Here is a 207,121-nt window from a genome sequence, read left to right as displayed (position 1 = left end):
AACATTCTGGAAGTTCAGTTCAGCCTTAAAAAGACGCAATGAGTAATTTCTGGTCTTTCATGTGATGACCTGAATTTTTCCAGTTCGTCCTTTACTTTATTATACTTGTTTTTTTTCCCTCTTAACCTCCTGTTGGTGAATCACAGAAACTCAGCCACCTACATGAGTACACCTTCTATATGCTGTTGAGATTGACCTTCAGGCCGCAAAGGAAGAAAAATTGATGTTTTGTTTTGTTTTTTTTAATTGAATTTCATGCCATAAAATTGACATGAGAAACACATCAAAACCTCCACTTTCTTATTCTTACACAATTTAGTTATCAAGAATCCTCCAGCAAGGCACTGAGCTTTACTCTCCATGTGGAGGTGAAGTGCCTGCAGATTTCTCTCGACTAAGGTCTCATACTGACCTCAAGTGGCTGTGGACTGGTACTGCAGTTGGAGTTGGAAAACAGGGTTTCGATGAGAACTATTCCCAAATCATGTTTAAAAAAAAAAAAAAAAAAGAGCAAAAATATGATGAAGGTGACACGTGTTTTCATCCTAAAGCCGTGCTCCCTTCTTTTTAAGCCGCCGACCAAGCTGCGATAGAACACCATTCACCGTGGGAGGTTAAATTAAGAAGAGATGAAGGACGCAAGACCAAAAATACCTTAAATTCATTTACTTAAATTAAAAAATGTACATCACATTATCCTTTACAATACAGACATGTCTTTTAAAAACTCAGTGGTTTTAGTTGACGTCGCTGTACATTTCTGTAATTTGTATACAAATTCCTCTTTGACAAAATAAAAAGGTCACGAAAGCGACAGATGCAACGACGGTCAATTTTTCGCCCTGACAGTGAATGCTTCGCTATGCACGTCACCGACTGTACCACAGTAGAGTCTCAGTCCACAGAACAGGACTGGATCATGAGATTCTGACTTCGTAACACTTTCAATCAACTAACGAGACTCTCTACATCTCTGTATTGTGTGAAATGGTGTACTTGTACATTCACCGTGGACCACTGGGAAGTTGAAATGCTTTTGGTGGAACCCCTAAAGGAGCATTTACAGCGAGGAGAACACCTTGAGAAGGCAACACCACTGTTTTTGACAGAGTCCCCGTCACGCCTCTTCTCTGCTGAGAAGTCGAAGCTAAAAGGAATTCTTTTTTTTTTTTTTGGAAACACACTTCTCGTAGTTGCTGAGAGTTAAGTTCAGTTAAGTTTTTTGTATGAGCACCGTGTAGCTCACTACAGCGCCACCTGCAGGCCACATTTAGACTCAACAGGTTCAACCAGCAACAGAGCAAACCAAAAAAGAAACTTACATTTCTAATAATGCAAACAGCTTCTCAAGAACTGGTTCATACTACGTTTAGATGGGATTAGATGATGTACTTCTGAGTACTCAAATGTTGTTAATACTGATGATTTTAACCGCACAGACGTGTCTGTTCCTTTAACGTGAATCTCAATGGTTATTTGCTGTCCGTAGGACATCTGGATTTCATTTAACAGTGAGCTTAGCACAGTAACTAGAAAAAAGGTCAAACCGCTAGCGTAGCGCTGTCCTAAGCGAACTAAATCAGTGCTAATCCCAGCTAGCTTCTGCTGACACTCGCACAGGTGCGTCTCATTTATTTTAAACCAAATTTATTTATTGGTATCCTAACAAAGTTGATATCAAAGGTTCTCATTTGCTGTCCTCAGGACATTCAAATCATATTTGGTAGCTAGCTTAGCACAGTGGCTACAAAGGAGGGTACAGTAAATAGCTAGGATGGTTTTGCCCCAAGCTAACGAAATTAGCTAAACACAGCTAGCTTGGTGCATTTTTTCACCTTGTTCCAGCTGATTTTTGTTTTTTTAATTTTTTTTAAAATTTGGTACACAGTTTCTCATCCGTTGTCCTCAAGACATCTGAAGCAGTTGATGGTGTAGCACAGTGACTACAAATAAGGGGAAACAGCTCTGCCCGACACTATGAAAATCAGTGCTAATCACAGCTAGCTAGCGAGCTGCCGGCTCTGGCATGGGTGCATTTACTGGACACTACTCTTTAAAGTGCTTGCAGAATCCACACTTTTTATTTCATTTTTTGAAACAAATGAACTTCTTAAAAGTGATTTTCTGAAACTACAGGTCAAAAACACTGATGTTGCCGTTTCAGTCCATGGCCATCTCTGCTCTGAATGAAGCCTGTAAAACGTCCACAGCACCGTCCCCAATTATTGTGATGGGAACTTTTACAAGCAACATCGTGTCTTCAAATTTCCTTTTGGTCGGGGGAGCAGAGACAGCGATGCGAGCGCAGGGGAGCCAGTGACGGCTTAGATATTATTTCCAGAACAACGTGCCAGTTTTCATGACTCCGAAGTCAAAGGAACTCAAACCGGCTTGTAAAGGAACAGAAAACAACAACAACAACAAAAAAAAAATTTTTTTTTACAACCTTCTGTAAACATGAGCATAGGCAGAATATGGCAGACAGAAAATTAAAGATTTGGCAAAAAGGGAAAAAAAAGAAAGAAAGAAAAGAATTTGCTACACATATCAAACATGATACATTCTGTGCTTCATCTGAGCGCAGCCTCATCAGCTGATTTTCAGAGTTAACAGATTATAAAAGGCTTCAGGTCAAAGCTTCAAGACTGCGATGAGCCGTCAAATCACATCATGAGACAGCCGCCATGGCTGCGTTTAACCTGCCGTTTCCCGCTCGCGGATCAGAGACGTCTGAGCTGAACAACAGCAGGTTGGGTGCGAACATCTAACAACGATGTCAACGACAAAAAGTGTGAACTGGTCCATTGAATGACAACAACTTCATATCCAGTCCTTAATGATGACGAGAGGATTTGTATCGACTTTAAGAGAGAACCGTGACATTTTCAGTATTCAATGCCAGAACCTTTACTGAAATGAACCCTCTTCTATTCTCGGTGGACAGTGATTAACTTCCGTTCATCGAGAAATGAGTGGCCGGCGAGTAAAAATGACCAGATTCCAATGTCAAAGTCTCCCTTTTAACAGTGTTTTTGGAAGATGTACAAGAAAACTAAAGCTTGTGCTGCCAAGGAGCTGGGAGTGTGGACTAGCTAACTAACGGTCTTTCAAAATAAATGTCGTCTCTCCACTCATCTCACTTAAAGTGTCTGATGTAGTTTGGCATTAAATTTCAACGTATCAAACCAGGTGGCAGGAGTAGAGACCAGCTTCACTCTCGCCAGCAGTCTTAAAATAAAGTGACGTTCAAAATATCCGCTTCAGTCTCGACTTCATAGACGACTGCTGCAAAATAAAAGCATAGACAACCTGGAACAGGTGGAAAAGTCACGGTGGCGTCACAGTAAAGCGAAACAATAAACATGAAAGATCAGGGATTTTCTAAAACTGAGGGATTAATTAATCCAGAACTTAATCTATGTTTCCACCGCTGAAATACTGCAGATCTTTCTATACGTGAGGGTTCTTTGTGGGCCGACTGTTTTATTCAAAGTGCCTCCTTCTTCTTTTTCTTCTTCTATGGTCAGTTTAAAGGTCGTCTGGCTCACGTGCTCCATCTTGTGTGAATTTGGTGAGTTCAGACTGTATTTGTGCGGCGAGCAGGATACGAACCCGGGCTGGCTCCAGCAGAATACGTGACATACCAGCGCTGGCTTTGGATTCTCATCCCGATATCGTTTGCGAACACTGACTGATGAATTCCAGCTTAACTCGCAGGTTTTTATGTAAATGTCAGGAACTCCAGTTCTGTTAAAGTGCAGGGAGAATACCATGAACGCGAACAAAACTACATTACTCTCTATATTTACAGCTTGTGCCTTTCAACGAGAAGCGTGCACGCTCTCTTTGCCGATGGCCGTCAGTGTCTGAACCATCGAACAGTGGTCTCACCATCAGCAGCTCCAGGACCAAAGGCGGTTACACAGACATTTCAAAATAAAGGCATTTCTGAGGGGGAGGGGAAAAAAAGAAAGAAAAAAGAATCACATCACATTTAAGACACGCGTACTAACAAACACTGAAGCGGACGCCGAGGGCAGCATTTGTTCAATCGACAACTAAAAGGTCGCTGCTGAGATGTGTGTAGACGGACAAGGAGAAATCAAGGTTTAGGCAGCAGCCATGTAAACTAACAGAAAGGCTTTTTGTCAGACAATGGTGGTCTGACATTTTCACAGCTAATACTCAAAAAAAAAAAAAAGCTCCTTTTTTTTCTGGGCTACGCCACGAGGCACCAATCAGCCTGCTAAATGTCAAAAAACGTCAGAGATGTTGGTTGATGGGGTGACTTATCAAGCTAGACTTGCACGTTGGTTCCTACAGAGCTAAAGGATCCGTTCTACAGCCACGCCGAGCGCTCCTTCCTATCGCCGTAGAAGCCACTTTACTGGCTGAGGGGAGGGAAAAAAAAAATAGAGCCACTTGACACAGTTTAAGACTATTTCTTCCACACGTACACACACACTCGCACATGCAAACATCGACTTCTATGAGAGGAAACCAGTCAGTAGGTCAGTCAGGTGGGAGGGGAGAGCCCGCCCCCTCGCCAGCCTTCAGCTGATTGATAAAAACACTCCTTCCTCCCAGAAACGGTCTATTTTGTCAGTGATGTAACTAAATCCGACTACGCGTGTAGGTGACACACCAACATGTCCCTCCATCGTAGCCAATCAGAGCTGAACATCCGTGAGGAAGCCGACGCCCATCACAAGAGCAGGAGTGCAGTGGTCCGGTCTGCTCCAGACTTCAGGCGCCCCCTACGGAGACGTGTTGGTGAAACGTGGGGGTCTAGAGCTCCGTGCTGGCCGGCGGTTTACTGGTGGTCATGATCTTCATGTACTGGGTGAAAATGGCCTCGAAGGCCTCGTCTCTGTGGATCATGGCACCGAACACCAATGGCTGGAGGACACAGAGAAGCCCGGTCGTTAGTGTGTGTGTCTATAATCGGAGATATTTCTTCACATGAAGAAATATAAGAAATATTCCATAACTCAGTTGACAAAAAAACAAAACAAAAAAATCAACAAACAAGATTTTCATTTGGCTTAAAAGAACATTTAGTCACTGGTGACTCGCTCTGGTGCACAGGACACTCTAATCACAAGAGAAAGCCTGGACTCGGATCAGTGGTGTGCTGTCACTCAACTCATGATGTTGATTGATAACCAATAAGAAACTTCGGTGCTGTGTATTAGGAAACATTTCCTCAAGGCTTTCCAGAGACATCGCCTCAGTGCAGTGACAGCGACCTTTGACCTTTGACCGACAAAATCATTCCGGTTCATCTTTGAGTGGCAGTGAATTTGAAGAGACGTATGGAAAACCCCAAACGCACAGCAATGCCTCCAACATACGTCTGCTGCTGCCTCAGAGGAATAAAAACCCATCAACACTTTTTTGGATGCACAACATGTTTTACAATCGACACAAAAGTTAGAATTTTAAGAAAGGCATTAAATATAAGAGTTATTATACTATTATCCCCTCAAGTTTACCTTCTGAGTAGAGGGAGTAGCTATGGAGATGCCCATCCCGCTTCCTGGTAGGACTGACAGCACCTTGTACTGAGGAGTGGCCGGGAGAAGAGCTGTTAGTTTCATACCATTTGAATTTCTAAATAATGCTCTCAAATGCCCTTTATTAAGATGTTTGAATAAATCAGCGATCACCTTCTGAATGTCAGTGATGTCCACCAGCTTGATGACTTTATTCTTCTTGGAAGAGCTGGATCTGGAGCTGGAGCTCTCGAAGCACAAGTAGCTGACGGAGACGGAGAGGGACAACTTTAAGAAAAGAAGCCAGCAAAGGGACAGGAGGTCTTTTCAATGATGCATCCAAACAGGCGAAAAAATATCAGGATCAGGACTGCAGCAGCCACAGTCTATCCTTGACCTATTCCTGCTTCTCCTCGTCTACGTCAGTGTAAACATGAAGCACTTGCTGGGTCACAGGGTAGCGTTTTACTCTGGAAATGCATTAAGGGAAGGAAAACACGGTGACGATCCTGCAGAGGAGAAGATGAATGCGAAAATGGAGGATGTGCGTATATTTATCTGTTTTTTTATGTGAGAATGTGTTCAAAACTGACCCGTCCGTCTCGCCTAAAGTCAGCTGAGATAGGATCACACCCCCCCCCCCCGCCTTAACAGATATGTGGTATGGAAAATGGATGGATGGATGTGTTGAAAACTGATGTGTGAATAAATGGGGCACTGAGTCCCTACACAAAGCCCTCTGAAGTTTGTTTTTACCGTTGATCCAAGAAGACGCGTCTGAAACAAGCGCACCCTTCCACCTCTCACTGGCTTATTCAAGTTCAGTAGTTTATCAAGTTTATTTTTTTGTTTTCTGCATTTTGAGTCACTACAAGGACTGTTCTCCAAGGGGAGGGGTGTCCTACTTTCTCCACTGGCGACTGCCAGACGAATGAGAGAGAGAGAGAGAGAGATGGAGGGAGAGAACACGTAGGGTCCTGTTTCTCAAAAACCCTGTCCCACTTACTTCTCTGTGACATACAGCACTCCATTCCTGATGTAGTCAGTGGGCATCTTCCTGTCCCGGTTGATCAGGCAACACCTCCAGCCGTTCTCACACACTGAGCACACACACACAGGCCAGAGTGCTTTGAAATCACACTTCTAACTTTTGATGAAACACAAGATGCACTTTGTGTCAGAGAATTGTCACTTTATTTGTTTGACGTTGCAGTAAATTCTCTCACCAGCTAGAGGGCGTTCTGACTCCGACAGGTTGAAGACCTCATGAAAAGCCCCCTTCTTTGTGCTGTGGGAGCGACCTGTTTCCTCGTCTCTGTTCACCCCGCATGGAACGGTGGCGAGGCTGCTGCGAGACGCCACCGGCTGAACCTAGACAGAGGAGGAGGAGAAGGAGGGGCAGGAAAGGAAGAAGGAGAAAAAAAACGGGATGAGGGAGAGACAAAAGAAAAGAACAGCAGGAAGATTATGAGCAATCGGACTAGTTAGCATACAGGCTACATCTAACAGGGCTGCCATTTGTGACCAGAATGTAACCTGACCCTTCAGGTTTGCGATATGAGCTTCTCTGCATGTGCACTTCTTCGCAGCAGGCGCAAGTGTGACGTGCAAAGCAGAGTGAAGCCATCATCCATTCAATTACTTCTATATTTCCAAAAAAATAGAGGCTGTAGGAGGAGATTTTAAGAAGCTAACAGCAAAGACAAGTCAGGGTCACGTACTACGGGACAGAGAGGATTTGCTCATTAAATAACGGGCAAGGTGTTACTCTATCTGCATTTTAAACACACAGCTACGTTTTCCCACGAAGCTTCTATGTCAATGGATCAAAATGTCAGTATCTATTTACCCACACACACAATTAGCATTCACTGTATGACTTACAAGAAATCCTAGAAAATTAAGAAGAGCAGAACAACATTTTGATCCATTTACTTTTATCACTGATGGCCAATCCCAAGGTGTGTCACGCTTTGCATACACACGCGCGCACACACACACGCTCTGAGGTGAGCTAGTGACACACCCAGGCACAGTAGAGGAACCAAAGGGAGACACACTAGAGTCCCTACCTTCTCTGTGGCAGAGAGCTGAGAGAGAGAGAAAGAAAGGACAGAGGACACCTGTGACTGATGCCACAGCAAAGACACACACTTGCTTACACACACACACACACACACACACATGCGCGCGCGCGCACACACACACACACACACACACACACACACAAAGGGGTCATGGCATTTTTAATGTATTATTGACAGAAGTGATGATATTTTGGGGCTTCACTGATCCCTGTGCCCTGCCTCGGGGATCAGAGTTGGAAGCCAGACTGACAGGTGGATTTTTGCCCATATGAAAGACGGATGATGACACATCTAATATGTCACATCTGACTTTCTGCAACATTTTTTTTGGCATTTTCAACATGGCTGAACACCAGAAACTTGATCATCCACCCCCTCCCTTCAATTGACTGAGATTCTTCAAGTCGAGCAGTGTAGCAGCTCAGGCATAATTACTGTTTATCCACCCCTGGAGAACTGGAACCTGCAAGTATTTTCTGCAGGAGACAAGAGGAATACGGTCTGAAGCATCTTTCAGGGGAGAATGTAGGTGTTTAAACCTTTTCATCTGTGGTCATTTATGGCTTGTAGCGATGCATGCTAACTTAGCTGTACCCGCTCGCAGAACCTCACATTTCTGAAATGACAACATCTCATGTTTAACCACTACAGAGACATTTGAGCCTGCTGGCCCTCATTGACAACCACCTGCTTTCAAAAAGCCGGTGAGCAGCGAGACATGCTGGCTTGGCAATTGGCTACATATGCTTGCTGCATCAGGGCCCATGGTACCCCAAGCAGAAACCAAAACCTCCTTGAGCTAGCATTGCCTGCTAAATGGAACTGCACATGTTAGCTTGCCTTGCCACTTGCTCGCTGCTTCCCTGTGTTATTTTTGCTGTGACTGAACTAGTGTATTTTAACAGCCAAACCTAAACTGAGTCTGGGATTTCATGTTGTTGTTGAACCAATTCATGAAAAATTAGGGCATGCGCCAAAGCTACTGAAGCTCTCCAGTGGGCCTCAGTGGCATCAAGGCAGTAGCAGCTGCAAGGAATGTGACGCAACTGCAAAGCCTCTACAGGTCTGGACTTGATTAAACTTAGACTTTTTAGATAAGCAACAGCTTGAACACAGAGTTATGAAGGCAGAAATAATCCTCCTTGTGTTATGGACATATTTTGTCTTAAGCTGTGCCAAATGGTCTGAGTGAGTGTGAAAGAATTCATCTGAGAGAGCAAGAACGAGCGAGAGAAGGCGATGGTGCGCGAGACGTGTGGGTGTGTATCTCACCCGCCGGGACACGGTAGCATTGGTCCTCTCTTTGAGCTGCGGGTCAGTGGGAAGGCTGTTCCATACGATGTAGGGGGTGTCATACTTGTCCCGTAGCTTTGGACAGCTCTTGAACAGGAAGTCTATGATGAAGAACTTGATACCGGCATACAGGCCTGAGGAGAAAAAGGGCACATGTAAAAAGATGGAAATAAAAACGAATTCTTGCCATGTGTGTTGTGTTTCGCTGAATGAATAAACACAACCATTGTATCAACAACATTTTTTGAGCCCGCAGCAGTTTGGAGATGATTTGTTTTCAACGAATAGCATAAACTGATGACATCATAGCAGCTACATAAGAGGCCGATGAATTTACTTACTTGTGTGTGCTGAACTGAATGTTAAGTACAAGCACTGATCGAAGGGCAAGATGTAAAGATGTGTGTGTGTGTGTTTTTGTGTACGCCTCACCCATCATGAAGCCCATCAGTTTGTATGGCAGCACGCAGGAGGTGATGAATGTCACCCACAGGCAGATGTAAAGTTTCCGAGTGCTCTCTGGCTGTACCCACATGAAGAGGCTGACAAACAAAACACACACACACACACACACACACACACGTATTAATGGTTCCAAGTGTTTTTGGACAGTAAAATCAAATGAAATACAACTCATTCACTTACTTCTTTATCTTCTCTAAAACATCAGCCATTTTACCAAAAAGGTTCTGTAAAGAGAGTTGTAAGAGCAAACACGTCATCAACGAATGTCACTCCATGACCTGAGCAGGTTGAGGGTAGAAGTCGGCACCCACCTGTGCTTTTTGTGCAACATCAAGTACAAGCTGGAATTTTTCAGACACAGTCAAATCTTCCTTTGGAGGCTCCTGTAGGACACAAGAGAGCAACAAGTTAGGGAGAGCTGACCTCCTGGGTCAAGCTGAAACCCTCAAGGCGAGGCTGTGGGATGTCCTCTTACCATGGGCTCAGAGACCTCAGGCACAATGCTCCACTGGATCCTCCAACCTCTGGATGGTGACACAAAGACAGGAGCAGCTGTTTAACTACTCTAAAACATCTCAACCTCACTTTGGGGCGACCAGGTGGCCCAGTTTGACGGTCTAAGACCATCAAGATTACCAGGAAACATGATTATGCCGTAAATCATAATGAGGCCTCACTTACATGCATTTTGCTGTTATATAACTTAATTAATGTTTGGCTGTTTGCAGGTGTAAACACAAACCGTGTGAAATACACAATCAGTGTGAAACTCGCACTGACAGCACATCTGCAGCAGTATTTATGAGGATTATATACAAGAAGTATAACGGACAAAATTCTGTCTCAGAATACGCAGCTCAAAGAGAGCATGGTTTTATTTTTGGTTGTTGTTTTTTTTTTTATCTGCACGATGGTTAGTAGGGGCAACAGCCAACTTTTGACAAGTTTGGGAGTCAGGACTCCAGCATAAAGTATAACGCATAGATATGCTCCAACAAGAGCTGCAACAATTATCAAACAAAGGAAATTCATCGCAACTATTTTACTTTATGAACCATTTCAAAAACCGGCAAGTTCCAGAGGTGTACATAGCAGGACTTGTTATTATATGATGTTTTCACGTGTCCTTTGACACAACAAAAATAATCTGCAGATTAATTGATGATGAAAATAACTGCTCGTTTCAGGCCTTTCAGGTATCCTCCCCTTACACAAAAGAAAATATACTCATTGAAAATGGAAAAGTGGGTGTTTCTCTACAGAACAGAGAACAACTTTACCTGGCAATGAGGTAATTTAAGGACAAGCGCAGGATAGCCAGGAAGAGGAACATGGGAATGGCCCAGCCATGCCAAGCAGCATTCATGTAGATCTGCAACACAACATCAGACGCTTACATCTCTAGATCTACAACATGAACCCTTCAGTGTGGTTGGAGACGCCCAGCTGTTACCCAAACCTCATTGGACAGACCTCTACCAATAAAAACTGTGTGACTCCCTGTGTGTGAGAGCAGCGTAATGACAAGACTTTATCCTGATAGAGGTCCTTGGATTTGTCATCTAGGAGATTTATTCTGACACTGACGTACTGGCAGAAGAAGACGAAGATGCTATGAGAGTCACCTATCAAGGCTTTGGCAAGTGTGGCCACAATCACTGGGGATGAACTTGTTTTAGCATAACGACTCAAAGTACTGAGGATCTGATGAGACTTGTCAGGTCTGGGGCCGAGCCCCTGTGATTTATCACCAGAAATGACTTTGCCATTCGTTAATTAAGATGTCATTTACAAGACTGATTGGGCAAAAAGAGTACATTTGTAGAACTCAATGTTAATGTTTTCAGCGGTGAATCTTGCACTTCACAAATGCAAAGGTCGAGTGTTTACGCCAACAAAGTAAGACGTGACCCCCTGATGACACAGGGTCTATTCTTAGGCTATTTCTCCGGATCTTCTCGCAAGATCGCAAGGATTCAGAGACTGTGTGCTCTGGCAGCCACGCACTCGTAAAGCTGGGGTTCTATCCATCACTCTCTTTTTTTTATCCCTTATATCCACGAGAGACTAGAGGAAGCCAAACAAATGATGGCCCTCATGGAGCTTCCTGAACTATCCAAAGAGGCACAGAAGCCAGACTGAGAGGAATGGCAGGCCTCCTCTGCATTGTAGTCATCAAAGTGAGTGGCCTAAGCTGTCAGTAAGATTATATCTTCCTCTGGAACCGAGCCGGCCACGGGTGGCCTGCGAGGATCAGCCTTCCCTGCATCAGCACGCGGAGGGTTCGGAGAGGGGACTTCATATAAGGCCAGGTCAGCGGTTAACTGATCCACCATTGTCGAAAGCTTGTGATGGCTGGCCTTCATCTGATCAGGGGCACTGGCAGCCTCCGTGGCCAACTGCTAGTCTGCTTATGCCACCAGTGGTTCCACCTCAAACAGTCCAGCACCATTCAGTGCCCGAGGCATAAAACTATAACTCATGCATGGGTCCTTTCAAGTGACCCTCCCACAAGTCCAAGTCTGATGTCTATTCTGAAGATCTTGATCATCCTGGTGCTTCAGCGATGTCAGCTCATCATAACAGTGTCCCCCACTGGTTAATGCAACTGTGTTTTTCATGTTTTGTCTCGCTGGCAAGAGCACTGATGCTAGAAAAAACTGTTCGCACATCTTACAAATTAACTGTCAGTGCAGCCATTCCCTGAAAACCCTGCTGTGCTTTCCACACATGTGGAACGAGTAGTACTGCATTTCAGCACCTGTCTGTGTCCGTTTCACAGTTTAACACCAGGTTTAGGATTAATTAGGAGAAACTGAGACTCACAATGAAGGCAATAGCAGAGGTGTAGACGGAGTGCCAATTAGATAAGGCCGAGAGGTTCCTTAAGAAGTTGGTGACAGGCCTGGCGCCTCGCTCTGAAACAACAAGGACAGGGTGATTACTCAGGTCCAGGTCAAATACAAACAACAGATAAGACTTCACATTGATTTCAAGGATTTCATCTGAGCCGAAAAGATTTACTACTTCGTATAGTTTTGTATGGCTAAATTCTACAACATGTTACGATCACTCATCCACTGCACAAATAAATTATGTTTTGTGGTACATAATTAGCAATCTGGTTGGTATAAAAGCAACATCTTTCTGTAGCTGCCATCAGAAGCTGATGATGCAGCAACAGTAAAGTTAGAACTGAGAACAGCCAGAGCTCTATTTGTAAACGGTTACTCACTGAGTCGCCTCATATTTTCTGTCAACCTGGAGGGAAAGAGAAATAACAACAGTTAGGACACATCCTGCACAAACCAACAGCTGCTGCTTCATGTGCTGGAGAAAGTGGTAACACTCTGGCAGCCCGGCATGATTTACTTGCTTTATGGAGGAGTAAAGAAAGGATGGAGAGCAGAATCTTGAGAATTCTCTTGTTATTTAATAGTACACATACCCCACTAGACTGTGGCATTTGTCACTTTAATGGTCTGCATAATGATCTTGTTCTTCAAGTGAAAGCAATGTGTTATATGTGACATCATTATGGACGACTGCTATATGACGCCATGTTTCCTTGAGCTACCACAGGATCAATATCTGTGGACAGATTATTCATGTTCTGTATCAGACCAGCTCTTGTACACACACACACACACACACACACACCTTTTAGCACTTAGTGGTTCCTCAGCTTCCACGGTGCTTTCCTCGGGCTGGAAGCGGAAATCTTCGATGTAAACTCCAAAGCGCTCGTACAGCCACTTCTGCAGCCGCGAACTCCACACTTCCTTCTGCTGCTTCTCTGCTAAAGACGACACAGAGACGAGGTGCATCAAGGATAATGAACAGAAAGGGGAAAGCCCTGGGTTCGTCAAGCCCGAGTAGGCCTAGAAGACAAGACAAATACATGACATGGAACTGAACGCTGATAAAGACAAAAGGAAGATGTTGGCATGTTTTCAGGCCAGAGGGAAAGAGGCGTCAAGCTTATCTTTGTGGTCTTTTTGCTATCAGATATGCCTTACATACTTAGCTTGCATGTGGACCGTTGTTTAATACCCCGAGCAACGGCTGACATTTTGTCAGGCAACATCAAGAGCCATTGCTACATCTGCCTGAAACGGATGTGTTCATTGGGGTTGGGTAACGAAAAGGTGTTTAAATCCAGCACACATAAAAATGGTGCAATGAAGCTTTTCTGTGCACAAATGTGCCAATAAATCTACAACAGGTTTTCACTCCACCAAACCATGTGATAGTGTGTGTGTGTGTGTGTGTGTGTGTGGGGGGGGGGGGACATGACGACTTTATCGTTCTAGTGGTGCACCTTGTTCTCAAAATACGTTGAATAGGTGCAGAGCTTGACAAGTGTAGCAACGGCACCGAAAGCAAGCAGGGTTAGTTTCTAATGCTGCAATGACCTTCAGTTGCCCCGGTGTTACAGAAGTGTCCACCACTAATGGACAGTAATGCAGCCACAGCCGAGTGTGAGCCAGTCACATTTGGCTCAGAGGAATAATAAACAGAGTTGTAAAAGACTGTAATTGTGGCGGCATTGAAAGCTCTGAACGGGTTTTTTTTCCTCTCCCGCTGCGTATTTATTTAAACATCTCTGAGCTGATGATGTCACTGTGGTGGAAGCATTTACAACAGTCCTATCCCACGTGTTTGCCCTAGATGAAGTGATCTACAATCATAACCTATTTTCCAAATGAAGCCTCTACATCTCTCGCACTCTCTCGAAAAGCACACGCACGCACACGCACACACTCACCAGGGGAGGTCAGATTATGACAGGATGTTAGACTGCCCCAAACCTCACACTGAAATAGTTTTGGCGCATGAGAGCAGATAACATAGCAAATTGCAAAATCCCCCTGTAACTACCCTCACTGTGGATTTCTGTTGCCATGAAACAGACCACCCTTCTCCTTCTCTCTCTCACACACACACACACACACACACCTATTATGTGCCCTTAAATAACCCATCTGTCCCGTCCTATCTACCTACCTCCTCCTGCTCACATCCTACCATCACCACCCCCCTGCGCATACTCATACACACTAAAGCAGTCCTCTTGATTTCCTCCCACATTCAGAAGACGTCAAAGTCTGCCTTACCCACTCACTTCCTGTCTGCCCCTCAGGACTCCCACTCTTTCCCCTCCCTTCCCTTCCCTCACTCTCAAGCTCTCTTCCTCCCTCCCCTGCGGGTCTTACCTGTTCCATTGTTAGAGGGCGACTGCTGTTTCCGTGGAGGTTGTGGTGGGGAGTCCTCCAGCCTGAGAGGAAAGCAGAGAGAGGACACGGGGGTCATCTGTCAGTTGTTGGTCTCTACGGCCAGAAGTGAAATGTCTCAAGCTCACACACTGACACGTGAAGTGCTGCATATGCACTTTAGGAGGAAATGTGTAGGTACAGAGAGAGATTGAAAAAGGTTTTTTTCCTGTCAAGTACTCAGAAATAGAGCTCTTGATTGGGTTTTCTCTTCTGCATTACTTCTTTGTGACTCCAGAGAGCAGACAGAGCCAGCTACACATGTAGCTAGGAGCCAACGGTTACTGTCCGAAGCAAAGCTGTTCAAACTCTCAAGCGTATCAATTTATATAATCCACATATTCTTTATCCAGCTGTATGCTCCCTAATCCGCATGCTTTGGTTTGTGCATAGGACAAACTGTAATATTTACAGTGAGACGCTAACGTGAACGAGCGAGTTAGTTCAACTCGGCTAAAGCACTGAGGCAAAGAAGATGTGGATTATATGGGATGGTAAACTTACATAGGTCGCTATTAGCTTCAAGCTAAATATACATGGCTGGCTCTTTCTGCATACTGAAGTCACAAAGAGGAAATCCTATTTCTGAACACTTCTAAGGCAAAATGTAATTTTAAGTATCACTGTATCTTGAGGTTTGTGCGTTCATGCCTCCAGCAGAATTCCAGAGACTTGTTTTCATTCCCATAATTCTGCGATGTTGCAGTGTTACAGACTATGACCACCTACACTATTCTTTTCACACACGGAAACTTCCTAGTGAAACCAGAGTGTTCTAATTTTGGCCATCAAGTTTCCTCTGCTGCCCTCGCCTACATCTATCCAGTTGGACGATGGAGAGAAGAGATGAACTGAAGAAAACTCACAAAGGGTCACAGCATGTTACTAAATCCTCAACTGCCTTCCACATGCTTCAGGCCACGTTTCTATGTTGGTAATCACTTGGAGAGCATCTGTGGAATTTCCCACCAGTCAGCCCAGAAACATCATCTGATCACACAGACAGACAGACAGACAGACAGACACACACCCTTGGATGGTCCTCAGCTGGTGCCATAGGAAGCATGCTTCTGCTGACACCAGCGTGGCTCCCGAGTCACAGTGTGCACTTGGCTACGTGGAGAGGCACATGATGTGTTGCTGCTCTTTCCTCTTTCGATCTAACACAGATCACACACCCCAAACACACACACACACACACACACACACACACACACACCCACACACACACACACACACACAAACACACCTCCTTGTGGAATTCCCCGCCCACCAAGCTGTTTGGGTCTATATTTATAACGGAAACCTTGGGTAGCACTGGAAGTAGTGCGTACATACACACATGCACGCACGCACGCACGCACGCACTGGAAGTTTGGTGAACCCTCACAGACTTTCTCTGGTTTTGCATAAATTATATTGTGGATCAAAGTCTTAAAACTACATAAAAGAACCCCAATCAACAAATTACTCAAAATCTAATTGATTTATTCACAGAGGAAAGTTATCCACTCTTAGATATAGCAGAAGGAGCCCATGGCTTCAGTCACTGGTCTGTGTCTCGGCGTCAGACTGAACATGGAGCAAAGTGACTGATCAGTTTTGAATACAATGACATGCAGGATCACGTTTCTCCTCATGCTGCCTGTTTGTCAGATAGTAGTGCTCGTACTTTTACGCTGCTATATTTCAAAAGGAAATTTACTGGCAAAACTGAAAGTTGCCGAGTAAATGTGGCAAACCTGATGATTAAGTACTTTCAGATATGAAGCTTTCCCACTTCATGAGGACACAATAAGAGTATGGACAAGTGGGTCTGACCGTGATCTTTAGGTTTGAGGACCGAATGCTCCCAAGCACTGGAATACTCAAATATCATGGAGAATATACTTCTGCTATTCAGATACATTCAATATCAAATACTTCCCTACTTCAACTTTTATCTGAGCGTTTCCACTTTTACTTTAGTAAAGGAACTGTTCTGTTCTGTTCCGTGTGTGAGCAATGTTCTGCGGAGCTGAAGCAACAACATGAACATGCAATGACACCTCATATTGATGCCCAAAAGAAGAACACTGACGGGTTCACAGACGTTCAAGGACCACAGTACAGTCTGGACTGATAAACTCTGCTGAACTGAAAATGGGACTGTTTCCACTTCCTGTCTCATTAGGACAGTAGTTCCCGTCTTGCGTCCTCTGACTTCTATAAAAGTGAACCACCATGGAGAATAAATCTGTTTGTAGTTGGTATTATCTCTGCATAGTCAGCAAAATCTCTTTTGTACTACAATTTGATTTTAGCCAATGTCAATGAGCTCCCCATAAATAGAAGAACAAGTCGACCACTTTAACGAATGAAGACAAGTGATCCTGCACACACAGTTGACATCTGCATTACAATATCAAAACTTTCTATTTGTTTGTGCAGTAAATGAATGAATGTTTGAACTGGGAGTCACACAGAGACATAACACATACATTCGGGTCTTCCATGACAAACATATGAAGGCCTTGTTCACGTTATCAGCACTCATGACGCTCTTTGTCTCGTCTCTCTCACCTGGACTTGAGCACCTCGCTCATTTTCTGCTCCAGGTCTAACCGCTTGCTGCGCTCCCTCTCCAGCTCCTGCCGCAGGGAGTCCACATTAGTCTCTTCCCGTAGCTTCCTCAGTTCCTCCTCTGGAAAGCACAACACAAACACTTGAGATGAGTATTTCCGACTGTAACATACACAACGCTGCAAACTGAAGAGAACAACAAAGCTTACAGAATCATGGCAGGCCTTTGATGACTGTAATTTATGTAGAGAATTTCCTCCAGCATGTTTTATTTAGTAGAGAATCAACAGTAATGTAGCAGCAGAATACAAAATACAATAAAAAAATATGAGTGGAACACGCACTGGTGGTGAAAACAGGTTCAGCTGCCCTCAATTCCACCCTCCTTTACACACTCATCCAAGGTAAAATATTTCATCAGGAGCAAATACAGTTTCATTTAGGGGTCATCTACAAACTAACCTGAATATAAATATGATCAAAATAGAAAAAAATGACAGTCCTGGGGTCAACTTTGATATCAGAAGACTAATTTCAAAGCCCTGCCTTTGCTTCTGTCTTCTGCCTGTCTTTTTTCATCGCTCCCTCAATCTATCTCTTTCACCTTCACCTCACCCCCACTCTTCCTCCTTGTCAATCATCAAGTGGTCTCAGGTATCAGGACTTTCTAAGCCCGGGGTGCAGCCTCAGCCGTGTTTCTTCTCACTCTATTGTCCCTGACTAAAGGCACACATGAATATTTAAGGAGGGAAGGCAATCAAAGCGTGTGCAAAGGCAAGGGTACAAATACTAGCAGGGTGATGTGTGTGTGTGTTCCTCTTAAATATACCCAGGATCCATCTGGAACTTTGCTGGAATACATTACACGGTACCTTGACTGAATGAACACCAACATAAATCCATGTTGAACTTGAACACACACACACACACACACACACACACACACGTACAACCTCTCTTCTTCAAAAAAAGACTACTCTAACAAATAAAAAAAGAGAGGATTCATAGAACAAACATTGCGTTGGCAGTTTCTCTCTCTCTTTCGTCATCACCTAATCTCATATCTCGCTCTCTTCTATCTCTTCTCATAAACACCAATAAAACATTAACTGGCAGCGCCTCCTGCAGTGACAGCATCAGCTGGATTGCTGTGAGCTCCAACTGAGGGAGCACATACATCATTATCTCCACATCCCATATAATTTACAGAATGCAATCTTTTTTATGCTTTGGCCCCCACAGAGGTCTGAATATTCAATGTTCCAAGACAGTTGTTTGTGAGTGAAATATTTCCAGAAGGGTCAAAACATGGTCCTCTAAACTTCTGTGGTGTTGAGTGAGTGCGCAGGGTTTGTGTTATTTATTGATGCAGGGTTTTATCTACCCTTGCACCTGTGTGATGTGCATATAGCCATTTTCTTTCCTTCCTTCCTGGGTTACAGCCATCATATTGTCACCCCTCCATCTGATCAGTCCCTCTCATAGATGCCACCATCAGCATGTTTACTAGGCAGTAACGTGTGTGTTCTTCTGTACGCGAGTGTGCGAATGTGTGCTCGATACAAAGAAAGGAGAGGTTGGCCAAAGGTTTGTATGGGTTAAGCAGCTTAGCTAAGCTAAGTTGCCAAGTGCCAGGAGATCTACAGTCATTTGTAAACCTATTACAGAAATAGCAATCCACACACAGCAATGCACTCTGGATGCTGTAGGCAAAACTACACCAGTGTTTATGCTGCACTGAAGGACAAGCTTGAACCTAAATAGACGCTCCAGTATCACTGGCAATATCAAAGACAAAATGTCCTTCCTGCCAAACAAAGTGATGTGGCTCTAAGTTTGATTCCTGTTTAATATGGGAGTGCATAATCACAGGTACGTGAAATAAAAGGAAAAGATGTAACAAGTTTCTTTCAAAAATGTGCTTTTCAGTCTCCAGCAACTCCTGGGGAAACTACTGGGCTCAAGCAATAATATGGCCCATAAAACCAAGATAATCAGGTGAAAGATTGCAAAAATGCTTCCTGGGGCTACAAGAAACTGCAGAGCTGCAGCATCTTTCTTTAACTATCCACCATGATGAACGACACCTTACAAAGTGCATGGATTTCAATTCTTATCTCCATGTTTCCTTCTACTCCACCCTTTTCCCTCCCTTTGGGTTCCTTCCTTTCACACTAGCCAGCTCCCCCTTAACAACGAAGAGATGTCTCACGCTCAATCCATAATTGTGTACCAGATACAGCAAGTGTGTGATATGGCACAGCAATACGCAACGTGTGTCTGAAAGAAAGATGAAGTACAATCGGCTTTTCCTGCTTCCAGAGGCCATCCACATCAGATATCAGTCAACAGCTCTGTTCTGCTACTAAAATTGGATTAATGTCTTCTATATATAAATCTTTATCCTGGTTACCATATCACAGGGTATCTGGCCATTCTAAAGTCGAGTAGCTAGACCATTTATCTGTAACACAGACAGGGGGATTAGCTGAACGCCATGCCAGGAGATGCCACTTTTAATAGCGCTGACCTTCTCTCCCATGTGGGCTTTCAATGAAACTCTAATCTCTGACAAATACCTGGGAAAAAAAGCTATTTGGTATGAGGTCCAAACATATACTGTCTGCTAATACATACCTAATCGTGACAGAAAATACTGATGGTGTTGAGGGCTGGACAAACTGAGTGAATGTGTTTAGATTAGAGAAATACAGGGCATTCAGAAGCAGATGAGGTTATTGTCAAAAGGTAAATATGGTGAAGTTGTAGTTACGAGGCTGAATTTGAACTCAAATTTTAAAAAGGTGAGTTTTTCTATGATTGACTTTTAGCTGAATTGGATTTGAATAACAAGGCGTACTTGAAGCAGAAATTGAGGTTAAGAGGCTGATTGCTGTGAACGGGCTGGTTCTGGTGAGCTGTTAGGGAAACTTCAGAGGAACAGCTGTTGCTCAGCTGAAATTTCAGCATTGTCTTGTGTTTTCCTGCTACAAAAACTATTTGCAGATATGCTTTAACACCTGGTTGTAGCCCAGGTGGCACGACAAAGCAGCATGCATGGCAGAGTGTCATATGAGACACTTCTGGAATCAATTTCACCAGAAACACTATGTAAGACATGAAATTACACATATAATGTTCAGAGCTGGAGTATTATAGCATGCTGTCTTGTCCATAGCAAACTCAGTAGTCTTCTTTCGCCACTTATTAGCAATCACAATTTTCAAGGCACATAAAATCATTCACCCACTATGGCTTACGTGTTTTATGCCAAAGAGCAAAACATTAAAATATCTTATGCAATCTCTTACTTCAGACATTTAACCAAAAACCAGATGACTTTAAAACAAGGGAACAGGAGGGTCAACAATGCTGACTTACTTCTGGGTTTTAAGACTCATTCCTATGCCACTCTATAAAAAAGTGTGTATAAATAAACAGATAATGGGCTTGAAATCAGTATCTAGACGCAACATTTACCTCTGGTGGGGGGTACAGTGTCAGGGGCTATCAGGGGTACGACATGAGTCATCTCTTGGGGCAGGTTGTTATTTTTAGATGGACCTGACTCGGTTTGAGTAAACAAACTCGTCAAGGTTTAGCATGTGTAGATTTAAGACATTGAGCACAGTAGGAAACAAGAAACTGAAGCTGACTGACATGCTCGAGATTATGCATCAACATTCTTTCCTTCTTCAGTTAGTATCTCTTCTCGTAGGAGCTCGATCAAATAAAAACACACAACTGCATTACATAAGATGTATCTGGTTAAGCAGATTACTATAACATAGCTTTATTTAGTGGTGTAGTTGTCAAACAGCCAAAGACTGACAAATTCACTAAGATTGAAGTTATTCCCTTCCTATTTGAAATACAAGAAGAAAAAATTGAACCCATTTTTGAGAATATCTGACCAACTTACTGAGGTTGAGGTTACTTTTGTGGCTCTTGATCTTATCGACAGCTCCACTGTAAAGCAGCTCGAAGCTGTCGAAGCTGAAGTCCTCCAACTTGCACAAACCCATCTGTTTCTGTCGCTGGCCCGTACCCGGGACACTCAGACAGGAACGGGATGGCAAGGTAGCCGCCTTGGTTCTGTCTTGAAATCGAGCCACGACTACAGGTTCTCCTAGATGCTCATTGAGCACCATCCACGATCTGACAACCTCAAAGCTCTTCAAACTTTGTCATAGTTTATACGCCATGTTTACATGTTCAATTCAGAGCCAACGCAAAGACAAGTTCCTAATATGTCACTATCAACACAGGACACTGTCCTGACTATTCTGAGGCTTCCACACAATGAGAGTGATGGTCACTGGGCTGGACTAAGAGAGAGTCTAGCTCTGGGTAGAGGGAGGAGGGGGCAGTGGGGGTAGAGAGAGGTGGGGCTTTGCTTGGTGGCCAGCACACTAAGGCGGTCTGGAATCTGAGATTTTTCAGTATACTGGAGCTGCCAGACACACACATACTCAATGCATGCTCATGTATGCCTTTGTATGAGTGATTGTGTACTTTTGTAGGCTCTGGTTAGAGTTTTGACATGTGCACAATTGTTGTGTAGTAGTACAGCATGTGTGTGATGTGTACAGGCGTACTGTACTGGATATACACAGGCACAGCAAATCCTCTTTCATCCAAGCAAGCAAAGTTTGTTAAGACCCCAAAGGAAAAGTACTGAGAGAGTTTTCCAATCCAGGCCAGAGACAATGGCTCTTTTCAGTAAGCAAAGGTGGGGGCACAAGGGGTCAGTGAGAAAGAGACGGAGAGGGAACAAGAGAGAGTGAGGACTGGCTGATTCACGTTGGCCCCGCACTGTACCCATTCTTCACGGTATTTGCCACTGGTCAACTTGAGTAGAAAGCAAGGTTGAGCTTAGAGGCCTCCAGCTGATCTGGACAATACGCCATTCAAGTCTTGAAAGCACACAATGAAGATGGGGTGAAAAAACAACAGACTCCGCCTGTTTTTTGTGTGTAATAAATATAACTCCTTTGCTATAGAAAGGAAAGGATTTCCAAGTGATACCATTTGAGTTTTCTGAGCAAAAGTTGCTATCAATTGATAAAATACAGCTAAAAGTTAATAATTCACTCCTGTTGATGAACAATTTGGAATTTCATTTTGAAGTTCAGATCAAGTAACAAGAGGAGCAAAGAAGAAGTATGTTTTTCATCTTGTAACTTTTCCGCGACCTCCTTCTATGCCAGTCCTGATATCGCTGGGTGACCTAGATTCCACTCATTTTTTTCCCCTTAACAGTATTACGTCGACTTCATGGCTTAATCTGAAACAACAGTATTCTGTTTCTCTTGTGTCTCTGCTGACATCTTATTCACATGGCAAAGAGCCAGACTTCTTTCCAGGCAGCGTGTGCGGGGAGTGGTGGGAACAGTCCACATTGGTCAGGTCACTCTGTACGTGTGTGAGCAGACTCAAATATCTACGTGATAGAAAGAAGCATGCAACAAATAATCCACATAAACTGATAAATGTTTCATAATCCAATGTGGTGTCAGCAGGGAGGATAGCATCTGCTTGTTTGGAGAACAGTGATTATATTATAGATATATTATTACATGATAGATATCCGCTCAAGGCTCTGCACGCCCCTGTAAGGACCCAACAGTATATCCATAGATTAACACCATGTCCATGGATCAGTACTGCAGTACTAGAAAACAAAAAAACTGTCTTCATATGGGGAGGCTGTACAATTTCTGTATATTAGCTGATCTGGTTTACACATATAATTACGCTCTCTTGATCAAAAACTCAGACAGCACATGCCCAGCAGGTGGTGGAGGATATGCTGCTTTGGCGTATTCTCAATTGACACTGAAAACTCAGCCCACGTGGCCACCTGTTGCATTCACACGCATCGCCAAAGCTACTAAAAGATGACTCAACACGACTGCATCTATATAAAATATAGGAAAAATAAATAGATAAACCAGTACACACCTCTGACCATATATACACATATCAGAGTGTGAGGCTGTTTTGTAGAGTGACAGACAGGTGACAATATTTGGATTTTGCATGAAAGAGCATGTTAATGAGCTGTGTTGCAAAATACGACTTCCCGTGTCCTATTGGCGGTTTTGAAAGTTCCACAACCACAGAGAAAAAAGTTGACTGGGAGATCTGTGTGGTAGACCATTGGCTTAACATCTCAACAGACAGGAAACTGTGAAAATCATCTCTGCATTTGTTTGTTTTTTAGCTGTGCTGCACTATGAACGTGTGTGTGTGTGTGTATGTGTCGCGTGTGTTTCTCTTCCCTGTGTGAAGTAGGACAGCCACTAGGACACCATATTGATCTACCAGTCACAGTAGAACTCACAGGCTGTCCTGTTCCCACACAGTGACCTTCACTACACAATGACAAAGGGACAGCCACACACACAAAGGTGTGGTTAAAAAAAAAAAAAAAACTAATTTGAGTAAAATTCAGAAGCACAACAATCACAATAGAATGCCATGGTGAGAATGGATGAAAAGAAAAAAAGAACGCTCCTGTGTGATTAGCAATTGGGCTCGTGTGGGTTTTTTTTTAGTTTGCCAATATTCTATTTTAGGCTACCAATATTCTCTGCAATCTCTCTTTAAATTGCATGAGATATCAACAAACCAAGCATAAGAGGAGAGCAAAAGACAGGTTAAAAAGTAAGGAAAGGACTTGAGCAACAGAAGATGTATTAAAAGGTGCTCATATCAGCACTAAAGATGAGGAGGAGATTGCTACAGGCACAATCTTCTGCCACGTAACCATGACTAAAGGGTCACTTTCACTCAGCTCGCTCATCCACTTACGTTATGTATATATTATGTATACATTATCATATATGCACTTACTTACAACACATTATTTGATGCATTCCTTTGATTTTACGGTACTTCTAATATCTTCTGACGGTCCCAGGGTTACTGCTCAAGGAAACAGCAGTCACAGGAGTGTTTGTCATAAAATGTGTGTGTGTGTGTGTGTGTGCGCGCGCGCGCAGACAGGAAAGCAAACAAACACAGCCATATATCAATGATGGACATTGCACGCACGCACGCACAATACAGCAGCAGTTTTATGTTAAACACTTGCATAATTTACATCTCCAGTGTGTTGGTGTCCTCTGTGGCTGCTGCTATAAATCTAAGACACTGAAGGTGTTGCACAAGAGAGGATGAAGCAGCCAGTCCCCTCATAGAGGAGGGGTGAGCAAATGATTATCAACCTGATATCATGAGAACAGTGACTTAATAAAATAAGTCAATGGGACATGCTCACTCTGCTTTTCAGACTTGAGACAATTAAAAAAAAAAAGTACACTGACGTTTTATTTTTACAAAAGGGTTAATACTTCGATTTTTCCTCACATTATACAGCAGAACTCATGCTGAGTATTCGCAAGGAGCTCTTGATACGGTATGCAACACAATACGATTTTACTATGAAATGTTGGGATACGATAAAATACAATTTGTGTTGCTATACTTCGTATATTTTAAAGAATATAACTGCCCTAATGTTCATGGGTAATGATTTGATTTTACCATGACATATTACGATATGATACTGACACGACAATTTGACAATAGAAAACTTGCTCATTGTAGAATTTCTGAAAATCAACAAGCTGGGAATAATTCAATGTGACTTCAACCAATCAATAGAAACAACAATATGTGTTAATCAGGAAATGAATCACATTCTACCTGAAGGGAAATAATATCAGGACTGTCTGAACTGAGATCAGTAGATGATCCTGCATGTGTGATTTTTTTTCTCTGTTTCCACTGGAGCTCAAGTAAACGATCCCTGTCAACAAGGGTTCGCCTGGGACACCACGATCTTTTGTCAAGGTTAGACGTCTACAATTTATCTACTGAGGTCGTTTTGCTGGCTGTTTGGAACTGTATTTTACATGTTAACAATGGTCCAAATAAATTCAGTGGTGAGCACAAGTCCCTGTTCTTTTTTTGTGATTCAAGTGATCCCACTTTTACTTTACATCACACAGAGAGAAATACAGAACACTAAGCAATAGAGAACAGTGTTTAACACAGTTCACTTGACCAAGGCAAGCGGGCATTCCTGTAACATATTCATTCAAGACAGAAAACAGAGGGAGAATGAATATGCTTGTGTGTGTGTGTGTGTCTGTCTCCTTTCATGTCCGGAAATGTGGTTACAAATTAACCAATTAAGTGCCCTCAGAATAGCGCAAGTCAATCACAACAAATGCCAGGGGAAAAGCCACGGGTCATTGTAACCACACACACACACACACACACACACACACACACACCATCTGGAATGGAAACTCATGCCTCCTGTGAAGACAGGACACAAAACACCGCAGCAGTGTGTTTGTTTTACCATACAGCGTGGGCCTGCACTTTATTTTGGGAAGTGGATCAAACGACGTCAGTGTGTGATAGAGAGTGAGAGAGTGAGTGTGCACGCCTACACCCAGTTCACTCCAAGTGTTAAAGAGATCCAAGAAGCCAAAATGATGTATTGCTTGAAATGTTGATGCACCTCGAAATAAATTAGCACTTAAAACAGTCGGAGGTTGGGGATAATAACTCTCACTTACTTCTACATCAATCATTGCAGACTGACTTCAAGTTCTTTCTATCACCAAAACATTTCATGGTCAAATCTAGAACTACAATTTTAAATTAACAAGAAGTTAAAAACTGAGTTGTCAAGTATAAACTGGCATGTATGAACCGCAGCTAACTTAGGTATTCAGATAATAATCATTGTGACTTCTCCCCCCCCCCCCAAAAAAATCAGGCTAAATATTCAGCCAGTTAAAAATCAAACAATATTGAAGATCTCCAAGCTGACATAAATGTTTAAAAAGACCAACAAGGTAACAATTCATAGTGATGGTATAAACAAGTTAAAATTGCCACATTTCAGTGTGCGATCTCCAGGAGTAGCACTGGTGATCTGAGGACCACTTTCATCCTGACTGAAAACTGAACTCTTGGATGGATCCCCATTAACTTCTCTACCGGCATTAATGTCCTTCTGAGGGCGAGTTCAGTCAAAAACGTACCATGCTTGGACCCGGTACGGATCACTCAATGTGAGCGGGCCCTTACCCTTGTTTGTGCATCAATCCTAACGCTGTGGCATGTTATTTTCTTAAGTTGCCTGTGCTCCAGTAAAGATCTTACACAACACAAAACGTCTTTTCTTTTGCCCGTCTAATCTGATTATCTTAAACGAGTGACATACTGCACGTAAATCTGTATTCATCCGTTCACGTAACTGATGAATGGCTATACTCAAGACTAGCCTATGCATTGTTGATTGTATGGTGACCAAACAAAGGACAGGAAAGCAGAGAGTGCAAAAGCAAAAATAGAGCGCAGGGCCGAGCCGCTCTCATTAGATGCTAATGAATGATCATGTTTCTGTGTTCCCCAAGAACCATTGCTCGCCAGAGATATGACCATATGTTTAGAGGCATAAAACAAATGGAGAAGGGAGGGGATGAGCAGAGGAGGGAGCTGCAGGAAAAACAAAGAACTTGGGGTTACTTTAGGAGAATAAACATTGCCCAGGAGATACTACTATCCTTTCAGTATCAACACTAAGATTAACAACAGGAGGCATGTACCAAGAGTCCTCGCCCTCAGGAGTCACTTACAAAATGCCAAGTGGCTGCCATCTTAGGTCGAGCAATGAAGGCATGTCCATTCCGAACTCTTTGAGCTCACACCTGGCGGGGTGTATGCACACGTGTTTGTCAGCTCTCATAAGACCACCGGAGAAAAGATAAAGGGAATTAAAAAAAAGCACAGTAAAAGAGCAAAAGAAGTGCTGTGACTGATCTAGAAATGGAGAGAAGCGAATGGCAGGCAGGACCTGAAAGAGCAACTCAGCAGGATGGAGAAAAAAGGGCAGACAGCTTGGGAAGATTTTTTAAAGGGAAAGCAGGACAGAAAAGAGAAAGGACGAGGACAGAGGAGAAGCAAGAGACAGGCAGGATGAAGGACAGGTCCATACACTGGGGGGGAGCCCGTCTAGCTAGCATCTTGACAGTGTCACAATAAATCCGACCCTTTTAGCTCCAGCATTGGCATTATGAGGGAGAACATAGCCCAAGGTCTTCTCTTTCACACTCTCCCCGACTCTCACTCTACATTGGATAGACAAACAGCTGAAAGGGGGGGGCCTTCACAGTCCAGTCCACACCACAGGACTGTCAACGTGCTGCATGGTACAGAACATGCAGTACACATTGTTGGATACATGGTTGGACAATGGACGTATGTGAGGACTCGAGCTGAGAGTCATCGAATCCTAAATATTTTTCAAATAAAAATGACTCGCCCTGAAAACATAGCGGAAGCATTTCATTCCAGTTCGCTAGTGAGTACATGATGTGTGGGAGTCTAAATTCAGATGATACAGACTAGATGAAAGGTTCTTATTTAATTCCTGACAGTAAAAATAAAATCTTCTTCTCTCAAACTGAAGAACAACAAATAAGATTTAAATGAATGTAATCTGGAGCTACAACCTGTCAGTCAAAAACTATGACCGAAATAATACCGCAGACCCAAACTGGTGGAATTCCCATAAGAAAAGAAAGCACTCTCCAGTCTTGGTGTGCAACATTATGGGAGGGCAGTTAAAATGATGACACTGATGTCGAAAAGTGTGTCGCTGTGAGTGACACGGCATCGGCACAGCCACCTCCAGGAAATGCATCTGAATGACCGCTGCTTCCAACTTAGACCACTGTGATTTCAGTGCATCACACTGATGGATATCATGCTCAAGTTCCAGCATCATGATACTGGTTTGTACCAAGTGTGAATTTGTGCTACATTATGTCTTTCCACCGGACAAAAGACAGACTAATTTTAAAATGCTTGTTTTCTGAATGGAGTTTGGATTTTATGAGATGCAGTCAGTATAACAGGCTGTAATCCTGAAGTTTTGTTGAGTTCGGATGCAAAAGTTTTCACTGCCAAAAGGTAAACGTCAACTTCACATGAAAACATCTAGCTTTTTTTGTTGTTGACATCATAGGTTGGTGACCACGAGAGCAAAATCACCTGTAATTCACAGCTCTTAGATTTACCTTTAAGCATGTGTTTGGCGTCATTAGCAACTCAAACTGGAGGTTCATATTTCTCAGATTACCAAAATTAATGCAACAAGTGATTTCCAATCCAATGCTCCACAATGAACCTCTCTGGTGCAGAAAGGGAAATTGTTTAGAAATAAGTCAGCAGCTTCCATTGCACTCAAGGATATGATTTCAAGGCAAGACTCCAGTCCTTCTAAGTTTAGTTCCAGGTCTAAATTTTGAAATTACACCAAGTGAAAGCAACTAGTTATCCTCCATAAATTAGAAAAAACAATTTTCATCTACAAAGCCATTTAAATATTACTTTTAAATTGATAAGCAGACAGAAAAGTATACACAGCAGCCTCCAGCTCCCTGCGCAGCTAGAAATTAGACTGATAACAAGATATGAAGTAGCAGATATATTAAAATAAAAAAAGTCACGTAGCAGAAATGTTTTGTCCTTGCAATAAAAATACGACTGAGTTTAAGGTCCTCAGGAGACTGAAAAGTAATAGTGTTTAGAAGGAAGCTTTCCCTCATTTTATGAAATGAGACATCAAGTGCAAATATGTCAAGAAGATCTTTCTATTTCAGTAAGCTGAATAAATCAGAGGATCAATCTAAAAGCCTGCACTCCAGACTCAATCAGTTTTCGACAATCACATTATAAGAAAAGGTACTTAAGAGCAGGAGCTGTGGACGAGGGAGTCATACCAATATTTCCACAACATCAAAATGTCACCACTGCCAGACTAATTATTGTGCCTTCTGCTGCAAGCAATCAGCCCGCCCACACGCATATACAGTAAACTCCTGAGCAGAATGCCACTGGTTCAGGGTTTTTCTCTGGGAGGTGGCATGGGTGATTGTGGGTAATGTAGGAAAACTCAAACAGACAAATAAAGCAGTTTGGACATGAGGCAGCTCACACTGATAACAAATGAAATATCAACAAATGTAGAGACTGTTGACTCAAGAACAACCGACTAAAACGCCTGTTTACTTAGCAGTGTTCATACACAGTTTTACAAATTAGCTTTGCCATGAATGATTCACTCATCTAAAGGAAAATTTAATGACCCTGTATTGTCTGACATGTCTGTTTGCACATGAAAAATAAATTCATGTACCAGCATATCCGTAATACAATAAATGACAAGCTACATCGTCTCATACATAAACATCTTTAAGGTAATCAAATATTAACACAGCACACTTATTTGTAAAGTAAATTTGTGTGTGTGTACTCACGCAGGAAATGTTTCTCCAGTAAGGCAATTTCCAGATGGCCTTTGACTTCGTTCAGTCGGTCTAACTCTGATCTCTGGAAGTCCTGGATGGCTGCAGCCATAGTGGGAGACCCTGAACCTGCCTGTGTGTGAGAGCGAGCACACACACACACACACACACACACACACAGAGAGCAAAATATAAAATCTGTCATTAGAATTACATACTCTGAAAAAATACATACACTCAAGAGGGGTATTTGATCTAACATGCACATACAGACATTAGCATAGGCGCTATGACTCACACTAACGTTTCCTCTCCTGGTTTAAGTCCAGCTGGAGTGAGAAAGGAGGAGCAAAAAGGAGGAGAATCCCCCACTTCTGACTTCAGCAACACAGATGACTCACACCTCTGACTAAGGGCTTTAACCCCGCCACACACAAACACACACACACACACACACACACACACACAGAACTAGCAACACAACATTGAGAGATGACGGCTGTGTGCGAGGTGAGAAAATAGAGGGGTGAGTAGGTTACAGTGGGAGAGGAGATGAGGAGAGGTGGCGGTACACGCTGATGATGAACACTGCAGGTCTCTCTGCCCGACTACAGCTGGGGTCCTTTAAGAGACTCCTGACAGACACACACACACACACACACACACACACACACACTGCAGTAGCTTCTCCCCGACAACAACCAGCATGGTTTGTGTGACTGCATCGGCACACTGCAATGTCTTCAGCTCAGAGAGAGCGAGAGGGGGAGAGGGAGAGAGAGAGAGGGAGGGGAGGGGAGAGAGAGAACGAAACTGACAGTGACCTGAAAAATGTGTGTTTTAAGAGAGTGAGAGAGAGTGCTTAACGAGACGAGGGTGGAGAGACACAGAGACACCTGCAGAAACAGAGATGAAGCGTGTGTCCCTGAATATAAAAGCACTTCAGAAAAAACAAATGAAGGCATCATCTGGAAGTGGAGTAAAGTGTTTTACTGAAAAAGGAAAGGGAGGGGGACAACAAGGACACAAGATAAAAAAGTGGAGAAGAAGATGCAAGAAGGGAAAAAATGAGAGACGAGATAGATAGGAAGTACATCGATGAGATGAATGGAAGTTGTTCTACATTGCGAGTGATCAGATAAATTACACTTTCTTATTGTGTCAAGCTGCCAACAGTTTGAACAAAGGAAGATGTAAACCTGCATTCATGCTGATACCGCAATCACCAATCATCAATCGGAACCCTCCTAGTTATCAAAGTAGGTCAAGACCTGACGTCATCCTTGACAATTAATGATAAATTATTGTGCAAGTCCTCTCAGTCTTTCCTGACAGACAGGACACCATCTTTCAGGGTGAAGGAGACATGCTGGGGACACAGGAGACCATACAGCGAACACGCAAATACCCGCTTCTTAAAGTAACAGTGCGCTGGGATGTTACCCGTCATTGTTATTCGCCTCACGTTCACTCACAGGCTTCTATCAATTGGCTGCTGGAGTTTATATCAGGTCAAGCTTAAGGCTGCATTCTGAGAGTGTACGTCTGATCGTCTGTCTGCTGTAAAAAAAGAAGTCACATCTGTTCATTTCTGTCATGCAGCAGTGTTAGGAATCAGAAGAGCAAATAAACCATAAGACGAGTTGATTTTGTCTAATTAAATGGTGAAGTATCACACCAGATACAAGACTGTGTGTGACCATTGCACATATGTGTTATTTAATTAGAATATAGATGTCACAGCGGTGGCCATATGGCTATTATTATATATAATGTATGATCACGCCAAGCTAGTGGCATATTTATCAACCAAGTCACAAGTGGGTTAGACATAGCAGTAGCGCCCTACTCTAGTATCCTTATTGAAGATGTACTTTTTCTGACCCAAAGACAGATTTAGGCAATGATATCTCCATGATTAACACAATTCTTATCTCAATATATTAATATTATTCAATATACTTCCATGACCGCATAGTTCCCACACTCAGTCCATGGAGGTCCCAGATCTGAACATTTCATCGTCAGGTCAGAAATGTCCCGCTCCATGTCTTATATAAAGCTTTCATTCCATTTCTATTCTCTGACTTCTCTTCAACAGGCGGACGAACTCCTGAACCTGATGGTTCTGTATGGAGGCAGAGGAACTCTCACTGCTGACTATATTACCTGCCTTAATCCTTGTTTTTAGATCATTCTCATTTGATCTTCACCAACTGCCTTTGATTCCGATTTGATCCACTCTCTCTGCACCCACCCTCTTAAAACTGCTTCCAAGCCAAACTTTTCATAGTTGAAAATCGTTTTAATTATGCTGGATGCGACTGTCACAGCAAGATATGCAACACATATGATGCAATTTCAAGAGGCCATTTCAAAGGACAGCAGTGGGCCCAGTAGGCTGGTGGTCCGTTTGATTAGCCGATCCAATAACGCAGCGTCAGCATGAGTAATCAATTCCTTACCGTTATAGGGAAACTCAATCTTTCATTTATTCTCGTCTGACTTGTCAGCATGATCCTGATTCCTGGATCAGTTACCTTCAAAATTATTTTCCAGTGCAGTGATTTTGGTTTCAAAAAAAAAAAAAAAAGCAGCAATGCATTTATTACTATTATGTTTTTGTCAGAGCTGCTCCGAGAGCCTAATTGTGAAACATTAGACCATAAGTCAAGCGCTGCTGTTGGTCACTTGTTAGCAGTCAAGCTAACATCCTCTCTTGTGTGTGCGTGCCCCTTTCCTGCTAGAACATCGGGTTAGGAGCAGCAGGGAATAACATCATCACGCTACGTTTCATAGTTGACCACGCTGTGAAATCACATTCCTAGGACATAACATCCTTTTGTCTGCATGTACTGACAACATATCGTCACCACGTCACAACATTTTGGTAGTTATGGATAAATCATATTGTAACAATGACAATTTTTAATTGACAAAATCAGCATCAGATATATTGCATTTCCATAAAGTTGTGTTTTTTTTTTATTAAATTCTAAAGTTGAATTTCCCTCTTCAATTAATCAATAAAACCTTACTTTTGTTTTTTCTGTCAAAATGTAGGCAAATCTCTTTTCCTGCACTCAGTCGATTTATTTTCATAAAATATTTCACATATGCTGATTCATGCCTCAGACATTAAATGCACAGCAGGGAATACTAGACTGACTTGGCAGAGGTCTGCAGTCCTCTGACTGCACTACCAACCTGTACATGATTCTAAACAGGATTGGTACAATCAGCATCATACCATTTTATCTGCATTTCAAAATGTACTTCAGATAATGGATGGCGTGACACAAAGAACACCAAATGTTGCCAGTGATTACCACCAGTCTAGCAGGAAGAGCAAGGAGAGGCAATTTGAGGTCACAGCAGTAGTGCCCGTCATGACAGGACACCATCTGCCCAATGACATTTAGCCTGTTTAATAAGGACAACACTGGTTAGTCTGTCAGAAAGTCTCTGTGTGTATGGAGCAGCCCAAGGGCATACTTGATCCTTTTTCCCCCCCCCCAAACGGATGAGGTAATGGGAATAAATAAAAGGTGAGGTTTTTAGACCCGGGTCATGCTATCAGGTCTTGGAGGGTGGAGACACAGGCATCATCACAGTCTGAGTGCCTCCAGTCAGCCAGCAGGGATCCATAAAGACCACTGTGCAGCAGAGATGACATTTTCACTGAGCTACAGCAGCTTTACTATAGAGGTTGAATGCAACTGCATGCTTTGTGTTGTGGCAAAGACACTAAGTGCATGCCTGGAGCTTGTGTGTGTGTGTGTGTGTGTGTGTGTGTGTGTGTGTGTGTGTGTGTGTGTGTGTGTGTCACAGCAGGAAGAGTTAGTTTGGTCTATATTGAGGTTTCTGAGAATGACTCATCAGCGCCGTGATGCCTCGTGCAGAACAACCCTGGCCCAGACACAAATTTTAAGCAAACGGCAGAAATGTCGTAAAAAAGGAAACGCACACTGGATATGTTTCAATCGACTGGTTTGGAGCAGACACAATAGGATTTGTATCACAAGAGAAGACAGTGTTATAGGCAATGTTATACAACAGAGAAGAAAAAGAGCCATCTAAAAAAAAAAAAAAAAAGAGCAGTCTTGTGGAACCACCACTGAGAATTGGGCTATTAAACAATGTTTGGGAATATCCAGAAAGACAATAGTGGAAACAGCTGGTCAGTCACAGGAGTTTAAGATTTGCGACGTCAGCGGTTCACATCTGCAGGAGTGCCCTGATCACATTCACAAAGACTCATTCATCCTGGAAGCTGCAAAGAACAACCACAGCAGGATCTACTGGCCACGGAGCAGCTCCACTGAAGCAGAGAGGGTGAAGGGCCTCACTCAAGGGCACCTCAGTAGTGGTAATGAGGGTGGGGTCGGCGCTGCTTTCAACTGTCTACACCCAAATTTATCCTGCCAGCCTCTCCAGTCAGAACGAGGCTGCCACTCCCCCCCCAAGTGTCATCCCACACTTGCCCCAATCTCTTCTGACATGTGAGTGTGGAATGTTTTATAAGACAGATTGTAAACAACTTTGCCACAAAACTTTGCGAACAGCAGCAAATAAAGTCACTTTTCTCCTTAACCCACATCCAGAGACACTATGGAGTCACTGTGGGTGTGTGGACAGTAACAGCTCTGGGCAAATGATGCTGGGTAGTTAGCTTAGCAGTAGAAAATAGCCACACTCAAAGCCACGCCCATAATGGACTTTTCACAATGCATGTTTATTACAATAAACTGCTATACGTTCAGATCCTTACAACTATGCTTGATAAAGCTGATGTCTATGAAGAAAAGAGGGGCCATGGGAATGCCACAGTTGATTTGAGAGTCAGAGAGAAAGGAATGTCTTCAAGGAGCATTGCACCATTTTAACCGTATCAGAACAAACCTGAAGCTTCAAGCATAAATTGTGTATCCCACTTCCTCTGCATGGCTAGACTCTTCAGAATCTCAAACCTCCCCTTGATTAACTGCAGTATTTCAAAATTACTTCCATAAGTCACTGAGGACACTGATTGTGTGTGTGTGCGTGTGTGTGTGTGATAACTGCGGGGTATCGTCCATCAGCCCAGCCCTTTTAAAGCGACTAATCCAGTCTTTTCCACATTGCATCCATACATGCGCTTAATGACAAAAACAACAATCCTGTTGTTTGTCATCCACAAGGCTGAAAGATTTCCAGAGCCCATCTCTGTGGTATTATAGTGAGTGTATCTAGCGTGGGAGGACACATAATAAATATCGATCTGACTTCCTGATGTTGCTGGTACATGTCTGAGTATGTTTCCTCTTCATCCTGCTCATGTCATCCTCTCTGGAGTCCCATCTTTCAGGCTCAGCCTCGTTTATCACTCCCCCCATTCTAATCAGTCTTCATTTCTCATCTCCCTCTTCAATATCTATTAATCTCACCACTGCTTTCACCATTTCTCCTCTAGTCCATATCTCCTATTTGAAAATCTTTATCTCTGTCATCGTCAACATTTTTCTTTACCATGACAACCACGCCATCATACTCCCTCTCCCTTCAGCACACACACACACACACACACACACACACACACACACACACACACACACACACACACACGGGGAAGATGAGAACCTACAGGGTCTCGCAGGAGGTCCTCTGTGTCCCGCAGAGCTGTTCTGGGCTTCAGCTGCATGTCCTCGCTACATTCGTTGTCGGAGGCGGGTGGCGACTCAGCCAGATCTGGGAAGTCGTCTCTCGTCCTGGGGCCTCGAAAGCGGATTTTGTCCAGGCGCTTTAGCATGGTCAACACCGCGCACCTGGGCTTTAACTTAACATGGCGGACAGCAACCCTGTTGTAGACAGAAGACATAGCACGACATTTAGTTTCAACCTCTGAAAGTGACATAGAATTTCTTTTGCACTAAAAGGCTCAAAGTATGTGCCCAACCCTTCAGCCTACACAGGAAGCAGCACCAGTAACCCATGACAACCACATCCTTTCACTTGTCTGGCAAACAGTTGATGGCAACAGGTCTGCTGACCTCATTTATCAATCTGAGATGGTAGGAGCTGTAAAAAGTTGTGGCTGGCTTCATGGTGTGGTATGAGGAGCGGTGATGAAATGATAACATATCGAACACAGGGGGTGAGGGTCATTGTTACCGGAGTCACAACAACTTGACACAGCTGTAAAAAAATAATCAGACCCAAAGCAACATACCACTTATTTCCTCTTCAGACCCAAAGCAAGCCACCTCAAGAAGCAAAGCCACATCGGAGCAAGTTTTAAAGCACAACAGGCGATTACTGCAGTCACATGGAATACGGCGTACTGAAATTACCAGCTCCGCCTCAACTAGTGAGGTCTTGCTGCTTTACCAGGGAGGAAACCCCCCGAGCCTATCCTCATCCTGACATGACACCCTGCATTTGATACAGTCGTCCTTTTGCATCTCTACCAAACAAATTAAAGCTGTCAGTTAACTTGCATGTTGATATGTGATGGTCTGAGCTGACACGCATGTTGGGAGGAAAGAGACACTGATGAGTCACATTCAAAAGCTCATTATAGACCAGACAAACCCTTGCAATACACACCGATGTTATCATGTCTCCTCGCTACTACCACTTTATCAATGTTTGTATTTATGTTTACTTTCTTTCCAAGCAAAAAAGTTATTAAACCCATTCTTTGAATGAAAACTGCTGCTTAGTCAAACAACAGCTGCTGATCTGACAGCATACACCTCGTCATGGAGGGGGGAAAAAAAGGTTATCATCATTTCCATCAGTGGAGAGTCCAAGAATCTGTAGTAGTAAACGTGACTATAAATTTGGGGAGGTATTAAGTGTAGTTCTTCATGATTCAACCCCTGGAGATGACTTAATCTGTTTGAGTGGATGGGGAGTGTTCTCAGTGCCAAGATCTGGACGGCTACTTTTTTAAATGAATGACCATCTAACTGGGCAGGTGACTGGCTTGATGTCCTACTACCTGCTGATATTTCAACACGCGTAAAGTCAAAGGCTACATTGCATATTTAAAGGTTCTTCTGTCCGTGCACCTGGAAATTAATCCAGTCTGGCATCGTCATCATCAACAACATCCAAATGATGTTATTCCAGCTCTGAGGGAGGGGGAATGATCAGAGGGGGCTTGAGTGACAGGGACGGACACCAGCTACGGAGGAGGGCTTTCAAATTGAGCCGTTTTGACTTTCAGCCTGTATCATGGGTCATTTTGAGAGATCAGAGGAGGTTTTTGTCATCGTTTTTCCACACACCATAATGAGCCATCATTTCCTTTCAGTAACACGTGGCCAAGGAAGGTCTTAACACCAAATTAACATAGATTGTGGCAAGTAAATCTTAAAGAACAATCCAACAAATTGTCGTGCATCTACACTTTAAGTGCCAAAATTGTAAGCACAAGACTTGCACCTGGTGAATCCTTAAATATGAAATGCTTTTGTAAAGGAAAGCTGCACCTCATGAAGCCAGAAATCTCTTCTGAAGACCATTGGGGTTGTATTTTTGTTTCTTCTTTTCCTTTGTTGCAATGCTTTCACTTTCTTCTTTCACTACAGAGCGCAGCAAAGCAAAATCATCGATTCCAAACAACAAATTTCAATAAAACAAACCAAACTTATCAACAGTTACCACCGTTCTATATTCTTGACTATTCGTATCTTAAATATCTCTATTAATCACTGCCACATTGTATTATTATTTATGTATGATACGATACATTAAAACTCTGCATGTATGAACATTTTACTGTTTGACTCACTGAATTTTGAAATTATATAAATTCATTTGTGACATAATGTACTTATCTAACTGTACTTTGTGTGAAAGATTTGAGATTCCTACACACTGCTGGTTTAAAAACACACTGCTCCCTCCCAGTAAAATGACTCAGAGTCTCAACAGTAACATCCACTGGGACTTAACTGTACAGAGTAACAATAATAATAATGTATTTGGAGATGCTTGTCACACAGGTTATTTTAGGGAGGAAATATACACAGGCCGATACTCTCTCTACCTCTCAGATGGCGGTTCAGAGGCAAGGACGACGTCACATTCATCTAAAAATGTGACTCCTCTGGGAGGCCCTGGGATGCGGGTGAGAGAAACGTGGATACAGTAAAGGGTATTGAGATGTGCCCGCAGATAAATGGGCAGCAATAAGGAATCCATAATGTTTCGACATTAACATCTGAGTTTTATCTCGACACGTAGACAAGCCACCAACATTCGAGTGGAGATTACTGAGCTGACTGCTGATCTTTCCCCCCAGAGAAGCCAGTGGAAACATTTAGAATGGCAGCAGGTTATTAAACACTTCCCACCTCTTGCCATGACACCTGTCATGATGAAACCTGTCCTCACAGCCACCACCTGCATGCACTCCCAGCCTCCTGGAGACCACAGCGCTGGATGTCGTTCACTGGTGGTCGGCTCTAATAACTTGCTACAACAATACTGACAAAAGCCCTCGAGTGCACATTACATCGATTTAATACCACATGGAAATTAGGGCAATCACAACACCATCCGTGTCACACAATACATGGGTAATGGTATGATTCTAATCACGATACACGGGTCATGGTGCGTGTGCTTTCTTCACCAAGTGTTGCGCCATAACGTATACTCAGCTGTACAGACAGCGAAACACTCTCCCTATCAAAATCAAAGCAACGGGCTGATGTGTCGATTTTGGAGGTTTAATCGGGATTAATTTGTCAAAAGACAGTGCCACAAAAGCTCTGATGAAGAGGATGGCACTAGATTGGAGCCAGTGGTACCGTGTGGCTGTCTAAGGTGAGATTTTGAGAGGAAGTGACACATTACCTGTTAAGGATTACCAAAATAAAATTCACATAATCTACACAAATATACCACTAGGGTTAGCAGAGGCATTGCTCAACAGATCTGGCTCCGTAACAATACCTATCATAATACAGGGTTAACAATATGATTTTATCAATATATTGCGAAACAACTGGTAGGCAGTATATACTATCATACATATTGTGATTCTCTATATGACTTGCTGAAATTTTACAGGATAGTGCCACGCAGAACTTGCATCATATTTACATTATATTATATTGATAACGAAGACAAAATGAGTCAAAAGTATTTTCAAGATTTCCTTTCCAATGTATTCGACAATACTGGCAAACCAACAGAGTTGTATACTGTTATTGAAGATGGTAAATCTAGCTTCTTTTAATGTCATATTGATAAATAAGGTGCATATGAATTCTGATACACACTGAACAGCAACACGCTGAAATATACCTGTCATGACATACATAGGTCACAATACCATTTTGGCTAGGGGCTGCAATATTGAAAAATTGTTGTGAAATCGAACATTGCAATACTTGTTTGTTTGTTTTTTCCCCAGAACAGCCCTCCTGGAAATGAAGTGTCATGGAGTTACAAATCAAGATCAATCGTTCAAGTCTGAAAGTACATGCTAATATAAATTAAATTCTCCTCTTAAAAAAAAACCTTACTTATTCCCACTCACTGCGATTTCAACCATGCCATCTTAAATGAAAGGATGAAAAGATGAAAAGAGAGAAGAAGGAAGAGGAGGAGGAGGAGGAGGAGGCTTTAGCTCAAGGTCTGATCATTATGCGAGTGTTCTTGCAGGAACATTCAAAAACAGGCTGCATGATTCATTTGCTCTCAAACACCAAGGAAACTTCCATCCACCTTTGCTTCGCCATAAGTCATTTCTTTGACGCCAGCTAGAGAGCGAACTGGTGCAGTCACGAAACAACAAATATATACCCATAACACCAAAGAACAAAGTGACAATGTACACAGGCTGTGTTAGTGTTTGTTTATTACCTCTGAACACACACACTCATCAGGGGTGAGTAGCTTTACAAGACCGGAGAGTATCAGCTGCGTAAGTCTGAGTGTGTGAGTAATCTTCTGCTAATGACCTGTAGTAACTGGAGGTTACTCTCGGCCACACGGGTCATACTATCCACGGTAGCCAATCAGGGCCATTCAAGGCAGTCTCATACCCTTTGCTCTACATCAGAGCTCCTCAGACAGCTGCACTAATAAGACCTCATTTAACGCTTACACTCCCCGCTACAGCTGCATTTTTAGGTAAAAAATAAACAAACATCTGGGTAAGAATTCCTCTACAATCAGCCAGGTTTCACAGCGACCACTTGTTCAACGGTGTCCTGTACTTGAAAGCGCAGTCTAAAAACTACGGTGGTGCTTCATTCCTGACGAAAGGAGGATGAGAGAAACAGAGCTCTTTCCTGTGGAGCTACTCTCAATTACGACGCCAAGACAAAGTGAGAGATTAGCATGACCTTTAAATAGCGCTTCTGCCTGGAATGTTCCAGTGGGTTTCAGCAGCTTTTCTTGAGCACTTCCATTTAGAATGGATTCATCTAAAAGCTATAGTTGACATCAGGCTACTGACGTGCTGAACAGATAGCATCTGTTGAGAGGCACCTAGCCCCACACTCATCACAAACCCTCCAGCTACATCTCTGAGCAACACAGGAAGCTCCTGAGTATTAGGGCTGGGTGATTAATTGAATTTCAATAATGATTTTGGCTTCCCACGCACACAAAAACATGATTATCAAAATAAAACCATTGTGTCTCATGCCATGTAATGCTTTGTCTGGTGTTGAGAATGTGGAGCACACGCAGAGGCAGTAATGTGCTCCAGTTTGCCTCCAAAACCTCGTTCATGTTCAGAACCGGGGGGGGGGGGGGGGTTCTGCTGGTGATGAGGATGATCAGTTCCTTTACAAAGTTTATATCTAAACTATTGATGAAATTACTGTCTCATTTTGGACGAGCGGTTTGATTTCTCTGGATTCAAACACCAATCACGTGACAGTCAAGCTGGATTGATGAGAGCGAGCAGCGCAGCCACAGGTTCCTGAGTCTCTTAGTGGATATGGTGTTCCAAAGGAAAAGATAAATCACGACTTCAATATCTGTTGAAATAATTGTGGTTATGGATTTCACCATAATGATGCAGCCCTGATGAGTATCCAGCAGCGGTTCAGCCTTCAGAACAAAAACTGCCCTGCTACGTCGTCCATGTGAGGCAAAGCTGTAACCTGATGACAGCAGCATGACAGCATGGTTGATGTCCCTTTCCTCCCAATGCTCTTATAAATACTTCATTTGTTAGTGGGATCTGTGTATTAAATGTTATAGCAGTCAAGATGAAAATGGAAAACTACCAATGAGGCTATGTCCCACTATAATTCACAATTAAAACTATGAGTTTCAATAGACTGGGATGAAAAAAATGACAGGTCGTAATTCTCAGAGGTGGGAATCAGAGTTACACGCTGAGTGAATCACGATATACTTTGCACACAAAAACTACAGTATCACTACACACCGATTCTGTGACATCAATATACTAAAAGCAAATTAATCTGGATCTTCATGATTAGTGACGTACGATTAATGGAATTGCACTCGGTGTCAGCCTGTGCGACAGTGCTGCACAAATGTTGCAGAAATGGCTGTTTCTGTTAAACCCACTGTTTTTTTTTTTAATTGCTTATTATCTACTTCAATAAAACATTATTTTTGAAACAGTACTGCAACCATTTGTTTTTTGGATTATTTTGAAGTTTTGTATTACACTTACATGTATTCCCATAGCACCATTTGCAGATACAAAACCACAAAATGCTTCACAACAAAAAGAAAAAGTGCGAGTTTCATGCTGAATTTCTGAGTAGAGAACATCTCACAATTATCAGTAAACAAGTGTGCATGTCATTAACTTTTATATTGAAATAATATCCGTATTGGAATATGATTTTTTTCACCCAAAACATGCTGATACAGAAAGCACAGGAACTGAACAAAGGGCAATATTTTGTTTTGTTTTTTTAACTACTCAAGGGCTGCATTATTATGAAAAAATTATACAGTCGGCTAAACAACGATTTGTGATTCATGTCAGTGTCACAGAATTTGACAATTGATGACAAAGAAACACACACACACACAATAACAACCTCATCAAACAGTGACTGGGTATCACCATGGTGAGATTTAGTTCAAGTATTTTAGCTGACACCTACTACTTTACATTTGTCCCACGTATTAATATTTAATACATCTCACAATATAATGCCATCCAGTTCTAAAATGTTGAATGCGTGATGACCAAACCTGAACATTATCATCTTTGTAAAAGGCCGGGCTGTTGAATCACAGTGCAAGTGCACCAAACGATGTAGCCGCTGAGTGTTTACAAGACTCTCAAATGCAGGAAATGTACAAGCAAACAAAATTGGAAAAAAAAAAAGTGGGAAGAAGCTGTAGCTTCTACCAGGCCACTAATGGAGCCCTGTGGGCAGCACACAGATGGATCTACAAAACAAAAAGTCCGTTATGGCATCCCCTTTTCAAAGCCAACATCCTGGGGTCATTTTTATTATAATTACATGTGCTGTTGTTGCTGCGGCTGCTGTCCTCCTGCACCCAGTTTTAACATTGCTCTTTCACTCACTGCCATCCATCCCTCCTTCTCTAATGCTATTGTTTCACCAGGCAGTTACATAAACAAATGTAATCAATACTTTCTGAACAACTGGTCAGCCTCCCTTATTTCTCTCTTTGATTGGACAATAGTGCCTCTTAATCCACAGGACTTTTTTTTTTTTTAAGTACTGATTTGGCCTGAAATGTAGCACATCGTGTGCAGCGTCATGTCTGCAAACTCAATCAATTGTACAATTTCATACGGCATACTGCCACGAAAGGAAAACTAAAACAAAGAAAAAACAGTTTGTAAATGTACTATTGGCTGTCAGTAGTGTGCAGGAGACTGTTCCAGAAATAAAAAGTATAATTTAAATCCTGTGTGAGGATTCAGATTCCAGCACTTCCCACGTGCATGTGAACACACCACTAAATAGCAAACTAAAAACCTAGCTAAGACGGGCAACTTTGATCAAACATGACAACAGACGATGACTCTGAGCGCCTATTTAAGAGGTGGCAAGATCAACTGTTGCCTCCGAAAATGTTTAAAAAAAAAAGCCACCTGATAATTTAAAAATATAAAGTAGCTCGTTAGCAACAGTGTTACCATTAACAGCTAAGGCTTGTTGGCGTCAAATGGCCATTTATGACTCAGAAATGAGGAGAATCAAATATTTTCATCCCGACATTGAACGTCACACTTTGATGTTCACGAGGGCCCGACCAGACTAGTTAGCTTAATTTTATGAGCGCAACCGTGACTAAATTTTTAGGTACAAATGAAAAAGACTCACAAAAGCTGGAGTTTAAGATTAAAACATCGAGTTAAGTGTTTCAACAAATCCTTAAGAGGTCGGACATTTTTTGTAAAGCCAATATTACACTGAGAGACACATTCTAAAAGCGAATAAACCGCATTTTAGACGACCCAGACACAGTGGTAACGGAATACAACAAACATTTCTGGTGATTTCTCAAAGTCATTATATTACATAACTAAATAACGGTGTGAAGAGGAAACAAGTATTCTTACCCAGCACGTAAATCGTAGCAAAGTTTCATGAACAATTGCCGTTAGTCTGCTTTATCCGTCGGTACACCTGCTGCCCAGGACGGCCACATTAACGCCAGTATTGCGGTGAAAGCGACTGGGTCGGTCCTTCCATCCCCGCAATAGTATCCGCTCGTTTCCAGTCACCGACTACACGTCGTGTCGAGTGGAGCGTTTGGCGGTCAAACACAGCAGACTCTTCAGGGCAAAAATACCAGTTGCGTCCCGCCTCCTCCCGGGGGAGAGCAGCTCTGAGCAGCGCCGTTAGCCCGGCTGGTGGAGGTTACGGATACTAGCTGGTTGGCCTGCCGCTTCGTCTCTTGTTGATCTCGCCGCGACGGGTAACAAGCGGAGCCGAGGACATTTCGTCAGGGCGGGCTGCTACTTTCTTAAAGGGGCCGTCGGCGGTGACTGAGGCGAGAGGAGACACAGCCGCCCCGCCTTCGCACCGCCCGGCGGCTTCCGCTACCGTCTTCAGTTGAGACATAAAACAAACATTGGCCTCATTATGAGTGTGAGCCAATAATAATATAAATATATTACTACAATTACGGCACAATAGGCTTAGTAGTTATGTAATGTATGTTATCAAATACCTGATTTCTCGAATTCTCACCAGTTTTAATTTCTGTCACAATGAAAAAAAAAATCCATCTACAAGATCACTCCTGTTGATATATTTGCTGGAAATTTATAGAATTACTTTATCTCCAAATATTTCGTGCTTTGGCAAGACACCTTGAATTTTATGTCATAAACTCTTTCAGTTGAAATAAATTAAGTGACTAAATTGAAGAGAACTTCATTGTGCTCAGCCTCAAAATAATTGAATGTAGGGAGCTCGTCCCTTCTTGTGTCCTCAAAATACATTTTCCAGGTTATTTTCCTTTTTTGTCCTCTTCTAATAATATTTAGATGTTCAGTTTAATTTTACGGAGGTGTTCTTCTGAAGGAGGTTCACTGTAAATAATTATAAATATAGGTTAAATCTATAAACAATGAAAAATATTATCATTAAAAATAATTATTTTCTATATCATGATGATGCGTTTAATCACAGAAACCTTCCAAGGAAATTGTTCGCATTTTATTTTCTAGTCAATGTTGCCTGAGATCAATTGCACTATGTTAAAAAAAAGACAACAGTGTCAAAATGCAATCAGTAAATTTAAAGATTGAGTATTTAACTAGCTTACCTTGGTTGTGACACTTTGACCTCTTGACCCCAACATGCTGTATCTGTGGATCAAAGGTCCATGAGTCACATGGCTTCTCTCTACATTTGTCTAAGCAAATGTTGGAGCCCCTGAGAGACGACGTTCCGGGTCAGGTTCTTGTGTTCTATCCTCAGATCTTTTAGCATCTTAGATTCCAGAGAAGTATTCCAACGATATCTTCCATTACCAAACATACAGCAAACAGCAAGGAGATGCCAGAAAAGAAAAGGCGCCATTTTGGTTACCGCCGATTAGCGGTGATCACAGCTTCCTCAACATATAATTATGGTGTCATGTGTGCCCGTTTACTGACATGTAAAGGGAACTTGTGTCATCATACAGGATCTTTAAAGCTCTCTGTTAATCCTGCACTTGTGTGGATCGGATCATGAATTCTTTGTTTAGATGGGTTGAGAGGACAAAGTTGAGCGTGAAAACAAACACGAACAAAAGGATATAGAAGATTAAATTTGCTATCACTAAAGACGTAATTCCGTCTTAAAGGAACATGCCACCATTTTTGGAAAATACACTTATTTTGTATTAATTATATTATTTTGTATGATTACAGCTGTCCTAACCAGAAACTCACACAGAAACGAGGTAACTGCTAGTTAGCTTAGCACAATGAATGGTGGTGGATGGGCAGGTTAGCGTAGTCATCAAACAAACTGTTCTACAAAAATTTGCCTACAAAAATAAACTTTTTTTAACTTTTTTTTTTTACATTCATGATAACGGGGCTGCACGGTGGTGCAGTGGTTAGCACTGTGGCCTCACAGCAAGAAGGTTTCGGGTTCGAGTCCCGGCTCGGGCGCGGGATCTCTCTGTGTGGAGTTTGCATGTTCTCCCTGTTCCTGTGTGGGTTCTCTCTGGTACTCCAGCTTCCTCCCACCATTCAAAGACATCAATTTGGGGACGAGGCTGATTGATTCTCTAAATTGACCGTAGGTGTGAATGTGAGTGTGAATGGTTGTTCGTCTCTGTATGTTGGACCTGCGATGGACTGGCGACCTGTCCAGGGTGAACCCCGCCTCTCGCCCGTAGATGCTGGGATAGGCTCCAGCCCCCCCGCGACCCTTACTAGTAAAGAATAAGCGGAAGACGACGATGGATGATTTATGATAACATAACAGTGAAACATAGCAAGACATTACAATTTTAGAATCAGACACACGTCCAGAACTACCTTCCTGACATTTGATGACGCCTAGAGAAGCGACTGCTGCCACTAATCATGGTCGACATTGTTAGAGAGGAAAGAGGAGGATTAGTTTTGGACAAAACAAGACCTTCATCATTAACTGTTTGAACCAGAACACACAGAGGAGCTACAACAGGCAAGCTAGAGGTACGCTAACACTTCCTACCCGCTACTATTCATTCTGCTAAGCTAACTAGCTAGTCTGTGGGTCTCAGCTCCCTATCACACCCCCGGGGGAGTGAAGGGTATCTGTCTTCTTGTGTTGCTCTGGGGAAGATGGCGTTATAAGAGAATTCCCCTCTGTTAAAGCTGCTCTTGTGCCACATCATCTGCATATGTAGCCCAAACAGACAACTTTGCTCATGTTTTCTCTTCAGCTGACTAAAAAGCCCTTGTTATAAGTCAATCATGCATGGCAGTGACAGAATTTGGCAAACAGCTTCAATGATGGCATGAATAAACAGTCTTGTAACACACTCTCACAAAGAGTGTAGATGTTTGTGCAGAGTACAAGTACCGTGTCTGGACGAGATAAAGCTCAGCGGAGTTCAGGAAGGAGCCGTTTCACAGGAGAGCAAAAAACACACAAATCTGGTGGCGTTTCGGTTTTGTTTCCACAGGAGATCAATTTCTGGTGGCAGTGTTTGATCTGCTGTGGAATCAAGGAGGGACTTCTTATTCATCCCTGTTGCATAATCACTTCGAAAGGCAAATATCAACCACGTGCCTGTTAGTTCAATTATTCAAATGTTTCCTTTCCGCCATCAACAGCAGACGCTAATAACCTGAGCTATAAATACAGTGAGCTGCAGCGGGATCCCACCCAGGGTTTGTGTCGTCATAAGAGATTGTGCAGCAAATGAGGGGACTCATGCTGGATCCCCCCCCCACCCCCACCAAAAAAAAACAAACAGTCATGCTTATCATGTACACACACTCACATGTGCACACACTGACACAATGAGTTGATGGCCGGTGATCCTCTTCAGATGTCGTCTAGCAAAAATACTGCTGTTGAGATTTTCCCAAATCCTCCCCCTGCGCTCATTTAGAAACCCAGTAATACTCCTCCTAATCCCAAAGCGGCGTTTCCTAGAGGGTTGCACAACCACGCGTGTCTTATGCAACTGGTAGAGCATTCAAAGTCAATTATAGAGCAGTTGGAAGAAAGGGGGGGGGGTGGATGACAGGGCTGCTGATGCAGAATTCTTTTGGATAAGATGGTTGATTGAAAGCAAACATTTCTGACTCAACATCTCAACCGGTCGTCACACCGGAAGAAATAAAGGCGTGAGTCCCGCTTTTAAGTCCAGACCTGTCAGTTCATGTGAACGTTTTTTTTCTTTCTTTCCACATCCCAAACCTAAATGTACGTGTAAACGCGCAATTTGTTACATCGGTATGTTAATGAAGGATCACCCATGTTTCATTTGAGATGATGCTCATGTTTTTTTCCTCTTCCTCCATCCACCGAACCATTTGGGGCGAATGATTTTTTGTTTATTCTTATTACTTCATAGAGACGTAAAAACGTTGACAGCAGAAATATAATTTCATTCTGACATTTCTATTCTATTCATATTCATATTCTGTACGTCTGATTATCTCATCAATTTTTCTTATGTTCAAACTCAGGGGGTGCATTGCTGGTCCCCCTTGGAGTCCAGGGTCCGGGGTCCAAGGGTCTAAAAGAGATAAACCATCAGAATGACAGTCTGAGGTGACAGAAAGGGTTCTGTATAGTTTTGATGCGTTTGATGGGTGGGTACAGCTTGAGGTGATGAGAAGTGAGATGACAGGGAGAACGACTGAGATCAAAGTCACACATCAAAGCGGGAAACTGTCAGGTAGGTTTCACGATTTGCGTTCCCTTCGTTGTCAGAATATTCTGAAATTTGTCTCGTGTCCAAGACCTGAAATAACATTTAATGACATATAAAAGCAGCATCAAACCACATACAACCTCACAAATACTACAACATTACAGCAGCTCATGACATTAAACATTACAGATAAGTGACCAGGGCCCCTCAGCCAATGGGCAGTGCACAAGCAGACTTGCACTCGATGCTTAACTGTTCATACACATTTCCACAGCTCTGACACAAGCAGAAGTCTACATGTGATCTACCAGTATCCACCAGTAGATGGCACACTTGCAGCAGCCATCCTCTCCTCCCCTGCTACAGCAGCAGCCTCCGCAGACCTGAGGATGCCAACTGGAGCTGCGTGAGTCTGAATTATTTAGTCTTGCTGACTATGATGGAACAGAGATAAAAGAGAGGGCAGAGGGTCACGCCGATGGAGGTCCGAGACTTGTTACCTCTGTCGTACTCGTCTCCTTGGGTTTCAAGTTGCAGGTTTTGTTCCAAATGCCAACCCTGACAAAATGGTACTTGGTTTGCCATTGTTGCTGCCATGACGGTCACGGTCGGGGGTGAAACACATGTGGATACGATCATATCTGGATATTTTGTCTGGTTCCTTTCGCATGAACACTCAGCTGGTTTCTCTTGGTTTGAATTGCAGAGAGAAAGTGAGGTAAAGGGGAGATATTTCTAATTTTACACACTTCCTTAATCCATCTTTGTACCTACGGGGGAGGACTGGTTTTCAGTTGCCATAACAACTAACGTCCCAATAGGCTTGTGAAACTTGACTCCTCCATCTAACCTTTCATTCAACCTGCTCACAATGATTTACTTGGCAGTGCCTGCTGGAAGGAGCCCTTGTGTGTTTGTGAGGTGGACTGTTGTCTTGACATGGCGCCTTAATCTCATCTCTAAACTAAGACACAGGGCGGGATTTCTCACTTCATGGTCGCATGGATCACTTACATCTCCCCAGAAAAAATGGACTCACTTCAAGTCTCCCCCTCTTTTTCATCCACCTAGAGGTTCGTCTCTGCTGCTCTGATGCTGGAGACAGATTCCCATAGACCATCATTAAAGCGAGGGGCTGCGTATGCCGTAGCAGGCTTACCTTGGAATGCCGGAGCTAAGTGCCAGGGCTTAAAGTAGGCTGACCTGTGGAAAAAATGTAAATAATGCAGTCCAAGTTTAGTACCGTGAACAGTCAATTAGAGACAAAGTAGCAAGAACTTACACCCATGTGAGGCCGAAGGAAGTTTGAGTCAATTGATGTTCCTTGTGTAATAGTTGTAAAACATTCAAGAAGATGAATTTAAAAAAAAAAGCGCCTTGCTAGGCAAGAAGATCAAATCTAAAATTACTGCCAGCAGCTAGTTAGCATAGCTTAGCATAAAGACTGCAAACATGGGCAAACAGCTAGCCTGGGCCTGCCCAATATAAGCTCATTATATCTTGTTTGTTTAATTCATACAAAGGCTAATGTGTCGTCACCGCTGCCAAGCTAACTGCTTCCTAATCCAAACATCGAAGGAAGCCAAACATTCACAGATCAGGTCGTGTCACTCTCCTCACAGCAGGAAAGAACATGGAGACGTTTTCACAAATATCTCACTTTTGCTGTTGGTTGGATTCTTCTCAGTGGTACTTGGCGAAACACAAGACTTTGAAATTGTGATGCCTCTTCAGGGCAAAATATTTAAGAAGACGAAACATTTTAAAAACTTTGCGGGAGTGCACAAGGTTTGTAAGCGTTGAGCTTCATGCTCTTTAACTGTAAATATGTGCTCTAAAATGTTCTTTTTAACTGAAATCTTGTTCTTTGCTCTTTCGATACATTGTAATTTCCCTTTTTTGCGTCATGAAGTTACATAACGCGAAGAAGAAGAGGTATATCAAAAATGGGGTCGTGTTTTCCCCCTCAGGACCACAGTAACAACACCACAAAAAGGAAGACTGATTCCTTAGCAGTGACAGTAGAGAATTACGCTTCATTTCTTTTGGTGACTGTACATGTACGATTGCAGTATGCTGGATTCAATCAGTATACAGAAACAAAGCCGTTCATTCCCCGAAGCGCGTTCACCTCCAGAGCAGTAGGTGGCGGTACACGCCCTCACAGCTGGTTGTAAACAGATTTTGTGCCGGTTCACCATGTGCGTCACAAGCTAGCAAGTGTTGGCAAACAGCAACCTTAAATTTTAAAGATTATTTTATAACATAAAGAAGCCCTCCAGTTGAGAGAAAATTGTGTTTCTCCTCAACTGCCCAGAAATGAGCTGTTTCTGTGTTCAGCCTTCCAACCTACAGAGCGCGTGCAGAATCCCCGGCTAGCTCGCCATCTCTGGGTACGCTGGTCCAAATTTGAACAGAATGACTCCCATCGAACGAAAGAGTTCAAAAGTGTGATTTTCATTAATTGGACTAAAAATAATTCGACTTTTCTTGAAATTGTAAACGTCCTGTGCGACGGGGAACGATCGAGAGACTGCGTGGGTCTGAAAGGGATCACCGTGCTTACAGCCTGGGGTTGGGTGACTGCTCAGTGTGGAGGCTGAGGGGGGGCTTTTGTCTGAGGCCCCCCGAGTACCTAAAAACACCCCTGGTTGTAAACTAAGAGTGAAGATTAAAATTTTTTTTTCCAAAAGCACACTACTCACAGTCCTCTACTACATTTAGTGTCCAAGTGAGGTGACTGATAAAGACCCTCAGCAGGATTAGCGTCAGGTCACACCCCCACTTTGATACTCCTACTGTTTCTTTCTGCTGGGTCCCGGGTGTTTCTGCCGTGCCATCAGGCAGCAGGAGAGCTCTGCTGGTACGTGACCTTGTATGGACATTGTGGCTCTGCTGGGTCCACCTCTCTCCTCATCTCTAGGCTGTGTTGGATTCGCTCCAGTCTACTCTCAACTTTTGTGCTCCTCCATGTTTCTTTTGTGTAAAATGATATACAACCTTGCCATTCTTTGCCCCCTCCAACCAGTTCTAACTTGAGTTTACCTTTTTTTAACAAATGTGATTCAGGTAAATAACACGGATTATGAAGAGAGAACCTTGTCACATAAGGATCACCTGAGGCTCATAAAATCTTGTAGAGGAACCTCTTCAGGTTTTTATCCAGGGAGAAGAAGGGAGGATCCATTTAAATACCAAAAACAGTAAAAAGCTGAGTGAGACTTTCCACAGGAACAGACAGACGAGTAACCTGTGAGCACTCAAATCTAAACAGTTCGCCCTTGAGTCCAAGAGGATGTTTATACAAAACTTAAATGAATTCCCAAGATGTGCATAACACAGATCCCAGTCCAGGGCATGGATAGACAACCTGCATCATGATCTGTTCGAAAAGAGCTGCTGCCAGTCTGGAAGCCTCATGAAAACCTCCCAAGATGCAATGTTTCTCACTGAACTGACGTTTTATACTCACATCTCTTTAAATTCTTTTTGTTATTTTGTGCATTTTTATAAAAACCTATTTCAAAGCAACAAGCCTGAAGTGCTTTAATCTTTTGCAGTACCAGTTCTTGGGCTGTCCTGTCCATGAACAAAAAAACAACAACACTTACTTAAAAATCATGACATCATAATTATAACAACAATAATAATAATAATGATACATTCTCTAATATCTTATATATACAAAAATAATTCAATTTCAAATTAATTTCTAACTTGTCATGTGATTTGACAACAGCTTTTTTCCAAGCTTTTACATGTTGAAATTATGTAAAAAAAACAAAAAGTACACCTCGGAACACTGATGTCTGTGCGTGTGCGTGTGCGTGAGTGTGTGTGTGTGTGTGCGTTTGTGTGCACTTCTAAAAGACAACGGGCAGCACAGGACAGTTAGAAATTCATCATGTCATCTTTAATTTTACAGTTACAATCAGTTTTTCTTTCCAGTGTCATAAAACCATAAAAAATAAATATACATTATGTTACAAAACATTTCCAGTGTCTCGGATCATACAAAAAAACAAGTACATTATTAACACGTTGATTAGATGAAGGCGAAACACTGGGGGTGTGTTCACTAAAGGCATCACGTGACTAGTTACAGTAGCTGCAAGGTGGATGAGAGTTGATACCATCGTCACTTGTAACCCAGAAATCGAGTGATTAAGTGACTTTCTATTCAAATTTACAGTAAATATTCATGCATTTTGGATTAAAAAATGCAAAAAACATGAATACTCTTCTGCTCCAGACTTCTATTCTCTTAAAAAAAATTTCAATCTACAATTTATTGGAGAATAAAGGTGACATGACCCCGACTCTTATCTTTTCTGACTTTGGTGAACAGGTGTGTGTGTGTGTGTGTGTGTGTGTGTGTGTGTGTGTGCTGCACTGGTGCAGGATGGACACAGGAAAAGAAGGCTTCAAGTTCATAGTGCTCAAACAGAGTTTTCAACTTAATAATTCATTGATGTTCATTTGGGCCCTGTGTGCACACACTTAGAACATTCCAGCTCTCTCTCTCTCTCTCTCTCTCTCTCTCTCTCTCTCTCTCACACACACACACACACACACACACACAGACACACACACACACCATCCATTACGGGTTGTTTATGTACTTAGAATGTGAGTGCATGTATACTGCTGAGAAGCATCTCCTGAAAGCATGCTACAGGCTAAAATAGTAGTGTGTGTGTGTGTGTGTGTGTGTGTGTGTGTGTGTGTGTGTGTGTGCGCGCGCGCACAGTCCTCAGGGGTCCAGGACGAAGGCATGTTTTCTCCCAGAATTGTCTAGTTGATGAAAGCGGCTCATTGAGTGGTTTACTTAACACAGGCGAATGATTTGAAACATTTTCTAGCTACACCTGAAATACAAAATAGATCATTTATTCATCACATTACTATGTACACATGAGTTCCACTGCACTGAGGGGCTGAGCGAGCCCCTCTCAGAGTTACAAAAACTAACACAAAAGAGCACTTGGTGCATGATGTGTCCGATGTGTCCCCGTGTCAGTGAGAACAGGTCGAGTCTGGATTTTGCCTTCTTTTCACTGGGCTGAATGACTTGTAGTCCTTGTAATCATTTTGGACTACAAAGTACCGGCATGTTTGGGTTCATGCATCAGTGCTGTCCAGCTTTCCAAACTCGAAAGGGAGAGTTAACGTCATGACCCCTCACCACCGCCCCCACACACAGCAGAGGGAAGTCACTTTGCACATTCATTCTGGGAGAATTCTTCATCTCGTGACTCTCCAGTTTTGGCACTCGTGGCTCTGTGTCTTCCATCTCTTCGTCCAACACAACATTCCCTTGATCATTTTTCATTTCTGGTCTTCTTTTCTCAGGCAGTCCAAAAGTCTGCCTTTAATACTGCTCTCCAGAGAAAAGGAACAAAGAAAGAGGGATGGGTGGTAGATCAGGCATGGAGACCATCACTCCCTTCCACCTCCATCTTTCGCTCCCCTCCAGTTCGTTGTGTTCCCCTCCTCTTGTCTTCTTTCTTCCTTGCTGCTCCTCTTCCTCCTCTCATAATGGCAGGCTGGTCTGAGTTTTCCTAACAGGTCAGATCGAAGTCTCGTTACTGCCACTGTTAACAGGAGAGACGGAAGGAGGGACAGGGGAGGGGGTTAGGGTGGGGTGGGGGTGCAGGGAGCATGGTTGCAAGGAGAGGAGGAGGGTGAGAGGAAGACAAGAACATGCAGGGTGATCTGAGTGCAGGGATGCAGGAAGTTATCATGCAGCTTTAAAGCAGGATGGTCTCTCTATTCATGCTGGTGTTAAAGGAAGAGTTCAATACGTTGGGGAAGACAATCAGAGTCGCGCAGGCCTGAGCCCTTAAGTCTGGAAACATGTTCGTATTGTTGAACTTCTGGTTCCCTCATCTCAAACTCAGTGGACTGTCAGTCAAACGCCTGAGATAAAGTCCATACTTTCAGGAAAACGTAACAATTTTTTTCTACGGTATAAATGAAATCACTAAACACAACACTTACAAATTGAGAAGTAGTTGATGTGTCTTAAAAATGTTGGGTGTTATCAAGTGGCTACTCATGTCATCTCGTTGAAAACAGGGAAAAAAACGCCAAGCTCGTTGTGGTGGAGTCAGGCATCGGTCGTATTGTTCATGCTTCCAAAAACGTTAGCTTTTCAACCGTAGCGGTGTTTATCTGAGGGTTACCTCGCTGAACAAAATGCCAGGGGCTTTTAAACTTTTGTTGGCCACATAGCTAATTGCTAACGATCAAACATCCAATGTAAATATCCCCGTTCAAATCCTCTGACAAAAATACATCTGTGTTCTACACAGAGATGCCCCTAGCAGCCAGTTAGCTTAGCTTCGTACAGCAGCTAATGATCACTAAATACAGACAAGTCCAGTCAAAAGACCATCAAACACGAGCTCTTTAAGTCTATAAATGATGGCCACAGCAGGTAAGCTAACTAGCAACTAAAGCTATCAGTGCCTTCAACAAGACAGGTAGATGTTGGACTGTCCCTTCAGCTGTGTTGATGCATGCACTGTTGCAAAAGTTGACATTGACCATCAACTAGTACATGTTATCTTTGCAGCTAAAACACAGTGAGGTAATGTTAAAAGTTATTAAAAAGTTAGAGTACAAGATTAAATAAGAAGGAGTTCATTTGTCTGTTTAACCCACAACACGCTGAAGCATCCCTGGCCTACTCACTCTGAATCGGACTCGTTGCCCCCGTTGACTGTGCCCGACTTCAAGTGCATCGCCACTCCTCCGTTGGTTTCACGGTAAACCTCCGCTGGCGGCTGTCCAGCAGGAATCTGTCGCCGGGGGGCAACAGGAGGTTTGATGACAGAGTCGTGGTTGCTGGGGCGACCTCCGTCGTTGGAGCTGAGCGAAGGCCGTCGGGATGAGGGGGTCATGATGTTGACGGAAGGGGGAGGCGAGGAGGTGGTCATGTTGTTGTTGGGGGGAGGGGAGGTGATGGTGGGGGAGTTGTAGTCGCTTAGCTTCTCCCTCAGTCGGTTCTTCATGTTCTTGTCGGTGAGCGGGGGAGGGTAGCTGATCTTGTTCTTGAGGATACCTGAGACAAACCGGGAGTTTGCGTCAGTGCCGTCCCAATTTGATCAACCCATTTATTCCCTCACATGAAGTCCCTCACCTTTCCTCTGCTCAGGCTGGTGGTTGCTGTTGGTCTGACCTGACGGTGCTGCATCCTTACTGGCCATCTGTCTGTCCTTCTCCTGAGGCGTCTCTCTGTCTCTGTCGCCTATGTGGTTGGACTTATTCTCTGGGTGAAGCTCCACGTTGACCTTGGTCTCCACCCTCAGCCTCTCTGCCCCGCTGGGATCCTCGCTGTCGCTGGCGGTGGTGACCTCTGTTGGCCAGTAAGGCTTCACGTGATTGGACACTGAATCCACTGGTAAGACGATATGGAATCGGCCATTTTAGAACCACTCAAGCCTCCTTATCAAAACTAAATTAATTTCTCCTCACCTTTACCTTTCGGAGTGCTGTGAACCGGCTGCCTCTCGTTATTCCACTTTGGCTTGACATCGATGTCGTCATCGTCGCTGTCAGAGGAGTGGGAGGAGGCGTAGGACGAGCTGTGTTCATCCACCGACAGCTCGCTGTCTGAGTCCGAGTCTACGAGGGAGGCAAATAACGGTAATTACCCTGAGTTCAGCTTGAGAAGCCTTACTTTGGTTCCACAACCAAAGTGTAAAAAACTCACCATCTCCTTTGGTGCCACTTCTGTGGAACAGAGGGCCATCAAGGTCAGTGTGACCTTTAGCGGTTCCTGATGAGACGCTGGGCTTCTGGCCCACCTCGTCCCTGTAAAAAAAGACAGAGAAGGAAGGAAAAGGAAGGAGCAGGAAACGTGGCCGGTGGGAAAGCGTGAGAGGAACGAGAGTGAAAAAGTAGAGGTGAAGATTAAGATGAGGGGAAGTAGAGCGTTGCTCTCAGTTAATACAAGCCTGAACTTGTGGTGACTGTTGTCTTAACCTGCAGACGTCCCTCATTACACAATATTTGTCACTGATCAACTCAACAAAGACAAACAATAGACTGAAGCTGGGCTGCTTGCATCTGGTTAAAGAAACTCTGCCTGAACAACAGAATTAAACACACCTGTGCTTGAACAGATCATGGAGGGTAGTTTACCCTAAAACTAAAGTCATCTGTTTTATTTTACATTTCAGCTTCAATCCAACATAGAGCACTTACTGAACAAATTTAGATTTAGCTCTCTTTGACTGAAATGTTCTTATTCACACGGTGACTGTGCTCAGTCAGGTCTTTCTTCCCCTCCTGTCTACCTGCAGCCGCTCATTCCAAGTTAGACTTTGGCTGGAGGGTGAAAATGCTACTAGAGACTCTGACCCGTCTGCTGTAAGAGAAGCTCCTTCAGGCAGCTGAAGTCGAGCCAACAGCAGCATCGAAAATGTATTTGTGTCTGTGTTACATTCCCACTTCAACAGGTACGGTCCCATCTCCATAGCCAACCCCCCCCGTTCTGCCTCCTCGCTCTCCCATTCTCACATTTTTTCTCCCCCATCCCTCTCGTACCAGGCAGCACGCCACATCTATTTCCCCCTAGCGTTTTTGCTCTCATTGACCCCAGTGTCAGCTCGTGTTACCCAAATGACAGCTTTATGAGCCCAGGCATACAGTCAGACCTAATCTGGATTCTGTAAAAACCCTTTAAAACACTGGATACGTGTAACACAGCACTCTGCTGTGATGAAAACACTCCACACCGCAGGGTAAAACAATTCACAGCTTTATTGCTCGCTATTGCTATTGTTGCTAGCCAGCTGTGTATTCTTCAGAGCTAGAATGGCAACCACGGCACGTTCTTCACATATTAAGTGAAATCGTTTCACTGTAATAATCCCCTCAAACTTGTCTGTTGAAATATTTTATTGCAACATAGTTATTGACACCGAAAGGCTAGCACAGATACAAAGTCAGCTGCCGTGTGGCCAAAACTATGTATTTCTCTATTTAATACATCTGACAGGCTAAATCTGACCCTGCAGCACCCCCTGGCTCCACTTTGAGCAGCCTTGTGCAACATAAAATGACCTCTGGCTAAATAGTACTATCACTTATGGTACATTCATATGGAGCTTGAGAGCTGTATGCTACATGTGGACTGCGTATCACTAGTCACAAAACCCTTCAGAAAAATTAGAGCTTCCATTAAGACGGTGTGGCCTCTTCTTGAGAACCAGTACACCCGGCTCAGTTTTGTAACAGCCTCACTATCACCTCTAGCAGTGGAAAATTATATCATGTAACAGGAAAGGCTAGAGCTAGCTGGTTAGCATGCTATGATCAGTAGCAACTGTTACCTGATGTGGTAGCAGAGATGTGACAGAAAGGACTGGGGCAAACTGATTAGCTTGCTCACAACAGCAGCAGTTATCATCTCTTGTAGTAGAAAGTGATATTGTGGGATAGGATGGACTAGGTTTAGCTGGTTAGCATTCTGGCCTCACTAGCAACTACCACCTCTTCTTGTAGAAAGTGATATTGTAGGACAGGATGGACTAGGGCTAGCTACATAGCATCCTAGCCTCACCAGCAAACCACCACCTCTTATGGTCGAAAGCGATATTAGGATTTGTGCTTGCCGGTTAGCATGCTAACGTCAGTAGCAACTAGCACCTCTGGTGGTAGAAAGTGATACTGCAGGAAAGACTGAAACTAGCTGGCTAGCATGCTAACAGCAGTAGCTACATATGCAACACAAGACATAGATGACTTTGGCTAACAGTGACATTTGTTGTTTCTTCACATTCTGTTAATACTTACAATTCATTCAAAACTTTAGACATGCTGATTATTTTAATACATAAAACAAAGAGCAACATAAACATTGGGGATTCTGTGTTTACATGACAAAATTAACGTTCCTTGTTCTATGTGGGGTTTGTAGCAAGACCACGTGCCATGCGCTGGCAAATCACTGCATTGTCATGCAAGCAGAATAACAGTTTAATAAAGGCGCCATTTTGTGGCCGCATGCACATGTTGGAGGAAAGAAAACGCACTCAAATTTATGGAAAACCAGCAACTGAAGTTTTCCATGTTTGGCTAAAATACAGACATGGAGTGTGTACAAAGTGAGGACTCCGGGGTGTGTTAGTGAGTGTGAGACATTTAATGCTTCAGCAGACATGCTGGGAGGATGATAACGAGGAAGATGTGTGGAGAAGAACAACGGTAGTGAAGACACGCGCACAGACAGACCACTCGTCACGCAGCAATGTAGTAGAAGCAGCCATGCAGTCAGTGGATGTGTTGTACCTGAGTGTGTAAGCCAGGTAGCTGCTGCGGCTCTTGGCTGACCTGAGCGTGCTCTCCAGCGAGACTGTGGACTCGCCGATGCCCGAGCGGTACAGATGGCCATCTTCCGTGTATGTGTTGTTACAGTTGAGGGAGCGCTGAAGATGGAGGTGGAAGGAATCAGGAACAGAAAATGACACAACATGGTGTAAAATGATGGAATACTCACCGTGAGCAAAGAGGCTCTAGTGGCCGCAGACTCATCTGGTATGTTCTTCTTTCCCGTAAAGACGTTCTTGAGGTTTTTCCGAACCTCTTTGTTGAAGATCACGTGGAAGAAGAAGATGAAGACTCCCTGGGAAGACAGCAAACAAGATCACGTAGATAGGGAAGGTCCTGTATGACACTCTGTCGAGTCTAAGGTCAGAACGCTGTGTTACCTGCAGGCAGCTGAAGGCGGCGAACAGGTAGTGGAAGGTGAGGACGTCACTGTTGACCGCCATAAGACCGAGCAGCCAGGTGGCGCTGATGAGTAGCAGTAGCAAGAAGGCCATGCGAAGTGCAGGACTGAGGAGGTGAACACACACACACACACACACACACACACACACACACACACACACACACACACACACTCAAATGTTCACATTTCCCCCTCTACTTTGAGATACCCTCAAATTTAAAATTTAAACTGTGTTCCATGTGTTAACTCACATAGCGCCCGACTTCTCAGCTACCTTCTGCCTGCGACCGCAGGAAGCCTTCGCAGCCAAGATAAAGATCACTATGTTTACCTTTGGAAATACAGAAGAAGTAGTTAGAGAAAGTTCTTTTCCTGACTATTATTTGCATAACATTGTAAATTTGTGGTTAAATGCTTCAGAAAGAGCAAGCAATTTGATGTGAGGATAAACACAAATGGCATCATAGATTATATCCAAGCCATCATTGAATCTGACATTCATCTCAAAACACTGCATTTTTGTCAGGTAGTTCAGCACACATCACTGCGGTACACTTCCCATCACATCACATTACATCTAGAACACATCTGAACGTACCAAGACAACTACAAATATGGGTCCTGCGAAGCTCCAGATGAGTGTGTCATGGACAGACAGCCAACAGAAATCTGGGTTCCCATAACCCTGAGGATCCAGGCCCACTGCCAAGCCTATAACAGACGGGAGAGATGGAACTAAAATAAGCAGCAGAACCTTTTCTTTGTTTTATTAATCTGTGTCTCATCCTGCTTTACTTCACTCCGTAGTTCTTTCTTAAACCGATGTTTTAATCCAAATTCCAATCTTGTAACATTTGCTGGCGACCATTCCTGCCAAAGCATGTCAGTACACCTCCAACCGTTTAATACAGTAGATGTATTAGAGGGTTAGAAAAAAACACGCTGACTGACAGGCTTAAAGGAGCGTTACTAATTGGACATATCCGAAATAGCTACACAGTGTGACATGCCTACCTAAATAAGGAAATAAAGAGGGAGTTTCAGACATGCCAACACATCTTTTATTGCTCTGTATTGACAACTACATGCGTGTGTGTGTGTGTGTCTCACCAGTGATAATAGCCGGTATGCCCCAGCCCATGGCGTAGTAGAACCTCATGTGTCCGTGGTTGATGTTGCGCAGCTCGGTCAGCATTCTGTAGATATGCAGCCCCTCCACGAACATCCATGCGAAGGTGCACATGTAGAAGTAATGGAGGAGGATGGCGATCACCGTGCACACAAACTGGAAGGAGGGAAGAGGACGACTGAGTCATGAATAGGTTTGTCCCTTTGAAAGAAACAAAACGACATGTCTTCTTTTTAGGTATAAAATGCTCATAAATGAGGCTGTGAATAATTCACTTTAATTTTCTAAATGTTTGTTTGATGGTGCTATGCGTGCGCCGTGCATTCGGGGTGTGTTCAGCCTCATTTTGGTAGGAAGCGCGTTTCACAAATGAGGCTGTGATTTGAATGAACTTTCTTTTTTTTAAAATGCATTTCTTTTAGTGAAAGTAACACAAAAGTAGAGCACAGAAAGCATCAAAAAGTATCTATCTAGAATATATTACATTGTGGAAGTAACTTGCCCAGCACTGACAGTCAGAGCTGAAATCAGGGAATCCCTCTTGAGCTCAGGGTTTAATCCCAATTTATACCAAAGACTCACAACGAGAACAGTTGGAACTTGCAACACTTTGGTCTGAAACATACAAGATAACAATCGTGCAACTAGATGAGGCAATAAATTGGTTATCAGTGGGAACTTGACAAACCGAGTTTGAGGCAGCTTGAGTCAAACCCAGAAGGACAGTTTACACCCATGTGACTTTCCCTGCAACTGCTCTGTCTCATTGTGAGTCTTTGGTGGAAATTGCCCTTTAAAGCCTTTGATCTGGCAATGGAATGTAGAGTTAAAAGAAACTGAAATCAAATGAAAGATGTTTGTTTCTAAATACGTTTTACTTCCTCCTATATTGAGTCTATCTTTGTCCTCTACGACTGTGATTTTTGATACGGATGTAAAAGGGCTTGAAGTAAGAGTTTCATTCATTCATTATATTTGAAAAAAACTGGGGGGAAAAAAATCAAAGCTTGAAAGCTGAGGTTAAGGAGGTAAGAAGCAGTAAGGGGGTCGGCTTGATACTGCTTAGCTTTTGCATGAAGGGGAAAACCAGTGTGCGTGCTGTACTGTGGTCCAGATGTGGTACCACAGTAATCCCAGTGGTCTCTGGATTTAAGAGTCGTCATTGTCCAGACCTGACGGGTTCAGTATAAAATGCAGAAAATGTTATTCTGTTCATTTTAAAGACTAAAATGAACAGAATAACATTTTCCGCTGAAAACGTGACAAGATCAGTGAATCTGCAAATCGCTGAATTCAACTGAAAGATGCAGAAAGAAGAGTGGATTATTTAAAAGACGTCAGCTGAACCCCAAATAGGGGTTCTGGTTTATTTTGCTTCATTTTAATTTGTCTCATTCCCCTCCTCAGATCTGTGTCTGATGCATGAAATTGTACACACAAGATCCACGCACACTTGTGAAAGAAGTACACGACAGAAATTTGACATCATAGACAAACTGCTGAGGTTATAACCAAACAACTTCCTGTACATTGCAGTTAAAAGAGGATGCACTCCTCCGATTCACATGCAAGTGGATCCAGAATTTACAGATTACCTCCTGAACGTCTGTGCCAAATCTGGTGACAGTCGGTGCACGAGAGGCACTGTTTCACCGAACTGTGGAATATGAAAATCCTACCTCTTCGTCCTTCAACTCTCTGGCTGTGAGTGAATGTGGACATAACTTTCTTTGCCCGCATGTGTGAGATAGAACCTGAAATGTTTGTACACTGTATTTGAAACGTTATTAAAAATGATTCGAAACTTACAAACTAAAAGCACGCTGCATTTCAAACAGATGGTGTTGAGTCTCTTGTCAACAATCTGGTCCTGTGAACGGTGAATGAGGTTCAATTGTTTCTGATGCCCATTTGAGTTCTGAGCAAACTTTGAAGCCAAACTTCAACAAAAACATTTGCCTTAAAATTAAAAAAGCCGACTTCCTGGTCGTGCTATCCCGTAGTTGTTGAGAAGGCAGTTAAGAATGGCCAACACTGCCGTCTGTTAGCGTGGCCACAAAAACAGAAAACCTCCGCTGGTTCCAGCCCCCCCGAATTCCAAAAAATTTGGAACTGTTAAAAATAATTAATCAATTTGTCATAGAGGAAAGTAACCCACCCCCTTCTGCTGTAACAGAGGAATGCAGAGTGTCAGGGAATGCCCCGGCAGTTGAGATACTGTATTTTAGTAATGCTGTGTATTGCTCCAAAGATCAGAGAGAAAGAGAGTCTGCTTTGACAAGGTTATAAATTCTCCTGGAGATGGCCCTGGGCACACACTGACAGCATTCCACACACACACACACACACACACACACACACACACACACACACACACACACACACACACACACACACACACACACACACACACACACGCAGAAGAATAAAGACATTCATGCACACATGCACTTGTGCAGAATGACGAAAAAAGAAAGAAAATCAACCTAAATACAGATGAAATGTTCTGCTGGTCTTTTTAAAACCTCGCTGCTGCAGACCGACTAAAGTAAACTGTATATAAATGAAGATAACGCAGGACATTGATGGTCAGTGTTTGAGTCCATCGCATCCAAGTCAAAACATACTCATCCAGACTATGCATAATCTGCAGGTTAAAAAAAAAAAAAAATCTGATTCAGCTCATTTTCAATTATCTTCATCTGATATGACGCTTTGATGTTGTCATGGTGACCGATACCCCCCCCCCCCCGAGAGACAATGTAATACCAAGATTTCAACCGACTCCAATCAATGACTGGACACCTTCCAAAGAAATAGTCGCTGCCAAAATATACACCTGGCTGGGAGTTATTAGCAGCCATGCTGAGACAGACCTGACAGTTGGACCTGATGAGCTTGTGTTTGTTTCCACATCTGGTTTAGCCAGACGAGTCAGAGCTGACAAAATCAGTGATGTGTGATATTTTTTGTACGTTTGTGGACTTTGTCGCTGTGAAAACCTAATGGGCACAATGATGTGTATACAGTATTCACACCACTATTAATGTCCATTTAAAAAAAAAAAAAAAAAAAAGAGATATCTGAATGGACAAGACATCAAATATACACAAACTTTACACGAGAAATGTGCACACCTGTTGCATAAGCTACACTGGCGCTGCAGCACCAACAACTTTTTCTGCTTTGACAACGTTCAGCGTGGCTGCAACAAACAGCAGAAGAGGAGGTCGTCATGGCTATTTAGAGTAATCTTCACGCAGACCAGTAGGGGGAGGCCTATTACCTGAAAGCTGGTGTGTCTGGTCCTATCACAAGAAACAAGGGAATGCTAATTTGGCAAATAGTGTTGCTAACAGTAAACAACAAACAAAAGTTAGCTAGCTACTTTTATGAACTTTGGTTTTAAGCAGTTCTGGTATTTAAGGTCTTGGTAGCATGTAAAAGCACGCAATCAGTCCATCTTTGCTGGAATGGCGAGGAATAATAACGGCACATTTCCTCCTTGAACAGACTGTTTTAAAGGGGCTAATTACTCGCCATTACCTCGTGAGGTAAAAAGTGGTATTACAAGACAGGGCAAAGTTACAAACAGTACCTTTAAATCTGGCATTATACCTTCTCAAGACCTACCAAGAGTCACAGCTTTCCAAACCTTACTTCTTCTCAAAAGTAGGATTATTCCCTACCAATTAACAGATTAACGATGTTTCTGTACAACAGACATGTGAGAGGTTTATCAAGTGAAAACTAAGGAGCTGTTTTGGGAAGCACTAAGAAGCTGTTTTGGGAAACAGTCCTCAAGGCCAACTGCTCCGAGGCTTGCTTCTGGAGACAGATACCAGTCACAGCACGTCTCCACTATGGGCTTGGGGTGGTGTGTGTGTTTGCTCATGCATGTGTGTGTGTGTGCATTTAGCATAGTTTGCTCGTTTCAATAACAACACAGTCTAACCTCAGCCTCTCTCTTTACATATTAATTACAGAGGTTCATAGAGTTCTTACTTAACCCTTAAGAGGGATGAGGATTGGAGAGCTGACATGTCTGCAACTATCACAGAAATGCAGTAACCATCAGAGTGTCTTTATCCTGCATGAGGTTCAAAAGTTTAATTTGTCTTCTACCATATAAACTAAATATTCAGCTACACACTGCCTTTGGTGCAAATTAGTCTAATTTAGCATGCTAACAAGCTAATTAACAACTAGCTAACTATTTAACATGTGAGCACTTCTGTTGTATGTCTGTAAAGTATGTAGGAAATGCTAATGTTTATGTGGACAAATTAGCTGTTGAGCTACAAGATAAACTAATGAGCAACTGTTCAAATGTTGCATAGGCGTACTCTATAGATAAACTATGAAAAATGCAAATAAATAAGAATAAGTAAAATTTAAAAAGCTAAATTTAAGTACAGCATCAGCAACTATCTCACCCTTAAAAACATGGGCAAAAATATGAAGAACGTGAACAGAGTAGTTTTCTGCCCACGTGATAAGCAGAGTTAGCTAGCAGAGGTTCTTTAGCGTAACAACGTCAATCGAGACGTTGGACTCCTGCAGAAACCTCTTCAAATGTGAAGTGTGTGTTCAGCGGGCGCTTCCAGGTCCTACCGGGTTGTCGGTCTGATTGATGCCAAGCAGGAAGACGAGCTCGGAGAAGAAGAGTGCTGCTACCAGGTTCCTGTGGATGACGTGTAGGTTGGAGCTGAGTCGGCGCAGGAGACACAACAGGATCAGCGTGAGGAGGAGGAGGAAGAGGGAAATGGACACGGTGGTGTAGGTGACGATCTTCAGAGGCAGGACCTCGCCGTGCTGTGGGGGGGAGACGCAGACACGGGGTGAAAGACCGAACAGAGGTTTCTGGAGTGTTTTGAATGAGGAGGGATTTTGGCGATACCTCTCTCTTGGAGATATCCATGAGCACGGCGAAGCTGGTCATGTGGTTACACTGACAGCTGATGTGGCTGTTGTTCCTGTTGAGAACCTCGCAGCCTTTAGAGGACCAGCCACCCGTCCCTCCGATCCTAAACACACCAACAACAACAGACATTAGGCTAGCAGAACATAAAAGACATCGTAACTACATTTCTCTCTGTGTGTTCACTCAAAACTCACGCAATGGAGTGGTTCCAGAAGACGCACACGGGTTTGGTCCTCTCCTCCGTCTCCAGCAGGGTGTACTCCAGAGTGATGGGGGGGTCCAGGACGGGAGGGAGAGGCGGACCCTCGCTGTGGACTGTGGCGCTGACTATGGCTGTGTTGATCACCGGACGGTTGGGGAGCCTGAAGGCATCAACATGTCAGCAATACTTCAAAAGACCAAAAAGATGTTTACCCTTCCAGCCATGAATGATGTTCACTACATGGAATTTCAGGTCCAACACGCACTGATAAGATGTGTTTTCAAACACACCGACAATATTATGACATTTACCAGCAGTAAGGATGACATATTTCTGTTCTTCGAGGGTTCACTGGATATGTTGAATTAAAGAGAGGAGCTAGAGAGAACACTCCCTTTTTCCACTGTGCAGTATCAGTCTTCATTCTTTGAGGTGGTGCTATAAAATATTTACATTACTATTTTAAATCCTCACAGAGAACAAGCTGGTCTTCACTCCCCTCGTACTCAAAGTCAGACAACAACGTGGATGTGAGTTTTTATTCTAAAGGACGATCGTGTTCGCTGTACAGCTTCCATACCTCAGACTTCTGCGGTCAGGGTCGTATCTTTCTGGGAGCAGTTTTCCTAGTGATTTGTACACTATCACCACGGCAACCGGTGGATGGACAGCTGGTTCGAGGTGGCGGCGCCTCCTGTCAGACAGTGTGTGTTCCTCCTCCAAAGGGGCATCGGTCTGTGCAGCAGGAGCTGGATTTGGCTCAGCTGTTTCAGACAGGAAGTAGACAGTGAGGGAAATACAGAGGGAGAGGGAGAAGTTGGGAGGCCTGATTCTGAGACAGTTTCTACCTCTGGGGCCTTGAGTTCGGAGGTTGAACTGAGGGAAGTGGACTGAGGAGCCAAGCTCTTTGGGATATTCCTCCTGGATTTCCTGGAAGCGAGGAAACGTGGCCCTCTCTGGCTCCGACACATCCAGGTAGTCCACGGTTAATACTAAGAACAACAAAAGAAACAAAAGATGCAATTAGATTGATTAGGACCGGGATCCAAGAAATAAATGCAGTTCCTGCAGTCCAGACACGGCAAAAAGGTGGCATTTCTCCCAACAGTGATTGGAAATATGAAGAATGCCCCTATGTCACTTTTTTATTGTGTGAACACTTGTTACAGTACTGCGCCTTCACTCACTCATGTTGTCAGTGACGATGGTGAAGGGTTTCAGGTAGGTTTTCCTGACATTCTGTGCCAGCGTGTTTGCATACAGCTCAAAATTGCGGAGCAGGTGCGCTGTACCGCCCTCTGTCCTCTGGATCTGCTCCCAGTGCTCCTTGGTGTCAGGATCCAGTATGGCACTGCCAGCTCGGACCAGATTCTGGAAAAATCACCCATTAACAAATGACACGAATTGGCAGTTGATGGAATATGAGTGGAAGTAAATTCCCCAATAAATATTAAGTGTGTGACACGGTAGCGAAGCAGCGATGGGTTGACATGTAGTATTTCTGTATCACCTCATTAAACTCTGCATCCTTCATGGCGGTGAGGTCAAATCCAGCCTGCTGACTCTCGTAAAGCAGCACGTGGTTCAACAGCTGTGCGGCTGTCTTCACGTCGTTACCATAGTAATGCGGGGTGTTGTTGGTCGCGCTGTGAAGCAAACGCACAATGTTCTTGGAGCGCTCACTGTCCATCCTTGAACTGTTACGGCGGAGGTCCTCGTTCTGGAGGAGAAGAGGGAAACAAGAACAGGCAGGTTCAGGGTAAAGAAAAGCAGATGGAACAATGGACGCAGGTCAAACCCAGGATTAGTGGGACTTTGAGAAGTTCAAATTCAGGTTCACATGTATTCTATCATGTATTTCACCTTTTGTGTTAATTTCTGTGGACTTATTATCAAATTACACTGCGGTATCTTTAAATCCCTTACTTGTCATTGATAAAAGGACTACGGAATGCTATTGTCAAACCATGCAGTCCTTCCATTTAGGTCAATGCTGCTAGAATATGTCTTAAATACTAAAAGGGCATTTTAGCTTTTTTTCTAATAATCACCAGTTTCTTCAGATGAAAGAAGGTGGCGGTGGTGCAGTTAAAGAGCTCAGGCAACAACCAGCCTTTCTCGTCACTGCAGTGGCGAATGGCAGTACCTAAAAAACACATAAACATGAAAACAGAGTCACATGATTTTTAACTTGATGTTGTGGTAAAACAACAATCCCCTGCATCACAAATAACTTCATTTGGTTTATTTCCTGTAAATACTGCACGAGCTAAATGCACGGATCTGAGACAACGCGTCGTCCTAGATGCAACATCATCTACTCTATAAGCTGCTGTTCCAAACGGACACATGACGTTAAGACTCTGAGCTTCGAGAAGGCCTGGAGCAATGTTAGCAACCTTCCCCTTTGAGGGCACAGAGACAACAAAAGGGGTCGCCATAGCGACTGAAGTTACAAAGCAGCAACCGAGACAGTGGCAAGTGCTGCGCTGGGTCACAGAACTGAAGCCTTGAGCTCATCTAAGCGTTCTCTCTGTGTCTGTCTGTGTGTCTCTCTCTCTCACTCTCTCTCTCTCACACACACACACACACACACACACACACACACTGAAGATGATTAGCTGCAGGGAAAGCACTGTTTAAAAGCCCCAAACTGTGATGGAATTGTGGGTAATTTATCAAAGACTTTGACATGATTGCTTTTTAGAAATAAGGCTATTTAACTTTGGGCAGAATGAATAAAAAATATAGTATTGGAAAATTAAATGTTATATTTTAAAGCAATAAAACATTTAGTTATTACTCAAGAGTTTTGCTACATAACATGGTCTTATATGCATCAATAATAGAAAAGACATATTTTGTTTACTGATGTTAAGCTCATGTAATGCAATGTAAGCTAATTTTAGCTAACTACTGCGATATAAATTAGATGACCTGGTCTTTTTCAATTATCCAATTTACCATTACACCAAATTATATTATTATAGATGAGGAATATCCACATTACTCCTTTCAATATAAAACTAAAGCCACTGACCAAGTATCTTAACTTAGCATAGCTTAGCTTCATAGCAGAAATCAGGGTTTCCTGGCTAACTCTGAAGCAAACAAATGTCCTCCAGCATCTCTAAATCACAAGAATTAGCATTTCGTACCTTGTTTTATTTATCATAAACCTTAAAAAAAAAACTTCAACACATCCGTGAAAAAGGTCTCTTTTAAAAAGCTGAGCAGTGGCCAGCTAAGTAGCATATTGAGCTGAGCTAAGCTAGCCAGCTGCTGGCTGAGAGCGGTGTTGATGTTTTAATCTTACTTTCTCTGCCAGCAAACAAATAGGAACATTTCCAGAACCATCTAAGAATTCTGTTAACACATTAATTTTTCCTTAAATGAGATGATAAAACTTAACCTCCACCGTATCACTGACCTTGCTGTAAACTTTATCAGTGCCTCTTCCAGCTGGAGTGACTCACTCACAGTCTGGACTACGTCCAGCCTAAATAGTCAAGCCTACGTGTTGACGAATTCAACGGCACTCACCGATAGATCCTTTGGGACAGTTCATGGCAGCTGGCCGTCCAAATTTGGTCTTGGGCCACCAAATTCCTGCGTCGAATGCCTTTGGGCAGCCTTCGTACACCACTGTGGAGGGCGAGGCAGAGAGGATCAGCTCTTTCTCACATATCACTCTGTTTTTTAAAACAACCAACAAATGACCTTTTACCTCAAAAATTTGAAAAGGTAAATCCAATCATTTCTTATGAAACAGCCAAACAGACTGACTAATCCTGCAGAGCTTTTGCACAAACTGTGATACATTGTTAATCATATCTGGATTAATAAATCCAGGTTGAGACGTGCAGGATTGTTGCAGTTAGAAGAAAATTATCCCAGCGATTCATTAACTCTTTGGGGTTCAAATGTCCTGAGTTTATTTGATCTGAGCTTGTCATCGTGCGAAAGGTGACCCCCCCCCTTTAACAAAAAAAAAAAAAAAAAACCAGATAAAAGATCTTGCTTCCCTCTTTCTTTGAGGATTCCACCAAGTCATTTGGTTGTGATAAAAGGCTGTGATGACACTAACAGCAGTTTTATTGAGCGTCTCCCTGCTGTCTGGCCTGTGTTTGCTGTGGTGCTGACAGGTCGGTATGAGGCCGGCCATGGATGGTCACATCTCAGCGACCCACAGGACACGACCACAGAAACCTCTTCTTCTCTGCATCTTTGGATTCTATAGATTTAGATCCATTTAAAGTCTGGTCACGTTCCACAAGGACTCGGGGGAGATTCATATTAGGTCAAACACTGAGCACATTGATTTTCTGTGGGTTTTGTCCTCTATTCATCACTACTGTATTGTGTGCACGCTGTCCCGCTGCCAAGTTAGCCTGCTAGCCAGAGTTGCCTCTTCTGCTTGACTGGGCGGCGACAATGACATGAAGTTAGCTCAACTGCAGCACCAGCAGACATGAGCGACACCATTTGTCTCCTCTTGACACCATCGATTCATCCGGGGTCCACTTTGTGAACCGGAACATTTAAAGGAATAATACACCAAACTTTTAAAATGATTTTCTGATTCTTGTTCATCGCCTCAAACGCTTTCTTCATTTAAACAAAAGCACCCAAACCTTTATTACACTGACAGCATCTTGGAGAACCTTTGTACGAATCACATTTACCTTAATTTTAACAATTCAATCAAATTCATTAATGTCTGCTTTTCCTTTTAAAATTATGAGTTCAGGATTGATTCCCTGATACATTTGCAGTTTAGTTTAATACCCATATTTATATTTTTTTCTATTTTTTCTCTCTCTTTTCGATGCTCAGTCCCTTTTTTTAATAAATTTTATATTTTTAACATTTATTTTTATTCTATTTACCTTTTTGCTAACTTTCTTTTTAAAAACATTTTTAAATACAATGCAACTTGCACAATATGATAATAAGGAACAATTTGTGATCATTTTCAAAAGCAAATTTTTGATTTATACTGGGGCGAATTTCCATACCTTCACATCCGGTGGAAGTGACTTCAGCAAAGGGGTTATCACAGCGGTTACACTGACGACCTATGACTCCGCCTTTGCAGGGGCACTGCCCACTGATGGGGTCACAGGTTCGAGACTCGGAGCCCACAGAGAAGCACTCACAGGGGTAGCAAGTGTCTTCACCTTCTGGACGATAGTGGTTTTCCTGCAGGAGGAAATAAAAGCCACAAATATATTTAATTCCTCAAAAGTCCGAAATTTCGATGGGTGTCTTTTTATATTTTTTGCAAAAAAACCCACAAACATGGCGAGCCGCAAAAGAAACCCCCACCGACTTCCCACTGAATGTGTTTTTACCTTGCAGCGACACTCTCCAGTGGTCTTGTTGCAGTCTTTATGAAAGCCCCTGCCAGTGTCACAGTTACAAGGCCCACACATGGGACTGCCCCACCAACCCTGAGGACACGGCTTCTCCGCCCTGTTAGCAGAGACAACAGCGTGTTTAATAAGGTCCGGCACACACACGTACCAAAATGTACTTTTTATCAAATCTTGTCGGGGTTTTTAAAACTTTGCGTGTTTCCCTCTTCGTCTGTTTTTTTTTTTTGTTTTTGTTTTTTGTCCACATCGAGAAAAATCCGATCCAACCAAAACGCCTCATCACAAACCACATGAACGTTCTCTTAAGTGACTGGTGAACATTTCCACTACTTTTAAAAATTACTTATTGTGCTCTGCCGCATCCAAAAAACACAAACTTGCAGCCAGAATTCACCTGGTCGTTAGGTGGGATCAAGTTCAGATCGGCATAAATGCACGGTTCCTTTGTATCGCACCAGGACCTGGAGCAAGACCAGTTGAAGAGGTGGTCTTGGTCCGTTTCCTGGAATGGTGTGAACTGGAGTGAGATTCCTACATTCACACCTGCTCAAAACAAACTGCACTAAGAGGGAAAGACACTCCACGGTTCCATTCCAGTGAAGTAAACAAGGACAGTATGAAACCATCCTACTGGTAAAAAAACAACAACCCAACAACCCTTAAACCAGTATGTAATTATTTTAGACACAAAAATACAAACTAATATTTCACACAAACACCTTTTTATCCAAACTAATGAAATATGTTTTCGCTCCTCTGCATTCCCTTTCAGCTCTCTTGGTACGAGAGTCTCAGATCTTCATTTTATAGCACATGATGGCAAAAGGGCAAATTAAACTGTTTTGAAAGCAGTTGATCTTTGTCTCCACATCAGCATTCAACAACATTCATGAAACTGTTGTGGTTCCGTCTCTGCTGAAATATCAGTGTCACACAAAGCAAAGTGATGGTTCATTAGGTTTTCATGCTTCTTAATCGTATCGGATTGAGGAAATCTGCTTTACTATCTGTTGTGTTGATCTCTTGAATAAACTTCCTCTGACACTTTTAAGTCAGTAAATCACATGTGGCTCGTTCACACAGGCTTGCACGCACATTCACACACGTGTGCGCCTGCACGCGCACACACACACACTCACTTTCTTTCTCTCTTAAGACAGATGGGATCTGATAGAGCGACAGTGGTAGTATGCGGGCAGCAGAGACTAAACACCTATGCAGGACTAGCCAGGCATGAAGGGGGAATCCCACATCCTGCCTCAGACAGGAAGTGATGCATGTCATGGTGGCTCGTGTGCAGGGCTGCCTCCTTCATGTGCCCACTATTAGACAGTGCTGACTGTGCAAACCTGCAGCATTCAGATAAATTTCACCTGACAAATTTGATAATTTATCTTTTATTTTTTTCCCTCCCTGTTTCCATCTCACACACAAACACACACACACACACATACGTACACGCATGCACGCGCACACACACACACACACACACACACACACACACACACACACACACACACACTATCAAGCTCAGATTACTTATAAAGCTGCTCTGAGGGACTCAGGAGGTTGGCATCATTACAAAAAAGAGCAAAAGCCTAGCATAACTAAAGCAGCTTAGTGTTTTCTCTCGGTGGAAATGTCTATTTTTAGTCGGCTTCGTTTGTAACATCTGGACATAAAGGACTGGCATGCAGTGTTATTTATTAAAAATTTATATTTGTGATTTTAGTTGAAGGAGGATTTGAAGAATGCCGCAGGAATTTAACATTTTTCTTCTTAATAAAACATCAAAAATCTCTCACCCTTCGCCAATGAAGACCTAGAAACTGTGAGAAAAATGCAACATTTTCAAAAAAAACCCCATCCTCCCAAAGCCTGAGAGATTCTTAAAAATCTTGGCACAATTGTCATCATCCACTAAAACTGCACCTTCACAGCCTGTGTAGCGAGTACGAATATGAAATCTCCCCTGCTCTACTAGTCTTTCAATATTTAAAAAAAAAAAATCAATGAACACCTAAAACAACGTTACACATCTGCCTTCAAAAAGAGGTATACGCATGCGTAGAGTGGAGAAAAACGTACTTATTTTCGCAGTACTGGCCGTAGTAGTTCTGTCCACATTCACAGGTGTAGCCGTGGGAGGAACTTGGTTTGCGAACACAGGTGGATACGTGTTCACAAGGGTTGAGCTGACAAGCATCCACACACTCCTTCCCAAAGTAACCTGCAAGACCAAGAGAGTCAGGTCAAGAGATAAACCGCACAGACAAATATTTAGCCCTGCGTGTGTGTGAGAGTGTGTAGTACCTGGGTCACAGACACAAGTGTGTGTGCTCCAGTCGTCACTGCAGTGGCTGTTGTCGGGACAGATGTTGGAGTCACAGGGGTCAGCCAGGTCGCAGCCCTCCTCCACACGGATCTTCAGGCCCTGAGCCATGTTCACATTGGCAATGTTGGTGGACGTCTCGCCCATTCGCACGCCCTGATGGGGAGTGCGCATTGTTGAAGAAAAAGGGAAGTGGAAAACTGATGCTTTCTTTGTTTTAAGAGATGAGAAACCACCACTAACCTGTATGCAGCCGATGAAGCCTTTGGTGACATGGTTGCCCTCACCAGGCAAACCTCCTACATGCAGAGTTTGCAGCTTCAAACCCGGGAGATCATTACCAATTTCCACTGACTTCTGCTTGAAAACAGAGAATTGAAAATGAGAAAAGTGTGAATTACCTGAACTATTCCAGATGCCACTTGCTACCCACCTGGTACATGCCGTAGTCCAGGGAAACCGCAGCCATGTACTTGATGTCTTTGCCGTCTTTTACACTTCTCAGTTCTACTAGCAGGTGGTGCCACTCCCCATCATTGACCCGAACTTGGGGGAAGCTCAGTGATGCAACTAGATGCTGTCTGAGCAACACCTCCATACGGACATGTTGCTCGCTCACCTGGGGTGAACAAACAAAATACGGGCACGGAGCAGCGTCAGACTGAGAACAATATCAAGTTCACCTGCAAAGAAATTAAATCTAAAATGCCTTGCTGCACTCAGACATGTGCACTGTATGCTGATGGCATTCACTGTTGTGTTAATCATGTACTGTTGCTCACCATAAGGTTGATGGTGGAAGACTTGCCGGCGTTGGCCTGCATCAGGTTGCCAGCAGGCTGCCGAGTCCGAAACATCAGACCCATGTACCAGGGAACAGCTACAGTAACTTCCGGCTCACTCCACGAAACCAGCGCCTGGCCGTCAAAGAACTGGGGGGATGGCATCACTGAGCGCAAAAAAGACGGGAGGAAGAATCAGTCAGGATGTGGAAAAAAAGTCTTAAAACAAATCAAGAATGAGGCATTTTTGCCTCTACTGAGCAGGAGCAAGAGAGGAAACACCTCCCATACTGATGGTGTGGATTTGTAGTCCAGGAGCCGAGGCTGCTTAAACACCACAAGTCACAAATGACATGAAAGAAAGGTCTACAACCACAATCTAACCACGGACATCGCTTTCATGGGGTATTATTAACCAGTAGGCTACTATGATTGGAACTTTAAAGGCAAACAAGTGCCATATTGACACTGAAACAGTGTAAAGCCAATGTAAAGAAACATAAAGAGTAGAGTGTCATCTGCATATATGAGTTTCAAGCATCAGATAAAAGCCACAGAGAGTGAAACACAACAACTTGGGAAATGTGGTCCTTTGGAGGTTGAGGCTACCGGTGGTCTCCATCACCACTTTGTTTGCAGTAATTTTACATTAACACACCGTTTTCCAGTACAAGCAGTAGAGCTGTTAACATACTTGGCGGCTCATGTCAGTCTGAAAGCGGAATTTAAATCTTTTCTTTCCATTCTGTATGACACCCAATGTAATTTATGTCTATGGATTATTTCAAAGTCATTTATTAGGCAAACATTTAAGTCTAGAGACATTATGAAAACCCAACAGACCTGACACACGCACGTTATAAGCTATTGTGCACATTGAGATCAAGCGACAGAGGCAAACATATGCTCACCGCAGGAGTCGATATTTCAACACAACATATAGTTAGTGTTTCCTCCTGTATAATCTACATCATAAAGTCTGGATGTTCTCAGATCCCCAAGGCACATAATTCAACTCACACAAACTCTGTAATTATCAGACAAAGACATTTTTGTTTCTGAAAGTAGGGAGCTTCAATGGTTTAAGCAAAGCTTAGTCTTTCATACAGCTAGCAAACAAAGGCCCAATCTGTCAGTGTTCACATCATCAAGCAACAAGAATTACTGACCTACCCTTGTATATTTCCACTCACATCATGACGACACAGTAACTGGGCCTACTGCATATAAAATGGCATTGCTTTATTTGTCTGAATTCTTGAGTCAAAAACACGTTTTGTAAGGTCAGAGTGACAAATGGCCACCAAAAAAAGGGTTCATCTTTGAGCTACTCAACATCTTCGGTCTTCTCTGCATGATTTTTTTTTTAAGTCTCTGTCCTGCAATGGTCCTGGATCCTGCTAATTTGTGGATGGGAGTGTAGCCGATCACGGAAATGTCGATTCAAAGTGCAACTCCACATTTTTTTTGTGAAGAAAATTCTGGTCTTGTTTGACACCAGCGAGGAGATTCATCTACTTGTAAAGACTCAAAACTGACACTCACGAGCATGCACAAGTATTATATATTATATATATATATATATATAATACTTATACTGCAAGTTTACAATTCGCCTGAATCTACCGTGAACAACAACTCAATTCATTTCTCCAAAGGTTATAATTTGATTGGATGCCATAATCCGTGCATCCATTTTCTGCTGTTTATCCTGTTAAGGGTTGGCTGGAGCCTATCCCAGTAGCCTTTGGGCAAGAGGCAGGGTTCACCCTGGACGGGTCACCAGTCCATGGCAGGGCCAACACATATAGACAGACAACCATTGGCCCTCACAGCCACGCCTACGGTCAATTTAGAGTCTGGATTAACCTGGTCCCTCTTGATGTCTTTGGACTGTGGAGGAAGCTGGAGTACCAGAGAGAACCCAGCAGGAACAGGGAGAACATGCAGACTCCACACAGAAAGATCCTGTGCTCCAGCCGTGCTAAACCTGGACCCTTCTTGCTGTGAAGCCACAGTGCTGACCACTGCACCACCATGCCTCCCTGGATGCAATAATATGAAATTAAACCGATTCAGTGGCTGACTTTTCGTGGACTTCAAATGATACTCAACAACAATAACACTTCTCGTGTTTCAGTGAGGTGTAAAGCCTTGAACCAAACGTGTCAACAAGCGCCAGATCAGCCAAAAACCTCTTCCCAGCTTGCTGTGATCAGGGGCCCAGTTCAGATACTGGATCTGGGGCCTGGCACTGATGAGGCGGCTACCTCACAGATGAGATGGCAAGGAGAGGTATTCAGACATTGTGTGAATGTTTGCCCTGCAGGGGGAAATCAAAGTTCTCTCCTTGTCTGATAAAAAACATGATCCAAGATGAGAAGGATGTAAATAACAATACTGCTGGTCGTGTTTTTTATGCTTTTCCTTATGAGGAAACAGTAAATTTACTGGCCCTCCCGATCCGTCCATATGTCTACCAAAGCTACTGTATCAAGGTAACATGAGCTGTCTGTTACACCTCTGTTCACTGAGCTGCAAAGAGACAAGCTGACAGGTGAGGGGTCAGCGTAGTGTGTGTCTTTTGTTTCATTCTTTGAGTCTGGGATTCGACAAATGAGTCAGTCAGAGTTTGGTCGTTGTCCTAAAACTCCAGACCTGAGGCCATGTTCTGTATCCGTGCAGTGGTAAGCTGAGGCTCTCCATTGTGACTACTGCATGAGTCACACTGAGTCACTGGAGGTGGCTCTTTATCCCATCTGATCTCCTAACACACACGCTCCTGGAAGTCCTCAACACACACATACACACTCACACAAATACTGTGGGTAAACACAAACATGCACACACAAGCAGATGCATGCACACGTTAACTCACCTTGTTCACAGTTCTTGCCGCCGTAGCCAGTCGGGCAGTCGCAGCTGTAGGTGTTCCATTTGCTGACACACACTCCTCCGTTCTGACACACAGTAGGTGTGCAGAAGTTTCTCTTCGCTGGACAACCTGAACAATAAAAAGAAAATCATATCAATTGACATACATGTTTGTTTGTGCTTTTCAGAAATTTCAGAAAATAACATTTCGATTACATTTTCATTTCTACTCTTTGTCTCTTCAGTACGATTCATCGTAAGTATTAATGACTTTAGCTTGGATGCGTACAAATCCTGAAAATGTAAGTAAAAAAATGATTTTTCTTAAAAAAGGTTTTTTGGTTGTTTTTTTTTTTTTACATTTTGAATCAGTGTGTGCTACCTGCTGTGGTGCCATTGTTAGCGATGTAGCTAGCCATGTCGATGGGCCTGCTGTCAATGCTCAGGTTTCTCATGCAGCCTACAAAGTCTCTGTTCCTGACGGGAAAATCCTCAGGGAGGTTGGGAACACCACCTAGCAACAGCGGCCCTGTTAAGTCCAAAGACCTGAGGACAACACGGACACACAAAAAAAACAAATAAAATACATTTTTACTGATGTAAACATTTAAATATTTTTAGCTAGAGTAAACCACAGACTTTACTGCAGACATTTTAGGAGAATTTACTTTGAAATGAGGGAACCAGACGTTAAAAAAATGCCAGCTTATTTCTTGATTTTAGGACTCCTGCACCACTACACACAGTTCTTAATAATCACCAAGGGCTTTACTAAAGATTTGCATGTGTAAAAACCTACAAAATGCATGTCAATCGTAATGAAATGTGCCAACTCGTGCGCGAAGGATGTGCACGGAGGATTGTGTCTTGATGATGAGCAGGATAGTGCACACTGTTGATTTAGCACATTTTCCTTCATGAACATGCAAGACAGGGCATTTTTACCTGTCAGTGCAAAATACAGGGAGGAGGAAATGCAAATAAGTTAATTTAGCACAAGATGTGTGATTTAACACCCAGAGTGCAAATTTCAGTCTTGCGTCTGTCTAAAACACGTTTGAGTGGAAGGTGTTAATTTACTCAGCATAGACGACAAACCGCCGCGGAGGAGGAGACAACGGCGGAACGAAAGAAAGTGGAGAGAGTACCTTTTTCAGAACGTGTCAAGGTTTTTTTGGTTGAACAGAAAAGATAAACTAACCTATCACCTATCCAGAGAATCAATCCTGGAACGCTCGGACGAGCTATGCGTTGATTTGGAGAAAGAAAGTGAAAACACACAAATTCTTTAGATTTACAGTTTCCGAAGGTGTCACACACACCCTGGACACACTGGTTAAGATGGTGAAAATATACTGACATAAATCTATCAATTCATGTTTACATCTCAATGTCATTTCCATTTTTTGTTCTTTTTTTTTGAATGGCACTTAACCGTTTTTGAAAATGAATTCTTGTTTTGGCCAAATAATAGTAACACCAAATGAACCAGAACGTTCACAACCACTGTAGTCTAGTGACAACAACATCCACACAGTTTCTTCTCTTCTTCTCTCCTCCAGTGTTCCCCCACTTCCTCTCCAAACCCCGGCTGCTCAGCTGCGGGACCCTCATTTAAATACTGCAGCCTCCACAAAGTTTGCAGTCAATCACGCAGTTTCTCTTAGTTGATCATCCACAAAACATACACACACAAAATATACAATACATCAAAATGCACATGTACTGTAGTACCGTGCATCTGGGACACAGTGAACTGGGCCCTCTGTATGTATTGATTTAAACAGTGCTTCTAATTAGTGTTTGGTATCTGCCACTGCTTCACAGTTCAGGCATCAGGATCACTTTACACACAAGTATAATGTATATCTGCAAACGCCTGCTAGCTCCTGTGACCTGTGCAACAAGCTCCTGAAGGAATGTTACCTCATTAACTCCTCTCTCTCCCCACCCTCTGCATACTAAATGTGTCTCAGCATGTTCACTCCCTAAAAGACTTATAAAAGAAAACATCCTAACACATGCTATGAAACTAGAAATTAATTAGTCTGTGGTGAACGCACAGTATAAGCTGGTGTAAGCTGTGTTGAGGTGTCTGACAGCAGAGAGGCCAAAAGAATGAACGGAGGGATTATGAGACAAAAGGCAGAGGAGGACAGCTGGATGAGAGAGTAATCGGTTGTCATGGAATCCCCTGGGGAAGAACATATTAGTGCGTCTGGGTTGGATCGGAGGCAAAGTGATCCTTACTTTTTCTGGCCGGTCTGGGTGCCCTGGGCGGCGCAGGAGTAGTTGCCAATCTGTTTTCCAAAACGTATCGCCATGGAGATGTCACAGTCGTCCACAGCAACCACGGCCACTTTCTCTCCAGAGGGTCCGTGGGGGATGCCGAGGCGCCCGATGTTTGGCTGAAAATAAAGGTTAAATTCAATTATTCATCAAAAAAATGAACACAAACAAAACTGTAAGGATCCAAGTACATTAATGAGGATGGACAGTGAAGTTATGGTCTCCGTGTGCAGCGAATTATTGGAGTTATACACCTGAAATGAGAGAATTTCATCTTTAGTGCGTTTTTCTGAAAAACTTGGCGCTGCACAAACAATGTGGAGCTGACTTTGCCCGACTTCCAGTCCATGTACACCGGCCTCTCTCAGCTTAAGATGACAAAAAGCCCATTGTGCGCTAGCCCACACCTAATGATTACAAAATAGGCTAAGTCCTCCATCCAGGCTTGTGGCCGACTCATGTTGATCTGAGAAATTGTGGACATGCTTAGAAAATCAGGCCACCAAATCGCTTTAGTTTTTTGGTAATATCTGACCTGAGAGAGAAGTTCATCTGAGTGTTTGCTTAACATCGGAGGCTTTGGGGGGTTTCACTGGGAAAATGTTGAAGATATACGTTCATTTTGAGGTGTGGAGATGGCTTCCAACCGGTTAACCCCTTGAAATAATAACACAAACTTTCCATTTTCTTGAGGTCAGCGGCCATAAACGATTTGCTGCCTCTCTATGCTATCTCTCCTGACCACAAAAAAACAACAGATCCCAGATCTGCTCACACAGCGTGGCGTTGACACAAACGGCTGGTTCAGTGCAGACAGTTTGTCAATACTGTTTTTATGATATTGTCACATTAAAAGAAAGACAAGCGTGAAACACGGAGGGGAAAGCAACACGGCTTGAGAGACAATATGTGTCCACGAATTGGTCTCCTACATTAATAGGATTAGAGTAATGAGATACTGGCGGGGCGAGACGGAGCAGACAAAGGAAGAAGGAAAAGAAAGAGGGCAAAAAACAGAAAAGAGGGATGACGGACAAAAATAGGGAGGTGGACGGACTAGAAATGAGAGACCACAAGAGAAAGACAAAAGGGGCTGGCAGACGAGAACAAAGTCAGCAACAGAGGGCTGCACTGTCTTCTATTTTGGATCAGGTGGGCTCTGGTCCGTGCATAGTTTCCAACCCACAGGGGGTTTTATTGTAGTTTATTACCGCCACTCCCTCCATCCTGCCTCATTTCCACTGCTGCCACCAAAATGAGAGAGAGAGAGAGAGAGAGCGAGAGAGAGAGAGAGAGAGAGATATGGGCTGATCACCACCGCTCTGTTTTCTCTCCAACACTTCTACTCATGTTCTTTTATTTCGTTGTTTTACAACACAAGCACACACACATGCGTGCACACATGCAACTGCCTGCACAAGCAGTTCAGGGTGTTGTTGGGGAGCAATGCATCATGGGAATCATGTTTCCTAAACTTCACACCTGCAAATTTGTCGTTCTTTGGAAAAATTAGCCGGTTTGATTCAAAACAGGTCCATCACATGATTCAAGTAGATCCAAAAGTGCTTTTTTTTCTCTCACAATAAAACATCTTTGGTGAGACATCTCAAGTCTTTTGGCCAATCAGAGTCAAGATGCCCAATCATCTTCTTGTAAGTCTTATCGGTTCTTTTTGTGGTTCAACAGATGCTGGTTTTTAATCGATGAGGTAATATGCCGTTTGACGCGCTACTAAAATACACAATTAAACTCTAGCTTGAAAATCCAGCGACTATTATCTACTTTTCAAATGGAGTGCGACAGATTTTCCCCAATAAAATCGTTCCTAATCTGTGTAAAATGGAAGGCTCTCCGGCTTGGTAGCACATCGGCTAATGTTAAGCCAATTGTTTATTTTGTAACTGCTGTCAGCAGAAAACACAAAGAAAACCTGAATCACTGGTAAAACTCAAACCAGCTCAGGCAGATCTTTAACACTGAAGGATGCGTTTGGTATTAGCTTTCATAAGCTTTTAGCATCTCAGGTAACAAGTTTGGCATCATGTCAAAGATGTTTTCGATCGTATAAATTCACAAACAAAGAAACATTGTTTTATCGTGGGTTTTTTTTGTTGTTGTTGCCTGAATTAAATATTTACAGGTTTAAAAGCACAAATGTTTTATACTGGATGGTTTAGGATGTAGCATGGGAGAGCTAAAAGTAAAAATGCATCGCTTAGAATAGTTTTTAATTACGGCTCCATAAATAAGAAGTGTTATAAAATCAAATATAATCCAATAACTCTGTTATTGAAGCATAACATGTCTCATTTTATCAAGCAAAGTAGAAACACATCAAATGTTAACAATGCAGAATCTGAAACCATCACGATTACAAACTGGTGTGTGTGTGTGTGTGTGTGTGTGAGAGAGAGAGAGAGAGAGAGAGAGAGAGAGGGAGGGAGAGAGAGAAACCTATAATCACCCCCTATGTTGAGCATGTACTTCAATCATGCAGGGAGGAAACCACACCCCTGTCACTGGCAGCCAGCCAATCACACCCCTGTATTGTACATGTTCCTACAGGTGCCTACCTGTGTTAACCCACCCACCGCCAACTCCGACAATCACCATGGCAATAACACAGCTCTGTCTTTCCAGTTGGCCCATGCATGAACCAGTAAACTCTTGTCGGGGCCTCCCACTGCTGGCTGGGGCACCATAATTCAAGTCAGAGTTAAAAAATCTTTTGAGTGTCATGATTTAAACACTTGTTATGTAACTTGGATTGTGCTTCCTAGGACGGCTCTTCAGAGAATCTGTGTCTATCTGTGCAGCCGCATGAAGTACAGGAGTCAACAAACGCACAGTCATGATACACAACACAAATATCCTGAAGCAAAATTAAGAAAAACGGTGATTAAAAAAAGGAGTATTTATGCATTGACCCTGATGAGAAATACAACTGAATGTCCTCTGTGGAGAACAATAATGACGCCTGCTACAAAACAAAAAATGCTCAAAAAAAGAACTACATCTTCTGTCCACACAGAACCAAGTTTGAGTAATTAAATTTAATACGAATCACCAACCGTACACAGATAGTTACTGAGATTTCTGTCCACATGAAACAAATTCCTCCTGAAATTTAATTTCCACCCTCAAAAATATGTTGGATGTTAGTTTCCCCTCAGTAAATCATGCAAACAGTCAAGCAATGCTAAAAAAAACAGGCTTTCCAAACCTTTGGATGAACAGCAACAAGAGGGAAAGTGTGTTAAGTATGAAACGACTGTCAGGTACCACTAAAGGTAATTTGTCTGACAAAGTGCAGCGCTCCGCTAACAGAGGAATATGTCATCGCACCGATAGAGATCTTATCATCCCTTTCCAGTTCAGTCGAGCCCGAAGAGGACGAGATAATAATAAAAAGCAGCGTGGAGGCAGGTGGCAAAACATCAGGGAGGGAACGCAAATCTTCGAGCCCAAATCTCAGGGGACGCAGCTGTTCTACGTGTTGATTCATAGACACAAACATACATGTAGTATGTGTGTATTTAGGGTCCGTGTGTCATGCCTGTGCTGTATGTCTGGGATGCAGCTGTCGCTTCACAACAGGCACCCATGGTTCCCACGCGAGAGAACCGTGACACACATTCACACCAAGATGAACAAATTTGTAGCGCCGAGTGTGTCTGCTGACAACATGAAGTCCCTGAGAGGGAAAAGGACGGCTAAATAAAGATTAAAGCGACCAATTACACCCGTTTGCTGCTTTGTATTTTTATACTGACCCCCGCCAAGGAGGTCATGTGATGACCGGCGTTGTTGTTTCTGTCTGTAAGCAGACCAAGTCAAGAAAAAAAAAATTACGGATGGTCTTCAATCAAGTTTGGTAGCATGCTAAAACACGGGTTGCAGAACAGTAGTTACAGAACTGGATTCTAACCTGATGACATCACACGACCTTGGTGGAGGAATGCGCTCTGTGAGCCCTTCAGTTTTATTGCGGGGCTCCACTTTAGAAGCTCTGCATGATTAATTCCTATTTATCTTTATGGCTGAGTTTCTAAACCACGACTTAAAAGCTTAACGGTAGAGAGAGAAAACTTTTGCTTTTTTAGTAAAACAGAATTTAATTAAGAATATATAAATGGCATAGAATGTACATGTTAAACCAATATGAATTTTATAAAAACTGAAAAGAAAAAAGAAAAATCCAAACACCGTCAACAACTTGAGACGCTGAGTTTGGCGAGCTAACGGCTAACACTGGCCTGTGGCGGGGCAAAGTTCTTGAGGCGTGCACCCATGAAAGTCTCAGGAACCTGTTGGTTTTCATTACAAAGCATCTAATCCCCCCCCCCCCCCCCCCCAAAAATCATTGGATTAAAAAAAAAAAAAACTACCAAAATAATGGGATTGGGCTGGGATCTTCTGTCTTACTTTTAAATTAACATGGAAAAACACAAAAAAATCATTCAATTAATTATTTTTATTTATTTTCAATTAATTATGATTGTGAAAACATGGCTTAAGATTTTAAAAAAAAAAGTAAGACACACAACTGCGAACAAAACAAAAGGATAAAATTCTTACAAGATTTAATTATGGTCACTTTGATTTTTTTTTTCTCTGCAATGGGCTCAATGTCCTAATTAACACTGGTGTTCAGCTGGCGGTGTGTGTGTGTGTGTGTGTGTGTGTGTGTGTATGTGTGTGTATGTGCGCGCACCGACCGGTAGAATTGTATACAGTTTCAGGCTTCTTTTTGACCGCTCATTTTCAAGCGCACTTGCCTCTCACTTTGAGAGCTCCCATGAGAGTCTCTTATTTACCCTCTGCCCCAGTCGGGGTCGTTGAAGATTCCCTTACTCTAAGGTGTCGTCTCCAGGGGTGACAGGCTTGCTGCAGCCATGGCAACGCACTTGATCCCCACAGCTCGCCACAAAGACAAGGAGGGCAGAGGACATGAGAGGACTGAATGAGCGTGTACAAGAAGAGTTTAGCATAGCGCCCCATGGAATAGAACTGAACATACACACACACACACACACACAGACACACACACACACACACACACACACACACACACACACACACACACACCTGTATTACCATCTAGCTGCCTGTCAAAGTCGACATGATAACTCCAGCAGCCCTGCGGCCGAGATACAGAGCCGGGTTGAGTTACAGTCCGACACCTTGAACACTGTCAAAATGAGCAGCTAATGACCAGGAAATATGTGTGTGTGTGTAGGGATGGAGGGAATACTTGGCTGTGATTATGTGTTTGTATGAGTGTGTGTACAAGTGACCGGGAAGGATGTTTAAGCGTGTGTGTTGAATGAGCAAGCATGCGCATGTGTGCGAGGCAGGAAGCCAGCGAACGGCGTTGCAGACGGCCACTCAGTTCATTTTGATAATAAAGGAAGAAGCGAGCACAGTCTTTCATTTCATTTGGGGTCGGAGGAGGAAATACCATTGTTTCTTGCACTCCTGCATAAAAATCACACATGATGGAAAGTTGAAAATAATCTCTCCTGATGTTTTAAGGCATGTGCGTGTGCCCCTGAGATAAAACAAACCAAACCTTGTGTCATAAATTATTGACAAAACTGAATTCTAGAGGAAAAAAAAATTGGAGCCAAAAGGAATAAGGGCATAGAACCAAAAGCAAGACTCCACATCCATCAACACACAATACTTAGATATTTGGCTCCGTCATGCAGAAGCTAATGTGTCCCACCTTCCCTGTGGCAGCAACAGACTCTATCATGTCCACATTACCTCACCTGCCCTGTGGCTATGTAAACCTAGTAGTGTGAATTATTCACACACACACACACACACACACACACACACACACACACACACACACACACACACACACACACACACACATACACAGTTCCCAGAGGCTTAACAAAAGGCTACAATGTCCCATGTTCAAGCCTATATGTTACGGCCGTCTTCGTCGGCTCCTCGCACTTCTATCCATCAGCGTAACAGACGGACAGCAGCTTTTGTTGGCTTGTAGCTTTCAAAGCAGCAAAACAAATGTGCGCACGACACAAAAACTGAGGTAAAGGTAACCGTATCCTTTTTGGAACAGAACAGAAAATTCCTTCAACAACTCTGCAAACATGGCTGCCTGCCTAGTGACTGACAGAATGGGATAAACGTGCGACTGAAGCTTTTTAACAACTTCTTGAAACCGTTTCTATTTTTGCTAACTGTAGCTTAGCATGAGGCCAGGATGTGTAGCTAGCTTTGTTCAAAGCTCAACATCACTATTTATGTAAGAGAACTTTTGAGGCTCATAAATAACCAGGGTTTTTTTTTTGGGGGGGGGGGGGGGGGGGTTTGGTCCGTACATAAAAAAAGTATATAAATACATATTTCTACTTTGTGTGCTAACGATCTCATAGACCCAAGTGCAGTTTGATTTATCTTATGTAGCTAGTTTGGTGTATTCAGTGCATAAAATGTCTGACTCAGCCTGTCATCATAAAATGCTAAACTTATTGTTATATTAATTGTATATCTACAACTATTCAGTGAGATAAACCAATCAAAGTCTTCAAAAAAACTTGCCATTTTTGTTTTTGTAGGTCACTATTAGCTAGCTCGCTCGGAGTTTGTACTTTAAAAATACTACAAATACAAGCATCCTTCCAATATTCTTTGATGTATGTGGGAAAAGAACAGGTAATCAACCTACTGTTGCACTCTCAAAGTATAACAATATTAACTACATGACCAAGTTATTCCAGAGACAGAGCAGTCTGCTGTCTGCATCTAAACAGTGTCTTCATAGCTTCTTGGAAGCATAATATAAAGCAATGAAGGATCATCAGAACTGCTGTTAATGCTGTGCAGTAAAAGCAGAGACATAATAAAGACAGACATAAGAGATGAATATCAGTGGTATGACAGAAGAGAAACAAATTACTGCAAGTAGTTTTAGAGTGGTTATAAACCTATAAGTCTGTTTCTGAATCCCAAATTCCACTCAAAGCCTTTCTTAATATTAATAGGTGTTCATGCTAGGTGACGATTAATCGTGTAAAGGAATGCGAGAAGGTGAAGAGAAATAGACAAACAAGTCAGGGAGGGATGTAGCAAGAAAGGCAGTCGTGTATAAAGGTGGTCTGAAGTGACAGGTGTATCAGATTCGGCTTCTTTCAATGATGCAGTATCAGCTTCCTACTGACTGGCAACTAACACATCCGAGCTAGCACGCCGACCACAAAAACTGCATCTAAAACTTCTAATGCTGTGGATATTTTCTTCGTTACAGTATAAAACTTCTGTTTTTCACTCACAGTTTCTAGCCCTCATAACATTCACCGCCATCAAACTTAACGTGACTCGTCATCCAGCCGACATTTTGGCCTCAGACGCTAAGCTATCCTGACCTATACGTTATCTCATGTTAACTAGCTTAGCTTTCATCAAACTGGAACACATGTAAATTGCTGGTTAAGAGCGAGGTGCAGTTAGCAAGATTAAAATAAAGCATCACATACTAGCAAATAAAAGGATTACAATTATTAAGGAGGCTAGCAACTAGCACAAAGTGATTTGGATTAAGCTACTTAGCCTTGAGACATTCGGCATTTGCATGTTTTATTATTACTGTCTTACCTTTTGAAAAAGACTTACATTTCATTTTTGTCTTTTGCTCAAACATTGCATTTAAGATTTTTTTTTATCATCCCTGTTAAATAAAGGGATAAAAAAGAGAAATGCTACATTAGCTACGGAAAGCTCGATGGATACATGCAGTTAGCACGCCTATAAAACTAAATGTTCAATTTATTAACTTGTTAGTGATAATGTTGTTGTTGTTTTCCCTTCAACATTTGGATGGTTCATGCATCATTGTATTCTAAAACAGATGAAGCTGTCAGTTAACGCCGCACCCTTGAAAACATGACATTTGTACAAATTTGTGCCAAAAGTGTAGCAGATAAATCTGGGTGTAGACATTTGCTACATTAGTAATGATTATCTCACAATTATGTCCGTAATACCCAGATTAATACCAACAATTAAAGACATGTGTGGATCTGTGCAACAAGACAAGATTAAGAACACTTTTTAGTACGAAATCCTATCAAACTAAATTACTGTCTACAACAAACCTTGAGCCAAGAGACGGATGCTGTCGTTGCTCATTACAAGAGAAGATATTTTCTGAGCATCGTTAATCCTCCCAGGCAAATGTGGGCTTCGCCCTGATGCCAAGGGAAATACAAACATCTCACTGGGAGTCTACCTACCTGTCTGCCTGCCAAAGCTCAGACATGTTTACCTCACCTCAGCAAACCTTGGAGAGTTGACAGCTGAGCAGAAAGGGATGATCGCATATCATTTCTGCTGAATGACGTGCTACTACTGTAACATGCAACATGGTTTTGAAACAGAATGGGAAAGTAAGCGCCAGGTTTATCCATCTGTGCATCACATCCAGACGTCACCAAGTCATAAACGGGGGCGACAGAAGAAAGCAAGGCGTCGTCATGTATCAAGTCTACACACACGTTCCAAACCACCACTAGTAAAGTCTTCTAGTCCGAACCAGAGCCACAGCAGCCATTCCACCTCTGAGAATGTGAGCTAAGCATGAGCTGTACACGATTAGTCCTGTAGACTGTTGTAGAAGCAGAGCAGGGACTAAGTGAGACACCGGGAAAACAAAGCACCACCACTGTGGACTAGGCTAGAGGTCAGAGGTTACCTCCTTCTGATTGAGCTCCAGCCAGGCAGTATAGAGCGGGAGCCGCAGAGCCCCACTGGAGTCCATCAGACTCCCCCCGTCCTGGGAGAGAGACACCGTGAGAGAGAGATACCGTATTAGACCTGCAGCCCACAAGCAAGGCATGTGTGTGTGTGTGTTCTTCAAGTTTGTGCATGTCGTCATCTCATTTGTAAACACAGAACAAAATGTCCTAATTAAACATACCAAACTTATACTTTATACTTAATACAGTACCCTCAGAACAGCAATCAAAACTTCATGTATACATACATGACACTTGTGTCTTCAACACTGGCTGAATCACTACCCACCAATCTGCCAACACTAACAACGTCAAAGTGCGACTATTCCTCTGCGGCCTCTTCAGAAACATCACCTCACACAATAGGCGACAACTCATGCAGCTCTGGACCAGGGTGTCTCATTCTGATGTATATCACACAGTACAAGTACTTTACTATGTGAGTAATAGATCAAATTTACAGCAGGAAAAACACAGGAAGTGTGTGTTTGGGTCAAACACGTTCAGGTTCAGACTCCATCTTCCATACATCAACAAAGGTGGTAACAGAAGAGTGTCAAAGAAACATCAGGAGTGTGTTTTCATGCAGTAGAATCAACTGCATTGTGACAGGCTGATGACAGGTAACTGCAAATGTATTTATTTTGTATTAATTGTTACGGTTACGACCCAAACCTACAGAGGACTCACAACAAATATTATCTTGTGTGCGTTTATGTGCGATGATAACCTTAAGTGTTAAAAGTTCCGCGGAAACTTGCGTCAAGAAGAACATGGCGTCTTCCTCTAAAAACGTGCCCTGCAGGGAAGAATGCAAAAAAGTGGGCTTCAACCCCAAAAACCCTTTTTAAAAAACAAAAACAAAAAAAAAACAATTAAAACACTCTGGCAGATAAAATGAGCACTCCTAATGTCCCGAACACGCATCTAACAAAGCCTGTGACCGTAACACACTCAAACACTGCATAATTCATACAAGAGCTCCTCTGCCACTTGTTATCGCTACTCAGGAAGCCACACACTGATTCAACTGTTGGCTCTAAAACGGCAACACAAGGAGACAGACAGCAACTTTACACACCGAACTTGCTCTCTGCAGGGTGTGTAAGGATCCGCTATGCCCTCTGTGTTGAGCATGAACGTACGTTTAACTGAATCGTGGAAAAATAATCCATCCATCCATTTTCTACTGCTTATCCTGTTAAGGGTCGTGGGGGGGGTGGAGCCTATCCCAGTGTCGCCATGAGGCGACAGTGCTGACCACTGCGCCACCGTGCCGCCCGGAAAAACAATACATCTTGAATTAAAAGCTTGATATTAAAAACAAGATGGCGGGCAGCGCTTGTTTATGGTACTGTACGGATCGAGGCCATCGAGAGGAAAAAAAAATGCAAAAAGTACATTTATTGAAATGCATTTGAAATATACACATTTAATGTTTATGAGTTTTATGATTATTTGGGTTTTGACCGGATTTCACAATAAAAAAATTCCATCCCTTATAAGTTTTTAGACTTATAAGTTTGCTAATATGCACTAAATGCAAATTGTATTAAAGACTGCAGTAGTGTGAATAACTTTGCAGGTATTTAGCTATAAATTAGAGTGACAGTGACAATGTGACTTCATGAACGAGGTAACCAAGTCATTGCAGAATTTAATGCATGTGGCACGTAACATTGCCGTGTGCTAGCTGAACCTACAGTCAAAATACAGCAAAACATGATATCATTAAGGAACCAAATGTCTCCATCCATCCATCCATTTTCTTTCTCTTATTCCTGTTAAGGGTCGCGGGGGGGGGGGGGGGTGGAGCCTATCCCAGCAGCTACGGGCGAGAGGTGGGGTTCACCCTGGACAGGTCGGAACCAAATGTCTCTCAAAATCTATTTCATTTGGCAAGAACACTTCCAAAATGTTAAGGCATTAACCTGAAGTAAATCATATTTTTTTAACGAAGTGATTCCCCGTGACATCAATGTCAGCGAGTGATTTAAATTAGGCTTTTTAAGCCAAAAGATATAGAAGAGAAAACTACACACACACACACACACAGTGTAGTTTAGGTAATTTGAGCTATGGTGTGACATAATTTGCACATTTGCTTGGATGATTACAGACCCGCCAGTAAACAGCACCAGCGTGAGAGCGAGCCAGGAACGCTTTGGTGCTCTGGTGGGTGCTAAGAGAGAGCTCAGCCTGTCTGGCTGGGAATGCTGTCTTGCTGTAAATATTGCACCCTTGCATTAGCCAGCGCAGCATTATTAACACGTCTAACATCACGTCTGGGTGCGGAATAAAGTGACACTACAAAAACACCGCAAACACGCGCGCACGTCACGCTCCGCTTCGCTTCGCTGAACTTGGAAGGTCACAAGAGTTCCGTCACCTCTGCGGTGTACAGTTGACCGATGTTTCGGTCACATTATCTTTTTTTTTTTTTTTTTTTAATTATTAATTGGCGAAGTTCAAGGAGTTCAGCCAGCTGTTGGTTACATTTCCTGTCACCACTTGGAGTGATGGTAAAATGGAGCAGCTGATGAGATCTTGTTCAGTGACGATGACTCTTTTAAGCAGGGAGACATGAGTGTCACGCACAGTTTGAAAGATTGGGGCAACTTTGTAGTCACTGTTTGCACGTCAGGATTACAGGAGCTTAACGTTAAATATGAAGCCAAATTAAAAGCTTATTTTGAGATCTGCTTATTAGTGGAGGGAGTTTCAGGAGAAGATAACGTGGGGCTCGTTTCAAAGTCAAGAATGAACTTGCATGTAATTTCGTGTTTCTTCCAAGACAAACCTCACCTTTAAAGTATAAAGATCAATTCTGACACTGACCGCTGATGAAAAGATTACAGTTGTGATTCTGATCAGAAGAAGTAAGATAAACTGTACTCTCCTCTTTTCTTCAACCTCTATTTATCCCCTCAGGTTTCCTGGCAGATATAATTACAATACAACTCACATCCTTCCCGGTGTCCAGATTGAAACATCATTTCCTGCATCAAGACACATCATTTCCTGTTCTGACCAAGCATCCAAACCTCCCACCAATCCAAGAATATTCATCTTCTTCTCTCTGTGTTTGCGTTTCCTGTTTAGTCCTTGAGACTTTGCCACATGGAATTTGAAAAATGTCTAACCTGCCACTTCTATTGTGCATCACTAATAGTAACACACACACACACACACACACACACACACACGCAGGCTCTCTATTTATCTGCCCCCCACGGATGCAAACACACGCATTCACAGCTTTCCAACCGACTCAGATCATTGCAACAATGGCCAGTCCATGTCTGTTGCCATGCCAACGCTACCCCCAACCTTTGGCCTCTGTTTTATAGTCGAGGCACCCTGTTCCTTCTAAAGAGAGCAGGAGTGGCCTTTAAAGGGGGCACCCGTACACCCTGCAGAATCTCAACCGTCCCATCTTCTGACCCAGTAAATCAGCCTCAGTGCGTGTGTGCATTGTGTGAACTTGCCGTTAGAACCGTTACACACAAGCACGGAACAACAACATTTGACAGGGTTGCACCAACTTTTTGTTCATCTAAATTTGTGTGTAATTGCTTCTTAAATGTGTTGCTACTATCAGCTAACAAATGCACTTCACCATTAAAACTTCCTGGCTTTAAAATAAACAATTTAATGTTCATCAGAGCTATGTATTACCAACTAATCAATCCTGAACAGAAACTATAGCATGATGTGCTATACCTCTCACATCTAAGATAGCTTAAATAAACTTAACATGCTAACATGGAAAAAACACCAATAAATATAAGTAGTATCCATGCTGGGATATTATTATTATGAGGATAAAATAGAACATTTGCTAATGGAGAAGCATGATTTAGCCATTTAAGCTAACGTTATACATGCAGTGCCGTTACAGAATAAGTTTAGATTTTTTGTAAAATGTCATTGAAAATCTAAATTTAGATAATAACTAAACTGAATTTCATCAGGTCAGCTATCTCGTCCATATTTACAATTTTGTTTTACTCTTCAACGGAGAATGTACTAGTTAGTTAACACTAGTGTTTAGGCTAGTACAGTTAGCTATGCAATACTTACAACTAGAGGCTACTTTGGGTGAAGTATCAACAAATCTCTAATGAAAAAAATTGGTGAAAAGATACATTTAAAGATGACGTAACATAAGAATGCCTTTAATCTTTCCAATATATAAATCAACAGAATCCTGCTTGACCAAAATCTCTCCCTCCATGTCAGCCAAAACCATTAAAAGCTCCAACAAAGATAACGTGAACAGAGTTAGAGTGTTATTTATGTATGTGTGTGTGTCTTTGTGTAACATGAATCTAAATTACATCACGGCTTGAGCATTGTGCTCTTATCTTCTCTCTCTGGGCTGTGTAGTTTCAAGACAAATGCATGTGCAAATTTCTCTTCCACCCTTGCCAGTAACATACGTGTGCTTTCGTTCACCTCCGTACATTTGCTAGTCAACATATCTCATCTTTTGTGAGAACGTTACTGCTTTCTTCCATATACATTTCAACTAATCCCCCCAGCAACTGATGCAGGATTAAATTACTGCCAGTCAACTAAATTTCTTCTAATCATTCAACACATGAAGAAAAGCTGACCCTGCGTCAATGCTAGTTGGCCTCTGGCTAATTTAATGGAATGTGTCACCAGCTCTGCAAATCACTGGTTCATATTAAGATTGACATTGGTAGAACAGACCCACCCAAAATGCAAATTACTCAAGAATACACTTAAAATAACTGATGTAGGTCTACTTACAAACCTAGCAGAACAAGAGCAGACAATCGTTTTAGGACATGGAAATTTATTTTGTTTCCTTGTCCGCATTGTACAAATACTTCCAAATACTCATAGGCAAACAAAACAATATCTTTACTGGCTTTCAAATATAATTTGTGGTGTCCAGGTGACTCTAGAAGCCTTTCAAGAGCAGCAGAGGAAGGGGACATGCACCCTTAACACACCCCAAACAATAGGTACAAATGTGACCCGGCAGCTAGCTAACACAGGAGCAGTGTGTTAGCATGATTCATCACATCTGATGAATGCTTCCCTGACAAGGCTATCGCGTATTATCTGTGCTCTAAAGGTGGTAGACAGAAGCAAGAGATGAACAACCTGTGAAACTGGAGAAGGCTGGTATTTAGGTGACAAGCAGGGTACTCTCTCAAACACGCTACGAAACACAGGTGCTGCTGAAATACAATGCTGGATGACTTTGGTGCCTCAAAGTGATGCTATAGCATTAGGCTTCAGCTACATGGTGGAAAAGCTAAGCTAGGAGAGAGGAAACAACAGTAGTGACAGCATAGCACAGAATACCAGTCAGCATTTTAGCTTTGAAAATCTTGGAGATAAAACTTGCACATTCTGTGCAGGTAAGTTAAATCCCCTATTAACAAAGCCATGATGAAAATTCATAAAAATGTCACAACAAATATTGCTACTTCCATTTTGTGCAATTCCTAAATCATCCAGTCAATACACTTCATGTCTAGCTTACAAAAATGCTATTTTAATTACATAGCGAACACCTCGCTTCCAAGCTACAGCATGTACATGCTCAGACCTCATCATATTTCCTGTCTGGTTTAATATTGTAACAACACCCGCAGGCTCTGGAAGTTTGTTGGGGAAAAAAAAAAAACACCAGCAATTGACTGCAGCATAAGCTGCACTAATATAATATTACAACTGAAGTGGATACATGAGCTAGCTTTTGAAATAATTGCTGTCACTTTTCTGTGATTGGACCGAGTAAAGAGGGAAGAAGACCATCGTGGGAACGTCTTGAATGAGTACCGTGATTAATGTCAGATTCATTACCAGTGTGAAAATAACTTTCGGCCCATAAAAAGACAGAGAAAGGGCAGGGAAATGTTAAACTCTTGAACTCAGAGACAGCCAGGAATCTATCTAATAAACATTTGAGCCCTGAAGTGGAGGCCTGACCCCTGGCTGGTGAATTCAGTGATGAGTGTCAGAGTGAACAGCACTAGCAGGGCCTGCACTTTGGAGATTATCCTCTGAATTAATTAAAAGTCACGATTAAGTACCTTGGAAAACTAAAATAAACATATTTCCTATACTTCAAAGTCTGAAAGCTCAACACCGGCCATGTATGACCCTTAATAGTCAGGGAGAGCAGCAGCAGCAGCTCGTTGGTTCATTATCAGCTCCTTACCTTGTTGTAATAGTGGAGCTGTACTGAATGCCAATGGCCATCGCTGACCCCACCGGGGATGTAGGGTGACACTGTGGTCTTTGTCTCGCCTGGATGAAGGGAGGTTAGGTAAGAGGGGGAGAAGAAGAGCAGAGTCAGAGAGAGAAGTATAGAAAATGATCACGCAATTATGCTGTTTGCTACTGCAAATGTTAATTCAATACTCATCCAAAACCAGATAATGTGATTTTTGTCTGAACAGCTGCCACTTCAAATGTGTTCTGGATTCTCCATGTTTACCTGCAGTTGTTGTTTTTTTGTTGTTGTTTTTTTTTGGGGGGGGGGGGTGAAATATTTGATATATTTACCTGGGACATGCTTAAAGAAACTTTTTGGGAAATAAACTTGTTGTATAACGATACCCTTCTGTATCACTGCCACTGGATGGCTGACCGTGGTTGTGGTTGGTGTATCAGCCGTCTCAAACGTCATCAAATACAAGTTTCTTCAAAACAATCTTTGCCCGCATTAATAAGGCAACGGTTGCCACTTAATATGAGGTGAAAAAAAGTTACAACTTATGGGATTTTGGTTTTTTAGATTCAGCTAAAGCAGCTCGGCGGTGCAGTGGTTAGCGCTGTCGCCTCACAGCAAGAAGGTTCTTTCTGTGTGGAGTTTGCATTTTCACCCTGTGCCTGCATGGGTTCTCTCCGGTACTACGACTTCCTCCCACCATCCAAAGACATGCAAATGGGGACAAGGCAGAATGATACTCTAAATCGACTGTAGGTATGAATGTGAGTGTGAATGGTTGTTTGTCTCTCTGTGTTCGCCCTGCGATGGACTGAACCCCGCCTCTCATCCGTAGCAGCTGGGATAGGCTCCAGCCCCCCCACGACCCTTAATAGGAAAAAGCGGAAGACAATGGATGGATGGATAGATTCAGCGAAATTCAGAACTACTTTTAGCTAACATGCTCTTTCTTTAGCTTTAGCCACCGCAGGCCATTGAAGCTCAATTCTGTGCGCTATCTCAGCATCATGACCATAATTCATGCTTTGGGAGAGCTAATCTTAGTCGGCGTCTCTCACTGAGACAACTGCGGAGCATAATGGCACCAGCTTTACCGACAGCTTGCTCTGTTTGTCAAAGGCAGGAGCAGGCTGAGCCCGAATCCACCACTCTGCAAATCAGTAAACAGCACCACTGACAGGACGTGTTGTGTTACTTTGTGTCGGTTAATAAGTGATGTGTGTGTGTGTGTGTGCGTTTTTGACAGTGCACGTGAGAAATGAGGTTGAAGAATGTGCATAGGAGAGATTGTGTGTCTTAATTTGGCAGCGTATTTACAGTCCGTACCAGAAAAAACAGACAAGTAGGCAAAGAGAAACAAGACTGACATATCAAAGCCTTTTTTCACTCTCATTAACTGTGAGTCATAATCTTGAGTGTTTAATCTGATGATTCACATACTCAACATTCAGCCATATTTCAGATTTGAAGTAGGGCACATGGACTTGGCTTGACTCCCAAACAGGCTTCACCCCACCTAATCATATTGAACTGGATTCCTCCCCGTACAGTACCATGGGAAAGTAGACTGACTCGGAGAATAGTCACAGTGTATAGAGTTACTTCTTAATCTCTTTTACTATTTCCCAAAGCAAAGGTTTGAAAAAGAATCTTAAATAAAGAACTATTGATGACTGCTCTGACAGTCAAAAAGCTTTCTAATGCAAGTGGAATGGATTTGTGACAACATGTTTACCAATGAAAACAAAACTTCGTCTGTGAATCTGAAAGTTTAGCATGCGTGTCAAGTGTGACTCACACCTTGACGTGTCTCTGTCGGCGCGATATCCTGGTTTGAGACAAGCGAGTTAGAATGTGTATTACATCTTTCAGCCTAAGTCCAAAGCCACAAGATGCAATTCAACAGCGAGAGGGATTTCTTGATTTCCAAAAATGAATTTAGATTTCCAAACAAAGCTTTTAGATTTCCAAACAAAGCTTTGAGATTTGCAAACAAAGCTTTTAGATTTGCAAAGTTTTTGGGTTATTTTTCCATCAATCCATCCATTTTCTTCTGCTTATCCTGTAAAGGGTCACGGGGGGTGGAGCCTATCCCAGCAGCCTTCCGGTGAGGGCGGGGTTCACCCTGGACAGGTCACCAGTCCATGGCAGGGCCAACACATAGAGACAGACAACCATTGGCTCTCCCAGCCACGCCTACGGTCAGTTTAGAGTCTGGATTAACCTGGTCCCCTCTTGATGTCTTTGGACTGTGGGAGGAAGCTGGAGTACCAGAGAGAACCCAGCAGGAACAGGGAGAACATGGAGACTCACACAGAAAGATCCTGTGCCTGAGCCAGGACTTGAGCTTGGAACCTTCTCGCTGTGAGGCGACAGTGCTGACCACTGCACCAGGGTTATGTTTATGCATATGTAACTAATTATACATGCAATCTTTTCAATTGCAGTGTCAATCATTTTGCTGTCAAATCAGTTTTTCTCAATGCAAACCTGTTCTGTTTGATTACACAAGAGAGATACAAAAGTAGCTCCACACCAGTCCAAATATGTGTTTGATCTACGGTCCAGCAGTTCCCAGTTATAATGATGGTGGGTGTGTTTTTGAGCACACATGAAGTGTATTAGTGTGTGTGTGTGTGTGTACTTATCTGAGTTAGAACTAAGTCCTTTGAGATGACATAAGATAAAATATGATAAATGGTATAATTTCAGAGAGAAAGACCAGGTTGGGATACTCCTGATTTGATAGTCTAATTACTACCCCCCACCCCACCCCCCATTTTTAAGAGCAGCCTTTGTGCTAAGCAGTTTAAAACCCAGCACATCTACAAAAATAAAATATTTCTCTGTCTCTTCAAAGTTCATCAAAACAGGAACCTCAGCCTGGATAACTCACATGAGTGTGTGTGCATATCTTAAAACTTTAAATTGTTTTTTGGGGGCTCAATAAATGAGTGTTGGTCAGCTGTGTGCATCTGTGTGTGTGTGTGTGTGTGTGTGTGTGTGTGTGTGTGTGAGATAAGTCAAAGTTCCTGGCCAGTTATGTACCTGCACCATAATTAATCAACTTACAGCTGTCTGAGGAAGCAGTTGCTTTCAAAACAGAAAAACACACCCAGGCTTCTTACCTTCACATACTTGTGTGAACTGCAGTGTATTTGGGTACATGCCCGCATTAACACACAGGCACACACGCATACACGCACGCACGCACACACAGTGCACGCTTAACGAAAAAAGAAATACTGATAGGATTATTTTGCGGCCTCTTTGTGAAAGTCACTTTAGTAACAGTACGGTTTTACAGGTGGAGCTGTGTGTGCGTGCACACACGCACGCATGCAAGCGCGCCCGCACACACACACACACACACACACACACACACACACACACACACACACACACAGGGCATGAAGTCTAACCTCCAGAGAAGGTGAGTTGAATCTGCTCGTCAATGATTTCCAGAGCGATGAAATCATGTTTCTCGTTGAACCTTCCGTTGTACAGAAGCAGAGCGTTCCTTTCTCTTGTAGCAAACCTGCAAACAAATTTAAAGATGATTTTGTGTTTTTTATTGTACGAAGAGTTGAAGGGCACGTGACTATTATTCTGACACTCAGGACAGCTGCCGGCCTAAACCGGACCAGTTTGTGTTTGACTCAATTACTGTCATTTCGCAAAAAGACAGTATTAACTTATCTACTTCGGGAGTCTACAGCGAGATTTAATAAAAACAGGGACATTCACATTAGTCTAAGAGGCGTCTGAGTAAATTCTAACATTTTTTTCCTCTCCATCGTGCAAGTTTCCTGTCACATTTCTCACCACCAGTCCAACTCTAACAAAGCAGGATTAAGTGGTGGAAGAGTGTGCTGATAACTCTCTGATGAAAGGCCTGAGGAGCTCTTGAGGAAAAGTCAGTTGGAAAGAAAAGACAGGATGTGTGAAGCCGACGGGACAGGAAACAGTTTCCCCGCCTTGGTCGATGCATGACTGTAATCAAGTGATAGAGAGACCTGGCTAACCTGCTTACGAGAGTGCAAAGGTCACGTATGAGGCTGTTTGTGTGTGTGTTAGGAGTGTAAGGTGAGGGCAGAGGAGTCAGCCAGCAGATGCCAGTGAGGCAGGAAGTCAGGATGGCCGTAGCCAAACACTGATAAGGGAAACTCATCACAAAGCCTTTCCTGTTTTCACCGTTCTCCAAATGTTTTTCACCATCATGCTACCCATCAGTTCAGAAAACCTAATACTGGTAATAAAGGTTCTTCCCCTATAATAATATTTACTGTGCATTAACCTTGCTGAACCATTCTTCCTCCAGCAGTCTGTTTGAGAGTGTGTGAAGTGGCACATTCAGAAAGAGTGTGTGAATTCTTTACACTTAGACGTGTGTGTGTGTGTGTGTGTGTGTGTGTGTGTGTGTGTGTGTGTGTGTGTGTGTGTGTGTGTGTGTGTTGAGAAAACACAACCAGGACACAATGGAAAAGTGTGTACATGTCTGGGCACACCCTGGTTGACACATTATCTGACTGAACTCAACTGTGTTTTTGTGTACAGTTCTTCGTGCTTCCTACCCTAAGTTAACATTTCACTCACACCGATACATGCAGCTGAAGTGCTGCTGCAGCATAAAGGGAAAAGGTTTTTGTGAAATTTTATCAAGATGTTGAAGTATATAATTTGACATTTTTAAACTACTACCTAATTTTTGATATTTTACTTAAATATGTGGATAAATATGCAGTTATTAGAGGATACTCTGAAAACTGCCGAACACCAGAATGCTTCTATTTAGTCACAAGGTGGAAACTCTTCAGTTGGTTCTGTGAGAACAAGAACCATGTAATAATGGGTGATTGTTACAGCAGTATTACAAAATGTTGGGCTATAACATTAACAAATTAGTCATCTGCATACAGGTGATTCCTGATTAGAAGAAACAAGGGGCTTTAAATCGAGCTGTGTGGTACACCTAATATATAATTTCTAAGCTTACGGCTAGTTATTTTGTGAGCTATACAGTCTTTTTTAACAACTCCATTTGGATAGGTGACCTAGTGATTATCAAAGGAAGAGGGAAGGGAAGGAAGTACTCACATAAAGGAGACAGTAAAATGGAACCTTTGCCGCAGGCCCCTGAAGGTGACGAAGGACTGTCCGGGGAAGCTGCGAGTAGTCATCTCACAGTAGGGCTTCTCATATTCCCCTGGTGGACACTCGCACATGAAACCACCCGCAAGGCGGTTGACACATTCGCCACCGTTCTTACAGACACCAGGTACACACCGACCTGATGACGCATTCAGCTCACAGTGCTCACCTATGCAAAGAAAAGAAAGGGTTTGTTTAATACACTTTGGTTGTTTTGACTGTTTATTTGTCTTCACTGATTGGTTTACCTGGGTTGCATCAGCTTTCAGGGTGTCACTGCTTTTGTAAACACCTTGTCAATAAACTGCTACTACATAACTGAATAGCAGAGAGGGCATTTTCCTTCTTAAAGGTCTTTAATTATTAGGTTTTTAAGCTTTTGATAATTGTTCAACAGTTCTCCTGCAGCTGTGAGTCACCAAGGTCCCTGCATCAGTCTCTGCCCTGGGAGGAATCATAACACTGGCACCTTTCAAGACGAGACACAATTTGACTTAGAGTGACAGGATGTGCTGTTTATATGATCATTCAAATCAAGTCTGAGTGTGAATGAAATATTGTAGAAAGCGGAGGTTAAGAAATGCCTCACCGGAAAGACAATCGCTAAAATTGTGTTGACCTGCATTACTTTATTTGTATTGTTCATCCCCATTTCTCCTCGATGTTTGGCTCGCTACAGTTTTCATGATTGATGGTCAAATCTTGATTAGAAACTTGTGTTTGGGGCAGAAAGCATTCCGTCTACATCTTCATAAACTGTCACAGACAACCTGGTAAATCTGACAGTTTGTGCTGAAGATCTCCCAGAAAGGACAGGCTCACAAGAAGCCAGACTTCAACTGAACATTAGCAACAATGATAAAGCCCTGCTGAGCCAGTTTCTCGGAAGCACAGGTCTTATTCGAAAGGGATTTTGGCCACAATTGAAGGGGAGAGAGAGGATGGGAGACAAAGAGGGGTCAGAGACGAAGAGGGAGATGGACAAAGACAGAAAGAGGGAGCTTAGTGGTGAAGTCAGGGGGAGAGATCTCTAACATTCCTCTTGTAAAGCCAATGATACATTTAATCCGTGTAAAGTTATAGCTCACCAGTTAAATATGAACGTAACTGTTTTGTGTGGCAAACTTGATTTACTTTTTTTGTCCAAAAGAAAAGCTCACTTTATCACGTCATCTTGAAAAAATCAAGCTTCTGTCTCAATAAAGGATTCTACAAAATGGGATTGATGTCAAAAATAATGGTGAGAAAGTTGGAAGGCTGGAAATAAAGACTTTTTCCATTTGTTTAGTCAATACATGTACATATGTTTTCTCAAAGAAGCGTGACCGGCCGGGGGCCTTTGCCCTCCTTCCTTCCCGTTCTTCGCCGCCCTGCATCTGCTGATGAGGTCACGGGAGCCAACACAACTGAGTTTGGTTGCCGCTGAATAGCCTGCAGCCAATCCCTGCCCTCGTCTGCTGCCCCTCCTCCCTTTATCAATCCACCTGGTCCAGACGTTGGGGCGGAGCGTAATGTGAATCATGTTGTTGCCACATCGCCGCCCATGTGCCTACTTCGTATGCTAGTGCTAGTTTCGGAGTGTGTTTTAGCTACCTTCGTGTGTGACAGCGTAGCTTTGTGCGTGTTAGTTAGAGAGTTTCTTTTGTTCATTTCCTCCCCGAGTGCTGTGGCCGGGTTCGAGAGAGTTTTTTTGTTTATTTCACATACCGTACTTTTTTCTCTGTGCTTTTCACACGTAGTGTCGCTTTGCATTAGATCCACCAGAGGTAGAGCAGAAGCCCCTCTGTAATTTCTGTTTGGTTCCAGGCAAGTGCCCAGTGTAGTTAAGTTAGTTAGCCACTTTTATTTTTGTTGTTTTCCCGTTGGTAGCCTGACGAGTGTGCTGAGCCCCTTCGGCTAGTGATAGCCTAGTTAGAGGGTCCTTTGACCCCCCACTACTTCAGGTAAGAGACATTTTTGTTATGTTTGTTTCGTTGTTTTGGGCTTACCGTTGGCTACCCGAGCACAGCTATCTCCTGCAGTGTTTATATTTGTGTTGGGATTGTGGTCTTGATCAATAAACGGCCGCACGACCAGACCGCAGCTCTTGTTACATCCCGTTTTTCTTGGCCTAGACACCCGCTGCAGCCGGTGGGTCGTAACAGTTAGGCTGATAGTAGACTCAAAGGTTTGAGGTGTCACTTAAAAACTAGTTTACTGTTGTGTAACAGTAGTTTTGAACAGATAAATGACAGAAGGAAACATGGCAGTTTTGAACCAATCCATCTGCCCATGATGAGCTCTGCCAGGAGACCAACTCAACGAACCAGACTAACAAGGAGCCTTTAGATTGGCTCATTATCTGGAAGTTCTCCTGTGCCTGAAGCCATTGTCAAGATGAACTGGGTGTTGCTGGAGGTTGTTCTCCACTGGCTAAAGTTTTCGGCTACATGTTTCCTCACTGTGGTGGCTCTCAGCTGGGAAAATTCCTCCTAAATAACCATGAAATTCTTCACCAAGAAACAACAAGTTGGGCCCAGTTTTCTGGCTAGACTCATTGAAATTCCTCCACTAATGCACCAGCTGCCTTTTTTCTGACTAATATTATAGGTAATGGGTGCCTCAGTGTCCCATTGCAGTGTTGCGTGTCATCTTGCTGTCCAGACATGATCTCTCCACCCATGACACATCAAGCCTCAGCACCACAGCCTGGAACCAGGTAATGGCCCTTCTCTCCTCGGCATAATCCTTTTTTCCGAGGGTGAATTATAAGGATCTGTTTCCCTGTAATGTAGGAAACCCAAGGAGGAAGCTGTCATCAGCCTAATTATGGGCCCCTGATGGGTCCTGACTATCTAGAGTTGAACTGTGACCTTCAAAGGGGGGACACCGAGATGCAGGTAAAGCAAAATATAGTGGTTTAGTGGAGAAGATGGACATGGGGAGTAGGAGGCGAGAGTAGGCCAGTGAGTGACAAAGGCAGGTATAATAAGGTAATTACATCAAGATATGATTGAGGAAGAAGAGGAGAGGAAAGAGAGTGAGAGAGTGTTGGGAGAGGAGGGTTGAAGGCTGTCAGAGACCCTCCAGGCTCTATTAGGGAGAGACAGAGGAGCGGAGACAGTCGGTGAGGTATCAGATGAACCTGGGGGAAGCATGAGAGGCAGATCTCTGAGGCTGGGAAATATTTCAGAAAGTGATTTCAACGTGAACAATGAAAGGCTTCCTATAAATGATCTCCCAACTGAATATTGCAAGGACTGTAACATCGGTAAAAAAAGACATTATTGCAGCACATCAGAAAATACATGGTTTGATACCAATTTACGCTGACATGCCTGTGATGGGCTGATTGATAGATCGACGGGGCTGTGCTCACGAGCCATTATGTTCTTTCTCGGACACATTCCTATATTTCTTGGTGTCATAGACATTCCTAATGGTTTCACACTATCATGTCACCCACAAGTTAACACTTGAGGAGCAAAGAACGTTGCAGGCTGTTAAAGGGCTGTGCCGATGGTCACTGCTGACGGCTGACAGCCACTGAACCCCCTACCATCAAATTATGTCCCCTCAGGAGTTTTTGTATTCATGTTTGACTTGTGGGAGAAGGTAAAAAAGAACCTGCAGCTGCTTGTGGTTGGATTAACTCGCCTGGTCCATCGAAGACATTAAATCTAAACAGAGGCCGCTTCAGTAACCCTGGATCTCAGTTTTAAGGTTATTTAAGGAATCCTTTTCAATATTAATGGTTTTTTTGTTGTTGGGTTCTATGATATTTTAGATCTGGTTTGACCAGTACAGTCAGCATTCCATACACTTCTACTGTATGTATGGACAAGCGTGCGTGTGTGTGTGTGTGTGTGTGTGTGTGTGTGTGTGTGTGTGTGTGTGTGTGTGCGTGCGCACGCTCTGGGGTCAAACTCAAGCTTGAACAATAGGATTTATTACCCGTTGGTGCGGTTTGGCAGTTTTGTACAACTTATTATTTAAGCCATTGTCAGAAACAATATGAGCCCTCACAAATTCTTAAAATTGACTTTTTAAAGTTTCTCTGGAGTTAAAAATACTTCTTGTCAGAGGCTGACTGGGGTATGCTACAAAAATAGCCCAATGTAAAAGGTCACTCAATCTGGAATTGGAGGCTGGATGTAAGGATGATTTAATTTGACTTATTCTGAAATAAAAATTAATCTTGATGATTGTGAGAAAGGTTGAATTTCAATGGTTTATTAGAATCCTTTTCCATTACAAGCAACTCACCAGTGAAATCTTCCAGACACTCGCAAGTGTAGCCTCCCTCTCGGCTGCGGCACCGTCCGTTGTTCTTGCACGGTCCAGAGTAGCAGAGGTCGATCTCGGTCTCACAGTAGTCCCCCGTGAAACCGAGCGGACAGCGACAGCGCAGCCCGTTGATCGGGTGGATCGGCCGAAATAGAACCGTGTTAGAAGCGATGAAAGGGGGAGAGCTGTCGAACTTCAACACAGACACACACTTCATGTAGTTCTCACAGGGCTCCCGCAGGCAGATGTTGTCGTCAAATGGCAAAACCTACAGAGGAGAAGTTTAATGTTGTTACCTTAAATTTCATGTCTTGGATTATTTTGGACTGAAGTAAAGGCATGAACATTCAATTTCCAAATTATTAGGTACTCTTTGATAATATCAAGCATTACAGCTCAACAGACCCACCAATCATAGCCTCTAAAATGACATCTCTAAACAGATTCAATCGAAACTGAACACTGTAACCCTCTTTGAGAAAAGATTTACAGCAGGACTGTTTTATTATACTGCAGGATTAGTTTTAACAAATGAATCAGCATTGGAGTGTATGTGTAGGTGTGTGTTACCTCCTGAGAGGATATCAGCCTGAGCAAAGTCCTGTTCAGGTAGATCTGCTCCTGCAAGTCCTCAGAAGGAAAGAATGTCCCTTTTCCAGGTGCACCTCCGGGCTGCATTGCTGAAAACGTTACGTTTAAGATGGAGCCCTGCACATCTGTGTCATTTTGGATGTTGAACACAAACACTGCTTCCCGCTTCGTGGAGAGCACAGCGGCAACACCATCCAAGAAGAGACTGAGCAGAGGCGAGAGGAAACGCTCCTGGGACATGTTCTCCAGACGCACCGTGATGCTGTTGGTTAGCATGTCGTCAGTGATGATGGTGACACGCAACGTGCAGAGGGCAACAACGTGATGGAGGCCATCTGTCAAGAAACAAAGCAGAAATTTAACCCATCTTACCCTTTAATTCATGTTTGACAGTCGAGGCAGACAAAACAATTGATTAAAAGAGAGAAGGATATCATCTGCATACAGGTTTACACTTATCACTTATGATTCTTTGCTTATGCCGTTTTAGCAAAGCGCAGGAAGGTTACATGATGCCAAAGGTTTCATGGTAGGTGAAAAGAAAAAGCCTTTCAAAATCAGATGTAATTTGATAACAAGACGGAACTCAGAGAGCACACGCCTCTGCCAAAATACACCACGAATAGCTCGATCCTGCCAACAGTCTTCAGGACTCAGGATATACAAATCATCTCCACAGGTAGGTCCTCGTCATATGATCAATCTCTTCAGCACATTTCACCAATATCCACACGTTATTTTTTGAGATATCATGCTAACAAACAAACATACACCAGCAATTCCACGTCTTCCTCTTTATGCAAACTCCACAAACCTTGTGCTATAATACACGTGTATATATTTCTTCTACTTCTTTCATTACTACAATTATCATGTTACACTTGGAGACGTGACAGACTTGTCCTGCCAAACTGCTCCATATTTAATTCCCTAGACTCAGTCTCATAAATGCCTGTTGTGTATTTTCTTCTACACCTTTTTTTTTTTACTTAGAGACAGTACAAAACATTCACTGTGTTATCAGCTTTATAAAATGAAATCAGTCCAAAATCAACTGGAGAGATGCATTTAAGACACTGAGAGTAGCCAGTATTCTTCTCTAAAAGGACCAATGGAAACAGAATTCAGCATCAATATTTTTGAGCAGTGTACGTAATGTAAAGCTGCACCGGGTGAAGCCAACCCTATCTGCTCACAGGCTCGACAGCTTGACTTGTTGACTGTGAAACACTTTTGCCGCTAGATTGAATTAAGTTGTTGCCGTTCAGTGTAGATTCGGTCTGATTCAAGCTCCGACTGCGAGTAATAGGATCAGTCTTGGATTTCTGCCCCTTGGGAGGGTTTGGGTCTAGTCTCATACCTACTTCTGGCACAACTGTAATATGTAGTGCCTATGGAAGGAAACACAAGGCTGGGGAGGCTGGGTGAAATACACAACAGGTGGTGGGGCCAGATGAAATTTTCAGGGGGATAATACAGTTAAAGCAGTGCAGGGAGATGGGTCGGGTTGCTGTGTGATAGATCTGTGCGTGTGTGTTTGTGTGTGTGTGTGTGTGTGTGTGTGTGTGTGTGTGTGTGTATGTGTGTGTGTGTAGGGTTTGGGGTTAAAGAGTCATGGTGAGGTTCAGACACAGGTGTCTTGTCAGACATATATGAGGTCATTTCTCAGTAACTTAAACACACAAACACAAGCGCAAAATCAATCACAGCATGGTGAGGACAGGCTGGTTCTTTAAGCTAACCGCTAACCAGACGCTGATAGTGTGATTAATCGGGCCTTCGGGGCTGTGTTTACCATGTTCATGAGAAGACGCCGCTGGAACACACCCTGCAGTGGTAACAACAATATCACAAGTACATTGTGGGCAGTGTGGCTTGGATGTAGAGTGGTCGTCTAGCAACCGAAGGGTCACTAATTCGTTTCTTACTTCCCCCAGTGACCATGTCGAAGTGTCCTTGAGCAAGATACTAAACACATAATAACTCCTGATGTGTAGGTTGGCACACTGCATGGCAGCTTCCACCATCAGTGTGTAAGTGTGTGTGTGAATGGGTGAATGAAATGTCATTGTAAAGCGCTTTGAGTGCTGCTCAGGTAGAAAGGCGCTACATAAAAATGAGTCCATTTACCAAAAGTTGAATTTTTTCTGAAAGCTTCCACTTTCCATTGGTTTTGACGTGTCTTGTGACGTTTTCAGAAATGGTGGAGCTCGTGGACTTCTGTTTTCCAGTGGATTGATTTACGTTCAGTAATTTTACTTTGTTTCATTTCAAATGAAAACATTGATTACCAATGGCCTTATATTGACATTTTCTACATTTACATCATCAGCTTGTTAGCAATGTTTTCTAATACCAAGAGTAACGTTAGCTAATATAACGTTAGCCAATGTTCTTTTTAGCTAACTTGGCTATATAACGGCAAATTGTAAAAGCATGGTTGTAAAGGTTCAACAATATCTTTCCAATGACCTCATATATGTCATACATACATGCCGATCTTGCCGTCCACATACTGTTGCCTAGCAATGTTGTTTTCTTTCACTTAGACTTGAACGCCAAGCCTCTTCTGTACACGACTTCACAAATTCCATCCGAAGGCTTCATAACCCACAATGAGAAGCAACATTGGAGCAGCTGAACGTCTGACAAAAAGCACATTAACAAGTCCCTCTGTAGGACGGTGACATTAAGCAGCAGCTGCGGTACGGTGGGCCGCTGCATGGCGCTGCAGTGGATGTGCTCATTCAACGCGAAGATAACAAACGGGCGATCTGCCGGCTAATGTGTGTTTATCTCCCTGCAGCGCTCCACACCTGTCTCCCTCCCTCCCTCACAAGTGGCAGCGAATACAATGTTATCCCACATGCCGTCACACACACTCACAAAGAAAAATACACAAAGCCTCTTACAGAGTGTTGCAGAGAAATACACGTGTGTGTGTGTGTGTGTGTGCGGATATAATCGTTTTTACATTATTTCCTTGTATTCACAGTTCAATGTATCGACACACACAAGCTCAAGTCTAAAAACACACCACAACTTGAATCCAAGTAGGTCCTGACACAATCTGTTACCACCGGGGCCTAACTAAACACAACAGCAGCTCTCACACTTCCATGTGCCAGGGGTTCTTTCTCGTGCCAATCCTCACACCCAAACAAACGACATACTGAAAGAGATTTTCAGCGTGCGGCTTTTGCGTCTATTCTACTGCACTTTCAAAGCGAGCCAGACTACTTTGTGACTAAATAAACTGTAGCGGATTGAGCTTCTCGGAGTGGGACGTTCTTGCGCTGCTGGGACTATCTGATTGACGTGGGATGGTGGAGGAAACGTAGGTATGAAAAGTCACAGAATACAACAAGAAGAGTACGTGTTGAGCATTCCAGAAAAGACAAAGAGGGTCACCAGTAAATTTTATGCAGTTTGAAAATATACATTTCTCTTATATGCAAACATTGTTTATTAAATGCTCCCAAAAGATGGCAAACATCTCGGTTTTAACGTGTATATGACGGTAAAAATGGGACGGAGAGCAACTTTGTCACTCTGACCAAACTGAATGAAAAGACTTCATGAATTCGGCGCTGAAGTTACATTTAAAAGACAGCTGTTGTTTCCTTTCTCTTTCCAGGGGCAACACACTCTATTTTTAGAGCTCACCAACTGCTAACATGGGATGACACACATGTGCAGAGGATGGGCTGAACCATGGAAAGGGTGTGTCACCAGTGGACAGCATGGAAAAAATATATCTGTTGGCCCCCAGACAATCGGTATAGATGTGCGTACACACACAGGTCTAACAAGACGGATGACCCAATGAAGTTACAGCAATATATCACGAGTAAGTCATTCATTAACCACATTTACTCACTACACAGCTCAGATAAAGATCATGTTTATGCCTCAGTAGATTTGATTATTGCACTCTTATGGCTCTAAATGGACTGATGATTGTATTTCGAGTCACTTTCCCCTGATCTGGCACATTAAGGACGATGACTGATCGGTTTTTATATTTGTGTTTGTATTTGTCTCGATTGGCGATGAAGGAGACGAGCGAGGGTGACAACCGGTGAGCTGCCGAGGTGATAAGAGCTGTTAATGAGCTGCCAAGCCAGTCACACCCATGACGTTGCTGCTGGTGTGTGAGGACAAATACACACACACACTGACATATTTCTCTCTTTTGATGTGCCGGTGCTGCATCGGAAATGGCAATAATTAAATTTTATTTTTTTTTTGAAAAAGAGTAAATGTGCAAAAGCTGGAAGTTCGTTTTACAGTAGCAAATCTTTAACTCACATTTGCAACCATAGTGGGACTTAAATTTGCTCAAGAGTGACTGGATAAACAACAACAAACTAGCATTATTCCCCGGAGTCTTTACATCACTCCGACTTGCCTAAACCCGAACTCTGATCCTCGTCCTCAACCACAACCCCAGGAATGCATTCTTATTAATCTATCTTTTACACCTGAAGTTATGACGTTACTAAACTGCTGAACTACATATGTACCCCTCGATCAGGGGGGTTGATAGGACTGCTTGGTCCTATTGTATTCTCTTCCCAGGGGGTAATACAGGATTAGACGACTGTGGATGGTATAGGCTGGTCTATACGTCACTCTTGGCACGATGTTTCAATGAAGGCAGGGGGCATCACTCATAATCCTGATATCTAAACCTTAATCTGAACCACTGACCCAAAAAAGCAGGGTTTTTACCAATTAGGGACATGTTCTAATTGCATATGTTGTCCCCAATTAATTGAACCTTTGGTTTGGTTCTTCAGAAGTCCCCCCCCTCTCTCTCTCTCACACACACACACACACACACACATTCTGTGGTTTGTACTCTTCATAATAAACCAAAATTGTGAACACACACAATCCCACCAGCTGTCACTGACAGCTACAAGCCCACACAGCTCTCAGTAGGACACGCACGCACGCACACACACACACACACACACACACACACACACACACACACACACACACACACAGAGTATGTGCATCAATGACCCTGTCTATGAAGTTCTGGTGACTTTGCCTGACTACACCTATGTCACAGGTCCCTGTCTTGGAGGGTAAAACCATTATAGCGCTGGTACTGGATCGGCTGGTCCTTCTCTGGCTCTCCCCTGGTGGTCACCACCTCCACCATCTCCCAGTGTCAAATCAACAAGAGTGTTTGTTCAGTTAGTGAGAGGGACGGCCTGTAAAACTGAAAAAAAACAAACATTTGTAGCTGCGACAGGTTCCACCGAGGTGACGCGCCCACCACGGAGACACACTTCACTCCCCCACCCCCCACCCGCCCTCTTTACACCGAGCAAGAACCTAGAGAGGTGCAAATCAACCGAGCCCAGATTTTCATTCTTTTATGGATCTTTTGCGGTTTCAGTTAAGAAACCCACAGTGCGGATCTCTTTCTTCCTTCTTCGGAACCTGTGACATTAAACACCAAAGAAGGGAATAGCAACTGAGAGCTTCCGCTGTTACAACTGTGGGCGAGACCTGCCACTATAAAAGCAGGAAGCCTGTACCCTCAGCACATTGTAAAAAAAAAAAAAAAATTGCTCTGACATTTCTTTTTCGTCCTAGAAACTCTTTTTACTGCCCAGTTAAAGTTTTACAGGAGGGCAGCCAATGAAAAACTTCCGTCAGGTACTTTGAAATCCTCCAGATCTGCAGATGCCCCCCCCCCCTGTCTGAGGTTTTAAATATTTGAATGTTTGCTTCCAGCCAATCACAGGGCAGATACTCAGACGTCAGCTGGTTCTTATTGGACACATGTAAAAATTTTGTTTCTATCAGGAAGCAAAAAAACCTGACTGACTTCAAATGCAACCAAACAAGTAGTCGCATTTGACAGCGCCGTTTTTTTTTTTTCCCATTCTTTTCTCGTTTCTTTCTCATTAAAACATCCTTGTGTTCAATAACGCATAAAAAAAAAAACAATTACGCTCTTTACTTTTTACCTTTCCTCAAAGGAAGCAGCTCTCCCCAGACAGTAACTCCATCCTCTTCTCCCCCTTTTGCCCTTTCACGACACCAATACCATCGCACAAACAGAAAGCCCGCGACGCAAAATTTAAAAACGAAAGGAAAAAAAATATGAACATTTGGTGGAGAATGGGAAAAATTCAACATGAAATATTCACTTCATCGCAGTTTCTTTGTGTATGAACAAAAATACAAAAAGGAAAATATGGTACTACCCAGCGTGTACCGGAGCACCAAGAGATAAAGCGAATTATTAATGTCCTAAACATTCAAAAGAACTACATAAAAACAACAGTCGCTTGTGTTTGAGGGCTTACAGAGAAAGTTCAGCTCAGGTTCATTTTTTGACGTCTTGGTTTCATGCTGATAACGAGTATCTGTCAGTATGTGCAGCGCTGATGGGGGTGGAGGGGAGGGGCATGTTAGAGGGAGGGGGCGCCATCTGTTAATGATCTAAAAAAATACAATGGAAACTCATCATTTCCCCGTTTAAGAGATAAAAAAAAAAAAGAGAGAGAGAGACAACTGGGATCAGTCACGGTAGCCTGCACAGACACTCTGGCTGCTCTCTGCTTTTTTAACGTCTCCAACGCATCAAAAACTGCTCCGACGGAATCTAATTGCATTCTTAAGCATTACGGCTCGTCTGCTCACTGTTCGCTGTCTTCCCACCACCGTGCGCTAGGAGTTTTCACCATGATTCGGCTGAGATGAAATGTAAACGCATGCTAACTAGCGGTAGATGATTAGCCGGAAGCAGCAGGAATCTTGGACATTGGACATTTGTGTTCGATTTTTTTGTGAAAGCTCAAACAACATTTTGGAAAATAATCCGGGAAAAACTTAAGGTTGTAGTCTTTTTTTTGCAGAATAATAAACTGATCGACAATCCTCCACAACAACCTCTGTCAGCTTGCGCTGGGACTTCTTCCATTCTCATGTACTTCTCTCTGCTGGACAGGTAACAGGTCAGACGCAGTTCAGGTCCGAACACACATGGACGCGTAGAGACGTACTTGACGGACACGCAGGCCGCTGCTGTCATATGAGAGGTGATGAAAATGACGAGGCACTGAAGGGAGGCAGCAGTAGGGATACGCAGTGGGAGTGTGTGTGTATAACCAAGTCAGCTAAGGGTTGTGTATACACGCGCGCGCACACACACACACACACACACAAACACAAACACACACACACACACACACACACACACACACCTGTTGCAGTCTAATTTCCCAACAACACCTGCAGCTCCTCAGGGGGGCTAAACAAACCGACCCCCTCCTTCCCTCTCTCCCTCTTCTCTGGTCTTCATGCTAGTGATGATGCTAGAGGGATTCTCTCTCTCTCTCTCTCTCTCTCTCTCTCTCTCTGTCTCCTCAGAGAGGAAACAGTAGCAGACAAAAGAGTCCTTTTACCCCATGGGTGAGTAGTGGGAGAGAAGGAGAGGAGTGCAGGTGAGGTCTGGGTGTACGGTGGGTTTGTCAGGAGGATAACATCCCCGCCACAGCCGGAGAACAGGTGGGATTACACACTGACCAGCCGACTGAGCCAATCAAAGAGTCCGGAGAACAGGTGGGGCACCAGAACACCCAGGGATGACCAGGCATCCATTCTGATGTCAAGAAGTAGCTGTCAGAGACGTAACCAGTCACGCAGCACACGATTGGCTGGGAGGGCAAACAACGACATTCCTGGGACAAATTCCGGATCTCCACATGAGAACAAGTTTTGATTTGGATGCTAAATGCAGAACTTTTTAAAAAAAAAATATATATATATTGACAAAGCGACGATGGGATGCATTAGTTTGGGCGTCTTGCTTCAGTTATGAGGCGGATTGGACGCTACGACACTGCACATCAGTTTGTTTGAATATAATACTATAGTAATATTTGGAAGCGGATTTCAAAACTAAAGAAAGCACAGTTGCAATTTTTGTTCTTTCACTGAGATGAGAAACACCAGAACGGCATGTACCTACCAAGGATGAGTAATTTAGAGTAATTAATGTGACCGGCTACTGCATCAGAGGCTATCAATCAGTCAATCAAATTTTATATATTAAGCCTAAAACTACAAATTTGCCTGGAGGGGCTTTACGATCTGTAAAAGATGTCTCGTGACCTTCAGGAAAAAGCTTGAGGCAGGTTAAACTTTGTGCAGATGACGCTGTGTTTACACATGGTTGTGTTACACACTTTCCTACAATCACTGTGTGATGTTTTGTTTTGATTGATGACATTAATTAACATTTATTAGCATATTTTTGCAATCCTACAGAGCACTCAAAGAGGGCAAACCTCCCCCAAGGAGAAAAAAGTGTTCTTCAAGGTTCAGCATCAACAGTTTGATTCAGATCGCCTACAGAAACGAATCACAGTTCTCTAATACTATTACCTATCTTTTCACAAAATGTCCTCAAAATCTGACAATTTGTTTTTGAGATATGCTAACATGATTTTTTTCTCTTTTAAATCTGGATTTGGAGGTAGAGCGGCCATCTAAGAACCGAAGGGTCGCTGGTTCGATCCTCACTTCCCCCTGTGACCATGTCCAAGTATCATAGAGCAACATACTGAGCCCCGAGCTGCTCCTGATGGCCCCGCGACGGACTGGCGACCCGTCCAGGATGAACGCCGCCTCTCACCCAATGTCAGATGGGATAGGCTCCACCCCCCCACAACCCCGAATGGATAAGTGGTATAGAAAATGGATGGGTGAGTGGATGAATTTGCCTACTTATTTGGATACACTTAAAAAATGAAGAGATTCTTCCTCCTGAGTTTCAAGAAAGTCAGTTCAGATGGATTTGAGTAATCCTGCTAACAGCCAGACACGCAGTACTGAATACGACACTTGAACACAAGCTGCTGTGGCAGCCCTTCATAACACAAAATCTACATATTCGTGCCCATTCTGAAGGGCCTGAAGCCTAAAACGGGCAACTGAAACAGATTCGTATCCTTTCATGAGACAACACATGGATGACGCGCGCCTGATTGTATATCTAGAGGTTTCAAACCGTCCACGCATTGTTACTTAATGATCCAAAACCTTCCGCTTGGCGTGTGGTTGAATTCAGAAGCCCGCTTCACTTCATGCACCTTCACCTTTAAGCTGAATGCCCTCTCACAAACCCTTCACAAGAGCCCTTCATGGATGTGCTTAAGCACAGCACTCAGGGGCGTTCAACGCCAGGCCAAGAACTGACCCAGCTAGAATATCGATGTCCTGTTTAGGATCTCTGAGAGAGAGAGAAAGGTGAAAAGAATAGAAGCACTGTTCTGACTCAGACAATACTAAACAAGCCCAGATGAAGAGGCCAGACAATGCCAGAGGAACCCAAATAAGAGCTCGGCTTGTCTGACTGCCTGAGGGGGGACTGGTGTTACTGCACGGCACTCGTTAGCAAAACCTTTAGCCAAAGAAGGTGATTAATCACAGAGATACTAGGGAAGTCTCGATCGGTGAACTAGAGGCGGGAAGCAGGGATAAAAAAGGAGTCGAGCTTGTTGTTTTGACAAGATTTTGGATGATGTGGTCAGAGAAGACAAAGTAGGTGGAGGAGAAGATACAAAGTGAAGGAACGTTGTCGAGAAAATCCAACCTGTAGAAACAAATGAGAAGTAAATTGTCCACAAACTCAATCACAACATTAAAGGGTTGAACTATCAAAGTCCACTAAGCTCTACATCAGGCACTCAGGGGAACCGTCTCATGTCTCATTGCTGTACTTCGAGTATAATTGATTCAAAAACACTTTTAAATCCATTCAGCTGTTCCACTCCAGCGCGCTTGGATCTTTTAACCCCGTCAGCCCTCCTCTCTTTCTCTCTCTCCGTCCCTTGCGTATCTGTTTGCGTCCCTCCTGAGCCGACTAATCACATTAAAGCCCTCCGCTTCCTCTTATTAAAGGTTCAAAGGTCGCAGCTTCCAGGTGTTATCTTGCCCTGTCCTCACCAGATGATGTGACGGCTGAAATATAAAAATACAAGAAAACATCTGGCCTACAGGCGAAGATTTACAGGCCAGGTTTCAGCCACACAGGCAGAAGGTTCTCTAAGGAGACTGACAAATGATTGGGAGCCGCTTCGCTGTCTAACTCTGACAACTGAGGGGCAGTTTAATAGAGGACCAATGTTGTAAGACGTAATTTAACCATCACTTTTAATTAATCATTGAATGATCAAGAGGTAAAAAAGTATTTTCTTCCAAAGACCTGTACTAGACACCACAACATGTTGTGTGTGTGTAATCTGTCATTTCATAACTGCAGGCATCATAGAAGACGTCTTCGAAGAGAAATAAAAGCCCAGGTGGGTGTGTTGATGTGGGGACACGACTGACGAGAATCGTGAGGGCGCGAGTGATCGCTGGGATGGATGGAAGCAAGAGACAGCAGGGAGCAAGAGAAAAAGGGATGAATTCAAGCAAAGAGGCTGAATCAAAACACATACGGTCATCGGCGATGTGAAGCCGATCGCCGTTTATCATCACTTTAACCCGTCAGAGCTGCAAAACGCAACACACACGTGGCATTTTGAAGGGTTACGATGATGTTTCAATCAGGTTTAACTTCCACGACCATGATAAAGTCATCATGGTTTTCTTTTATTGACGGCTTGGTTAAGATGGTGACTCCAGAAATCAACAATTGCTAGCCACCTATTTTTGACAAAGAGCTAATGGTGATGCTAACAATAGCTAATCCGTCTAAAATGTCCCAAATCATCCAGTATGAACTGTTCTATGTGTGTTTATTTTTTTATTCAAATGAGTTTTGGAAGGATAAATAAGGTGTGATGATACCAGATGATGATTTATTCAAGAGTTTTTCCCGGTTTTGCTGTGGTGAGACGTTCAGACTCCGTTAGCTTCAGGCTAAAAACATCGGGCTGGCGAGTCATTGCGATGCAAATTATACATAACACACTTTAATCGAGTGAAAACACACTTGAATTAAAGGTTATATGTATTTTGTGTGTGTGCGTGTGTGTGGTCGAGTGATTAGCATTGGCAGCATTAGCTCTTTTAAAGATCTCACTCAAGTGATCACGGTGAGGTGAAAAGTCAAATGGCCCATTCTTAGCTGCAGCGGAGCAATTTAGTGAACTATAACCAAGAATTCACACACACACGCACACACACACACGCAAAGCTTATCAACAGTTTTTTTTTTAATGCCACGCCACTACTCAAGACACATCCTTACACTCAAACACACTTGAACACACTTGTACACGCTCATCTAAACGCACATATGCATGACCCCCACCCCACCCCCACTCTCCCTCCAGCACTGATCCCACTAGATAAGCCAAAAGTGGACAAATAGTTTGGCGAGGTGGGGGAGCGCCCTGATCAAAAGTCTCCTCGCAGGTCGAGCTGCTCTGCTCTCTTAAGAGCTACCCAGCCATGAATGGCCTAATAGGACCCCGGTATCCGTTACACCGACACCGGATCCCGTCCCTCTCTGCCGCTGACCAGAGCCGCACCTCATTTCTCTCTTTTGGTCAATTTTCTTTTTTTCTTTTTTTTTTTAAGCTGTGAAAGTAAAATTTTTTTAACACCAAAGCAGTTTGGAGAAGCAACAACTGTTCCTAAAACGAAGACATAAGTGAGTAACCGAAGTGATATTTCAGGTATAATTGCCGGCCGGTGGTAGTTTATTGTCGTTCCTTCCTCTTTCTCTCTCTACCCTTCATGCCAACTCTCTCTACTTTCCTGCGTCTTTCTCTCAGAGGTGTCAGGTTACAGTTATTGTTGGTGCTGGTTACTGATAAATAGGGTGCCTCGTTACCAGCCAACGCACGATTGGCTCTTTTCAACAAAGCACGGTAAAAAGAAGAAAAAAAAAAGGGGTCAGGATGGGGGTGGTGGTGTCGCCCTGGGAAACCACTATACTTGTGGTAATTTAAATAGAATGTCGGCAAATCAAGTGTGTGTGTGTGTGTGTGTGTGTGTGTGTGTGTGTGTGTGTGTGAGTGTAGCCAGTGTGTGTGCGAGCATGGAGTTGTTTTCATAGTCGCAACAAGGACAAAGCTGTGACGGCACCTTCTGACGCCCCCAAACACCCCACCAACACCTGCCCAGTACCCCCATATCGCCCTCCAGTCCTGCTGGCACTCATGTGGCGCACAGCCAAACTGCGCCCCCTGACAAACACATGAGTTGATCAAGTTAAGAAACAGTTCCTAGATATCTGAGTTTATCTTCCATTTACAGTTTAGGATTAGTATAAAACTCAGTCTCCATGAAAAATTAAGAATTAATACCATTGAAATGTACTATAAAATAATAATATATATGTCAGTTTTTTGGCAAATTCTACTCATGTGAATGTTTGATTCTTGTATTGCATCTTGTATACGCTTTATTTTACTTTTATTTTAAATAAGCTTAACATTGCAAAAGGCACGTGTGAAAAAATATGACTTCATTCTTTTTTTTAAAGAATGTAGGAAGTTCTTAAATGATTGCTTTTATTTTTTTTTTCCTTTCAATCCAACATTTCTGTCAATTAATAATTTAAGTTCAATTTACACTGCATTTATTGAGCTCAGAATGTTAGGAATTTTCTCACTGTCTACAAATTTCTTACTCTTCAAACAACACAATAGTTAACATTCTGATGCAAATCAGTCGCATTCTTGTTTACCTTCCCTTCGGCAAGTTCCACCCTCGTATTTAGGCCTATAATCCAACCAACAGATGAAAAAAAAAAATCCTGCCATTCCTCAATTTAAATCTCCTGTCGAGCCACCAAGGAAGGAAAAATGAAAATCAAGAAATAAAGTGACTTTGGCAGAAAAGAGCCATAATTGTGGTATTAATTCCTAATTAGGCACGGTGAAACTCCCCTGCTACCTCACCCTCTGTTCTCCTGTCGAGAATTCGGGGCCCGGGGGCTTCCTTTCAGACCTGCTGTCAACATCAGGAAGTCTGGAGAGGCACTATAATTGTTTTTGTCGAATCTGGACATTTGAGGCCGTCAGGAGAAACTAGCAATTATCAGTAGACAGCACCAACAATGCTGACGCTATATCCATTTTAAGCATCTTCAAAATTGTGTCTATTTAATCCATGGAGCGTTCCAGTTTTTAAAATAAGACTGTCAAAACACGAATGTGTTGAAGAGGTTTTCGCCTTCAGTTTAGCTTTTCTCCGCAGCTAACTGTGAAACTGCATACAGTGCACAGGTGCGTTGACGTAGCACGCTAACCTCCTCACAACGCCAAGGCTAACACGCTAATTAGCGCTGGTATTTTTTTTTTCACGCTAAACATTAAACCTTATGGAGATATCTGAAACAATAAACATCCTCAAAAGGTTCTCAAATATTTTCATGAATATTTTCCTACAAGATATTATTAGGAGTTGCGCTGCAGTTGATGTTAGCCAATTTTCGTGGAAACATACCTGCTGAATGGTTGTTCCTGCTAAAATGTCAGAGCTACGGGAGGCCAGTGTCAAAATTTCCAGTCATGTTTGAATATTTTTGAGAAAATGCTCCCAAAAAACTTCTGTATGATGCTTATAAAGCAAAAAAATTGCACAAAATAAATAAAAAATAAGGTTATCACCAAACATGTTTAGGAAGTTTTTTGGTTTTTTTTTAAAAGAATGTTATCCTCCCTTTAAGAAGAAGAAAAAACAAGACTAGAACATTGCACTGCAACGTTCTCAGAATGTTTTAGAACAAACAAATGAATTTAGGATTGATTTCGTTCAAACTCAAGTGTTTCCATCAAACTAAAGAACACACGTCAGGGAGATCTAGTGTGTGCTTGCGTTCCAGAGTCTAGGGATGCTGTCTAAATGCTTCGGGCCAGCTGCTGACACACAGTATCAACACATGCACTTGTCAGCTGTCTGGATGTAGCCGGCCAGTTGGTGGCTCAGGCAAACGTTTGTTCAATCAATGAGTCATTCATGAATCCATCCAGTCATGGAGTAAGTCAGCCGGTCAAGCTGTCAGCCTCATCGATTCATTCATGCGTCCAGTGAGTCAGCAGCAGCCCACATGGAGCTGCTGTCCGCCTGCTAGGCTCTTGATGTTTCTATCACCCTGAAGGAGCCGCATACCTCCCTCCTTCGTAACAATGAGCAACACACACACACACACGCACGCACACACACACACACACACACACCAGAATATGTGCCACGTATGTGATTTTTGATGTTGGTTTTAGCAGTTTAGGCTTTTAATGTAATCTGCAACCTGAGCGTGTGTGTGTGTGTGTGTGTGTGTTGCAGCGATACGGTTCATTGGACAGGTTTATTCTTTCTCAGCGGGAGTTTCTTTGAAGTCTGAAAAAGCGGGAGCGCGGGGGGTAAAAATAGACACCCCCACCTTCTTCCTTCCTTTTTTTTCTCACTTTACTCCTCTAACAAATCTATCGCTCTCATTCCAGCTCGTATCATCGCACAAAGTCCCATCACCTCAGTGCATCTGCTCCTCCTCCTCCAACTCCACAGGGTCAGTTAGGTGTCACTGCCATTGTGTTTGGCTGACAAGAACACTGCCTGATGACGGTGAGTCACCCAAGAGTGGGGCAGGGCGGCGCGTCAGTTTACCAGCTTCTATCCGGTTAATTTCCCTGTGTTTACCGATGGTTAAGATACAAATCTGTACATTCGAAGTCGTTCACAGCCTTTATGCAAATGTCAGAATCAAATCTCTGCTTGACATCCTTGCAAGTTAAAGTTCTTTTTTTTAATAAATGGATTAATTAGCATACATTAAAAGGCCTCATAGAGTTGCAATCCTTCCATTAACACATTTGCAAAAAGGTGTTTTTATCTCCGGTAAGGAGCAATAAACTCTTTATTTCCTGAAAAAGGTAAAAAAAACAAACAAACAAAAAAAACCATGATTACCATATCCTCTTATATTTAATTCAAGTGATATTTAAAGTGGTGACGCATCAAAAATTTCTCCAAAAATGTATGAATGGAAACATTTTTGCTGACAAGAGGTTCAGACTGCGACGCGATCACGACTGAACGTACAAACTTTAATCCTCATCTCCAGCAGCACGTTGGAGAAAGGCGACATGCTCATGACATTTTCTTCCTGTTCTTCCAAACAAAGTTTTTCTAATTCAAGATTTTTTCCACATCATTCAAGATCCAGATTTCAAGTTCTTATCATGTGGATTAAGGTAAGAAATGATTCCCCAGGGAGCTACTGAACATTATCACTATTCTGAATTTTTAAAAAAAAGAAGAAAAAAAAGCTCTCTATCATGACCGGACAGGAATTTGTTGGTCGTAATTTGCCACAGTTTTTTTTTTTTTAAACATGGGTGGTCCCTTTATTCAGCTGAACCTTGACAAGTGACAGCATTCCTCACTGAATGTAAGGTAGCAATTACAGTCAACACACCGCGTAGCTCATAATAGCATCCCAGCTTCTGAGTGGAGCTCAGGCAGCAGGATGGAAGGCAACTTTGGACGAAAACCCAACCCATGCCTTCCGGTTCCAGCATCTTCCAGACGACACCAGTTGCATGGTTAGTCGGAAATTAATCTGAAATATATGTTTTTAAGGGCTTGGCTGAACAATCAGTCTGAAAAAAATTGTCAAATCACAATACGGCAAAAGTCAAAATTGCAGTAATTTTTGGGGGGGGGGAGGGGGTGAAGGTGAAATATGTCACAACCGCCAGTGATCCCTCGCCCAACGGCACAGTTTTTGGTTTGTTTTTTTCAGCGAAAATGAAACGCAAATATAAACATTCTCACTAAAATCACAAGACCGAATGAACAAAATATTACATCCGCATATAAATGCTGTTACTTTCTTTCCCTCTTAATCGAGTCCATCACTCAGTCCCTCCCTGCAGGGGAACGTATCTGGAAACAGTAAATCATGACCTCACTTCAAACTGCAGGTGCACCCACCGACATCACACAACTATTCAGTGGACCCCAGAAGAGACAAATTTATGATCTTCTGTGGGGGTCTCCAGGTAAATCAATCACAAACACAGAATATCTTGGCTTTTCAGAAAAATGCAGGTTATTGAAGTTTAGGTTATGACATGTTTTAATGATTCTGAGTGGTGTGTGTGTGTGTGTGTGTGTGTGTGTGTGTGTGTGTGTGTGTGTGTGTGCGCTCTGGGGGGGGGGGGGGGTTCTAGAGGTTGGACCATGACAAACTCTTCTGTATTGACTTTTCTCAAACAGGAATCCAAACCGTCGTACGATCAGAAGACTGTCTGCATTTAAATGCATGTTAGCCACCTGATTTGATACCGCGGGGCGATTAAATAGTCAACACACACTGCATGTTCACACACGAGCGTGACTGCACATGCACACACATTTATAGGCAGCTTCCACTTAAATTATTAGGATGTTTCAAGGTTTTGCTTGAGGTGAAATCATTCCTGTGGCAGAGGCTGGGCTGCAGATTATAACTAAGAAGAAGTAGTCCGGGGATGTGTGTGTGTGTGTGTGTGTGTGGGGGGGGGGGGGGGGGGGCTTGTTTAGTAATAGCTGTTGGGCCAAACTGCTGCTGGTTACATAGCTGTTGAGAGTGAGTTAAGACTAATTTCAAAGTTAGGTGTTAAAATTGAGGCATTTGGGAAGTAAATATCAATGATTATTAATCACCACCATGTTATGAAAGAACAGTGTGTGTGTGTGTGTGTTTACGTGAGTCAGGTTATTAAAGGTGTAAACCAGGTGGTAAACACCATTCTGATTTGTTTTGTCTACTTAAATAAATGATACTGGGAGGGGAAAAAATCTGCAGTTGTACCAGTTTTCAAATAGTGACCAGGGGCTCTGAGAGGATGTGCTACACATGATGAACAGTCACCATTTTAGCTTAACACGTGTCAACATGGTATATCTACAAAATCAGCATGAACATTTTGTACCAAATCTCATCCCAATCCACCCACGGTTAAGAAAATTCAGTGGTGGACGGATTGACTGACTTACATGGCCTCATAATCATCATAAACAGATTAAAACTCACATGTTTAGCATTGTTGTTGTTTGGGAATTGAATGTGACAGCCTTATGTGATTCCTGTGGGTGAAGTGGGCCCCTGGAGAACCAAGAACAAAGGGTCTACAACCACATACTAACATTATAGAGTGTAGACTTCACATGATGAGTAGAACAGCTGCAGGGGATGAAGAGTAAAGAGTAGTCCTACACTCCGGAGGACAGTTGGACCTATGCAATGCCGGAGGAATGGCTCCTGTCATCGCTTTACTAATTATATGCCATTTCATTTATCGGCCCTGCAGCAATGCGGACCCCACCGATCGACGGAGTGACTACTGTGAGCAGGTATGAATAGCAAGATGAGGTTGAGTCTGTATATGTGTGTGTGCGTGTGTTTGTGAGGTATCACACTCCCATCTGTAAACCAAGTTCCGCCTGAAGCCAAACCACAACAACTAACCACAGCTCACTTCTCATACTCCCTGACAAAGCCAACAGGCCTCGACTCATATCAGTGTGTCCTCAGCATATTTCAGTACTCACGAGTGTCCCTGCGTGTCGTGTACAGGTGGAAGGGTGAACAAAGGGGAATGCTAAAGTCTCAGTTTGCCATCACCTTGAAACACACCTTGACGAGTAAACACAAGCTGGGTTTGGTCGCACAAGCAACACAAACACAAGTCTGACGACATCGTCTGATTTCCTATAAAACTGGCAGGAGTGTGGAGGAATGGTTAGCAAGCTTTCCACAGACAAAACACATTCTTCCCAAAGTTAAGAAAAAAGAAGACTGACGCAACAGCTCTCCTGTCTACAGCCTACATTTATAACAAGCTACATCCACACTATGAGCTAAACATAAATACTGGTGGCTGGAAGTAACAATTTACAAAACAATTCCGACCATAAAATTATAAAGTGTTGTGTTAGACTTCAGTTTTAAGCTCAGATATTAAACAAAATAAAGAAGCTACAACACGTAAAAGTGAGATCTGGTGCTGGTAGGCTAATTTCAAGCTAGGCCACAGTTTTCACCTGCTTGGCTAGGCTAACCTGAATGTAGCTTAATTTTGTAGCATTCAGATATACATGGCGTTTAATCTTATCATCTCACTATTGACCAGAATATGAGCATGCAGCTTTCATCCAATAACATGGAATACACCGTTTCAGACAGCTTGAGGGCTTGGAAAGTGGCACACCACTTGGTTGGTACTGTTAGCAACGAGGGCCTTGTGAAGGAACACGGCACTTTGGAGGTGATGTGCTCATAATAGACGAGTGAGTGTGTGAGTGAACAACCTTCGCTATCAAGCTAATTGGAAAGCCACACAGCAAGAAAATGATATAATAGATATAAGATAGATTAGATATAGATATAATATCCATCCATCCATCTATTTTCTACCGCTTATCCTGTTAAAGGATGTGGGGGGGGGGGCTATCCCAGCAGCCTTCAGGCGAGAGGCGGGGTTCACCCTGGACAGGTCACCAGTCCATGGCAGGGCCAACACATAGAGACAGACAACCATTGGCTCTCCAACGGTTGATTTAGAGTCTGGATTAACCTGGTCCCCTCTTGATGTCTTTGGACTGTGGAGGAAGCTGGAGTACCAGAGAGAACCCACGCAGGAACAGGGAGAACATGCAGACTCCACACAGAAAGACCCCGTGCTCCAGCCAGGCTCGAACCCAGAACCTTCTTGCTGTGAGGTGAAAGTGCTAATCACTGCACCACCGTGTCGCCCTGCATATAAAGGTAACACGCAGTCACATATCACTCGACACAGATGGTAATGTTGTTAAGTAATCCATTACTCTCAAATGATAGACTACTCTTAGCTCATATATTGTATTTTGGAAGTAACTTTGCCAATACTGTGAAGGAGCGAAGAGGCTTTCATACCTACAGTCTTAGAAAACTGCAGCAGTGTCCATGTTACAGATAGTTTTTGTGCTTAAGTTCAAGACAACATGCACGTCTGCAGTCATGTGTTCTCCACATTCAACTGCCAGACACTCACACCTATACATGCCTGCATTCCTGGGGAGCCACAGAATAGCTGCCCACTATGGATGTGTAAAATTTATGAGCAGTGATGAATGCGTTCAAGGGCAGCAGCCATCAGCAGAATGCCAGGCATGGGGAGCCAGCTGTCGGCCTCTTCTTAAGGAAACATCAAGCAATGGACACTGAAGCCGAATCCCCTCATTCCTTACATCATGCACATGGTTGAACTTGCAGGGGTGTCATGATGGCCCAAAGGCTGTCACAGCTTTACCCCCACCGGTCCATAACCAAACTATTTGGTATCAGATGATTCAAAACCATCTCAAATACTTTGGACCCTGGGGGGACCCTGCTGCTTGCAGGAATGAAGTACTCGGGAAGCCTGAGTACTACGTACATGGCCGGGCCCTTGTATGCTCAAAAGCCCACAAAAGATGGAGGATTCCCGATCCTGAGAAAACAAGCACTGTGCACGACCAGACTTTTGACCCTAAAAATTGTTTTAAAAAGTTATTTGAAACAGCAGAAGTGAATTTGTAATTTGGGTCTCAATCATGGTGAATAAAATGTACAAAATATTCATAAAAACTGTTCACTGGTTGTTCAGTGCCACGAACCATGTGAGCTCCAAATAAGTGAGCCTAAAAGTATTCAACCTCACCCTGATTCCTTTAAAAGTGTATTTTTCACCAAAACACTTGAGTTCTAAGAGTAAAAGCCTCCTCCTGTGAGTCCATTTTAACCAGCGTGACTCTTGACACGTCGAGCCTATCACTTCACACCAAGAACACAAAGCTGGGACTTGAACATGCTGGACGGTGCATTGAGAGACACACACTTCCAAAGCTGCTTTCCTCACCTGGACTTTTAATGTTAAAGAAGCTAACGTTAGCTTGCTAGGGCACAACGATGGGACTGTGAGCGAGGAAGATGAAATGCAAATGAAGGGCCGAATCTCGGCAGTCAGCTCTGAGATCTACTGTTTGTTTGAGCCAAGGGTGCGGCTGCTTCAAATGGAACTCCTCCACCTGCCTTTGCTTCTCTACATGTATCTGTTGCACAATTACTGAGAGGAACACCTCCATAAACCTGAACGTCCTCATTGGCGGAGACACGAACCTGTAAATCACTGCACTGACGGGTGAGCAACTCATTTGGTCCCATGGTTCTCCTAAGGAGAAGTGAACTGCAGCAGCACACAGGAGGAGGAGGTAGAGAGGACGTCTCTAATCTAACAAATGAATCCTTTTTCTCCTTTCAACAGAAAAGGTTTGCTGATTTAACAATAATATCAGACTCAAATCCATGTGTGGGGAGACGTCGCCCGCACGGTGGATGACAACAGTGGGCGAAGTTCAATAGTCGGATTGAAAAATTGTTAAGTGAAAACCAAAGGAACTGGTTAAAATACATAAAATGTAGTAAATTATTGTAATTGAAGTGTAAGAATGCCCAGAGCGTTTCCAGAAACCGGGATTGTTCCACTGCCACCACCTTCAGGAAGGCTGAAGTTAGGTTTAATAAAAATGGATCGACCCACACAATCTGCACCACACAAGAAGGTCAGACTGAGCAACAAAGCAGCCGACCCTTCAGTTGTTTGTTCTTGCTGCTCGTCATGTAAATCTTAAAAAAAAGACAACCTCCTTAAACCCTCCTGTGACATTTGATCTCTGACATGCAGCTCCTGCGGGTGATTTCAAGTCATTTCAGCTGTGCAGCACGTGTGTGAAAGCAGCTTCAGATAAGATCTGGGCTGACTTTCACCGAGTCCTCACTGGCTGCACACGCTGCCTCTCTGCTTTGTTTCTGTGACTTCCTGAGGGCCAAAGGTCAACCTACCGCAGTCAGAGGTCGAGGCATCTGGACCAGCACTGCCTACGGCCTGTGGACTAGGAATGTATCTCTTTCGACAATTTGATGTGATCCCACCGTGAGCCGGCAGCAACATAAAACTTTCACGATCGATTAAGAACTGACGGCTACATTATGAGCAAATCAAAATCAATATTGGCACTGAAGATGCTGCGTTGTGGTTCCGTTGAGTGGAACACTCAGCAGCATGTCAGCAGGATCTATGGACAGACGGTCCACGCAGAATCCTCCCACAGCGATGGAGGGAGGTTTAGGAGGTGGTCTGGAACGATGAACCACCTCGGGTGAGGATGGTCGACATGTTGCTTTGAGTCATGTTTAGAACATGAATGAAGTTGGATAAAGTCAACTGAAGGTCACCAAGTTTTCATTAAAAAAAAAAAAAATCTCATAAAATTTCTATATCATGACAGGAATTACCATTATTGCCATAAAATCCCTGCTAGGGCCTAAAACACACACACACACACACACACACACACACACACACACACACAGAAAAACATCCCTTCTGTTGCCTGGGAGGTAATCTGATAAAGAGCTGTTGAAGGTAGACAGCAGCACGCATCTCATTTTCAAATATCACATGGGATGAACGGAAGCATAGAGGAGCATTGTAGTTGGTGCTTCAGCTCTGTGACAGAGGTGTCAGGAGAACTGCACAGATAAAGTACTGCCCAATAACATGAACTTGCAGGGTTAATTGGATTCCTGTGAATAGTTTGTCGTTTTGGGAACCCTCACAAACTTTGATAGCGCCATACTTGCATGACCACTCTGTCCGAGACGCTTTCAAAAACAGGACTCCTGAGAAAATAACAAGAAATGACATTGCATGAGCAACGAATTTTGGATACATTTCTTTACCCTCCATCCTCCCCGGAGCCAGACGAGAGGATAGCTACCCTTCTCTCCTCTGTGCTGCATAAGGGAGCTGAGACCTACACAGACCAGCTGCTAGTTAGCTTAGCACAATGAATGGTAGTGGATGGGAAGTGTTAGCATACCTCGGTCAAAAGCTCTCTCTCAAAAAAAAAGCTCTCAAAAACTATTTTCTCCTAACATTCTTTGCAGTTAACAAAACTTAGATTCTGCACACATTGGCAATGAAACAACAACTTAAACTTGTGAGACGTTGTCATTTTTGAATCAGACACAATGTAGGAACGACTTTCCTGACTGGATCCAGGGGTTTGACGCAGCACCTCAAATGTTTGGCCAGCAAAACAAAACATATGTTGACGAGAAGAAGAGCGAAGGCTACTTCGGGAATCCCTCTGGACATATCAAGATCCCAAAACTTTTCTATTTGGTGAATTCAGACAGAGTTGTGCTACCGCTTCCCATCCACTTCTATTCATTGTGCTAAGCTAACTAGCCAGGCTGTGAGGGATGAAAGGGACGAGTGAGGAGAGGAGCTTCTGTCTTCTCGTCTTGATCCAAGGTGATGGTGAATAAGTACATTTCCCATTAAGTTGGAACATCACTTTAAATACGAGGTGGTACTTGTAGTTTGAATGAGAAGAGAAAATACTGCTTTTTATATATATATATATATATATATATATATATATACACATATACACACACACAGAAATGTGCTTTATCAAAATACAGCTGCTATTTTGTGTAAATGTGACTTGTAAAGAATTTCTGTCTGCTGAGTGAAAGTGAAGGATAAAGAAGCTTTGATATTCAAGTAACCGAAGACATTTCGGGAGGGTGAGGCACTTTTTGTGTGCCTTATGAAAGGTGCAAGGGATCTTTGTGTGAAACTTGGCCATAACACTCCAGGGGGAAGAGGTCGGCCGCCGCGAGGACCCCAGCTGCTCTGTGACGGACGGCGCTGATTGTACTTGAGTACGAGCGAGGGGGGGGGGGGCATACTTGTGTAGAGTCATGCATGCCTTTTTGTGTTTGAGTCACCTTATCCAAAATGTAAAAGAAAGACATCTTAGTTCAAAGACAGCCTAAGACACCTCAGAGCGCTGTTTCTCTTTGCATCTGTCTCTGTTAAAAGACGAGGCCTCGAGGGTCCCAGAAAACCCACCAAGTTTCAATCTGCACATCTTTGTCGGCCTTTGAAAGGCTTAGTGGGGGGGGGCTGAATTCTGGCTAACAGTCTGACTGTATTTAAGCAGGCTGATAAATACGTTTGGTACACGCAGGCGTATGAACGCTGATGTTCTCCTTCAGGTTTGTCCGTGTGTCACGGGAAATTTCAGCCTTAAACGTGACAAGTGCTGTCAGAGCAGAACAGAAGCTGTCAGGAGCTTGTAAGGTGACACCCATGTTGCTGTCGTCAGGATCTGACGCCCTGGGTTCCATGTGGGAAGGGTTACGCTGGGAAACGACAGATTCTCCTTTCGGCTACGCTTCAGGACACAACATGAAAGACAACGAAAGATCAGCATGGTATTGATTATTGGGGCTAAAACAGACATTCCTAAATCAATGTATCTGCAGAAACACTGTTGCCATCGCAGTTCTATCAAGATATGAGAATTATGATTCAGCTTTGTACCTTCTAGAGTTTTTATAGTGTCTAATGTGTAGAGTCGTTGAAAATCAGAGGTAACTTTTGAAAATGCACCCATGGGAATTGTTCAGTACTGAATAAAACAGGCTGCCGGACACGATGACTCTTCGTCTTTTGTCACAAGAACCAACACAGAAGACATATCGATATTGGCTGATAGAAATCATCCGTCCGACATGTCGATCCGACTCTAACAGAGAGGTGCCATTACCTCCTTCCCTGCTGGACCAGCTGGGAACAGAACGCCGCTGAAGTCAAAGTGCAGAAACGTTCCATAACCAGTGATAGTAGCATGATCAGGGTCTACACTAGAGATGAGTAAAAATGATATTCCAATATAATATATCCTGCTAACTAACCTGGCCATAAAGGCGTATAATTAAAAGCTTTAATAGGCTGCGATGACAGTAACACTTCCGCCACACATCAAAGACAAAACACAGCTATGATTCACCCCCCGCAAACTTGTGCTCCGCAGCCTGTCGATCAAACAAGAACATTTTTGGGAAGTCAAGTGCGGCCTGTCAGGCAGCGAGACAGAAAAGGGACAAGAGTTAGAGCGGTGAGCGTGAATCAACAAGTTCTCAGACACAAGCTTCTAACCGTCAGGATTACACCTGTCACCGGCTCCCTCTCGGGCTGACGGGCCGACTGACACCTCTGGGAACATAATCCCACGTGAAGTTATTCCAACATCAACACTCACAGGGGATCGCTCGTAGAACGACAAAAGCGATTACGGCGAGGGGTCGGCTTCCACCTGGCTCCTACTAGAAAAGCTCAGTATTTATTTTAAAAACAGCTTCTGTTATATCTTAACCCTTTTGTGGAGAATATAGAGGCTTTTGTTGTGTCGTGAGTTTCTTCATATTGGAAAACAATAGCTGTGGATCAGAATCCTTCTGCTTTCATTGTTTTAACCAGCAGGCTGAAGCAGCAGCTGCTCAGACGCAGCTCCTGAAGCCTCCGACTGTGTCCGCGGCTGCTCAGAGGGTCACTTGTCACGTCAGGGTTTTAACTGCCTCCCGATGTTACGGACCCAGACGTGGAGAGGTTTAGTACTCAACCAGCAGAGAGATGATGATAATCAACAGGTTGGTGACCTCTAGTCTAGACAAGCAGGTCACCTCAGGGTAAGGTCTGGTTTCTAGGAGTTCAAAGGTCAACAGCGTTGCCGTAACCCTGAATTCTTGACGGATCGCTTTCTCCTGTCACTCCAGGCTGAGATGAGTACGTTCCTCCTTCAATTAAAACACTTTCTTTATCGGACACCAAAACACAAAACCCGTTTTGTTTTGTTTTTTCCATCTCTGCAACAAGCTACAATAAGAAAAATTTGGAAAGTAAAAAAATTTACATTTTCCTCAAGAATGTAGTGTTTTACTGCTGGTGTAAAAGAGATTAAGTTAAAAAATTAAGCTGCATTTTATCAGCAACTAGAAGAGGAGTGTGTCTCCTCCCCTGTCACGCTTGTCGGTCACTCTGGCCTCGCACTGTACGTACGTACACACACACACACACACACACACACACACACACACACACCATTACCCCACCACCACCACTTAACATTCCTGCAGCTGGTCATCACACAGACTGACGCATGTAATGTTACACTCGTGAGCCGACGGCGACGCTTCCCTCGCCTCTTTGGTGAGAGGGACAAGGACCGGTATTGTTTAGACTGAGTGAGAGAGAATAAAAAAAGGGGGGGGGGGCTGAAGAGAGAGAGAGAGAGAGAGAAAGGTGTGTCAGGTTACGACCCTCTGCCACCACCACTGTCACCCTCACCTCAAAAACCTGCTGGAGTGGTGAAATCATTGTCCTGCAGGGTGTAAGTGTGATAACCCTGCCTGTGTGTGTCAAAGAGGTGTGTGTCGTGTGAGTGGCAGGCTAGGTTGAGCTTGTACACGCTACACGTTAAGAACACATGGAGAAACACAAAAAGCGAGGAATTGCAGGTAAGACCCTAGGATCTAACAGCCCAACCCTCCCCCGGCCCAAGGCGCTTGTGTTTGCAGACAAACAACACGTCTTTGAAATCCCCACCGCAAACACACTCGCATGATAGCAAGACGTTTCACTTTCAGGTCTCCGACACGGATTTCCTTCTGAGAACACAAAAGATGCCTGAAGGAGCAAAACAAGGACAGTGAATGTAGATGTACACGCCTCAATTATAATATTTAATCCACTTCAGGGCTCGTACAGACACTCCAACAGTCATTAGCCCTGGAGAAAAGTCTGTCCCACGGCCGTGTTGTCTGTCACGGGCGACGACAGCAGACGGTCTCAGATCCCCGGATGTCCCTCCTTACTGGCCAGCCTGTAATTGAGCATTCAACAGAGTCCAACAGTGACCAGTCCTGATCCTCTGGTATTTACACTTCAAACCACAGCCTGGAGGCTCACACACACACACACACACACACACCTATCACACACACATTAAAGCCAGCCTTGGATGTACAAGATTAAGCATGAATGCGATTCCTTTCGTGCTCGTTGAGCAGACAATCAGAGGGATGAACGCTGTTATTACGCCTCCCTGCCCTGCTGCGGGGCACGAATTACGTCGCTCACTCGCGTTTTTGACGTTGCTTCAATATTTTTTCAGTTGCAGAAAGTTAAATGACACCTTTTTTTTCGGAGAAGGTTGACAATTTTCAAAATATATCCATGAAATTTCTAGCTCATCTAGAGGAACACTTACGTCTGTGTACAAAGCTGTGTAGCTTGTTAGCTTAGTTTAGCTTACCTTAGCACGGAAAGTGAAAACAGGGAAGCAGCTGACTTGGCTTTTTCTGAAGGTAACTACATCTAGAATGAACAAACTGAATCAGGGCTGGGGGGGGGGGGGCAGCACAAACTGCTGATTGAGACAATAATGCTTGATTGGCGTTTGAATCTAGCGAACAACACAATAAATCCAACAAATCCTAAAAGCATATCAATGTATATCTGCATGTGATAACAATATCGTGTGGTGGAAAGCTTTCATTCAAAATATACTTACACGTGTACATCAACAGATAGACATCAACATCTGGTCCTGCTAGGTACTACTGGCAAATTAACATTCCCTTTTTTTTTAATATTTTTCATATATCTTATCTTTTTATTTACAGAAAATAGATATAATTTGTCCTGGTGACGGGCAATTCAGTTACATTTAAACCCCCATTTTCTCTTATCGTTCTGCTTAGCTAACTGCATGTGATATCTCTCACAAACACACACACACACACACACACACACACATAAACACACACACACACACACACTGGCAAGCAGAAGCGCACTTTTGCAGACAAGCATGCAGACAAGCAGAGAATGGGAGAAGGCCAGTAATCTAATAAGTTCCTGTTAGCACTCAGGACAGTTTTAGACAACCACGTGGCGCCTGAAGAACAGCTCTCTCTCCTGACACATGATTAATGGGTTCTTTTGAAAGGAATGAGAACGAAAGATTTAAGAGATGAGGTATACTTGTGGTGAGGGGCGACGTTTAGTAAAATTGAATGACTGGGATGACTGGGAAACCGCCAGTAGGTCAAACAGTAGGATAACAATCAGTAAGCCCCCAGACCTCCACCATGGAGACTTTACATACATAGACTTTACATTTTTCCTCTGCTGGCAGCGACTTAACATTCCTCAGTACATAGCTGATACTAAGAGGCTGTTTGATAACGTGCTACTTTACATTTTCAAGGCTAAACAATATTAGCGAACAGGTTTCCCACAGGATGGGATTTATTTATACTGGATGTTAGGAAATTAAGTAACTTTTCAAATGTGTTCTGGTACAAAACAGAAGGACAGGATGGGCAAAGCTTACGCCGTTTCATGGCAAAGAGGTGTATGGAACTATGAGAGGGAGGCACAGGTTTTAAAAAGCACCCTTGTTCTATCGAAGACATCAAAAAGGACAATATTAGCAAATAGTAACTCAGAAGGTGCCACTGGGATGACACACATTTCATTCTCTCCACCAAAAATAGGAGGATTAATTGGAGTTAGGATTATTGCCCTGCAGCCATCGAAACTTTAAAAAGACATTCAGAGTTTTCTCAGCAAGATGAACGAGCAGCGCTTTTATGATTTCTGAAGCGTAAACGCAAGCAGCGGTGCAAAGCTAACGTTATGCTATGAATGAGCAGCCATGACTACTGTAGCTTTACAGTTCCTCCATTTTCAGTTCGTGTAAACCTGTGTCGTCTAATTCCCCACTAACTAAATTTGCCATGTCGTGGAGACAAAAACCGATACTACCTGAATCTTATGGCTAACCAGGGACCATATTTCAGGCGTTTAACTGAAACTGAAATGGAGGAAAGGAAAATGGGGTGTGTTTTTGGACTTATTCCTGCACTGCTCTAATACAGTGATTGCTGGCAGGCAAGAATCTTTAGTGGAAATTTAGATATCCTCCCTACTCGCGGGACCCCTTTGCTCCATCCATCAAACGGAGGTCAGAAGTCATATGTAGAAAAGGTCAGGGTCATTTCTGATCTTACAGATGAGCGTGCGCCGCTGGAGGACTCACATTTCGCCCTGCTGAACATCACACACACACCCAGTCACAAAAAGAGGACTTTGTCCCCTGGCAAGGTGTTGTGTGTCTTCTGACACACGATGTCATGGCCATGTTATGATTCAAAACCACAGGTATGCCAAAGATGATGAAAGAATGGAAGACCACACTGGAGGTGAAGTGGCTCTACGGAACCAATTAAAAACCACATGTCATGTAAGTCGCAACGGGACCACAACTAAATGATCAACAGTGTTCTGCTGCATTGTTTCTCTCATTGCATCTCTTTAAGGCTTTCATGGAAATTTTTTGAAGGGCCTGTCTGTGGAAGTTCAGTGAGTGCATGGATGGATTATTAAAGAAGGCCCTTGTGTCACAGTTAAAATCTAATTAGAGGACGAGTGAGGGGAAAGCAGCAAAAAGAGTGAGTATTGTGGGGGTGGATGAGAGGAGAAATGTTGAAAAGCTGAGCTATGCAACTCCTTGAACAGGATTAGGAGGCAAAGCAGAGGCATGGAAGCTCAGCAAAAGCCCCATGGGGGGGATAGAGGGGAAGGAGGGTGTGTGTGTGTGTGTGTGTGTGTGTGTGTGTGTGTGTGTGAATGCATGCATGCAGTGGCTTGCAATCTCGCTCACCCAGGATAAGGAGAAAGATCACAGCCACAGGTGAAGAAGGATGATTTAGCATCAATCATTTTAATCTCTTAAGTAACAATCTACAACGATATATCCCAACTCCACCTCGAACCAGTTGGTGCAGGCTTTATCATTTGCTGTCATGACTCCACCTATCAGGTCGGTATTTCCAGAAAAACGTATCCAGGTGGGTCCCTTTCGCGTATTACGGAGCAAAGAGCAGCTATTCATTTGGTGGAAATAGAACAGTGCAGTGGCTGGTAGGGTTGGGTTGTGTTAACGTTTGAATGGCAATGATGCCTGATTGTTGGGTGATTCAGGGCCTTACTCACACTAGGTGATCTGCTCCATGCCCAAGCATGCTTGTCCCCTATAGTCCAGCTTGTTTTCGTTTGATCGCTTCGTACCACGCCCAGGCGCGCTATGCTTTCTTGGTCCTGGCACATTTCAAAGAGGTGGGCTCTGGCATGGTACAGTTGCACGGGCATGGAGCGTGAAAGTGATGTGATCTGGCAGTTTAGTAGACTGCACTGGAATTCAATCGACAAAATAATCCGGTTCAAACCAAGTAAAGGACCTACAGTTTGGATGTACAAAAGTGGAACTGCCCCATCTTATATTGCTATAAAGAACCAAAGACCCGGTGAGCTCGATGGCAGCTGCGATGGCTGTGCTGTGGGGTGCAATCTCGTCACCTTTTGGTACAGTGTGTGTTACAATGTGAGCAGTCTTTCAACTGAAACCACAATTGAGACCTCTTTCGGCCTGCCTTCGCCCCGACTGTGTGCTGGGCATGGCCGCGATGCAGGAGTGATGGTCACTCCTAGTATATACTTCACTCTCCCACTCAGATGTGCTCTCAGGTGCCAAAATTTGGTAGCAATTGCTTTATCATGAATTGCAGTTGGCGGTACTGACATATATCAGTCACACACACACACACACACACACACACACACACACACACACACACACTTCATTCCTATTCCCTGGACTGTGTCCTTCCCTGTCCCAAAGTAATTTGTTTGACTGTGTGAACTGCTGATTCGGGTGTTTTTTGACGATTCACCTCAGAGGTCAGGAGTGTTTTCTGAGATGATGTACGACGATCTTCTCTTTTCATCACCGCTGATGGAAATCACTGATTATCCAGATCTCTGGCACCAGAAGCTTTTGTGCCAAGAATCTGGCACATTTTGGCTGCAGATGGCGACCCTGCTATCAACAATGGCAATCGACCAACTTGGCTGTAAAAGCTTTATTATGTAGATTTCATGCCAACAAAGTAGGGGAATTGTCAAAACCCTGCAGGTTTGCTCTGATTTGAAAGAAATCCCAAACTGGGCAGGGCACTGACTGGATTGAGGAAATATCTACACCTGTTCTCTGAAACCGAAGAAGATGGAGGCAGGTGCATTACACTGAAATACCACTCAGTGCTGTCACAAGACGAAATTGACAGATACTCATCTTTTAGAAAACAGACTGAAAACCCCGGTGGTGAAATCTGACGAGCTGAGATAAGCGCGTCTTCAATGAGAGCACATAGCCCTTAGCCATCAAACCACAGAGTGACTGTATCCCATACGCACACGTAAAAAAGCTAACAGAGGAGAGGGAGGGAGAGAGAAGGAGCACAGATAGAACAGTGTTGTGGCTGGCTGAGTGTGTTAAGAGAGTGCATCTCGGAGGAGATATTCTCGTGTTTCGGTCGAGGGCTGGAGAAAGCTTCCCAGGACTTCTGCGCGCCAAAGTAAAAGCACTTTGTGGATGGCATCAAAGGAAATGCTTCATTAGGAAGACCAAGAAAGGAATTTACTGGCTGTTGCTCCACCCCAAGTGCTCGCTTTGATACATCAATAACCTTTTGGTCTATTGATCAGATGTAATGACTGCGGTTGAAGAGGTAAAACAGAGCTGATAAAGAGGCTCATCACTCAGGGACAAGGATGTTCATGCAGATACGAGCTGAGATAGGAGGTGATAAGGGTGATGTCTGCTTGGACACATAAATTCAAATGACTGGTATGTGCAGCAGACAAAGACAGAGAGGTTCAAAAGGCTAAGACAGCAATTGTGTGTCCTTTTAACTGTCAAGAAAATTCCATCGACTGGTTTGGGGCGAGCAGAGTTGGGTATATGATGCCACGGAAAGATGGCCATATAGGCTATTTTACACATTGCTGCGGCTGTAAGAAATACAGAAGTGGAGCCATCCATCAGTTAAAAATGGACAGAGGTCTCCAGAGGTTTGACCCTCAAGTGAACAAGTTGCAACTGCTCTTAAGTAGCAGCTAGTATTAGACTTGTTACATGCTGTCCAGCGCCAAAGGCAGTTTGGAGACATCCGTGAAGATGAAACAGCTGGTCAGTCAACGCCAGTTAAAGATTATCTACGTCAAAGCTTTGTCAAATTAGGTGTTTCCCTCCTCTGTTTTTTGCATTTATGACAAAGACAAAAGAAGAAAGACGGGGAAAAAAAACCTCAAGCAAGCAAGTTGTTTCAAATGTCACCATCTCCAGTAACCCTCTCTGGCGTGACGCTTCAAAAAAGGCAGTCCAACGTACATTCATGGAAACTAAAAAGAAAAAAAAGAAATCTGGCTACTGCTTAAGAATATAGGAACAATATTTCGACCCAAAGAGAGACAAACTGACGTGATTCAGAGAGCTTGTTAACAGCAATCCCCTCAAGCCTTCCTCTCTCAAGAGGCTGGGGTTAAAAGGTCAAGACATCATTAGTAATGGTTACCTAACACTTGACATCAGGGTGAGCCAACAAAAATGGGGGGGGGGGGGTGTTTTCAAAGCAAAAGTGTGCATTTTCTTGAATTGAATGCACTTAAATGTATTTCAACTGATGAAGAGGGAGGTCTGACCGCCCCGATGAGACCATCATGAGGTCACTGTTGTCAGGGCTACCGCGAGAGCTGTCAGCTGTTATTGACAAACAGGAGGCGGTGAATGAGGGCTGTAAGTCCTGCCACTATTGAGGTCAGTCACCCCCACACTCACCCTCTTCTCGCTGGCTCATCTATAACACCAATAAAGCTCTGAAAAAAGGACAGTCTGTCTTTTGTTTGAGGGGGGGGGGGACATCTGGGGAGGGCCTTCCACCACCTGATGAACCACTGTTGCTCTCACTGCTGGAGAGACAGGGTCACGGCTGTCATATTGATCCGGTCTTAAATAACCACAAACATGATTAGACTGATGGACCCGCTGCAGCAGCAGCATGGTCACTGGAAGCACATTTGTATGTTTGTATTCCTGCAGCATGCTAGCATTTGTTAACTGTCGCACAACTTATACCACAACAGCAGTGGTGTGATGAGAGCAGGCAAGTAGATTTTTCCAAGTACTTTCACTCCCACTTACTACATTTGAATGCAAAATCTGTATTTCCCTTTCCGTACATTTTAAACACAGGTTCCTTTTCTCTAGTTTTAATGCACAACAAACAAAAGGCCAAAATAAGAGAAACAAAAGGGGGCGCTCTCCGAGGTTGAAACTTGCCACAATGTATAGAAGAAAGGGGGACCAGATGTCCAGCTAAGGTAGAGAAGCTTGAAGAAGACACCCACCGTATTCCCTCCTTAAAAAGAACAACAGAGACAAGTTGGAGACACTCGACCGCAGAGAAATTGAGTCTAGTGCGGTGAAGATGTTTGTGCCAGTGGCATGCGTGAAAGTGGACCAGCCGCCATGGCAGGTGGAGCAGGAAAAAAAAAGACTTAATTTATGCTTTTGAGTACATCTAAGAGCCTAAAGTTCTTTACTTTCACATGCATAAACAGGCTGAATCAGTACTTTTACCGTCTTTCTCACATCAGAATCGGTACCTCTTCTTTAGAAACCAATGTGTGTACTTTTGCCACCTCTGAATGTGATTAGCGAGCGTGTAACCCAACCAGTTCAGGTGTGAAGTGTTTGCAGTCGTCTAATCTTTAACTTTAAAGAACAAAGTCTGCTTCTGTAGTGGGAAAAGGCAAATTCTTTCAGCATGACCTTGTAGCACGAAGGCAGGAACTGTCAGATCTCTATTACAGACACAAACCACAAGGTCCCGCAGCCAAAACCTTGGCTATAGCCCTCGTGGAGGGAAATCCTACCTGTGCCTTCCTTATGTGCAAGTGTGTATTCCAGTTTGTACCAGCAACATCAGACCCTCATACTTACGTAAGTGGGTTTTTCTTGCCACTTGCACTCAATACACTCATCACCTAAATGGTACAAAAGCAGCACAACCGGATCCTGTGCAGAGCCTGCAGCAAACAGTCAACAACCTGCCCTCTGTCTCTACTCAACAGGGGAAAAGAAATTGATTGCCGACTCAAATTTCTTTCTTACACATATACTGACACATGCAGCTGACATGAAAGGCATGAGTTCCCACACAGAAAGATATTTCTTTAAATGCCTTACCCGACACGGAAATCGTCATGGGTGCTTCCAGCGGCCTGTCATTATCCAGGTCCCTGCTCAGCCTCAGATCCCCCGTGTCCTCATTTAACAGCAGCAAATTGAGCTCATTTCCAGACTCGAATTTGTAGCGCAGCTTATCTGACACGTCCGGGTCATGAGCCGGTACCCTACCAATTATTCCTGATGGAAAACTGTTGGATTTGTTGGTGACGTAGTTGTTGAAAATGATCTCAAAGTCCTTCAGCACCGGCCTGTTGTCATTCATGTCCACGAGGCGGATGTGCACGGTGGCGCGGCTCACTAGTGGTGCCGAGGTGGCCTGGACCACGATGACATACTCTGTTTTGGTCTCATAATCCAGGTCTGTGAGTGCGGTGAGGTCCCCATTGAAAATATCCAGCTGAAAAACCTCTGGGATATTCCCTTCTACAATCTGGTACATGATCTGTGCATTGGTGCCCTCATCGGGGTCAGTGGCGGTGATTCGGGCCACAACGGACCCCACGGGGCTGTTCTCCTTCACATCAATGAAAAGCTCATCCTTTTCAAACACTGGGGCGTTGTCATTTATGTCCTGAACAACTATATGAACAGAAACAGCTGCTTTTAAAGGGGGAACCCCCTTATCGACAGCGAAGGCCTTCAGGTTGTACACGGGAACGTTCTCCCGGTCCAGTTTACGAGCAGTTCTGATGATACCAGAATACTGCTCGATGAAGAAATCTCCATCGCCGTCATCGCCACCCTGAAATGTGTAACTCAACCTGCCATTTGAGCCAGAATCTCTGTCTGAAGCAGAGATCTGGAGAACACTGGTGTAGACAGGGGCATCTTCTAAGACAGCCCCCTGGTAGATATCCCTAAGGAACTGGGGAGCATTATCGTTGGCATCCAGGATGATAATCTCCACGTAGGTGGTGTCAGATTTCTGCGGGATGCCGTTGTCCCTGGCAATGATGGCTAACGTGTAGGAGGCCTGGTCTTCATAATCGATCTCCATTTGGGTTGTGATGGCACCAGTGTCCGGGTCAATTTTAAACTGAGGAACATTGTCCTCCATAACATACGTGATGCGAGCATTTTCTCCTGTGTCCTCGTCCGTTGCGCTGATCACCACCACAGTGGAGCCCACTGGTTTTTCTTCGCTGAGCATCACCTGGTAATTGGCACTTTGAAAAACGGGTCTGTGTGTGTTGGCGTCGGTCACGTTGATGAAAACCTGAGCCGTGTCATAGCGTGTTCCATCACTGGCGGTAACTGTCAGCACATACTGGCGTTCCTGCTTGTAGTCTAAGGGGAGGGCCAATGTGATAAGACCGCCACCGCTCTGGCTGGTGATGGCGAAACGGTTCCTTGTGTTCCCGCTAGAGATCTGATAGGTCACCACGCTGTTGACGTCCCTGTCCAGAGCCGTCACTGTTAGCACGCTGGTCCCCACCACAGCGTCTTCGTTTATCTTCAGCGAGTAGATTTTCTCAGTAAATGTGGGCACGTTGTCATTCACATCGAGCACCGTGATGCTGACGCTGGCTGAGGAGGACATCACAGGGATCCCGTTGTCCCTCGCTTCCACGCCGAAGGTGTAGAACTCTGTGGTCTCCCTGTCGAGTTCTTCTTTCACTGTAATCCAGCCCGTGCTGTTGTTGATGGTGAATGGAAAACCAGGAGCGGTGTCAGTTAGCCGGTACTCCAGACGGGCGTTTTCCCCTGAATCCCCATCGATCGCTTGAATGTGGATCACAGAATAACCAACGGCCACATTTTCTAGGACAGTAGCCTGGAAAGGCGTGCTGACAAACATGGGGGCGTTGTCGTTCACGTCCACCACTTGCACCACCACCATACCAGTGCCGTTTATCAGCGGAGGCCTGCCACCATCTTGAGCTTTAATTCTCAAATTATACTCCCGAATCATCTCGTAGTCCAGAGGATTGATAACATCGATCACACCAGTAGGGGAGTGAATGTAGAACTGTCCTTTGACGTTGCCACTGATGATGCTGTAGTGAACTTTTGCGTTGTTGCCCTCGTCTTTGTCAGTGGCTTCCACCTGGATGACTTTAGTGTTGACAGCTACGTTCTCTGGGACCTGGACGACGTACCGCTTCTCGCTGAACTGTGGATAGTTGTCGTTCTCATCCTCCACAGAGATGTTGACAGTGGCAGTGGCACTTCGAGGACCTGGGTCTTTGCCTTGGTCATTGGCCTCAACGATCAGCTGATACCTGGCCCTGGTCTCCCTGTCCGGTCGCTCTCTGATCCTCACCAGGCCGTTCCGGGGGTCGATCTCAAACACAGAGTTTACGCCATCGCCGTTGACAATTTTGTAAATCATATTGGCGTTGGAGGGAGCGTCCCCGTCAGTGGCTCGGATTGTCATCACTTCAAATCCCACTTCAACATTCTCCCGGATACTAACCCGGTACTCAGTTTGCTCAAACACAGGGCCGTGATCATTTGTGTCACTCACAGTGACAGTGAGGTAAGACGTGGCGGATCTTTTCGGGGTGCCATTGTCAGTCACTGTGACTTTAAACACATGTGTGTCCTTGACTTCTCTGTCTAGTGACTGGATAGTTGTTATGCCGCCTGTCTGAGAATCAATGGTGAAAAAGTCATTGGACCTGCTGTCAAATAGGGCTTCCATGCCATACTCCAGCCGCCCTGCCTCCCCATCATCCGGATCAGTGGCTTTCAGCGTGATGACTCGGGTGCCTGCAGGCTCATTCTCAGGTACTGACACCTGGTAATTAGGGAGCTGGAATTGGGGTGACGTGTTGACCTGTCGCTTGCCTCTCCGGGTCAGTTCTCCAGACTGCCTTGGGACGGTTTCTGAGAGGGATCCGTGTTGTTCAGGCACTTTTATGAGCGTTAGCTGCACGGAGACTCGACTGGCTGAGGAGCTGTGCAGCGCGCATTGCAGATCCACTTGGGACCGTCCTGGAAGACACAGGTCATTGTCCGGGAACAAACCCCCTTGTCTGAACACTGCATTTAAGTATTTTCCAGTACACACAGTGTCCAAAAAAGCGACGCTCCGCGTAAATGGAGGCAGAAGTTCAGTTATGTTGAAAAGTAATGAACCTGCCGAGACACAGGAAGTTTCCTCCGCTTTAAAAGAGTGTTTAATGTGAATATCTGGCTTACCCGACGAGTTCTTTCTCTTGTATTTGATAAAACAGTCCTGGCCATGGACGAAGACATTAAAACGTGAAAGAATAACATCACCAGATGTCAAGGAACCTGTTCTAAAATGAACAGGCGCGGGGTTCTCCGGCGTGTGCGCACACTCCAAAGTCTGGGACAGGCGGAGAACTCCGCTGCGCTTCCCAAGTTGGAGGAAGCTTTGAATGAATACCGGGGAAAAAGTCCTGTCAAGTTTATAAGTCCATCCAGGACCGAGCGACAGGTTTGCCAGGATGGACCCGGGCTGTAAAGTCTCCGAAAGGTGTATCTCCAAACATCCCGTGAGCGGCACGTTGAACAGGACACAAACCCAGATCCAATACATCGATAGATCCATGCTTGTGAACATGCCAGATCCCGTTCAACTAAACCCAAACTCCTCGGAAAAAGCATTAACTCTCCCTCTGCCAGCACCGCGTTTTACTTTTCCCCCTCATGCTGAAGTTTTAACGTGGAAAAAGTCGCCTGGTATCCATAGTGTCAGCGTATCCACGGCGCGCATCGGCTGCGTTCACACACTCTCACACACAGAGTTTAAAATGACGACAAAATGGCTCCGTAGCTCTCCTCCTCCTCCTCCTCCTCCTCCTCGGAGGCTGATTACCATAAACCTGCTGGGTTCCCCCTCCGGGACGCTTTCACAGGAGAGGTTTTTTTTTTTTTTTTTTCTCATGGAGATGTAGGAAGTGGTCCTGACCGGGTGACCAATCCGCGCAACTGCATTGTTATGGCAATGGTGTGAGAGCCTGGAAGATTCCGAATGGAGAGTCGCTCCCTCTCAACTTTTGTTTATTCAAATGCTCGGCAGCAGTGATGGTGCGGAGGGAGACAGACTGAAAGGAGATGAAACCACCGCTGGAATTAACTGCTGCGGTTCCGCCCACGGGACGAAAACCACTCAAATCCATCACATACACCTGCATGTTTGCATGTTACTCGATGAATCAACTAACCTGCACCCTCCAAATAAAGTTCTAGACTGGAGCAAGCAAGGACGTCCAATAAACTGATCACTTCAATAAAATATCTCATTCAACAGACTTCCGCTGTGACGTTGTAGAGACACAGTTTTAGAGTATATTTATTACCTTTATTAGTTAAAAGTGAGGTATCAACACAACAGTTCACTCTTTTCCTACAACTTTTGATCTCTCATTAAAGCGGTTGTTTTCTCGACTTATTCACATTTTTCTTATTTTGCACAGTAAAAAAACAAAAAACTGCGTTGATAAATCTGAGTTCCGTCTGGGAACTCAAGACTTTATGGTGACTAATTTGCATATTAATAAGATGAAATCGTGACGGTCCAGTAAATAGCATATGCATGACAATGGCTGACTGCAGAACAACTGGAGGTTTAGCTTGCGCATCAGCGCCCCCCTGTGGTCGGATGCTTGTCAGGGTTCATGAACATATTTTACCAAAATGAAACAAAACCACGACTTTCACGTTTCCACTCTTTGAGAGCGTTTTCGTGACCGCATACTCTCTGAAACACGTGTTCACGCATCACGAAATAACCAGAAAAGTCCACATCAAAATCTACAGTGGCGAATTTAACAAAACGAAGGTGAGGCGACATAAAATTACAGTACACACAAACAGAAAAACAAGTTGACACCTCCATCAATGAGTTGCATTCACCTGATTTTAAAATGTAGTTTCGTTGATTTTTTTCTCTAACCTAACAGAAAAGGCACTTTCCAAGCATTAAATTGCGTCAATCTAAAATGAGCATGAAAAATAATTATTGTACAGAACAGTTGAGGAAGAGGTTCAAATATATTTCTCTGTGTCAAGATTTAAAAGGGACTAACGAAGCTGTGCTGAAACTAGCATCTCATTTTTAGTAGCCCAAGGCAAACATTTGGCTCAGTTTTACCCCCACAAAGCTTCTTCTTCTTCTTCTTTTTTTAAAACAACAAAGTAGCTTCATTTTTGTCGACTCTAAAAGCCGCGGATCCTGAGACCGACGCTGATCACCAATAACCTGTTAAGATCAATACTGGTGGCGGCAGGAGTTTGAAGAATAGCAACAAGGATAAAAGTTTTTTTTGGAGGGGGAGATATTAGAGTCACATGACACAAAATAACCAAGAGAAAACCAGATGCATTTGCTGTCACAAATGAGCCTCACCTTCCTCACTTCCTGTGCATCAATAATACGTCAGAAAACTGCAATGATGGGCTCAGAAGTTTGATTCCTTGAAGATACGGAAGTGCCGATTACTGAGTGAACCACCGGGTTAGCATGCGGTCGTCACTCCCAAACACCAGCTAAGCTAACACTGGTCGGCTAACAGAAGAGCTCATCAGTACTGCTGGCATGTCACGACCAGCAGGAGAGAACCCAATCACGATGAGCTCTACCGGGTACACGGGACGGTCTTCCACCAGCACCGCGCTGCGACGGGTCACCTCAGCTGGCCGGTTCAGGGGTCTCCTTCTGCTGGGCGGCTGTGAGCAAACGCTCTCGACCCTGCTGGAGTGTGTGTTCACTGGGCCCCAGCTGAATGATCTTACCACTCCCCAGACACTCGTCCCCTTTGTACAGCACCGCATACTGGAGGAAGAAGTACAACAGGACTTTACACACTCTCTCATTTACACTGGGGGGCGTGGCGGTAGCTCAGGAGACAGAGCAGGTCGTCGTCAGGTAATCAGAAGGCTCCTAACGCTGTCACCCCTGACGCCTTTGCCGAAAGTGTATGAATGTGCCAGATTGTGTTAAAGCACCCTGAGTGGTTGGTCCACGCTCACCTGCCCCTTTACTAGGTACACCTGGACAGTACCAGGCTGGACCCCCTTTTGCCTTAGTTCTTCGTGGCACAGAATGAACAATGTGCTGGAACCATTCCTCAGAGATACTGACATGACAGCGTCAGGCAGCTGCAGCAGATTTGCCGGCTCCACATCCATGATTGCCAATCTCCCATTCCACCACATCCCAAAGGTGCTCTAGTGGACTGAGGGCTGGTGACCGTGGAGACCACATGAGTCCAGCGAACTCAACGTCATGTCCTAGAAACTAGTTTTGGATGATTTGAGCCCTGTGACATGGTGCGTTATCCTGCTGGAAGTAGCCATGAGAAGATAGGTCCACTGTGGTCATGAAGGGTTCCACGTGGTCAGCAACGACACTCAGGTAGGTTGAGGTGTTTAAACCGTGCTCAGTTGCTACTAAGGCGCCCGAAATGTGACGAATAAACATCTCCCACACCACTGGCAGCAACCTGAACTGTTGACAGAAAGCCAAATTCAGACCCTAACATCTGCATGGTGTCGCAGAAATCAAGACTCATCACACCAGGAAAGGTTTTTCTAGCCTATTACTTCCAATTTATGTGAGCTGGAGCCTCAGTTTCCTGTTAGCAGGCAGGAGTTGTCCGGTATGGTGCTCCGCTCCTGTCAGCCGCCCGCCTCAAGGTTACATCAACAAGGCATTTTCAACCACTGCTCACTGGATACTTTCTCTTTTTCTAACCATTCTCTGGAAACTGTAGAGATGCTTATGTGGGAAAATCCCAGAGGATCCGCAGTTTCTGAAATACACAGACCAACCCGTCCGGCACAAACAACCACGGCACCTTGAAAGACTTGTCAATCATCTTTCTTTGCCATTCTGATGCCGGTCTGACCTCGAGCACATCGTCTCGCCTACGTCTACAGGCCTTACTAAGCTGCTGCCGTGTGAGTCGAGCTGGTTAGAGATTTGCACGAAGGAGCAGTTGAACAGGTGTACCTAATAAAGTGGCCAGCGAGTGCAGAAATCACTTATGCCTGTGTGCACTACAGTAGGTTGTGTAGTAAGTGTGTGTCAGCTGTTACCTGTCCAGGTGTCAGAGCTCTGACTGGCTGGGACAGTGAGATCCATACAGAGCCGTCCATGTTCAGAGTCACGGTGCAGGGAACTGGAACACACAGAGAAAACTCCTTTTTACACAATCTGAAGGTTTTGTGTAGTAAACAAATATGTCTGACTTCCTGTCAACTACAAACCGGGTTGGGGACCTTTAGGAAAACTGAAACCAATTCAGACTGTAAACGAGAACCATGTTAATATCCAGGTGTACTGCTAACGTGAGCGAGCAGGTGACGTGGCCTTCAGGCTATAAAGTACAGTTCGGTTCATTCGTATATTCAGCATGAGAACACGGGCTGTGCTACAAAGCAGCCAACACAAACAACCACAGTGAGAGATAAGCAGTACCACAATAGTTTGTGTACGCGCTCACAAAAAGGGGCGGAGCCAGCACGAGACAACCAATCACCACCATAGAGAAGTGGAGAACCACGAATGTCACTCAAACCAACGACAGCATATCCGTTTCATCCACATTTGCTGCAGGCCAGGCAGAGCTGGAAATTAACAGATATTTTTCTCATCCCAGTTAATTAGTCCACCGTTAAAGGAATGGGTGGCCGAGATGAGTCGTATTTAAAGGCAGTGATATCAAATATTGCTGTCAGTTTTCATTCCTAAATAAGCCAGTTGTGAAAACAGCAGTCAGACTGCGAGATGTTTCACTGACTACGTCTGGGTGAGACACGAAGTGGGAAATACCAATTATTCTCTCTGTAGGGGAGACAAAATATGGGCGGTGTTCATTGAGGTTCTGAACAGGAAACACAACACAGCCTTTTCTGTCAATCTCCCTCAATCAGAGCGTCTGCTGGCACGCTCAATGAGATGTGATGGATCCAGTCTCATTTCCTTTGCCTGCTCCAGAGCAGCATGTGACCTCTTTGATGTGAGCACTGTGATGTGAGCACTGTGATGTATTCTCTTAAAGTCAGCCACCTTCATGGTTCAGAAAATCCTGAGATGAGCCTGGATGAAGCTCGCTAACCCTCTAATCCTGCTTCACTAAACAAGACCCTGGTGTTTTCTCAGTTTAAGTTAAGTTTTGGAAAGGATTCCATCACTAAAGTCTCTCTACAGTTACAGAGCGCTTAAATAAACCACTCAGTCCTTTCTTTCAAAGGAAAAGAGAAAAAGTATACACAAATGTAGAACATTTAAATGTATTCCAAAGCTCCAAATCAGTCGGATTATGGTGCTTTATGGAATGTGGATCCACACTATCATTCTGATACCTGTACCAATACCCTGTTCTAATATTCCCCATCAATCCAATCCCGCCAACAAATTGAAAAGTTCAGTTCCGAAACCGGATAGAAAACTCACTGAGCGGCATCTGGTGGAAGAAGCGGAAGTGACACTCCATCATCTTGGTCCGGATTATTTCCGGAGGTGGGTCGACTGTCATCCAGTGGAAGCGGTCCGTTCGTATCGTGTCACGGAAAAGAGCCGGGTGATTGGTGGTCGGCGCCTGAACCAGGGTTGAATAAAGAGAAACAAAAACGACCTCACTTTAAATAAAGAGAAACAAAAACGACGACACTTTAGGGAGATGGACTGATTTGCTCACCACAAACACGTCCCTGGTGGTGACGTCTTTGTCCACGACAAAGCAAGCGTCTCTCAGCCCTCCAATCCTCGCCCTCTGGCCCAGCGTCAGGGTGAACCAGCCTGGAACAACAGATCAAACATTACCGCGAAGCAAAAGTAGCTTTAAAGGGATTTACGTTACTTTAAGAGACCTTTGTGTTGTCCCAGGACAGTCCCGTCCTCGATGGAGACAAAGTTCCCAGGTTTAGCCTCTAGGTACTGATATAAAAAAAGTCTATCAGCTCAGGAATCAAGGAAGCAACGGTTTAAAAACACACAAGAAAAATCCAAGAAATGACTGCTAACCTCCAAAATAAAGTTTTCAAAATTTCTCGTTCCGATGAAGCAGATGCCCATGCTCTGAGGGGACATTAACAGTTGTTTGTTTTTACAAAGATCCTCATTAAAAAGTTTAAACATCAGCATGAATTTCAAACCGCGACATCGTGCGTCCCCCCCCCCCCCCCCCCCGTAGACGTGCCTCCTTCTTCTTCAGCACGTGGTGAAAGCCAGCTTCAGCGGCGATCTTCTTCACGTACTCCTTGGTGAGTCCGGCAAGTGGGAACAGGGTTTGTCGTAAGGCTTCCTGCGAGACCTGACTGAGGAAGAAGGTTTGATCTTTGACACAGTCGGCTCCCATGAACAGCCTCACCGCTGGTGGTGGCAGAAGTCGTGGGAGGCGGGAAAAAAAAAAAAAAAAGAGTTGCAAAGAAGGAGGGTAAATTTTTAGTTTACGAGAAGCGATTGTGTCAGGAGGAGTCACACACTCACGGTTTCGGATCTCAAAGCGATTTCTGAAAAGCGCGGTGGGTGGCGGGGTGTGCGTCTGCTGAAAGACCTCTTCGTCTTCTTGCGATGTCCTGGCGTAGTGGCCGGTTGCCAGGGCATCGGCACCTACCAACCATGATTCCACACCGTATGTAAGACAACTTTGTGACGCCTCCTAGAAATCGTTTTGGTCAACAACACGAGCACATACCAAGAGTTGTGACAGCATACTTGTGGAAGTGGTTGAATTTTATATGCTTGTTGCACAGGATATCTGGATTTGGAGTCCAGCCCCTCTCGTATTCCTTCAGAAGGTTACTGAAAGGGTCAAAGGTCACAGATGATATTCATATAAATAAGAAATTTAACGCATTAAAGTCTGGCTTACACACCTGAAGACCTCATGCCAGTACTCTTTAACATAAGACACTTGATGGAAGGGGATGTCCAGGGTCTGACACACCCTGTAGGCGTCCTCACAGTCCTTCTCTGTGGTGCACACACCACTTTCATCAAGGGAGTCCCAGTTCTTCATAAAAACTCCTGTGACGCTGTAACCTTCACATAAAGGACGAAAAAATGCAACATTTCAGCGGCTTCACCAAACAAAGGAGCTCACTGTTCTCCGAGTCTTCCTGAAGCAGAGCAGTTTCTGCGCCTGAAAGAACTACTACGAAGAACACATTTGTCGGTAGGTGTCACACTCATGTCTCACCTCTTCTCTTCAACAACAGCGCCGCCACGGAGCTGTCAACGCCGCCGGACATGGCGCACACGACGTGACGTGTAAAACCCATTTTCTAAAAAAAGAGAGACTATACTGTACTATGATAAAGATGTGTTCTTTTGAAAGAAAGAAAGTTAGCTAACTTTTTCCTTAACCACGGAGAATGGTTGTCACTATGCGTGAAGGAGCCGCCATGGTAGTCCGTGTTGAAATTATGTCCGACGTGCAAACCATGCCCAAGTGGAACCTTTTGTGGTGGCGCAAGTATTGTAATACTGTAAATATCATGGTGTTATAAAATATTTATATCTATCTATCTATCTATCTATCGATCTATCTATCGATCTATCTATCTATCTTTCGAGAGAGCACGAGATAGATAGATGGATAGATAGATAGATAGATAGCTAGATAGATAGATAGATAGATAGATAGATAGAAAGATATATTTATATATATGTGTGTATATACTGTTTATATTTATATTAATATATATATATATATATATATATATATATATATATATATATATATATATATACACACGGGGGGGGGGGTTCTCACAAATGTTTGTTTAACATGAGCATATTTAAAATTTGTTTTGTCCTTATTTTGAACTATTTTGTACTTTAGCTCTGGCCGTGGGACCAAATTCCAGAATTTCACTTTTTTTTGATAACTCCATCTCTTCCTTAAACAAAAAAATGAAGTAAACTAGTGATACATGGTAGGAAAAGGGGCAAGAAGTGTGTACAAACTCTTTTCATGGCAGCAGTTTTGCGACGCTCTTCTATATTGTGTCCCTGCAGGCTGCATGAGAACCAGGACCATAATTTATTGTTATTAACTATACTTGTGTTCACCTCTGTACATCTGCTTTGAGAACGGCCTATTCAACTCTGTATGCAACCAGAAAAAGTGTTTCTTGATGGTAATGCAACATGAGTGCAGAAAAACTGACTGTATTGCAGACTGGAAAAATTGAACTTGCTGAATATTGTATAATTTATGTATGAGAATACCAAAGTAATAAAGTTTTTTTTTTTAGGCATTCAGTGGACTGCAAGTCTGATTTTTTAAGTTTGAAGAGTGTTTATTTAATTTTGTGTGGGAAAAAAACTTGAAAATCACTGGAAACGGTGTAAACATTTAGAAATGACTCAGTGTAAGTAGTTGGAAAAGAGTCTGATTAGTATGAATGTGTTGAATGTGAAAATGCTGGAAATAAGCTCATCCTCCAGCCACAGGCTGTTCCTCTTAAATTTGAAGACAATCCCTCGATGTGTTCCTGAGGTACGGCCCTAGTATGAGGTGACTGTGACCTTTGACCTTATCCAACACCAGAGCCAGAATCAAGTCCAATATGTTGTCCATTCAGGTGGAAAAAAAACTGCCCTGCGCACCAGAGGAAGAAGAAAATCAATGTTCCTCACAACATGAAGACATGATCCAGTTTATTTTTACTCAAACGTACCTTCATCACCACTTGAGGGCAGCAGCAAGCTACATTTTAGCTGGGTGAGCTCCAACTAATCAATTTCAACATGTCTATGGTTGAAAGGCTCACATGGATTCAAAGATGTTCAATTAAAAATGCATTGTGGAATTCAGTCACATTTGGTCTGTAACGTCACAACAGGCTGAAACTTTGCAATCTTCAGTGACCCTCTCACACGACCCCTGCAGCACATGAGACAGAAATAGTCTGACAGGCAATGTTTGTGTTATAATTTTGATAAGAATTTCCAAGGTTTTCCTGCAAGTTAGACGGAAAAGGAACCAATTCACCCCAAGCACTGAGTGGCACAGACTAAATCTAAGGTGGGCTTTGAAAGTCAAGATTATTGATATATACAGTTTCTATTTCAAGTCTGTGTGACATTCAAATGCACGCGTGAAAGTGTTTATTGAACATTTATGTCATCCGTGTCATGCGGTGACTTGTGTTGCCGCTGCCACCATAGCGTCTGTTTATCTTACTCGCTCAGGTAGAGTTAGGCAGTTCAGTTTTATCTAATTCAAAGTCAGGGACCAGGTGAAGTCAGTGTCAACAGTAAGCCCACACCACCACCATTCTTCCCCTGCACGCTCAGTTCTATGACATAACATGTGAGGAGATGGATTCGGCCTCGGGGCTAAATAAACACTGGAGGTGCTAAAACGGCTTCGTTGTCATCTGGGGGGTCACCAGACGAGGCAGAGAGCACATAAGAACTTGAAGGTGAGTGTAATTATGTGTGTAAAGTTGAGAGGAGTCTCGCCTTTGGGCTCTGACAAGAGATACGCCAGAGCCACATCTTTACCACCGAAAAAAAAATGCCTTTTTTGGGTTAGAGCAATATGCATTTCCTTATTTAAGCATTCTATGTCTTTATGAGCCAGAAAATAATTGATTGATATTGTTGGCTGCAGAGTTTATTTTCTGCAAGAATCCAAAATCTAGAGTGAAAACCCCATCGGCTTTTGGCGATACTAACTTCCAGGATGGCCTACAGAAGCCCGCCGTCTCCCCAGAACCTCGACTGTCTGTCTGTCACAGCACGTACAAAGTATTTAAGGGTGTTGATGCGTCGAGGTGCAAGTACACGCGAGGTAATCACATCTGCAGGAAGGTGAATTTCACAAACTCAGTCTGCGCTGACGATCCTACCACAGCTGTCAACATTCAACATCCAGTAGGGGAAGTTGTTTCAATCACAGTCTGACAATAAGTGGGCGCAGGTTCTCGGTCATCCAGGTCATGGAACTTCTGAAGTGCTGTGTCGTAGTCAACTGGACAGTTCCAGTTTGCTTGAAGGCCTTAAACTCCGTGCGGGCGTGATCTATACAGAGTTGTTAGGTCACATGTCAGCTCTGGTTGAGGTCACGTGCAATCTGTCACATGAGCGTCGCTGGTAGTCTGAACATGCAAGTCAACAAGTCTTGCAATATGTATTTTAAATCTTGACTCTTGACTTGACTTAAGTGAACTTTATACTTGTGTCATTAGATAACTTTTGCTGCAGTTTTTGCTCTGTGTAAGAAAATTGACATAACTTTACATGTCCTTTAATTTTGATACAATTCCATCCATCGCGAACCACTTATACTGTTCGGGGAGCTGATCCCAGTTGTCATCAGGCGAGAGGCGGGGTCAACCTGGACAAGTCACCCGTCCATCACAGTTTGATCAAATTCAATATTGATATGTTTAAATTGTTCAAATTCATTTAGCACCTTCTTCTAAATTGTCCTGCACATCCATCACAGGCTTTGTAAAAGTAGAAGCTTTATAGTCATCAGTAATGAGGGCACCGTGGGTAGCATGCTAGCACAAATAAGCTAACAGGCTACCAGTTAGCTAAATAGCTAACATATCAACATAGTTCTTTGAGAGAATTTTTGCATGAGCCGGTTGTTTATATAAACACTGTACACTTTAATAGTAATGTTTAAACAGTGACTAGATATTGGTGGGTGGATGATGTCGGGAACGACATATATTTTCCACATTTTTATTTGATATTATCTCATTTATTATTATTATGATGCAGGAACTGGCACAATAGATGAGCCAATCCAGTCCAAACAGCTTAAGTCTTTTCATTGGAAGAGTCACTGGACGATTGTAAACCGCTGCTGGTCTTCAAGGCCCTGAGCTCCAGAATCAGGCGCCTGTGTTTTTCTTCAAGGTAGACCACCTCATTCTCCAGATTTCGAACGTACATGTTCTTCATTTCACGAGACCTCTTGGAACTCAGCCTGAAAAAAAGTTATCTGGAAAATAATTCTTCACATCTTCTCCCATAAAAAAAATAAATTAATTAACTCATTGCAGATTGTAGCCACGAACCCTTTCATGGTAAAACCTGCTTAAGTTGTCTCATAGAGTGGCACAGAAATGAGCCCTAAAACCTGGAAATATGGAAAATATTTTGAGTCTCAAAAACTACAGTCGCTCACAAGTTGCCAAGCAGGACTACGGAGGCTAAAAAATCATCAAGCTGAAAATGAGAGACAGTGGGAAGCTAGCGGGGTGACAAGGAAGTCAAATATATATATTCATATGCAGAGTGACGTTTGTCAGTGCTTTCCGTTGGTCCAGCCCTGGCTACGCTCAAATAATCTTTTTGGAGGGAATTTGAGAAGCTAATGCTAACAACGACCTAATGACGCTCGGGTGTCTGCATGTTTGGAGTTAGCGTGTCAGCTACGGCTAGCTCTGTTACTAGTCGCTACATCAGAGAGCTTCAGATATTTCATGAAGATGCTGGGAAAACATCCCGTGTACTTTACAGTGTGACCTGAACCGTCCTGGCTGAGATTGCATGCTGGTGCTGGTACCTGTTCTTAAACAAGCGGAATGCCCTCTTGTGTTCGGGGTCCAGAGGCACCGGGGGGGTGCTGGCCTGTGCTAGAAGCTGAGAGTAGTTGGTGATGGGTAGCTGGCAGGCATTCATGTCCCCTGCTGGTCCTGCAAAAGCATGAAACTTTGTCACAGGTTGCTATTAAGTTGCACCATCAGGCTAACAAGTAACAAACTAGCAATGGACATAGGTTTTGCTATTTGCTTGAACTGGCTACGTCACAACATTTGAAATGTAGCATTTGAGGTTTTTTTTAATTTTTATTTTTTAGTTACAAGGTTGGTACCTGGACAGAAGTGTGCATCTGGCATCTGCTGTGTGTAGTAATACAGACAGAGGGGATGAGGTGCCAGTGCGGTGGGCACGGTCGCAGGCACAAAGGTCTGGTTCTCTGGGACCTGGCCAAGATCTCCTTGGAGGAAAAAAAAGAAAAGAAAAGTAAAGTAAAAAAAGACAGTTGTCTTTCTATTCACAGAGCTTAAAAGACCAAGATGAAAGGCAGAACAACTGAGATCAGAGTCCGAGATCGGCAGGGAGATTTTGTGACATCATACAACCTACAATCAGAGCAAAAATAATAAAGATGATATCAAGTTAGGGCTGTTGACTGGTAGGCTTTCTGATGAGAAGCTACTGGGGCCCCCTGTCACATGAGAGAAGCTGAAACAGGGCTTGTGTTTGATGGAGCCCAGTGTGGTGCAGTAGGTGGCTAACTTGGGGGTTTTTGCCCCTGAAATTCAAACAGACTGAATCCGCCGCTGGCAGCAGATAACTTGAACATTCTATACTTAGCGCTTGTCTTAATTTGCGTTACAAATGATCATGTGTTTTCTAGTTATCTCATCTTGCAGCTATGCATGGTTCCATGGTGTAATGGTTAGCACTCTGGACTCTGAATCCAGCGATCCGAGTTCAAATCTCGGTGGAACCTGCTTCTTGAGGACAGATTCTACTTTCTGTTTACGATAAGTTGTAATAGTAAGTTGTTTGTGCAAGTAAAAATAACTTTCTACAAACATTGATTGAAGTTCAGGGGGAAAATCTGTCAAACTCTATCTCTTGATGAAGCCACAAATCTCTTTGGCCAGTGAGCGTTGCTCAGCGCTCGATTCACAGAAATGAAGGCAAATCAGCCTTTTGTGTTTTAACAAACCTTCTTCCCTGTCCTGATAGTTTTTGGTTTTTTTTTTTTTTTTTTTTTTAGAATTCATCAGTATGAATATTGTTTCACGTCGGAAGGAAGAGAAGGTTATGTAAACAGCTTTTCGTGTGTGTGTGCGTGCGTGTGTGTGTGTGCGTGCGTGTGTGTGTGTGTGTGTGTTATCTTGAGAAGAAACGACATGGCTTCATGCTTCTCCGCCCCAGCTCACACCCACCACAACCCGGTCTCAAGCTGTCACATAGACTGACGGTCCCGGCAGAAGACACAAGACTTCATCAAAGATCTCCATCAAGACTTTTTTCGTCCCCAAGCGACGAGAATCATGAGGAGACGCAAACAAGGTGAGTAGACTTGGCGGGGTATTTTCTCTGGTTCTGTATTGTGTGTGTATGTGTGCGTGTGCGAGTTTTAAATAATCTCATGATTGATTATTGGACAGATGTCTTATCATCGTAAGGAGCTGATGGAGCACATTCCCTACGTCCCTCCGCTGGCTCTCCACAGCGGAGCGCATCACAATGACGCGCTTCGACTCGGACTGCCCTTCCACCTAGACGCGGCATACATCGACTCCGTGCACGGCCAGAAGTTACCCTACGGCCGGTTTCACTACTTCCCCTGTCACGGACCCCTCAGTGTTTGTGATTACTCTTTTGAACCCGCGTTCATCCGGAAAAGGAACGAAAGAGAGCGTCACCGGGTGCGCTGCGTAAACGAAGGTTACGCGCGGCTCAGGGAGCATCTGCCGCAGGAGTTTGAGGACAAGCGGCTCAGCAAGGTGGAGACACTGCGAGCGGCCATCGAGTATATCAAACACCTGCAGAGCCTGTTGGAACTGTCCGGGATGGAGATAGAAGATGAGCGTAGCCGTGCACCGCCTCCACAGAGGACAGACAGTGACCGAGACTCCAAAGACTCCAAAACCGGCCTCAGGGGCACCGGAGAGATCGGTTACTAGTTGTTTCATCTTGCTGAACACTGTAATAATACAAGATGCGTGGCAAAAGGAATAGAAAGTATGTGAAAGAATAACTGGCGTGAGACAACCTCCGCTGTCAGAGTGAGCATATGAACAGTTGCTTTATGAGATATTCCAGAGAAAGTTGACGGCTGCGACGGCTTCTGTTCATTCTTCATTCTTTAGCCATTAAAAACGCCATAGAGCCTTAAAATTATTTCAAGAGAAGAACAAATGAAGTTTGATGTTCATGTTACGATTCACTTTCACTCATATCAGCTTCTGTTGACTTCTTTTAAGGCCTGAGTCTCAGTCTGACAAACAAGTGAATGCAACAAGCTGAGAAGAAACAGCAAGTGCAGACGCCTTTCCCTTGAACGGATCTTTTCAGGCTGTGGTGACTTCGCCTTTAGAAAAATGAAATTTGAATCCCATGTCCATCACTGAGGAGGCCTCCAACACATATTATGAATTAGAATAATCTAAAAATGGAATGAAAACTTTTCCACGTCTGCACTTGTGTATGACTTGTTCAAAGTGTGTGTGTGTGTGTGTGTGTGTGTGTGTATGTGTGTGTGTGTGTGTTCAAAGTAAGTAAAGTAACTGTGAAAAATAAGTTTAGATAGAAAAACTGGCTGCAGTTCTTTTGTTTCAAAGTTGGTTTTAAGCATGGATGTTGAAGGCAGCCGACCTGATGGGGTCTGCGAGGTTTATACGAATCCAGGAAATCAGATTTAGGAACCTCAGCTTTTCCGTGATCGGTCATGTTTTGAGTTTAATTCTGTTGGAAAGTGGTTGATCTGATAATTTGAGTGATTGTGGAGCAGCGGCACCCACCGGGTCACACTTTCATGTTCTTGGACAACAATTGTGATGTTAAATTTACTCGACACAAACAAGACCAAAATGTTCTTCAAGTAAAAGTAAAAACAACCGGAAAACGAGATGAAAATGAACGATTATGAAGTGACAAGTGACTTCATCTGATGTGCAATTTAATCAAAAGGCAAAACATTAAATCAGCGTCTCACATGAAGGATGACCACAAACTAAAATATAATGGAAAAGTAGCAAAGATTGGAGGCAAGTGTAAAAATAGCAGCCTTAATCAACACCGTGGCAAAGTGAGATTTTATCAGCGTAACGCCATGTGGATGCATCTGCACCACTGACACCGATTTAGAAACAACCTCCAAAGTTCATGCTTCAAATAAACACATATTGTCATACCTTTGCTGTAAAATTGAAGAACATCACCATGGATGTCCTTTTCTATGTCTTTTTCTCCACACCTGTTCTCAACAGCGACGACGCTGATCAGCAGGCTAACTCCAAAAAAAAACCCAAAAAACAAAAAAAGCCCATGAAATATGTTATTTATAGTGCGTCCATGAGAAAGTTCCAACGGGTGAGCACGGCGAATGCTTGCCAGACATTGGAGAAGTTGTTGAGAGCTATTGCTGTCATCTGTTGCAAGCTAGAGGCCAAGAATTCCGTAAATCGGGATTTACGACTTCCACCTCTTTCCAGTGTGACTCTGGGAAAACGTGGAGCAAACGTGGTAAGGTGCTGCCATCAAGCACAAATCAACGCAATGTCGTTACACTGTTTTATACAAATGGCAACGGTGTCAAGTAAAAAGTCCGTGTCAAGCTAACTACTGTGTTCGCTCCTAGCATGGAAGTCGCCATATTGGTGTGGTGACGTCGCCTCAAACGCTTACCTGAGTTTCCTGACATGTTAGCTTTAAAACCTGAATGTCTTTCTTCATTGCTAATTGAGAGCATAATTGTGATTAGTCTGAGATCAAACGATGCTTCCAGGTAATTAAATTACAAGTGTTGCAGCTAGTTTTTGCGTAGCTACTATAATGTCAGCCTGTGTTTGTTGTTCACCAACTGCCAGTCCTGACAGTTACCTCTGTTACCCGGAGACCACCTGCTCACTGTGCGACCATGTCAGGAAGTTTTCCCCTCCTAATAACTGCAGGAATGCATTGATCGGGGACCCCTAGCACCGCAGGACCCTCCAGAAACACCTCCCCTCCACCTTATTCATATGTTTATGCTTCCCACCTCCGCAGACCTGCACGGAAACAGCTCACATTTGCAGATTTTCACCAATACCAAGACCGCAAATTGGGGTTAAAAAGTAAACATAATATTGTATACAAGTAAAAGAGATTAGGAGATAGCAGTAGAGTGCAGTACAAGTGAACCATGCTGGTATGGAAGAAGAGCTTTGATAGGCACAAAGCATGAAATATCCTCTACAATGGCACGGCAGTGTGTGAATTAGACCCAATAATTAGCCAAGTGCTGGTACCCGGGGCTTGATGGTTCAGTGGCACTCTGAAGATAGAGAGCATGAAGCTACTTAAATGAAAGCCTCGGCAATAATGGATGTTTTCTTTCCTCATGCTCACAGGCTGATTGTAATCAGATTCCTCGCAGGCATGCAGCCGCACTGCGCCCGACTCGTTACTAATGCATGAATGTGACTTCATACAAAAGACAGAGGAAACATTTATAGCACTTGTCTGGATGATGATCAATTCTGCGTATCACACGCATGTGGCACCAAACACTGAGCAGAACAAGGTCACCAGATACAAGAGAAAGCCCCCCTGCTGCTCGCTGAGTTGTGTTTACCGTCTCTCACGACGGCTATTGTTGTCTAACAGCAGCACTTCAGAGTAAACACTCACACACACTCACACACACACACGCGCGCATACACACACACTTGCTGCCATGTATCAAGCTTCCTCTGTCTATAACACATTTGTGCAGCTCAGAAAATAAAGAGAGAGAGAGAGAATTCCTGCAAACGTGCAGGATGACGAGGCCGGATAAAGTTTATCAGCTGAAGTGGGATCAGTGCGGGACCACCGGGAAAGATCGCTGCCGGCGTGTTGAGACAGAGAGCCCACATAGAAAGATGGAAGTGGAGGAACTGAGACTTACGGGTTGGCCTCTTTATACTGGGGGAGATCCTGAATCATGGCACCAAAAGGTACAAACAAAAGTTACATGTAGAGAATCTTCCTGTTGGATTTCTTTATTTGAATGTTTATTTGAACAAATTCCTTGAGTCCCACACAATGTTCTACATAAAAAGGTAGTGCTTATAATGATAATAACACTGGAATGAGGCACAGCTCCCCCGCTATCATTGATATAAATACGAGAACATGACAGCGACACACAAGTTTCTTTTTCTCCCTGCTTCCCACTTTTTCTTCAGTTTTGTTGTCGCTTGTGTATCTACTTCTTCAAATCCTTTCGAAGCTTCAGAATTATGCATTTCATGCGGCTCGTATCTTCCACCCTCCGAGTCCAGTGGTCAAAGGTAGGAGGAAGGAGCTGCGAGGTCAAAGGTGGGAGGGTCCTTCTTGAGCCATTATTCTGTGACACAGAGGAGAGCACCCATGTGTTCTTCCTTACCCCTGCTGGAGACACACGGCCTAACATCCGATGAAGAGGCGCAAAATACCTGTTCACATGCAAATAATAACAGATGTTGCCTTCTTTAACACCCCCCCCCCCCAAAAAAAAGCAGTCATTTCAGGTAATACCAACAAAAAATGTGAAAGATTTCCAATTTGTCTAAATCTTTTTTTTTATTTTTAACACAAAGGATTTCCTTTGCTGTCTGTCTGGATAAAACGTGAGGAGCTCTGACAAACCTCATCTTCTCTCTGTCCACTTTAGGCCATTTAAGCACTTGCGCTACAAAACCCTCTGGTTACTTCATGAAAAATGAATTGAAATCAGTAGATTTTGCAGTTCAGTCTGCTGGTTCCACTCCACACCAGCATGGCGTGTTGATGAGAATGTAGAGTTTCCTTTTAATATTTGTACAAAAAAAGCAAAAATGTATTTAATCTTCAATTTATAAACCAGTTTTAATGAGATGGCAATGAAATTATGAAACCTAAATTCTAGAAATTGCAATTTCAGGTGTTTATGCCTTCCTTTCAGCAAAAACGGCTCATGTCTGTTTTTAAAAGAGCTAAACTATAGAATATAAAAGAAAGAGCACAAAATCCTTGATTCAATTGTACTTTTAAGATTGCATATTTGTTTCTATTTCTCTGTTTTAAAACTTCATTTTTTCCCCAATTAATATGCATGAAATTCATCAGTTGTATAAGTTCTATTTACAGGCTGATAATTTTAGTCTCTTTGTCATGTAATGAAATCAAATACTGCGGTAACTTTAGAGAGGAGTGGGACGGACAGACACACACCACAGATGGGTACACAGGACCGGAAACAAACACACGCAACTGAACGATGCTTCATGTCCTGTCATGTATTTATTTAATTACATATTTACAAGTGTTTCAAACACGCTGCGCCTACAATTCTTCAAGCTGTTCTAGAAGGGCGTCCTTCTCCGATTCTAACATGGAGATCTGGTGATTCTTGTCACTCACCTCCTGTCAAGGAAGGGGAATAACCACAGACGTTATCAGACATCCTCTGACTGAGAGAAGCAGGAGGAAATTCTGTGTCCTGGACTGGACTTTTTTTTTTTTTACCTTTGTCAACAGAGTGTTCTGCCACCGGAGGGCGCTGTCTGTCAGTGCATCAGCTGGGTTGCTGGTGACATTGGGATCAGTCATCACAGAGCCCAGAGAGCCGTTCACCCGCTGGATACGAGACCTGAGGAGGCAAGACTGTCCCTGGGGAGTGACCACACACGCACACGCACACGCACACGCACACGCACACGCACACACACACACACACACACACACACAGACAAAGGTTTGCGTAGCAATCCTTTTGAGGACATTCCATTGACTTCCATTCATGTGAATATCCTAACCCAAGCCCTCATCTTAATCCTAACCCTCATCAATCAATGCCTCACCTCAAGCTCACTGCAATTTACACCTTCACTCTAACTTTGACGAGGTGTTCATAAATTCTGCTGCATTAGGAGCGGTCTTTGGTCCCCATGAGGACTAGGGGTCCTGATAAGGTGAGTGTTTATGTCAGAAAAGGATCAGACACACACACCTGAGGTGGCATCGGTCTGACAACTCTACTTAGGATGAACCAGACTAACATCCACAGTATCCAGGACTAGAAGTGATGGCCCCGCCCAGTTCTGGCCTGTACCTCGGCTACATCCTCCTGGCAGGAGCGGATCCTGCTTTTAGTCTCGATGCTGTCCAGCCGGGCCCGGGTCTCCTGCAGCTGCTGGACGTACCAGAGGTGAGCCTTCCCCAGAATCTCCACTCCAGAGTACAGAGCATCTTTCTCCTTTTCTAGATCCTTCAAACGTTTAATCTGGAACAGCCAGAACATGAGACAAAGCTTTTTTTTTAATCTTTGAATTTAAAGATAGATTGATAATCCAGAACATCGCAAGGTGTGGCTGCAATTCTTGTAGCCCCCTATGGAGATTCATGTTCATTGTTAGACCTCGAGCGATCACACGCAGGAACTGCGTCGCCTACGAAGCGTGCACGTAACGCCAGCAGCAGCTCTTCATCATGACCTTCCTCATCCTCTTCGTTCACATCCATGTAAAAATGAATCGCCTTCAAAATTCAATTTTTAAACTTCAGGGTAAACGCGGCCATGTTGTTACGGTGCGATGTCATCATTCTGACCAGCGTGGTGCCGCTCGTGCGCACCGATGCGTGATCTCTGGCTCTCCCTCGCAGCAGGATGCGTGTGTGTGTGTGTGTGTGTGTGCGCGCGCGCAGTTCTATAAATCCCTTTATTTTTATGCGCTAGCTACTTCAGTGCTTCATCCATATACACGATCTACAGTCAGCTGTCCTGAGACCAGTTTTATAAATGAGGCCCCTGGAGACACAAACTCCTTCAATCCAGGGATTACGGATGTAGATGCTTGTTTCCATCAGGGAACATACTGCCCCCTGTTAGTTTGGAGTACTAACTGCTGTTTTCAAAGTTACAAAGGGCACCTTCAAAACATTGCATAAGACCACGTTTGTAATGGGTTTTAGATAAAGGGGCGACTCTTTCTCTCTCATTATGTTTGTGTGTGTATTGTGGGGTTGTCACAACAAGCCTGACCACCACCAACCCTGCTGCTGTCTGACGTAAAGAAGCACGATGGACACAACGCTGCCTGTTGCCTTCAGAGGCCCCGAGGCTTTGTCTCCCAGCAGAGCCAATCTACAGAGCAGCAGGAGGCCTTTAGATCTATTGTCAACGCTCGGGTCGATTACAGTCCCAGTAAATAGACACAAACACAGCTAATAGCTCTGCAACGATCACACGCCATCGTACTGATGCACATCTACTCGATCACATGATCAGGAGATCCTCAGCCTCCACTCACATGGTTTACATTCGTAGATTGAGAGGAGAACCTGGTTTCCTCTGACTCACGGGAGGCTGAGAGAGGCCACCTTGACGTGTGGGAATGTGTCACTGCTGTTACCCCTGAAGTGACTGTGTGACTATTCTGGGAAAAGTGTCCATTTACACTGTTATTTCTGGGGGAAAATCAGAAAATTGTGCCAAAAATTAAATTTAAACAGCAGCATTATGTCAACATCTAGTGTTAATTAGACGTGCCAGTTTAAAGACTAATCTCTGTTACTGGTAGCAGTTGTGTAAAACATCAGGACAGTCTTACAATCAATTTGTTTTTTCAGTTTTGAGGGTTTGGAGAGCTGAAAGTGGTTTACATGGAACAGCTAAAACTCTTCATCTGTGTTAGTAGAATTAGTATTGGTGGAATTATCACCCAGGGGTCTTTTCAGATTAAATTTGTCTAATTTAAGGCAAACAAAACCACTAATAAGGCATTGCGCAAACATACTAGAGTACCCGGTTACAATTTTGATCCAAAGAGTGATTAAAAGAATATCAGGTGAAAATTTTGATGATTTACTAAAACTGCAGCTATTTTTTTAGATTCTGGCGCCATGCATTCCTAACATATACAAGCACAGCGTATAAATAATGCAATGTACGATTAGTGTCAGGCAATTCATTGAAAATCAACTGAATTGAGATTAATTCATAATCTCCATGAACCAAAAATGTATTGGAACCAATATTTAGAACCTCTTGCTCATGACGGTTAATTCCTTTAATAGCACAGCCTCGCATAGCAGGACGGACCTGACATTCCCTGATGAGTTCTGTGTAAAAAGTCTGAAAGTATTTGCACACGTTAGTGATAAAAAAGTTTTAGTGAACGCAATAAAAGAAGAAACTGTAAACTCAGTGGCTTTGAAAACCTGAACTGAGCACAAATCAATGAATGTGTTTCTGATGGTGAAAAACAACAACACAATCTCAGCACCTCTCTGTTTTATATCATGTTGAATTGTTCTAATTTATTTGAATTGTTCTAAGTTCTAATTGCTCTTCACATCGCTCTTAAAATGATTCCAAACTGACATTTAAATGGTTCATTCCAGATAGTAAACAAGAGTCCAGGAGTCTCCTCGGCGCAAAACACACGTGAACACACTGAAAAACTCAGATCATCTGTTACTCACAGGAATGACAGTGGTTTCCTTTTCCAAAACACACACACACACACACACACACACACTAGTCATGCCCCTCACCCATAGGTAGAAGCGGAGTGCGTCCAGGCTGTAGAGGCTGGTCCTGAGTGGGATGATAACAACGGTGTAGGAGCTGCCAGAGCCGGGGGGACGACGGGCCATGGAGAGGAGATGCGAGTGTGACAGCTACTACTGCCCCATACAGCTGGCCTGACAACAAACAACAAACCGCAGCTCACTGCCGGCTGACTCAGAATAATACCACGCGTGTGTGTGTGTGTGTGTGTTTGTGTGTGTGGAGAATGTGTGTGTGAGAGAGAGAGAGAGAGAGAGAAGGCAGGGGTGGGGAAAAAAAAACAGGAGAAGGGTGCACACAGGCAGCATGGTTCCCCCTGGGGCGAGGTAATGAAAATTCCACATGTCACTGCCATTACTGGTTAATCGACATACAGGGAGAGATGGGTGGAGGGGAGGGGGGACAGATATAAAAGTATAAGAGGATAAAACAGGAAATGTAGGGTCGTGGAGGGTGAGATCAGTGTCCTGACTGGTAAACCCCAAGTTGCTACAAGGGGGGGGAGTTCAAGACTGCTTGGACTTCCTGGTCTTGAGCTGCTGAACTAAACCAGAGACCATGTGATTATTGTGTGTGGAGTTTCAGGTGAGCACTTTGTCCCAACATGCTCCCTGGAATGTGACACTAACTGGCGACGAGAGAACACGCAATCAGGGGAGCGTGTGTGTGTGTGTGTGTGTGTGTACATTATGGCTGTTATGACAAGTAAACAGAGCTACGTGTTTGGGTGGTGAAGGCAGAGGAGGGTGGATCCAGGGTGGAGGAACGCTCGATGGCTGCACAGATAATCAATGGCTGGCGTGTTTTGATTTTCTGTCTCTGACCATATTAGGCCGTGGATGGAAAACAAGAGTAAACTGTTGGAGGCATCAGGCGGAGGATCTGAAAACTTTTGAGAGCTTAAAGCTGAAACTCAGCAGTTGTGGGTGGGTGTGATCACACTAAGGACACTGGACGGAAGCAGCTTTGGTCACACCCTCAAGATGAGATGAAAAACACCTCTCTAACCCTTTTAGCTCAGTGAGTGATTTAATAGAAACTACTTAGATTAAAGTTACCCTTAATTCCTTTTTGTTTTTTAATCCAGGAGAGCCTTTAGAATTAAATGAGTTGCATTAAATCAATTTAAGGACATCCTTAGGACATTCTCAGGGAAACCCCTTTGACTTCTCAGGTTTTACCCTCAGCTACTATTCTTTTCCCTTATGGCTTTGCTCGATGATCCTTTAAGATACAAAAGATAACAACTGTGTGAAAACAAAGAAGTTTGAAAAAATAATTCATCGAAATAACTTTTAGGAAAGTGAAGAGCAAAAGTATACATTTAAAAAATATATTACATTACATGAATATTACATAGATAATATTTACATTCCAGTGAATTGACTGACAAACCGTTGAAGATCTCTGAGCTAATAGCATGAACATGGGACATCACATGTTATCTATGTGTCATCACAGGAGCTCAGGAGCTGGCAGGTGTTGGATTAAAATGGCTGAGAAACGTAAGACTTTGTTTCATTGTCCAACTCAAATACTGTCGGACCAACAAAGGAGCAAGACGAGGGCAAGTAATGGTTCAGCATGTCTCCGTTGGTCTAAGATGAGAGACCAAAAGTGGGTGAATAACCATGTTGAGGTGGCTGCTTTACTGCTGGACAGGTAAGCTAACGGTCGCTAACTAACAATAGCAATACACAAGTTAGCAACTTTCGCTTCTGACAGGTTCATCTTGTTATTGTCACCAAATGTACTGCAACGAGACAGACTACATTAATTATCAGCCTAATTACAGCTGTTCCAACTCTGACCTTACATGGCTAGTTGTGTAACCATGGCAACCAGTAGAACAGATTAGTGTATTAGGCTTCATTCCGTTATCCATCTCAAATACTGTTGGGCCAACAAAGGAGCAAGATAAGGGCCAATATTGGTTCAGTATGTCTCCGTTGGTCTAAGATGAGAGACCAAAAGTGGGTGAAAAGCCATGCTGAGGTGGCTGCTTTTCTGCTGGACAGGTAAGCTAACGGTCGCTAATTAACGATAGCAATTGCACAAGTTAGCAACTCTGGCTTCTGACAGGTTCATCTTGTTATTGTTCGTGTGTGACATTGTCACCAAAAGTACTGCAACAAGACAGACCACATAAATTATCAGCCTTATTACAGCTGTTCCAACTCTGACCTTACATGGCTAGTTGTGTCATGTAGATAAATTTATTTTATATATTTGCTTTAAACTGTAGATGAGCTCATGGCTAGCATCACTCCCTCAAGCTAATTAAGTCAGAAGGGAGTCCACAGAATTTTTACGGTAGCATGAAGTGGTGGGAGTCAGAAGTAGATAAGAGCAAGGTCATGAATCAGGGAAAGAGAGGTTTTGATCTTCACAGATGCAACAAGAAGTCTACGATGGGAACAGATGGTGCTGGCAAGCGGTCAGACAGAAGATTCTGCAAAATAACACGAAGATCAAAAATACACACTTGCACGCAGAAGCGATCACGTAAGCACCTCCTTGTAACACATAAAACTGGAGAAGATAGTTAGATCGTTGGACTTCTTGCCCCAACGCCAGGGACGACGCATCTGCGTATGCTGACTCCAGCATAGGGGAAGACGATCTCCAGAGCTCTGTACTCTTTCCTGTTAATCTGAATAAATTCTTTTGAACCAACTGGAAGGTGTCCTCTCCAGATTTTGGACAGCGCAATATAGACTCTGTGGGTCCTTCTGATTGGTTAATGATGACTTGTTGAAAAATTCCTACAGTCACCATGGCAACCAGTAGAACAGATTAGTGTGGCAAGAATGAGTGAGACGCCTACTGACCAGCAGGTTTAAATGACCATTGCACCTTAAACAACCACTATCCTTAGAAAATCTTGAGGGAATCAAACATGTACCTTTAAGATAACTTGTGAAAGCAAGACAGTGAGTTCATGTTGATTGGAGAGAAGCTGCAGAACTTGTACAAGAGTATACCTTGCACTGATAAACTGTATTTACAAAAATTACGACTACATAAGTGAATTAGTTAGAACCCCACAGCTCAGCTCAGCTACATTAGCTCCAGGAAAACACCGGAAAGTGCACAATACACATTTTACAGTCGCTAGCTAGCTAGCTTAACACACTGCTAACAATAGCAGTTGTCGTTAAATACACTGTGAGTTACATGTCACCACACTTCATATTTCTATGCTGTAGCTTGACAGCAACTATTATTGAAAGGCTTAGTCTAAAAACCTAGGAAACAACCTTAGGGGTGTTATGTCACAAACGTAATCCCTTAACTGAGGGAAATATATCCCTTAATGAGCTGAGATGAGCTGACAAAAACTGACATGACATTTGAACTTAAATACAAATTGTGCTCATGACACACAAGAAACAGGAGGGAGAACATCAGGACAGGAAGGAGGCCATAGGAGGAGAGACACCGGGACACGGCTGTGACTGACGAGGACAAATTAACAGACCAGACACAGGTGAGGGACTCAAAAAGGGCGGGAAAGAGAAGAAGACAGGAAGTAGCACCAAACCAGACACCATGAAATATCACTGAGACCAGAACTACATAGATAAAGAGTCCAAAATACAAAGTGAAGAATCCAAAACTAAATATTGAACTAAATTTCAACACCGTCTGGATGGAACTGTGACAGAGTTCACTATTGAGCGGTAACCTGTAAACGCCTTGTTGTTTTACACAAAACTAATTCGCACAAATTTCTCTCATAATCAATTTTCCCTTCTTCTATATATTTTTTTTGGTGTCTTGTAAACCAAAACTTTATGTGCACCACATGCGCATGAAAGAATTCAATGCACTACACTTCATCTATTCACATTTACCAAAATCAACTTTAAGTTGAAATATTTTAAAGGCTTTGTCAAGGCCGAAGTTGACAGTAATGTTTTGGGTTTTTAAAAAAAAATCAAAATGTAATGATTTTGTTCCTCTAAATGTAAACGTAACTCATGCTTACGTGGCCACGCACCACCAAATTCAACCAATAATATCATGAAATCCACTTTCTATGAATCATCAGCTTTAATTCACATGTGCTACATTTACCTACGAGCTGCTCTCCATGTCAAACCCTGTTTTCTGTCTGCAGGATACCGAGGTTATGAGCTCATGGACGTGTTCACGCTGAGGACAGTTGGATGTGTTACATCTCCGGATCGTGACGAGGGCTTTTCACAGAGGACTGCAAGTCTCTCTCCCACCCTCTCTCTCTCTCTCTCTCTCTCTCTCCTTGACACTCGTGATGCCTCACCCAGCGTTATGACACGCACACACCCACTTTTCTACATTCCAGTGGAATACATCCCAACCTTAATTCCCGCCTGTCTATCTCTTTCTATTCAGAAATACGTCCAGGTACAAGCTGAACTGTAAAGCAGACTTCTGGAGGCCATTTCGAAACTCGAGTGTTGTTTTTCAAGGTTTTTCGGGATTGAGATGTTATGAGACATAATAATTTAAAAAGCGGATTTGATGAATATGGAAAATTGGCCCTTTGGATTAATGATAACGAGTTATAGCACAGTATTGAGCCAGTTGTAATTATGAGTGTTAGACCACAATGAAGATAAGAAATTAAGGCCCAGGTTAAAAAAAATATCAGAATAATCCGGTTTTTAAGTAGAAGTAAAATACAATTTGTGTTGAAGGAAGAAAAAAACAGCATAAAAGGTTCTTTTTTTAAAAGAAAAAGCAGAAAAAATCATATGAATGTGATTTCATCTTTAATGCAGTGAAGCAAAAGTTCATCTTAAGTTTAATAAAAATGAAATACTCATGAAAAGTACATTCATTCTCAGTTGAACAAGGACATCTGCATTTTTAAGATGGTGAGCAATAATTTCCTCTCAGGGAATGAGTGAATTATTTTCCTTCTTGTCTGTTTTTACGTCATTTCGTTCTATTTTCTCATCGTCACATGATCTATATTTCTGACATTGGCTGCGTGTGATTCAGTATTTCTATCTTTTGTGATTCAATGGAGGCTGCTGGTGCCACCCCATGGATTACACAGAAGGTGTGGCTGGAAAATGTTTGTTCAGGCTTCTTAACTGACCTCCCTATGACAACATGGGTCCTCCCATAAACCCCACCCATACTAAACCATTTCCCTACATCAATGTGTTTTTTTGAAATAAATTCAGTGACAACAAGAAGCTTCGATCTGGCCTTAAACTTGCAGTTCAGTGTGCTGACCAGCAGAGTGCGCTGTAAGAGCAGGTCGGTGAGGCCTCATGGTCAGCTGACATTTTGTTCTCTTCACAGGGTGAAGCAGTAGCTTGGATTAAACACCAGGTGGCGACACACAATGAAGGGGCAGAGCAGGGAGACCTCCTCAAAAGTATGACAACTATGTTCAGCCTCCCTGTGTTGCCTTGTGCTTTTGTTCTACATCAGAAGAAAGCTCTCGTTTCAGTTTTGAAACCATGAAATCGATCTTAAAGTGATGAATACTCGTATGCAGGTCTGAAATGTTGTATTTTAACTGTAATTTGCATGAATTCAGTGGATGAAAACTCAACAAAACATGGGATTAAGTTGCTCCAGCATCTCTGAACCCATGACCCTGAAGTTATATCACAAGACGCGTGATTCGCACACTAGAATGAAGCCTAAAGCGGCGCATGAGTTAACAGGGTCACGAGAAGGGAAAGGTGAAAACACACTTCTGCATATTTGACAAGAAAGAGGGAAGATCCGCACAAAAAAACTGAACAAAAACAAACCCTGCAGTTCCCTCTGTTGTTATCAAAGAGATGTACTGGTCGTGATGAGTTTCCACTGTGGTATCTTCGAAGAGGACGTTCACCACACACACACACACACACACACACCCTTGTACTTCTATCTTTGTGAGGACTTTCATTGAGGTAATACATTCCCTAGACCCTCACCCTAAACCTAACCATCTCAACTGACTGTCTAACCCTAACCTTGACCCTGAACCCTAACCAGAACCTCATTCTAAACTCGACCCTAAAACCAAGTCTTGACCTTCAAACGGCCCTTTGAAGATGTGAGGACCGGCGAAAATGTCCTCACTTTCCAAAAATGTCCTGACTCTGTTGGTTAAATACGCATTGTAGTCCTCAATATGTAGCGAGAACAAGAACACACACACGTCCTTGAGGTGAGGAGAAAGTATTGCACGTGATTGTTGTTTGGTTCAAAGGACGAGTGTGTTTGCAGCGAGGTCTTGTGAGAGTGTTGGTCCCAGATGAAGGTCAGTGGGGGTTACACGTATCGATAAGATTCCTCCGAGCTACGATCTGGAACAGTGGGCTTTGAGTGAGAGGCGAAGGACGAGAGGGAGGGTCCTGCTTCCACACACAGGCTTTAGCGTGCATTCGTGTGTGTGTGTGTGTGTGTGTGTGTGTGTGTGTGTGTGCGTGGGGGGGGGGATGTTTTTAAGCAGGGCATCTTAAAAAGTAATGGATGAACTTTGATGAACTTTGAGAGGCGATCAGAGGCACAGATATAACCAGTGGGGGTGTTTGTCTGGACATGTCAAAAATGAATTTTGATTAAATTCCTAGAGTCCATGTGAAATCATCCTATTCTACATTAGCCATCCAGCGTTATGTTTGATATGATGGCGTCTTTTGATGAAATTCCTCCAGGCCATGTATTCTCATTAGAGAGATTATAGATCTTGATCGGTGATCTGGATCAACAGATTTTGATGATACATATTTTGTCTCTTAGACTCCCTATGAAGGTTTTGGGTTTTTTTGTTTTGTTGTTTTTTTTTAAGCTGAACATTGTTGCATCCATGCAATGCAGAATTACATGGTTTGTCCAACCTGGAGAGAAAAATAAAGCAGAGTGGATGTTAAAAGAGGTTTATGAGCTCCAAAGGGGAGAAAGAATCTGTACCTCTGAGGCATCGATCGCATCGCAAGCTTGTGAACGTGCGAGCAGCTTAATGCGCCCAACATGTATCATTTTAAACAGAATCAAAAAAGGAAACTATTGCACTGACATGCCTGCAGATATTTTTTAATGTGTTCCTCCTTGTTAACAACCAATTTCGTCATGTTAAGTGTTTTGCTACCGATCAGGAGCTCGCTCTCGCCGTGCGTATCCAGCTCACACACCCTCCCTCCCCTCTCCTGCTCGGCCTCTCTCACAGAAACACATATTGTCACGCTCTCGCGCAGCCCAATATGGCACAGCCAGATGCAAACCAGATGTGGCCCAGATGTAGATAAGAGTGAAAACACATCAGCTGAAACACACCACCTTTTCACCTCAACACACACGCGCACACACACACAAGCCTCCTGGAGTTATGACTGACACGTATATGAGGATCATTTGTGTAGCAGCTACCATTAGAGGCTCACAAGTGAGGTTTTCCTCGCCGCTGCTGAGTAAACACACTTTCTTCGTCTCGACTTCTCGAGGTTTCCATGCTTTTCATTGGTTCTTCCTGCTGTGGTGACATTGAACTCATCTCAAAGTCACCAGAGTGAGACCAAAACAAGTCCCCCTCAGACACATATGCAAGGACAAAAACAAAGGATCAATTTACCGCTGTGTCCCACCCTTTAACCACTCCCCTCCCCTCCTCACCCCACGCCCACTAACACACTGCAAAAACAATATCTCGAAGAGCACCGAGGTACCACAGACAATGCTTTAGGAAAAAAAACAACAAACCACAACACCCACATACCCTTACAGCCCACCATCACCAATTGAAAATAAATGTGAGATTAGTAAGTTACACAAGTACCCCCCCCCCCCCCCCCGGACCCCCAAAACAAACACAGTGAGTCAGGGTCTCCTTGGGCAAATTTCATCTTAGACCCAATCACCCTGACATGCAGGCTCCCCCTGTGAACCCCTGACAATATCCAGCTGCCAGTGAGTGGCCTCTCTTTCTCTCTCTCCACACGCACACGCACACACACACGCACACACACACACACGTATCAACCAGCCCGTGAAATCGGAGCACTCCTCCTCCCCCACAACCCCACCGTGGCCTCCACAGCTGGGTGAATGCACCCGAGGAAACCCTTGAGTAATTTGTGTGCATGCGTGCGCACGCATGTGTGCGTGTGGTTCACAAACACATACACCTTCCTCTGTGTTATCCTCATACCGCTCTTTAGCACAATTGTTTGCTTTCTTTTACACTGCACAAATGATTTGGAGATGAGATAAAAAATTTGCAAATTGTGGTGGAAAATCAGTATTTATACATCCCTCCAAGAAAGGAAACCTAAAGCCGTCTACTTTACAAAGAGTTCAAAAGTGTTTAGTCAAGTTGAAAGTAAAAACCACAAATTATCTGGCTGAAATTAGCTCATCCTCATGAATTTAATATATAAAGGCTCCATGCTACACCTGTTGTCCAAGTTGGGTGAAGTTCGGGCTTCTTGTCCATCCATTGTCGTATTCCGCTTATTCCTTACTAAGGAAGGGTCGTAGGGACGTAAGGGTCACGGGGGGGCTGAAGCCTATCCAAGCATCTACGGGCGAGAGGCGGGGTTCACCCTGGACAGGTCGCCAGTCCATCACAGGGCCAGGGCCAGTCCATGGGCCAACATACAGTTCACACTCACATTCATACCTACGGTCAATTTAGAGTATCAATCAGCCTCGTCCCCAAATTGCATGTCTTTGGACAGTGGGAGGAAGCTGGAGTACCAGAGAGAACCCACGCAGGCACGGGGAGAACATGGAGACTCCACACGGAAAGATCCCGCGCCCGAGCCGGGACTCGAACCCGGAACCTTCTTGCTGTGAGGCCACAGTGCTGACCACTGCACCACCGTGCCGCCCCTTGGGCTTCTTGTGTTTGGCGTAGTCCTACTGAAATTGTTTTAGAATGGGAGAGTAACCCAGACCGAGGGTTATTCAAGCTACAAGACAGATACTAATTATCCTAATTCAAGCATTGGTATTAATTCTGTCCCGCTGACCAGGTTTGTTACTTTTCCTCATTGCAGTACTATGTGGTAGTCCATAGGAATATTTACTACTTCTGTGCACAGTTTGTTTGGGCTTAGATCTCTATCTAATATGTCCGTGTGTACACTTATTAGGTGATTTATCACTTGCACAAGTAAATGACAGCTCACACACACACACACACACACACACACTCAAACAGCTCCCTCCCTCCCTCACTTTCTCTCGCTGACGTAAATGCTGTGCAACATCCTCTGTCATGTTTCAATTGAACGACTCTGCTTCTTGCTTGTAAACTCTGGTAATGACTGACGTGAACAATCTGCGGTGAACCTCTTCCTTGTCTGTCTGGTTCTGCAACTGAAAGGCAGAAGGATGTGGAAAGCCTTGTACTGCACCTGTGAACATACAACTTCCTGGCATCCTCCTGTATTTCCTCCTCTTTTTCTCGAATGCTGCTTCCCGCTCACCACTTCCTGTTGAAGAGTACATCGTGTACAGTACATCTTCACACCATGAACTGTCGTCTCCTGTGAAACGCTGTTTAAAAAATTGGTTGTGTTACATCGTTTTTTTCCCCCCACACACTTAGAGCAAATGAAATGAAAGTGACTTTTAATCACAAAGTTTAAATTAAAATAGTTTTCTTCAGAAAATGCCAGGCTAGTTGTTTCCTACAGCCATGAATCTCTATGCTAAGCTAACAGCTAAGCTTACCAGCCAATAACTCCAACCATCTACTGCTGGTGCGTGAGTCATATATTTCCTGGCAAGAGAGCAAACAAGCACACACAAAATGTCACACTATAGCGCTAATGAGAGCAAGACATCCTGGTAAGGGTGTGTAAAGAAAGGTACAGTCATAACACCAGAGTGCTGCAGGGATGATGTAGTTTTGAAGGCCACTGCGTAAGTTAGCATTGCCATGGAACTGCAGGTTTTTTATTATTTTTGCAGCAAAAAAACACACAGTCTGCTGCAAATCAAAGTAACGTCTAAATGAATCTGCCTTGCCTTTCTTTGCGGAGATGTGTTAGAAACTTGGCGAGCTTCATGCAACATTCAGATGAATGTTTCAATTGTGAGTTTATTTTCTGAGCGTTACTTTGACGGTGTAACGCGCTATGGTCAGCTGATTAACTACCAAACTAAATCCAATTGTCAAAGACCGCCTGCAGGTGTGGGAGGTGTGTGCTTCCTGGTATGCTCCCTGATGCGTCCTTAATTAGTTTTGTTCCACCGCGGTTTGGTGAATTAAAATTAAAAAACAAACAAAACTAAAACGTCGGATCGATTCACCGTGACGGTTCCCCTCCAAATCATCAACTGACACAAGTCACAATGTGAGATGTGACTCCGAGTGGTGAGTGGAGACAAAAGGTTTAATGACTGCATCAATGGGTGTAACAAACAGCGCAGGATTAGGGGAGGTGGTGGTGGGGGGTTACACCAAAACACACGACAAGAAGAAGAGGATTAGGAGCTGAACGTAGAACAGTAAGCTGACTGTAAATATATGCTGATGATGCGCCATTGTCTGCTGATGACCCCCTGAATTTGAGCGTGTACAAAGGCCACTCCACACACAGATTAGTGGAGCGTTAGTGAACTGGGTCATCATCACCCTGACTAAGCAGTCTGCATCACAATGTGACAGAAAACCAAAAACAAAGCAAAATTTAAAAAAACACCAAATGACGAGAGGCTTTAATGGTAGAACAGCTCATTTTTCTTAGTAGTTTCACAACGCTTTTTCAATGCCATCTTGACTTTTCTTCTTCGTTCGTTGCCAAATCCACAGTTTGCTTAAAAGGAGACAGTAATCAGACTTCTCATAGAGGGATTAATTCAAACGTTCAGATCCACATCGGTGGGGCTACGTGAAGTGTGTCTCCGTACCGACGCAGATTTCCTGATACATGGCGTGACATTGAAGAGAGGCCCTGAACTGTTAGACTAGTCTAGGAATGATGTGAAGTACTTCCGGTGTGTGCGCTCAGTTCGTTAAAATTCTTGAACATTTGTCTCATTGATTGAATTGTCATCATTTTAGGAATCATAAAAAAATTTCACACACACCGGCAGTACAGGGGGTGGGGGCAGGTTCTGTTTGCTTTCAGCTAAAGTGCCGTACTGCCTTGAACTTTTGCAAAGCCCCCCCCCCCCCCCCCCCCCATGGGAAAATAATGTTTTGTTACCAAGAAACATTCCAACGTGGTGACATCACTATACTCACTAATCACTAATGGCGGCTCCGTGATGGCTAATACCTGCTTTGTCTCTTCGCATATTTTAACATTTAAAAAAATAAACAATACAAAAGAAAGATTTAAGTGTGTGTGTGTGTGTGTGTGTGTGTGTGAGATACCTGGAATAACCTTTGTGAGCGAGGGGGAGGGTGGGCCAGCTCCGAGGCCTCTTAGACGACTCATCCATTATGTCATCAAAGAGCCAGGCAACAATAAGGACGCCGTCCATGTAATCACGGAAGAAAATAAAGCCTGAGACACGGGAGACGCCGTTTCACAATAAGAGTGCAATAAGAGAAACTGGAAGAAAAGAATGTGTTGTGATAATGATAGGAGGGCCGGCGTGGCTCCGAGGTAGAGTGGCTGTCTAGCAACCGAGGGGTCGCTGGTTCGATCCTCACTTCCCCCACTGACCATGTCCAAGTATCCTTGAGCAAGATACTGAACCCCTAATTGCTCCTGATGGCCCTGCGGTGGACAGGCAACCCGTCCAAGTTGAACCCCGCCTCTCAGCCAATGTCAGCGGGGATAGGCTCCACCCCCGCGACCCTTAACGGATAAGCAGTATAGAAAATGGATGGATGGACAGTAATGGGTAGCAAGGATGATGTCATGAGGGCACTATCTAGATGTGTGGACATAAACACTGTTTACCCAAGCATGGCAAGAGAGGAGGCATTATGACTTCAGCTGCCTCCTGACGGCCACGCCAGCATCCAGTTGGATGGGATAAGCAACCACAGATTGAAGCCGTGCACCAACCTGAGCCGTGGCCCTGTTGCACCGATGACGTCAACGTCACTGCAGGAGTCAGAGAGAGGGAAGATAGAGAAGCCACAAACTGACAGGAATACTGAGATCGGTCCAAACACTTGCACTTCCCATGCTGGAGGACGTGGCACAGCTAATAAATGAGCATTTACCTGAAATTCTGCAAGCGTCTCGGTAAACGATTTAAAACATCCTTGGCGACGTTGAAATAACGCCATGTTTGAACTCCTGATGTTGAAATAATGACAACCTTCGTGACCTGAGATAACGTGGTGAATAACTTGGGCTCTGCATGAATCCAACCTTACCTATCACATCTGCTTATGTGACAACTAAAACAACCAAGGCAACACTTTAATTAACCAGCGGTGTTGATGCAGCGCCTTCAGAACGACCTTGAGGCAATGCAGTTTAATTACCTGGTGATCCCAAGGTAACCCAATCAAAGGGACTCTGCATATTTATCTGCTGATGCGTTAATTAAAATGGCCTTGATTAACGTGATCATGCAATCATTAACTCTGGATCCGCAGATAGCTTAAAGACGCTCACTTTTATCTCAGGTCACATTTCACGCGGATCTTGAGATAACAACAAAACGGCTTTGAATTTTGGGTTAACCTGCCATGATAGAATCTAAATGACTCTCGTGTGCTGAAATGATGCGATAATTAACTCCTGATGCCATGACAGCCTTACAAACCCTTAATTATTGCAAGCTGGCACATCGATGAACTTGTGATTTTTAGAAAATGGCATTAAAACAGCCTTATGACAATACAATATTTAACTTCTAATTTTCAGATAAAAAGCATCCAATGCCGTTCATCTCGAAATAACACAATATTAACAAATGATCTTGGGAGAACAGCACAACATCAACCCATGATCCTCTTGAGACGATGCGATCATCAAAGCAGATGGGTCAGGTGCACTTAGACCGACTTAAAAAAAAGTTTGGGGTTTTGTTGAAAAGTTCTCTGCAGCTCCACATTTCCTCAGAGGTGAGGACGTCAAGCGGAGAAGTCAAGAGTGGACGTTTAGGTCCCGTCTCTGGGTCACGTTGCAACTCAACGTGACTTGAGGATGTGGGCGCGCTGCCAGGGGAAAACGTGATGCAAGCACTACACGAGAATGTGTGTCACATTTTGAGAGGGAAGGGAAATGGCTGCCACTGCCAAGATATTTGACCTACTTCTCGTAGCTGTGGAGGAGAAGGGGAGGCACAGGGGCGCTGCAGAGTGCGGGAGCAACAGGTCCGGAGAGCAGCACGCAGAGAACCGCAGGAGATTCGCATCATGATAACGGGGTAAGAACACCCTTATATTCGGGATTAGTCACACTTTAACTCAACAAAACAGTCCCCCACGCATGCATAGTTGTTTTTTTTCTCGGACTGCGATGTGTGTGAACAAATTTTAGCACTTTTTTTTGTAGTTGTTGCAAAAGTCCACGGTGTGCTGGTTTTCTTTGGTGGTCGTAGAGATTTCTACGTTAGTATCGTTGACCTCCTCACTGTTTTGGTGGGACCCATGTGACCGACTTCTCTAAGTATGACACCACCACCACCACCACCACCACCACTCCTCCTCCTGAGTCCATAACAAACAAGATAAGGGGACGAGAACCAGCCCCCCGTGGGTCGTCTCTACTTCTACCTTCAACGTGACTGTGTTTATATGTGCGAGGTTGTCAGGAACCTTCCTCTCACCGACAGAGACCCCAACTAAACTCCTGCCAACCGCTAAAGTCCTGCTTGACATAGACGCTAATGGTAAGAGCTGGTTTGTACTCTGCGAACTGTTTTTTACGCACCCCCCCCCTTTTTTTAAGTGATAAAAAACTGGTTTTAAGAGTCAAATTAATTGTTATCTACCCATTCGGGTTGTTGAAGCTCATGTCATGTCCTCTGCGTGTGTTTTCACTGCGTCTCGACGAGTTGCGGGTTGTTTGTGTGTCGCATCTCATTGACCCACATCCTCAGCCAATGTAACTGCGTCACTCAAGTTTCCTCGAGCGGTTTTTGGAAACGTCCTTTCTTTCTTTTTTTTTTTTCGTCGTCTTCTTCTCCTCGTGCACATTTATTCGCCATTATTTTATTAGATGTGCAAAAAAAAAAAAAAGAAAGTTACAGGTTTGTTCGAAAGTTTTGGTGACGGAGGTTAATGTGCAGGTTTTTTTTTTTTTTCCTTCCTCCCGCTGAACCTCAGCAGAAACCTGATCTGCACACCGCGCCCACTTCGCTTTCCACGCAAACAACTTTCACTCGCACGGAGCAGCGCTGTCTGATTTCCGCGGCCTCTGAACAGCGGCGCGTACTCGTGTAGTCACGGGTGTGAAGAAGGAAAAGTGCAGGTTGAGATCTCGACGCTTCAACCCCAGAAACGCTCCTGTATCTCTCAGGTTTCTTTGGTTTCACCGAAGGTGCGTTTTATCGGTGAATTTAATCAGAAAATAAAGTGGTGTGGAAGAGCGGGAAATTGAAGTCGTTGCGTAACTATTAATTCAAAAAGTGTCAAACAGTTGCGCAATGCCCCCCCCCCCCCGAGGTGTTTTCACGTTCTAAATCTGTCTCCAGGCTGCTTTTAGGCTCCTGATTTGACGGCATTTTTGTTTTTCTTAAGCTTCACTCAGTCTCGACGTCGGTGCTCTGACACTCTGGACGGTGATTCCATTGTTTTATTTTGACGAGTTCGGTCTAACGATACGGAAGCTCATTGATGCCAGGTAAAAAAAAAAAAGATGAGAAAGATTACAAATAAAAATTATGACAATGGCTTGGCAAGTAAAAGTATGGGTGTAAAAAAAAAACTAAATTAGTTAAAAAATATTTTAAAAAGACATTTTATCTGTAATGTAATAATTGAATAGTATTGTTAAAAAACCAGTAGTCTGTTTTTTTTAACTGGTGGCTATGGGCTTCCACAGCCACCAGAAGTAGATTCACCCCCTCCACAAATCTTTCATGAATTTTGGAGACACCAATCATCTCCTATCCCCAATTGAACATGAAACAAACACGTCTAAGAAGATGCGTCAGTTAGCGCTCACTACTTAAATGACTGTTAACCGCCTTTTCTCTTCTCCCAGTCTGTTTTTTTTTCCATTTTGGAGATCGTAATAGTTGTGGTAATTCACAAGTCTGAAGATAAACACTTATCTATTATATATAGTAGGTAGAGGTTCCTGCTTGAGAGCATTTCTCCAACTGCGTACCAGCAGGCCTCGCGTCGTTGCGCCGCCTCCACACAGCTGGTGGAGTCACGCAGAGCCTAGGAGGGACGAGGTTCTAAATCCACCTCCGTTCCAAATACGATCCGTCGCTTCAGTGAAATGAGTAAAAATAGAACTTCCTCCAAATTCAACAGCGCCGCTCTCATGAGCCTTGTCAGATAGCAGCAGGGGGAGTGCTGGAAACATTCCTCAGCAGTTGCCCACATGCACTGTTTCTCAGCTGACCTTTACTGTTGACCTCTGGCTGCCAGGCACCCGAGCAGGTGGAGGATCAGGTTCATTTTGACATGGCGGGCTAGTGAATGTTGTCAGGGATTTATTTGGTGTTCTTGCACGTACCTGTTGAAGTAATTACTCGGCAGGTTAAGGCACACATGTAGTTGATTATATTAAACACAAAGAGGGCAGGTACTCGTGTGAGGTGTGTGTGTGTGTGTGTGCGCGCGTGTGTGTGTAATCCAGGCCAATAAAAACCCAGATCACACCTCATTGGAACTCTGTGGGTCTAACAGAGCCGACCCCTGCACTTCCTTTCCCTCTCTGAGTGTCCACATGTGTGTCTTCTCTGACAGGGACATGGCGATGGATGCTCCATCAACATCAACAGCAGTAACCACCACACTGTCTGACTCCGAGCTCACGTGCCTCGGCGGCATCGAGGCCCTGAAGCTGAAGGTGGGGCCCGTGCGGAGGAATCTTTTTGGGCCGGTGGACCACCAGCAGCTTCAGCAGGACTTCCAGCGGCTGCTCTGTATGAGTGTGGAGGTGGCAAACAAGCGGTGGAACTTTGATTTTGAGAGCGACGTGCCGAAGCAGGGCCCAAATATCGAGTGGGAAGAGCTCAGGTACCAGGATGTGCCCATGTTCTATCGCAGCTGTACGGTGAGACCAGTGGAGCGGCTCAAGGGAATGAGGCGGACATCGTTCTCATCAGGCGAAGGTTCCCCAGTGTCCAGCAGCTCGTCTGGGTCCGGGGATGAGTACCTGGAGGTGACCACAAGGGGGTGCTACCGGCTCCAGCGGCCAGGGAAGCACCGACAGTCTGCTATCACAGGTGAATCCCCGGAAATCCTGCTGTATGACACGACTTAGACCGATTTGAGTTACTTAACCGTTTTCTTGCTCTTTTCAGATTTCTTCAAGGTGAAGAAGAGGAAGCTCCTCCATCACAAAGGGTCGTTTCGGCAGTAAGAAACCAAGCACAGCGAGACCCAGAGGAGAATCTCTCCCTCCAGTCATCACCTCAGAGATATGTGGCAGATCTCGTGTACATATGTAGCAGCATCTAGCAGACAGTGTGGGTTCAAAACTCCTCAGACACCATGAACAGTAGGTTTTTCAGCACAAGGAAGCTACTGTTTCCCTAGTTAATCAAGCTCAGACTCTAATAACGTGTTTTTATTTTTGTGGATAATTATAAATGCGATGTATTTTCGATATACTGTTTTCCTCAGCTTTTGATTAGACTGTGAAAACATTTTATATGCACTCTTTCAGGACAAAACAGAAAACAGTCTCTTGTTCGAAGAGGTTAATCGTCTCCTTGTTAGTATTTGTCAAGGTCCTGACGTCGGCCCTTTCTCCCTCCTGCTAACAGTCATAAGCGGTTTTGATTAGACGGGTTTCTATTCCTGGCCTCGCACCACACTTGGCCTTTCGTCTCACCCCACGTCTCTAAAAGCACCAGCCGAGCCAGGGGTCAAAACCTCGCCCAGGGTTCAAATTTGGCAGCGCGCTTGTGATTATCTCCAGGTTAAAAGGTTAATGGTGGAGGTTGAGCAATGAGGTAATGCCTCTGTGTCGGTGACTTCAATTCTGAGTAATAATAATGTTTTCATATGTGAGTATTTATTTATTGTTCACGATGCGAGATCATCGTCAAAATAAGATAAAAACAAAAAAAAAATAGATCAGCAAACGAGGTAAAATAAGGTGTGTGTGGAAGCCTTTGCTTTAGTCCCCAAATTATGCTTCAGACTACCAGTCATTATGGCTCATAAACACTCCACTGTAACCACGTCGAATTATTTGCCATATATGGTAATCCACCTCAACATAGCAAAGGAAGTCTTTTCGCTCGCTTTGTATTATTTGCATAATAGGGTTTTGAAAATCGACTTGCAATTTGGCAGCAGACCAGAACGTACCTTACTTGTTTTTTTCCAGCTAGATTCTTTTATTGATGTAGCATTTTTCCTCTCTTTGTCTTCATGTGACCTCCAGCTCTCAGGCTTGAAATGTGCCTGTTGTCTTTATGAAGGGAATGTAGCGTTGCATCACTGTGTGGCGGCTCTGAGAGGAGCTGGGCTGGTTCCACATCTCTCGCTTCTCTATCGCCGTGCGTGTTCGACTGTGTCGGGTTTGGCTTTGAGGTTTTCACAAGTTGTAAAAGTTGTGGCAGCTGAGGCAGTTGAACTAAAGAGGAATTGCTGGACTGTGTGATCAGAACTACATCAGTGACAGCGGTGAGATCAGCTGTGGGTCCAGGACCTGCTTTAAAAATGGAAAAAAAAATACCAACAACCTGTTTTTAAAGGTGAGGTCTCAAGGTTTATGTGACCCATAACTGATTAATCTCTAATTAGATGTGCCTGATTCCTAATTAGCCCCACAGTCTTTCTAATTTGCATATGGATTAAAAGCCATTACCTGGATGAATCCATTCCTACTACCTCATCAAATGATTCAAATTAAAATATAAAAGACAAAAAAAAAAAAAAAAGACAAACCAATGTAGCTCAGGTTGTTTGCATCTAAAGGCAATAAAGAAATAAAGAGCGACTGTGAGACTGAAGGGGAGGGGGGGGGGTTGTTTTGGTAAAAACCGTTGAGGTCGAGCGCTGCGTGTTCAGTTTCACATCAGGTAAAAGAGTCAGTGTGTTAGAGCGAGCCCCGCCTCTACGCAGAGGAAACGCCGCTCTCCTGGGGGAGCCAGACAGCTTTTGTTGTCTCCGTCTCTCTCACCGCCTCACTTTGCTTTGATGGCTGTCCTCTAACTAGTTAAAGAGACTTTATTTTAATAGAGAACCTTCATGAGGAAACACCCCCCTTCTGGTTCACAGGAGTCCTCAGGACGGATAAGTGGCCTGTGATTCAAACAGGCTTTTGTCCGTCCCCCTTTTAAGTCTCCCAGTCTCTCTTTCATGATCCAACCGCCTCAGTCTCTGCAAACCTGGCATGACAGCAGTTGTTGATAATCATGTTAACTCACTGTTTTCATGTGAGGGTTCGGGTATCTCAGTTTGAAAAAGAGCAAACATGGACATTATTTTTGTCACTTATCTGTGTGTGTGTGTATACTGATTTTTCAGTTTAAGACAAAAAAAAGTTCTATATTAACTTATTGTGAGTTTTTATCTCATAGGGGAGTGATTATAAGTCCCTTTTTTCTATGACTAACTATATCTGAAGCTATATCTTTGCACTACTTCAAACTTTGTTGACAGAACTTTTTTTTTTTAAGTAAAGAAACACATAGGAATCCTCACTGAAGTTCAGATCGGTAACTTTTTGACTGTTAAATGTCTTCTTCTCCCATCAGACTTGTGTCCCACTGTCGGACCAAACACTTCCTCACTTGTTCTGCTTTGAGTTCTTTGTCTTTGTAAAGTCAAACGGGAGTAAATACAAACGGAAAGGAAACAAGACGAGTCTGTTCTCCAGCAACCTTTGCCTTCTAATTCACCTGTTGCCGGTATAGCAGTGTTTTTTTACTCTGTATATGCATGATTGTATAATAATCTTTGTATACCGTGTGTAATAATTCTTTGTAATTTAATACAAATTGGTTTATGTATCCTTGCAACAAGTGTATGCGAACAGAGACATATTCTTTTGATAGCAATATTTGTATAGGAACTGTTAAGAGATTCATTGCTGGGCTGTTGGTGCACTGTTAACGTTCACCTGACTTCATAATGGTGTGCTCAGACTAATAAAACGGTCACGATTTATACAGAACACTAAACTGCTGTCGAGCTTCTTTTCCCGTTGTAAAAGCACCACCTGGTGGTTCTAATGTGACATTGCACAAACTGAACCAGCATATTGACGAGTTATTTGCACAATACGTTGAATTAGTAAAATTTCAGTTGCATTTATTTGAAACACCGTTTGATTTTTATTCCAATTTGCAGTACATATAAAAAAATAAAAAATTTTAAATACACCACAGAGAAATGCACATTCCATTTACATTCCGTTATTTTTGCCTCAGTTACAGACGACAAGATTCCATCTGAGTAACTGTTTGCAGATGTTAGAAAGCAGCAGCAAACACGGACCAGAGTCCAAACATTCACTGGCAAGTTCCCGTAGAATAACAGTACAAAATACAACCAACAGTTCAAACAAGTTGATCAAACAAATGTGCTACCTTCAGACAGACCAACGCTGTCAGTATTCCCTTGAAATTGTGTAACCACGTGAGAGATGTGAGCGTCTCTGTCAGGGGTCACGTGTGATTTAAGACAATAAAACCTGGAGACGTAAACGTTCCAGCGAAGAAGAAGTGATACTGGAATGACGGGAGGACCCTGCCTCCAACAACAGTTGCAGTTTGTAGCCCTGATACACTCAAATGTCAAGAGAAGACACCAAGTTAACTAAAATCAAAAACTGGAACAAAACTGAGTGCAATGTACATCATTTCTTCTCAATATACATATCTACAGATGCTGAGTAGAATTAATCACATTAGTTAGGCAACTCTCTTCTTCAAGTCAAGAACTGATTCTGAAGGTCATTCATACAGACAGTGCATTAAAAAGTATTTACAACTTTAAAATATATACACAAGTACATTCTGACTGTTAGCTGAGTCTCTTTCACAGCTTCCATCTACCAGGCACTTCAGCTCTCCATCCTCACAGTCCCACCACAGGAGGGGCACGCTGTTTTTGAGAAGGCGTCGCCGTTGTGCTCTGTGGGGAGGGGGGGTGGGGTGGGGTGGGATGCACACTGCCAGCTCCCCAAGGAGGAACTCACCCAAGTTTCTGAGCTGCTGTCTCGTCGCTGAAAGGAGAGGAGGTGCGGCGGCCGGCGCGGTGTTGGCGTTTCACAGCTGGTGGAGCAGTGCTCGCCTGTCCCTCCACATGGCGCTCACCTCCTTGAAGATCAAGGGGCTGATGAAGACAATGCTGCCCCCTGTCTGTGAAATAAAGACAGGCTTGCTCATTTGCTGTCATCTGAGTAAGCGGAATCATATTCCTCTGTGTGTGTATGTGTGTGTGAGTCCACCACACAAAGACGCCCAAAGACGAAGAATCGTACCATGACCACGAAGAAGTAGAAGACACACATCCAGCCCAGCCTGCTCTCGAGTAGCGACACCAGGTACTAGAAGAAGAAGGCAGAGGTGTTGAGTGTGCTGGCTCACATTAATGACACCACTTTTCACGTTACTATTTATTCATTCATTTTCTTCCTGTAAATAGCAGGCACTTATGTAGACAGGTGGGAGTATTTGGGTGCACATATTTAAATGTACCATGTATTTTTTTTTTTTAAATCAAGAACTGTAGAGGTAAATGGGGGGTTATTTTTCTACAAAGAGTAATGTATATTTATAACAGTGGAAAAGAATCACAATCACAATCGTACATAAAAATGTGTATGTGTATATGTTTTATATATATGTGTATATACTACGTGGAGAAGAGGTAGGATTTAATACATTTGCACTTCTTTCTCCTCCTTTTCCAAAATGTTCAGTTTGTTGTACTTGTTTTCGCCTTGTTGCTTTTATATTTTATACATGACCAGTGTTGGGAACATGGACTCCTTTCCTCTCATAGCTGTCCCGTACCTGTCCCCCCGCGGCTCCTATACTACCAGTCCCGTCCACTATGCCAGTGACAGTAGCCAGAGCCTCCCTACTGCCCCTGAGTGCCTCCTGTCGGCCCAGGTCAGCAGATATGGCCGAGCTGATCATGTTGGAGGGGCCGCCGATGAAGAAGCCGGTGGTCGCCAACAGAGCAGCGTTAATCACCTGGTCACTGGGCGAGTCTGAGAGGGACAGAGGGGGAGACTTGAATGAGTCCAAAGACTAACGTACTGTTACTGGAGTGTGTGACTTCACACGACACATCAGGAGTGTGTGTACTCACGGCTGTATCCCACCAGAGCCCCCATTGCCAGCAGCAGACTAAGAGCCAACACAGGTGCTCTCTTTCTCATGAAGTCAGAGATGAGACCCTGAAGCGTCCCCCCTGACACCGAGTTGAAGAAAAAATGGTGAACACAAAAAGACACATTCATGTGCAGGAATCTTTCTCGAATTTCAGTGACCTTTTCCAGCCTTAAGTACATGAACAGAAGAAAGCTCAACCTGCAATCGTTCTCTCGTGTTGGTTATTTTTGTCGTCACTTCTATGACTACAAGCTCAAGTATGTTACCTTGCTGGCTTGAATGACAACACTGATACATAATCGATCTTTGATATTAGGAGAAATTCCGCACTCACCGATGATTCCTCCGACGTCGTACCACACAGACAGGCGGTCGGCTTCGGCTTCCTTCCAGCCGTAGTTGTTGCTCAGGTAGAACGGAAGCCAGAAGAAGAAGGAGTAGTTGACCAGCTTCAGACACGCATATGCCAGGGAATACTGCAGTACGTACACACACGCACACACCCAGAGTACACGTGGTGTGAAAGGTTTCTCCACAACACAAAACGAAGACACAGTTGGAGCTGCAGACTCACCGGCAGGACTCCAGGCAGACAGAACGCCTGCAAGAAGCCAATGGCTTGTGGCGACTCTGCCAAAGCTTCGTCAGCCTGCTGGCCGGCCCGGTAGGGGCCACCGTCCACCTCCTCATCCTCATTGCTTATCAGAGGTCTTTGGCTGTCTGTTTCCGCCTCAACCGTGCTGAGTCCAGTCTCAGACACCAAACTCAGACCTGAAACATGTAAACATTGAATCTGTGGGGACTGAATCGGGAGGTTCGGCAACTCTCAACTGTTTCAGTTCCAGGCAGCTCATGTGTGACACAGTACACACGTTCTTACCGACTTCTTTAGGGGAGGTGAGCAGGCCGAAGAACACCACCACCCCACCAGCAAACTGCACCACTGAGGTCACCAGGAAGGCGTACTGTGCACAGAGATTAACACGGTTAGCGTGCAGCTGCTGGGTGCAAGTCAAGGTGCAGAAATCGGCGCACGCTTCACCTCGTATCCGTACTTGAGCACGCTGGACGCCAAGAAGGCTCCCAGAATATTGCCGACCGAGGCGCACGCGCTCCACAGGCCAAAGATGAAGCCGGACCTGGAAAACGACAACATGAAGGGAAAAGTTTCTGTCCTTTTTTAACATCAGCTTAAGTCAAACACTTGTAGGTAAAACCCAAACTGCTATAATTAACTTCACAGCCAGGTCACTGACTCCCTGCTGTTATTAAGGCCTGCGGCTGAAGAAAACGGTCTCAATGGCGTCTGTGTTCTGGCGGCAGCAGCACCGGTGAATGGAGGTCATTGTGTGTGTGTGTGTGTGTGTGTGAGAGAGAGTGTGTGACATAAAATTCCAACAAGCTGGCCCAGACAGACTGTTTGATATTTGCAGGGTTTTTCTATACAAAGTGCAGTCACACACACCCTGTCTTGTCGAACCAGTTGCCCATCACGGCCACCACGCAGGGCCAGACGGCCGACTGCAGCAGGCCGTTCAGCACCCATAGGCTGCAGTACAGATAGATGTTGTAGATGTGGAGCCACTCAGTCAGAGTCCCAAACACAAACTCCTGAAAACACACACACACACACACACACATACAAAAAGAGACCTTGGTTCATGGATGAAACACACACCGAGGATTCAGTCCGTTCAAGTGGTGTTACTCACAAATCAGTTTGACATCAAAGCAGGAATGACGGACTTTCACATGCGAATGAATGTTGACAAAGTTTATGCTAAACCCAAGGAAATCTGTCAGAATTCCTCCCCCAGTAACGATGTGTTTGTTACCATTCAACAGAACCTACATTGATGATCCAACGATGGAATACCAATGTTGGCAGAGACTGACCAGATCAGGTTGAGCAGGCTGGAGGAAACCTCTGCTAACCTATTTGTTAGCGAAACCCTGATGATTCTCTGTGGGTGGGATCAACACGTCTTTCGTGTCGGTCCCTCTTGGACGTGGTGGGACCCAAACCAAGCTGCTTCGTCCAGCTTCTGTAACCTCCATGAGAACAGCCCCCTCCCAGCACTCTCGGCTTGGCTCTCCTCACACGTAAATATTGCAAGAGAAGTGTGTCCTAGTGAGACTGCTGCTTTATTAAGAGCACATGTCACCGTGGCTCCAGCAGGCAGAAACGCCGTGGACGTTAAAAGAGTTGCGTTCTGACTTTATGGGGCATTTTAAGAGCTCAGATGGAATCTTTAACCAGAATTATTTCAACTGGACTGAAGACAGACAGTCCATGCAAAGGCAGAGCATGTGTTAGGAGGAAAAGGAAGGCAGAAAGCACTGGTAGGAAGGGTCACAATCATGTGGTGCCCCTCAGATGTGATGAACAAGTTGTAAGATAATAAGAAGAAGATGTACAAGATTGTTAATCATTCTAATTGGAAGAAGGGGAGGGGGTTTCTGCCCTTCAGGTTTAATACATATACTTTGTGTGAGTGTGTGTGTGTGTGTGAATATATACATAAGTGATAAGTTTTCCCTCAGTATATAATTTTCAAATCTGACCAACTCAAAAGCCATAATAGAAGATCACGTTTTGTCCATACAAGCAGGAGCCTCTTGAAAGATAAATACAAACACAACCAAAGAAGGTGAAGTCAGGTCAGCGTAATATGACACCATGGAGACCAACAATGGTGTGACCACAAGGGTGTGTGTGTGAGTGAGTGTGCCAAGTGTGCGCGTGCACTCACCACGGCAGCGGAGCCACACAGGCCGAAGCAGAGCACGTAGCGCAGGTTGACTCTGTCTCCAATCACGCCACTGAGGTACAACCCCTGCACGGATGAGAGCAGAGACTTTTACACCCTCAGATGTTCTCCGGCAGCAGGAGAATCTCAGGCGGCACTCCTGAATGAACGATAGCAACAAGAAGCTGATCCTCAGTAAACTGGATGAGTTGGGTTTCCTACTCACAACAGCGTATGAGAAAAGGAAGATGGAGTCCAGTGCTCCCAGGAAGAGAGTGGCCTCCTTCTCATCTTCAAACAGCCGATTGTCCTCCCACGTCTGGGACAGTCAGAACACAAAGTCAATATGCTGTTTATCCAGAGAAGAGCTTTAGTGTCATAGACTTGGTTTGTACTCAAAGCTTTTAATGATCTGGTCTGTTTTCAGGACCTCGCCAGGGGAGAAGGCGGGCGCGCTGGCATTCTGGGCGGACGGCGTCCACTGGGCTGAGATGCTGACTTTCACATTGCTGAAGGTCTTCCTGGAGGCGTGCAGTAACACATAGCTGGGGGACACCGAGAGCTTTGGTCAGCAGGTCAAAGCAACACCAATCAGACTTCGTTACAGACGAAAGAACCAAAGTTCAGCTTGGTTGTTTTTTTACATGTTACAGTATTCGCAGCTCAGTTAAGCTGAACCAAACAGGAAGCACTGGAATGCACCGTTTTTATCTAAGAGACGGGAACCAAAAGTCAAATCAAACTTTTCTGCTGAGTTGCAGCTTTCACTGTGTCCCTCTAACTGCTACAGTTGGCACGTTTTGCTCCTGATAGGAGTGCGGTGACACGGCTGCAACTGCTGTAATTAAAGATTAACCACACTGACTGAGTGGAGAATTGAATTTACAAGTGTTTCTTGATTCAGTTAAACTCTGAGGAGACTGCAAGTTTGCCACAAGAAAACGCTCTTCCCATTGTAGAAGTGGAAGTGATGTCTTTTTGACACCGACTCGTCTCCACTTTTAAAGACGGGTTCTTGCAGCAACGCCGTCTATTGGAAATCAACCCGGCTATCTTGACAACGTCTGGCACGGGTTAACCTTGCCCCATTGACCTTTGACCTCAATGAACACCCCACATCCACTCAGTGTTCTTCTTATGCAACTTGTGGTTCGTTCCTGCAGCTCAAACGGCTGTAAATTAATACATGTTCCCATCCGTCCTGTGACTCTTTCAAGCCGATGTGCAGTAAAAGCGAGCCGACCCTTTGTTGGGTTTCAGGTTCCTGGTACAATGTGGTGTGATTTTAAATGCGGAACAGCTCCAACAGGTTTGAGGAAAACCCCCGCAGGTGGAGGGGAAGGTTCTTAATACCTAAAGAAGGTGAGGAGGAATACAACCAGATGATGATGGGTGTACTGTGACAGGTAGCCACAGCATAAGGGAGGCATCACAGGGGCGACCGGAGGGAGGGAGAGGAGGTGGAGGACCAGGAAGGTGGTGGCGGCGCTGGTGGAGGTCGTCGGGGGAACGGGATAGGGAGGGGGGGCCAACTAAAGACTCCTGCTATGCCAGATGGGACAATCTAGAGCAACAACAGTCCTACCTGAAAAGAAAGAAGCCGATGTTAGAAACTTAGTAGAGGATGGCGAAGGAAGTAAGTTAGCATTGTTGAACCACCTGTCCCCGTCTGTCAGATGCCACATCTGACATGGTGTCATGTGTCATTTGTCTTTTCTGTTTTACGGTACGAGGACTACAAAATGTAAATTAGCCTGCTGACAAATCTTGAGCACCCATCTTTCTATTTCTGCAAATGTTAAAATGACAAGTTCACTCTTTCCTTTTTTTGGGCTGGTAAAATGTCTGCAGTTAAGAGAAGCTCAAAGATAACTTCATAAATCCGAAGCACCTCTGCGCAAGGGGACAGGCGGTTGCTCACACGAGGCTGAAGGAGACTGCAAAAGTTACAGAGGACATCAAATGTCATGGGAATGATGAAGTTATGCATCCAAGGCGTAGTTTATTTATAGCCTAGCGTTAGCTCTTAGCAATTACATTTACGCTTCAAAAATCATGAGAGTGGAGTTCATTAAGATGACCTCTCTGAACAAAACGTTTCAGCATCACAAATATTTGTTTGCCAACGAGCTTTTTGCTGATGAAACGCACGGCGACGCTCACTCCTGGGCTGGCCCACTACGTTACATCATCGCTGCAGCACTCCAGTGAATGTAGGAGTCTGTAAAACTACAAAAACGACTCACAATAAATTTGATTTCAACCAAGACAATGAAGTGCAACACGCAGCGACTACAAATCCAACCCCATGATAGACCTACTTACACACAACCCAGAAATAATCGTGTTTCAAGCAAAATCAAATGTCTAAGGGAGGAGATTCCTTTTCACAGACGTGGTGGTGGAGATCAGCCACTCAAGCTGATCCTTCTACCTCCTGCCTGCCTCACAGGCAGCACCTTGTTAAAAGCCTCCATCTTCTTGAGGGTAAAAAGACTATGAATAGACTAACCTGTTCCAGCAGGTATCAATGGGACCAGTCAGCAGACCACCTCTGTAAGCTCTCCCACTGCCCTGCTCAGCAGAACTTAGGATGCAAATCACCGCCAACACCCAATCTGCTGGGCGAGCCGGGTGTCTGACTGTGTGTATCAGGTCAGTCACAGCATTTGAGGAACAATAAAATAATGAGCAGTTTCGCTCAAACTGGTTCACACGCCTGCAGGCCCAGCGGCTCCACAGTATGGACGGCACCTCAACAGCATTTCCCCTCTGTAAACTGATCTGCTGCAAGGTCCACTTGACTCCTCTGGGACAGGGCATCTTGAGACTCACCCAGTTGATTTGTATTGTTTAGTCTTAGGAAGCGCAAACATTAACTGTAGAAAACCATTTGTGGCGGGTCTCAAGGAGAAGCCAACACTATGAGGAACAGTCCTGACGCTTCCATTTCCTTTCCAAGAAATGTGATAATCGGCTGATCTCATTTCACATGACTCTTGTAACCACGGAAACATGCTAAGTAATATTCTAGTTGGGCTCACTCTAGGTATACATATCTATTTAGTGTAACAGGGTTATCACGGGGTAATTACATGACAGGTGTGGTAAGTGTACCTGAACGCAACACGTCATTACACGCCACCGGATCCGACGAGCTCCATTTTTAATATTTAATGTGTTTGAATGTATAATTTTGTTTGCTCGCAGAATGAAAAAGTCCCCTTCTTTCTTTTCGTGGCACATCCAAATATAAAGTCGAAAGGAATTCATTGTTAACATCATTTTCCCTCTCCCCCCTTGAAGCATTTTCCACGTCTACACCGCTGAACATCTCAGCCTCACCGGGTGACAAGGCACAAAGCCTCGCAGAGATTTTACCCGAGAAGCCGGCTAATAACGGTACAAACAACCCGCACACGTCCACGAACAGACAGCTGAGGTAAAAAACTTCAAATTCTTCCAAAAATTACCTACAATTTTCTTACCTTCCAGCTCAGGTACGCGTTCGCTAGTTTGTCGTCTGTGTGGGGGCCATCTGTGTTTACTGTGGAGGACTGTGTCACGAATGACGTCACTGCTCACTGACTGTAGTGGCGCACTGCTGCCACCAGCAGGCCAGGAGTGGAAACACAATCCCCTCGGACACAGCTGGGGTTGACAACTGTTCAGGCCTCATCTGTCCGGTGAGACACTTGTGGGGCTCGAGACCAGCCGTCATTGGCTGCATGCAGATAGTTATAATGTCAAAAATGCACCGCCAAAAAACACACTGCTCACTGTGACGGGGATTAAGCACTGAACAGCACTGAAATCCTGGTAAGCCTTTAATAATTATATACATTTGGTGTATAGTAAGTTGAATTGTTCCCAATTTCTGTATTTTATTTTGAATTACAGGGTATCTCTATTTCTTTTAGGCAAATATTCAATTATTCAAAGTTTTATTTCTCACATTCACAAGTATCATGTGTCTCCTGAGGTTGTACCTGAAGACTGGGGTAAGGGATTCGGTTTAGAAAAGGGCAAGTTAAATATTTATGATAAAAAAGGTCAACTATTATCAACAATTACTACAAATAAATTCTGAAGAACAGAAAATCCATTAATTATAGAGTGCAACTGTCAAACACATCATGACAAAGGTCAAATAAACAGAAACAAATCCTCTGTAATTCTTGGGTCTTTTTTTGGTTTAATCTCTTAAAAAACAACAACTCAAGTACATCACAATGTTCTTATCTTAGACTGATCTTAATTTAGAACAGGCCTGTTTTATACAGTTAATTTGCAAATTTATTTATGACCGATTTTTGTCTGTGAGGAAGTGATTCTAACCATGTGTCAGTGAGAGTGGGACAGTTTGCTCCAGCTGCTCATTCATTCATTTTATATAGTGTGTCCATATATGAGCGAGAGAGAGAGAGAGAGAGAGAGAGAGAGGGAGGAAGTCATGTTTCTGGATATGAGGGGAGGTGGGGAGAGAGAGTGAATGAATGTTGATGAGTATAGTAAAGAGAAGGAGAAGAGACCAGCGTGTCTGAAACATCAGATGTGCAGCTAGAAAACCCACCAGGACGTAATTCACCATGATGGATAATTCTGTCGCGGCGTCTGTGGCAGGAAGCCCACATTTTACCGATGAACTCATGGACAATGTACGACAGAAAGAGGTAAGATGCAATTTTAACTTAAAAAAAGGAAGACATCTTCAGTCACATGGATGTCACTGTGTTGTCATTGTCGTCTGAGCAATTAATGCAGAATGTGTATAGATTCCAGGAGAGGAATAGGTGGAGAGCTGTAAAAAGAAAAAGGAAAAGAAGCAAATGCTAGAAGGACATATTTACAACAGAAACATGACTTGATTAACTGTGTCTACATTCACTGGCGTCCATTATCAGACAGTAAGTTTCCCAGCTTAGGGGGCTCGGTGAACTGTAGCCCCTCGATTACCGGCATCCACATATCAGCTAAACAAATGATGACAACATCTTCAGCGCTGGGAACTGACCAAAGTCTATCTTGGAGGCCACTGAACTTTGAAACATGAACCTTAGAGACGTGAAAGTATGAGCGTCAGGGAGAGGAGCATTATGGGTGCTGTGAGGGTCAACGGTTGGCCTCCTCTAAGAAGAATAAGGAGAGCAGAAAAATATACAAAAGGGAAAGAAGGGCAGGGAAGATTGATTCAATCACACAGGGGCTCCCTAATGACCGGTGAAATATTGGTTTGTGTGAAGAAGGACCCGGGGGAGCTGACATGTTGTGTGCTCAGCAAGGCCATAAATATTGTACTTAAGATGTGGGCCTTTCCAATTTCAAAAGGCCTCTATTTCTTTGCTTGGTTCTTCTCTCTGTACGGCCGTATGTTCTGTTCTCATGCCTCCAAGCACCTGAAGGGAATGCCCAGATTTGACACAAAGGTCCACTTGGACTAAAGGACGAACTGAAAAGATTTCCCTCTTCATGGTAAAAGTCACTTTTGATCTCACGTCTTTAAAATTTCCCTCATTTCAGGAATGCTCAGAGACAATTTCATTTCATGTGGCACAAGCATCAACTGCACACAATCACTTATTTTATGTCAGGGGTGGACTGGGGCAAGCTAGGATCCTATTAACTACACTATGACCTGTTTAGGTTCATCCAAACACATATTTAAATGCATTTTAATTAAGGCACAAACCAAATACAACTGCAATGGAATATTTCTAGCTTGAACTGACAATATTTGCAACCTAACTACTGTGTTTCTCTTGTCCAGGGATGTCGAAAGTGTTGCACGTGGCCTGCCTTAAGGTTATGATTGGCCCACCGGGTGTAAAAATATATTTAGATAATAAAAATAACAGCCCTAATAATAAGCACATTACACTGTGCATGGCTGAAATAAACTAATTTCTTATGTTACAAGACATTTACTGAATCTGCTTCAAGCATTAGAAAAACTGACCTTAGAAAAAATGCATTTTATTGTCAGAAAAACATGTCGTTAAACCAACGATGTAAAAACTGAAATACATAATTAAGGGGCTCGGGATCGAAGGAGGATTTTGCACGTGAACCGATGGTGACGATGTTTACTTTCTTTTTTCTGAGTCCAGCCATTAAGTTTCAGTTTTGGCCTTCCAAGGAAAAATGTTTGGGTGCCCCTGCTTTGGACACAAGTCTCGAATGGCAAAAAAAAAATTGATTCTACGAATTCATCAGAATTCCCTCAAAATGTTTCCCAATTCTGAATGAGGTCATGAAGATCTGACTCTCACCAACCTGCCCCAGAGGGAATTACTAGAAATAAACTCAAGATGTTTTCCGTGGTTTAGATATAGGAATGAATGTCTGGTGACTAACAACAAGGAAAAGGATGGAGGGAACTGATCAAACCCTTTATTTGCAGGGGTAAAACATAAACTTGAGTAGCTCCTGATTAACTTTTACCTGCAGGGAACCTAAACCACACCACCAACGGTAACCCGGTGCCCTGAAACCGCTCTACCCTCGTCTCACTGTATTCTCAACAATTTTGAGGATTTTCCCTTGCTTTCTTTCTCTCGTAGGTGTTCAGTGAGCATGGCGACCAGTAAGAGAATGCCAGTCAAGCAGAGCTGCATCTCCTCCACCATCAGCAGGTCTGTAGCGTTATATCGTTGAACAGTTTTCACTTCAGGAAACAGACATTAAACCTCAGTAATTCCTCCTGTGCCTGATGAATAATACACAGTTTGCTCATCACATCCACGAAGGAAAAGTCATGAAAAGGTCTTTTAAATTAGGGTTTCCCATTTCCTCTGGTTTATTTATTAAAACATAACAGTTTAATGAAATGGGCGCCAGTCCAAACGTGTGTTTATTTAGCAAGGCTGATGAGAAGAAGATGCTCGGTCATAGGCCTGAGCTCTGGCATCTACTCTGAATTTTCCCACTGTGGCCAGAAAAAGACTGTGTGTCCTTTAACTGGTTGTCACAGCGGCTGGACTGGGATTTCAGGAGTTTTCTTTTGCATATCTGCGCAGTTTTCAATTGTTTCATTTTGATGTCAATACATGCTTTTTCTTTGTGTGCTTAGGCTACAGGAGGATTGTCCCAGTGAGAGTTCCCACGTTGCTTCGGTGGAAAACAAAGGAGTAGAGCAGAGATTCCAGGGGACACTGAAACTCCCCTTTACTCCATTACACAACCTGAGCAACCAGTGGGAAGAGTCACCCACGATGGCTCACAGGAGGCTGTCCTTTGACCCTCACAGTAATGAGAACGCTTTCTTGGTGGGCAAAAAGATTCCAAGATCCAATGCAGGCAACATCAAGGACAAGATTTCTCTGTGGGAGGGAAAAGAACCCACAAATCCACCTGTTATGTCAGGTTCTTCAGGCAGCACCATAAAAAGGACTGAATCACTGCCTAAAAGCAACAGTAACGACGGGCAGAGTTGCACCAGAGCAGTGCATAAGGATAGTCTTCACGATGTGGGAGATTCAAAGCCCTGTTCACCAGTCGAGACTGGGAATCAGCAAAAAAGGCAGCCGAAGACCAGCAGTGAGAGTAAAAGAGAAGAAAGCAGCAGAGTAACACATGCAGAAAAGCAAGATCACGAGAAGGAGAACGAAGAAAAGCTTGGGGACTCGAGGCCTTGTTTGCCCATGATGGCAGAGCAGGTGGGGACGCTGAGGAGAAGCAATGACAAGAGAACATCCGAGCAAAGCAGCCAGGAGAAGAGAGCTGTGTTCACTCTTTTCAAAAAGCTGGAGGCTATGGGAGAGAACCCTGGAAAAACCCCTCCGGAGCTTGGGAACTACTTCAGCCCGCCGAGCAAGGACAAGCAGGTGGAGGCGAGGAAGAGTGAAGCTACAGGACAAAGTAATGCAGATAAGTCCTCAGGGACCAGGGAAGGGTGGAGGCAGCAAGACGAATTACCCATAGAATCAGGGTCTCCACCCATCAATCCACTCCCCAAACCCAAACGCACCTTCCAGCACCCAGCTAGCATTCACACCAAGAGTCAGAGGCAGGGGAGTGGGCAGAGGAACCTCCCTCCGCTGCCTTCGATCTCTACACGGCCTTCCTCGAAACCTCCTCACGGTGTCTACAGGGGGACGTGGGGGGAGAGAACACGGGAGAACATTAACAGGTATTAAAAAGTAGTCATAATTCATATCATAAACAGAGCTTAATCACTAAATCAGAAACACATAGATATACTCATTTTTACATTTCTCCTTTACAGGAAATCGTTAGAGTTTGAAGACATCCCGAGTTCAAGCAGTCCACTCTTCCCTCGCTCGCTGTCTCAGGAACATCACTATGAAGACATCCTGGGTCCAAAACTTCTATCCTTTTGTGTCTGTGCAAAATACACAAACAAACAAACAAAAAGAATAAAAGGACTCATTTGCTGCTCAAGGAAATACTCCCTGCAGCGCCATCAACCATACAAATGTCATAAACATCCCGAGATTTGGACCATGAGTTTTCCTTCTATGTTTCTTTGTGAATGAAGTTTGAGTCGATATATAATTCCTGCATGAAAACCTGAAAATGTCAAACATTCGCTGAAAAAAAACAAAAACGCAAAATGACCAAAACCCTGTAAACACGGCTAAAGGTCATCAATTAGGATCGGTTCTACGTCGTGGATAAACGATGTAACGTGTCAGGTTCTGGCTGCAACTGTTGAACGGTGAGAAAGGCAGCAACAGCAGGGTGGTTGGTACCAACAAACACCAGACGACAGCAATGTGTATAACATGAAGCCAGTACACGATGTTTCCCAAACCATATCCAAGTATTTTTTTTTGCATCTAACCCTGACCAGATTTCAACTTAATTTATCCTACGAAATCAAAAATCAGAGATCTACCCCCTACTGAAGTCTAGGGATTTCTGAACGCCGGGTAGCTGCTCGAGCAGCGGTGAGAAAAACCCAGACGCCCTTCCGTTAGCCGGTGACACACCTTGTCAAAAATTATGATCGGCCACAATTGTCCTTTATAATAAAACAAAGCAATTCCCTTTTTGGCACAGATAAAGCTATTTAAAACGTTCGATTGACAAATTTGACCGATAAAAATGTTTCTCAAGGAAACTTGACATACTTAAACAAACCTTTCCTCGATGACTGCGATTGGGGCGCCGCACAATGGCATCCACGGCTGGTAGGACAGTTTTTACAGTTACACGACTGCGGCACGCCACCCAGTAGACTTTGGGTCGGTAATGCAATATAACTATCCATGATTAATTATTTCCATTCACTTTCAGCATCAAAACCTATGAGATGTTCCTCTGTTTCTACGATCAAAGGGTTAAGAACACTAATCTGTGCCGGGGTCATAAGACTTCCTTTTCCAAAAATAAAGTTTCACGCTCCCGTAGCTTTAACCACCCTCATGGCTCCACCATGACAATTTGCTGTTTTTTCGTTGTCGTATTTCTATGAGATCAGGTTGGTAAAAATGACTCTCATCATCTTTGGTCTCCTTGCAGACTCAACAGAAAACCCATATGAGGACATCGAGTTGGAGAGTCAATGCTCCCAGCTCTCTTTGCCCTCCTCTCCTGGGGCTGATGCCAACAAGGTACCAGCACTTCCAGCAAATTATTATAAATAAATTATTCCAAAAAAACATTGGAGTCATAGAAAATCTGACATTTCTCTCTCCAGGCATCAAGACCAGGCTTCTTCAGACAGAACTCAGGGAAGAGCTTTAAGCTGCTGGATCTGCGGAGAACCAACCGACAGACTCACAGCGCTGGCAGCAGTAGCATTTCCTCTCCACCAAGGCTCAGCCCTCCATCTACTCCAACTGAGTCTGAAAACACCCCCTGGCTGCCCGGGGACCCCTATAGCCGAACCTGCCGCAGGATCCCAACGGTGTGTAGATGTGTGAGGGAAAGTTTTTTTTTTTAAATTTTCCCCAGACAGCATCAAAATAATTTAACACGTTTGAGGGATTGTCTCATTTCATTGTAGCGCATTTCAAATGAAAGCATCAGATATTTGTGCCCTTATCCTTTTTATAGGCAGGTTTTTACGCACTATAGGATAGTTTTAACCCTCAGTTCAGTTTTAAAGTCAGGAAGTAAAGCCTGCAAGGATAAACTGAGGGCTAAAAAAAAAAGCGAATTTACTTTGAAAACTTTCACGGAACTTTTACTTTGTGCGTAAGAACCTTTCATGAGTGAGACCCATGATAAGTCGGTCCTCAGTAGCATTTCTTCAATTCATTGCCACCCTTGTTTCCGACAGGTTGTACTTAGGATCAACAGCATATTTGAAGCTCGTATCACAAAGAAACAACGAAGAAGGATTTATCATTACGCTGAGACGAGCTCGGGGCGAGGTGATGATGAGGAATTATTGGAGTGGAAGTTACACTGCACTTTGATACACTTGCCTTTAAATATTTCTAAAACTGACTCGACCCCTGCTTGCAGTAACAGATGAAAACAGTGACTCAGAGAGTGAATTTGAAGACAGAGCCAAAGGTAGAGTATATCCGACATCTTAAGGCGCGTCCACCTTTTTTCATCTATGATGAGGCCGAGCCTTTCCTCTCCTCCAGCTCAGCGTCGGCGCCTTGTGTCAGTCAAGTCCATACTGAGCCGGCCCAGCCAGGCTCAGGTCCAGCGCAACGGTACCTACACAAGAGGCAGCTCTTTGGAACAGCGTCAGCTCTTTGAGTACTTCCTGGTTGTTTCGCTGCAGAAGTCAAAGGCTTGTGGCCATTATCTGCCAGAGGTCACACAGCAGTTCCCCCCGAAGGTCAGTAAGAGAGTTTTTTTTAATCAGCCTGTTATGATGATTGGACTTGGGTGATGAAATGCCTCAAGAGCACGAACCCTCATGTGGTACCCCAGCAATGTAACCAACTCCTGATCTGCTGGATTGGATGATGGGCATATTAGCAAGCTGAAATAACAAGAGAGGTGCTTTGAACCAAATTTTTTTTGTCAACGCATGTCACTTGTCATGTCTGCAAATGCATACAAAGCACCCCTCTCTCTCTCTCTCCAGTTTTGACTGAGAGGTCAGCAGTTCAGTTCAACCTGCCAGAACTTTAGAATCAATCTAATCTGTAGGAATCAGCCGGGTTTAAAAAAAATTGCATCTTGTCTGCAGCAACGGAAGAACGCGAAGCTTTGAAAGGGGACGCAGTCACGTCCTGTATGAAGTCAGAGTTAGAGTCACCACACCTTCTAAAACATCATTCGGAGACTGCAGGCTGTTATGATAACTAGCGAGGTATCGAATGAGGACAGTTTCCTCTGTCATCAAAAAGCTCTCAGAGACTGGAGGACACTTTATCAGGAAGAGGTCTGACAGAACTGACACGATTACAATTACTCAGGTTCCTACGAGCCAACAGATTAGTGTATCAAAGTACAACAGCCTCAAACTGCATTTAGAGTCAGCAAGTTTCCACTGTGCAGAAAAACCCCTCCAGAGATCGCAAAATGAATCTGGCTAATATTTTGGCCTCATGCTTGCATTTTTCTGGCCCAGTGTACACCCGGGTCCACGGCCCAGGCCTGGCTTGTATTCGGCACGATTGTTAGATCACACTTAAATGGGCTTTAATTTGGAACCGTATTTGTTTTTGGCCCAGTGATAGCTGTATTACCAAATTATTGGAACAATACTTTCACATCTGGACCAAATCTGGCTCACCTTCCGGCGGAGGACAGCCAGATTTGGCCCAGAACTGACTGCTATCTGGGTCGGAGCTACAGGCAGGCAGCAAATACAGTGACAAATTCAGAAAAGAAAAAAAGAGCATCATCTGGACCGCATGAGACAACAAATCAGAGTTGATGCAACGCTGGAAAATAGCACTCGCGATTTTTATTGTGCTGCAGCTGGAACGAAGCTTCAAGTTCATGAGGGAGACGGAGGATCAGCTGAGGATTATTCCTCAGTTCTGTTTCCCTGATGCTAAAGACTGGGAGCCGGTGGAATACTACCCAAGGTGAGGGCACGTCACATACAAGTGAGGGTAATTATAAGTTTGAACTTTTCAAATTAAATCAGAAGATGTGTCCTGTCTCATCCTCCCCAGTGAGATGTTCTCTTTTGTTTTGACCGGAGAAGACGGGAGCAGAAGGTTTGGATACTGCCGGCGTTTACTGGTAAATAGAAACTGGAAGAATAAATAAGTGTGCTGCCACTGGACAGGAAGTGGCTAAATACCACAATGACGGCTGAGTAAATAACTGTGCCAAAATAGTCGGAGTGCCTGTGGGAAAAGCAGTCCATCTCAGAGTCTGAGGGGAAGTGTGTGAGGCTGGGAATGTGTGCACTGTGTGTGTGTTTGCAGGAATCATATTTCCATGTATTTGTGCAAGTGTGTTTTATATTTCATACGAACAAGAAAAGAAAATATTTATTAAAATGAAGTTTTTCTTATGTCCACTAAAAGATTGCTCCGTCCTCTATGAATTAAGGAAAACTCTATCATCTTTTACCATCCAGACGCTGTTAAACTCTCTTTCTCTTTCTCTTTCTGGTCTTTTCTTTTCAGCCGAGTGGAAAAGGCAAACGTCTGCCAGAAGTCTATTGTATCGTTAGTCACCTTGGCTGTTTCAACCTGTTCTCCAAGGTAAATCCTTCTCACCGATCTCCCTTCATTGTAGAAGTTGTTAAGCAAACAGGAAAACATTGTAATAAGTAAGAAATATTCAGGAGAAAATTTATGTTTTGAAAGGGAATATGTCCTCTGGCAGGTTGTTCCAGAGATGCTGACTCCAACAGCTCAAACTCTGCTTTGTAGCCATGACCTGGGAATAATTTAGCAAACATTTTTTGCCATTTCAGGCTGCATTCTGGTCTGTGATGGATCAGTAATTCAGTGATATACTCAGGGATGAACCCCAGACATGCTCAAAGTGATATTCAAATGTTGAAACCAATTACGAAACATACAAGGTTAGGGTTGAGTCTCAAGGAAAGGAAGTGACTCAAGGAAACTACGTGTGTGTGTGTGTGTGTGTGTGTGTGTGTGTGTGTGTGTGTGTGTGTGTGTGTGTGTGTGTGTTTGTAGGTGCTGGATGAGGTGGAGAGGCGGAGGGCTCTGTCTCCAGCTCTAGTGCAGCCGTTTATGAGAGCCATCATGGAGGCCCAGTTTCCAGCTCCGGGCAGAACCATCACCATCAAAACCTTCCTCCCCGGCTCAGGAACAGAGGTATGAAGGCCCTGGAGGGACAAGAGCAGAAAAAAAAACAAGTGAGGGGACATGAGCAAAAAAAAAAACAAGTGAGGGGACATGAGCAAAAAAAAATAGTGGGGGGACATGAGCAAATAAACAATTGAGGTGACATGAGCAAAAAAAAAAACAAGTGAGGGGACACAAGCAAAAAAAAATAAGTGAGGGGACATGAGCAAAAAAAAATAGTGGGGGGACATGAGCAAAAAAAAATAGTGGGGGGACATGAGCAAATAAACAATTGAGGTGACATGAGCAAAAAAAAAAACAAGTGAGGGGACACAAGCAAAAAAAAATAAGTGAGGGGACATGAGCAAAAAAAACAATTGAGGGGACATGAGCAAAAAAAAAAAAACAAGTGAGGGGACATGAGCAAAAAAAATACTGAGGGGACATGAGCAAAAAAAAAAACAAGTGAGGGGACATGAGCAAAAAAAAACAGGTGAGGGACATGAGCCAAAAAAAAACAAGTGAGGGGACACGAGCAAAAAAAAACAAGTGAGGGGACACGAGCAAAAAAAACAGGTGAGGGGACATGAGCAAAAAAAATAGTGGGGGGACATGAGCAAAAAAAACAGGTGAGGGGACATGAGCAAACAAAATAGTGAGGGGACACGAGCAAATAAACAATTGAGTGGACATGAGCAAAAAAACAAACAAACAAGTGAGGGGACATGAGCAAAAAAAAACAAGTGAGGGGACACAAGCAAAAAAAAACAGGTGAGGGGACATGAGCAAAAAAAATAGTGGGGGGACATGAGCAAAAAAAACAGGTGAGGGGACATGAGCAAACAAAATAGTGAGGGGACACGAGCAAATAAACAATTGAGGGGACATGAGCAAAAAAAAAAAACAAGTGAGGGGACATGAGCAAAAAAAACAGGTGAGGGGACATGAGCAAAAAAAATAGTGAGGGGACACAAGCAAATAAACAAGTGAGGGGACATGAGCAAAAAAAAAAAACAAGTGAGGGGACAGGAGCAAAAAAAATACTGAGGGGACATGACCAAAAAAAAAAAAAACAAGTGAGGGGACATGAGCAAAAAAAAAACAGGTGAGGGACATGAGCCAAAAAAAAACAAGTGAGGGGACACGAGCAAAAAAAAAACAAGTGAGGGGACACGAGCAAAAAAACAAGTGAGGGGACATGAGCAAAAAAAATAGTGGGGGGACATGAGCAAATAAACAATTGAGTGGACATGAGCAAAAAAAAAACAAGTGAGGGGACACAAGCAAAAAAAACAGGTGAGGGGACATGAGCAAAAAAAAACAGGTGAGGGGACACGAGCAAAAAAAAACAGGTGAGGGGACACGAGCAAAAAAACTAGTGAGGGGACACGAGCAAATAAACAATTGAGTGGACATGAGCAAAAAAAAAATACGAGTGAGGGGACACGAGCAAAAAAAAAACAAGTGAGGGACATGAGCGAAAAAAAATAGTGAGGGGACATGAGCAAAAAAAAACAGGTGAGGGGACATGAGCAAACAAAATAGTGAGGGGACACGAGCAAATAAACAATTGAGGGGACATGAGCAAAAACAAAAAAACAAGTGAGGGGACATGAGCAAAAAAAAACAGGAGAGGGACATGAGCAAAAAAAACAGGTGAGGGGACACGAGCAAAAAAAAACAGGTGAGGGGACATGAGCAAACAAAAACAGGTGAGGGGACATGAGCAACACACACACACACAAAATCAATGCGGGGACTGAGTGCAAAAAATGATGTTAGGACACGAGGAGATAAAGAATAATAATAATTAGGGGATGAGCAAAAAGAGATGAGTGAGGGGTCTCACACACCAGGGACCATCTGGTGAGGCCCAGGCTTTGCTCGCTCCTGAGGGGTCTGACGGGTGGACCGTCTTTCCCCTGCCATCAGATATTTTACAGAATGTTACTAGTTTTTTGCGTTTACTTTTAAAACCCCTATTCTTTAAAGTACAGGCCACGTTCAGTTACATTTGAATTTCGTGTTTGATTCCTCACAATATTTGGTTCAACCTGTCACCTTCTCCAAATGTTTTATTTGAACCTTTTTTTTGTGGTCCCGTCCCCAGATGATGGAGCTCTGCCGTCCCTCCGACTCACGCTTAGAACACGTGGACTTCGAGTGTCTGTTCTCCTGCCTGAGTCTGCGGCTGCTCCTCAGGGTGTTCGGCTCTCTGCTGCTGGAGCGAAGGGTCATCTTCACGGCCGACAAACTCAGGTTGGACCGCTCGGAGCAGCCTCAGACCCTCAGACTCGCCCTCACTCGTTGTGACAGCTCTTTTGATCGCTCTTGAGACACGAGGTTGTGCTGAATATCTCTCTTTCTGCCGTTCATGCATTAATGGTGGAATGTTTTCATGATTAGAAGTGTGGGTGGTCCGGATCCACACTTTTAAATCAATTTTAAGGCCGCTCCAGTTTTACTCAGCGAGGATGCCAGAGATATTTGGAGTGCAGCCTGCTGAGATGTTGAGCCGGGGCCTGCTTGTTTGTCCTGCGGGGAAAAGTCAATGGGAGTCACAAAGATTGGTCAGAGTTGTAGGACTGGAATGCAAAGTCCAGTGACGTGAAAGAAAGAAAGAAAGAAAGAAAGAAAGAAAGAGTTTGCAGCTTTTCACGCTGGGAACTCTTACTTGGGAAAATATTGACAGCCTGGATTGTTAAACCACAGCATCCCCATGTGGTGCGAATGTGCAAAATCATTTTTTCATTTGTCTCTCCCTTTGGAACTACCGGTCATCATTTAGTAGGATTCGATTTCTTTTAGAAGGCACTGATTGCTGCTCTTCTCCTTGCAGTACTCTGTCCCAGTGCTGCCACGCAATGGTGGCGCTACTTTACCCTTTCGTATGGCAGCACACCTACATTCCTCTACTCCCTGCAGCTATGCTTGACATCGTCTGCACCCCAACGCCATTTATTGTGGGACTACTGTCCAGCTCCCTGCCACAACTCACCGAGCTGCCCCTGGAGGAGGTCAGAGTTGGAGTGTTACTGGCATCCGATAAATTACTTCATTTCAGGACAATAATGTAGAAAATCACAATTTCCCGATTGTCTTTGAATAGGTGCTGGTTGTGGATCTGGGGAACAGCAGATTTCTTAGACAGGTATGGACTGTCAGAGAAGAGTGTGTGTGTGTGTGTGTGTGTGTGTGTGTGTGTGTGTGTGTGTGTGTGTGTGTGTGTGCGTGCGCATAACCTAAAGAAGAGACCCCTTTTCTTTTCCCTGCATGGGATTTTTGAAAACTCCGTTTCGTCCTCTGTAGCTCGATGATGAGGACTCGATCCTGCCCTCTAAGCTCCAGTCAGCTCTGGAGAACGTTCTTGAGAGGAGAAGAGAGCTTGCTAATGAGAGAGGAGGAGATACACCCAGTGGTGAGGCATAAATATTTTACAGCTAAGCCCAACTACACCCCTTTTTTACGGCACACTCCTGCGTATATGTGGGTTTTTAAACCCAAACCCACTAAACAGCTGATCGACCCCTTTGTGTCACAATTAGACAAATCTGAACAGAAAACAAAACTTTGTGTAAAGCCACAAAAAGGGAAGCGACAGTCTTTCAGCTAAAATCTTTTGCTTGGGTCTGTTTTTTAGACTTAACACCAACTAAGGGTGTTGCTTGAATGAGACGCTAGAGCGTCTTACCTGAAGCAGGACCTACATTATTGTGTTCTCTCAGGTTTTGTGTTCACATCAATGCTGATTGGAGCTGATTAATAAAACCATGTCTACATTTGACCTTTGATGGGATGCAGATTAAATCTTTCCCAACCGCAGATTAAAACCAGATGTTCGTGGGTGTTGGCAGTTTTTCTGGCCAGTGGAAAAAGCAATTTATGGTTGTTTATACTGTTTATACTTAGAGCAAATGTAACAAAGTTTTGCTGTCTCTAGATTCTGGCCACCTCGGCACTGTTGTGTCCGAGGCCTTTGTGCGTTTCTTTGTGGAACTGGTTGGCCACTATTCACTCTTCCTCTTGGGTGAACGGGAGGACGACTACTCTTCTTCATCCTCCTCCCCCGTACCCTGCTCCTTCCATCGCGAGGGTTTTCGTAAAGCAATCCCCTCTAAGACTGTGAGGCGCTTCCTGGAGGTCTTCATGGAGACCCAGATGTTTGGCTGGTTCATCCAGGAGCGAGAGCTCCACAGGCAGGCTGTTCGAGGTAGAAGAGTGGCTGTTAGGAAGCAGATACTCAGCTTCAAATTCTGGAGGTTCATGAATCTTTGTTTCTCCTCAGGGTTGTTTGAAGTGAGGGTGCAGGAATACCTGGACTCCCTCCATGAGAATGAACATCGGAGGGTAAACAGGTTTCTCAAAGGCTTAGGTGAGGATGTTCTTTTTAAATCAGAATATATTTCTTGTAATGAAACAAGCATGCTTGTTAATCATCCAAACCCACTCTGGTTCCTCTTCTCTTTTTCTCCAGGCAACAAAATGAAATTTCTGTCCAAGAAATAATGCCACTGGAATTGTATAAGAGGTTTCAGATGAATAAACGAAGCACTGAAATCAGCAAGTATAGTCATCCATGAGTCTTCATCAACCAGTCAAACTAAGAGTTCTGTTCAAGGACAAATGCGTGACAAACATGGACGTGCGCTGGGGTATGTTGATCTGAGCAGATGCTGCTGCCAGGTTTTAAAATAAAGGAACTCTGGACTGTAGATTCTCTTGTTAAATTATAATGTTCAGGCAACATGTCCAAGTGCAAATAACACATTCTCTTAAACACATGTTGAATAAATGAAGAAATGAAATGCAGCAAATGTGAATTCTTTTCTCTGTGGGGCATGAATCTAGAATTTGCCAGCCTGATTGTGCACCTTAAAGATTTTTTTTTTCTTTCTGTCAAAACAGGATATTCTGAAAGCTAACGAAGCTTACGGTGGCCAAACTTGAAACAAGTACTTTCAAAATCCGCCAGGGGGCAGTAGTATATTTTCTCTGATAAAGTGATCTCAGAACTCATGACTGACAAAAAAAACAGAGATCCATTTAATGCATTTACCTTGTAAGGCAAATAACAATGATACCATCAAGTGCTCAGTTTTGACGCATATACGTATTGACTTGATTTGTTTCATTTGTAATAAGGAGATTAAATGTCATTATTGTTAACTTTGTAATTCATAGCCCTCCAGAGAGCTGATGATAAGTGATTGTTGTGTACATTAATCATGTTGAGCTCATGTAGGGATTCTGTCACACAAGAATCAAAGCAAAGGGTATTTATGTGCATTCGTCATTTATGAGCAAGTTCCTCTCAGTGAAGAACGCCACACATTTGCAAACCAGTCACTGCTGGGTTTGTGTGTTCAAAGTTATTTTGTCTCTTTACTACAAAGGACCTTGGTTAGGAGTTAGTGGCAGCTTCACTATTTTAGTCTCTCAGTCATGGAAACAAACCTGATCTTTAGCCCACAAACGGGGAAGCACATCTTTGTCAGCATGTAAACAAAACACAGGTGCAGAGCAGAGCATAGTAGTGTATTGTCTGAGGAGTATTGTGCTCAGCTCCTGCATGCTGAGCAAGCCTGAGGGCCCCGGGGCCATCCCACTGCACCTAACCTGTCACCCGGGTTCACGCACGCACGCACACACACACACATGCAAGCACACACACACACACACACACACACACACACACAGATGTTGTGGGTGGACAGGATGTACACCCAACACATATCCAGGCTCACAAATAACACAGACAAACATACTGGATTTAAAAAACCCTGAAGGCTACAGATTGATTTTAATTTTGTTTGTGGTAGGAAAAAAACAAATTGAAATTATTGAAAAAGAGTAAAAAAATTAGAAATAAAAAGTTGAAATTGATAACTCATATTAATACATAAAGGGTTAAAGCATGTTCTCCCTGTTCCTGTGTGGGTTCTCTCCGGTACTCCAGCTTCCTCCACAGTCCAAAGACATCAAGAGGGGACCAGGTTAATCCAGACTCTAAATTGACTGTAGGTGTGACTGTGAGTGTGAATGGTTGTCTGTCTCTATGTGTTGGCCCTGTGATGGACTGGTGACCCGTCCAGGGTGAACCCCGCCTCTCACCTGAAGGCTGCTGGGAGAGGCTTCACCCCCTGCGACCCTTAACAGGATAAGAGGTAGAAAATGGGTGGATGGATGGATGGGTTAAAGCTTGAAATCAACTATGAGAAAAGAATATCAAAAGCATTGGTTTCACTGTTGCATAGATAAGAGGAAAATGCAAATACAAAAGAAAAGAGTTGATAAAAGCACTACATAAAAATGACGAACTGAAATAAAGGAATATAGAATAAAGAATAAAATAACGTGAAAATCATGGTGGAACTGTTAAACATAAAATGAGAGGAAGAGTAAGAAGACAAAGAATCTCAGAACTTCAGTCAGGGAGCAGAAAAAGTTGCACGTGTTAATGCGTCATCTGCATTGCAGTGACAGTGAGTGACTTTGTGGCTAATCTGACGCATCTACAGGTGAGCATGTAGAAAACAGTAGGGGGCTAATGATGGCGCCTTGGAGACCGCCAGAGAGCAGATGACATAATGTTGGGTATATGGATTTAAACCAGTGTTCCTGAATCTTATTTTTCAAAGTAGACTAACAAAAATTAGTGTGGAAGTGGAAGATTGAAATTTTTCATTAATAAACAAGAAGAGGGAGGAAACAGTTTTTTTCTAAAATAAAATGTATAAATTGTTTTTTTTTACTGAGACAAGGCTTCCATTTGTCCTTTTCTTCCATTAAGTCAATGAGAGGCCAAACAGAAGGTTCAGCTAAAACTGACAAAAGTATGAAAAGGCGTTACTGTGGGATAATCGGCGGTGGTAATACTGTGTCATAAACCTATGATGTGAATGAATGATTATGTACTTTTTGGACAAGGGGAACTGAACTCTGCTGCACCTTCCTGTCTAGCTCCAAAGGTGGGAAAGTGGTGGGGTCATGGGACATTCTTCCTGAGATGTCCTCTAGAAGATAAATGGACGTGGTGAGAAACAAGCACTGATGGCTGCTAAAACGGCAGTCACGTCCTCGGAGTGTGTTTGTGTGTGTGTGTGCACGTTTGGTTAAACACCAAATGCTATGTGTTTTCAGTCAGGGAGAGAGAGCGCTCTAATCTGCCTCTTAGCAACAACAATAACTTGTTGAAACTACAGTCGACCCCACAAAGTGCTTTTCAGTGGTTCCTAATACCTGAGTGACCAGATCCCACATGTAAGAGATGCCAGAGTGACACTGCATTATACTGGTAATTACAGACTGGTTGATGGATTTTTGAGATGATGGGGATTCTGGTACAATGGCTGTCCCCATTTGCAGTTCAAGCTTATCAGATCGTGCTGAAGTACGTCAGCATCGTCTCTGCATGCTAACCTGTAAAACAGAAGTTTCTACATCAGCTGAAGTATACGCTGATTCTGATTCCATGAAATCTGGCTGATTCATCAAAGCAATGGGGCTCTAATTGAGAAAAGCTCACAGAAAAAAAAAGAATCTTACAAATATCTTGGTCCATTAAAACCAGAGTCACTTCAAGACTTTTTGTGAAGTAAATTTATACAGGCAGGGAGGTGTGGTAACCAAGCAGCCAGCAATCAAAAAAAGTACAATCTCATTTTCCGTATTTTTTCTTCCCAGAAATTTCTACACACACAGTCTGCCACACCCCTCAATTAAAAGGTCTGTGCCTTGCAAGGATCTGCCCTGATCTGATTTTTCTAATAAGCTTTGGGGTCATGGAGGTTGTAACTGTCAGGTGCCGGATGATGTTTCATATAAATGATGCAAAAAACAAATATCTGCATGTTGCAATTGATTTCTCAAGAGGCCGATGCATAGTCAAGTGCGTGGCTCCTTTAAACACAATCCCACATACACTTTCAGTTAGTTTAAGAGTAAAGAGTAACAAAGGAGCATGAAAGTAGGAAAGAATGGGAATTAAGAGGAAGGGCGCTGGGAAAAGCGGGAGTTTTATGTATGAGAAGAATGCTCAACTGTGCAAACGCACGCTTGCACAGTTCACAGCCACGCCAATGCACCGAACGGTTCTCTAACATGCACGTCAGCTTGTTTTCACAGTTGCAGGTGCAGTGTCCAGCTGCAGCCCTGCCATGCATGCCAGCGGCCTGAATCATTTCCCCTGTTCAGAGAAGGAGCCATCAAAGCATATGGAGAACATAACAGCTAGCCGGAGGAGGTGAGAGAGGAGAATTTGACAGGGAAAGAAATGATCTGTTATGAAGTATAGGGGATAGAAAATGGATTTGGAGGGGAGAATTTCTTTTTCCCTGCTGCTAAACCATGTTATGAAAAACAGGGTAGAAGCTAGCAAAGAGGGCGGAGGAAGTGGAAGAGGACAGGGAGGGTGGAGTGTGGAGGGTGCAAGACAAGCAAAGCAAAAACTATTGTGGGTTCCGGGGTTTTCAGGCCCGTTTGTGAACGAGGAAGAGATGTGTGTGTGAGTGTGTGTGTGTGTGTGTGTGTGTGGGGGGGGGGGGGGGGTGCAGGGCAGCTCAGGCCACACACAGAGATTTCCAGGCGTGATGACGGTGCGTCAGTCAGGCCTGTCTGCTTGTGGTCATCTGTATGTGTCCAAGTTTATCCACATGGCTATTATACCACCATTAGTCATGACATCTGATTAAAATCCTTCTCTCTTCGTCCCTGTCTTTGTCTCTCACTCGGCTCAAAGGACCTTTTACGGGGCCAACATTTTCCTGTATGTGTATTTGTTAAGTATGAAGTCTGTCTGGAGCCTTTGAAATGGACACACACACACACACACACACACACACACACACACACACACACACACACACACACACACACACACACAGGGATGTGGTGGTTCCAGGGTGGTCTGGTCTGTGAACATCAGAACAGTCACTCATTTCTCTTCATGTGGTTCGTCTCTTTCTGTGTCATCCTTTGAAGTTTTGTGCACAATGCTCCTGCCAAGACAGTTCAAATATTATTTTTTTTTAGAAATTATTTGCTGCTCCAGATGTTGGTCGCATCATGAAATAAGCCAAACAAACAAACAAACAAAAAAAGAGTTAAAAGCAGTGAGCTAATTCCATGCTAACGTGCTCACAATTATTGACAAGAGGTGGAAGAACACATTCAGAATGTTAGAGGAGTTTTTGAGGGCTCAGAAACGGTAGGTTTGGTGTCAACTAGGGCAAGGCAGCATTTGAGGTGAAAGATGAGAAACGTTCTTTCTCACTACTTGTGATGTCAAATGATATTTCACACTTGTGGATACTTGTTTTTGTTGTGTAGCCGGTTTCTATGCGGCTAATGCAGTGTTAACCTTTTGTCTTGTTAAAAAAAGGTTTGTTTTACTCTCCAAAATAAAAGGGAGAGAAATCAGTTGAAAAGTGGAGTTTCTGGGCTTCGTTTGATTTATAATTATCTTTTACTTATGAGCACTATGTTCTAGGGGGGACCAGGTTGGTAACAGTCTGTACTGGGGAGTAGGAAGGGAATTTTACAGTATTGCCGAGCAGGTTAGCAGCTTGCATGGCAGTCTCCATCATCAGTTTGTGCGTGTGTGTATGTGTGTGTGTGTGTGTGTGTGTGTGTGTGTGTGTGTGTGTGTGTGTGTGTGTGTGTGTGTGTGTGAATAAGGCCAGATTTTGATTTAGGAACAATAAGATGGAAAGGCGCCATATAAG

General features: G+C 43.6%; 9 protein-coding genes, 2 long non-coding RNA genes and 1 other non-coding gene across 29 annotated transcripts; 6 read left to right on the top strand and 6 right to left on the bottom strand.

Annotated features, from left to right (window-relative positions):
- Positions 1 to 1,157: 1,157 nt before the first annotated feature.
- On the bottom strand, positions 1,158 to 43,455 carry gramd4a (GRAM domain containing 4a). 5 transcript variants are annotated; one of them, XM_086201139.1, is made up of 20 exons: positions 43,054 to 43,455; positions 35,137 to 35,350; positions 29,526 to 29,646; positions 17,176 to 17,296; positions 14,557 to 14,618; positions 13,001 to 13,136; positions 12,576 to 12,601; positions 12,167 to 12,258; positions 10,621 to 10,712; positions 9,816 to 9,864; positions 9,652 to 9,723; positions 9,521 to 9,564; positions 9,308 to 9,417; positions 8,855 to 9,009; positions 7,568 to 7,585; positions 6,722 to 6,866; positions 6,502 to 6,595; positions 5,670 to 5,760; positions 5,496 to 5,564; positions 1,158 to 4,899 (listed from the first exon to the last, which is right to left on the bottom strand). In XM_086201139.1, exons 1-20 carry the CDS (start codon positions 43,080 to 43,082, stop codon positions 4,789 to 4,791), a joined length of 1,851 nt encoding a protein of 616 aa, XP_086057265.1. In that variant the 5' UTR covers positions 43,083 to 43,455; the 3' UTR covers positions 1,158 to 4,788. The 5 variants fall into 5 exon arrangements, with proteins under 5 accessions (XP_086057265.1, XP_086057264.1, XP_086057267.1 ...); XM_086201138.1 differs by having other exon boundaries at positions 13,001 to 13,139; positions 43,054 to 43,454; XM_086201141.1 differs by lacking the exon at positions 7,568 to 7,585 and having other exon boundaries at positions 43,054 to 43,453.
- A 7,765-nt stretch (positions 43,456 to 51,220) lies between these two features.
- celsr1a (cadherin EGF LAG seven-pass G-type receptor 1a) lies at positions 51,221 to 140,078 on the bottom strand. Of its 6 annotated transcripts, none has more exons than XM_086201131.1 (37): positions 135,972 to 140,078; positions 102,939 to 103,294; positions 102,348 to 102,636; positions 98,049 to 98,271; positions 96,374 to 96,489; positions 92,940 to 93,028; positions 86,692 to 86,772; positions 77,928 to 78,085; positions 76,060 to 76,223; positions 75,682 to 75,807; positions 72,804 to 72,970; positions 72,455 to 72,640; positions 72,265 to 72,378; positions 72,003 to 72,177; positions 71,778 to 71,919; positions 69,666 to 69,786; positions 69,330 to 69,513; positions 67,855 to 67,956; positions 66,363 to 66,457; positions 65,822 to 66,031; positions 65,499 to 65,682; positions 65,160 to 65,303; positions 64,892 to 65,075; positions 64,304 to 64,471; positions 64,086 to 64,212; positions 63,800 to 64,000; positions 59,167 to 59,341; positions 58,655 to 58,767; positions 58,308 to 58,387; positions 58,034 to 58,160; positions 57,823 to 57,948; positions 57,615 to 57,751; positions 55,033 to 55,133; positions 54,795 to 54,944; positions 54,460 to 54,717; positions 54,012 to 54,381; positions 51,221 to 52,909 (listed from the first exon to the last, which is right to left on the bottom strand). In XM_086201131.1, the coding sequence occupies exons 1-37, from the start codon at positions 139,504 to 139,506 to the stop codon at positions 52,885 to 52,887; spliced, it is 9,303 nt and encodes a 3,100-aa protein (XP_086057257.1). In that variant the 5' UTR covers positions 139,507 to 140,078; the 3' UTR covers positions 51,221 to 52,884. The 6 variants fall into 6 exon arrangements, with proteins under 6 accessions (XP_086057257.1, XP_086057256.1, XP_086057258.1 ...); XM_086201130.1 differs by having other exon boundaries at positions 51,221 to 52,876; XM_086201132.1 differs by having other exon boundaries at positions 51,221 to 52,876; positions 54,801 to 54,944.
- On the top strand, positions 106,603 to 111,487 carry LOC147262358 (uncharacterized). The gene is made up of 5 exons (XR_015112360.1): positions 106,603 to 106,809; positions 107,018 to 107,109; positions 109,939 to 110,029; positions 110,361 to 110,552; positions 111,473 to 111,487. It is a non-coding gene; the product is annotated as an uncharacterized LOC147262358 (long non-coding RNA).
- A 191-nt stretch (positions 140,079 to 140,269) lies between the features above and the next one.
- On the bottom strand, positions 140,270 to 146,315 carry trmu (tRNA 5-methylaminomethyl-2-thiouridylate methyltransferase). The gene is made up of 11 exons (XM_086201137.1): positions 146,093 to 146,315; positions 145,770 to 145,935; positions 145,589 to 145,695; positions 145,381 to 145,503; positions 145,091 to 145,263; positions 144,916 to 144,969; positions 144,762 to 144,828; positions 144,590 to 144,690; positions 144,346 to 144,490; positions 142,986 to 143,068; positions 140,270 to 141,720 (listed from the first exon to the last, which is right to left on the bottom strand). Exons 1-11 carry the CDS (start codon positions 146,172 to 146,174, stop codon positions 141,577 to 141,579), a joined length of 1,245 nt encoding a protein of 414 aa, XP_086057263.1. The 5' UTR covers positions 146,175 to 146,315; the 3' UTR covers positions 140,270 to 141,576.
- Positions 146,316 to 149,545: 3,230 nt separating this feature from the next.
- Positions 149,546 to 154,474, bottom strand: LOC147262353 (cyclic AMP-dependent transcription factor ATF-1-like). The gene is made up of 4 exons (XM_086202378.1): positions 154,294 to 154,474; positions 150,737 to 150,862; positions 150,428 to 150,557; positions 149,546 to 149,845 (listed from the first exon to the last, which is right to left on the bottom strand). The coding sequence occupies exons 1-4, from the start codon at positions 154,355 to 154,357 to the stop codon at positions 149,677 to 149,679; spliced, it is 489 nt and encodes a 162-aa protein (XP_086058504.1). The 5' UTR covers positions 154,358 to 154,474; the 3' UTR covers positions 149,546 to 149,676.
- Positions 151,310 to 151,381, top strand: trnaq-cug (transfer RNA glutamine (anticodon CUG)). The gene has a single exon. It is a non-coding gene; the product is annotated as a tRNA-Gln (tRNA).
- Positions 151,829 to 153,719, top strand: LOC147262354 (achaete-scute homolog 5-like). Of its 2 annotated transcripts, XR_015112536.1 has the most exons (3): positions 151,829 to 151,953; positions 152,052 to 152,628; positions 152,871 to 153,719. XR_015112536.1 is itself a non-coding variant. In XM_086202377.1 (2 exons), the coding sequence occupies exon 2, from the start codon at positions 152,052 to 152,054 to the stop codon at positions 152,568 to 152,570; it is 519 nt and encodes a 172-aa protein (XP_086058503.1). In that variant the 5' UTR covers positions 151,829 to 151,953; the 3' UTR covers positions 152,571 to 153,719. The 2 variants fall into 2 exon arrangements, 1 of the variants encoding a protein (XP_086058503.1); XM_086202377.1 differs by having other exon boundaries at positions 152,052 to 153,719.
- A 1,190-nt stretch (positions 154,475 to 155,664) lies between the features above and the next one.
- Positions 155,665 to 164,365, bottom strand: LOC147262352 (suppressor APC domain-containing protein 1). 4 transcript variants are annotated; one of them, XM_086201127.1, is made up of 5 exons: positions 164,243 to 164,365; positions 160,147 to 160,296; positions 157,703 to 157,873; positions 157,117 to 157,260; positions 155,665 to 157,014 (listed from the first exon to the last, which is right to left on the bottom strand). In XM_086201127.1, exons 2-5 carry the CDS (start codon positions 160,246 to 160,248, stop codon positions 156,934 to 156,936), a joined length of 498 nt encoding a protein of 165 aa, XP_086057253.1. In that variant the 5' UTR covers positions 160,249 to 160,296; positions 164,243 to 164,365; the 3' UTR covers positions 155,665 to 156,933. The 4 variants fall into 4 exon arrangements, with proteins under 4 accessions (XP_086057253.1, XP_086057254.1, XP_086057255.1 ...); XM_086201128.1 differs by lacking the exon at positions 164,243 to 164,365 and adding an exon at positions 163,068 to 163,205; XM_086201129.1 differs by lacking the exon at positions 164,243 to 164,365 and adding an exon at positions 162,648 to 162,757.
- LOC147262351 (uncharacterized) lies at positions 160,438 to 164,512 on the top strand. 2 transcript variants are annotated; one of them, XR_015112358.1, is made up of 4 exons: positions 160,578 to 161,182; positions 161,624 to 162,180; positions 163,553 to 163,652; positions 164,286 to 164,512. It is a non-coding gene; the product is annotated as an uncharacterized LOC147262351 (long non-coding RNA). The 2 variants fall into 2 exon arrangements; XR_015112359.1 differs by lacking the exons at positions 163,553 to 163,652; positions 164,286 to 164,512 and adding an exon at positions 160,438 to 160,488 and having other exon boundaries at positions 160,995 to 161,182; positions 161,624 to 162,804.
- Positions 164,513 to 173,158: 8,646 nt separating this feature from the next.
- On the top strand, positions 173,159 to 179,477 carry cdkn1d (cyclin-dependent kinase inhibitor 1D). 2 transcript variants are annotated; one of them, XM_086201123.1, is made up of 3 exons: positions 173,159 to 173,446; positions 175,944 to 176,425; positions 176,504 to 179,477. In XM_086201123.1, exons 1-3 carry the CDS (start codon positions 173,436 to 173,438, stop codon positions 176,560 to 176,562), a joined length of 552 nt encoding a protein of 183 aa, XP_086057249.1. In that variant the 5' UTR covers positions 173,159 to 173,435; the 3' UTR covers positions 176,563 to 179,477. The 2 variants fall into 2 exon arrangements, with proteins under 2 accessions (XP_086057249.1, XP_086057250.1); XM_086201124.1 differs by lacking the exon at positions 173,159 to 173,446 and adding an exon at positions 173,503 to 173,911.
- slc37a3 (solute carrier family 37 member 3) lies at positions 179,468 to 187,853 on the bottom strand. 2 transcript variants are annotated; one of them, XM_086201121.1, is made up of 14 exons: positions 187,740 to 187,853; positions 185,605 to 185,836; positions 184,682 to 184,796; positions 184,478 to 184,570; positions 184,255 to 184,338; positions 182,967 to 183,112; positions 182,544 to 182,640; positions 182,382 to 182,466; positions 182,076 to 182,272; positions 181,836 to 181,977; positions 181,479 to 181,580; positions 181,178 to 181,377; positions 180,643 to 180,708; positions 179,468 to 180,520 (listed from the first exon to the last, which is right to left on the bottom strand). In XM_086201121.1, the coding sequence occupies exons 2-14, from the start codon at positions 185,679 to 185,681 to the stop codon at positions 180,428 to 180,430; spliced, it is 1,497 nt and encodes a 498-aa protein (XP_086057247.1). In that variant the 5' UTR covers positions 185,682 to 185,836; positions 187,740 to 187,853; the 3' UTR covers positions 179,468 to 180,427. The 2 variants fall into 2 exon arrangements, with proteins under 2 accessions (XP_086057247.1, XP_086057248.1); XM_086201122.1 differs by lacking the exon at positions 187,740 to 187,853 and adding an exon at positions 186,764 to 186,846.
- An 877-nt stretch (positions 187,854 to 188,730) lies between these two features.
- LOC147262348 (DENN domain-containing protein 2A-like) lies at positions 188,731 to 202,201 on the top strand. 2 transcript variants are annotated; one of them, XM_086201120.1, is made up of 20 exons: positions 188,731 to 188,924; positions 190,812 to 190,883; positions 191,321 to 192,379; positions 192,476 to 192,567; positions 193,735 to 193,826; positions 193,913 to 194,122; positions 194,498 to 194,591; positions 194,692 to 194,736; positions 194,814 to 195,013; positions 196,108 to 196,217; positions 196,308 to 196,377; positions 196,770 to 196,847; positions 197,289 to 197,429; positions 199,510 to 199,658; positions 200,239 to 200,416; positions 200,509 to 200,550; positions 200,709 to 200,817; positions 201,340 to 201,609; positions 201,685 to 201,771; positions 201,874 to 202,201. In XM_086201120.1, the coding sequence occupies exons 1-20, from the start codon at positions 188,893 to 188,895 to the stop codon at positions 201,903 to 201,905; spliced, it is 3,162 nt and encodes a 1,053-aa protein (XP_086057246.1). In that variant the 5' UTR covers positions 188,731 to 188,892; the 3' UTR covers positions 201,906 to 202,201. The 2 variants fall into 2 exon arrangements, with proteins under 2 accessions (XP_086057246.1, XP_086057245.1); XM_086201119.1 differs by having other exon boundaries at positions 194,686 to 194,736.
- Positions 202,202 to 207,121: the final 4,920 nt, after the last annotated feature.

Source organism: Aulostomus chinensis, chromosome 4, assembly GCF_037954235.1.
Source record: "Aulostomus chinensis isolate RoL2024-O1b breed Wild chromosome 4, RoL_Achi_v1.0, whole genome shotgun sequence".
Lineage (NCBI taxonomy): Eukaryota > Metazoa > Chordata > Actinopteri > Syngnathiformes > Aulostomidae > Aulostomus > Aulostomus chinensis.
The sequence above is the reverse complement of the archived record's forward strand: the minus strand, read 5'-3'. Positions and strand labels throughout refer to the sequence as shown.

What these genes read in the sequence shown, in the direction of transcription:
- gramd4a (XM_086201138.1), bottom strand. Translation starts at nt 43,082, where the DNA reads ATGAAACTTTGCTACGATTTACGTGCTGG. An exon ending in ACTGGAGAAACATTTCCTGC is followed by an intron (nt 17,297 to 29,525) that starts GTGAGTACACAC and finishes TGTGCTTTCCAG; the next exon opens with AGGAGGAACTGAGGAAGCTA. An exon ending in ACTGATGGGCTTCATGATGG is followed by an intron (nt 9,010 to 9,307) that starts GTGAGGCGTACA and finishes TTTTCTCCTCAG; the next exon opens with GCCTGTATGCCGGTATCAAG.
- celsr1a (XM_086201130.1), bottom strand. Translation starts at nt 139,506, where the DNA reads ATGTTCACAAGCATGGATCTATCGATGTATTGGATCTGGGTTTGTGTC. An exon ending in TGGATATCTCCAAGAGAGAG is followed by an intron (nt 64,001 to 64,085) that starts GTATCGCCAAAA and finishes TCCCCCCCACAG; the next exon opens with CACGGCGAGGTCCTGCCTCT. An exon ending in CCGCCTTCAGCTGCCTGCAG is followed by an intron (nt 57,949 to 58,033) that starts GTAACACAGCGT and finishes CTGTCTTCCCAG; the next exon opens with GGAGTCTTCATCTTCTTCTT.
- trmu (XM_086201137.1), bottom strand. Translation starts at nt 146,174, where the DNA reads ATGGGTTTTACACGTCACGTCGTGTGCGCCATGTCCGGCGGCGTTGAC. An exon ending in ACGTGCTGAAGAAGAAGGAG is followed by an intron (nt 144,970 to 145,090) that starts GCACGTCTACGG and finishes ATGTCCCCTCAG; the next exon opens with AGCATGGGCATCTGCTTCAT. An exon ending in GAGCTCTGACACCTGGACAG is followed by an intron (nt 141,721 to 142,985) that starts GTAACAGCTGAC and finishes TTCTTCCTCCAG; the next exon opens with TATGCGGTGCTGTACAAAGG.
- LOC147262354 (XM_086202377.1), top strand. Translation starts at nt 152,052, where the DNA reads ATGTCTTATCATCGTAAGGAGCTGATGGAGCACATTCCCTACGTCCCT.
- LOC147262353 (XM_086202378.1), bottom strand. Translation starts at nt 154,357, where the DNA reads ATGCTCTCAATTAGCAATGAAGAAAGACATTCAGGTTTTAAAGCTAAC. An exon ending in TAACATGTCAGGAAACTCAG is followed by an intron (nt 150,863 to 154,293) that starts GTAAGCGTTTGA and finishes TTTTCCTCCAAG; the next exon opens with GAGATCTTGGCCAGGTCCCA. An exon ending in AGATGCACACTTCTGTCCAG is followed by an intron (nt 150,558 to 150,736) that starts GTACCAACCTTG and finishes ATGCTTTTGCAG; the next exon opens with GACCAGCAGGGGACATGAAT.
- LOC147262352 (XM_086201127.1), bottom strand. Translation starts at nt 160,248, where the DNA reads ATGGCCCGTCGTCCCCCCGGCTCTGGCAGCTCCTACACCGTTGTTATC. An exon ending in CACTCCGCTTCTACCTATGG is followed by an intron (nt 157,874 to 160,146) that starts GTGAGGGGCATG and finishes TGGCTGTTCCAG; the next exon opens with ATTAAACGTTTGAAGGATCT. An exon ending in GCCAGGAGGATGTAGCCGAG is followed by an intron (nt 157,261 to 157,702) that starts GTACAGGCCAGA and finishes GTCACTCCCCAG; the next exon opens with GGACAGTCTTGCCTCCTCAG.
- cdkn1d (XM_086201123.1), top strand. An exon ending in CCGACAGTCTGCTATCACAG is followed by an intron (nt 176,426 to 176,503) that starts GTGAATCCCCGG and finishes TGCTCTTTTCAG; the next exon opens with ATTTCTTCAAGGTGAAGAAG.
- slc37a3 (XM_086201121.1), bottom strand. Translation starts at nt 185,681, where the DNA reads ATGCCTCCCTTATGCTGTGGCTACCTGTCACAGTACACCCATCATCAT. An exon ending in TAGGAGCCGCGGGGGGACAG is followed by an intron (nt 180,709 to 181,177) that starts GTACGGGACAGC and finishes TTCTTCTTCTAG; the next exon opens with TACCTGGTGTCGCTACTCGA. An exon ending in TCTACTTCTTCGTGGTCATG is followed by an intron (nt 180,521 to 180,642) that starts GTACGATTCTTC and finishes TTTATTTCACAG; the next exon opens with ACAGGGGGCAGCATTGTCTT.
- LOC147262348 (XM_086201119.1), top strand. Translation starts at nt 188,893, where the DNA reads ATGAACTCATGGACAATGTACGACAGAAAGAG. An exon ending in CCTGCCGCAGGATCCCAACG is followed by an intron (nt 194,123 to 194,497) that starts GTGTGTAGATGT and finishes TGTTTCCGACAG; the next exon opens with GTTGTACTTAGGATCAACAG. An exon ending in CAGGTTTCTCAAAGGCTTAG is followed by an intron (nt 201,772 to 201,873) that starts GTGAGGATGTTC and finishes CTTTTTCTCCAG; the next exon opens with GCAACAAAATGAAATTTCTG.